The sequence below is a fragment of the Heptranchias perlo genome, chromosome 25 (genome assembly GCF_035084215.1).
Source record: "Heptranchias perlo isolate sHepPer1 chromosome 25, sHepPer1.hap1, whole genome shotgun sequence".
In the NCBI taxonomy this organism is placed as follows: Eukaryota; Metazoa; Chordata; class Chondrichthyes; order Hexanchiformes; family Hexanchidae; genus Heptranchias; species Heptranchias perlo.
The window spans coordinates 40,928,098-41,191,549 of NC_090349.1; the positions used below are offsets into that span (position 1 = coordinate 40,928,098).

The window sequence follows — 263,452 nt, forward strand, 5'->3', positions numbered from 1 at the left end:
GCTCAACTGTGGGCGGCAGCCCCTGGGACTGGTCAGATCCTGCCCTCACCGGAAGTCTGCACAGATGCATTTTCCAGCAGGAAGTACTGGATCGTGAACAGAAGCAGAGACTCTGGCTGATTTTATCTTCCTCCTGGAGTCCAATTGAAGTGTATCTCAATCACCAACCAAGCTGAGATCAGCTAACTGAGTAGAGATGAAGTGTTGAACCCTCGGCCTTCCATGTCACCATGGCGCAGAGTCACACCAAGCAGTGCATTTATTAACTAAACCAGTGTGGCAGGACCTTGCCCATTTTAATGACTGATTCCATATAACCTGAATCCACTGTATTATTTACTGATGTTTAAATGTTTATCACGGACAAAATCTTGTTGCTAGCAAGGCCAGCAGTTATTGTTCATCCCTAGTTGCCCTTGAGAAGGTGGTGGTGGGCCTTCTTCTTGAACCACTGCAGTCCGTGTGGTGAAGGTTCTCCCACAGTACTGTTAGGTAGGGAGTTCTGAGATTTTGACTCAGCGTGAGTGAAGGAGCTGCCGATATACGTCCAAGTCGGAATGGTGTGTGACTTGGAGGGGAACTTGGAAGTGATGGTGTTCCTGTGTACCTGCTACCCTTGTCCTTCTAGATGGTGGAGGTCGCGGGTTTGGGAGGTGCTGTCGAAGAAGCCTTGGCGAGTTGCTGCAGTGAATCCTGTAGATAGTACACACTGTAGCCACGTTGTGCAAACTTGCTGTGATTATATCACAAGAGCTAATCCCTCAATGTGAACTCATGGATTAACACTGATTGCTGACATCTGTCACAACTGTGGCTGTTTGCCTAAAACAAGTCCCATAACAGAATAAAAACACTGCCTTCAACTCCACCGTGTATAAGTTTTGTGGTCAAGAGTTATGATGTTATGATCACTGCCCCATAATCACTCCCATGTATCAGTTATTCTCCATTACAGTTAAAAGAGCGAAACAGGAAAGGCTATTCAGCCCATCTAGTCCATTTTCTCCAATGGACTGTGAACAATTCACATTGTCTTGGTCTGCGCTTGAACATAGGAGCAGGAGTAGGCCATTCAGCCCCTCCAGCCTGTTCCGCCATTTAGATCAATTAGATCATCTGTACCTTAACTCCATTTATCCGCCTTGGTTCCATATCCCTTAATACCCTTGCCTAACAAAAATCTGTCTTGACTTATTTAAATATTGTGAGGGAGGTGATGAAATCCAATGGAAACTTCCATGAAACTTAACCTGTGAACTTCCTCCAAAGAACACTGAACAAAGTGCCTCTCGGTGCTCCATAAACAAATTAATAATTTTTTTAAAGTTTATTCTCAGATCCTTCAATCTCATACTCAGCCGAATATTCGTCCAACTCCTCAGTAAAGGAGGTCACTGATTGAACACTAACTGATGCAAATTTAATAAACCACACGGTGGGAGTGGGGGGGGGGGGGCAAAGACTTTCTACAAATCTCTCTCCTTGTCCACAGCTATAAATGATTGAACACGAGGGCGTAGAATGGGCTATTGGCTACTTTACAACGTTTCCTACATGACAACACTTCATGAGTACTTCATTGGCCGTGAAGCGCTTTGGGATGTCCTGAGGTCGTGAAAGGCGCTATCTAAATGCAAGTTCTTTCTTTCTGTTTATTTCTCTGGCACGGCCATAGAATCTGTCAAATTTCCCAGACACATTAATAAACAGGTCGTTAAAAGTGATCAGCAAAAGAAAACCGTCTGCTTGTGGGCACATGGTGTTGACAAATGTTGGAGACTGATTGCTGAACTGATAAACAGACTTTGCCTGTAGCAGACGTGAGGTGAGTTTTCTCGATCCATGTGTAGAGACTTGTTAATCCCTTCACTGGTACTAATACTTAACTTAATACAGCATTATCTATGCTACTATTTTCAGCGCACAGCGTTACGTGTCAGTCCAGCTCAGTGGGTAGCTCTCTCCCCTCTACCGTCAGCAGGTTGTGGGTTCGAATTCCACTCCAGGGACTTGAGCACATAATTTAGGCCGACGCTCCCACTGCAATACTGAGGGAGTGCTGCACTATCGGAGGTACCGTCTTTCGGGCGAGACGTTAAACCGAGGCCACGTCAGCCCCCTCGTGGTGGACGTAAAAGATCCCACGGCACTATTTCGAAGAAATGCAGAGGAGTCCTGGTCAATATTTATCTCTCCACCAACATCACAAACAGATTATCTGATTGTTATCCACATTTCTGTTTGTGGGATCTTGCTGTGCGCAAATTGGCTGCCGCATTACAACAGTGACTACGCTTCACAAGTAATTAATTGGCTGTAAAGTGCCTTGGGAACATTCTGAGGTCATGAAAGGTGCTATATAAATGCGAGTCTCTCTTTTATAGGCCAATTTTAAAAATTATTATATAAGCCTATTTCTGATTGGATAGCCATTATTTGAGTAGCGATGGCCAATCAGGACATGGTAGAGATTAGCCAATCAGGAATAATATGAGAGATGTGGCATTCCACGTGGCCAAGCCTTGGTTTCTCATTCTCTTACTTGTGATTACACCTTTCCCATCCCCGGCCTTAGACTTTGCAGATCAAGTTGAACAGGTTGTGAGTTTACTCAATAAACACGCCTCGCCAACACTTTCTGTGGTAAGCCACTGCACTCAAGCATGATAATCACCCGCCACACTTGGGCATTCTGTCACTAAACCCTACGCAATACAATCAGAATTTCAGCAAAATGTACGAGGAGTCATTTGACATTTAGACCAGGTCTCAGTAGCCTCCACTTTATAAGGTTGTGACTTTGGTCACCAGGGGGTGACTGCGACCCCTGAGACTTCACCTAGTCAAAATGTGGAGATGCCGGTGATGGACTGGGGTGGACAAATGTAAGGAATCTTACAACACCAGGTTATAGTCCAACAGTTTTATTTGAAAATCACAAGCTTTCAGAGGCTTACCTCCTTCGTCACGAAGGAGGTAAGCTCCGAAAGCTTGTGATTTTCAAATAAAACTGTTGGACTATAACCTGGTGTTGTAAGATTCCTTGACTTAGTCAAACTGCGACTTGACTTAGCAACCGGTTTGGTTACATTGTGACGGGGGATAACTGATGTATTTATTTCATTTGTCACAATCAATCATTGGAATGATAGAGCTAGCTTTTCAATCTCTAGTTTTCCAGCCAATGAAAGATATCGTCCCCACCACCTACACCGTTGATACTTATCACAGGCAGCCGCCTACAGCGGGCAAATGGCGCCAACCATTTGCCATGTCCACCGAAGTCAATTTTAGCACATTAAGGGCACCGGCTATTTCGGGCAGCAACCTGATCAGACTTGTCACATTACATAGTGCACCAGATGACATACCTGGAGCATAAGTCTCATGACAGTTTCGGACGACATCCTACTGCTCGTGACACCCCTTGAGCCCGTTGGTGGATTAAACTTTGCCTCGGAGCAGACCGCTCTTGAAAGGGATGCTACAGGATGCGCCGTTTAACCCTGGTGCAGTCACCAATTCTCTTCTGTACTCTCCGCGCTTCCCACTTTGTCGCACTTGGTGCCCTCCCTCCGGCTATCAGAGTGTTGTGGTAAAAACCAGTAGCAAAAATCCAGTTTTAACGTCCACTTCTGATAGCGGGCGAATCGTGTTAACACCAGAGCGTCCACTATAAGCGATCGGGACTGTACCTCTAATTGTGGCCTGTAATTACTTGGCTGTGAGCCCCATTGTACAGTGAAAGGTATCAATATAATCAACACTCAAGAGGATCATCTGATTTCATTAATCCAACAGCTGTTTTCAAGTCTTATTCTACCATCATTTAACTTCAGGCAAAATACCAGGTGCATGATTTTCTTTTCTCTACAATATATTTACCGAAAGTACTTTTTAAGCCCTGTACTTCCTGAAAAATGACTTCCTTCTACATGCATTCAGGGTTTATTTTGCTCTGGTCATTAATGGTTGCGAAAGTCCCAAGGCCCACTTTTAACCTAACCTGCCCAATGTGAATGGGACGGGTTTGAGTCAGATGCCCTTTTTATGCCCCTCCCCCTCCAATGGAGAATAAAATTGGGTGGGGTGCCCAACCTAAGCCCACCCTGCTCCCCCCACCCCGGGCGGGTTAGGTTAAAATCGGGGCTTTAGCGTGAGGGTAAAAAGAGAAAACGTGTCGTGATTGGAGGAAAATATCAGACGTTTTGCTCGAGTGTAGGGATTATTTTTCTGTCAAATTGCTCCTCTATTGGAAGGCATCCAGCACACACTCACCGCACACTCGCTGCACACACTCACTGCACACTCGCTGCACACACTCACCGCACACTCGCTGCACACACTCACCGCACACTCGCTGCACACACTCACCGTGCACTTTCACTGCACTTATCTATTGCACACCCCCATTATTCCCAACAGCCACTCCAGCTGCTACAAGAATAGAAACCCAACCCAACAGCTCTCGTGGACAGGATAGTGTAACCCATGCCTCTCTCCAACAAGATACCCTGATCCTAAAGCACATTACCCAGCCATACCAGTATGTATAACTGTCAACAGACTGATCGTATCAAAGTATGTGTTACTGCAAGTGCTCTGTATGCAGAACTGTTCAACTGCAGCACTACGCAAACTGATGTGCAGTGCGGAAAAAGAACAAACTACTCAGTACCAAGGCACTGCTCTTGTTTCTGGTTCAATGCAGTCATCCACACGAGACAGTAAAACAGGAGATCGTTTTTTTTTTCCTGATCCAGGAGAGACTTGTTTCCCTCTCTGAAACCTGACTGCAAGCCACGTACAAGGGAGCATTTTTCTTCCCGCTGCTGCTGCTTCTGGCCCGTGGCTCCCGATCGGCGCCAATTAATTACTTCCACAGTCAATTGGAACTGTCACACGTGAAGAGGAGCAGATGAAAGGGGGCCACTTATCGGCCCAGTTTCCAGGCCCCACAATCACCGGCATTTAATTACTTCCACAGCTTGGCACGAGGGAATGGGAGTGAGTCTGGAGGAGGTAGGGGGTGGGCGCTCTGAGGAGCGAACTCAAGGAGAACTGGTGATGTACTGGAGAGACGTTTGAAATATTTGAATATTGTCCCACAACTATTATTGGCAACACATCGCTACAAGCTACAACACTTGCTTCAGATGTAAAAGGGAAAAGGTGACCAGATTATATATATTTACACTGTGGCTGGGTCAAAATATCATAACTCTATTATGATTGATTCCAGAGAAACCCACATATAACTCAAATAAAAAATGAATCTGATTCAACTGCGAAGTTCAGAGTGTTTCCCCTCCACTCCCATTGTATAGAATTTCCAAGCCAAGCATAACAGCTAAGGCTCACTTCCCAATGCAAGTCATTAATGTTCCTTGATTATCCATTTTTTTTTTTAAAAAAAAGCACAATTCATCAAACAAGAGTCAAGGCCACTGGCAAATCTCAACCCTGCTGCAGCAGCAAGTTTTACAAATCGAATCACATTTGTGTGAAGTATGTTTTGTATTAATTGGTCGCTCTTTGTTTAGATTGGAATCACAGAAAAAAAAAAGTACTGGTGCAGGAGTCTGCGAATTTGACTCGTTGCGATCCAAAGTTTAATGTAAATGCAGATCCGAGAATTAATGCCACAAGTAAACCATCTGTGGTCATGTTTAGAAATTCCTACTGAAGTCTTTCAGGATATCCTTGGGGCCGAAATCGCACTGTAACGTTGGGGCTGCCTTTACCCCGCTTTGCGCTGCTGATGGGGAACCTCGTCCAGCGCCAGCGCCGATCGCAACTTACCGCACGCGCTGCCCGTGATTTTCCCAGCACAGGCCGTGATTCCCAGATCTCCGATCGGTGATCCCAGGGCAAACTCGGAAAAGGACCCTCTATGCTTTGCGTGAATTTCCCTCGTCTGCTGTTTTGGTGAAAGCGTCAATCCCTTTATTGTACACAACACCCCCATTAAAGTGGCAAACGGATGAATTCCATCCAAACCCAAGGTCGGGGGGGGGGTCTATTTTGACTTTTGGTCGGCTGCCCATTGCAGGGGGTGAAGAGACCCTTGTGATTTTGAGGTCCCGGCCTCATTTAAATCTGGCAGGTGAGCTGCCGGGCGCAAAACAGGCATCACCGATCTCATTTAAATGAGGCCTGCAGCTCAATATCAGCTGGGTCTCGGGCCTACCTGTTCAGGTGCAGTGATCACAGGCTCCTGTATCAGAAAAGGTCAATTCTACTTACAAACCTGATGAACAATGAAACATCCCAGCCTTTCCCCATTGTCTTTGTAACATGCTCTGAACCTACGACAACAACACAGCTCCTTTAACATCGTAAGAACACCCCGACGCACTCCACTGCAACATTATCAGACAAAATTTGACACCGATCCACGTAAAGAGATATTAGGACAGGTTTGGTCAAAGAGGTAGGTTTTAAGGTGTGTTTTAAAGGAGCAGAGAGAGGCGGAGAGGTTTAGGGAAGGAATTCCAGAGCTTAGGACTTGGACAGCTGAAGGCACGGCCGCCAATGGTGGAGCAATTAAAATCGGGGATGCGCAAGAAGCCAGAATTGGAGGAACGCAGAGATCTCGGAGGGTTGTTGGGCTGGAGGAGGTGACAGAGATAGGGAGGGGCGAGGCCATGGAGGGGTTTGAACACAAGAAGGAGAATTTTAAATTCGAATGGTTGCCGGACCGGGAGCCAATGTAGGTTAGCAGTGTCCTGGCCAATATTTATCCATCAAACAACACCACCAAAACAGGTTAACTAATCATTCATCTTATTGCTGTTTGTGGGACCTTGAGTACAAGTTGACTACAGCATTTGTTTACTAAAACAACAGTGACTGCACTTCAGCAGAAGTTCATTAGCCTTAACGCACTTTGGGACGGCCTAAGGACGTGAAAGGTGCTATATAAATATAATTTCTTTCTTTACCCAGTAAGCTCGGGACTATGGAGAGTGAGGAGCTCAGCAAAAACTTATGTCAATCATGGCCTCAAACAAGTAGTGTCTACCTGGAGTTTAGATCATCCCGAATGGCAGGTAATATCTCACCTGGGTGTCACGCATAGATTCCCTTTGTGTCGTGCAACATGAATGACATTAACAGACCTTTCAAAAGAGATGACATTTGGGCTGCAAACACCATGATGTAATGTAACCTTTAATTGGGAAGGCCAATGTGGCTCTGTAGAAAGATACAGATAAATTACACAGGCGGTTTACTCAAGTACAATTTATTAAATCAATCGCGATCTCAAGAGACTTTGAGCTGAACTGCTGCCCAGTGCGTAAAGTTCTGCCAAACATCTGGAAAACCTATTTCATTCCAGAAGTCAATAAATATGAAGAACTCTCACTGGATGGTCAATACCATATTCCAATTCCCCACTCAGGATCCGGGGAATCTACCAATTCAGAAACAAATTACAGTGAACAGCTGTGTAGAAGGGACATGCATGTAAATTGGCAGCATCCAGATTATTTAATATTGTGAACATAACTTCAATTACGTTCCCTCTCTCCCCCATGGTATTAATTGAATAGTATAGCAGCGCTATCTTTAAACTGATGGCCACTCCTACTTTGCAAGTAAGGGATTCATGGCGTAATCTTCCAATCCTATAATTTAACCTTCCTAAGTTCATTGGCTTTCCTAATTAAAGGTTACATTACCTCAGAATGCTCTCAACTCTGATCTGAGCTTGATACCCAGCTGAGATAGTACCCATCTGATCTAAACTCCAGATAGATATTGGGAACTGTCATGGGTGCCACACTGCCATATTTATTAGCAACCTAAGTGACAGCTTGGCTCAGTTTGTGGGACTCTGGCCGCTGAGTCAGAAGTTTGTGGGTTCAAGCCCCACTCCAGAGACTTGAATGCATAATCTAGGCTGACACTTAGGTGCAGCAATGAGGGAGCGCTGCTTGTTCATATGGACTTAGATCCCAGGGCATTACGTGAAAAAGAGCAGGGGAGTTCTCCCAGCCAACATTTATCCTTCGACCAAAAACAGAATATCTCATCCTTTAATTTATTTGCTGTTCGTAGAAATTTGCTGAGTGCAAATTGGCTGCCATATTTCCCTACAGAACAACATGACTACACTTCAAATGTAATTCATTTGATGTGAAGTTCTTTGGCACATTCTGATATGAAAGGCGCTATACGTCTTTCATTCAATTTAGTACAATTCATATTTTTCCAATCCAGATAAATCCATAATTTTCCTCAGTCTTCCCTTCCTTCTTTAATCCAACTCTAACTGGCCTGAAATGCAGCTAGCCACATCCTACCTTGCAACAAGTCCTGCCTGTCCATCACTCTCGTCCTCATTGGCTCTCAGTTCCTTCACATATTAAATCAAAAACTCTTGTCCTCATCTTCAAATCCCCTCCATGGCTTTGCTCGGCCCCATCTCTATGATCTCCTTCAGCCATACGTCCTCTCCAACACCCCCTTGATCCACTGACTCTAGCTTTTTGTGCATCCCCCTTTCCCTTCGCCCCACCATTGTCAAAGCCTTTAGACTCATCAACCTTACTCTCTGGAACTCCCTCTCTAAGCTCATCTGCCTCTCCACTTCCCTCTCCACATTTAAAACCTTTTTGACCAAGCTTTCGGTCGATAGGACATGTTAGAGGGGTGACCAGAAACTTGGTCAAAGAGGTTGGGTTTTAAGGAGTGTCTTAAAGGAGGAGAGGGAGATGGAGCGATGGAGGGTTTTAAGCAGGGAATCCCAAAGCATAGGGCCTATGTAGCTGGAGACACGGCCGCCAATCGTGGAGTGAAGGCGGGGGAGGATGCACAAGAGGCCAAAGTCAGAGGAACGAAGAGTTCGGGCAGAGGGTTGTAGCACAGGAGAAGGGTAGAGAGGTAAGAAGGTGCAAGCCCATGGAGAGATTTAAACACAAGAATGAGAATTTTAAATTTGAGGTGTTGGGGAACCATAAGCCAATGCAGGTCAACCAAGTCAGGGATAGTGGACGAGTGGGACTTGATGCAGGATGAACTGGGATGAAGTTTATGGAGGGTGGAGGATAGCTTTGGAATAGTTGAGTTTGGAGGTGATAGAAGCATGTATGAGGGTATCTTTGGCTGATGAGCTAAGGTGGAGGGGAAGGCGGGTGATGCTATGGTAGTAGAATCTTTGTGATGGACAGAATGTGGGGTCAGAAGCTCAGCTTGGGTTCTAACAGGACACCAAGGTTAGAAACAGTCTGGTTCAGGCTGAGACAGTTGTCGGGTTGGGATGGACTCAGTGACGGGGGTAAAAGTTTGTGGCAGGGGCTGAAGATGATGGCTTTGTTCTTCCCAATATTTAGTTGGAGGAAATTACAACTCATCCAAGGTTGGATGCCAAGTGGTGCCAAGTGAGGTGGTGGAGAGGTAGAGTTGAGTGTCATCAGTGTACATGTGGAAGCTGACCCCATGATCTGCAAATGATGTTGACAAGAAGCAGCATGTAGATGATGATGAGGAGGGGGCCAAGAATGGATCCTGGAGGAATTGACAGGGTATAGGTGGGAAGAGAAGCCATTGCTAGAAGTGCTTTGCTTATAATCGGATAGGGAAGAGTGGGACTAAACAAGGATAGTCCCAGTGAGATGGACAACAGAGGAAGAGGCTTCTGAGGAGGATTGTGTTGTCGAGCATATCAGAGGCTGCAAGGATATTGCACGACTTTTGTAGACATAGAGAATGACATTCGTGACTTTTATGAAAATTACTTTCAATAAACAAAAGGTAAAACCATAATTTGATGGTTTGTTTTTGATATTTAGTGAGTGAGCTGGAAAGTTCCCACTTAATATTTTCTCGGAGAAGTAATTCATGGAATTTGACCCAACAGGTCAAGTGATTAACCATGTCTTGTTCAACTCTGATTATTTGTCAAAATTAACGATGACAAAAGTTACTGCTTAATATATTTAAATGTCATGCTGTACAATGTACAGTACTCACTGAAGCAGCTAAGACTTTTAATAGATTGTAACTGATTTCCTAGTCTGTCTGTCCCAAGGGCCTGGGCCAATGTATTTCCGCCGTCTAAAAAAAGTTCAAGAGTTGACGATTATCGTTGTATTTAGAGAAAAAAATGTAATATTTTGTTTGCATGTGCAAAATGTTTTCTACGGAATGGGTCAGAGTGCCTGTTACTCACTATAGAGCTGAGCTCCACTGCTAAAAGTAAAGGCCTAGCCCGGCCTCCTATGCCTGGCTTCCTTGCTGTCATGCATGAAGTCATGCTCAGTTTCACATAGATTGGTCTCTGGTATTAGTTTTACATTGTTCTGGCATGTTTGCCTGGTAAAGAAACAGTTTTTCAGGTGCCAGTTACGACTGCTTGCCCTGACACCCTGTCCAGGAGGAAATGTTCCTGTTCTTTCCGAGAACAGCTATGTTGATGTGGGTTGCACCCTAAGATGGACCAATTACAAGTGTTCCAGAGCTCGAAAGGGAAACAATAGCCCTTTATGTCTGAAGTGATGTGACAGGTGAGTGGGCGGCAATGACTTTCACTCATGGTAGAAAGTTCTTTACTCATCGTTTCTATTGGAAAAACATGAGCCCTCAGTTCAGAGCTGACTATTACACATAGGTCTTTGTGTGGAGATCAGGAGGTAACCCCAACACCAAATGTTGACTGACTCGATCACTGAAAACCAGAGACCTGAGAACACGGTGAAATATCTTCACAGCACCAGGTGACTTGGACCATCAGCATCTGACAAACCAATGGAAGAAAATACTTCATTGCCACTTAGTGTGGAATGAAACCATTTTAATTACTGCAGCCGTCTAATCAACAGAGGGCGGCTTAACTTTTCTGACATCCTGTATGTGTTTGTAATGCACATGCACTAACCATTGCCGTAGTGGGCCTATAGCAGTGTTGGCCTGATCCAGGAGACATCATCAGCGTTGATGATAGGATGTCCATTCTCCTCATATTTTTAAAGAGGCAATTTTGCACCACCTGTTTCTTACACATGTCTAAATATGGAGGTTTCCTGCAAAAAAACTGGGGGAAGGGGGTAATTTCTTTAGAAACGTATGGCATGGAAGAAGCCCATTCAGCCCATCGTGCGTGTGCTGGCACTTTGAAAGAGCTATCCAATTAGTTCTGCTCTCCCGATCTTTCCCAATAGCCCTGCCAATTCTTACTTTTCAAGTATTTATCCAATTCCCTTTTGAAAGTTACTACTGAATCTGCTTCCACCATCTTTTCAGGCAGCGCATTCCAGATCACAACAACTCGAATTATCAATGAAAAGGGAGAGACTGCTGAATCGCAGGGAGGATGAGCTACCTTGACTTTCCAAAATAGTTTTAATGACAACTGTACATTGTGTTTCTTCCCTTTATTCCTCTACTTGCTCTCTCTCTCTCTCTCTCTCTGTAGCTCCATTAGTCAGTCTAGTGTAATTTTAAAAATTGGCACAAATGATCCCGTTCCTGTACCTGGGGATTGCTTGGCTGCAGTGGACACAGAACGACGGGGTAGGGAGGAGTGCACATCAGTAAGGGAGCCCACCCGTTAATATTAATGGATGGAAGATGAGTTACGCTTCTCCCCACCTGATTTTCCCGTACTTGCTGGGTCCATGCGATTTAATAGCTCTATCTGCAGGAAGGAGAAAATCCATCCCAAAAACTTTTCTTTGCCGCTGAAGTCGACCCCATTACAATTATGGAATAAGCAGACTGTTAAAGAACAGGGTGTAGCCTCAGCAAACCAAAAGTCACAGATATTGAATAATCTGCCCTGGAATTCCTTCCCTGCTTCCTACATGGCTAGAGTAACAAAATGTAATTTTCTGAAATTTGGCTAGAGGGCAGGTTTTTATAGTAAAAAAAATCAATGTAGAATATTAGCTAATTTGCATCTTTCGTTCTTCATCAAATATCTCTGTGACGGTTCTTCCTGTTACCTAAAGAGCTCCCACTCCTAAACCATGTTTGAAACTGCCCCGTTGAACAAATGGTGGCACAGTCCTTCCAGGATTTCCCTCCTTTAAGTTTCTCCACCCTTCTTCTATTTGCGTTTCTCTCTCAGCTACACGTGAATGAAAGGAATTAAACCACTCAGAACACAGTGCAAAATAAACCAGCAATGCACCGATACACAGAGGTACAAAAATACACAGGTCACTAAAATGTAGAGGTCAGGTACAAATAATAATCAAAAAGGCTAATAGAATGTTATCTTTTATAACTAGAGGGCTAGAATATAAAGGGGAGGAAGTTTTGCTACAGCTATACAAAGCTCTGATTAGGCCACATCTGGAGCACCGTGTACAGTTCTGGTCACCGCACCTTAGAAAGGATATATTGGCCTTGGAAGGTGAGCAGTGCAGATTCACCAGAATGTTACCAGGGCTCCAAGGGTTAAATTATGAGGAGAGATTAAATGAACTAGGTTTGTATTCCCTGGAATATAGAAGGTTAAGGGGTGATATGATTGAGGTTTTTAGGATTTTGAAAGGAATTGACAGGGGAGAGAGGGAGAAACTTTTTCCACTGGTGGGGGAGTCTAGGACAATGGGACATAACCTTAAAGTCAGAACCAGGCCATTCAGGAGAGAAGTTAGGAAACACTTCTTCCCACAAAGGGTGGTAGAAGTGTGGAATTCTCTCCCACAAAAAGCAGTAGATGCTAGCTCAATTCATAATTTTAAATCTAAGATCGATAGATTTTTGCTAGCCGAGGGTATTAAGGGATATGGAGCCAAGGCGGGTGGATGGAGTTAGGATACAGATCAGCCATGATCGGAGTGAAAGGTCGGACAGGCTCCAATGACCTACTCATGCTCCTACGTTCCTATTTCAAACGCTGAATTTCACTTCTCGCACCTACCTTTTCTCCGGAATGAATGACTAATGAAAATGTATAATTCCGAAGCCTTGCATTCCTACAATTTAGAGGCTTTTCACCTCCATAATTACCAGGCTTAACTTTAGCTCTTCCTATGGCCCAAGAGAGCTTGTGGGGGGTGGGGGGCGGTGGTGGTGGTGAGTAGCCCCATGTTGGTAATTATGCCAATGGTCTATTGACATTGGGCAGTGACACTGCATTCACCCAACGTGGACCAAGGTTCTCAGTTCCCAACATGAATTTCAAACCTCAGCAACAGGTTTCCAACACAGTCAGGAAGGTAGTAATTAAGACCATTGATGGTTCGGGAGGACCAAATTCAATTCAAAATAGTGATGTTGCAGTTCCCACGTACAAACACGTCGAGCTGAGTTTTCACTAAAGGGACAACATTTAGAAAGAGGTCAGCAACATGACATTTGATCCTATTGTGGCTGCTGCCATCTTCTCCAGGAAGTAATGGTGAATGGGAGGTTAGGGTGCACACAATGAGAAGATGATGAGGAGAAGACCAAATCAACAGGAGAATGTCTACGCAGGGCCCATAATGTCAATACTGCAATTGACAGAGGAACAGCTTATGGGTATGGTAGCCTGGAGGTTATGGTACTGGACAACCCTGGTATAACCCAGAGGTCATGAGTTAAAATCCCATCATATCAAATTGTTGAAATTGAATTTGATAATTCTGGCCATTTGTGGCTAGCACCAGAAAATGATCTTGGAAGCTGCTGGATTGTTGTAAAAAAAACCCAACTAGGTCACTAATGGCCTTCACAGTAGGAAGCCAGCCTTCCTGACTTGGTCTAGCCTACATGTGACTCCAGCCCCACGCTATATGGTTGACTGTTAATGCTTTCAGGGCAACTAGAGATGGATGGTAAGTACTGCCTTGCAGTGTTGCCCATGAACAAATAATAAAAAAACATTCTGATCAGGTTGATGCTGTCCTGATAGGTAAATGCAGAAATTTGTTAAATGGCTACAGGTATCTTGAGTGTATCCTCTGTGAACTAGAAACTCACTTCCCTTCTGGCCAGTAGGTCCTGAACAATAAAGGACACTTCAGTATCTGCTAAACAGGACCTTCATGTCTTATTATGAGTCATTTCGCACACATAATTCCTCCATTAAGATGCTGTATGAATAATTGCCCCCCGAAGGATTCATATTGCAATGCCATAGTGCTTTTGGCACCCATTTTATTAGAACAGGAGTAGGCCATTCAGCCCCTCGAGCCTGCTCCGCCATTCAGTTAGATCATGGCTGATCTGTATCTTGACTCCATCTACCCGCCTTGGTCCCGTAGCCCTTAATCCCCTTGCCCAACAAAAATCTATCAATCCCAGTTTTGAAATTTTCAATTGACCCCCAGCCTGAACAGCTTTTTGGAGGAGGGAGTTCCAGATTTCCACTGCCCTTTGTGTGAAGAAGTGCTTCCTGACATCGTCCTTGAACGGCCCAGCTCTAATTTTAAGGTTATGCCCCCTTGTTCTGGACGCCCCCACCAGAGGAAATAGTTTCTATCTACCCTATCAACTCCTTTAATCATCTTAAACACCTCAATTAGATCACCCCTTAATCTTCTATACTCAAGGGAATACGAGCCTAGTCTCTGCAACCTGTCCTTATAATTTAACCCTGTTAGCTCCCGTATCATTCTGGTGAATCAGTGCTGCACCCCCTCCAAGGCCAATATGAGATGCGGTGCCCAGAACTGAACGCAATACTCTAAATGGGGGTCTAATCAGAACTTTATATAACTGAATCATAACTTCCACCCTTTTGTATTCCAGCCTCCTTGAGATAAAGGCCAACCCTGTATATATGCGTAAACCTCTCAGTGGTTTAAGTTAGCATTAATAAAGTGGTTTGGTTAGGTAATTAGGTTGAAACTAAACTGGGATAAACCAGCTGAAGCGATACTAAGGCTAGAGAGCAAGATGGGTGTGGCATTATGCAAATAAGTGACATGCACTATTAATAACAGTTTCAACTGCAGTTTTCACTTCAATGAAATCCCCCCTTTATTCCATCATACATCGTATGTACTAAAAAGCTCTGTCACTGTGTTAAGCTTCCTTTTAAATTCGATGCTTTGTGCTATTTCAATATATTCGAACTAACAAACGTTGGATCGGCTCAGAGCCTGATGTTTGGCTTGCTGCGCACTTCAAGCAAATAAAGTAATCAACTGGATTAGAGTTCTGAGCAAACACACCTGCAACATCTGTATTAGGTGTGACAGCCAAGCCTCACTTGTGGTTCTTTCTCCACCATGTTTGAATGCAGCCGCTAAACTAGACATTCTGAGGCCTGTCATTAACTTCATTTGTTTTCTTTTGTCTAGCATCTTTACAGTAGCAAGCCTCCCATTTGATTTTTGACTTTAATCCACCTTCTTTGATATATTTTTCCCCCTGCGGTTAAAGGACCTGGTGAAAGGTGAGCTGTACGTGGCATGATTCCCATCTCGGAAAGTTCAGACATGTAACAATTCTTGATTGCACAAACACTGCCCCCGAAAATGCAATCTCAGAAAATTAAACCTGGACGGGTGTATGTCGGGGCTCAGGGAGTTCAGGGGAATTCTAAAACTAGATGGCCTGTTAGCTCCTCGAGATAAGCCAGCGGGCACGCAGCTGTAAGGGAGTGAATTCAAAGGTCTTTTTCTACTCTTGTTTCAGCTCCTTTGTTTCGGCAACTGTTAGCCACGTCACTGGTACAGAAAGAGCAGCATGAGGCAGTGAAGAGCTCTATTGGAAACTGGCACTATCTGGCAGAGCCAGCTGGCAACAGACCACAGTCAATAGAAATTATAGAGAAGCCCATGGGCCCGATCATCCCAACGCCTTAATGAAGTGCGGAGGTGCCTCCCGAATACTGTCATTGCTCTTTTCCACCGTTGTTCCAATTAGGCAGGGAGAAGCTCAGAATAATAAAAACATAAGAAAAAGTGAAGGATGAGATTAAAAAAAACATTCATGAGCTCATCCATCTGTTGCATTTCAACTGTCAGCCTTGGCTCAGTGGGTAGCTCTCTCTCTCTCTCTCGGCTCTGAGTCAGAAGGTTGTGGGTTCAAAGCTCCACTCCAGAGAATTGAGCACAACATCTAGGCTGTCACTCCCAGTGCATACTGAGGGAGTGCTGCAATGTCGGAGGTGCCGTCTTTCGGATAAGACGTCCGCCCCATCAGGTGGACGTAAAAGATCCCATGGCACTATTTGAAGAAGAGAAGAGAGTTCTCCCCAGTGTCCTGGCTCATATTTATCCCTCAAATCGACACCACAAAAACAGACTGACTGGTCATTAATCTCATTACTGTTACTGGGACCTTGCTGCATTCAAGTTGGCTGGTGAGTTTGCCTGCATTACAACAGTGACTGCATTTCAAGGTACTTCATTGGTTGTGAAACGCTTGGGACAACCTGAGGGCATGAAGGGTGTTATGATCATAGTCATAGGGCTCTAAATTGGGCCGCGTAGCGCCCGTCGTTTCGGCGCTACACGGCCTCTCCGACATCCAAGATGGCGTCGTGGATGCGTATGCACGTTTCCAGCGTGACGTGCGCCAGGTGCCATCTTGGTATAGGAGTTAGCGCAGGTGCAGTTAACAAATGCTGGAATCATGTAAAGTAGGGAGAAAATGGCTTCAATCAGTGTGCAACGCTGATTTAAAGTGATAGACACCATTTTGGGACTTAACGCTCAACTCAACGCACAGTCTTAACCCCAACCATCTGAACGTATCTTAGAGTGCCTGGAGGACCCTCCACCAGGGCTATTTAAAGGGACCATGCAGGATTTCCAGGTTAGTCACTAGATTATTGCTTCTGGCTGCCGAGACATTTGTAACTGTTTTTGGAGGTCTCCTAGACTTCAATACTAGGACACGGGGACATAGCCTAACATTTAGAGCCAGAACGTGCAGGAGCGAAGTTAGGAAATGCTTCTACACGTAAAGGGTGGGAGACGTTTGGAACGCTCTTCTGCAGACGGCAGTTGATGCTAGCTCACTTGTGAATGTTAAATCTGAGATTGATAGATTTCTGTGAACCAAGGGTATTAAGGGAAATGGGGCTAAGACGGGAAATGGAGTGAGGTCACCGGTCCACCATGGTGGAACAGGCTCGAGGGGCTAAATTCCACGGCCACTTGCTGCCTCTTGATATGCGCCACCTTCTCCTATAAGAAAGCGGGACGTGTGTCTGGGTGATGTGCCTGTCATGGTTGAGCTGTTAGCGTGTGTGGCCTGTGAGTTGCTGGTGGGCGGCTTGAACTAGTGGTAATGTGTAAGGGTGAGAGGAAGCATCTGATTGGAAGAGTTGAGTACTGATGGGAAGAGTTTATTGGTATGTGGGGGATGGGGGGTGTAGTGCCTGGTGCAGTTGGTAGGAGACCCCACTTGACAGTTGACCTCACCTTGACCACTCATGTCAAAGCATTGAACTTCTTCCTGCACTGCATCCATGTTCATGATGCTGTGCGCCCAGCATTGACTGCGTCCCCCACTGCCTCCCACTGCCTTTTGAGTATATGTCTGGAGGGCCTCTTTCCCCACCCCCACTGCGTACATAGGATGTCCCTCCTTCTGTCCACCTCTTGCATCCAAGGTTTCCTGTGCATCAGCAGAGAACCTTGGTGCATGCGCTCTCACAGGCCTGGTACCAACGCAGATCGGCAGATTGGTGAGGTCTGGCGTGCAGATTGGAGGATGTGGGATTTAGTAGTGTGCAATCTTTATTCAATGTTTTAACATAACTCATCAGTGTGCAAACATATGGATGGGACCTGCATCTGTGTTTTACGTGTGTGATGTCTGATCTCCATTAAGACTCCGTACAGACAGTAGACTGTTATTTTCAGCAAATAACAGGTACCAGCGACCTTTAAGAGATTTGTAAGAAACATCCTCCCTTTAAGAGATTGAGCTCCCCCTGGTGGTGGAAAGTGCAAATTGCATTGATTCCACATGCAAGGCCCAGAATGGAAGGCCGATTGCAGGTAAGTCCTCAGGTGGGTCGAAACTTGCGTCCTGCCTGCGCAGTGGCCATTGGGCGCTGGGTAATAGCGCATCACGCTACATACGTCCAAATACGGCCCCTATCCAATTTTTTTTCCCCATAGTATGTTACAACAGCACAGAAGGAGGCCATTCGGCCAATTGTGCCTGTACCGTCTCTTTGAAAGAGCTATCCAATTAGTCCCACTCCTCCGCTCTTTCCCCGTAGCCCTGCAGATTTTTTCCCTTCAGGTACTTATCCAATTCCCCTTTGAAAGTTATTGCTGAATCTGCTTTTAATGCAAGTTGTTTCCTTCTTGCATACGTTCCATGAATTTAAATGTATGCAAAGTATTACCTGATGCATTTCTTGCTCAATGTCGGTTGCAAACCACAGGTGATACTTGGCACCCTGTTCACACTGCCATTCGCATGCTCCAAAAAAAAAACAAGTGCATCTTTCGGACCATCAGAGTTCCAATCAATTGATTTGATGATTTGTATTCAAGAGGGAGTCGTCGCCCAAAGAAGCAAGAGTAACATTTAGTGTTTAATGTGCTGTGCAAATCAGCAAAGAAAGATACAACCATGTCCTGTTTGGACACAGAAGTGGCTGGAGACTATCAGATGGGAGGAATGGCCCTCTGAGCCGTTATACATTTGCTAATGCTTCAAAAGAGAGAAAAGCTTCCCTGGAGGATGAATACAATTTGCCCACATCCGTGAACTGGTCTGTAAATTCAAACGTAACACAAGGGAAGCCAATTCATCACAAGACTGGCCACGCTGTCAGAGCAAAGTCACTTGACGGGTGTTATCAATTAATTAATTTCAGAACATGAAGCAAAGCACATGTCAAGCTTCAGAGACTGGGGCTGAACTTTCAGAAGTTTTCCATGAATTCATTCATGTCCAATCTATTGTTTTTTTTCGAAGTATTTGTAGATGTATGATTTCCAAGCGCAACGAGGGAAGATTTCTTGTGCGTGGACACAGTGAAATTTTAAACACATTTACAAAGAACACATTAATGATTTCATTAAAGCTGGCACACAGAGGAAATCTTCCCTCCATTGTTTCGAAGCCAATGCAGTCCTATGAGTTATTATAAATAGCCGCTGAGGACGAGTAATTTCAGTCGACATTAAGTGTGTGCCATAAGAACGCAAAAACAGGAAAAAGCCATGCAGCCCATCAAATGTGCTGTCCCCACAGACCATGTACAGTCAATGGGCCGGATTTTCCAACCCATAATCAGAGCATGAATGCTTAAAATGCACGCACCGAATTCGCACCAACGTCATTTTAGGGTTAACCTCCTTAATCCCTGCTCTAAAATAACACAGAGAGGAACCAGAAAATCGACCCCTTTGATCACTTTTTTCAGACAGGACGATGTTTATTTGGAACCTTCCTCCATGTGTGGGGTAGAGTCCGACGTAGGGGCAGATTGCACAGTGTCGCTGGAAGGAATGGGCTGAATGGCCTTTTCTTATTCTGGTTTACGTGTGTTGCGTCACGTGAGGTTCCGAATGAAAATTCCAAGGTCCTAGATTAAAGGGGATGAAATGGTGAAGTGAGACTTGTTTCTTGCGTGCAATTTGAAAGTGCTGCGAGTACTTGGTCATTGGTGTGTCTGTAACCCAGATTTCTCGCTGACCTGCAGCCGACCTTTGGACTGCAGCATTTGCAAAGTGAATAATGGACAGTGCTCTGCAGCAGTCTACAGAGCAGACTAATGAATCATAGGTATCTACGTTATCTACAAAATTACACAGGGGAAATTGATAGATTCAGGCCAAAAAGTACGTGCCAACTCAGACAAGGAGGTCGAGCGAATTTGACCAGAGATTCTTATTTCATTGCTTGGAGGAAGGTAGGCGTCTGATATTTTTCAGGCTTCTTTTAGGCAAATTAACCATCCAGTCACATACCAGCAAGTGCAAAAGACCAACAACAAAAACAACTTGCATTTATATAGCGCCCTTAACGTGGTGACAAGGCCCAAGGCGCTTCACAGGAGCTGTAATCAGAAAAAAAATGACACCCAGCCGCTTAAGGAGATATTAGGACAGGTGACCAAACGCTTGGTCAAAGTGGTAGGTTTTAAGGAGCGTCTTAAAGGAGGAGAGAGAGGCAGAGAGAGGTTTAGGGAGGGAATTCCAGAGCTTAGGGCCTAGGCAGCTGAAGATGGAGATCAAATAACGAATGAGTGCATAGTCATGTGCAATTTAATTTGGAAGCAGAAGAGGAATTTGTTCAGGAGCAGATTGAGCATTAGGCTTCAAGCAGTGAGAGTTAATAGTGTGTGCAGAGAAGGTCATGTCAGAATCTTTCCCTGTCAGAATAAATATAAAGTAGTGCACATGCTAAAATGAAATACAATTGCTTTTATTTCTATACTGAAGCTCTGACTGTTGATATCATACAATTTCTAACCGCACTTTTTATTTTGTTGGGGCATCTCTCTCCAGTCACGAACCTTTGTGTATAATTATTTTCACAGTATAACTGTTATCATATCCAGCTAGTTTTTTTCCCCTCACGTATTCTCTTTTAATCAGACTATTCCCACCCTCCCTTCCCTTTTATGGAAGTGTAGAATTGAATTTTTTTTGTAAAATTTCCCTTTTTAATCAGATTTTTTTTTCTATAATGTGACCTAATGATTATTTGAAAGGCCCGGCCTTTAGAGGGATTGTTTGAGTCGAGCGGATAAACAAGTGGGTTCACAGAATGTGCTGAGAAATTCCATCATGAGGAAAACCTGAAATTCTATGTCGAGGGAAGCCAGTTTTCTGATTAATGTTGAGCTCATATTTCCTTATTGTTTAAGTAGTGTACTTCAGACCCATTAGGGAAGTTCCTCCTGTACCGGTCTATTCACAGGAGTTGCTCGAGGGTTGGTATGCTGATGCAAGCATGTGTTAATGGCCAGCTCTTACAAATAAGCTATTTGATAACATGCGCGCACTTCTGCTTCCTTTACCAGGTGGTAGATTGGTCAGGTGTCTCCGAATTTACAATAATTTCTTTCTGTTGAGGAGCCGTGAATGTCTGAGCTCCGTAGAGCAAGACAGAAGATGAGGTAAATCAAGAAATGTGACACTGAACATATGAAGTATTTTGGTAGCACTCTCACCCGGAGGATGAAGTGGTCTCTTGGAGACTTCAACCCTGAGGCCTCATGGGTGAACCTGTGATCTCAAAGAGCGAAGAGTTTTATACTGGAAAAGAGCTTTCTTGTGGATTGTGCCTTCTCTCTATGCGGCCGACTGTTTCAGAGAGTTTCAGTAACGTCTATCAAAGTTAGAAGAGGTTGGCAGCGACGAATAACATTCCTTCCTTGTCTGATACTGCCAAAACCTGAAACCCTTAGCCGGCTTAAAACATTCAGCCACATAGAGAGAAGACGCAGTGCGAGACCAAACTGGTCATTCAGCTAGCTGTTGTTTGTGGGAACTTGATGTGCTCAAATTGGCGGCCACGCATGGCTATATAACAAAAAAGTGATTCATTGCATGTGAAACGCTTTAAAACATTACTGAGAGGTGTGAATAAGGTACTGTATAAATAGAAGTTTTGTTTTAGTTATTCATGCCACGTGGGCGCAGTTGGCAAGGCCACATTTGTTGACCATCCCTAGTTGCTCGGAAAAGGTGGTGTTGGGCCTTTTCCTTGAACTGCTGCAGTCTTTATGCTTTAAGAGGGGTTTCCCTAATGGATCTAAATTACACTCCTTAAACAGTGAAAAAAATACGAGCTGAACATAAATCAGAAAACTGGTTACCCTCAATGTAGAATTTGAGGTTTTCCTCACGACCACATCTCTTAGCACATCCTTGTCGATCCATTGCCAGCCATGGCTCAGAAAGTCGCCGGGAAACTAATGGGATCGGCTGCAACGCTGGTTTTTACAACCTGCTCGATTTTACTCTCTATTGAACTCAATTAATGTTATTATTTAATATTAGGCGGGGTGTAAAAGCAGCATTCCACCTGAACCCGTGGGATTCCTGCATCGCGAGTTAGCTTAAAATTGCACCCCACCCTCCCCCCGCTTTAGGCTCTGTGCCCAACCCAGGAATTGCATTGTTTAAATTTCACATGGCGAAGAACTAGCTAGATTATCTTCTCCAAAAGTCTTACAGATTGTCGAATCATGTGAGAGATACATTCAGTATAATTATCTCTCTTGTAAGTAAGTTTTAGCCTGAAAGTAATAGCGTGGTCAGGTGGTAGGCACCTCGTGTGGTCTATGGTGTGATATACCGTAGTTAAAGGGTCATTGTGATGCTATTCCACTCACGAGGGATCTCTACTCTCCCCTAATTCTCGCCTCTTGCGCATCCCCGATTTTAATCACTCCGCCATTGGCGGCCATGCCTTCAGCTGCCTAGGCGCTAAGCTCTGGAATTCCCTCCCTAAACCTCTCCAACTCTCTACCTCCCTTTCCTCTTTTAAGACGCTCCTTAAAACCTACCTCTTTGACCCAAGCTTTTGGTCACATGTCCTGATATCTCCTTATGCGGCTCGGTGACATATTTTGTTCCTGTGAAACGTTTTTACTACGTTCAAGGCGCTATACGAATGCAAGTTGCTGTTGTAGTTGTTACGGCATGGGTAAGGGCATCGGCTCCTGTTCATAAGAGATTCATGGGCAGATTTTCTGCAATACCGCCACCTGATTTTGGGTGTCAGTGAGGTGGCCGGAGTTGGGAGATGATTCTTCCGACTCCCTGGAGTCCATTGACACTGGTAATGATGGTGGATTTGAATACATCTGCCCATATTTGGCTAGCTGTATTCAAATTAAGCATTAAGGATAGGAATACATTGCTAAGGTGGCGGGGACAAGAGTTAAAGATTGGTTGCTTTGCCTAGTGGAATCAATCTCAAAAAAAATTAAAGGTAAGTATTTTTTTTTGTTCACCTGGGGCGCCACTAGGCACATTCCACAACCTTTGCCCTCTTTCCGCCAGCGGCGGCCGTCGCACAAATACTGCCAGGAGCACGTCGGGAACATAACAATGAACCTGGTTCGAGAAGATCCACTGGTGTTAGCGCCCCCTGGGGGTGGGGGGGTGGGGGGGGGGGCGGGTGGGCTTATAGCCCGTCCCGCCATCGATCTGGTGGGATTCCCATCAGATTGGGGAAAATCCGGCCTTTTGATCTGCCTGCGGTGGCTGCTGGCCATTGCCGTGAGCCGCAAACTAAGAGCGCTGGGAAGGAGCCCAAACTCCATGTTTCGTCCGCTAAACCCAACTAAGTGACAGCAACACAGCAGTGAAAGCCACTGAAGAATAAACCTGTCATATCTCCTCTATTTAGCGAGGGTTCACTACTGGGATTGTTTGTTCAGCTTGTTTTCTGGCGAATAACTTAAAATCATGAGGGCTCCACCATCTCAGATAAATCACAGCCAAATTACAATGCCTGTCTGCGTTTGCCAGATCTGACAAGGAAATGGATTCCACTTTCCTGTGGGTGAGATGCAGGTGCACCTCCAGTGGCAAGGAAAGGAGTCCTCGGCTCTTCTCAAAGACCAAGAGTAAATGGCTGCTCATCACCTTAGTCTCTGAAGGTCTTAGGGGCTTCTCAAAATTTGCTTTTCTTCACCAAGGGTACAGAATTGGTTGTAAAAAGTGTGATCTATAGGTTGGGTAGCCCCAAATACCAGCTTCATTACAGCTTCTGGAAGCATGTAGTGTTAATGTTTGTTATGGACAGAGTCCAGAATAAGCACTACTCTGGCACACATTACTGTCAGGGAGCTATATATCAATGCTCATCAAGACGGGATATGTTTACCCAAGCCAAAATTATAAAGACAATGCTAATGTTTAAGGGGATTTTTTTAAAATGACTTAATTATACTTCCTTTTAGTGATAAGTTGTGCTAGGTATACACTTCAAAGCCTCTCTAAATGTAGCCTGGTTCAGGCAAATTGAGCTAATTTTTTTTATTTGTTCTAGAGATGTGGGCAATATACAGCAAGGCAGCAGTTCTCGCCCATCCGTGTTTGCCCTCAGGTCCTTCAGAGTCAACCGTGGGATTGGAGTCACGTGTAAGGGTGGCAGATTCCCTTCCCTGATGGATATTAGTGAACCGGTTGGGTTTTTTTAGGACAAAGCCGGCAACTAGCCCAGAAATGGCCATTTTTATTTAAACCTCTTTTGCAAATGGGTGCAGTTGCTTAATGGTTTTCGTGCGAGACCAGCCACCCAGAGATTGGAATTTCAACAGCCACCATGGCCAGTTACGAAGGTGAATTTAATAAATCTAGAACTTGTAGGATAGCACCAGAAGCCGAATTGGGTTCACCAATGCCCTCCAGGGAAGGGAGCCAGCGACTCCGGTCCCACACTGTGTGGTTGACTCTTAATGCCCTCAGGGCAATGTGGGGTGGGCAATAACTACTGTGTTACATGGAATTTACAGCACAGAAACAGACTTCTTGGCCCAACAGGTCTGTGCTGGTGTTTATGCTCCACACGAGCCTCCTCCCACTCTGCTTCATCTAACCCTATCTGCATATCCTTCCATAATAAAAACAGAAAACACTCAGCAAATCAGGCAGCATATGTGCAGAAAGAAACAGAGTTCACGGGGCTGATTTTCGGGTGAAGAAGCGGGTGCGTTGGGGGCGGAGGTTGGGGGGGCTCCGAAAATCACTAAAATCAGGAGCGGGTTTGGAGCCCGGTTCCAACCCGCTGACTTCCGGGTTCCCCAGTGACGCGTCTGGGTGTGCGCGCACCTCCCGAATGCAGGAGTCCCACCGGCAATTAAAGCCGACGGGATGATAATTTGCATAGTTTCTCCGATAGTTGAGGTACTTGAATTATTTGATTGTGTGGAGATTTTGGCAGGGGTGCAATTTTGAAGGATCCTCAGCGTGTTTCCTGCACTGTGGGGAACACTCCCTGTTACAACAGACGTGTTTCAGCCAGCAGCTGGTGGGAGATGCAAAGGATTATTTGACAGGTGGGGGGAAAACGTCATTTATTGCAGTAGGGCACTCTGTCACTTCAGACAAAGTTTTGGCTGCAACACCTTTGTGTTTTCACTCAAAATTCTTACTTTCCACCTAAAACTCTGCTGTGCAAACATATTTCACTACTTTGTGGATCCGCTCAAACTCACACTGTCAGGATGGGAGGCGCCATGGCTGCATTCACCACTACACCCGAGGACGAGCAACATCACCAGCCTCGCCAGGCGCGGCATCCACCTCCGCCATGTGGAGCTCTACAGTGCTGCACCACAGGCACCTGCACAACAGCACGGAGGACAACAACAGAGAGAGCGATGTCGCAGGAGGCACTACCCTCACAACAGGGTCTGCAGACCGAGGCTCAGCTTCCTGGACCTCTCTGAGGAGCAGTGCATACGGAGGCTCAGGGTCAGTCGCCAGGTAGTCGCAGACATCTGCAGCCTCCTTCATGCCGAGCTGCTCCCGGCTGGGCCGAGCAGCATCTTCTTACCTGTCACTGTCATAGTCACCACTGCCCTCAACTTCTTCACCTCCAGATCATTCCAGGGTGCCACCGGGGACATCACCGGGGTCTCTCAGTCGTCTGCACACAAGTGTATAAGGCAGGTCACCGATTGCTTGTTTTGCAGGGCCTCGCACTATATCAACTTCCCCATGGATGGCCTCAGCCAGATGGAGAGGGCAGTGGGATTCCACGCTGTGGCTGGCTTCCCACGGGTGCAGGGTGTAATCGATTGTACCCGTATAGCAATACGAGCACCTCCACACGAGCCAGGACTGTTCATCAACAAGCAGGGCTATCACACCATCAACACTCAGCTCGTTTGTGACCACCGCAAGAGATTCCTTCACGTGTTGGCCACGATTTCTTCATCCTCCGGGAGTCCAACATCCCGCCTCTCTTCCACGCACCGAACACCCGTAAGGGCTGGCTCCTCGGGGACAAGGGATACCCCCTGCACACGTGGCTCATGACACCTCTGAGGAACCCCACCACCGAGCAACAGCGTTGATATAACGACAGCCACATCGTTACCAGGTCTACAATTGAGCAGGCTATAGGGCTGCTCAAAGTGCACTTCAGGTGCTTTGATCGTTCTGGGGGAGCGCTTCAATATGCACCAGACAGAGTGGGACGCATTATAGTTGTATGTTGTGCCCTGAACAACACGGCACAACAGAGAGGGGTGCCGCTGGAGGAGGCCCCATCCACATCTGCCACCCACATTGAGCAGGAGGAGAAGGAGGAGGAGGAGGAGGAGGAGGAGGAGGAGGAGCAACCCATGGGCAGAACAGCGGCTCACCTGGCTGCTCATGAGGCCAGGGAGTCACTAATATGTGAACGGTTCTCCTAACATCAGACAGTGTGAAGAGTCCAGTCCACACCACCCGGACAGAGCAGCGCCCACACCAGCACCCTCCCCTGCCCCCTGCACAAAACAGACCTGCAACTACACGTACACCCACTGTTGAGTGACCCAATGGGTGGCATCAAGTGTGGGCGTTCATGGTGAACCCCATGAAAGGGCCTTATTACAGAAGCCAGTCAAGAATGGCCAAGACGTGGCAGTAGTGGTGACAATAATAATATTTAATGTGAGTTTAACAAAAAGCAAACATAAATAAAAAACAAGACCAACCGTCAAACACCCTTGTGCATCCCCTTCGTGCTCACAAAACCTTCACCTTTCGCTTCCGACTATTCCTATTCAGTGCATCCCCTGAGGCTGCAGCTGAAGTAGCAGAGGTTGCTCTTGTTCATGACCTGACCGATTAGATTCTTTGGGCCGACGCCCTCTGGGTTTTGGTGCCCATGAGGGCCGCTCCAAAGACTGCTCCACCTGCACCTGTGCAGGGGCAGACTCGGCCACCTGGAGAGGGGGCAGCATCGCGGGTACTGGTTGAGAGAAGGGTAACGGGTGAGACGTGGGGGCGCTTTGAGTGACGTCCCCACTTCCATGTCCCCTTTCTCCATCATCCCTCTCCTGGGCCAGGCCCACACCACTCCTACCACTCTGCTGGACGACAGTTTGGAGGACACGTGTGAAGCCTTGTAAGCCCAGTGCTAGTGTATCTGCCCGCCTGTTTAAAGCGGCAGAATGTTGTTCACCCTAAGTCCGAACGGTCGCTGTCAAGGCCCAAATGGACTCATTTGTGAGCCATGCTTGAAGCTCGATGGAGGCTAGCCTTCCCTCCACCGCAGACATACCCGCACTTACCCGCGACACTACCTCAGAGATGCCCTCACGTCCCTGTGACAGCATCTCAGAGATTCCCTCCCGTACCTGTGCCGCCATTCCATTCAAGCAGGAGTTGGACTCCTCCATCCTCTGCGCGATTGTGGAGAGTGCGCGTGGCACCTATTCCAGCACCTCGCAAATGTGCTGCTGCCCCTCGATCATTCTCCTTTTAAAAGATGGCCCCCAGGATTCAGCATCTGTGTCCAGTTGAGCAGAGCCTGGAGAGGAGTGCTCCCACCAAGGCAGACCCTCCACAGCTGCCCCTGCCACCAATGTCTGGTCTTGCTCACGTGTGTGGTAACTCACCACGTGCGACCCCATCTAAGTGAGGACGGGGACCCACTGAGGTGTGTGTATCTGCGCTGGTGGATGGCTCGCTCAGATGTGTCGAAGACATCCCTCCTCCTCCTCACCTCATCCAGTCGCACCTGGAGTGAGGCATCACTAAATCTAGGAGAAGCCTTTCCCCTGGGCTGCTCCATTATGCTGTTTGGATTTTTGCTCCAGGAGCAGCCATTGGAGGACTGCCCCTTTAAATAGAGCTCTTCCAGTTGACAGCCTGTGATGCGGGTGCGCAGTCTGCCCGCTGCGCAGCTTTCAGACGGCAAACCCGGAAGCCACGTTAAGTGGCTTCAATTTACCCACGATCGCATGGGAAACAGGCAGATTTTATTGGGCAGGTTACCCACGGGCCCAATCGCCCCTCCACTGCCATCCCACCTCCCCGCTAATATCGGGGCCAATGTTTCAGGTCGATGACCTTTCATCCGAACTGGAAGAAGCCTAAAGATTTAACAGATTTGAAGCAAGTACAGAGTCACTTTCTCCCTCAAGTACTTATCTAGCTTAAAGGCATCGATGCTATTCGCCTCGACCATCCCATGTGGTAGCGAGTTCTACATTCCAACCACTCTCTGCTTAAAGAAGTTTCTCCTGAATATCCCAACAACAAAAGTAACTAATTATGTGAGGTTTGTCTCTAGAACTGAGTTTACTCTGACCAATGGGAACGCCGAAGTACCACCAAAAAGGGGCAAAAATCAAAAAACACAACGCGTTTACCTTAGAAATATTCTGCAAGATTTCAGCGGCGGTTGTCTGTTAACGAAATGACAAATTGCATCTGGACTTCATTATTTCCTCATTCCACCTTCAGGCATTGTAAAACTCGGGGTAGTAAAAATTAAAAAAAAATCACAAGACTGGTGGGTTTCAAAGGTCTTTTGAAATCTGAATTGGGCCAGAAGGATATTGGGCTCAGAGCCAAACTGTTCAAGAGCTACACATTGTTGTTGCTGAGACTAATGGCGGAATGGATTGGAATCCCATCCAATAAAGCTCGATTGCCTCTTGGTACAGTTTAATCAGGTTTGTTTAAAGGAGTTTGACTGCCAGGCACCCCATCTACCACCCTAAACATTCACTCCCTTCACCACCGGCGGACAGTGGCTGCAGTGTGTACCATCCACAGGATGCACTGCAGCAACTCGCCAAGGCTTCTTCGACAGCACCTCCCAAACCCGCGACCTCTACCACCTAGAAAGACAAGAGCAGCAGGTACATGGGAACAACACCCGCTGCACGTTCCCCTCCAAGTCACACACCATCCCGATTTGGAAATATATCGCCGTTCCTTCAGCGTCGTTGTGTCAAAATCCTGGAACTCCCTTCCTAACAGCATTGTGGGAGAACCTTCACCACACGGACTGCAGCGGTTCAAGAAGGCGGCTCACCACCACCTTCTCAAGGGCAATTAGAGATGGGCAATAAACACCAGCCTCGCCAGCGACGCCCACATCCCATGAACGAATAAAAAAAATGGCCTTGTCCTTGGGTCACTCCTAGTTACCAACTTTTATGGTCACCTGGAATTCTGCTCGTACAAATAAAATAAATTGTCAGTTCATCAAGGTGGAGGATGTCGGCGATGGGAGATGGAATAATATTGAACATTTCACACTCGGTTTCAGGTTATAAATAACACGGTTAAATGAAACAAAAGTGATGTTTCCTCTTGTGGGGGAGTCCAAAACTAGGGGTCATAAATATGATAGTCACTAATAAATCCAGTAAGGAAATCAGGAGAAACTTCTTTACTCGGAGAGTGGTTAGAATGTGGAACTTGCTGCCACAAGGAGTAGTTGAGGCGAATAGCACAGATGCATTGAAGGAGAAGCTAGATAAACACATGAAGGAGAAAGGAATAGAAGGAATATGCTGATAGGGTTGGTGAAGTAGGGTGGGAGGAGGCTCGTTGTGAGCATAAACACCAGCACAGACCAGTGGGCCGAATGGCCTGTTTCTGTGCTGTTAAATTCTATGTAAAGTAGAAAATAATGGATATGTGCAGGAGGTCGGTCAGAATCAGGTGTACCCTTATACTTGGGACATTAGCCAGATTTTTCACTTTACTGGTGCTGCTGATTTCCAGAAATTTCTGATTTTATTTATAGCTTTCCAGGTTTTTTTTTCTTGTTTATTTATACTGGTTAGATGAGGGCTGAATTCCCCTCTAAACTACCCTAGTGACTCTCCTGAAGCCCAACCAGATGGATGCACCCAGTGTGACATCTTCCATTTCCTACACCAGTTCCCTCAGCAACAATGTCAAATGATGTGCTGTTTCTTTTTGGTTTGGCCCTACACCTACCCGGATCTCAGCAAGAGTCAGATTTCTTTGACAAAACTCTAAACTGAAACTTAACCTTGTGCAAGAAATATCTGTCGTAGCATTGCCACAGGGCAAATAATGAACTGTTCTGTTATTAGGACATGCACTGGAAATAGTTTGGTCACTGTGAGCTCCAAATCTCTCCAAACTGGTGGAAAACGACATGCTGACAGATCATATTGCTCAGGCTAAAAAAAAAAATCAGTGCTCATTTGAATGTAAAATTATACAGAAGCAAAGGCAGACCAGAAAATAGCAGATTAAAAGAAGTATAGCCCTTAATTCTCACCATTATTTTAAAACTGATCTTCTCAAACCAAAGTAACAATCTTTTCTTTTGTAAGTGCACACCACTGCCCTCCCTGAGCTTTGTCTCACCGCAGCGACTTGTATGTGTGATGGAACTGCATGATCTGAACTAAAGAGTTAGGGAAATCTGGAATGCGCTACCTGAAAGGGTGGTGGAAGCAGATTCAATAATAACTTTCAAAAGGGAATTGGATAAATAATTGAAGGGGAAAAATTTGCAAGGCTCTGAGGAAAGAGCAGGGGAGTGGGACTAATTTGGAGAGCTCTTTCAAAGAGCCAGCAGAGGCATGATGGGGTGAATGGCCTCATTCTGTGCTGTACAATTCTATGATTCTATGATCTTCAATAGAGTTCATCACCATTATGAGCATTTAAGAGGAAGCTAGATGAGGGAGAAAGGAATAGAAGGATATGTCAATATGGTTAGATGAAGAAGGGAGGAAGGAGGCTCGTGTGGAGCATAAACGCTGGCATAGACCAGTTTCGATGTAACTCGATATAAACCGAGGCCAAGTCTGCCCTCTCAGATTGATGTAAAAGATCCCATGGCACTATTTCGAAGAAGAGCAGGGGAGTTCTCCCCGGTGTCCTGGCCAATATTTATCCCTCAACCAACAACACTAAATCAGATTGCCTGGTCATTTATCTCACTGCTGTTTTGTGGGATCTTGCTGTGCGCAAATTGGCTGCTGCGTTTCCTACATTGCAACAGTGGCTACACTTCAAAAGTATTTCACAGGAACCTTGGGATGTACTGAGGTCATTAAAGGCGCTATATAAATGCAAGGTCTTTCATTCTTTCTTCTTTTTGTTGCACAATTTAGTCAATTTACCCATTTTAAAGAAGAAAATGTAGAGAGTTTAATAAAGGTGGCTAAGAACCTGTTAACCAGGAAACTAAAATTCTGCAAACTGACAGAGAGGAGGTCAGCACAATCCAGAAATCAACATAATTTATGCTGCTTAATTTCTTGAATTGAAGGGATAATGGCAGCAAGGGTTTAATGAGATGAGATAGAGGTAGCTTAACACTAAGCTTTTCATGGTTATTGTTCAAAGCTCTTTCAGGCTTATAAATGAATCTTCTGACACTTGGGTTGTAAGAAGCAGGAGAATAAATGATGCCAAGGTATGTCTAAGTGAGGGTAATTGCTGACAATTTCAAAGCTTTAAGTGCCTAACACCCTGCTTAATTGCTTTTCTATGTATACATATTCTATACTTACGTAATATCATTGGGGGGAAGTCTTGGTTTAATCGTTTAACACGCTGCGGTTTTTCAGCTTTTTGGCCGATCGTTTCTATTTTTCTTTCTCTCTCAGCAATTTTCTCTCCTCCATCTCTTCCACTTGAGGGACACTGCGGCAGATTTTCCTGTTCCTGAGTCTGGGCACAGGAAAATCAGGCAAGGAGGATGGTAGGACTAACAGGGAACGCACCCACTTTCCTGCCACGGGACTGCTCCTTATTCCTTGTTGCTGCTCTGAGCCTCACCTTAATGTAGGAAATGTGGCAGCCAATTCGCACACTGCAAGGTCCCACAAACAGCGATGTGATAATGTCCAGATAATTTGTTTTTTTAGTGATGTTGGTTAAGGGGTAAATATTGGCCAGGACACCGGGGAGAACTCCCCCTGCTCTTCTTCGTAATAGTGCCATGGGATCTTTAACGTCCACCTGAGAGGGCAGACGTGGCCAGAAAAAGCCGTGCCCTTGGGGTTGTTTTAGGCTACCAGAAGTACTCATTAAAATTTGTTTATTTCCAATTCAAAACATAAGCCCCAGTGCTTCATATAATATATAGATCCATGCCTTAACTTGTGTTATTACAAATATCATCAGCACTAAGGCTGAACATAATGGAATATGCAAAACAATTCCACCTGTGAAACACATGCAAAACCTTGTCTGAATTATGAAAACACACCCACACATGGAAATACTTTCTTAATTTCTTTCCTTTATGCATCATTACCTATATTTGCAAAATCACAACAGGAAGTTTGCAATGATTGATATTAAAGGAATGTTGAAAGTGCAAAGCTCCCATTACATTGAATTACATAGAATTTACAGCAAATAAACAGGTCTGTGCTGGTGTTTCTGCTCCACATGAGCCTCCTCCCACCCTTCTTGATCTCACCCTATCAGCATAACCTTCTATTCCTTCCTCCCTCATGTGTTTATCTAGCTTCTCCTTAAATGCATCAATGCCAATCACCTCAACTACTCCATGTGGTAGTGAGTTCCACATTCTAACCATCTTGCTATCTGCATTTAATAATTAATTTATTTGTTCTGGGCAATGTTACATTCCTCGCTTTGTCTCTTTCTCTGTATCTTCACTTTGTCTCTTTCTCTGTATCTTCACTTTGTATCTTTCTCTGTATCTTCACTTTGTCTCCTTCTCTGTATCTTCACTTTGTCTCTTCACTTTGTCTCTTTCTCTGTATCTTCACTTTGTCTCCTACACTGTATCTTCACTTTGTATCTTTCTTTGTATCTTCACTTTGTCTCTTTCTTTGTATCTTCACTTTGTCTCCTACTCTGTATCTTCACTTTGTCTCTTTCTCTGTATCTTCACTTTGTCTCCTACTCTGTATCTTCACTTTGTCTCTTCACTTTGTCTCTTTCTCTGTATCTTCACTTTGTCTCCTACTCTGTATCTTCACTTTGTATCTTTCTTTGTATCTTCACTTTGTCTCTTTCTCTGTGTCTTCACTTTGTCTCTTTCTCTGTATCTTCACTTTGTCTCTTTCTCTGTATCTTCACTTTGTCTCTTTCTCTGTATCTTCACTTTGTCTCTTTCTCTGTATCTTCACTTTGTCTCTTTCTCTGTATCTTCACTTTGTATCTTTCTCTGTATCTTCACTTTGTCTCCTTCTCTGTATCTTCACTTTGTCTCTTCACTTTGTCTCTTTCTCTGTATCTTCACTTTGTCTCCTACTCTGTATCTTCACTTTGTATCTTTCTTTGTATCTTCACTTTGTCTCTTTCTCTGTATCTTCACTTTGTCTCCTACTCTGTATCTTCACTTTGTATCTTTCTTTGGATCTACACTTTGTCTCCTACTCTGTATCTTCACTTTGTCTCTTTCTCTGTATCTTCACTTTGTCTCCTACTCTGTATCTTCACTTTGTCTCTTCACTTTGTCTCTTTCTCTGTATCTTCACTTTGTCTCCTACTCTGTATCTTCACTTTGTATCTTTCTTTGTATCTTCACTTTGTCTCTTTCTCTGTGTCTTCACTTTGTCTCTTTCTCTGTATTTTCACTTTGTCTCTTTCTCTGTGTCTTCACTTTGTCTCTTTCTCTGTATCTTCACTTTGTCTCTTTCTCTGTATCTTCACTTTGTCTCTTTCTCTGTATCTTCACTTTGTCTCTTTCTCTGTATCTTCACTTTGTCTCTTTCTCTGTATCTTCACTTTGTCTCTTTCTCTGTATTTTCACTTTGTCTCTTTCTCTGTGTCTTCACTTTGTCTCTTTCTCTGTGTCTTCACCTTGTCTCTTTCTCTGTATCTTCACTTTGTCCCTTTCTCTGTATCTTCACTTTGTCTCTTTCTCTGTATCTTCACTTTGTCTCTTTCTCTGTGTCTTCACTTTGTCTCTTTCTCTGTATCTTCACTTTGTCTCTTTCTCTGTATCTTCACTTTGTCTCTTTCTCTGTATTTTCACTTTGTCTCTTTCTCTGTGTCTTCACTTTGTCTCTTTCTCTGTGTCTTCACCTTGTCTCTTTCTCTGTATCTTCACTTTGTCTCTTTCTCTGTATCTTCACTTTGTCTCTTTCTCTGTATCTTCACTTTGTCTCTTTCTCTGTGTCTTCACTTTGTCTCTTTCTCTGTGTCTTCACTTTGTCTCTTTCTCTGTGCGCTCACTTTGGGGCCGATTTTCGGATGGCCAAATTGGTTGCGTTGGGGGCGGGGGGCTCCGAAAATGGCGGAATCTAGGAGCGGGTTCGGAGCCCGGCTCCAACCCACTCACTTCCGGGTTCCCAGTGACGCGTTCGGGTGCGCGCGCAGTTCCCGCATGTGGGACTCCCACTGGCAATTAAAGCCGGCGGGATGATAATTTAGATAGTTATTTAGCTAGTTGAGGTGCTTAGCAGACCTCATTGAGTGGAGATTTTGGCAGGGGTGCAATTTTGAAGGATCCTCAGTGTGTTTCCCGTGCTGTGGGAAACACTCCCTGTTGGAGCAGACGTGTTTCATCCAGCAGCCAGTGGGAAATGCAAAGGATTATTTAACAGTTGGGGGGAAAACCTCATTTATTGCAGCAGGGCACTCTGTCACTTCAGACAAAGTTTTGGCTGCAACACCTTTGTCTTTCCACTCAAAATTAGTAATTTATACCCTGAACTCTGCTGTGCAAACACATTTACCTGCGTTGCGGACCCCCTCAAACTCACACCGTCAGGATGGGGGGGCACCATGGCTGCATTCATCACTTCATCCGAGGACGAGCAACGTCACCAGCCTCGCCAGGCACGCCGTCCACCTCCGCCACGTGGAGCTACACAATACAGTGCTGCGCCACAGGCACCTGCACAAAACAGACCTGCAACTACACATACACCCACTGTAGGGTGAGCCAATGGGTGGCATCAACTGTGGGTGTTCATGGTGAACCTCATGAAAGGGGCTTATTACACAAGCCAGTCAAAAATGGCCAAGACGTGGCAGTAGTGGTGACAATAATAATATTTAATGTGCCACTAACAAAAATCAAATATAAATAAAAAACATGACAAACCGTCAAACACCCTTGTGCATCCCCTTTGTGCTCACAAAACCTTTGCCTTACATTTGTGACTACTCCTACGCGGTGCTTCCCCTGTGGCTGCAGCAGAGGTGGTGGCAGGTTGCTCTTGTTCATGCCCTGAGCGATTAGATGCTTTGGGCCTACACCCTCTGGGTTTCAGTGCCCATGAGGGCCCCTCCAAAGACTGCTCCACCTGCACCTGTGCAAGGGCAGAATTGACCACCTGGAGAGGAGGCAGCATTGTGGGTACTGGTTGAGAGGGGGGCAGTGGGTTAGACGTGGGAGTGCTTTGAGTGGCGTCCCCACTTCCATGACCCCTTTCGCCATCATCCCTCTCCTGGGCCAGGCCCACATTACTCCTACCACTCTACTGGATGACAGTTTGGAGGACACGTGTGAAGCCTTGGAAGGCCAGTGCCAGAGCATCTGCCTGCCTGTTTAAGGTCGCAGAAAGTTGCTCAGCCTGAGTCTGAAGGGCCGCTGTCAGGGCCTCAATGGACTCATTGGTGAGCCGTGCTTGAAGCTCGATGGAGGCTAGGTTCCCTCCATCGCAGACATTCCCGCACTTACCCGCGACAATATCTCAGAGATGCCCTCATGTCCCTGTGATAGTATTTCAGAGATTCCCTCCCGTACCTGTGCCGCCATTCCAAAGTAGGAGTTGGACTCCTCCATCCTCCGCGCGATTGTGGAGAGTGCACATGGCACCTGTTCCAGCACCTCGCAAATGTGCTGCTGCCCCTCGATCATTCACCTTTTCATGGATGGCCCCCAGGGTTCAGCATCTGTGTCCAGCTGAGCAGAGCCTGGAGAGGAGTGCGTCCACCGATGCGGACTCTCCACAGCTGCCCCTGCCACCAGTGTCTGCTCGTGCTCACGAGTGTGGTGACTCACCATGTGCGACCCCAACTAAGTGAGGACAGGGACCCACCGAGGTGTGTGTATCTGCGCTGGTGGATGGCTCGCTCAGATGTGGCGGTGCCCCCTCAGAGGCCAGCAGGTCCTCTGAGGAATCGCCCTCCACCGTCACGGCGGTCGCTGAAGGCCCTGTAAGAGAACAGAAGGCAATATTAAGCACGATGACAGATGTTGAGGTGCTGAAGATGGCAAGGCATATTAACATCATTTGCTATTGTGAGTGCTGAATGTTAAAGTTCTGTCACCAGCCATTTGTCGGGTGGCAGTCTCGGCCTCCCCGATGGACAGGCACTCCAGGGTGCGGCTCACTTCAAGAGCCTCCTGCTCCGCGTCCATGAAGATGACCTGATGTTGCTGCCCCGCTCTGATCTTCGCCCTCTCCCGTGCATTCTGGGCTCTCTTCTCCTGTAAGGGGAGAAAGTAGAGAGGTGTGAGTGAGGGATGGTGACGTGGCCAACCGCTGAATGCATTGGTTTGGGTGAGGCTGACCATGAAAGAGATGCATCAGAAGGTGAGTGTGAGACAGAGCCATGACATTGTATGAGGATTGGGTTGAGTGGTAGTGGTGAGATGAGTACTGGGGAGGTGAGTAAGTGCAGGTAAGTTGAGGATGAGCTTTGAGTGGGTGTGAGGAGTGATGTGATAGAGTAGTGTTGTACAGAATGAGTTGTGGGGTGGGGGCGGTGATGTGGAAGATGGAGTGTAGGAGAATGAGTAAGTGTACTCACTGTGGCTGACCTAGTTAGGTCACTGAAGCGCTTCCTGCACTGGATCCAGCTGCAGGATACGTTGCTGCTGCTGCTGACCTCCTCTGCCACCTCGAGCCAGGCCTTCTTGGTGGCAGAGACAGGCCACTTCCTCCTGTCCGCCGGGTAGAAAATATCCCTCCTCCTCCTCACCCCATCCAGTAAGTCCTGGAGTGAGGCATCAGTAAATCTGGGAGCAGCCTTTCCCCTGGGCTGCTCCATTCTATAATTTTGGTTCTTTGCTGCAGGAGCAGCTTTGGAGGACTGCCCCTTTAAGTAGGGCTCCTCCAGCTGACAGCCTGTGATGCGGGTGCGCAGTCCGCCCGCTGCGCAGATTTCAACCGGAAGCCAAGGTAAGTGGCTTCAATTCACCCGCAATCGCGTGGGGAACGGACAGATTTCACTGGGCGGGTTACCCGCGCGCCCAGTCGCGCTCCCCGGCCCCCCGCTGACATCCCGCCTCCCTGGTAATATCGGGGCCCTTGTCTCTTTCTCCGTGCCCTCACTTTGTCTCTTTCTCTGTTGTTTCATGTGACGAGTGAACTAAGTGCTTTCTAGCATCACAAGTTGTATCATTTTCAGTACGTCTGTGCTTTTAAGTCGTTTGTTTAATTTAAGCAATTTTTAATGTTACTATTTACCTTCACGATTCAACAAACAGCTCTGAGAAAAATAGAATATATTTTTTTTAAATTAATTGGTGTTTAGCAGAATTCCACATGGCCTCCTTATCCAAACATAAACAGATTCTGATTTTGGTAAGCTTATGATGAGTTCTCATAAAAACTAGTAAGTCTGAAAACTTGTCTATCAAAAAGCAACTTGCTTACACTCTGGCCTGGAGTTTCCTCCGTGGGCACAACCCGCAGGTTAGACCCGAAAATGCGCCCAATGTTGCGCCCATTTTGCCAATGTCAAAAAACGCCCAATCTCATCAGAATACTCCTGAACTTAAAACGGGCATAAATCAGCAGAAACAATGGGGTGACCAGGAAACCGGCAAACCCATACCAGTACATTTCTTCATTTTATGTCTTAAAGTTTAAGTTTCAACTCATTAAACCATTATTCAAGCACCACTAGGCACAGCATGTTTAAGAACCTCCAATCGGGGAAGCTTTTCAATTTTTAATGTGACTTATACCGATGCCATAAAAATGCATTCAAAGGAACAGAAATTACAGTGCAGTCTTAATGAGGAAAAACGCTCAAACAATTGCAATTAAAAGACAAGAAGAAATGACTTGGTTTCCGGCTGCATCTGAAAATCTGGCCGCAATGTTAGGAGACACCTCCCCGCCTCCCCCCGAACAAGTGCAATTGCAAGAGTTGGGGGCGTGGCCAGTTTTGTGGGCGGAGATTCGTTCAGACGGAGGGTTTGATGGAAGGACGTAAACGACCGAGGAGACTTGAGCATATTGTAGTTCCGCGCGTACCTCACTTACGCCCAAAATTCTGCGATCTTTTAAGGCGCGTCATTGGTTTGCACCCAGATCATGGGTATTTCTGGGTGCAAATGCAAAGGAAACTCCAGGTCTCTCTTTGTGGTACAGTGATTAAAATAATAAATTAAATGTTAAGTATCATCATCATTTCTGGCTAGTTGAAAAAATTATCAGCAAAGCCATGCCCTACCACATCTTGGCCAATGTATGTTACAGGATGAAAGAAAAAGAGAGCTCTTATACCAGCCTCTGAGTCAGATGGTTGTGGGTTCAAGTCCCACTCCAGAGACTTGAGCACATAATCTAGCTGAGTACTGAGGGAGTGCTGCACTGTCAGAGGTGCCGTCTTTCGGATGGCATGTTAAAACGAGGGCCCGTCTGCCCTCTTGGGTGAACGTAAAGGATCCCATGGCACTATTCGAGGAAAAGCATGGGAGTTCTCCCCGATATCTTGGCCAATTTCTTTCCTCAACCAACATCGCTAAAACAGACGATCTGGTCAGTATCACATTGCTGTTTGTGGGACCTTGCTGTGCGCAAATTGGCTGCCGCGTTCCCTGCATTAAAACGGAGGCTACCCTTCAAAAGTACATTATTGGTTGTAAAGCACTTTGGGATGTCCTGAGGTCAGGAAAGGTGCTATATAAATGCGAGTCCTTCTTATAGTAGGGTTGGGCCTGATGCTGGACCTACATCTGACAGTCTGAGAGTTATCCAATTCGGAGCTGGTCTTAGATGTGGATCTCAAATGACCCTATCTCACCAAACAAAAATAATTACTTAAGAGGAAGGTAATATGGCAAGATCACCACATATTCCAGTGGGGGAAGAGTTCACACTGTGGGCAGAATGAGCAGACACCAAATCAAAGCGAACTTTTGTGACGTAGTTTTGAAACTTTTAACTTTTATAAATAAAACCATGGTTTAAAAATGACTTAGTTGTGGCATTCAACATCGACATTTCTATGCTATCAGTTGCATTGTTCATTCTTACTCTACCAACCTGGTAAAGTATCTTGCAAACCGCATCAATGTGGCTATGAGCCACATTGATGCGGCAGAGAGTAGGGATAATGGGTAGGTACTCACATTGGCAGGATGTGACTAGTGGAGTCCCGCAGGGATCTGTCTTGGGGCCTCAATTATTCACAATATTTATTAACGACTTAGACGAAGGCATAGAAAGTCTCATATCTAAGTTTGCCGATGACACAAAGATTGGTGGCATTGTAAGCAGTTTAGATGAAAACATAAAATTACAAAGCGATATTGATAGATTAGGTGAATGGGCAAAACTGTGGCAAATGGAATTCAATGTAGACAAATGTGAGGTCATCCACTTTGGATCAAAAAAGGATAGAACAGGGTACTTTCTAAATGGTAAAAAGTTAAAAACAGTGGCTGTCCAAAGGGACTTAGGGGTTCAGGTACATAGATCATTGAAGTGTCATGAACAGGTGCAGAAAATAATCAATAAGGCTAATGGAATGCTGGCCTTTATATCTAGAGGACTAGAGTACAAGGGGGCAGAAGTTATGCTGCAGCTATACAAAACCCTGGTTAGACCGCACCTGGAGTACTGTGAGCAGTTCTGGGCACCGCACCTTCGGAAGGACATATTGGCCTTGGAGGGAGTGCAGCGTAGGTTTACTAGAATGATACCCGGACTTCAAGGGTTAAGTTACGAGGAGAGATTACACAAATTGGGGTTGTATTCTCTGGAGTTTAGAAGGTTACGGGGTGATCTGATCGAAGTTTATAAGATATTAAGGGGAACGGATAGGGTGGATAGAGAGAAACTATTTCCGCTGGTTGGGGATTTTAGGAGTAGGGGGCACAGTCTAAAAATTAGAGCCAGACCTTTCAGGAGCGAGATTAGAAAACATTTCTACACACAAAGGATGGTAGAAGTTTGGAACTCTCTTCCGCAAACGGCAATTGATACTAGCTCAATTGCTAAATTTAAATGTGAGATAGATAGCTTTTTGGCAACCAAAGGTATTAAGGGATATGGGCCAAAGGCAGGTATATGGAGTTAGATCACAGATCAGCCATGATCTTATCAAATGGCGGAGCAGGCACAAGGGGCTGAATGGCCTACTCTTGTTCCTATGTTCTATGTTCCTATGAGGCCCCTTTAAGTAGGCCATAAAAGGAAATAGTCCTTGACACAACAGACTGGGGAATAACTAAAATGAGGATGGGACTAAATTTTAGTGTTGAATGTAGTCAGTTTGTTTTTTTTGTGAAGGTGTCTCTGTGGGATTCTGGCGTGTCCAGACTTGAAGGAGTTCAGCCTTCAATTTTAGAAAACCCAGGGTGAATGAAGCTTCAAATGGCCTGGGCCTAAACCCAGTCCAACGAGCAGCTGGAGTTCATGAAGAATCTTTTTTAATGGAAGGGCAGTTGTTTATCCTCATGGCTCCTGACAAGGGGAAGATAAATTGCCTCTGTTTAACTTCTGGAGTCTTCCGTGGAATTTTTCACCATTTTCTTTTCTCTCTCTCTCTCTCAAGCCCCTTTGAATAACAAAGTAAGCTGTTTTGACATCAAGGTAGTGAACAGGAAGCATAAAGAGGGGGTGGGAGGATGCAAGCGATAAGATAACCTGAAGTCTGGGAGCATTTTCCCTTGACGTGCTCTGCTGACAGAAACAGATGGAAGCCGTACAGAACCGCTAACGGAAATTTAGAAGAACGATTGCCTATCTATTCCAGGTTGAACTCAATCTGGTCTTTGTAGTGAAGAATCTCACAGTGACAGTTATTGAACTATTTTTTTTCAACAGGCCCTCTTATATAGTTGCACTTTGAGAGTCATTTCCGCACGTTGAGAGCTAGTGGGAGGCCTGCCAGTGTCTCAGTGCAAATAATCCCCGCAGAGAGAGGTTTCTTCCAGAGAAGAAATAAATGAAGAAAGCAGCAATAATTCAGCTTTCGAAGCTGAGGTTCTGAAGCGTTCTCTTTGAGCTTTTGAACAGATGTCGCTTTAAAGGGGCACTGCCTTCCCGGTAAAGTGTTTGACAGACTGTTACTCTCACAATGCGCTAATGGGAGATACTTTGAAACATATCATCGTGTGAGTTATTGATTCTTAAATGGCGCTTAAAAATGCACCGTCATCTGTTTCTGGGGAGGTTTTTTGGCAACTCGAATATGCAGAGTGCGGAATGCCTGCTTGTGACGAATATTTGCTTTGGTGGATAGCTACCCCCCCCCCCACACAGCTTTCAAAACTCTCGCTGGCCCACCAGATCCTTGTGGAAGAAATAATGTTCTAAACACAATAATAACTTGTCATTCATCCCCTTCAGGCAATTCCTTCTGATTTTCTAAAAGTTGCCAATCTCTCCTTCCCTCCTCCTTCTTATCTTTTTGGATATAAGAAGATATCTTCTTATGCATCTTGGAAGAATGAGGAGATGCAATATAAACTAAATGATGCCATTTTAAGGGGGGTACAGGAACAGGGGGGCCTGGGGGTTCACATATACAAATCTTTGAAGTTGACATGGACAAGGTGCAGAGGAGATTTTACTAAATGGTAACAGGGATTTCAGTTCTGTGGAGAGATTGGAGAAGCTGGGATTGTCCTCCTCAGAGCAGAGAAGGTTAAGGGGTGATTTAAAAGAGGTGTTCAAAATTATGAAGGGTTTTGATGGAGTAAATAAGGAGAAACTGTTTCCACTGGTGAGAGGGTTGGTAACCAAAGGGCACAGATTTAAGATAATTGGCAGAGGGGAGATGTGGAGAATTTTTTTTACACAGTGAGTTGTTATGATCTGGAACGCACTGCCTGAAAGGGTGGTGGAAGCAGATTCAATAGTAACTTCAAAAAGGGAATTAGATAAATACTTGAAAAGGAAAAATTTGCAGGGGAGTGGGACTAATTGCATGGCTCTTTCAAAGAGCCAGCACAGGCACGATGGGCCGAATGGCCTCATTCTGTGCTGTATGATTCTATGACTGTACGGTTCTATGATTTTCAATAGAGTTCATCACCACTGCCGACAACCCTTCAGCTAGGACCGGCTACTCTGATGGACAATTGCTGTGTGTGCTGATATATAATGGCCAGCCATCGCATGACATGTTTTAATAATGGTGGAGCCAATTTACGGTCAGCAATTTTCTTTTTTCCCCTTTTTACTCATATCAAGGAACAGCACTCACTAAAGCAAGACTGGGTATCACTCTTACTGCTAAGGCAGAAGGTTGTGGGTTCAAATCTCACACCAGAGACCTAAACACATAATTGCAAGGCTGACTCTCCCATTGCTGGTACTGAGGGAGCACTGCACTCGCAGAGGTGCCATCTTTTGGATGAGATGTTAAACTGAGGCCCATCTGCCCTCCCAGATGGACGTAAAAGATCCCACAGCAATATTTTGAAGAAGATAAGGGGAGTTCTCCCCGGTGTCCTGGCCAATATTTATCTGCCAAGAACAGATTATCTGGTCATTATCACTTTGCTGTTTGTGGGATCTTGCTGTGCGCAAAATGGGCTGCCGCGTTTCCTACATTGCAACAGTGACTACACCTCAAAAAGTACTTCATTGGCTGCAAAGCCCTTTGGGACGTCCTGAGGTTGTGAAAGGCGCTATATAAATGCATAGTCTTTCTTGCTTTCTTTCTATATGCGTATCTGGGTGGAATTGAAAGTAAAAGCAATTGGATTGAATTTTCCGGAGTGGACGTCACATAAACCCCCTTGGGCATCATGACTTGGGACTTGTTATGTTAAGGTCTGGGGAAGGTGTCACATGGAGTCGCATGTGATCTCACCATTGAGACCACTCGTGTTCGGCTTTGGAGTGGGTGTCACATGTAGCCACATGTGCCCTTTTGAATTGAGACCAGTTATGTGAGGTAGAGTCAACGTGTGGGTGTTGTTTGGAAAGCGATTGGAGCAGCTATAGGGGTAGAGAGGTAATAGGGGCAGACTTTCCTGTATTCACAGCTTTTAAACCGAACAGTTTTCTGTCGTTTGTTTTTGATTTTATTTTTTATAAAAGGCAGAGTATTGCCCTAACCTGGCCCCTACTCTGGGTATCGTCGAGCGCAAGGAAAGTGAGTGCCCTTTTTTTAAAACAAACCCATTACGATATTCACCCGCAACTGGAAAAGGCGCCCGACAGAAAGCGTCAGCGCTAACCTTCGGGCGTTAGCAGTTCCCCAAACATGACCGAGGAGACAGGAGGAGAGACGAACGCTGCAGCTTAGGCTGGTTTGAGGGGAACAATAAAGGCAGCAGCCGCATATTTTAAAGCTGTCACGCAGGGAATGCACCAGAGTCGAGTCACCGAATACCAGGCCTTTGATCTGACAAAAAAAAAACTTTAGGGAAAGCACTTTTTAAAAAATTTTTGACTGATGCCAGCTAAAGTAAGTGTAAAAAAAAAATGAATACCTTCGGTTCAACAAAGAACGAGCCTACAAGACAGTGACTAATGAAGAGGCTGAATTCCCCTCAGTGTTTCGTGGTGAGAATGTGTTTTTATCCGTTCTGTCTACCTGACAAAAATGGTTCCAATTGAACTACTGTAATGAAGAGAGAAAAGGCAGCAGGTAGTGTCCACTTGAATGAAAATGAATCCTAGGTGGGGTAGCATGCTGGTGTGCTGTTTCGAATCCTTCCCATGCAGGTACTTGCTCGAATACAAGTGCCTGTCAGTGATGTTGGGGGGTGGAGGCGTGGGGTCAGAATTAATTTGAGGCAGTGGAGATCAGGTAGATTATATACCTGCATGATGGGCCCCTCACCTTATTTAGAATCAGCTGACTGAAACCTAAACAAGCCGACCCAGCAACATCAGGGCAGATTGAGTCAAACAAGGGCCTGCTGTGGTGCCCTGATAGAATGATTTTGTTCCTCTCGCTATGGAGTATTTTCACCCTGTTGGTGGAAAGTGTGATTCGTTATTAACAACACAAACCACATTCGGGGGCGTGGTGGGGGGCCTACAAACGAGCCCCCACCCAAATAGTGTTGCCAACTCTGGTTGAATGTATTCCTGGAGGTTCCATCACATGACCTCCTGCCTCCAACCGTTGGCCATTGGTCGCCCAACATGTCCACCCTCACGGTGCCCCCCCCCTAGCCCACGGCCAACAAGAAAATAAACATGTTACCCGATTGGATGATTCTCGTCTCTCAGTCAAACAACCTTTTTTCCCCCATCTCTAATATTTTTATAACTAATAAACAGAAGTGTTCAAAGAAAATTAAAAAAATAAACCATTTTTTAAAAATTCCCCTCTGATTTTTCTCCCGGATGTTTGCTCGCAGCAGTGTCCTGGAGATTAATCGTCAATTCCTGAAGACGCCAGGACAATCCTGGAGGGTTGGCAACCGATGTACAAACAGTAATGGTGGCTTTTCACTATCAGACGACCAAACTGGTGGTTCCTGTCACCTTAATAATACAGGTTACTCCAAGTGGAAGGAGAGTTCAGGGGGTAGCACCTTTCTGTTCAAAGTTCTCCCCTAATCTCACTCTCAAAATAATATTGTTATATTATTAACAATAATTACATTCCTTTGGTTTTGTTACCTCATGGAGACCTGCCATTTTAGGTCACCGAGCCCTCCACAGTGACCCCAACCACATTGCTGATATTCTAAAGGGAGTTGCCAACCTTTGAACTTCACCAAATCAGATCACTTTGATTGAGTTTATAACAGGCTGAACATCGAAGTGTTTGGCAAATCTTTGTTTTTAATTTAGGGAAGGAGAACGGTCGAGCATAATTCTTGTTCCGATGATATTACACGCAAATGACACGCTAATGTTTTGTCTGATAACCCGCTCCAGTGAAGCGCGTTTTACTATGTTAAAGGCGCTATATAAATGCAGGTTGATGTCACCGCATCCTATTTTGACAAATAGAAGATAAAGCCCTCCCAAATTTCCAGGGGTTGCATTGCCCCTTTAAAAGGTACCAAAGCCTGAATTTAACGTGTGTGTGTGGGTTCGAAAGGCATTCACCACTGGAATCAGTTGCCGTTTGTGTTCAATTACTGTTTCGTGTGAGGTACCAACTGTCTTCACAAATTAGAAGTGCAAACAGGAAGTTCTTGCTATAAGCTCTTCCTGTGCTGGGAATTGCCGACTGCCCTAATGGATCTCTTCAATCTTTGATTTTTTTTTTGCTGTTGTTGCATAAATAATGTTTTTTTTTCATTAAAAAATAAATAGATTGCTTGGAACATTGACTTCCTGTCTATGATACAGGAACTTTCTGTCAACGGCCACATTAGAACTTCTGAAGGAAAGAAAAAGCCCAATGAGTATGACCCAGGCCTCAAGAACACAAAGGGCTATGTGCAGCCATGACCTGTTAAGCATCATTGAAATATGGCCCACTAATGGGAAATGACCAACCCAGTTCTTCCACATTAGAATTTAAGAAGTATTGGCAATTTAAAGAATCAGCAGGCTAATTATTTTGTTTCCTTTGTTTGCCGATTGTTCTACCAGACCACGGAGCTTAAATAACAAGCTTCCGTAGGATGCATGCACTCCTCATTGGGGATTTACTACATATGGGCGAGTATCTCTTGTTATTTATAAAGCGTTTCTCTACCGTTTGATCAGGTTGAAAGTACTTACAGTCAGAGGGAGCTGAACTAATGTGACTTTCTCCTACCGATATCCCCACCATCACAGAAGCCAGTCTTCAGCCAATTCGATTCACTCCACGTGATATCAAGAAACGGCTGAGTGCACTGGATACAGCAAAGGCTATGGGCCCCGACAACATCCCAGCTGTAGTGCTGAAGACTTGTGCTCCAGAACTAGCTGCGCCTCTAGCCAAGCTGTTCCAGTACAGCTACAACACTGGCATCTACCCGACAATGTGAAAAATTGCCCAGGTATGTCCTGTCCACAAAAAGGAGGACAAATCCAATCCGGCCAATTACCGCCCCATCAGTCCACTCTCAATCATCAGCAAAGTGATGGACGGTGTCGTCGACAGTGCTATCAAGCGGCACTTACTCACCAATAACCTGCTCACCGATGCTCAGTTTGGGTTCCGCCAGGACCACTCTGCTCCAGACCTTGGTCCAAACATGGACAAAAGAGCTGAATTCCAGAGGTGAGGTGAGAGTGACTGCCCTTGACATTAAGGCAGCATTTGACCGAGTGTGGCACCAGGGAGCCCCAGTAAAATTGAAGTCAATGGGAATCAGGGGGAAAACTCTCCGGTGGCTGGAGTCATACCTAGCACAAAGGAAGATGGTAGTGGTTGTTGGAGGCCAATCATCTCAGCCCCGGGCATTGCTGCAGGAGTTCCTCAAGGCAGTGTCCTAGGCCCAACCATCTTCAGCTGCTTCATCAATGACCTTCCCTCCATCATAAGGTCAGAAATGGGGATGTTCGCTGATGATTGCACAGTATTCAGTTCCATTCACAACCCCTCAAATAATGAAGCAGTCCGAGCCTGCATGCAGCAAGACCTGGACAACATCCAGGCTTGGGCTCATAAGTGGCAAGTAACATTCGCGCCAGATAAGTGCCAGGCAATGACCATCTCCAACAAGAGAGAGTCTAACCACCTCCCCATGACATTCAACAGCATTATCATCGCCGAATCCCCCACCATCAACATCCTGGGGGTCACCATTGACCAGAAACTTAACTGGACCAGCCATATAAATACTGTGGCTACAAGAGCAGGTCAGAGGCTGGGTATTCTGCGGCGAGTGACTCACCTCCTGACTCCCCAAAGCCTTTCCACCATCTACAAGGCACAAGTCAGGAGTGTGATGGAATACTCTCCACTTGCCTGGATGAGAGCAGCTCCAACAACACTCAAGAAGCTCGACACCATCCAGGACAAAGCAGCCCGCTTGATTGACACCCCATCCACCACCCTAAACATTCACTCCCTTCACCACCGGCGCACAGTGTGTACCATCCACAGGATGCACTGCAGCAACTCGCCAAGGCTTCTTCGACAGCTCCTCCCAAACCTGCGACCTCTACCACCTAGAAGGACAAGAGCAGCAGGCACATGGGAAGAACACCACCTGCACGTTCCCCTCCAAGTCACACACCATCCCGATTTGGAAATATATCGCCGTTCCTTCATCGTCGCTGGGTCAAAATCCTGGAACTCCCTTCCTAACATCACTGTGGGAGAACCTTCACCACACGGACTGCAGCGGTTCAAGAGGCGGCTCACCACCACCTTCTCAAGGGCAATTAGGGATGGGCAATAAATGCCAGCCTCGCCAGAGACGCCCACATCCCGTGAACGAATAATAAAAAAATAAATAAAAAATCCTAGGTGCTGGGCCAAGGCCCATGGTGCAGGACACAGTCAATCGGGGATGTTCAAGAGGCCAGAATTGGAGGTGCGCGGAGATCTTGGAGGGCTGGAGGGCTGGAGGAGGTTACAGAGATAGGGTAGGGAGGGAGGTAGGGAAGTGCCTAGTCATCAGGATGCTCGGGGCATCATGAGCGAGGGGCAAGCTTGATGGACCAGCTGGACTTTTCCTGACTGTCATTTTCGTACATTCGTATGTATGTATAGTGTGGCACCCAGTTTCGAAACCTTGACAAAGAATGAGTTAGAAGAGTAGGTGACTGAGTAATAAGTCTTGATTTAAACAGAGTAGGGAGGAGCAAGAGTACATAAGATTAGCACAATTACAGAGGAACAAGAGAGGAAAGTCTAGAGGGATAACGAGATACAGCTTCGAACACCAACCCATTAGTCCTGATTTTAACCGAACCCGCCATCGGGAATGGGGCAGGCTTGGGTTGGACACCCCATTTTGCATCCTGTTCGATTGTCCACTGAAGTCATTTGAGAATAAAATCGGGCGGGGTGTAAAACGGGCGTTCGACGCTGAACCCAGCCCATTCCCGCCCGGCGGAATAGGTTAAAATCAGGGCCACGGTGTCATCTTAGCTTCAAGGAGTCTCGAGGATCAGGAATGTCACTTGGCAAATTCTGCTGATGATGTCATCAGGACTCAGTAAGATAGATTAACAACTTTCATTTTTGGTGTTGAGGTGGTTGGATGGATTTTCAACTCACTAGATGGGCGTATTACAAGCTGCCTGTTATAGAAACCATCCGATTTTCGTTTTCAATAAATTGGGCATGAAACAGGCACAAAACAAAGCAGTTTAGCAGTGGAACAGGCATTGGTGCCACTGCTAAACTCATGGGGCCCATTTTTTTTGGCGCCCTGAGCAGATGCCTAAAACAGGTCCCTTAAATATGTAAATTAGGGGCCTAATGCCTGTTAGAGGGGCTGTTTTCAAAATTTGTGGACGATGAGCAGGGCAGGTGATGGGCCTACCTCGCTCAGGCTTCTTCAGGTCAGTTTAAAACTTATTATTTTTTTAAGAAACAAACAAAATTCCCTGCCCATGGAACCAGGAGCTTCCTCCTTGTCCTGTGGGAACTATGGCAAAAAATAAATCACATGCCATCACTCCTCTGTCCAATTCCTTGGCGCACCAAAGCACTTATGTGCCTTTACCACCTAAGCCACTCGCTTGTTCTAATGTCAGATCTCCAGCATGCTGTTTATAACAAAGCTGCGATTAGCCCATGTGCTGTGAGCTCTCTAATTTCTCTTGGTGGGACAGTAAAAAATAGTTCCTTGTGTATCTGAAGAAACAAAATGATGAGGCCGACAGCTCTAAGTAGGAGGTCAAGGGTTCAACCAATTGGCATTTGACACTGAAAGACCTGTGCAGTTGGGTTTATTGGTTGGAACATAAGCTGGTGATTCACTTACTACTGGGAACATGAGGCAAATTGTATGATTTACAGCATTAAAGAGCTCCACCAATGCCGTGAGGTAATCAGGGAAAAGAACGCGACTCGCCCAAGCCATATTATCAAACGTCAAGTGGTTACAACGGACAGAGGGGAGTGCGACTGTAAACGAGTCCACATAAGAGGTCGTAAGACAGGCACAAGTCTCTTGTATTTGGTAAATGTTCATCCGAGTTTAAAAATGGCCGATGGCTCGCAGTGAACAAGCTGTGATTTATTCTCCCTTTTTTTAAACAAAAGCATGTTCGTTTTTGTCAACACTCCTTCCCTCCGTGTGCCTCAGCGTTGCAAGCTACCGTGAAAATCACTCAGGGCTCAAAGGTATTTCATTGATAATCTTGGACATCAAAAAGTAATCGGTCCACCATCCAATGCCTGAGGCAGTGATCCCGACCTCTGCACATTGGGATCTTACAGTATTGTTGAACATCGCTCCACTGCTGCTTGTCCTTGGCCCTGCAGGGCTAGTGGGTAAATATATTAAGACAGGCGCAACCTGACGAGGCCCATCCTTCACGCTGTGCTCATTTGCCCGTTAGGATGGAGCACTTGCGGGGCAGGGGGCTGCGACCAACGAAATCTATCAGTTGGCCGTAAATTAGCCTGAGACACAAACAAAGGGCAGAGCTCTGGAGCTGAAGAGAATCCAGGTGGGAACACGCAACTGTCAGATGGCTGAGAGGCAGCAAAGACTCGAGAGAGAGAGAGAGAGAGTAAGAGGGTTGGGGGCAGGGGGGTGGGTGGGGTTCCGCAGGGAGCCTATTTGAAAAGCAACAGATCACATAAATGGAGAAAAATTGCATGTCAAGTATCGGGCTGCCTCGTGTCACTGAAGCAGAGAAGGAATCACACCTGCTGCAAGCTTTAGATGAATTGGAATCTGCGGTTGTTATGGTTAGGTCTGATGCAAACCATCTTTTTGCGACAATAAGAATGCTCTTAAACTAAAATCTTACACCCAGACAGGATGTCCTTAATGATGACTTACTGAGCACTCGTCTGTCTCTTTAGCAACTTTATTGTATGGTTTTAACAATACATGGAAGTCTTAGTTTACGCTAAGTCTCTTCACTGGCTGCAAACCAGAGAGAAGGAAAATTTATACTGCCCAGGGTACATTCACACTGTGAGTCTGCAGGAACGGGCATTGAGCAAGAAATATACAGCTTGTCTTTTTGGCACTTTGTGGATGAGGGTCGATGTGATGAAGAATGAAGCGTTGAAGACCTTCTGGGACTGAAATTACTCATGGGGCGATAGGGAATCACCCGCCCGCTTTACACCCGCCCGGTGTCACCCGCCCGCTTTACACCCCGCCCGGTGTCACCCGCCCGCTTTACACCCAGCCCGCTTTACACCCGCCCGGTGTCACCCGCCTGCTTTACACCTGCCCGGTGTCACCCGCCCGCTTTACACCCCGTCCGGTGTCACCTGCCCGCTTTACACCCCGCCCGCTTTACACCCGCCCACATTACACCCACCCGGTGTCACCCGCCCGCTTTACACCCGCCCGGTGTCACCCGCCCGCTTTACACCCCGCCCGGTGTCACCCGCCCGCTTTACACCCAGCCCGCTTTACACCCGCCCACATTACACCCGCCCGGTGTCACCCGCCCGCTTTACACCCAGCCCGCTTTACACCCGCCCGGTGTCACCCGCCTGCTTTACACCTGCCCGGTGTCACCCGCCCGCTTTACACCCCGTCCGGTGTCACCCGCCCGCTTTACACCCCGTCCGGTGTCACCTGCCCGCTTTACACCCCGCCCGCTTTACACCCGCCCACATTACACCCACCCGGTGTCACCCGCCCGCTTTTCACCCGCCCGGTGTCACCCGCCCACATTACACACGCCCACTTTACACCCGCCCGCTTTACACCCCGCCTGCTTTACACCCGTCCGTTTTACACCCGTCCGCTTTACACCCGCCCTCTTTACACCCCGCCCGCTTTACACCCCGCCCGCTTTACACCCGCCCTCTTTACACCCGCCCGCTTTACACCCGCCCGCTAAAACAGGGGGTGTAAGGCGGGGGGGTGTAAAACAGGCTGGGCGTAAAGCAGCGGGTTGTAAAGGGGGGGGTGTAAAGCGGGGGGTGTAAAATGGGGGGGTGTAAAGCGGGGGGTGTAAAGTGGGGGGGTGTAAAACGGGGAGGTGTAAAGCGGGTGGTGTAAAACGGGGGGTGTAAAGCGGGGGGGTGTAAAGGGGGGTGTAAAATGGGGGGTGTAAAGAGGGGGGTGTAAAACAGGGGGTGTAAAGCGGGGGGTGTAAAGCGGGGGGGTGTAAAGGGGGGTGTAAAATGGGGGGTGTAAAGTGGGGGGTGTAAAGCGGGGGGTGTAAAACGGGGGGTGTAAAGTGGGGGGGTGTAAAGGGGGGTGTAAAGTGGGGGGTGTAAAGGGGGGGGTGTAAAGTGGGGGGTGTAAAGCGGGGGGGTGTAAAGGTGGGGTGTAAAGGGGGGGTGTAAAGTGGGGGGTGTAAGGGGGGGTGTAAAGTGGGGGGTGTAAGGGGGGTGTAAAGGGGGGGTGTAAAGTGGGGGGTGTAAGGGGGGGTGTAAAGTGGGGGGTGTAAGGGGGGGTGTAAAGTGGGGGGTGTAAAGGGGGGGTGTAAAGTGGGGGGTGTAAGGGGGGGTGTAAAGTGGGGGGTGTAAAGTGGGGGGTGTAAAGCGGGGGGGTGTAAAGGGGGGTGTAAGGGGGGGTGTAAAGGGGGGGTGTAAAGTTGGACGCGGTGTAAAGCGGGGGGGTGTAATGTGGGCAGCCGATTCACGATCATCTATTTTGCGTTGCCGCCCCAAGAGCAATTCCAGCCCCTTTTGATTCTCGTACAATAAGATGAATCAATGTGCGATTTCAAGTGTTTGCGCAAAATTTATATAGCGCTCAACGCACTTTACAGCCAATGAAGTACTTTTTGAAGTGCCGTCACTGTTGTGATGTAGGAAATACAGCAGCCAAGTTGCAGACAGCAAGGTCCCACAAACAGCAATGTAATAATGATCAGATAATCTGCTTTCGTGATGTTGGTTGAGGGATAAATATTGGCCAGGACACCGGGGAGAACTCCCCTGATCTACTTTGAACAGTGCCATGGCACCTTTCATGTCCACCTGAGAGGGCAGAAGGGGCCTCGGTTTAACGTCTCATCTGAAAGACTGCACCTCCGACAGTGCAGCACTCCCTCAGTACTGCACCGGGAGTGTCAGCCTAGATTATGTGTTCAAGTCTCTGGAGTGGGACTAAGTGGGACCTTCTGACTAAGAGGGAAAAACAGGTCAACTAATGGAAATTTCTCGATCGGTTTTAGTATTTCTGAAATCAGGAAAGTGCGCCGTTTTTTTCAGAACACTAAAGGTCAATTTCAACAAATATCCTAGCAATAAACCATTCACAAATATCGTAGATGCAGCATATTTAAAGTGACATTTCTTGCGACATCAACAGCTGCCAGCAATACACAGAGGTTGATGTAACCCTATTGTAAAAGTCAAGAAATGTTGATTCTTTGCAGCTTATTAGGGATAATTGGGCAAATTTTAGCCTATAAGTATTACTTAAGGTATACTTACATTGTCCAAATTTCACCCAGTTACGTTGGTCCAGCGAAAACTGATACACATCATCGAGATGTATCTTTTGCTACAGTAAAATTGCTTTCAAACTTAAAATTTTAATCTATTTCACAAATGTCATGCAATGTGCATTAAACAATGTGATTTTCGATGTCATGGAATCATACAGCATAGAATGAGGCCATTCGGCCCATCATGCCTCTTTTGTAAAAGTTATCCAATTGGTCCCACTCCTCTGATCTTTCCCCATTGCCCTGTACATTTTTTTCCTTTTCAATTATATATCAAATTCCATTTTGAAAGTTACTATTGAATCTGCTTCCACTGCCCTTTCATGCAGTGCATTCCAGATCACAACAACTCGCTATGTCGAAAAATTTGACCAAGTTTATGGTCACCTGTCCTAATAACCTCCTTATGTGGCTCGGTGTCAAATTTTGTTTGATAATCACTCCTGTGAAGCACCTTGGGACGTTTTACCACATTAAAGGCACAATATAAATGCAAGTTTTTGTTTTTCCCTTTAGGAGCCCGCACTCTGGCTTGACTTTCTCAATGGGTTAAGGGAGGTATTGCTGCAGTTATATAAGGTATTGGTGAGACCGCGCCTGGAATACTGCATACAGTTTTAGTCTCCATACTTAAGAAAAGACATACTTGCTCTCGAGGCAGTACAAAGAAGGTTCACGCGGTTAATCCCGGGGATGAGGGGGTGGACATATGAGGAGAGGTTGAGTAGATTGGGACTCTACTCATTGGAGTTCAGAAGAATGAGAGGCGATCTTATTGAAACATATAAGATTGTGAAGGGGCTTGATCGGGTGGATGCGGTAAGGATGTTCCCAAGGATGGGTGAAACTAGAACTAGGGGGCATAATCTTAGAATAAGGGGCTGCTCTTTCAAAACTGGGATGAGGAGAAACTTCTTCACTCAGAGGGTAGTAGGTCTGTGGAATTTGCTGCCCCAGGAAGCTGTGGAAGCTACATCATTAAATAAATTTAAAACAGAAATAGACAGTTTCCTAGAAGTAAAGGGAATTAGGGGTTACGGGGAGCAGGCAGGAAATTGGACATGAATTTAGATTTGAGGTTAGGATAAGATCAGCCATGATCTTATTGAATGGCGGAGCAGGCTCGAGGGGCCGATTGGCCTACTCCTGTTCCTATTTCTTATGTTCTTATGCATCCCCCTCTTTTGAGAAGCCTTATTTCGCGACGTTGCCACTAGTCGTGCCCAAATTGGAAGCTCACTGCTTGGGGAGTGAGCGGTGTGAACAGGCATCTCATTACTTCCTAGCGCAGCCTGCCAGTTTCCCAATGCTCTGCGGCACCAATTAGTTTTGTCGGTCGACTATCTGCTTACATGGTCGTCACTTAAGTGCAGAAGTTTCTTCCTCAGACGTTGCTCAAACCACCAAGAGATTGAAACAGAAAGCTTGTTTCATCGTATCTCTCTCCCCACCACCCCCCACCCCACACACACACGTTTACATAAGAAACCTCATCTCCACTCTCACAAAATAGTGAGCTGCTCTTTTTGCTTCTCCATTTCATGGGGCAAAGCAAGGCACCATGGATCACTGGGCTCTCCTTTATTCTTTACCATCAATCATGCTTCTGGCATCAGGCCCAAGGAGCTACACTGTTGTGACACTAAGTAACCACTGAAGTGCAATCTTCATAGTCAAGGACACTTCACCCGATGAAGCACTGTCTTAGCTTAGGGCATATCCTTTTACAGCTCCCATGTAAGGACATAATTCATCATCTCAGACTATTTATAGACTAAAGATGAACCGGTCAAATTCACCCATCCCGCCTTACCAGCTGGGAGCCATTCTTGAAGTTTGGAAATATGGCTACAACACTGCTGTGCCGATTCTCCGGGCTGCACTCCCTTTGAACTCCAGGACGTCAGGATCGGTAAGTTTACCCTGCAGTCTCCTGTTTCTCTTGGTCTACACAGGTTGGATTTTAGAAGTGGTGGCAGTCATTCCAACGCACTTACTATCTTAACATTTCGCTCTTGTGTAATGTTGATGGCGTTTTAAGTATGCTGTCAAAAGACTCAAGTGGAGCCTTGAGGAATTAGTCACTTACCAGAGATACAGTTCTATAAAATTGCATTGCAGCATTTAAATGGAATCTTCACAGGGTCTAAAGTGAATGTTTTCAGAAGAACGCAATGCATTAACAATGTATGATTTTTTTGAGAGATAACATTGGGCAGTATAGAATAACACATGGTTGGGTACAAGCCAACACCACAATCAAAATGCTGTGGCAAATAAAAGAATAAAATCATTGTTTTGGAAACATTATTTGAACTCCAATAATCTGTTGCAGCTTTTCTGTCGCTGCTTTTATGTAGTGTGAGAACCCATGGGGAGAGTCACCACTTCCTGATGTCTCACGCAATCAGCAAGCCCAAAGTCGAGTTGTCAGGTTCACTAAGGCTGATGGGGAAGACCTGGCAAAGAATGGAGCTTTCCTGGGCCTATGGCCTTAACGAAGCTGGCAAGTTTACAAGGATGATACCAGAACTGAGAGGTTACAACCATCAGGAAAGACTGAACAGGCTGGGGCTCTTTCCCCTAGACAAGGGATGACTGAGGGGTGACCTGATAGAAGTCTTTAAAATGATGAAGGGGTTCGATAGGGTAGACGTAGAGAAGATGTTTCTGCTTGTGGAGGGAGTCCTAAACTATTTAGGTAAACATAGGAACCAATTTCCACAAGACAAGTTACTGCAAACAACAATTAAATGAATAGCCAATGAAACTGTTTTTTGGTGATGCTGGGTGAAGGAGGAATTCCTGAAGAACTCCCTCTTCAAATAATGGCATGGTATCTTTAACATGGTGTCTAAACCACGCCACATGGTGTGTAACTTCTTATCCAATTGCCTTTGATAATGCAGCCATGCACCATTGTCAGCCTCGATCATGTGATCAAGTCCTGGAGCAGGACCTGAACTCGCGACCTTCTGACTCAGACAAGAGAACATAAGAACATCAGAAATAGGAGCAGGTGGCCCCTTGGGCCTGCTCCGCCATTCAATCAGATCATGACTGATCTTCGGCCTCAACTTCACTTTCCCGCCCGATCCCCATATCCCTTGATTCCCTTAGAGTCCAAAAATCCATCGATCTCAGCCTTGAATATACTCAACGACTGAGCATCCACAGCCCTCTGGAGTAGAGAATTCCAAAGATTCACAACTCTGTGAGGGAAGAAATTTTTCCTCATTTCAGTCCTAAATGGCCGACGCCTTATCCTAAGACTATGCCCCCTAGTTCTAAACTCTCCAGCCAGGAGAAACAGCCTCTCAGTATCTACCCCATCAAGCCCTCTCAGAATCTTACATGTTTCAATGAGATCACTTCTCATCCTTCTAAACTCCATTGGTATAGGCCCATTCTACTCAATCTCTCCTCATAGGACAACCCTCTCATCCCAAGAATCAATCTAGTGAACCTTTTTTGCACCGCCTCTAAGGCAAGTATATCCTTCCTTAGGTAAGGAGACCAAAACTGTACGCAGTACTCCAGGTGTGGTCTCACCAAAGCCCTGTAGAAGAGCGTCACCAATTGAGCCAAGCTGTCATGTGGAAGGTTGAAGTTAAGATGCAAATGGATGCAATTAAACTTTTTCTTTAATTGGTGCGAGTGTTGCATGCTTCCTATGTAATCAGTTTAAATTGCCATTTTGATGCCTTCAAACGGCATCATCTGGAAGAGGACAACTAAAAAGGTTCCTCACTACTTAGTCACGGGGTGCCTACAAGGGGTGTCAGTGCTGGGGAATTAAACAACTTCCATTTCGGCACAATGTTGGCTGCAACTGTTATTTGGGGCATGTTCAATCCCGTCTCCAGTGGATATTTCAATTAAGAAAGGTCAAGAACTTCCTAATGGGTCCAGTGCCTGTATGTGCCATTTAAAGGAGTAGGTAAAATTCACGGGAAACTGAAGCACTGGAGGGCTACTCAAAGTGTCCCACAGAGTGAGGCAGGACTCGGCTCAATGTGTGCGCCCTGATTTTTGATTAAATAACGGTGGTAAACATTACACACCGCTGCTGTTGGCGAGCTGTTCGGCAGCTGGTCGCCTGCCCCAAAGCTGCATTCGTGCCCACGAAACGCGATCACGCAACGCCAAGTCAAATGGAATCCTGTGCGTCACTGAGGCGGCGTAAACCTCTGTGCCGCCCACGGTGCCTCTGAGCTGGAATCACTTGGCGCTGTCACGGGCTGCGAACAAAGTGCAAACGTTACCGTGTGTCAGCAGTCACGCGTCACGCAGCACTCATCACATGTCACACACAAACATAATAAGTAATGACGGTCGATGGTTTCAGTGTGATGTCGCTGTACTTAGATAAAATGGGCAGAGCAAATCATAATGGGGGGAACATGCTGGAGTGGGGCAGCGGTGTGCCCTGTCAGTTAGACTTTTTCCTGCTCCTTTCAGCTCCAAAATGTTTTTGCCCTGTACGTTGCTGGAAGTGCGAGCTGGTAACGGGCGTGGCGAGGGCAATGGGGCATCTCGGACCTTAGTGGATGACGGGACCAATAGTCTATCTCCTTAACCAATGAGATTTAAAGATTGAGAAATAAACAAGGGAAGGACTGAGAAGGAGGTTGAATTAGAGTGGGTGAATTCAATGTCAAATCAGGTACAGAAAGAGAAATAAAGAGAGGGAAAGAAAGATTGGATCATGAGAGAGAGAAAAAGAGACAGAAAGGAAAAGTAAGGGAAAAAAATTTAACATTTGTCATTTTTAAAATCTCCAACAACAATTCACTACCTGAAGGAATGAGACTCCACACTTCTAATTGTTCTCCTTCTGGGCCAGAGAGGTTGATTGGCTGTCATTAATAATTATCAAGTTGTTAAAGTGTACTTGCGCTATTAGTTACTAGACTTAACTTTCTGTGGTGAGTTTAATGGGCAATTAATGTGAATCAGCCAGCAACGTGGCGTTTCGCAATTCACAGGGTATCTCTTCCTCACCACAAGTTGCTGGCCCATTTGCGCATTAATAACGGCGTGCGCCGTTCAGACGCTGTTATTTTTTTCAGCACAATCTGGCCCATTATGTTGCTATAAATGTAAGTTGCCATTTTTGTGCATTCCTTGTGATCCATCTCTTGCACCTCAGAGTGATGTTCACTGGATACTCACCTTGTACATGTCAGGAAGTAAATGCTGCAGTTTTGTCTTTTGATTCTGTATCTAAAAGGATAATTCAAAAATGTGATAACTTGCTGATGAAGAACATTGCATTCCCCATCTTGTAGTTTGTCCCTATATGAAGGTGCAAGAGACAAAAGTACAGGAGCGGAAAGTTCGACAGAGATATGAAGATGCTTTCCAGGCCTACAGCTTTGGGCCTTTAAGAGCAGAGATTCCAGACATCAAGTACCAGCCAAACTCATATCTGTTGGGGGCTGGATTGTACTGAAAGAACACATTTGACGTGACCCCTAACAGTCATTAGACAAGGGATTAAGGTTAATCCTCTTTGTCCTAGGTGCATTCAAAGTCAGGCCTGCTGTGATCAAACTATAGCCTTCTAACACACTACACACTACACAAGCCAAACTCGCCAAAGCCGTAATTGCTAACTAGTAATCTGCATGCTGGCCCAGAGTTTCAGCTCGATTGCGCTGGCTTTGTCAGAGCAATTCAGCCGAATCAGCACGTAACATCGCGGAATTTCAAATTACGGCCAGGCGGAATTTGCGCTCAGCGTAATTTGAAATTCCCCGATCTTTTGCGCTGGCTTAAAAAAATCGCGGTGAAATTAGCCCCGGTCAGAAAACTGGCCCCCGCTCGAAACAATGGTTTAAGTGTTTTTAAATATTAAAATATATTAATTTACTAAGAAACTGACTAGTGTGCACCAATGAAAGTAGTAAATGCTTCAGGATAGTTTTTCTAAGTCATTTTCAGTGATTTTAAATCAGGTTGCTCACAGGCGGAGGACTGGACACCTTTATTTAAAATGTTTATTTCCAGTGGTAAACCCATTTTCAGCTGCACCAGGTCACCACTCTTAAATACATCTCTTAAATACAACAATGAATATTCTTGATTGCAAATAAACGATTAAGCTATGTTAAGCTGCCGAATTGTGCTAATTCATGGCAGATTTTATGTTTGTGATTATGTTAATGCTTTTTGGCAGAAACTCAGCGTAAAATCGCCAGCTCAATTTTTGGGCACAATTTGTGCCCAAATGCCGATTGCGCCCAAAACGGAAACTCCAGGCCACTATTTTTACCTAATTAAACAGCTTTCACTGTAACCTGACCTGACCCGTGACAACCTGTTTTAGAATTTTGCAAATTTACATTGAAGTCTTTGTGACAACGTTCTCTTAGCTGAGCTGTGACTATAAATAAAGCTGAAAGTCAGATCTATGGCTCTGAACAGGTTGTTCAATTGCCTGTTTTGTGAAGAGTGAAAGTGTATTTGCTTATTGGAACAATATGCAGCAACGCTACTGTTAGGGTTGCCAACTCTGGTTGGACATATCCCTGGAGGTTTCATCACATGACCTCCTGCCTTCAACTGCCCCGCCCCCACGCTCCCCCCATTGGTCGCCCAAAACATCCATCCTCACGACGCACCGCCTTCCCAGCCAATTGGGAAACGAACAGACTCTTTGTTACATGATTGGATGATTCTTGACTCTCAGTCAAACAACCTTTTTCCCATTTCCAATATTTTTATAACTAATAAGCAAAAGTGTTTAAAGAAAATGAAAAAAAACATATTTGTTTTTAATGCCCCGATGATTATTCTCCCGGGTGTTGCTCGCAGCAGTGTCCTGGAGGTTAATCTTCAATTCCTGGAGACTCCAGGTCAATCCAGGATGGTTGGCAGCCCTACGTTCCGTGTGTATTGGGTGGGACCACACTGGAGAGGTGTCACTAAACCAAGAGCAGGTGACACTGATGCCAAGTCGGTGTATATTCCAAAAGCTTCATTTGTAGATATCAATATTCATCAGGCTCTTTTAATCTACGTCAAGGAGTGTCAATGTTTTAGATCAAAAAGGGCTGGCGAACCAAACTCGACACACCGTGGATGTGCTCTAAGACGATACAAGTGCAGTTTTCAATGTGTGAGTACAGTTCACACTTTCTTAAAGTGCTTTAGGACATCCTGGGGATGTGAAAGGCACTATACAACTGCAAGTTCTTCTAATAAAACATACCCCTGGGCCTACACATTGGGGGTGAAATTCTCTTTGGGCGGGGATGCAAAACGGGCAGTATCGCATCTGCCGCCTGTCATACGTCTCGTTCGATATTCAGTTCTATTGACTTCAATATAACTGAATATCTGGTAGGGCATATAACTGGCGGCAGATGTGATATCATTCGTTTTGCATCCCCGCCAAATTCGAATTTCAGCTCCACAGACTATCATTTTAATATGAAGCTGTGAACTGAAAAGAACTGTATTCCCCCCCCACTCCCCCGTTCAAATTCATTCCGTTGAACAAATTGGCACTCAGACAGTCAACATTTACCATGGTCACTGAAAATCCCAACTCAACCCAACACCTCCTTGCTCCAGACGTCTGTCCCTCTTCGGCTTCGTGCACCTGGAATTTGCTGAGCTCACCTTTCCAGTGAATCTACTGATTCAGTATTCAGTCCATACTCACAAGCCAGTCCAGATGTCACTGCTGCCAATACCAGCGGAAGAATGCAACAACAACAACGTGCATTTATATAGCGCCTTTAATGCAGTGAAAACGTCCCAAGGTGCTTCACAGGAGCGTTATCAGACACGTTATCTGACACCGAGCCACATAAGAAGATATTAGGACACCTGGCCAATAGCTTGGTCAAAGAGGTAGGTTTCCAGGTGTGTCTTAAAGAAGGAGAGCGAGGCAGAGAGGTTTAGGAAGGGAATTCCAGAGCTTCGGGCCTAGGCAGCTGAAGGCAAGGCCGCCAATGGTGGAGCGATTAAAATCGGGGATGCGCAAGAGGCCAGAATTGGAGGAACGCAGAGATTTTGTGGGGCTGGAGGAGGTTACCGAGATAGGGAGGGGCGAGGCCATGGAGGGATTTGAACACAAGGATGTTTTCATTTTAAAATCGAAGCTTTGCGTTAATAATTAACGCATTGTATGACACTTCTCTGCTCAATGACTTAGTAGAAGCGCTATTCCATTTAAAATGGAGGGAGGAATGTCCTACCAACATGGTTGGCGTTTGTCGTTGCTATTTCCAGGATAAGGGGGAGTGACTGTGGTGGAAGTTTGGTGGAAATCTTTTCAATAATGAATGCACAGGAATTTTCCTTAGATCAGATATTAAATATTTCCAGTGAGCAAAACTGAAATGGTAAGTATTGGTATGATGTGCAAAAAAACTTTGAAGTAGCTAGGCACATGGAAACAGGAATAGGCCATTCAGCCCCTCGAGCCTGTTCATGGCTGATCTGTACCTCAACTCCATTTATCCACCTTGGTTCCATATCCCTTGACACCCTTAGGTGTCAGCGATTGCTAAGTGGTAGCAACTCCTCTAAGTCAGAAGATTGTGGGTTCATAGTCCCATTCCAGAGACTTTAACATAAAAGCTGACACTCCAGTGCAGTACTGAGGGAGTGCTGCACAGTCAGAAACGTCATCTTTTGGATGTTTGTATTAAAGGCTCAAATTAAAAGAGGTTTCATAGGATGAATACATTCTCAGAGCGCAAAAGATTGTTTGTACACAGCTTTCCTTTTGCACTTCTGTTCCCTTCATCCAAACACGTTCTTAGCTAACCGAAAACTTACAATTTTACTTACAACTTACAATCTCTAACCGAAAACTTACAATTAGAGTTTCCTACTTCATTGTTTGTAAAGCTCTTTGGGACGTCCTGAGATCTGTAGAAATGCAAGTTCTTTCAAGCCTTTCTTTTTTACTATTGGAGATATTACTGGGAAAAAGTTTACCACATTCACGTGACATTCATCTGTTGTAATGGAGGTATAAACCCCTTTATCTTAGCTTCCACTAACACAGTGAACAGAGGAATGTCACTCAAACACATTAAGCATTTCATCCAGTAGTATCACACACAGTAATTTCTTGGTTTATACCATTCCTGCGAGCTAAACTGTGCAGAAATTGCACAGACGGTTCTCGAGGGCTCGAATAAAGGGGCCTGGTCAGTCTTGCTGAAACCCTCTTATTATGACCCAACTCTTGTTGTGTCCACAGGTGGGCTTTATTCCACCTGCTTCAAGGCAATGAAAGTGAACACCACAGAATAGAATTGCATACTGTTCTCTTCAAAAACACAGAGGTCGAGTACAATGGGTGCTGATTTTAATCCATCTGTGTTAAGTTGGTAAACTTTTTAAGTGTAACTCTGATAATCTGGTCGTAAAGTCAGTCACGCCTCTTACTTACACCTTGAAGGTCAAGTGAGAAGGTTTCCTGCTTTCTGGCAAAACTTGTCCCTTCAATTTATGCATTTCCGACAACGTAGGAAAGAACTTGTATTTATATAACACTTTATCACATGTTTGGGATATCCCAAAGCACTTCACAACCAATAGATTACTTTTGAAGTGTAGTCACTGTTCTAATGATGTAATTAATCACAGCAGCCAATTTGCGCACTGAGTGAATGAGAAATAAATGGCCAGTTAATTTGTTTTGGTGGGTGTTTGTTGAAGGAAAATTGTTCTCTTGACCAAGACAGCTTCCTGCTCTTCTTCAAATGGTACCACGGAATCTTTTGCATCTACCTGAACAGACAAGTGGGGCCTAAATTTAGCATCTTATCTCAAAGACAGGACCTCTGACATAGGAGCATAGGAAGAAGAGTAGGCCATTTAGTCCCTCAAGTCTGTTCCGCCATTCAATAAGATCATGGTTGATCTGTAACTCCATATACCCGCCTTAGCCCCATTTCCCTTAATACCTTTGGTTAATAAAAATCTATCAATCTCAGATTTAAAATTAACAATTGAACTAACATCAACATTCATTTGCAGAAGAGAGTTCCAAACTTCTACCACCCTTTGCGTGTAGAAGTGTTTCCTAACTTCACTCCTGAAAGTCCTGGCTCTATTTTTTTAGACTATGTCCCCTAGTCCTAGACTCCCCGACCAGTAGAAATAGTTTCTCTCTATCTACCCTTCAACTTTGGCCCAATATATTTGCTGTATTATTTGGCATTAGCTGTGGCTCAGTGGGTAGTTCTCTCACCTCTTTGAGCATGGAAGGTTGTGGGTTCAAGTCCCACTCCAGACTTGATACTCCCAGTGCCGTACTGAGGGAGTGCTGCACTGTCGGATGGTGCCATCTTTCGGATGAGATATTAAACCAAGGCCTCCGTCTGCCCTCTCAAGTGGACGTTGGCTGTAAAGTGTTTGGGATGTCCTGAGGTTGTGAAAGGTGTTATATAAATGCTTGTCTGTCTTTATTAGCAGATCAACCATTTCAAAATTGGCTAAGTGTCAGGTTTGAATTTTTTTTAAATTTAAAAAACACATTGTGGGGAAGATTTCTTATTTATAGTAAAATTATGTGACCATAATTTAGATGCTTTTGACCATCTCCTACAAATCCTCCTTTGTAACTTCTTCAATTGCTTCTTTTGTAATGGACATGTTATAACAAAGTTGAGGTATCCACTTTGTACCAGGAGACAAGGACACGGACTATCTGAAGACTAAATATTACGACTATGTCCTATTAGTGATTCCAGACCGTGTCCACTGGCAGCAACATGCGAGGCTGGAATTCACCGCAATTCCATTGCCGGGTAGATTTGGGACACAGGCAGCCACACTGGGACCCAAACAGGCCAGCGCTGCAAAAATGGTGACTGGCATCTGCCAAAAGGCATATTTGTAAACCTCCAACCTTCTCGAGAATCTATTTTTGGACAAGTTATAAAGCAAACAATTGGCTAAAGGAACTTAAGGGTTTTAAAGGACCTTTTGGTGACAGTGTGAAATGGGCGATATTGAATTAGCCATCTGTTATACACCCGTCCGTTATACACCCGTCCGTTATACACCCGTCCGTTCTACGCCCGTCCATTATACACCCCGCCCGATATACACCCCGCCCGATATACACCCTGCCCGATATACACCCTGCCCGTTATATGTCCTGCCGATATACGCCCTGTCCGCTATACACTGTTCGTTCTACACCCCGTCCACTCTACAACCCGTCCTGTTCTACGCCCCATCCGTTAAATGCCCTGTCCCATTCTACACCCCGCCCAAAATACACACCGCCCAATATACACCCGTCCGTTCTACGCCACATCTGTTATACGCCTCGCCGATATATGCCCCACCCGTTATACACCCTGCCCGTTATACACCCCACCGATATACACCCTGCCCGTTATACACCCGCCGATATACGCCCTGCCTGTTATACACCCTGCCCGTTATACACCCCACCGATATACACCCTGCCCGTTATACACCCGCCGATATACGCCCTGCCTGTTATACGCCCCATCCGTTATACACCCCGCCGATATACGCCCCATCCGTTATTCCCATCATTGACCATGGTGTATAATTGTCGCCAAATTCTATATCATCGTCTTTCAGATGAGACTTTAATCGAGGCCCTGTCTGTCCTCTCAGGTGGATGCAAAAGGTCCCATGGCACTATTTCAAAGAAGAGCAGGGGAGTTCTCCCCAATGTCCTGGGGCCAATATTTATCCCACAACCAACATCACTAAAAAAAAACAGATTATCTGGTCATTATCACATTGCTGTTTGTGGGATCTTGCTGTGCGCAAATTGGCTGTCGTGTTTCCTACATTGTAACAGTGATTACACTTCAAAAGTACGTCATTGGTTGTAAAGCATTTTGAGATGCCCAAAGTTAAAATGACCCCCTTAATCTTGGTCAAACATATAAATTAAGATATACACTTCAAGAGAAAATTAAAAGTAGTTACATAGGAACATAGGAACAGGAGTAGGCCATTCAGCCCCTCGTGCCTGCTCCGCCATTTGATAAGATCATGGCTGATCTGTGATCTAGCTCCATATACCTGCCTTTGGCCCATATCCCTTAAATCCTTTGGTTGCCAAAGAGCTATCTATCTCACATTTAAATTTAGCAATTGAGCTAATATCAATTGCTGTTTGCGGAAGAGAGTTCCAAACTTCTACCACCCTTTGTGTGTAGAAATGTTTTCTAATCTCGCTCCTGAAAGGTCTGGCTCTAATTTTTAGACTGTGCCCCCTCCTCCTAAAATCCCCAACCAGCGGAAATAGTTTCTCTCTGTCCACCCTATCCGTTCCCCTTAATATCTTATAAATTTCGATCAGATCACCATTGTCTTCATTGTCTCCTACAGTTTTTCAACGGTTAACATACTTTGAACAGCTAGAACGTTTTCTCAATCTACTTTAAGCTCCTGTTGCTGCTGAATAGCCATTGCAGTGAAACCCACTGTGGCTGTATTAATGCTTATTATGTAGAGGGTCCAAGGGGCTGCATGTTAATCTCTCGAGGGTCGAATGTGGTCCATGTGCTGCACGTTTGACATCGCTGCTTTAAAGTAATCCATATAATCCAGTAGGATTTCTTCCTATGATGGATGAGGTTTTTTTATGCCGTGTACAGCTGCTGGGTTAGTGAGGGATTTGAAAGAACTCAATAAGGTGCACGGTGATGATCTTAATTTCATACCATCTAGTTAACAAACTCACCAACCAGTGAAAATAGTTTTTCCTGACTTATATTATCAAAACTTCTCATCATTTTGAGTCAGATCTGCTTTTAACCCTCTTTGTTATAAACAGCCTCAGTTTCTTCAGTCTTTTCCCATAATTAAAGCCCTTCCATTCATTTTATGACTGTACTTTTATCTCAGATGCAATAGTGCTTTGTGCCGTCCTATCTGGGGACTTTAATTAGTCCTGGTTAGTCTCAACCCAAAGATACACAAATAACGAGCTGGACGCCAATCTTGAGGTCAGTCTCGAGGTCAAAATTTTCTGCAATTCACCAAATTAAATTGCTATATTCAGTTTGGAAAAATTAGATAAATTTATCTAGGGTCCAGCCAATTTTGTCCCCAATTTCTAGAGGAATATAATTCAAAAGCAGAGAAGTTATGTTAAACTTATATAGAGCCTTGGTTACACCACACTTGGAGTACTGTGCACAGTTCTGGTCTCCATATTACGAGAAGGATATAGAACCATTGTGGAAAGTGCAAAATGATTTACGAGGATGATATCAGAACGGAGAGATTATAACTATCAGGAAAGAGACTGAACAGGTCGAGGCTCTTTTCTCTCGAAAAGAGAAGGCTGAGGGGTGACCTGATAAAGGTTTTTAAAATTATGAAGTGTTTCAATAGGGTAGACGTAGAGAAGGTGTTTGTGGGGGAGACCAAAACTAGGGGTCATAAATATAAAATAGTCACCAATAAATCCAATCGGGAATTCAGGAGAAACTTCTTTACTCAGAGAGTGGTGAGAATGTGGAACTCAGTGCCACATGGAGTGGTTGAGGTGAATAGCGTGGATGGATTTAAGGGGAAGCTGGATAAACACATGAGGGAGAAAGGAATAGAAGGGTATGATGATAGGGTGAGATCAAGTAAATAGGGTGGGAGGAGGCTCGTGTGGGGCATAAAACTGGCATAGACCAGTTGGGCCGAATGGCCTGTTTCTGTGCTGTCCATTCTATGTAATTCAATTTGCTTCCTTCCCCATACTCTACAGCTGATGACAGTGGCTGATTATAAGCTAGATAATGGCTGTTCCTTCTGTGGGGGGGCCACAGCCGAGCACAGTCTTGTCCCCACCTAATATCCACATGCATGACCCCCAGGAGAGGTGACAGGATAATAGCTAGAAGTGGCTAACTTTTTTTTTTCTCCTTTCCTTAGCCCAAGAAAACTGAGTGTTCTCCTGGCCCCAGCCAGGATCAGCTAACTCAACACGGACTAAGGGATCCATCTTGGCATCTTCTTCCTCTACATTTCTCTGTACCTTAAATGGAAAGGCTTTTACCCACTGAACTAGCTGGGCTAGCTCGGCCTTTCGACTTTTGTGCGGTTAAGCATTCTGCAGTTCATCGGCAGGAGTGGGGCATAAAAACATTGGGGGCAATTTTAACCTAACCCGGCCTGGTGGGAAACTGACGGGATCGGGTGCAACGTTGGTTTTACACCCCGCCCCATTTTACTCTCCACTGAAATTAACGGGTAGCAATATCGGGCGGGGTGTAAAACCGGCATTCCATCCGATCCCGTGGGCTTCCCGCCTGACGAGTTAGTTTAAAATTACCCCCATTGCGACTGTGAAGTTTGTTCTATGTGTGCGTGTGAGGGATACCCCCTTTATTGGCCTCCTTGAAATCTCTGCCTCGCAAGATGATACAACCCCTTTAACCATCTGGTAAAATAGATCAATAATAAGTGTCTTGCCAGAAGCCAGCGACGGCACAGAGTGCTGTTGGATAAATGTTACGTCAGGATTTACTCCATCTCCTTTTCCCATTGAAAGCAAAGAGCCATCAGCTGATTGCACCTGTAAGTAATTCATCATGTGAGCCTTTGCATTGAGTCAATATCTGGTCAAGTTCAGCTGGAATGGTGTTTCAGCTCAGACCCTGGTGCGCGGGCTCGTGTCGCTAGCATCTATGCTTCATTGCTGAGCTGCTCAGACCAGCCCCTGTATGTTCATTGGTGTAACGTGACCATTTGTTGCTGCACATGTGAAAAGAAGAAAGACTTGCATTTCTATAGCCTCTTTCACAACCTCAGGACGCCCCAAAGCACTTTACAGCCAATGAAGTACTTTTCTGAAGTGTGGTCACTGTTATACTGTAGGAACCATGGAAGCCAATTTGCGCACAGCAAGATCCCATAAATAGCATTGAGATAAATGACCAGATAATCTGTTTTTTTAGTGATGTTGGTTGAGGCATAAATATTGGCCAGAAAACGGGGGAGAACTCCTCTGCTCTTCTTCGAGATAGTGCCGTGGGATCTTTTACATCCACCTGAGAGGGCAGACGGGGCCTCAGTTTATCATCTCATCTGAAAGACAGCACCTCCGACAGTGCGGCGCTCCCTCAGTACTGCACTGGGAGTGTCAGCCTAGATTTTGTGCTCAAATCTCTGGAGTGGGACTAATTAATTAATTAACTGATTAACGAAATGCATGTGGTGTAGATACATGGAAGTTACAACACGGAAACAGGCCATTGGGCCCATTCAGTCTGTGTTGGCATTTACCCTCCAAGCGAACATATACTGAATCACTTATAATGTAATTATTGAATAAGAGCATTTATTAAATACTAGATACATACAAGGTGTTTCTTTTATTGCAGGAAGTGATGTAATACTCCGAATAATACATGTGCACTTGATAGGAAAACAAGTACTTCCTGCTTACTCGTGTAATGTAGATGTTTCTGACAGTGAAAGGAGTGTTATGGTACTTTTTCACACAAAGGGGAGTGGAAATCTGGATCTCTCTCTCCCCAAAAGGCTGTGGATGCTGGGGGTCAATTGGAGCTTTCAAGGCTGAGATCGATAGATTGTTGCTTGCTGAGGGTATCAAGGGATATGGAGCTAAGGCGGGAAATTGGTATTGAGTTACAGATTAGCCCTGGTCTAATTGAATGGCAGAGCAGGCCCGAGGGGCTGAATGGCCTACTCCTATTCCTATGTTCCTTTGCATGTCACTTTACCATGACACAGGATCAACGATGTCCGAATGTAGTGCGTCATTGATCAATCTCGTTTAATTATTGACTTGTTGACATTCTCCAACACCGGGCTTACTTCTCATTCCTCGCTCCATCTGCTCCAACGTCAGCCGCCGCTCCTTCAGCCAACTCGTTGCCTCCCTCTAGAACTCCGTCTCTCGGCATCTCTGCTTTTCCACTTCGGTCCCTACAAAAACCTCCTTAAGATCCCCCTCTCCTACTGTGCTTTTGCCTCCTTCAGGCCTTCATTCCTTTTCTTCCCCCCCCCCCCCACTTCCCGTACTTGGAGTTCACTCACTATCCATTCTCTAAGGCATTCTGTCACACATCTGTTTCCACTGACAGGAGGGTCGGTAAACAGAGGACACAGGTTAAAGATAACTTGCAAAGGAACCAGGGGGGAGATGAGGAGACATTTTTTTACGCAGTGAGTTGTTATGATCTGGAATGCGCTGCCTGAAAGGGCGGTGGAAGCAGATTCAATAGTAACTTTCAAAAGGGAATTGGATAAATACTTGAAAAGGAAAAGATTTGCAAAGCGGGGTGGGTGGAGGGGAGTGGGGAAGGAGTGGGACTAACTGGACAGCTCTTTCAAAGAGCCGGTACAGACACGATGGGCCGAATGGCCTACTTCCGTGCTCTTTACACATAAATGAGTGCTATAGAAATGTTAGCTGTTATCCTAAATAGAGGAGAAGTTACAAACCTCATACTGCTACACAAGCAGCCTCCCTTCTTTCGCAGCAGACAGAAGCAACACTGCCAAGTTTACAGCTTCCTAATAATAACTGTTTCAGTGCAAACGCTGTGTGCGGTTAAATAACAAGGATAGATAGCAAACTCTGCGGTACCAAGGCATTGAGTGTAGCAGGCTGACCACAGGGCGTCTCATCTGTTCCTACTTCCCTGGCACGCATCCACGTCAGACACCCCAGTGTCATTTAATGTGTGGAGCAGTGCGTCGTTCAAGAAATGCAGTGGGACCTCCAGCCAAGTGCCACCTGACGTCAGAATGCTCTACCGTCTCAATCAAAGAGGAACAATAATCCACCTTATCTGCAACGCGGTGTCTCGCTTCAAAGGTCGAACAGGTAGGAACAAAAAGCAGCAGGATCACTGAGGACAGCCTGGCCCGGTTACTGGGGAAACGAAGTAAGACCCAAGGCAATGTCCAGTGAGCTGCGAGCAATAAGACTAATGGTTTCCTTTCAAAACATGAAATAGTTATAAAGGAATCTTTCGGATGACGGCCCTCTTTCCAATATGATCTTCCATCCAATGAATATGCTCAGTGGGGTAAGAATAATAATTCATGTTGGGCCGGGTCTTGCTGCAGTCGGGCGTCTCGCTGCTTGCCCGGTTAGTTAGACTTTTCTCTGCACCCTTCTGCTCAAAGAATTTTTGCACCCTAACTTGCTGGAAGTGCGAGCTGATAACAGTGAGGGCAACAGGGCATCTGGGACCTCAGTCAACGGTGGGACCAACAGTGTATCTCCTTAACCTTAATGAGATTTAAGGATTGAGAAAGAAACAGAGGAACGACTGAGAAGGGGGGTTAATTAGAATCAAATCTGGTGCAGAAAGAGAAATGAAGAGAGAGAAAAAAGACAGAAAGGAAAAGTAAGAAAAGAATTAAAATTCCTTTCTCCCTCACTTGTTTATCTAGATTCCCCTTAAATGCACCTATGTTAGTCGCCTCAACTGCTCCCTGTGGTAGCGAGTTCCACATTCTAACCACTCTCTTGGTAAAAAAGTTTCTCCTGAATTCCCTATTGGATTTATTAGTGACTATCTTATCGAATTGGCTAAGGGACAGGAAACAGAGAGTAGTGGTGAACAGTTGTTTTTCGGACTGGAGGGAGGTGTACAGTGGTGTTCCCCAGGGGTCAGTGCTGGGACCACTGCTTTTCTTGATATATATTAATGACTTGGACTTGGGTGTACAGGGCACAATTTCAAAATTTGCAGATGACACAAAACTGGAAGGATAGTAAACAGTGAGGAGGATAGTGATAGACTTCAAGAGGATATAGACAGGCTGGTGGCATGGGTGAACACATGGCAGATGAAATTTAACGCAGAAAAATGCGAAGTGATCCATTTCGGTAGGAAGAACGAGGAGAGGCAATATAAACTAGAGGGCACAACTCTAAAAGGGGTACAGGAGCAGAGAGATTTGGGGGTATATGTGCACAAAACGTTGAAGGTGGCAGGGCAGGTTAAGAAAGCAGTTAAAGCATACGTGATCCTGGGCTTTATAAATAGAGGCATAGAGTACAAAAGTATGGAAGTCATAATGAACCTTTATAAAACACTGGTTCGGCCACAACTGGAATATTGTGTCCAGTTTTGGGCAATGCACTTCAGGAAAGGAGAGAAGGCCTTAGAGAGGGTGCAGAAGAGATTTACTAGAATGATTCCAGGTATAGACTGGAGAAGCTGGGGTTGTTCTCCATGGAACAGAGACGGTTGTGAGGAGACTTGATAGAGGTATTCAAAATCATGAAGGGTCTAGACAGAGTAGACAGAGAGAAACTGTTCCCATTAGTGGAAGGGTCAAAAACCAGAGGACAGAGATTTGAGGTGATTGGCTAAAGAACCAAAGGTGACATGAGGTAAAACTTTTTTACACAGTGAGGTGGTTAGGATCTGGAATACACTGCCCGAGGGGGTGGCGGAGACAGATTCAATCATGGCCTTCAAAAGGGAACTGGATAAGGACTTGAAAGGAAAAAATTTGCAGGGCTACGGGGGTAAGGCAGGGGAGTGGGACTAGCTGGATTGCTCTTGCATAGAGCCGGTGCAGACTCGATGGGCCGAATGGCCTCCTTCCGTGCTGTAACCTTTCTATGGTTCTATGATTTATGGCCCCTAGTTTTGGTCTCCCCCACAAGTGAAAACATTTCCTCTACGTCTACCCTATCAAACCCTTCATAATCTGAAAGACCTCTATCAGATCACCCCTCAGCCTTCTAGAGCCCCAGCCTGTTCAGTCTTTCCTGATAGTTATAACCTCTCAGTTCTGGTATCATGCTTGTAAATCATTTTTGCACCTTCTCCAGTGCCTCTATATTGTTTTTGTAATATGTAGACCAGAATTGTGCATAGTTCTCATACATTTGGAGAAGGTCCCAGTAAATAAGGCTCTGCAGCTGTCTGTGTGTGTGTGGCTGTGTGTGTGTGTGTGTGTGTGTTTGTGTGTTTTGTATGTGTGTGTGTGTGTTTGTGTTTCTATGTGTGTGTCGTGTCTGTGTGTCTGTGTGTTTGTGTCTGTGTGTGTGTATGTTTGTGTCTGTGTGTGTTTGTGTCTGAGTGTGTCTATATATATGTTTTGTGTGTATGTGTGTCTGTGTTTGTGTCTGTGACTGTGTGTGTTTGCATGTGTGTGTCTGTGTGTGTTGTATGTGTGTGTTTGTGTCTGTATGTATGTGTTTTGTGTATATGTGTGCATGTGTCTGTGTGTGTTTTATGTGTGTCTATATGTGTGTTTTGTGTTTGTGTTTGTGTGTGTGTGTTTGTGTCTGTGAGTGTGTGTCTGTGTGTGTTTTGAGTGTCTGTCTGTATTTGTGTTTGTGTGTGTTTGTGTCTGTGTGTGTGTTTTGTGTGTGCCTGTGTGTTTGTGTCTGTAAGTATATGTTATGTGTGTGTGTTTGTGTCTGTGTGTGTTTTGTGTGTGTTTGTGGCTGTGTGTGTCTGTATGTGTGTTTTGTTTGTGTGTGTGTCTGTGAGTGTGTGTCTGAGAATGCCTGTATGTGTGTATTTTGTGTGTATGTTTTCTGTGTCTGTATCTGTGTGTGTTTGTGTTTATGTGTGTGTGTGTGTGTGTGTTTGTGTCTGCGTACATGTAAAAAGGGAGGGCATAAACTGAGCTGAAGTGATCAGGGATTAAGTCCTGATGCACAGGAAGTGAAATCACTGCCCTGCTAATGGCTGATTCATGATTACATCAGAGGAAGTGAGATTTGTGACTCCAAGTCCATTAGGAGACAGAGGAGCAGAAGTTGTAACCTGTGAATTTCTCTCCTATCAATCATATCTATGAGAAGGATGTGATAGTAACAGGCATCACCGGCATCTCCACATCATAGTAACAGGAGATAGAGAAGCCTAGGGCAAGACACAGCAGGTGTCCTGTCAACCAGCAGTTTGAGTACTGAGAGCTTGTGTCAGTAACCTGTTAGGTCCTGTATTGTATTGTGTACTGGTGAGTAAAATCTCTTGCAGAGTGTCATGCGTTTTGTGTGAATAAACTGCCATTCCCACTACCGTATCTCCAGCTTCATCATAAACTGGCCATAGTTTATGCCACCCAAGCTCGTCCGATTGTGCGAACTTCAAACCATTACACTTTCAGCGATTCCCCATAACCAGTCTTCTCAAGCACACGATGAAATTCCATCAGGCGTGCCTCGGGCATGCAAGAGGGGGCCCAGAGAGTGCCAGAGAGATTGACTGGCAGTAATTAATACTTATTATGTCATTTAAAGGGTAGTTGGACTGAAATGGACAAGACCTAACTTTCTGTGGCGAGTTTAGTTCGTATCCAGTGCTCAAATACCAGCAACCTCGCGGCGTTCAATGCATTTCAATGGTGAGGCAGACGGCGAGATGCCGTTTCCTGCGAAGCTAATGGTGGAGGGGCGTAACTCAGACAGCACCTTTTGGATTTCTGCGTTTAACCGCGCATCAGCCCCTTGCCTGATGTTGCTGTAGCATTTGCACATAAATAACTGCAAGCACCATTCGCCTCACCTTTATTTTGTCATCAAATTCTGGCCCATTGTCTTCAGGAGAAGAGGAGAGAAAATTGGTGAAAGGAACACAAAAATGACTAGATCGAAAGCAGAACTATTTGATACCAGTTACAAGTGCACACATCTCCCAAACCACCAGGATATATTATTACAAACGATGGTTAACTGCCAGTCTGGGTCATCCAGTTCTTGAGTAAAAGTGAAAGATGGAAGCAAAAAAAAAAATCATTAATTATCTGGAATCATTCCTTGATCTCCCAGACAACTTTATCTCCTGCTCGTGTGTTTCTATAGCAACCCTATTTGGCCACTGACATTATTACCCAGACGACTTCATTATTTACTTTTCAAAGTTAGGATGTAAAAGTGATTTCCTTGTGTGACCTTTATATCTGCGATTAACATTGACATAGAGCAGAGATTCCCAATGAAACAAAGCAGACAAGGAAACCACAAGCAGCATTAACAGTAGTTAATGGGCCAGATTTTGCTATAAAAATAACGGTGGGGCTAACAGCGTTATTTCTGTGCAAACCGGACAGTAACTTTCGGTGACCGCGCATGCGTAAAGGCGGAAATCGGGAAGTTGCTGCCTGAGATACGATTCTCCTCCAAGAACTGCACGAAAACGGTATCTCGCCATCTGACTTTCTGACTTCGTAGATACAACAAATCTCGCCACAAAAAGTTAGGGCTTGTCTGTTGCAGTGTAGGTACCTTTTAATGGCGTGATAAGTCTTAATTACTGCCAAACAACCTCTTTGGCACTGAAAATTAACTTTGCATGTGTGGAGTCTCATTCCTCCAGCTTTTAATTATTGTTAGACATTTAAAAAATATATACATATATATATACATTTTTTCTTACTTTTTCTTTGTGTCTCTTTTATCTCTCTCTCTTAATCCAATCTTTCTTTCCCTCTCTTTATTTTGCTTACTGTACCTGATTTGACATTGAATTCACTATTCTAACTTACACTTCCTGGTTCAGTCTCCGCACTGCTCATTAACAATTCTTCAGTCTGACTGGTTAAGGAGATACACAGTTGCTTGCCCTGTTCACACAGGTCCCAGATGCCCTGTGGAGGGGGCCGCGTCGAATGGATGTCTAACTTAGAGTAACTTGCCGTACAAGACCCCAGAGGAAATCTATGGGCAAGTGCAAGTCTGACCACCACTGCATCACAGCAAAAACCGGCCCATTATAAAGGCCCAGATTTTGCTGGAATGGGGCATCTCACGGCTTGCCCCATTAGTTAGACTTTTTCCCTCACCCTTCAGCTCGAAATTTTTTTGCGCTGTGAATTGCTGGAAGTGCGAGCTGGTAACGAGGGCATCTGGGGCCTTAGTGAACGAAGGGACCAATGAGATTTAACGATTGAGAAAGAAACAGAGCGAGCGACGGAGAAGGAAAGAGGGTGAATTCGAGTCAAATCAGATACAGAAAGAGAAATAAAGAGAGGGAAACAAAGATTGGATTGAGAGAGAGAGAAAAAAAGAAGAGATAGAAAGGAAAAGTAAGAACTAAAATTTAAAATTTTTTTAAATCACAAACAATTAGAACCTGCAGGAATGAGACTCCACAGTTTCAATTGTTCCCTTCCTAGGCCGGAGAGGTTGAGTGACATTGCAGGAACATAAATCTCCTCATTAAAAGGCTCCTTACGCTGTTAATTACCAACCCTAAATTTCTGCGGCGAGTTTAATGGGTATTTAATGCGCACAGGCAGGAATTGCGGTGAACTCACGGGGAGGTGGAGGGCGAGCTGCCGTTTTCGGGCGGCTAACGGCAGAGCGGCGCAAATCGTCCAGCAACTTGTGGCGATTCGCAACTCACGGGGTATCTCTTCCTCGCCGCGAGTTGCTGGACGATTAAAACGCTAACAACGGCGTGTGCATTAAACCCGTCGTCATTTTGCCAGCAAATTCTGGCCCAGTATATATATATATATATAAAGTTTGTGCGTATTTGTATGTTTGTGTGAAACATAGGGACGTAAGGAGTGAAATCGGTCTTGGCCAGTAGCACCAAACGGGCAATAGCGAACTGGCAACGCGCCCCGTTTTCTTCTCCATTGACTGGTGTAAAACGGGCGGCAGATTCACTATCGCCCAGATTTGCACTACTGGCCGGGACCCATTTCACCCCCACACAGGAATTACTGGATGAAAAATAATCAAGGTCCATCTAACTTTTAAAGCTAGTAGACAAAAAGCAATCAAAAAGGCTAATGGAATGCTGGCCTTTGTCTCAAGGGGGCTGGAGTACAAAGGGGAGGAAGTGAAGCTTCAGTTGTACAGGGCCTTGGTCAGGCCCCACCATCTGGAGTACCACATTCAGTTCTGGGCAGCGCACCTCAGGAAAGATATATTGGCCTTGGAGGGGGTGCAGCGCAGATTCACCAGAATGGTACCAGGGCTATAGGGGTTAAATTATAAGGGCAGGATGACACGGCAGACAACGGTGCGGGTAACAGCGCGCCCCATGGCACCGTGGTGTTGTTGCAGTAGAGGCCGTGTCTGGCTCCTCACCTTTTTAACAATAATAAACGAACACGACGTCTCCCAGGATGCAATAGGGCAGGCTTTCAGCGAAGAGGGGCAACGTCGCGGGAACGCCATCACCTCCCAGTCCCACACCATCCTGACTTAAAATATATCGTCGTTCCCTCATTGGCGTTGGGTCAATACCTGGCACCATTGCGGGGGGCATCATCACCACAAGGACCACAGCAGTTCAAGAAGAAGGCCCACCACCGCCTTCTCAGGGTAACTAGGGATGGGCAATAAATGTCGGCCTTGCCAGCATCACCCACGTCCCGAGGACAACTTTTTTTTTAAATTAGAGAAATTTAATGTCTACCCCTCAAATAGGGCAGTGGTCCCTCCTCAAAATTGTACAGTTCAGCTTTATCAAAGCACTCTGCTACTATATTTCTTACTAAAACTGAAAAAGTTAATAATCTGTGGTAAGATTTTTTTTTTATCCTTCAGGACTGTAGTTTAGAGCCCAGAAAAGAGGCATGGGGTGGGGGGAGGGTGAATCTGGTCTATGACGGGCTGCTGATTTGCTATTGCCTGTTTCACGCTTTTGACAGAGAGTAATTTCACCCCCACTGTGTCTTTAAGACAAAAAATGCAACGATGATTAATTGGATGCTTATTGTTCGATAATAATTAAAAACATTTCTGTCGTTCCTTAGCCCAGCTGCCAATTTAAAGAAAACAAATGGGATGTCACGTGACATTATTAATGTAGCTAAACCCCAGAGCTGCGCTCCAGTCCTGCAGGGCTGATGCCCTGAAACATGAGACAGCCAGAAAAGTGGTGATTTTTTCAAAGCTAGTCATCATAACTAATTGACGAGAACTTGTTTTCTTTGTACACTTAGTTAGGGCTGAATACATTACGATGAATATTTGAACCAGTGTAAACAGATTTGTAAGCCTTTGGCTATGTCATCTCAACACTTATGTTACACATTCTACAGAAGAATAAGTATCGGTGAAAAGCATTGGCAGATGGCCCAATGGGTTTACAGAAACGTGTGTAGCGAGGCACAAGGTCTCCTCTTAACACAGGAAATCAGATCAATTTGAGGGTAGGTTTTGATCAAACTCAAGTCCTCACATATGCTCTCACTTTAGATAGCAGGCAGCCAACAATTACACAGAAGAGGCACTGGCTTGAGGTGGAAAGTCAAAGCTTGTGAAGCAGAAACAACACAGTTGAGCTATCCCGACAAGGCTGTACCAAAAGGTGGGCCCGACCGATAGCCGTTGGGTCTGAGCACAGCACTAGATTTGTCCTGAAGATGAACGTAGTTACGGCTCATTGCTTCTTCACACATAGAGTGATCAGCACATGAATCGGACTCCTGGATATCCCTTGGAATTATTTAAGAAACAATTGGATGCAACATTTGGGGTGATTTTAGGACCTTTCTGCATGGATGGACTAAGGTGGCTCGACAGGCCTTTTTCAATGATTAACTATTGATCATACTGCTGACCTTCCAGCCCATAGTACATGTAAGTGGAGAGCCTGAGCTTCAACATCGGGGTGCTATATGGGTCCATCCACTCTTGGAGTAGAGTTAGAAGCTTGTGTGTTACGGACAAATGTGAGGTAACAATGCTGTAAAAAAGGACTACTGGACAATTCTTCCCGCTGCTTGTCCAGCTAGGACCATCCAGTCTGGAATGTCAGCTTGGCTCAGTGGGAGCCCTCTTTCCTCTAAGTCATTAAAGGTTGTGGGTTCTAACCCCACTTGAGGAATTTAGCACATAATCTTAGCTGACATTCACGTACAGGACGGAGGGAGTCCTGCATTGTTGGAGGTGCCGTCTTTTAGAGGAGATCTTAGAATAAAACCCCATTTGCCAGTTTCAGTGGGGGTAATCTTGATTTTGGGCGATGTGTAAAACAAGCAATATTGGATCAGCCGCCCGTTACACATCACTCCTGATTTTCATTCCCATTGAAGTCCGTTGAGTTAAAAATTTGGGCGATATTGCTGCTCCAATATTGCCCAAAGTCAAAATTACCCCCAGTGATTCTAAAAAAAAATCACATGATACAATTTAAAGAGCAGGAGGAGTCCTGGCCAATATTCTTCTCTCAAACATTACTATTCATTTGCTGTTTGTGGAATCTTGCTATGTGTAAATTGGCTGCCGTGTTTGCCTATATAACAGTGACCTCACTTCAGAAAGCAAATTAGTTGTCTTTAAACTGCTTTGAGGTGTCTTGCCGATATGAAAAGTGATATAGAAATGCAAGTTCTTTCTTTCTAGCTGGATAAGATAACAGAGAATAGCAGGCTGCAATAAAAGAAAGAAATAAGAAAGCAGCCATATCTTCTATTCACAGTTGACCTACGTCTGGCTTTTGCAAACCTCCCCTCACTTAGCAAGCGTGACTTAAAGTGGTTTCTGCAGTGTTAGGTGTCCAACATAGAGCCTTAACTGAAGGCTCATGAATCTCACTGCGTTTGTGAACAAAGTGGATTTTAGCATTAATCACTTCTACTTACAACCATAGCAAGTTGCTCAGGTGAGCTCATGTTATGCTCTTCACTTGCGTATAATTTAGTGCTGCAATTAATCCATTTCCCACCAACTCTGTCCGCTGCTCGACTTCCATTAAGCATGTGTCCAGTCCCATCATTGCTTGTGACGAAAGGTCTTCGACCTGAAACGTTAACTCTGTTTCTTTCTCCACAGATGGTGCCTCACTTGCTGAGCTTCTCCCGCGTTTTCTGTTTTACAGCTTCCGCAGTATTTTGCTTTTGATTGCTTGTGCCTTGCTTGGTACTGCAGCCTTGACTTCCCACAGCTGTTTACCGAGCTGATCTCCATCCGCCTCTCACCACGGGCTATGTACGAGACTCAATTCTTGTGAAAATGCTGTCCTCTCTCTTCGAACGGTATTGCTCAGTCAGAGCTGTTAAATGCTACACACATGAAAAAATATTCTTAAACCATTTGGATCCCAATTATTACATTTTTACGGCTAGTTCAAAAAACCAAGTTTCTTTTACATATCAAGTGTTGTACACAGTTTCGGAGTCCCAATCCCTGAAGGGTCATGAGCAATCCTATTGAATTTTACTATCAGTTAGGAACTATTTGAAGGAGAGCAGTGACTTCGTCCAGTGTCCCGGCCAACGTTCGTCCCTCACTGAACACCGGCAAAACCAATTTAACCGGTCAAACAACAACAACAACAACAACAACAACAACAACAACACCACATTTTATATAGCACCTTTAATGCAGTAAAACGCCCCAAGGCGCTTCACAGGAGTGATTATCAAACAAAATTTGACACTGAGCCACATAAGGAGATATTAGGGCAGGTGATCAAAAGCTTGGGTCAAAGACGTAGGTTTTAAGGAGCGTCTTAAAGGAGGAGAGAGAGGTAGAGAGGTTTAGGGAGGGAATTCCAGAGCTTAGGGTTTGACAGCTGAAGGCACGGCCGCCAATGGTGGGATGAAAAAAATCGGGGATGCGCAAGAAGCAAGAATTGGAGGAGCGCAGAGATCTCAGAGGGTTGTAGGACTCAAGGAGGTTACAGAGATAGGGAGGGGCGAGGCCATGGAGGGATTTGAAAACAAGGGTGAGAATTTTAAAATTGAGGCATTCCCGGACCGGGAGCCAATGTAGGTCAATGAGCACAGGGGTGATGGGTGAACGGGACTTGGTGCGAGTTAGGATACGGGCAGCGGAGTTTTGGATGAGCTCAAATTTATGGAAGGTGGAAGATGGGAGGTCGGCCAGGAGAGCATTGGAATAGTCCAGTCCAGAGGGAACAAAGGCATGGATGAGGGTTTCAGCAGCAGATGAGCTGAGGCAGGGGCGGAGACGGGCGATGTTACGGAGGTGGAAGTAGGCGATCTTGGTGATGGAGCGGATATGCGGTCAAATAGGACGCCAAGGTTGTGAACGGTCTGGTTCAGCCTAAGACAGTGGCCAGGGAGAGGGATGGAGTCGGTGGCTAGGGAACGGAGTTTGCGGCGGGGACCAAATTCACCTCAATGCTGCTTGTGGGATTTTGCTGTGTGCAAATTGACGCCCTCGTTCGCCTGCACAACAATAGTGGTTGCAATTCAATAAGAAATTTGTGCGCTGGCGCCTTTGACGGATTCTGGCCATTAAATCGTGTCCATTAATCCAAAATGGGACACAAAAACCTCATTAGTATAGAATTACAGTATGACTTTGTGCGTCTCATCTTCCGAAGTCAAAACAATTCTAAAATAGCAACTTTAGATGGAAATCACTGTCAAACTTTTAGAATATAAAATTAAACCGGCCCCCTCACTTCCCCCGCCCGCCATCAAAAAAAAGAATAAAATCTGACGGCCTTCGAACATCTGCTGGTCAATGTGAAAACTAATCTGTACCAAAAATTAAACACAATGGCCAAGTATTTTGCACACCTTTTGCAGAGTTTTTCATGTGCATCTTTAATACATGAATTACAGTATACTGATATGGTAGCGTAGCGGCGATGTTACTGGACTAGTAATCCATAGAACATGGGTCCAAATCCTACAGTTTGAGAATTTGAATTACAAAATCTGGAAATAAAAAGTGACCATGAAGCTGTCGGATTGTTGTTAAAAGCCCAACCAGTTCACTAATGTCCTTTAGGGAAGGAGACCTGCCGTCCTTACCCGGTCTGGCCTATATGTGATGCCAGTCCCACACCAACATGGTTGACTTTAGTAGCCTAGCAAGCCACTCAGTTGCATCAAACCACTACAAAGAATAACAAAACCTTCTCCACATGGACTGCAGCGGTTCAAGAAGGTGGCACACCACCTTCTCAAGGGCAACGAGGGATGGGCAATAAAAACTGGCCTTGCCAGTGATGCCCACATCCCGAGAATGAATTTTAAAAAATAATGACCTTTTTAATAATCTGACAAAAATGACTTGTCTAGTCAAGGTTTGTTACGCCTCTGATTTAAGTCGTCCAAATTTTGTGGGAGACCCAATCCTTATTTACTCAGTGGCTGTGGTGTGGCTTTACTTTATGTCTAGACAAATATACATCCTTAGAAAGCCTGGTGCACTGAATCTCTCAGATCAGCAGAGAATATGGGACTCCAGAATAAACAGCACTGTACAAACTCTGCACTACAACAGAGTAGCCTTTTAAACTGGAGCCATCTGGAAGTCCCAGGCCCCTCCCCCCCTCCCTTATATAATCCTTGCGATTCACGATATCATCTGGTGTCTGCAAACCTCCCAAAGTCAACTTCCATAGTTCTGGTTCTCGTAGAGGTTCTGTGTATTCTTTGAATACAAGCCTCCTTCTGAAAGCACACAATGGGAGTTTAATTAAAAGACATTCGAACTAACAGCAGCAGAATACAACCCTGATGCAGCTGTTTCAGACCTGGCTTTAATGGTTCTGGTTCATTTCAGATAGGATCAGGGGGTCACGGGATAAAGACTAATGGGTAGCTGGTAGTGATTACAAGGCAATAACCTCATTAGTATAATCCACAACAAGGATGAATATGTAGCTTCTGTCTACTTCAAGATATCTATTATGGTTTTTTTTAAATGGTACTAACAGTTCTCCTATGGTGTTGCTCACAATGAGTCAAAGGTTACACGGTTCCAAGGGGGGAATGGGATGACCAAGGGAAAGAGTCCATAAGGTCGCTGAAGGGATTTGGAAAGAAGTTTGCAAGAAAAGTCCTGAGAAAGAGTGAAGAGTTTTTTGATTGGTTCCTGGGAAATAAAGAAAGTGTTTTCCTTACCAACTGGAGGTAAATGAATAAATGTTTGTTCCCCTCACATATCACATTTGTATAAATTAATAAATCTGTTCATGTAACATGGGAGATAAGGGCAGCCTAAGATCACATAATTCTCTTGCCCGGTTGAGTGATGCAGGGAGTGCCACTGTTCAATTGCTAATCACATTTAGTAAGAATACAAGATGGCACCAGGGGTCTCAGACACCTAAACCCGGGACAGAAAACCAGATCAGAGTGTGAACCTGTTAGTGAGTGACTGGGGAGGTGAAAAAATGAATTTGCATTTATATAGGGCCTTTCATGACTTCCGAATGCCTCAAAGTGCTTTATAACCAATGAAGTACTTTTTGAAGTGTAGTCACTGTTGTAATGTAGGAAAAGTGGCGACCAATTTGCACACAGCAAGATCCCACAAACAGCAATGAGATAAATGACCAGATAATCTGTTTTAGTGAAATTGGTTGAGGGATTAATATTGGCCAGGACACCAGGGAGAAATTTCCCCTGCGAATAGTGCCATGGGATCTTTTATATCCACCTAAGAGGATCTCATTTTAATGACTCATCCAAAAAGACGGCATTCCCTCAGTACTGCACTGAAGTGTCAGCCTGGATTATATGCTCAAGTCTCTGGAGTGGGACTTGAACCCACAACCTTCTGACTCTAGAGGTGAGAGTGCTGCCCAATGAGCCACAGCTGACATTTTGGTGGGAAGAGTATGTCACTGGAACAGTAAATAAACATACAAAGTTCAAAAGTTCATGCTTTACATTGTTTTAATGTTATACTAAAAATGTTCATAGCTACCTTCATAGTCCTAATAATGGCTTCCTGGCTTTGTGCTGTCAGTACTTTCCATCACTGAGGGGAGAGGGGGAAAGGTGGGGAAGGTTTTTACAAACAGCAGGTCCTAACATAATCTATGAATGGCCAGTCTTGCAATTAATCTTTTAAAAGGCCCTGTTGTATTATGTGCTCCCCAGCTCCAAAATCTTTATTGGACTCAGAAGGGGAGCGACCTTAAACTGCATTCTGGGAGTTCTGGTGCACAAAATACTTTCATCATCAACAACAACAACAGCGTGCACTGAGTGACACTGGTTTACTCTGGGAGTTGGAATGCACAGATTGCCTTTAGATTATGGCACTGGTGCATTATGGGTGCAGCAAATTTTGAAAAAAAAAGAAGGCGGACCTTCCAGAACAGCAATAGTGGCACTTAAATAAGAGTAGATTTAGAGGTGCGGATTAGAGTTACTGGGTGGGCAATGGAGCAAGAGGGTCTACAATTCCATCTAGTAGCAGAACAGCTACTACATCATTACATGCACCTGTTTACATAAGGAGATAGGCTCGAGGGGCTGAAGGGTCTACTCCTGTTCCTATGTTCCTGAGGCGTAACCAGTGATTTATAAGGGTTCTTTTTTTTATTCGTTCATGGGATGTGGGCGTCGCTGGTGAGGCCGGCATTTATTGCCTATCCCTAATTGCCCTTGAGAAGGTGGTGGTGAGCCGCCTTCTTGAACCGCTGCAATCCGTGTGGTGAGGGTTCTCCCACAGCGCTGTTAGGAAGGGAGTTCCAGAATTTTGACCCAGCAACGATGAAGGAACGGCGATATATTTCCAAGTCGGGATGATGTGTGAATTGGAGGGGAACGTGCAGGTGGTGTTGTTCCCATGTACCTGCTGCTGTTATCCTTCTAGGTTGTAAACAATTTTACAACACCAAGTTATAGTCCAGCAATTTTATTTTAAATTCACAAGCTTTCGGAGGCTACCTCCTTCCTCAGGTGAACGATTCCACATCGTTCACCTGAGGAAGGAGGTAGCCTCCGAAAGCTTGTGAATTTAAAATAAAATTGCTGGACTATAACTTGGTGTTGTAAAATTGTTTACAATTGTCAACCCCAGTCCATCACCGGCATCTCCACATCCTTCTAGATGGTAGAGGTCGCGGGTTTGGGAGGTGCTGTCGAAGAAGCCTTGGCGAGTTGCTGCAGTGCATCCTGTGGATGGTGCACACTGCAGCCACAGTGCACCGGTGGTGAAGGGAGTGAATGTTTAGGGTGGTGGATGGGGTGCCAATCAAGCGGGCTGCTTTGTCCTGGATGGTGTCGAGCTTCTTGAGTGTTGTTGGAGCTGCACTCATCCAGGCAAGTGGAGAGTATTCCATCACACTCTTGACTTGTGCCTTGTAGATGGTGGAATGGCTTTGGGGAGTCAGGAGGTGAGTCACTCGCCGCAGAATACCCAGCCTCTGACCTGCTTTTGTAGCCACAGTATTTATATGGCTGGTCCAATTAAGTTTCTGGTCAATGGTGACCCCCAGGATGTTGATGGTGGGGGATTCGGCGATGGTAATGCCGTTGAATGTCAAGGGGAGGTGGTTAGACTCTCTCTTGTTGGAGATGGTCATTGCCTGGCACTTGTCTGGCACAAATGTTACTTGCCACTTATCAGCCCAAGCCTGGATGTTGTCCAGGTCTTGCTGCATGTGGGCTTGGACTGCTTCGTTATCTGAGGGGTTGCTAATGGAACTGAACACTGTGCAATCATCAGCGAACATCCCCATTTCTGACCTTATGATGGAGGGAAGGTCATTGATGAAGCAGCTGAAGATGGTTGGGCCTAGGACACTGCCCTGAGGAACTCCTGCAGCAATGCCCTGGGGCTGAGATAATTGGCCTCCAACAACCACTACCATCTTCCTTTGTGCTAGGTATGACTCCGGCCACTGAAGAGTTTTCCCCCTGATTCCCATTGACTTCAATTTTACTAGGGCTCCTTGGTGCCACACTCGGTCAAATGCTGCCTTGATGTCAAGGGCAGTCACTCTCACCTCACCTCTGGAATTCAGCTCTTTTGTCCATGTTTGGACCAAGGCTGTAATGAGGTCTGGAGCCGAGTGGTCCTGGCAGAACCCAAACTGAGCATCGGTGAGCAGGTTATTCGTGAGTAAGTGCCGCTTGATAGCACTGTCAACGACACCTTCCATCACTTTGCTGATGATTGAGAGTAGACTGATGGGGCGGTAATTGTACAGATTGGATTTGTCCTGCTTTTTGTGGACAGGACATACCCGTGCAATTTTCCACATTGTCGGGTAGATGCCAGTGTTGTAGCTGTACTGGAACAGCTTGGCTAGAGGCGCAGCTAGTTCTGGAGCACAAGTCTTCAGCACTACAGCCAGGATGTTGTCAGGGCCCATAACCTTTACTGTATCCAGTGCACTCAGCCGTTTCTTGATATCATTTGGGGTGAATCGAATTGGCTGAAGACTGGCTTCTGTGATGGTGGGGATATCGGGAGGAGGCCGAGATGGATCATCCACTCGGCACTTCTGGCTGAAGATGGTTGCAAAGGCTTCAGCCTTGACTTTTGCACTCATGTGCTGGAATCCGCCATCATTGAGAATGGGGATGTTTGCAGAGCCTCCTCCTCCTCCCGTTAGTTGTTTAATTGTCCACCATCATTCATCATTGAATGTGGCAGGACTGCAGAGCTTTGATCTGATTCGTTGGTTGTGGAATCGCTTAGCTCTGTCTATAGCATGTTGCTTCCGCTGTTTAGCATGCATGTAGTCCTGAGTTGTAGCTTCACCAGGTTGTCACCTCATTTTTAGGTACGCCTGGTGCTGCTCCTGGCATGCTCTTCTACACTCCTCATTGAACCAGTGTTGATCCCCTGGCTTGTTGGTAACTTCATTGCTTTTGTACTCTATGCCTCTATTTATAAAGCCAAGGATCCCATATACTTTTTTAACAACCTTATCAACTTGTCCTGCCACCTTCAAAGATTTGTGCAAGTGAACCCCCAGATCTCTGTATTCCTGCACCGTCTTTATTTAAAATTGTACCATTTAGTTTAAATTGCCTCTCCTCATTCTTCCTTCCAAAGTGCATCACTTCACACTTCTCGTCATTAAATTTTATCTGCCATGACTCTGCCCATTTCACCAGTCTGTCGATGTCCTCCTGAAGTCTGCTACTATCCTCCTCACTGTTTACTACATTTCCAAGCTTTGTGTCATCTGCAAACTTTGAAATGATGCCCTCTATACCCAAGTCCAGGTATATATCAAAATGAGCAATGGTCCCAATTCTGACCCCTGGGGGACACCACTGTATACTTCCCTCCAGTCTGAAAAACAACCATTCACCACTACTCTCTGCTTTATGTCCCTTAGCCAATTTCGTATCCACGCTGCCACTGTCCCTTTAATCCCATGGGCTTTGATTTTGCCAACAAGGTTATTTTGTGGCCCATTAATGTGGCTCGGCCTTTAAAACCAGCTGGGCCTCCCGCTGCCACTCCCTGACTAGCCAGTCGCTTGCTAGGCCGCTTCCTCCACCCCCACCCTGGGAGTTAAAATTCCAAGTTGGATATTGGCTCCTTGGCCAATTGAAGTAGGAGGACTGGTTTTTGCACAACACCAGAAATGTGCGTGGTTCATTTATGTGAAAGAAACTTTTTTAAAAATCACTGTTTTCTCTGTTAATTGAATACAGCCACATTATGAAGCCATATCCCACGTGTACATCCTCAGGATACAGACTTGCATCAGTGCTTGCTTCAACTTTTATGTTATTAAGTACATTTGGGAAAGGAAATTCATCAAAATCCTCCTGCAGAACCACAATGTTGTGAGGATTTCCCATACACGACTGACACATGTTTTCAGTTTTGCTTTGAGACAAAACAAATTGTTACCGTTGATCATCGCCTGAGTATTAAAATGATATAGAAAGGGGATTGACTTGTACGATGAGTTATAACTTTGCATTGTCACCAAGGTTGAAGCCCAGACCATCTACGTGATATCAGAATCTTCTCTCAGATGTCAATGAAAAGTCCTGTGGTAAGTAAAATTAACTTGAGTAGCCTCGGTGCATTCCCTAATGTTTCCAAATCTCCAGCAGGAACTTGTTGCTGCACACAGCACTGCTTGTTTTTGGTCTCAATGTCTTTAAACCGTTATGAGATATAAACCGGCATGATTTGGAAAACAGCGACTTGAAACTGGTAAAGTGGAAGCTTTGTGAAGTTTGTCAAGGCAGCGTAAGGGAGCTTGATATAGCATTTAATCTGTGCTGCACCTGGCTGGAGAGTATTTCATGTTTCCAATGCATGCTCTTGGCTCAGAGGCCTTCTTGTCAGAAATGCATATAAGGAAATCGTGCCTCGTAGTCCATGGTTATCTGCCCTTTAATGGATGTAAAATCATGGGATGAAAATTCTCCTGGTAGGTGAGGCTTTGCACTGGGAGTGCAGGATCATAAAATGTAGCCTTGCTGTCACATATTGCCCCAGTACAACTGAACTCCATTCGCTGCGGTGTATAAACTAAGGCCAAGAAAGATTCTACACGCAGCCATATTTGAGATAGGTGTTAGTCGATCTTTACAGACAGGTGACAGATCCTGGTCTGAGTAATTGATTTATATCCGATAGTAAGGCCTAGATTTTTCAATCCCTGTTAGTTTAACATAGGTAGAGTTTCTGCTGGTGTTACAATAATGCTGATCGGATAATCCGGCTTTGATCTTAACCTGGGTTGTCTATCAGACAGCCTGAGTCATAAACTGTAACTACCTCAGACGCCTTATTTTAATAAGCTAATAAATCAATGACCCTTTGAGACACTTCCTTTTCATTCTGAGAATTTGCAAAGTAGTATAATCCAATAGCAACAACAATACACAAACATCTACAATCGCCTCGTATTGTGGCACATGAAGATCTATCACAGAAAAGGACTGCACCGTGTGCCAAAAATGTTCCACTCCAACTTATGCTCCTCCCGAATAACACTTCAGCAAAAACAACAATGCCAGATAATGATAAAGAGCCCATGCATCTTTGTGACAGATAGAGTCTTGCATCACTGTATTTGTATTATTGTCCTCAGTTACCTAGCAGTACTTATGTAAACACTAGTTTCTTGGAAAAGATTTTCAGGTGTAGTTTTATTGGTTGGCAGATCTGTTTTGATTTATTTCTTCTTTGACACCTTATTTGATGAAACGGTTTGGCAAGATTCCAGTTACATTGGACTTGTTTCTGGTATTTGATATTGAAAGTCCCGTCTCAGCTCTGACTCAAGAATGCTATCCCTACCACTTTAGTCTTAGCTCCTCCATCAAAACCACTGTCTGCCTCCTTTACCCCTTCCCACTTCACCCCCTGACCACTCAACTATATCTTCTCAGCCCTGTATTCATGGACATCACCAACTGCTTCCTTTTACTGAAACATTATTTCCCACCATGTTCAAAACTTCCATCATCACCTCTTTCCTGAAAAAGCCCATCCTCAATCCCTCTATTCTCTCAAATTACCACTCCACTTTGAACTTCCTGTTCATCTACAAGATCCTTGAATGCATTATCACCTTCCAACTCTGTGCCCACTTCTTCAATCAAACCCTATTTGAGTCCCGTCAACCAGACTTTCATCCAGTCCACAACATGGAAGTCACCAGCAACATCTTGGGCAATGGAGGCCACTGGTACCTTATTCCACCACCCCCACCCCATCCCCCCGTCCTTCTCAACCTCTCCACAGCCTTTGATATGATAGCCCATTATATCCTCCACCACCACCTCTGCCACTGTCCTGGCCCCAACTGCTCATGGTTCCACTCCTACCATCCCAAGTCCACAAAATGGTTTCTCCTCATGTGCCCACAGGGTCAACTTCGGCATGCCCAAAAGTGCCACCTTTGGTCCCTTCCTGTTCCTTATATAGATGCTCCCCCTCAGTGTCCTTACCTATAACCATAAGGTCAGTTTCCATATTATGCTGCTGACGCTCAGCTTTCCCTCTTCACCACCCCCCCCACCTCGGCTCCACAAGTATTGTTGTCAAACCGCCCGTCTAACATCAAGTTATGGACAAAGCAGAACTGAGGTCACTCTGTTTGCTCCTTCGAAGCTCTAATTCCTCTAGCTCCTGTGTAACTCCTCGCTTAGGACACATAAGATGGTGCGTGACCTCGGTGTTCTGCTCAACACGTAGCTGGGTTTCAAATCTCAAATCCACTTCATCAGCAACATTATCTATTTTCTTTTCTGGAATATCATCCATGTCTGTCCCTATCTCTACCATCCCCACCATGACCAAAACATCATCTATGCCTTTGCCATCTCCAAGCTCAATTTCTTTTAGAACTCCCTGCGAGCTGTCTCCAGACCTCCATCTAAACAAATTACAACTCTTCCAGAATTCTTGTCACTTGCATCCTATCCCATATCTACTTCTTTGACCAAAGATAGACCTATTGGTCACCTGTTCTAATATCTCCTTATGTGGCTCGGTGTCAAATTTTGTTTGATAGCACTGCTGTGAAGCGCCTTGGGACATTTTACTATGTTATAGGTGCTAGATAAATGCAAGTTGTTGTTGTTTGTTGTTGCTATGTCATGTTCACCTATCACCCCAGACCTCACTTCCCCCCCACCCAACCAATGCATTGATTTCAAGATTCTCAATTCTCATCATTCATGCCTCTCCAAGGCCTTGCTCCACCCTACTTGTCCAAGATCCTACAGTCCTGCAACGCTGTCCACCCCACACTCTCCTACAGTCCTGCTGTCCACCCCATACTCTCTTACCTTCTGAGGGTGAACTATTGTACATCTCCCTCCACCCATCAATGGCAGCAGAATCTTCAGCCATTACAGTCCCACGTGCTGAAATTCTCTCCCTAAGCCCCACTACCTTGCAACCTTCTTTCACACATTCAAAAGTCTCCTCATAACCTACCCTTTTGACCTTACTTTTAGGCACCCTCTTGACCTTCGACCAGTTTCTGCTCCATCCATCTGGAAAGAATCTTGCGACATTTTCTTGTGTTAAAGGCAGTGTATGAAGTGTGAGTTGTTGTGATATTCAAGATGGAGTCATTTGACTACATTGGCCATTGGCTGTGGCCAAAATTTCTACCCAGTCCAAAAATAAACTGAGTACTCGCGCGCCCCCCCCGCCATGGCCACAAAATCGAGTCTTGGCCCAAACTGAAACACCAAGCTGCTTAGCATGTAACATGCCAGCCGTGGTAACACTCTCGTCCCTGAGTCAGAAGGTTGTGGGTTCAAGTACCACTCCAGAGATTTGAGCACAAAACCTAGGCTGACACTCCCAGTGAAGTACTGAGGGAGTGGTGCACTGATGGATCGTGCCGTCTTTCGGATGAGACATTAAATCTGTCTGCCCTCTCAGGTGAATGTAAAAGATCCCATGGCAATATTTCGAAGAAGAGCAGTGGGGTTCTCCCCGGTGGCCTGGCCAATATTTATCCCTCAACCAACAGCACGACGAACAGATTATCTGGTCATTGCTGTTTGTGGGATCTTGCTGTGCGCAAATTGGCTGCTACGTTTCCCTACATTTCAACAGCGACTATACTTCAAAAAAAAACTTCATTGGCTGTAAAGCGTTTTGGGACGTCCTGAGGTCATGAAAAGGCACGATATAAATGCAAGTTCTTTCTTCTTTATGAATGTCAGTGCTCAGCTGGTAAAGGAATTGAGATCCAGAGAGTGAGATGCATTATCATCAATGTGCACCACCTACGGCCAATATGAAGGGGAGAATATAGATTTCAAAGATTGAGACTGTAGGTCCAGGACTCCTCTTTGGTGATGAGAAGTGGGGATAGAACTGAACAAACCATGGTAATAAATCATCACTGGTTTGACAATGGATGGAAATATTTACGCACTTTTCACAAAAACGTGGTGGCGTAGGATGTGGTACTTTGGTTCTATATTTAATAGATCATCAACACTCGGCCGCTTTACATTGACAGGAAACGTTCATCAACAAAGCTATTCAGTACTGGCATACATCTCAAGGGCATTTAACTACAAATCAAAATAAATGATTCTATCCTTGTATGAATCGCTGTTGAGGCTACAATATAGGGTTGATGTTCTGAGGCTCTGCACTAGGGTTGCCAACCCTCCAGGATTGGCTTGGAGTCTCCAGGAATTGTAAATTGCTCTCCAGGACACTGCTGCGGGCAAACACCTGGGAGAAGAATCACAGGGCATGAAAAGAAATTGTGGTTTTTTTTCATATTCTTTGAACACTTCTGTTTATTAGTTATAAAAATAATGGAGATGTGGGGAAAAGAAGTATCATCCAAGTGGGTAATGAAGAGTCTATTCGCTTTCCGATTGGCCGTGAGAAGGCGATGCGCCATGAGGATGGACGTGTTGGGCGACCAATGATGGGCGATTGGAGGCGGGGCAGTTGGAGGCAGGAGGTCATGTGATGAAACCTCCAGGAATACATTCAACCAGAGTTGGCAACCCAACTCTGCACAGACAGCGGGCGAGGGTCAAAAAACTGAACCGGTGGCCAGGAGCACGTGATTTGTGGCAAGTTTGATTTCCCAGCTGGAGACCTCCAGGGCAAAAACGAGACTGCTAGGTGCATGTGCAGGGTTTCATTCTCGTGGTGTATTTATTTAAATCAGGTTCCTCGCCCCAATTCCCGATTCCTGGCTGTGGGGGAGGTATTTCTCATGGGAATTGGCTCAGCCAATTACGATGAGAATCCTGGGGCCTAGTCTGTTCAAGTAGGTGCCTTAACGGTAGGAAGATATTGGGGTATTTTTGCTGAGGGACTCTGCCATCTGTGCAATATGGGTTTTGTTTTGTTGTCGATGCTTTCCCTCATTATTCTCAATTAGATGATAGTATAAAACTCTTGCATTTCTTCACCTACTGACCCAGTTGCAGGTTACAGTGTTTTCAAAGTTAGTGTTTCTATGGCAGCCACACTGTTAATTCCACCTCCCCCCTGGCAACCCATATTGCACAAGTGCCAGCATACGGATCAGCTATATGACATTCAGGTTTGTTTAGTCATGCAGGGTGTTACTTTCCTGCCACATGTCCTTGGCATGTAGGAACCATTCATGCACAAGCACACAGTTCTGCAAGTTTATGCAAAGGTGAGGATTAGCAAAACAAACCACAAATGAAGATGAAGATGAATTTCCAAGTATTAAAGGGGAACTGTCTTCATGCGGAAGTATTGACCAAACTTATTCTTACTGATACAGAAGGGACAATACTGCCACGGTGGACAGGTGACACATTGAAGTGTTTTTGCTGTGATTTATGTTGTTACATTATGTGTGTTGTAAACAAATAGAAAGAAAGGTTTTGCCAAATAATACAGGTTACAGATAGTTTTAGATCGATTCCTATGATTGGCTTAGAACTAGGCGCAAACCAGGCGCAGGAAACAATCCCTTATTATTAACAATGTCCATTATTGATATTTATTGATTGGTAGGTGTCAATTATTGATAGTTATTGATGGCTAGGTGTCCATTATTGATAGTTATTGATTGGTAGGTTTCCATTATTGATAGAGTTTGATGGCTAGGTGTCCATTATTGGTAGTTATTGATTGGTAGGTGTCCATTATTGATAGTTATTGGTGGGTATGTATCCATTATTGGTAGTTATTGATTGGTAGTTGTCCATTATTGATAGTTATTGGTGGGTAAATGTCCATTATTGATATTATTGATTGGTAGGTATCCATTATTGATAGTTATTGGTAGGTAAATGTCCATAATTGATAGTTATTGATTGGTAAGTGTCCATTATTGATAGTTATTGAATTGGTAGGTGTCCATTATTGATAGTTATTGATTGGTAGGTGTACATTATTGATAGTTTTTGGTGGGCAAGTGTCCATTATTGATAGTTATTGATGAGTACGTTTCCGTTATTGATCGTTATTGATGAGTATGTGTCCATTATTGATAGTTATTGGTTGGTAGCTGTCCGTTATTGATAGTTATTGATTGGTAGTTGTCCATTATTGATAGTTATTGAGGGGTTGGTGTCCATTATTGATAGTTATTGAGGGGTTGGTGTCCATTATTGATAGTTATTGATGGGATGGTGTCCATTATTGATAGTTATTGGTGGGTAGGCATCCATTATTGATAGTTATTGATGAGTACGTGTCTGTTATTGATCATTATTGATGAGTATGTGTCCATTATTGATAGTTATTGGTTGGTAGCTGTCCGTTATTGATAGTTATTGATTGGTAGTTGTCCATTATTGATAGTTATTGATGAGTACGTGTCCATTATTGATAGTTATTGATGAGTATGTGTCCATTATTGATAGTTATTGATGGGATGGTGTCCATTATTGATAGTTATTGAGGGGTTGGTGTCCATTATTGATAGTTATTGATGGGATGGTGTCCATTATTGATAGTTATTGGTGGGTAGGCATCCATTATTGATAGTTATTGATGAGTATGTGTCCATTATTGATAGTTATTGATGAGTACGTGTCCGTTATTGATCGTTATTGATGAGTATGTGTCCATTATTGATAGTTATTGGTTGGTAGCTGTCCGTTATTGATAGTTATTGGTTGGTAGCTGTCCGTTATTGATAGTTATTGATTGGTAGTTGTCCATTATTGATAGTTATTGATGAGTACGTGTCCATTATTGATAGTTATTGATGAGTATGTGTCCATTATTGATAGTTATTGGTTGGTAGCTGTCCGTTATTGATAGTTATTGGTTGGTAGCTGTCCGTTATTGATAGTTATTGATTGGTAGTTGTCCATTATTGATAGTTATTGATGAGTACGTGTCCATTATTGATAGTTATTGATGAGTATGTGTCCATTATTGATAGTTATTGATGGGATGGTGTCCATTATTGATAGTTATTGAGGGGTTGGTGTCCATTATTAATAGTTATTGATGGGTTGGTGTCCATTATTGATAGTTATTGATGAGTATGTGTCCATTATTGATAGTTATTGATGAGTACGTGTCCGTTATTGATCGTTATTGATGAGTATGTGTCCATTATTGATAGTTATTGGTTGGTAGCTGTCCGTTATTGATAGTTATTGATTGGTAGTTATCCATTATTGATAGTTATTGATTGGTAGTTGTCCATTATTGATAGTTATTGATGAGTACGTGTCCATTATTGATAGTTATTGATGAGTACGTGTCCATTATTGATAGTTATTGATGAGTATGTGTCCATTATTGATAGTTATTGATGGGATGGTGTCCATTATTGATAGTTATTGAGGGGTTGGTGTCCATTATTGATAGTTATTGATGGGATGGTGTCCATTATTGATAGTTATTGGTGGGTAGGCATCCATTATTGATAGTTATTGATGAGTATGTGTCCATTATTGATAGTTATTGATGAGTACGTGTCCGTTATTGATCGTTATTGATGAGTATGTGTCCATTATTGATAGTTATTGGTTGGTAGCTGTCCGTTATTGATAGTTATTGGTTGGTAGCTGTCCGTTATTGATAGTTATTGATTGGTAGTTGTCCATTATTGATAGTTATTGATGAGTACGTGTCCATTATTGATAGTTATTGATGAGTATGTGTCCATTATTGATAGTTATTGGTTGGTAGCTGTCCGTTATTGATAGTTATTGGTTGGTAGCTGTCCGTTATTGATAGTTATTGATTGGTAGTTGTCCATTATTGATAGTTATTGATGAGTACGTGTCCATTATTGATAGTTATTGATGAGTATGTGTCCATTATTGATAGTTATTGATGGGATGGTGTCCATTATTGATAGTTATTGAGGGGTTGGTGTCCATTATTAATAGTTATTGATGGGTTGGTGTCCATTATTGATAGTTATTGATGAGTATGTGTCCATTATTGATAGTTATTGATGAGTACGTGTCCGTTATTGATCGTTATTGATGAGTATGTGTCCATTATTGATAGTTATTGGTTGGTAGCTGTCCGTTATTGATAGTTATTGATTGGTAGTTATCCATTATTGATAGCTATTGATGAGTACGTGTCCATTATTGATAGTTATTGATGAGTATGTGTCCATTATTGATAGTTATTGATGGGATGGTGTCCATTATTGATAGTTATTGAGGGGTTGGTGTCCATTATTAATAGTTATTGATGGGTTGGTGTCCATTATTGATAGTTATTGATGAGTACGTGTCCATTATTGATCGTTATTGATGAGTATGTGTCCATTATTGATAGTTATTGGTTGGTAGCTGTCCGTTATTGATAGTTATTGATTGGTAGTTGTCCATTATTGATAGTTATTGATGAGTACGTGTCCATTATTGATAGTTATTGATGAGTATGTGTCCATTATTGATAGTTATTGATGGGTTGGTGTCCATTATTGATAGTTATTGAGGGGTTGGTGTCCATTATTGATAGTTATTGATGGGATGGTGTCCATTATTGATAGTTATTGAGGGGTTGGTGTCCATTATTAATAGTTATTGATGGGTTGGTGTCCATTATTGATAGTTATTGATGAGTATGTGTCCATTATTGATAGTTATTGATGAGTACGTGTCCGTTATTGATCATTATTGATGAGTATGTGTCCATTATTGATAGTTATTGGTTGGTAGCTGTCCGTTATTGATAGTTATTGATTGGTAGTTGTCCATTATTGATAGTTATTGATGAGTACGTGTCCATTATTGATAGTTATTGATGAGTATGTGTCCATTATTGATAGTTATTGATGGGTTGGTGTCCATTATTGATAGTTATTGAGGGGTTGGTGTCCATTATTGATAGTTATTGATGGGATGGTGTCCATTATTGATAGTTATTAGTGGGTAGGCATCCATTATTGATAGTTATTGATGAGTATGTGTCCATTATTGATAGTTATTGATGAGTATGTGTCCATTATTGATAGTTATTGATGGGTTGGTGTCCATTATTGATAGTTATTGGTGGGTAGGTGTCCATTATTGATAGTTATTGATGGGTTGGTGTCCATTTCATGTGACTGAAATGCCTTGCCTATGTAATAATACTTCAAAAGTAACTATTTGTGTAGCAGTTTGAGATAATCACAAGAGACATAATAGGATGTGATATAATCACATCTTTCAAATGAGTAAAGTCTGGTAATTACTGTTGACGATATTGGCTTAACAAGTTTGTATGACATTGTGCCGTCCACTATTTTAATGCAGCTGTGAACCCATTTTAAATTAGTCAATTCTCCTATTAACATAGAGGGCGAACAAAGTGCATTAAAAGCTCCAACAGTAAGTTCTGGACTAAAAATTATTTGAGGCACAAAAAGCAATATGTGGGACATGCAAGACAAGTATGTACCCAAGGACCACAACAACAACAATAACTTGCATTTATATAGCGTCTTTAACATAATAAAATGTCCCAAGGCACTTCACTGGCACAATGATCAAACAAAATTTGACACTGAGTCATATAAGGAGATATTAGGACAGGTGACCAAAAGCTTGGACAAAGAGGTAGGTTTTAAATAGTGTCTTAAAGGAGGAAGGATTTGAAAACAAGGGTGAGAATTTTAAAATCGAGGTGTTCCCGGACCAGGAGTCAATGTAGGTCAGCGAGCACAGGGGTGATGGGTGAACGGGACTTGGTGCGAGTTAGGATACGGGCAGAGAGTTTTGGATGGGCTCAAGTTTATGGAGGATGGAAGATGGGAGGCCGGCCAGGAGAGCATTGAAATAGTTGAGTCTAGAGGTAACAAAGGCATGGACAAGAGTTTCAGCTGCAGATGAGCTGAGGCAGGGGTGGAGACGCACGATGTTACAGAGGTGGAAGTAGATGGTCTTGGTGATGGACCAGATTTGTAGTTGGAAGCTCATCTCAGAGTCAAATAGGACGCCAAGATTGCGAATGGTCTGGTTCAGCCTCAGACAGTGGCCAGGGAGAGGGATGGATTCGGTGGCTAGGGAACTGAAGACAATGGCTTCGGTCTTCCCAATATTTAGTTCGAGGAAATATTTGCTCATCCAGTACTCTGACAAATCAGAGACAGCGGAGGGGTCGAGGGAGGTGGTGGTGAGGTAGAGCTGGGTGATAAAATACATAAAAATGGATCAATAGGAAAGTTAAAAAGGAGATTAGGGGAAAATAAAAGATTTATGAAGCTGGCCAGGAAAAGAATTACATAGAATTTGCAGCACAGAAACATTCAATTCGGCCCAACTGGTCTAGGCTGGTGATTATGCTCCACATGCGCCTCCTCCCTCCCCTCTTCATCTAACCCTATCAGTTTATTAGCAGGTTATATCAACCTAAATGGATTATTGAAGCTGAATTTGGCGTTGGAAGAATTAAATTTGATTTCATTCCACTCCACTTTCCTCTTTTACTTTGTTTTCCTTCATTACCACCCTGCATGCTCGTCTCTGAACGCAGATGACATGTTTTAACAGTATTAGTGATGTGCAGGATCAACATAATTAACGGGAGCTGTGTTCTTTCCCTCTGGAGGATTATTTTTGGTTTGTCTTCTTAGTACAATGAGCCCTTTCAGACCTAATCTGAACCAACCATCAGGACCCAGTAAGATTCTCATTATGACTGCGTACATATTTTTTTTATTGCTTTGCTGGGAGGAGAGTCCCACCCTAAGGTGTGATTTGCTCACCCAGTAATCTTCAACAGAAATGGATGGTTCTATGAATGGCATTCCATTATCCAGAAATATCCAGGGCAGTTCCCTGAATCTGTTAAATTATATTGTGCATCTAGTAAAAAGGAGTTTTTAAAAAGCCTTGCAGTTGCTTACCATCAAAGCAGTGGGTTGGACTGTAATTTAGTGGTTCGGCAGAGAGTGTCACTGTTACTGACAAAGAAAACTACTTTGTTTAAACATGTTTTTCCCTCATAGGTTTTGTATTTTCACTTCGATCTCTATCCTCTGCCAATTTTGTCCCCCAACTTCTAAAAAATATTTTGGGGGCCCGATCGTACGGCACTGAAATCGGGCAATAACAGGAGGGTAGCGTTCTCGAAATGGGCTTGGTGGACTTCGCGCCCCGTTAGCGCCAGTGCTTCGGTCACCACCATTTTTACAGGGGCTTACCGCTGGCCGGCTAAAGTGCCCACCTGTTTCAGGTGGTAGGCCCCTTTAAATATGCAAATAGCATCCCTACAACGTGCCTCGCAGCCCGATTGCTATTTTAGGACAGAACTGATAAAGTGTACGCCATGCATACTCTGATTAGCTTTACTGGGACCACTGCCAAAAAGGCCCCAAAATGGTACATAGTAAATTATTATTCAAGCATTGGCCATCCAGAACATGGGCACCAGCTACATCTTTCGAAATACAGTGATGAAAAAGAAAACAAAACAACTTGCGTTTATATAGCGCCTTCCACAACTTCAGGATGTCCCAAAGCGATTTACAACCAATGAAGTACTTTTTTGAAGTGTAATCACTGTTGTAATGTTGGAAATGCAGCAGCCAATTTGCACACAGTAAACTCCCACTAACAGCAATGTGATAGTGACCAGACAATCTGTTTTAGTTGGTTGAGGGATAAATATTGGCCAGGGCAGCGGGGAGAACTCCCCTGCTCTTCTTCGAAACAGTGCCGTGGGATCTTTTACGTCCACCTGTGAGGGCAGACGGGGCCTCGGTTTAACGTCTCACCTGAAAGACGGCATCTCCGACAGTGCAGCACTCCCTCGGTACTGCACTGGAGCGTCAGCCTGGATTATGTGCTCAAGTCTCTCGAGTGGGACTTGATACCCACAACCTACTGACTCAGAGGCGAGAGTGCTACCAACTGAGCCACGACTGAAGAAGTGTGGAATGATCGGCAGGCACGTTTTAAACTTCCTTTGCTGTGTTGCTATTGAATTTTATTTTCCCTTCATTCCCTACACAAAAATGATTTAGCATTAACTGGATTTTTTTTTTAAACTACCAGACTTTCACTGTATCTCATCTTCCTCTGACAAACAGCAATGTAATTTCTGGTCCTTTAACCTCACTTGCTGGACTGAAACATCAAAAGTTAATGCCCAGAATGATAAGAACATGTTCTAATTCAAGCTTTAAATGAAAGGAAAAGATTAAATTATCCCCTTGAGCCAATCTTTCTTCTGTGTTTGTCTTTTTATATGGAAGCCATTGTTTGGGATTTTAAAATGACATGCCAACCAACACTCTGCAAATCAAAACTTACGCTGTGGCATCCCACCCACAATACATTATGCTTTTTCTGTCCATTTTTAATGACAGAAAGACATTGTTAACTGGAATTTCCTAGGGAGCAGGTGCCCTCACATTAAACACAACTAGGAAACAGCTGCAAGTTCTTCAATATTTGTATTTTTTGTGTCACAACTTCCCTGTGTGTTACACATTTTTAAAATAGCTGAAATCCGGTCCGACCAACTCCCCTCTGATTTCCTGTTTGACATTGAGCAAAATCTCACTTTCCTACGGCGCAGCAACCAATTGAAATTCTTCCCATCTGAGAATAGGAGCACGGATTGTGAGTAACAGGAAGCTGCTGGCATTCATTTTTAACCATTTTCCACTTGCACGGACCACAGCTGGAAGCAGGGGTTTCACAAGGTGAAGACTCCAGCTCCAGATTGCAAAGTAATCATTTAAACTTTACATTGTTTATTTAGTCCCCCCCACCGTTGGCATTTGGTGTTTGCCGTTGCTCTAGCCAATACTTTACCACAGACAGTAACCTGTTTAAAAGGAGCAGGTTGGCGCCTCCGTTAAACAGCACACACCAAACGGTTAAGTGTTCATCCACAATCTCTGCCAACAGCAACTTCTCATTAGCTCTGTAACATCGCCCGTCTCTGCCCCTGCCTCAGCCCATCTGCTGCTGAAACCCTCTTCCCTGCCTTTGCTACCTCCACACTCGACTATCCCAATGCTCTCCTGGCCGGCCTCCCATCCTCCACCCTCCACACACTTCAGCTCGTCCAAAACCCTGCTGCCCGCATCCTGACTCGCACCAAGTCCCGTTCGCCCATCACCCCTGCGCGCGCGCTGGTCAAAGGACCAAAACCAGTCGCCCATGCGGATTGCTGGGTTCAAGATCTCCGTCAGTCGACACAGCGACCGGCTGCACTTCTCACATGTAAACGCAAAGTTGCTGCTCCCTGACCTGACCCCGAATTTGAGGGTCACAAAGTACAAAACGCATCAGGTCAAAGCTGGAACAAAAAATAGGTAAGAAGGAAAGAACTTGCATTGATATAGCGCCATTCATGACCTCAGGACATCGCAAAGCACTTTACAACCAATGAAGTAGTTTGGAAGTGTAGTCACTGTTGTAATGTAGGGAAGAGTGATGATGCCTTGGGTTGGTTCACTATGGTGGAGAAAACCGGTCAGAGAAGGTTTCCTTCCCACATTGCTCATGTATCCAGCTGATTATAGAAACACTGGAACAGGAGTAGGCCATTCAGCCCCTCGAGGCTGTTCCGTCATTCAATTAGATCTTGGCTGATCTGTACCTCAACTCCATTTACCCACCTTTGACCCATATCCCTCGATACCCTCGCCTAACAAAAATCTATCGACCTCAGTCTTGATAGCTTCAGTTGACCCCCAGCATCCACAGCCTTTTAAATACAGTAGGAGGGGAGTTAATTTAAATAACTTTGTTCTAAGCCTGTATTTGCTCATCACTGGTGTTCATCTTTAATGCGTCTGTATTGTGTATCCTATTTTCATAATAAACAAACCTGTAAGACCTTGGTGCGATAGCAGACAAGGAGTCCTTTTGTGCTCGTCAGTTCCCCTGGTAAGTGCTCTTAGTGCTAGTTTGTTTCTGTCTCTTTCATCGCTTCATGTACTTGTGCTGCCAGTGCCTTCATAGCACAACAGGTGTTAACAGGTTGGGAATGGCAAGCTCGGAATAGATTCCTCCAAAAACAGAGAGATGGCGTATTGGGTGGGATTGCTCCAGGGGTGTTCAGGTGACCTCTTTCTATCTGCCTCTGTTTACATTTGAAACATGCCTCCAAGGATATCGATACCAATGGATGGGGATAGGAAAATCAGAATTGTTTTTAAAAAGAGATGAAAGTACATGGCACGTGATAATATTTTCTATGCGGTCTGTTTAAACCTTGCCCCCAAAAAAAACTCCTAAATGTACTATCCATGGCCTCGCCCCTCCCTATCTCTGTAACCACCTCCGGCCCTACAGCCCTCCGAGATCTCTGCGCTCCTCCAGTTCTGGCCTCCTGCCCATGCCCGATTTTCATTGCTCCACCAGTGGCAGTCGTGCCTTCAACTGACTAGGCCCTAAGCTCTGGAATTCTCTCTCCAAACCTCTCTGCCTCTCTACATATCTCTCCATCCTTTAAATCACTCCTTAAAACCTACCTTGGTCGCCTGTACTAATATCTCCTTTTGCGGCTCGGTGTCAAATTTTGTCTGATTACGCTCCTGTGAAGCGCCTTGGGATGTTTCACTATGTTAAAGGCGCTATATAAATGCGAGTTGCTGTTGTTAACAAGTTTTTACAGTCCCCACCCCCTGCCTTCGTTCCCCGAAAGCGCTAACTTACGTCAAGATACGCCACCACCTGATACCTCGCTCAAGAATCCAGTCTTCCCATATTGGCCTAGATAGTGAGTGTGTCAGCATGCTATTCGACTGTGGAATCATCACAGTTGGGCCTCATTCTGTTCTGCGTACCTGATTGCTTTCTTGTAACCCCTGTTGGACCGGAGAGGTTAGGAGAATTCTTTTTTTTTACACATAGAGTTGTTAGGAATGCCCTGAAACCATGATGGAAGTGGAATCCTTAATAGCCTTGAAAAGGGAAGTTGGTCACATTAGAAACATTTTAAACTAAAAGGGCAGGGGATTGGGACTGATTGGAGAGCTGTCTGAGCGAGCCAGCACAGGCAGAGTGGGCCGAATGACTGAATGGCTTCCTCCTTTGCTGTAAAATTAAATGGGTGGACTTTCGATGAGTACGTAACAGTAAATAGCTATGAAGTCCCTCCCACCCCACGGTCAAATGGCCTGCTGACACTTCACTGTCAGTTCTCACGCATGACAAAAGGATATTTGGGCACGATGGAGGTGGACAATCAGCACCGCTAGAATTGTACACGAGAAAGGGCAAGAAGGCTGATCAACTGGGCAATGTAACCTCAACCTCCAGTCTTCAATAATGCTAAATACAGAAAATTCCCTCCCTACTCCATGAGATAAGCAAGCACCAGACGACCATGACAAGCCTTATTGAACTCACGCACCCCAATGTGCCGCAACACCCTCCTCCCTCAAGAACTTGAAAAGTCACTTCTCAAAAGACTGTAGCACGACCAAAATTACCCTAATCCACCAGTAATCTGTTCCAGAGGGTAACAACCCTCTGAGGAAAGAAGCACTTCCTGACAGCTAACTTGACATTTTTCCTACATATTTTTTAAGCATGCCCTCCAGTCCGACTATAACCATCTATTTCATCTATCTTATCTGAATTCATTACATCCCTTGGGCTAGCAACATGAAAAATCAGGCAGGTAAGATGCATGTGCACGGTCATCGGATGGGGACAGGATCGGGGATAGCTGTGGTGCGGCACCCAACCCCGCTCCACCCCCACATGGTCAAAAGTCCAGCGGGCTCCCCACCGCCTTGGCTCACGCACGAAGAAAGATCAGCTTTGATGGGGTAACATCCAGGAAGCTGCATTCCAGCGTGAGTCAGTGCAGTCAATGTGTCAGCCTTGGCTCAGTGAGTAGCACTCTCACCTTCTGAGTCAGCAGGTTGTGGGTTCAAGTCCCACTCCATAAGCCTCGAATACAATGCCCAGCCTGACACTCCCAGTGCAGTACTGAGGGAGTGCTGCACTGTCAGAGGTGCCGTCTTTCAGATGAGATGTTATCCTCTCAGGTGGACATAAAAGAAGAGCAGAGGAGTTCTCCCTCATGTCCTGGCCAATATTTATCCATCAACCAACATCACTAAAACAGATTATCTGGTCATTATCACATTGCTGCTTTGTGGGATCTTGCTGTGTGCAAATTGGCTGCCATGTTTCCTAAATTATAACATTTCAAAAGTACTTAATTGGCTGCAAAGCACTTTGGGATGTCCTGAGGTCATGAAAGGTGCAATTAAAAAGGATTTTTTTTTTCTCTTTCTAATGGCGGAGCAACAAAACTGAAGGGGAAAAAGAAAGTCGCCTGGCATGGAACCTGAAGTAATTTGTTTTTGTCTTATTACAGTGAATTATGAGAGAATTCGCAGCCTTACGTAGATCATGTTTAAAAAAGTTGCTTTTTTTTTATTCGTTCATGGGATGTGGGCGTCGCTGGCGAGGCCGGCATTTATTGCCCATCCCTAATTGCCCTTGAGAAGGTGGTGGTGAGCTGCCTTCTTGAACCGCTGCAGTCCGTGTGGTGAAGGTTCTCCCACAGTGCTGTTAGGAAGGGTGTTCCAGGATTTTGACCCAGCGACAATGAAGGAACGACGATATATTTCCAAGTTGGGATGGTGTGTGACTTGGAGGGGAACGTGCAGGTGGTTTTGTTCCCATGTGCTTGCTGCTCTTGTCCTTCTAGGTGGTAGAGGTCGCGGGTTTGGGAGGTGCTGTCGAAGAAGCCTTGGCGAGTTGCTGCAGTGCATCCTGTGGATGGTACACACTGCAGCCACTGTGCGCCAGTGGTGAAGGGAGTGAATGTTTAGGGTGGTGGATGGGGTGCCAATCAAGCGAGCTGCTTTGTCCTGGATGGTGTCGAGCTTCTTGAGTGTTGTTGGAGCTGCACCCATCCAAGCAAGTGGAGAGTATTCCATTACACTCCTGACTTGTGCCTTGTAGATGGTGGAATGGCTTTGGGGAGTCAGGAGGTGAGTCACTCGCCGCAGAATACCCAGCCTCTGACCTGCTCTCGTAGCCACAGTATTTATATGGCTGGTCCAGTTAAGTTTCTGGTCAATGGTGACCACCAGGATGTTGATGGTGGGGGATTCGGTGATGGTAATGCCGTTGAATGTCAAGGGGAGGTGGTTAGACTCTCTCTTGTTGGAGATGGTCATTGCCTGGCACTTATCTGGCGCGAATGTTACTTGCCACTTATGAGCCCAAGCCTGGATGTTGTCCAGGTCTTGCTGCATGTGGGCACGGACTGCTTCATTATTTGAGGGGTTGCGAATGGAACTGAACACTATGCAATCATCAGCGAACATCCCCATTTCTGACCTTATGATGGAGGGAAGGTCATTGATGAAGCAGCTGAAGATGGTTGGGCCTAGGACACTGCCTTGAGGAACTCCTGCAGCAATGTCCTGGGGCTGAGATGATTGGCCTCCAACAACCACTACCATCTTCATTTGTGCTAGGTATGACTCCAGCCACCGGAGAGTTTTCCCCCTGATTCCCATTGACTTCAATTTTACTAGGGCTCCTTGGTGCCACACTCGGTCAAATGCTGCCTTGATGTCAAGGGCAGTCACTCTCACCTCACCTCTGGAATTCAGCTCTTTTGTCCATGTTTGGACCAAGGCTGTAATGAGGTCTGGAGCCGAGTGGTCCTGGCGGAACCCAAACTGAGCATCGGTGAGCAGGTTATTGGTGAGTAAGTGCCGCTTGATAACACTGTCGACGACACCTTCCATCACTTTGCTGATGAATGAGAGTAGACTGATGGGGCGGTAATTGGCCGGATTGGATTTGTCCTGCTTTTTGTGGACAGGACATACCTGGGCAATTTTCTACATTGTCGGGTAGATGCTATTGTTGTAGTTGTACTGGAACAGCTTGGCTAGAGGCACAGCTAGTTCTGGAGCACAAGTCTTCAGCACTACAGCTGGGATGTTGTCGGGGAACATAGCCTTTGCTGTATCCAGTGCACTCAGCCGTTTCTTGATATCACGTGGAATGAATCGAATTGGCTGAAGACTGGCTTCTGTGATGGTGGGGATATCGGGGGGAGGCCGAGATGGATCATCCACTCGGCACTTCTGGCTGAAGATGGTTGCAAACGCTTCAGCCTTGTCTTTTGCACTCACGTGCTGGACTCCGCCATCATTGAGGATGGGGATGTTTGCAGAGCCTCCTCCTCCCGTTAGTTGTTTAATTGTCCACCACCATTCACGACTGGATGTGGCAGGACTGCAGAGCTTTGATTTTATCCGTTGGTTGTGGAATCGCTTAGCTCTGTCTATAGCATGTTGCTTCCGCTGTTTAGCATGCATGTAGTCCTGAGTTATAGCTTAAGTTGTTCAAGAAGGCGGCTCACCACCACCTTCTCGAGGGCAATTAGGGATGGGCAATAAATGCTGCCTTTGCCAGCGACGCCCACATCCCATGAATTAATTTTTAAAAAGTCACAATTCAAAGTAATTTTGAAACAAGAAAATTCTGAATGAATAGCACTTCAATGATACTTTATCTAGCGATGATTAATATTTAGTTCTAATGATGAACACATCTCATTTTACTGCAAGACCACAAAAGCTAATGAAAAGCAAAAAAGACTTGCATTTATTTAGTAGCTTTCATGTCCTCAGGACATCCCAAACTGCTTCACAACCAATGAATTATTTTTGGAAGTGTCGTCACTTGTAATGTGGGAAGTGCACCGGTCTCTTTATACACAGCAAGGGTCCACAAACAGTAAATGAGATTAAAGACCAGATAATCTGCTTTTGGTGGTGTTGGTTGAGGAATTAATGTTGGCCAGGACACCTGCAGAACTCTTTTCTCTTCTTCCAAGAAGTGCCATCGAATACTTTACACCCTCCAGAACTCAGTTTAACATCTGATCTGAAGGACAGCACTTCCAACAATGCTGCACTCCCTCAGTACTGCACTGCAGTGATTATATACTATAAATTCTGGAGTAGGGCCTGAACTCACAACCTTCTGATTCCGAGGCAAGAGTACTACCACTGAGCCAAGTTGAGCCCCATCTGCCCTCTCAGGTGTATGTAAAAGATTCTATGGCATTATTTCAAACAAAAGCAGCAGAGTTCTCCCTGGTGTCCTCGCAAATATTGATCCTTCAACCAACATCATTAAAAAAGCAGATTATCTGGTCATTATCACATTGCTGTTTGTGGGACCTTGCTATGCGCAAATTGGCTGCCGCGTTTCCTACATTACAATATTGACCACACTTCAAAAGTACTTCATTGGCTGTAAAGCGCTTTGGGACGTCCTGAGGTCATGAACGGCGCTATATAAATGCAAGTTCTTTCTTTCTTTTTATTGCCAATCTAAGAGGAGCGTCAAAGGATTCAGTGCTACCATACAATACTGGATGATTCCTGAGATTCACATCTAAGACTCTCTCTGTAAGTTTCTTTGCACTTGGAAAGTGAGTTTGATGTTATTCAGGGGTTAACTGTGGGTTACTAAAAGATTTTATTGGTGTAACAAAACCTGCTAGTGCACACATGATTTTTCTGCCTACAGTCTGTGGTCTATAACTCCCACACGGCTGTCCAACCTATGAAAAGAGGGAAGCATTAATCTTTCTTAATCAGCAATAACCAGCAATTAAGAGGCAGTTAAGTACCTGAAATCGCACTGGAAAAAAAGACAAATGTTTCCTGGGCAAAATCGCTGTAAAATTGAGTTAAAGCATAAAGATAGTCAGCTTTATTGATCAGATACTGCAAAGCCCACTGCAAGGATTCAGGGAGAGGAGGGCCACAGTTTACAGAACTAAAAGCCATTCCTCAACCCATTCTGAAAAAAAAAGTGGCCGGCGCACCAGGTTTGGGAGAAGGAGGCTGAAAGCAGTCAGCTGTGCCCTGGGCATGGAGACCCATGTGAGGAGCCTTCTCAATGGACAGCTCATGGAGGTCTGGGGCCAGAGGAATTCCAGCTGGATGTCAGTGAAACCTTGCAGCCAAGTACAAAAACTCACTCCTTCCGCAAAAAGTGTGGGTTACGTGACACAGGTCTGGGCTGATGTCTGGAGTCTGCTTCAACAATGGGTTGTGGCAGAGAATTCTGCATTCGAAGCACCCTCTGTGTGAAGCAGTGCCTTCCAACCTCTCCTTTGATATCTTTTTGTGATTATCTTAAATTTGTACTGACTTGTTACCATCTTGCTGACCAATGGAAATAATCTATCACTATTTACATTATCATTACCCTTCTATTAAGTCACCTCTCAGTTCCAGTGAAAAAAAATCCCTAACTTCTCAAGTTTCTATAACTGCACCCGTCATCCCTGGCAATATTCTAGTGAATCTACGCTGCACCTTTTCCATTTGCTTTTATATCCTCTCTAAAATGGGGTGCTCAAAACTGGACACAGTACTCCAACTGCGGCCTAACTAACAGCTTGCAAGAGATTAGCAGTATCTCCTTGTCTTTGATGTTGGATGGTATATTGTAATGTCCTCCCTGACAAAATTATCCAAGGAGCAGTCCTTTATAATTTTTTAAAAATTCATTCTTGGGATGTGGGCGTCGCTGGCAAGGCTGGCATTTATTGTTCGCCCCTAGTTGCCCTTGAGAAGGTGGTGGTGGGCCTTCTTCTTGAACCGCTGCAGTCCGTGTGGTGAAGGTTCTCCCACAGTGCTGTTAGGAAGGGAGTTCCAGCGACAATGAACAAACGTTAACTATTTAAATTGTGTACTAGAGATTAGTTATGTACCTGTGTTATTTCTCAAGTCAGATTGATCATGCTTTGGTCACTGTACATGGTGATTCTGCTCCCTGGACCAGTATCGTAGAATCATAGAATGGTTACGGCACAGAAGGAGGCCATTCGGCCCATCGAGCCTGTGCCGGCTCTCTGCAAGAGCAATCCAGCTAGTCCCACTCCCCCTCTCTTTCCCTATAGCCCTGCAAATTTTTCTCTATCTGATTCCTTTTAGAAAGCCACAATTGACCCTCTTCCACCATCCTTTCAGGTAGTGTATTCCAGATCATAACTACTCACTGCGTAAAAAAGTTTTTCCTCATGTCGCCTTTGGTTCTTTTGCCAATCACCTTAAACCTGTGTCCTCTGGTTCACGACCCGTCTGCCAGTGGGAACAGCTTTTCTTTATTTACTTTGTCTAGAACCTTCATGATTTTGAACACTTCCATCAAATCTCCTCTCAACCTTCTCTGTTCTAAAGAGAACAAGCCCAGCTTTTCCAGTCTATCCACGTAACTGAGGCTCCTCATCCCTGGAACCAGTCTAGTAAATCTTTTCTGCACCCTCTCTAAGGTCTTCACATCCTTCCTAAAGTGTGGTGCCCAGAATTGGACACAGTATTCCAAATGTGGTCGAAACAGTGTTTTATGAAGGTTCAACATAACTTCCTCACTTTTGTACTCTGTGCCTCTATTTATAAAGCCCACGATCCCATATGCTTTTTTAACCACTTTCTCAACCTGTCCTGCCACCTTCAACAACCTGTGTACATATACCCCCAGGTCTCTCTGTTCCTACACCTCCTTTAGAGTTGTACCCTTTAGTTTATATTGCCTCTCCGCGTTCTTCCTACCAAAATGTATCACCTCACACTCTCAGCGTTAAATTTCATCTGCTATGTGTCTGCCACCGTCCCTTTTATTACGTGGGCTTCAATTTTATTGACAAGCCTATTATGTGGCACTTTATAAAACACCTTTTGGAAGTCCATATACACAACATCAACCACATTGCCCTCATCAACCCTCTCTGTTACCTCATCAAAAAACTCAATCAAGTTAGTCAAACACAATTTGCTTTAAACAAATCCGTGCTGGCTTTCCCTTAATAATCCACACTTGTCCAAGTGACTATTAATTTTTTCCCAGATTATTGTTTCTAAAAGCTTCCCTACCATCGAGGTTGAACTGACTGGTCTGTAGTTGCTGGGTTTAACCTTACACCCTTTGTTGAACAAGGGTGTAACATTTGCAATTCTCCGGTCCTCCGGCATCACCCCTGTGTCTAAGGAGGATTGGAAGATTGTGGCCAATCCTTCTGCAATTTTCACCCTTACTTCCCTCAGCAATCTAGGATGCATCCCGTCCGGATCGGGTGACTTATCTACTTTAAGTACAGCCAACCTTTCTAGTACCTCCTCTTTATCAATAGAAGAGGGCTTTCCTTTGTGAGCTTCCTGATATACTGGGTCAGGCTCCCTCATACACTATATCAACAACCTCAGAGTCCTACCCCTTTTGGGCATTCCCAGTTTAAGTTGAGTTGGTTGAAAGCTCCCTTCACTAACACCTTCCTTTTCCCACTCATCCAGAGCAGGGGACCTTTCCCTGGTTCTCCTGGCCAATATTTATCCCTCAACCAACATCACTTTAAAAAAAACACAGATTACCTGGTCATTATCACACTGCTGTTTGTGGGAGCTTGCTGTGCGCAAATTGGCTGCCACGTTTCCTACATTACAACAGTGACTACACTTCAAAAGTACTTCATTGGCTGTAAAATGCTTTGGGACGTCCTGAGGTTGTGAAAGGCAATGTATAAATGCAAGCCCTTTCTTCTTTCTTTCTAAAGTGTCATAAAGTGACGAGTCACTGATGTCAAGCAATATGAGTAAGCAACAAATTCAAGGAGCTCTGATATTTTTCAACCTTAATCACTAATAACTAATTAATCACTAATACCTGGAGTACTGTGTACAGTTCTGGTGCCCATATTTAAGGAAGGACATACTTGCATTTGAGGCAGTTCAGAGAAGGTTCACTAGATTGATTCCGGGTATGAAAGGGTTGTCTTATGAGGAAAGATTGAACAGGTTGGGTCTATACTCATTGGAGTTTAGAAGAATGAGAGGAGACCTTATTGAAACATACAAGATTCTGAGGGGACTCGATAGGGTAGATGCTGAGAGGATGTTACCCCTCATGGGGGAATCTAAAACTAGGGGGCATAGTCTCAGAATAAGGGGCCGTGTAAGACAGAAATGAGGAGGAATTTCTTCTCCTTGAGGGCCGTGAACCTTTGGAATTCTTTACCCCAAAAAGCTTTGAAGGCTGAGTCATTGAATACATTCAAGGCTGAGTTAGACAAATTTTTGATCAGCAAGGGAGTCAAAGGATATGGGGAAAGGGCGGGAAAGTGGGGTTGAGGTAAAAATCAGATCAGCCATGATCTCATTAAATGGCAGAGCAGGCTCGAGGGGCCGAATGGCCTAATCCTGATCCTATCTCTTATGGTCTTAATATGGGCGTATTGAGCAAAACTAGTAAATACCTGGGAAATAGTCATGTGCGGCAACATAAAGACATAAGTATGGGATGGAAAAGGCCATTGAGCCTATCAGACCTATTTCTTCCACAGAACATGTACAGTCTACCCTATCATGGACTCTGTCTAATTCATATGAAGAAAGGATGAACATAGTGTTCCTGCCTTCCCACCACCCCCCCGCCCCCGCAAAGGTGAATCAAGCAAAACCCCAGTAATGCCTCTCTAAACTCACAACTCATTCTTCCGTTGAGTAATTGCATTCTTTGGCAGGACATGTCCACCTGCTTTAGACAGGTTCCATTATTAAATGAAATTAGGTGTGTGCAGTGGCAAGTAAAAGATTACAAACATCGTTCAAGTAGCTGCACAGCATGTTGGAGTGTCTGTGTGTAATAGAAAGAAGCAATAGGGCACAACTCTGCTCTTGTGATTCCTTCTGCATGGGCGAGTTCCCGATCACAGCCACTCTGCTGTTTGGAATGCACAATGAAGGGAAGATGCTTCCCTACAGGCAGGAAAATAAGAGGGAGAGTCTTCCCTGTAATGTCTGTGTGGGTGTTTGTCTGTGTGTATACATGTGTCTATGTATGCGCTTGTGCATATATTTACATCTGTGTGTGTGTGCATGTCTGCATGTGCGCTTGTGCATGTATGTATGGGTATGCATGTGTATGTATATATGTGTGTATATGTGTGTGTAGCTATGTGCAAGTGTGTACGTGTATTTATGTCTGTGTATGTGAATGTATGTGTGTGTACCTGTGTATGTGAATGTATATGTGTGTATGTCTGTCTGTGTATGTGTGTGTCTGTGTATGTGAATGTATGTGTGTGTATGTCTGTGTGTGTCTGTATATGTGAATGTATGTGTGTGTATGTCTGTGTGTGTCTGTGTATGTGAATGTATGTGTGTGTACCTGTGTATGTGAATGTATGTGTGTGTATGTCTGTCTGTGTCTGTGTATGTGAATGTATGTGTGTGTGTACCTGTGTATGTGAATGTATGTGTGTGTATGTCTGTCTGTGTATGTGAATGCACATATTCATAAAGAAACTGCAAGTTGTGAGTTTGGATCTCTTGCTCTCTGCCTTCCTGCACTCGCTGTATAGCTGCCTTCAAAATGTATATTTAACCAAAACCTGTAGATTGCCTGTGTAACAGCCGATGGGATGTACCAATCCCAGAACATTCCGTCAAACATTACCAATAGGTTGGATGTTACAATCATCAGGGCTGCTCCTCTAGCAAACCCACTGCTCCTTGCAGCAGTTCCAGAGTGGCACTGGGTGAAGGCCTGGCACCAAATCACCTGGCAACTCTCAGTGAAAGATGGTGTGTGGCACAGCAATGCCCAGATTTAAGAGGCGGTGTTATCCTTACAAAAAAATAAAATCCTTCCCATATCGTAAAAGTGAATTGATCTTAAATTCTCTAAATATCTTTTCATGTAAAATAATTTCTTGAGCCTGGTGGTTTAACTGAAGGAAGCCCTGTCGTGTTAGAAGAGCCAATGCCACCATTAACACTGATGGATAGAGAAGTCTCAATTCGCAGATAATCCATGACAAATTCTTGAATTATCGGACACTTTTTTTTGGATAACTTTGCACTACAACACGAAGACTGAAAGGAACCCTTTGTAACACAAGAATGAGACACATTTCAGAACATTAATCCCATCCATTAAATAACCACATGGTGCTTGTCCTGAGACGTTGGTGTTGATGAAACGCAGACCAATTAGTCACAGCCTATTATAACATTGGGCCACCCTGAGTGAAAGAGATCAGAATCCCATATTCACAATATGGAATCATTAGCAGCCTCTGATTCTAATCAGGGCACTGTTGCAATCTGCAGGACAAAGACTGTTGACTTATTTTTGCATATACTGGGTACAAAGCTACACTGAGACATTTGGTGACCATGGCAATTTCAAAACATGATGGATGAGTCTTAAAATGAGACCAGTGGCAGTGAAAGCAATAACATGTTGTTGTGACTGAAGTAGGGGGTTGATACGGTTCTTGTCTATCTGCAGGGTGCAGCGAGGCTATCCGATGAGGCGTTCGTCATCTCTGAGCTGGAGGGCGAAATGAATGCAATGAAGTGTATCGTCTTCCCAGACATAGGCTCTCACTGGGTTCAAAGGGAAGACTCACCTTTTGAGTCCGCATCTCAGCCTTGAGATGGCGCAGCCTCTCGCACCCTGCGTTCACTCTTGACATCCACGGCAAACACTTCTCCAGTCTTCCGGAGAGATACGCCTCCTAAACTGATCAGTAAGTCCGTGCCTTAAAGGTTATGGAAAATGACTTGGTTAATCGTGTTGTAAGCCTTCCTGGAATGTTAGGAAATAGCAATAGGTTCTCACATCAAATAATAAAAAGACACAATTTCAATAAGTTATTTGTTAATGTGAAATATTACATTCACAAGCCAGACTAGACGATCCTATTTGCGCACGTGCAGTGTTTGAGACTACATTATGCCATTATATATGTAACCAGCGGAGGGAACCTTGTCCTGGAGGTAATGTTGTGCTTCATTTGGTAAGCTCCTAGTTGAGAGATAGATACCCACAATGCGCCCGAGGTGCTTAGCAGGTACTAAGGCAGAGAGTAGAGCGGGCTGGGAGCCAGCGCACAGTTTGCGCACTATGTGCATTGGGCCCTCGACTGCTATTTAAATGAGGCGACTGCCCCATGATGCAGCTGGACAGTTGTGCGCCAGCCACACAAGGCCCATTTGGAACTGGAATCAAGGGAGAGGCCAACCTTTGACATTTTGAAAGAAAATGTGGGCACTTTTGCCTCTTGGCATTCCTGGCACCAATGTCCCCCTTGCGTAGAGCTCCAATTATCCCTTGCTGCTCCCTCCCCCACCCCACCAAACCCTGCCCAGCGCCCCTTCCCCCTGTTAGGAAAGTGCCCCCATTGGACTGCTGGCACCTACCTGCCACTCGGTTATGAAGCACCAATAAATTATGCAAATGAGCTGACCACCCTTTATCCGGTGAAATCAAACAACTTGTGCACTGGTGCCATTGGCACAATGCACAGGCCACATTATCAGCCTCATAACATCATAGGTAACAGGGTTACATAGATCATACATGTGTCCTATGGGAGCTGCACACTGTAGAGGAGACTTATACTATTCATACAACAACAAGAAGAACTACTTGCATTTATATAGCGCCTTTAACATGGTAAAGCATCCCAAGGCACTTCACAGGAGCGATTATCAAACAAAATTTGACACTGAGCCACATAAGGAGATATTAGGACAGGTGACTAAAAGCTTGGTCAAAAAGGTAGATCTTAAGGAGCGTCTTAAAGGAGGAGAGAGAGGTGGGGCAATGGAAATCGGGGATGCGCAAGAGGCCAGAATTGGAGGAGCGCAGAGATCTCGGAGGCTTGTAGGGCTGGAGGAGGTTACAGAGATAGGGAGGGGCGAGGCCACGGAGGGATTTGAAAACAAGAGAACAGGAAGTCACGTGCCATAGTACAGCTGCTGTGTCTGTGTGAGGTACTCGGAAAATGAATATCAGCTCCTCCACCACCAACACAGCTTGTCCAACTCTCCGGCATTAGTTCCTTTGCCATGTTGAGCACATAACCTGCCCAGTTTACAACACTTGGCACTTATACAAGTGTTGGCACTGAGACAGTATCAGTATCAGGCGAGTGAATGACCTTTCACCCAGTGCTCACTGTATGCTTGAGGGAAAGTATGCAACGATGAGCCAACATATAAAAATGTTTCCTCCATACTTACATTATTTATGACGTGGAGATGCCGGTGATGGACTGGGGTTGACAAATGTAAGGAATCTTACAACACCAGGTTATAGTCCAACTGTTTTATTTGAAAATCACAAGCTTTCGTCAGGTGATATTTATGACCACACTGAAAGTGACTAATAATTAAACAGATAAATTTGCATGCAAGAGTTTGAAAGAAATGTACACGTTTTGTTGAGCAATTAACTGTGCTAAAGTCTCATTACATTCCTTCATTCCCTTTTAAAGCATAGCATGATGACCTTTAAAAATGCATTTTCAATACACTGTCAACAAATAACCCCATGGAATAAAATATCATGCATCACACTAACTTATTCTAAAATTGTTTCATCAGCGTGTTTTTGATAACGTAGCAGAGTTTTATATAATGTATCAAACTAGCACTAGCGATCTATTCAGTAGATTTGCAGTAAAGTAATTAATGAAGTGCTCTGAGATGTTTCCGAGTGACGTGATAAAGAATGATGTAATCACAAGGTTTTCTTTTTAAAGAAAGAACTTGCATTTATATCACACCTTTCAGGTCTTCAGGATGTCCCAAAAATGCTTTACAGCCAATGAAGTACATTTGAAGTGTAGTCACTGTTGTAATGCAGGGAAACACAGCAGCCAATTTGCGCACAGCAAGATCCCACAAACAGCATTGAGATAAGTGACCAGATAATCTATATTGGTGGTGTTGAGGGAGGAATTATAGCCAGGAGAGAGAGTATCATAGTATCATAGTATGTTACAGCGCAGAAGGAGGCCATTCGGCCTATCGTGCTTGTGCCAGCTCTTTGAAAGAGCTATCCAACTAGTCCCACTCCCCTGCTCTTTCCCCAAAGCCCTGTACCCTTTGAATAGTGTCTTGGGATCTTTTACATTCACCTGAACAGCTGGATGAAGTTGGTTTAACATCTCATCTGAAGTTAGGCACCTACAACACTCCTTCAATTCCAGTCTAGATCATGTGCTGGAGTGAGGCTTCAACTCAGAACCTTTAGATACAGAGACCAAAGTGTTACCACTGATCCAAACTAACAATTTAGGATGGAAAACGTTCTTGCATTTAACAGGACTGATGATAGTACTACTGACATTAAGGGAATTCCAATCTTATTAAAGTATGCGATTAAGGATTATTTGTGGATTAGAATAATAGAATCTTGCAGCACAGAAGGAGGCCATTTGGCCCATCATGCCTGTGCTGGCTCTAAAGAACATAAGAAATAGGAGCAGGAGTAGGCCATACAGCCCTTCGAGCCTGCTCCGCCATTCACTCAGATCATGGCTGATCTTCGACCTCAACTCCACTTTCCTGCCTGATCCCCATATCCCTCGATTCCTCTAGATTCCAAAAATCTATCTATCTCAGCCTTGACTATACTCAACGACTCAGCATCCACAGCCCTCTTTGAAAGAGCTACTCAATTAGTCCCAATCCCCCGCTCTTTCCCCAAAAATTCCACCAATTTTTAAATTGAGACATTCCAATTCTGCAGCACACGTGGCACAAACTGACCAAAGGCTGATGTCAGGAATTTCTTCAAGTAAAGAGTGATTAGAGTATGGAATGGACTCTCTGATAGGGAAGCACTTAAGAAACAGTTAGATGCTGTGATTAGCATGAGATCTTTCTGGATGGATGAGCTAGGATAGGTCTAATGGCCCTCTCAATCCAGATCCAATTTGTAATCCAGATCCAATTTGTAATCCAGATCCAACTTGTTATCCAGGGCCAATTTGTAATCCAGATCCAATTTGTAATCCAGATCCAATTTGTAATCCAGATCCAATTTGTAATCCAGATCCAACTTGTTATCCGGGCCCAATTTGTAATCCAGATTCAATTTGTAATCCAGATCCAACTTGTTATCCAGATCCAATTTGTAATCCAGATTCAATTTGTAATCTAGATCCAATTTGTAAACTCCAATTTGAAACAGGGCACTCCTTTAATATCCAGGGGCATATTTTCAACTTACCATCCGAATGTAGAACTTGCATTGCAGATTGGCCGCCAGTTATAGAAACCACCCGATTCCGCTTCTGCAACTGTCAAGGGTGCCTGTGGTGGTTTCCCCTCATCTAGAGTCATAGAGTCATAGAGTTATACAGCACGGATAGAGGCCCCTCGGCCCATCGTGTCCGCGCCGGCCATCAAGCCCTGTCTACTCTAATCCCATATTCCAGCATTTGGTCCGTAGCCTTGTATGCTATGGCATTTCAAGTGCTCATCCAAATGCTTCTTGAATGTTGTGAGGGTTCCTGCCTCCACAACCCTTTCAGGCAGTGAGTTCCAGACTCCAACCACCCTCTGGGTGAAAAAGTTCTTTCTCAAATCCCCTCTAAACCTCCCGCCTTTTACCTTGAATCTATGTCCCCTTGTTATAGAACCCTCAACGAAGGGAAAAAGCTCCTTAGTATCCATCCTATCTGTGCCCCTCATAATTTTGTACACCTCAATCATGTCCCCCCTCAGCCTCCTCTGCTCCAAGGAAAACAAACCCAATCTTCCCAGTCTCTCTTCATAGCTGAAGCGCTCCAGCCCTGGTAACATCCTGGTGAATCTCCTCTGCACCCTCTCCAAAGCGATCACATCCTTCCTGTAGTGTGGCGACCAGAACTGCACACAGTACTCCAGCTGTGGCCTAACCAGTGTTTTATACAGCTCCATCATAACCTCCTTGCTCTTATATTCTATGCCTCGGCTAATAAAGGCAAGTATCCCATATGCCTTCTTTACCACCTTATCTACCTGTTCCGCCGCCTTCAGGGATCTGTGAACTTGCACACCAAGATCCCTCTGACCCTCTGTCTTGCCTAGGGTCCTCCCATTCATTGTATATTCCCTTGCCTTGTTAGTCCCTCCAAAGTGCATCACCTTGCACTTTTCTGGGTTAAATTCCATTTGCCACTGTTCTGCCCATCTGACCAACCCATCTATATCGTCCTGCAGACTGAGGCTATCCTCCTCGCTATTTACCACCCTACCAATTTTTGTATCATCAGCGAACTTACTGATCATACCTTTTACATTCATATCCAAGTCATTAAGGTAGACCACAAACAGCAAGGGACCCAGCACCGATCCCTGTGGTACCCTACTGGCCACAGGCTTCCAGTCACAAAAACAACCTTCGACCATCACCCTCTGCCTTCTGCCACTAAGCCAGTTTTGTATCCAAAGTGCCAAGGCACCCTGGATTCCATGGGCTCGTACCTTCTTGACCAGTCTCCTGTGGGGGACTTTATCGAAGGCCTTACTGAAATCCATGTATACCACATCCACTGCGTTACCCTCATCCACACGCCTAGTCACCCCCTCAAAAAATTCAATCAAATTAGTCAGACATGATCTTCCCTTGACAAAGCCATGTTGACTATCCCTGATTAATCCTTGCTTCTCCAAGTGGAGACTAATTTTGTCCTTCAGAATTTTTTCCAATAATTTTCCTACCACTGATGTTAGGCTCACTGGCCTGTAGTTCCCCGGTTTTTCCCTACTCCCCTTCTTGAATAATGGTATTACATTAGCGGTTCTCCAGTCCTCTGGCACATCCCCTGTGGCCAGAGAGGTTCTGAATATATGTGTCAGAGCCCCCGCAATCTCCTCCTTTGCCTCACACAGTAGCCTGGGATACATTTCGTCCGGGCCTGGGGATTTATCCATTTTTAGGCCTGCTAAAACCGCCAATACCTCCTCCCGCTCGATGTTAATATGTTCGAGTATATCACAGTCCCCCTGCCATATTTCTATGTCTACATCGTCCTTCTGCCTCCAAATAAACCATACCGCAAAAGGAGGGGGGGGGTGGCACAGGGCTGAACACGGCTTACTGTTCTGCGACAAGTCCTGAAGCAGCAAGGCCAATTTTTTAATTCAAAAAGTCAAAGATAAAGACTATTTTGACAATACCAGCCTGTCCCTTAAGATAGATAGCACTTAAACAGTGGCCCAGGAATCAGGAGTGTCAAGTTATTATAAGGGCAATTTTCCCCTGATCTGCTCCCAGCTCTATTACAGGAAACCTGTGTACAAAACCCTCTGACGACTATCTGCATGGAGTTTACATTGCTGCACCCTCTTCAGACACAAGTCAGGTGCAGACACCAGAGAATCTGTAGAGAAAGTTCAGATGCAGTACTATCCAGGAGTGGAACAGCAGCAAAGGGTTTAGTGCCCATTTTTCCTCTGCATTGCACCCAGTTTTCCAGTGCTGTGTTGGATCTGGGCAAAGGAAAATCTATTTCATCACGATGTCTTTATCTCTTTCTGCTTCACACACCATTCCCTGTTTGGAGAGGATGGGCCCTGAAATATCCTCCTAGGCCACCATTTTACATTGTCGAAGTTTCCCAGGAGGTCCACTCAAACAAAAATGGCACGTCTGGTTAAAAACTGGCCAATGGCAACTTTGCACAGCAGAGATTGAGAGACTGTATGTCAGGAACTGTCATTGCCAGCACATGGGCTCATTAATCAGTGACGCACTGTGCCGAAGGAACAACACACCACAGGCACCATTTTCTTGACTTTCTTGGTCACTTCCAGTCCCTGCTGTTTAATTAGCCTGGGGCAGTCAGTATTTCCCCTTGTGAGGCCCAGCGCGTTTTGTAACAGTCTCAAGTGCACACTGAATAAACACTAAGTCAATAAATACATAAAATCTTTAGTGGTCCCTTAAAACCTTTTAAAATAAACAATAGTTCCACAAAAGACAAACTTTCTCCTTAATGAGTCGCTAGCAAAAACAAGAAGTGGCCCGTTTATGTCACTGTGACATAAGGGTGCGTTTGGAGTTGTCAAATATACGGGAGGCCAAAAATTCTTCGGGGTTTCCACAAATTTCCCACCGTAACCCCCCAGAAAACAGCTGGATTCCAGCCCCCTATATCTCAAGGAGGAGGAAGTGAGCTTGAGCACGGAGATTGCTCAGGACAGAGAGTGAACCTCTAACGGAGTGAATTGCTAACAGAGTGAGGAGTCTCAACTGGGAATTTGGCGAGTGTGGCAATTAGGTGCAGAGGGGGAAGCAGGTGCTAAGCGATTTAAAGCAAAGGACTATAAACTAATCTCTCAAACTTTAAAACTTGAATAAAAAAATACATAAATTTTTTTTTAAACGACTAAGGGCTCAATTTTAAAAGGGTAGTGGGAAGGCATCATCAATGGGTGCGCGGCAAACTCGGATAATAAAAACTTACCTTTCCCCATGCAATCGCGACTTACTTAGTGGCCCTCAACGTGACTCCCGGGATTGCTGTCTGAAAGCTGCGCAGTGGACGGACTGCACACCCGCATGACAGGCTGTCAGCCGGAGTGTCTGTATTTAAAGGGCCATTGCTCCAATGGATTTTGCTGGAGCAAAAAGCAAGGAGACCCAGTGGAGCAGCACAGGGGCAAGGCTGCTCCAAGATTTAACGATGCCATGGATGAATAAAGCAATAAGGGCAAAATTGAAACTAAAGAAAAAGGCATACACTAAGTACAGAGACAACAAAGGAGGGGATGACAAACGAGAATATGAAAAGGTTAGGAAAGAAGTTTGAAAAAAACAATTAGGAAGGCAAAGAGAAACTATGAGATTAAATTATCAAGGAATATAAAAAACTATAGTAAAGTATTCTACAGACACATAAATAACAAAAAAAAATCCGGATTGGGATAGGGCCACTGAGGGATACACACGTTAAACTTACAATGATGGCGAAAGGGCAGAAATATTAAATAATTACTTTGCCTCAGTATTTACCAGAGAGTCTAAAATGGCAGGAATGACATTAGAAGAAGAGATCAAAAAAGATCTAAGGACATTTAAGATAGAAAGAGGGGAGATAATTGATAAACTAATCAAACTTAGAGAGGATAAAAGCCCTGGTCCGGATGGATTGCATCCAAACATATTAAAAGAAGTTAGGGAAGAGATAGCAGAGGCTCTATTACATATATATAAACATTTATTACAAAACGGAATGGTAGCAGAGGACTGGCAGACAGCTAATGTGATTCCTATATTTAAAAAGGGCGATAGAACTAATCCAGAGAACTATAGATCAATTAGCTTAACGTCAGCGGTAGGAAAGATAATGGAATCCTTACTCAAAGATGTAATAGAAAAACATCTGGAAACTGAAAATATAATAAAGAGTAGTCATGCTTGACCATCCTTAATGAATTCTTTGACGAAGTAACAGAAAGAGTAGACAAGGGTAATGTAATAGATGTAATATATTTGGATTTTCAAAAGGCCTTTGACAAGGTGCCGTATAATAGACTCATGACTAAGGTCAGAGTATGTAGAGACAAGGGACAAGGGATAGCAAGCTGACTACAAAACAGAAAACAGAGAGTAAGGATTAAAGTTAATTACTCAGACTGGCAAAAGGTGGGAAGTTGTGCTCCACAAGGATCGGTGCTGGGTCCACCGTTGGTCACCATTTACATGAACGATTTGGTCTCGGGAATCAGAAGTACAATTTCAAAATTTGCGGACGACACCAAATTGGGGGGGTATAGTAAATACCGAGGAGGGCTGCAGCAAAATACAGGAAGACATTAATAAACTTGCAGAATGGGCGTGTAATTGGCAAATGAATTTCAATATAGGTAAGTGTGAGGTATTACATTTTGGTAGGAAGAATAAGGGGGTCACATACTGCTTGGATAATAAGACTCTAAATGAGGTGGAGGAGCAAAAGGGATCGGGGATTACAAATACACAAATCACTAACAGTAGTGATGCAACTTAATAAGGCCATTAAAGAAAAGCAAACCAAGCACTAGGGTTCATTTCTAGAGGAAAAGAATTGAAAAGCAGAGAAGTTATGTTAAACTTGTATAGAACAGAGTACTGAGAACAGTTCTGGTCTCCATATTATAAAAAGGATATAGAGACACTGGAGAAGGTGCAAAAAGGATTTACTAGGATGATACCAGATAGGTTATACCTATCACGAAAAATTGAGCAGGCTGGGGTTTTTTTCTCTAGAAGACGGAGGGGTACCTAATAGAGGTCTTTAAGATTATGAAAGGGTTTGATAGGGTAGACGTAGAGAAGATGTTTCCACTTGCGGGGGAGACCAGAACTAAGATAGTCACTAATAAATCCAATCGGGAATTCAGGAGAAACTTCTTTACCCAGACAGTAGTTGTGGAACTTGCTACCACAAGGAGTAGTTGAGGCGAATAGCACAGATGCATTTAAGGGGAAGCTGGATAAAGACATGAGGGAGAAAGGAATAGAAGGATATGCTGATAGGATTAGATGAAGTAGGGAGGGAGGAGGCTTGTGTGGAGCATAAACACTGGCATGGACCTCTTGGGCCGAATGGCCTGTTTCTATGTAATTCTATGTAAAGTGATGCTTCAGTTGCACAGAGCTGGAGCTCTTTTCTCTAGAAAAGGGAAGGGTGAGGTCTGGAGATACTGCGTTCAGTTCTGGGCACCGCACCTCAGGAAGGATTTATTGGCCTTGGAGGGGGTGCAGTGCAGATTCACCAGAATGATACCAGGGGCTTAGAGGGTTAAATTATGAGAAGAGGTTGCATAAACTTGGTTTGTATACCCTTGAGTATAGGAGATTGAGGGCAACCTGATCGAGGTGTTTAAAATGTTAAAAGGATTTCATAGGGTAGATACAGAGAAACTATTTCCTCTGGTGGGAGAATCAAGAACAAAGGGACTTAATCTTAAAATTAGAGCTAGGCCATTCCGGAGCAAAATCAGGAAGCACTTATTCACACAAAGGGTAGTGGAAATCTAGAATCCTCTCCCCAAAAGGCTGTGGATGCTGGGGAACAATTAGAGCTTCCAAGACTGAGATCTTTCGATATTTTTTAGGTAAGGGTATCAAGGGATATGGAGCAAAGGAGGGTAAATGGTGTTGAGGTGCAGATCAGCCATCATCTAATTGAATGGCGGAGCAGGCCCGTGGGGCTGAATGGCCCACTCCTGTTCCTAATGTCCCTACATTTCCAAGGGTTTCACATTTGCCTTGTAAGGGGCAGAACCTCTCATTCACCTCCTAAAAAGAAAGTGACAGCAAGAGAGGCATTACTGGGCCAGGGACTCCCTTCGCCAGGAGTTTCCACTCCTTTGGCTCAGTCGGGAGTCTGCGCACCAGTGGAGGCCGGCAGGCCGGGTGAGTTGAGGTGTATCCTGCCTCCAGAAGGCTGAATGTGGCCCAACCTCTGAGGTCCAGGCCAAAGAAGCAGCCTGGACCCCTGAAGAAAAAGATCCTTTTGCTTGTGAGTTTTTTTTAATGATTGGTCCACGTACACAAGGGGGTCGCGGTGACTATGACCAGGGTAGGAGTGGAAGGGAAAAGGGAAAAGGGAAACACCCCCCACCTCCCCCCCTCCACCCCGCCATTTGTCCAAAGTGTTGCCTGTCCAATGCCCTCCCACTGATCCTGCAAACTCCGGTGGGATCAGTGCTGGGGAAGCAACATCGGACATGATTCCAGCTTAACCACCGGGATCACGACCTGTGGATTTTCTACCCTGCTACATAGGAACATGAGAACAGGAATAGGCCATTCAGCCCCTTCAGCCTGTCCCACCATTCAATTAGATCATGGCTGATCTGTACCTTAACTCTATCTACCCGCTTTGGTTCCATAACCCTTAATACCCTTACCTAACAAAAATCTATCAATCTCAGTTTTGAAATTTTCAATTGACCCCCAGCCTTATGAGCTTTTGTGGGGGAGAGAGTTCCAGATTTCCACTCCCCTTTGTCTGAAGAAGTGCTTTCTGACACCACCCTTGAATGGCCTAGCTCTAATTTTAACATTATACCCCCTTGTTCTGGACTCCCCCCACCAGATGAAATAGTTTTTTTCCTAACTACCCTATCAAATCCTTCAATCGTCTTAAACACCTCAATTAGATCATCCCTTAAACTTCTATACTCAAAGGGATACAAGCCTAGTCTATGCAACAATACAGAACCCTGCAGAAGTCAAACTACTGAAGTCAAACGCTTTTTGGAAATATATGCCCTCATAATTTAACTCTTTTAGTCCCGGTACCAATCTGGTGAATCTGCACTGTACCCCCTCCAAGGCCAATATATCCTCCCTGAGGTGCAGTGCCCAGAACTGAATGCAGTACTCCAGATGGGGTCTAACCAGAGCTCTGTACAGCTGTAACATAACTTCCACCCATTTGTATTCCAGCCCCCTGCAGATAAAGGCCAACATTCCATTAGACTTTTAAATTATTCTTTGTCCCTGTCCACTACCCGCGATTTAATGCACACCACACTGCTGTCTGCATGTGTTTTGCTCACAGTTTGCTCAGGTGTTTCAGTTATATTCGCTGGAGTTGGGGAGCGGGAGCCGATTTATATCACTGAGATCAATAGCTCCAGGAAATGAATACACAAATAATGGGTTTTCTAATAAAGAGAAAGGGCAAGGATTTTTTGTGAAACTTTTAGTCAACAAAGTACATTCATTCACATAACTATCAGGTTGAATATCATACTGGGTGGTCTGGTTGCAGCTTCCCCATTGCTTCATAATTTGCCCTGCAGTGTCTCCAAATAAACTTCGATGGGGGAAACAGAATGAAGAGAAGAAGAGCAGGGCTTAGTTTACAAAACATTAAGTATTAAGTCTGCACCACAGCCCCATAATTGTAGCTCTCAATTCATATCATTAACAATGCTGGCAAGCAATACCAATTAATCTCTTTCTAATACACTTCCTAATTTTGCCATTACTTATTAACTATTGGGGAATCAGTGCCATTTTGCTTCTCACAAAGGGTAGTAGAAATCTGGAACTCTCCCCCCCCCCACCCCGCCACCCCCACCACCAAAAGGCTGTTGATGCTGGGGGACAATTTGGAGCTTCCAAGACTGAGATCGGTAGATTTGTGTTAGGTAAGGGTGTCAAAGGATAAGGAGCTAAGGCGGGTAAATGGACTTGAGGTGTGGAGTTGAGGAGCAGGCCCAAGGGGTTGAATGGCCTACTCCTGTTCCTAAGGTTACTATATAGAATAAGACCTGTGTTTGTCTTCAGCAATGGTAGATCTATTGGAGCAATGTGATAGTGCAAAGGAAAATCACTATTGGCCTCAGTGCCCCTGGACCAGGGACGGGTGGGGGGGGGTTGGGAGAGGGAAGCCAGCCGAGATTCCATGCTCTGATCGCTATCTGATGGGCCTCGCTGGAGCATGTGGGTCTGTGGATGGAAGGTGAGGACAGGATGAGACTAGGCTGTTCATCTGCTCGCTTCCATTCAACCAAAATAGCCTGCACTGGTCACTATCCAGGGTCAAATATTGGGGTGGCCAATGCCTGGAAAACCATAAGCCGGTATGAGTCATTGCCTTCAGGAGAGCAAAGAAAGAAAGACTTGCATTTATATAACACTTTTCACCACTTCAGGACATCCCAAAGCACTATACAGCCAATGAAGTACTTTTTGAAGTGTGTTCACTGTTGTAATGTAGGAAACGCGGCAGCCAATTTGCGCACAGCAAGATCCCACAAGCAGCAATGGAATAAATGAACAGATCATCTGTTTTTCAGCGATGTCGGTTGAAGGATAAATATTGGCCGGGACACTGGGGAGAACTCCCCTGCTCTTCTTCAGAATAGTGCCATGAGATCTTTTACATCCACCTGAGAGGACAGACGGTGTAATGGCTCATCCGAAAGATGACACCTCCAACAGTGCAGCACTGAGCAGGAGATAAAATTGGCCATAAGATGCCAGGCACAGTATTTGTTGCATCAACTTTATGGAGCATTTTTTTTGTTACTTTGTTCTCAGGACGTGGGCAAGACCGACAAGGGCCTCCTCGTTTACTGCCCTTGGACATATATCACTTTTCCTTCACCGTTGCTGGGTCAATACCCCATCCCTAGTTGCCCTGAGATGGTGATCCTTCTCCTTGAACCACTGCAGCTCTTGTGGTGATGGAGCTCCCATCATTAGGTAGAGAATTCCAGGTTATTGACCCAGCAACGATGAAGGAAAAGCGACATATGTCCAAGTCAGGATGGTGGGAAACGTGCAAGTGATGATGTTCCCACAACATTATAGCTCTTGTCCTTCTCAGTGGTAGAGGTCGTAGGGGAGAGAGGTGTTATTGAAGTTCCCAAAGATTTCTCAGGTTCAGGGCCATCTCAGGAATTTCTCATACTCTAACCGTAAACAGAGAGGTTAACACATTTTAGTTTTTATGTGATTCTGTTTATGTAGGATCTATGTATAATTGAAATATCCTTGCCTCACATGAAATCGTGTTTGTTCCTTGGGCAAGTTTAATGATTTTACTCCTTGCTGAATCAATGTTACCTGAGATGTAAAAATTATAAGGCATAAATTCACACATCTGGAAATAACGCCATAATCTGAACAACTCCAGAGTCCAGTCAAAGACATGTCTTAGAGTCCCTTTAATGGCTTGGTGGGTGTGTACTACACAAATGTATTGCTCAACATATCAAGCGCAGAAAAGCGATGCAATAGCCACATCACCATTAGGTCTCCCGCGACACGTGAACCCTTCATAAGGATTTCAAGAGCAATAAATCACAGGTGTTAGCCGTGGCTCAATGGGTAACATTCTTGCCTCTAAGTCAGAAGGTTGTGGGTTTGAGTCCCACTCCAGAGATTTGGCACAAGATCTAGGCTGACTCTTCCAGTGCAGTACTGAGGGAGTGTTGGAAATGCCATCTTTTGGATCAGATGTTAAACCGAGACCACATCTGCCCTCTCAGGTGGATGTAAAAGATCCCATGGCATTATTTCGCAGAAGAACAGAGGGGTTCTCCCCGGTGTCCTGGCCAATATTTATCCCTCAAGCAACGTCACTAAAAACAGATGATCTGGTCATTATCTCCATGCTGTTTGTGGGACCTTGCTGTGCACAAATTGGCTGCCGCGTTTCCTACATTACAACAGTGACTACACTTCAAAGGTACATCATTGGCTGTAAAGCACTTCCGAACGTCCTGAGGTGGTGAGAGATGCTCTATAAATGGGAGTCTTTCTTTCTTCTTTCTTACCATCAACGGGTGACTCTGGTCACCAAGTTATGAAAGTTTTGCAGGAACACATTGCAGCCGTGCCACATCCTGCCCTCAACTGACGTCATTTTCATCCAGGTGGAGGGAGGGGTGGTGGCTACTAAATTTTAATTTTTTTAGGTCACGGAGGCAAATTTTAGTGATCCCTGACGTCACTCAGACTGATATCAGCTAACTATGTACGATCCGGAGACCAAACCTGGTGCTTTCCTTATCTGTGTAGCGCGACACCACGCCAGCTAATTGACTTGTTCAATCCCTAATTGCTGGTTACAGTGCAGTTCTTCAGGTATCAGCATGATGATATAAGGCTGTCAACAGGAGCCCCTGTAATGATAGGTATTGAGAAAATGTATTGGACTGAAAGGAGCGACAAAGTTGGCGGCAGTCTCTGTCACTTGATGTGATGCACACCAGCAAAGTCCCAAACCTCTGCTGTAATGGCAGTATTTTGACAAGCCTGCAATTTGTTATGCATACAACGTGCTGTCACATTATAGCATGCCCAGTAACATTGCTGTCATGGCACTGAAGGAAATATTGATGGCAATCTGCAGTGAATAATTGCCTCTCATCCTAAATGCTTTCCTGAGAATACACGCAGGCAATTTTATTGCAGAGGTTTTTGCAGAGATTTTCTAAGGCGGGCGCAGCATGAATATCTCCTCATAATGTTCCTGACTCACTTCATACCCTTTGCAAACTCATTTTTTTTCTTTTACAAAACCCCAAGGGCAAACATGAAGGCATTGTCTGAAAGTAAGGCTGGCCCAGTGCCAAGGGCCAAGTTCTCACACTGTGCATGTTGTTGCGTACTTGCAGATGCAATTGTGTAAGACCCAACGTGGAATATAGCAGTGGCATCACTTTGGGGAAGGTTACAGACAAGAGTCAATGGGATGGGTTGAGGGAGAGATAAAAAAAAAACCTTTTGCACAATAGGCCTTTTTTCCCCCTTAGATGTCAATCACAATGAGAATCTTTGTGGCTGCAAGTCACATATTGTGCAATACTTACATTACATAGAATCTACAGCACAGAAACAGGCCAATCGGCCCCACTGGTCCATGCCGGCATTTATGCTCCACACGAGTCTCCTCCCACCCTTCTTCATCTAACCCTACCAGCACATCCTTCTATTCCTCTCTCCCTCAAGTGCTTATCCAGCTTCCCCTTAAACACGTCTATGCTATTCGCCTCAACCACTCCTTGTGATAGAGTGTTCCACATTCTTGCCAATCTTTGGGTAAAGAAGCTTCTCCTGAATTTCCTATTGGATTTATTGGTGACTGTCCTATATTTATGGCCCCTAGTTCTGGTCTCGCCCACAAGTGGAAACATCTTCTCTACGTCTACCCTATCGAACCCCTTCATAATCTTAAAGACCTCTATCAGGCCACCCCTCAGCCTTCTCTTTTCGAGAGAAAAGAGCCCCAGCCTGTTCAGCCTTTCCTGATAAGTACAGAGAAACCTGTTACCGTTACCTTAGGGACTGACATCAGCTGTCCTTTTTTTGGCAGGTGTCCTTATTTTCAAAATGGTCATTTTATGCATTGTCAAGATTTTCAGTAGAGTGGGGATTTCTTTACCCAGCATCCATAGAAATCGCTCTATCCCTGGGATAGAGCCGTGCAAGCATTCAATCTCAGAGATAGAGCAGTTTCTCTGCCGCTATGGATGCTGGGTAACGAGCTCACCATTCCACAAAAGCCGTTTCTTTCACAAAATGACGCCTCGCGCTGACCTGTGTGTCCCGTGCTTTAAGTTGTAAAAGGGCATGATGCATTGAAGGCTGTCTGTAGTTCAGAATGTGCGAGGGTCCGTGGTTTCAGAGTGCCTCTTGTATATTTTACCATGTGAGTTATTTGGGTCTTTCAATAAGTGTCCGTTTTTTGCTGGTGTCCGTTTTATGGGAGTGTCCGTTTATGCAGATTTCACTGTATATCCTCTCAGTTCTGGTATCATCCTTGTGAATCTTTTTTGCACTTTCTCCAGTGCCTCTATATCTTTTTTATAATATGGAGACCAGAGCTGTGCGTACTCAGACAAAATTTAACACCATAACCAGAACGTAACCGGGTCCTTCTTCTAATTACAAGCCCTGCCTTAGCTTTTGTATCGATCACACTCAATGTTGTAACACTATTACCACGAGCAACTGGCTACATTCAAAAAATCATCTCGATGATCTTTCCTTTGATGGTGCAATTGTTATGTAATCTTTTAAATGTGACATATTTTCAGATATGTTAGGGTAGAAATTTCAGATCAGCACAGTTGACATGCACATACTATACACAACTTGCATTTATAAAGTGCCTTTGACATAGTAAAATGTCCCAAGGCGCTTCACAGGAGCGTACTTGGACAAGACATTTGACACCAAGCCACATAAGGAGATATTAGGACAGGTGACCAAAAGCTTGGTCAAAGAGGTAGGTTTTATGGAGCGTCTTAAAGGAGGAGAGAGAAATGGAGAGGCGGAGAGGTATGGGGAGGGATTTACGGAGTTTAGGGCCTACGCAGCTGAAGGCACGGCCACCAATGGTGGGGCGAAGGAAGTTAGGGATGCACAAGAGGTTAGAATTAGAGGAACGCGGAGATCTCAGAGAGTTGTAGGGCTGGAGGAGGTCACAGAGATAGGGAGTGGCCATCAGGTAAGTCCTGGGAGGGGGAAAGGTTAACGAGAACGGGGCTAGCGCAGGACGGCACTGGCCCTCGGGAGTGCTGTGGAAGCCGGAGGAGCACTTCAGCTCCCCCCGCCCCCCAGGCTCCACATAAAGATGTTTAAAAAGGTTGACGTACCTTTTTATTGGCGGCCTCCAGCGGTTCCTTTAAGACGCATTGGTTAGGCCGCAATACAATCCTAAAATCTGAGCGCAGCGGGCCTGGCTCAGTGCCAACCAATTTAATGGAAAGGTCCCTTAACATATTTAAAATTACCTAATGCCTGTTTTAGGTGCCCGACAGGGATGCCTCAAATCGCCCAACCCAATATGGGGTCGGATGTATTTCAGGCGGCCTTGGGGGTGTAGGGCGGTACGATCCAAAATTGTTCCTTTTTGCCTCAGTTCTACGCCCAAAAAATGGGGGTGAGGACCATTTTCTCTCCCAGGCGATCAATATTTTTGCTGTTAGAGGTTGTCTAGAAAGAAAGGTAATGCAAAAAACCAATCAGTCAGCTCACAAACGGGAGAGGGCGTGTGGTTTATTATATTTTTCTCATTTTACAAGGAGAGCAGTTGGATGAAGTAAGCAAGTTTTGATTATAAACTGTTACACTGTGCATTCACTAGCCACCTGTAAAGAAGCTCAATGTTTCATATCTGGTCTGTCTCACTAAAATGTTTAAGTCCATCTTCAGAAAGATTGTAGAAGCCCCAGGACGGCACTGCGATAGACGCAATATCCAGTTCAGATCACATTTAGGGTCCTATTGTTACACCCCTGGGTTACACTATCGTATAATTACTGTGAACTGGTCTGGTCTCCATATTATAAAAAGGATATAGAAGCACCGGAGAAGGTGCAAAAAGTTTTTCTAGAATGATACCAGAACTGAGAGGTTATACCTATCATGAAAGATTTAACAGAAAAGAGAAGGCTGAGGGGTGACCTGATGGAGGTCTTTAAGATTATGAAGGGGTTTGATAGGGTAGACGTAGAGAAGATATTTCCACTTGTGAGGGAGACCAGTACTAGGGGCCATAAATATAAGATAGTCATTAATAAATCCAATCGGGAATTCAGGAGAAACTTCTTTACCAGAGAGTGGTTAGAATGTGGAACTCGCTACCACATGGAGTAGTTGAGGCAACTAGCATAGATACATTTAAGGGGAAGCTAGATAAATACATGAGGGAGAATGAATAGAAGGATATGTTGATGGGGTTAGATGAAGAAGGGTGGGCGGAGCTCGTGTGGAGCATAAACACCAGCACGGGACTGTTGGGCCGAATGGCCTATTTCTGTGCTGTACTTTCAATGTAATTAGATATTGGGCAGTACGGGCACACTCCTATGGGAGTGACCAGCCTACTATACCCAATAGGCTATCTATGGCAGACTCAAAACTTTTAATGCAACATTGCCTTTAAGAGTAGCCAGGTGGGAAGGATTCAGTTACCAAGCTTTCTACTGATTGGCTACTACACAACTTGCATTATGGGAATTAACTGTCACCATTTTGCTCCCTGACTCACCTTATGACTGCATGTGGAGGCCTCTGCGATGAACATGGGACTCCTTGATGTTAATTGTAAACAATTTTACAACACCAAGTTATAGTCCAGCAATTTTATTTTAAATTCACAAGCTTTCGGAGATTTTCTCCTTCCCCAGTCCATCACCGGCATCTCCACATCCTTGATGTTAGTTAAAGTTATTTCCTCCCCTTCCAAGTATTCACCCATCCTCATGATTTTTGAATTAGGCAAAATCTTCTTTTTATTGACAATGAGCGAGCAAAACAATTAAGGGCAATTAATATTTCAGGAGACTTTTTAAATTATTAGTCAATCTCCTGTGGTATTGCACTCAGAGAGTCAAGACCAATTGTATTCAGGTGAAGCAGAGTTACAGCATGGGATATAATATCATTCAGTCCCCATTTTAAAGTCATACATTTTTATATAATGTACTTTTTATTTGTAGTTAATTAGGGAACTTATGGTAACTTAGGAAGCAGAGAGTTAGAGTTGATTGAAGCATAGGAATTTCTGTCGTATGGGCTGAGGCGCTACAGTGCCACCTCTGGTGGGGAGGGTATAATTACAGCCTGGCAAATTTATAAGCAGTTTCTATTATAAATGTGGGCATAGGAATTTATAATAGAAAAAGTTGAGACAAAAGTGTGACAAAAACATGACCACAAGAAATAAGGTTTTTGAACACAGGAAATGCGTACAGACATAACATTTTTAACATGATGCCAGTCGATCTCTTCTGGCATTGCACGTGGAGAGTCAAGATCAAAGTGAAGTTGGATTAAGAGATAGGAGATAATTAGACCAGGGTGCACAGATATAATTCAGACCCCATTTTCAAGTCATACATTTTGTCCTTATTTTTGTATGTTTTCATTACAAATTCCTATGTCCACATTTATAATGGAAAATGCCTATGTAAACTTATCAGGGTGTAATTACACCCTTCTACCAATATGGTTGCGCTGCAGTACCTTCACTTCAGGGTGGGTGTAATTACAGTGTGACAAGTTTACATAGGCAGTTTCCATTACAATTGTGGACATTGGAATTTCTCACTGAAAAGTTGATAGAAATTGTGCTCAGATCTAAGATTTTTAATGTATTATAATAATAGATACATGATATTTCATTTCATATAAAAGTTGTAATAGAACAACTACATTTTGGAAAATTAAAAATAATGATCTGAAGATCAAGTCAGACTTTAACCTACATGAAAGTGATATCAACTGACATCAAAAGATAGGTTTCTCTGGATTTCCTTGCCCACCTTCAAGCTTGTATCGGAAAATCCCAGGTGAGGTCTCAGAAAGTCTTTTCGCTGGTGAAATTATCATATTCTCAACTCAAAAGAGCATTTTCCAAATTAATTAGTCGTCTGTTTTATATGAAGTCCTTGCAGTGAAAATGCATTTAGCTGAGACTCAAGCAAATTATGTTCCAAATGAATACATGCAGCTTTTTTAAAGATACAGTCTTAAGCAATAGACTTTGCTTAAAAAGTTATATGGGATGATGTTCAGAGTGTCCCAGCGAGGCTGTTTAATCCACGGGGTGAAATTTAAGGAATGCAAAACATTCAGTCCCAGTGGAATAAGACTTAGTGGCATGGTGGGAACTTCCTGTTCTGCCAGCCAGTATTAAAGTAAAATTCACTTCAGCACATCTTCCACTGTCCCACTTAGTAGGATCAATTGAAATGTTTTCCATGAAAATCTTTATTGCACTAAGGATTTCTTCATTAGTCTCCTTCTGTGGTTAAATATACTTCAAATTTACTTAATATAATTAAGCTGGAGTGTGAACTAAGCAATGTTCCTGTGATTGCAGTTTTCCTATATCAGTTGCTCATTACAGTAAGACTATTAAAGTGCTACATAGTGGACCTATGAATATCCAGCTCCTGCTCACACAATTCAAAGTTATTAACAACAACAGCTTCCATTTATACAGCACCTTTAACATAGTAAAACATCCCAAGGCACTTCACAGGAGCGCTACCAGACAAAATTTGACACCAAGCCGTATATGGTGATATTAGGACAGGTTTGGTCAAAGGGATAGGTTTTATAGGAGGAGAGAGGTAAAGAGGCAAAGAGGTTTAGGGAGGGAATTCCAGAGCTTAGGGCCTAGACAGCTGAAGGAATGGCCGCCAATGATGAAGCGATGAAAATCGAGGATGTGCAAGAGGCCAGAACTGGAGGAGCGCAGAGATCTTGGAGGGTTGTAGGGCTCAAGGAGGTTACAGAGATAAGGAGGGGCGAGGCCACGGAGGCATTTGAACACGAGGATAAGAATTTTAAAATTGAGGCGTCATTGATATCACTGATCCAAGGCTGACACAAGGGACAAGAATGAGGAAAGGGATAGCAAAACTCTGCATTAAGAAAAGGCGTACTCTTATTATTTTTTTTATTATTTGTTCTCAGGATGTGGGCATCGTTGGGAAGGCTGTATTTATCGCCCATCCCTTGATGCCCTTGAGAAGCTGGTGGTGGGCCTTCTCCTAAAACCGCCACTGTCCATCTGGCGAAAGTGCTCCCACAATGCTGTTGCATAGAGAATTCCATGATACTGACCCAGCGGCAGTGAAGGAGCGGTGATATATGTTCTAGTCAGGATGGTGTGCGACTTGGAGATGATGGTGTTCTCACAACATTGCTGCTCTTGTCCTACTCGGTGGTAGAGGTGGCAGGGGAAGGGAGTGAAGTAACCTTAGTGAGTCATTGCCTTGCATACGGTGGATTGTGCATACTGCAGCCAGGAGGTGACAGTGATGGAACGTGTAAATATTCAGCTCAGCAGCAGGGGGTGCCCATCATCTGAACTGCTCTCTCCTGGATCTACGTTTAACAGTGTTCCATAGAAAATAATAGGGAAATATTTGGGAATTCAGACAGCTACCTTCAATAATTTTACCTCTTATAATACCAAATTAATAATTCAGCTCCTTTAAAAGTCACCATGCTTTGGGGGGTTTCCTGGCTTTCCTCTTGGTGACACCAAAACAAGGTGTTTGAAATGAGAGAGTGTTCCATGTCCCAGTGCTAACAACCCCCATCTTTATGGCGTCAGCTGTTGCTCACTGGTGTAGCCCTCTCGCCTTAGAGTCTGAAGGTTGTGGATTCCAGCCCCGCTCCAGAGACTTGAGCACAATAATCCAGGCTGACACTCCCAGTGCAGCACTGAAGGAGTGCTGCACTGTCAGAGGTGCTGTCTTTCGGATGAGATGTCAAACCGAGGCCCTGTCTACCCTCTCAGGTGGATGCAAAAGATCCCATGACACTATTTCAAAAAAGAGCTGGCGTCCCTCAATATTTATCCCTCAACCAACATCACTAAAACAGATTATCTGGTCATTATCATACTGCTGTTAGTGGGAGCTTGCTGTGCACAAATCGGCTGCTGCGTTTCCTACATTCCAACAGTGACTGCACTTCGAAAGGTACTTCATTGGCTGTGAAGCACTTTGGGACGTCCTGAGGCCATGAATGGCGCTAAATAAATGCAAGTTCTTTCATTTTATGAGCATAGGAACACGAGCCCACAGAAAAATCACACCGTGACCTTTAACCTCCACCGGGGGCGGAGGGGGGGGGGAAACGACGGGCAGCATTTCTGCCGAGCCGACCGGTATCCAGGGAGATCGCGGTCGACCGACCGACCGTTTAAAATGCCGGCAACCAAATTCTGGTGACCATTTGAGGAATGGTGTAGTCCTCCTGTTTGAACTGAGGGACTTGACCGCTGGTTTTTGAAGTCCAAATAATTGTTGTAGATCATAACACTGAGAGAGTAACAGCTCCACAGAGACCTGTAATACATTTCGAGAGTATTTTTAAGACGTAAAAGCAAAACGTACCAGCCAGACATTTTTTTTTACGCCAATGCCACCGTTTTTTTTTTTGTTTTGATTTGTAACTAAAATAAATTATTTTTTTTCTCTTCAAACCCTGGGCCTCTGGAAAGAGACTGTAAATATTTTGCAAGCTGGCTTGTAACGAGCTTCATGAAACCTCAGCAAAAAAATATTAACTTGGCAAACTGGTTTTGCAAGCCCCCTTGCATTTTATTTATTGAGTTTCACAGATGAAAAAGTAAACAGCTTTTTTTGTTCTTTTTTTGAAAAATATTAGCCTCCAAAATATGTTCGGTGTTTTTAGTAACTCCAGAAGGCATGGCCCATATCATTCATGTAAAGCTAAACTTGACATTGCCTGTGTGTGTGTGTGTGTGTGTGTGTGTGCCTCACAAATCGCTTGGCATTAACAGACCAAGTGGATTTGCTGTTCATTCTGCCTTTAACGTCTCCTTTTCATATCCCCCCCACTCCTCACTTTTTATTTCCCCCCTCCTGATCCTTCAAGAACCCTCTGATTTCCCCAGAGGAAGAGACGCGAACCTCCCAATGCAGCCTCAGACAATCCTTCATCCCCGACCTGGTACAATTGTGCGCTTGTCAGGCGGTGCACGGAATGCAGTGAGGTATGAAGAATCGTTTACTTACGGCTGACAGCAGGTCTGTCAAGCATCGGCCTGGCTGCATTGCAGCCTGCCAAAAACAACAGCAGCTCAAAGCTCTGTGCTTTGCCGGTTTTCCCCCCCCCCCCCCTCCCCATTTCTCCTGCGTTCCGAGACTCCCTGAATCAGACCTCGTAAGCTGCCTCTGTTATATTAGGGACTAGCTGAGTGTTTAGACTGCCCGCTCCTGTAAGTCTTGGCTTTTTTTTTTCATAAATTGATTCAGCTCTTCCACCTCCGACCATCTGCTCAAGTCCCTAAATAAAGGATAAGATTACATATCAGACTTTAGCTATGATCTTTTTTTTTAATCGCATTAATCAAATTGAAACTGCGCTGGTAATAACCACAAATTACAACGTTTAACCTTAAAATGCACATGGGCCCTAAACGTTGGGTGTTTACATAGAAAAATAGAAGGGCCCACATATTGACTATATAATTATGGCTAAAAACATGTTAAAATATGGCTTATATTTGAAGGAGGTTTAAAAAAAAGGCCCAGATATTGAAATGGTGCAGGCAGGTTAAAGCTGGTATTTGTTGGTACAGACTTGTTTAGACTGGTGCAGGGCTGAAGAGCTCAGAGGCTAATGGGTTGACGCTGTCAGTTTGTAAGAGGGTTTTCAATCGGTATGAGCAATATTTTCAAACAGAGATGCAGATGACAAATGAACAGTCAAGGCCGCTATCAGTCCTATTTTGCACTGTGGTTGGGCGGGAGGGAGGGAGGGCGCTTCAGATGGGGAGGGGTGGGGGCCATCTCCCACAACTGGCCCTGCACACTGTGCGTACAAAAGGGCGAGTCTCACAGTTTCCCCCGCTGCATAATTTGCTTTATATCACGGCAGATATGGGATAGGAACCTTGGGTGTGAAATTGGACTTTGGCCATTAGCGCGAAACGGGCGCGATCCTTCCTCGTTGACTTCAATGAAAAGGAAAATCGCGAGGGTGCGTAAAACAGGCGGCCGATTTGCCATCGTCCGTCTCACGCTGCCGCACAAGACCGATTTTACCCCTTGCTTATCCGATTAGAGTGGTGGGCTCATAAACTGAAAGTTTGCAATGAACCGTCTCCCATTCATAATCCTCGCCAACACTGTAAGCGAAGCTGCAAATGCAAGTCCATTCTTAAAGGGAATGCCCAATGTGACTGGCTGCAGTGTATTTCTAACATTGAGGAAATTCGCATTTACACTGAATGATCGCTTTAAGAAAATATTGACGGTAGGAGGAGAATCTGAGATAGATGGACCATGGGGACTCCTGCCACCTCTGGATAGATATTATGTTCTGCAAGGTATTGATGTTCTTAATAGGCCTTTCATATTTAGCCAGTTAATTTTTTTTTTATTCGTTCATGGGATGTGGGCGTCGCTGGCGAGGCCGGCATTTATTGCCCATCCCTAATTGCCCTTGAGAAGGTGGTGGTGAGCTGCCCTTCTTGAACCGCTGCAGTCCGTGTGGTGAGGGTTCTCCCACATTGCTGTTCGGTAGGGAGTTCCAGGATTTTGACCCAGCGACGATGAAGGAACAGCGATATATTTCCAAGTCGGGATGGTGTGTGACTTGGAAGGGAACGTGCAGGTGGTGTTGTTCCCATGTACCTGCTGCTCTTGTCCTTCTAGGTGGTAGAGGTCGCGGGTTTGGGAGGTGCTGTCGAAGAAGCCTTGGCGAGTTGCTGCAGTGCATCCTGTGGATGGTACACACTGCAGCCACAGTGCGCCGGTGGTGAAGGGAGTGAATGTTTAGGGTGGTGGATGGGGTGCCAATCAAGCAGGCTGCTTTGTCCTGGATGGTGTCGAGCTTCTTGAGTTTGGTTGGAGCTGCACTCATCCAGGCAAGTGGAGAGTATTCAATCACACTCCTGACTTGTGCCTTGTGGATGGTGGAAAGGCGGTGCCTTGTGGATGGTGAGTCAGGAGGTGAGTCACTCGCCGCAGAATACCGAAAAATGACACCATGACCTTCAACCTCCACCGGGGACGGATGGGGGTCATCCTACTGACCTGACGTGGTCTTAAAGGTGCATTGTTATTGCCAATTTCATCCTTGCAAGCCAAAAAAAATGTTTCTTGTGTAAACAAGTCAGCATTTGAAGAAAGAAAGCACTTGCATTTATATAGCACCTTTCACGACCTTAGGATGTTCCAAAGCACTTTACGGCCAATGATGTACTTTTGAAGCATAGTCACAATTGTAATGTAGGAAAACCCTACAGCCAATCTGTGTACAACAAAATCCCACAAACACCTTATCCCTCCACAGAGGAAAGTGCTACCACTGAGCCAAGGCTGACACCTAAATAATGTGGACAATTCACAAGGGTAGAAGGGTGAATTTTGTCCCCCCCCCCAACTTCATCACCATGAATCATATACATTAAACATAATGGCAATAAACCATTGACGAAATCACAAGAGTCATAAATGGAATTGGGACCTGTGCCTTTTAAGATTACAACTGTAGTTCAGTGGGTAGCACTCTGAGTCAGAAGGTTGTGGGTTCAAGTCCCACTCCAGAGACTTGAGCATATAATCCAGGCTGACACTCCAGTGCAGTACTGAGGGAGTGCTGCACAGTCAGAAGTGTCACCTTTTGGATGAGATGTTAAACTGAGGCCCCGTCTGCCCTCACAGGTGGACGTAAAAGATCCCAGTGCACTATTTTGAAGAAGAGCAGGGGGGTTCTCCTTAGTGTCCTGGCCAATATTTATCCCTCAACCAACGCTACTAAAACAGATTATCTGGTCATTTATCACATTGCTGTTTGTGGGAGTTTGCTGTGCGCAAATTGGCTGCCGCGTTTCCTACATTACAACAGTGACTACACTTCAAAAACTACTTCATTGCCTGTAAAGCGCTGTAGAAAATCCTGAGATCACGAAAGGGGCTACATAAATGCAAGTTCTTTCTTTTTTCTATAAGAGAAGAAAAATACATGTGAGAACATGTGCTCCTGTGAGTAACTGATATCCAACAATTAGAGCAAATGGGTAATCAGCCATTAAAGCAGTATCGCACCCCCCCGCTCCCCACCCACACACAATTTACTTTTCTCGAAAATCGTTAAAACACTATTTTAAAAAAAACTGCGAATTTATCAACTGCGACTCAGCACTTTAATGTTCCCAAAAAATAATTAAAACAAACCAATTTGCTGGCAGTGGAACATTTGTTTGTTTTCTCTCGAGCGGCGGTTCCCATCGGAGTGACTGAGTACCTCCCACACAGCTCACTGAAGAAATCTAGGAGGCGTGATATGCGCTTAGTTTAAAGAAGGGAGAAAGCAAAAAATAAGTGGCAGCTGGCTGTGATCCATGGCCTGCTGTTGCACACGGCTCCGTGATTGACAAACTGGATTGTGAGTGTGAGCGGGAAAAATAAAAGAGCAATCACTTTAAACACTCTCTTCTATTTTAATACTTCAAGACAACATGCGTTCAGATCTGGATGTAACAATTATAATCGGATTGCGACAGGATGACTCATGTAGGGAGAGGATGTTTAAATGTTACTGCTTCTGAAACCTTTTACATCGAGTTACATAGAAACTACAACACAGAAACAGGCCATTTGGCCCAACTGGTCAGTGCTGGTGTTTATGCTCCACACGAGCCTCCTCCCTCCCTACTTCATCTAACCCTATCAACATACCCTTCTATTCCTTTCTCCTTCATGTGCTTATCTAGTTTCCCCTTAAATGCATCTATGCTATTCACCTCAACTGCTCCTTGTGGTAGCGAGTCCCACATTCTGACCACTCTTTGGGTAAAGAAGTTTTAGCAGCCAATGATCTGTTTATAATGTGTTCCCTTATTTTACCGTTTAAAGTATCCATGCTGTCCTATCTAAGAAAGACTTGCATTTTATAGAAACCTTTCACGACCTCAGGACATCCCATAGAGCTTTATAGACAATGAAGTACTTTTGAAGTGTAGTCACTGTTGTAATATAGGAAACGCGGCAGCCAATTTGCGCACAGCAAGATCCCACAAACAGCAATGAGATAGATAATCCAGTTAATCTGTTTTCAGGGGTGTTGATTGGGATAAGTATTGACCAGGACGTCGAAGAACTCTCCTACTCTTTTTAAAATAGTGCTGTGGGATCTTTTACGTCGACCTGATAGGGCAAATTGGGCCTCAGATTAACATCCCATCCAAATTACAGCGCCTCCTACAATGCAGCACTCCCTCAGTACAGCACTGAAGCTGGATGACTGTCGCATAAGATCTATATTTGTACTTAAGAAACGGCCGTAATTGCCCAACAAACCCATCCCATTCTACCATTCATTGAATCATACAATCTAACAGCACAGAAGGAAGCCATTCGGCCCATCGTGCCTGTCAGCTCTTTGAAAGAGCTGTCCAATTTAGTCCCACATCCCAGCTTTTTCCCCATAACCTTGCAAATTAGCCCTCTTCAAGTACATGTCCAATTGCCTTTTGAAAGTTCCTATGGAATCTGCTTCCACCACCCCTTTCAGGTAGTGTGTCTCAGATCTTAACAACGGTCCATGTGAAAAGATGTCTCCTCATTTCCCCTCTAGTTCTTTTGCCAATTATTTTAAATCTGTGACCTCTGGTTACCAACCCACTTGCCAGAGGAATCAGTTTCTCCCTATAAACTCTATCAAAACCTCTCATTATTTTGAATACTTCTATTAGATCTCCCCTTAACCTTCTCTGCAATCCCAGCTTCTCCAATCTCTCCACATAACTGAAGTCCCTCATCCCTGGTATCATCCTGGTAATCCTCTTCTGCACCCTCTCCTTGGCATCCTTCCTAAAGTGTGGAGCCCAGAATTGTACACAATACTCCAGCTGAGGCCTAATTAGTGATTTGTAAAGGTTTAGCATGATTTCCTTGTTTTTGTATTCGGTGCCCCTATTTTCAAAGCCTAGTATCCCATTCGCTTTCTTAACCGCCTTCAAAGATGTGTGAATGTGCACCCCCAGGTCCCTCTTCTCTTGCACCCCCCTCAAAATAGGACCATTTAGATTATACTGCCTCTCCATGTTGTTCCTCCCAAAGTGCATCATTTCACACTTATCCACATCAAACTGCACCTGCCATGTGTCTGCCCATTTCACCAGTCTGTCTATGTCCTCCTGAAGTCTGCCACTATCCTCCTCACTATTTACTACGTTGCCGAGTTTCGTATCATCCACAAACTTCGAAATTGCACTCCCTATACCCAAGTCCAGGTCATTTATATACAACAAGAAAAGCAATGGTCCTGATACTGACCCCTGGGGGACCCCACTGTTTACTTCTCTCCAGTCAGAAAAATATCCGTTCACCGCTACTCTCTGCCTCCTTTAATGCCATGCGCTTTTATTTTCCGAATAAGTCTGTTATGTGATACTTTATCTAATGCCTTTTGAAAGTCCATATATACAATATCTACTGCACTACCTTCACCGACCCTCTCTGTTACTTCATCAAAGAACTCAATCAGATTAGTCAGACACTGTACAGTCCATAGTACATTGATCGGGACCAGGTGACAGAATGCTGACATTTTATTACAAGGTAGGGGAGTAGTTTGTGGCTCCAGTGGCATTGTGAGAAATTAAATATTTTATGACCAGTTCTTTCATTTGGAATGTGAGTGTTTTCCATTTTATATGTGTAACCTTTAAAAGGAATGATATTGCACCATCTACTTGCATGCAAATGAAGATATTTGTGGGATTCTTAACTATAGGGCCTGAACACTTTTTATATAAAGAATATGGCTGTTGTTTTAAGGCATAATAAGTGACTTATCCAAAAGGAATTTGCTGCAGTCCCTGTAGGGCAGGGTGGACTGCACAGAGAGTAATTGACTTCCTAAAGTTAATCAGTTGATTCACTTCTATTCATATTGCTCATGCAAATACCAGACTGTATCTTTAAAAAGTTAACACAAGACAACCTACAAAAGATTGAGGTGACTTAATATACAATGCAGGGAGTGCACTGGCTTCTTCTAGGTATAGATCTACATGAATATGTGTCCTTTATCTGGGCTAGCAGAAGATTACAGATCTCCCCTTGAAAACCTGAACAAGGAAGGTCATCTGTCTGTGACATGCCCACACACTGTCTTCCTTTTCTGCATTGGGACGCCCGTCACTCAGGTTAGTCACGGGCGGGCAGGGCCCTGGGTAGGGGAGGCCTAAACTTTTGTTGTGGGCCCAGATGACATCATTGGAGCCCGATCGGCATATTTACAGAAGGACCCCGCCGGTTTCCAGCAGGTGACCTTCCCGCCTACTCAGAAGAGCAAGTTAAAATCGAAGGCTGCCGGAAGGAAGCGAGAGCTCGGCAGGAAAGTCCCCCCTCCCACCCCTGCCTGCCTGGTTAAAATCAACCCTTGCATAACGGACAACGTATTATTCTGCTGCTCGGGTGCATCTACGTTTATCTGGCCCTTGTGTTCGAGGCCACTAAGTTTGATGGCTGTAAATCCTGAGGCCAATTAGAAGTTAATTGCTGTTGGTAACTGAAGTCTGTAGATTGGGAGATGCTTGTAAATGTTTGGCTTCAGATCAGTAGAAAGCAGCATAAAATGATTTCTTGTTTTTTTTTGATACTTTTGACATTTTGAAGTGTGACAGGCACATGCTAGGTGTAAGAGCAAGTCAATATTGTAAGTGTGCACACTGTGTCAGGTTTATTCATCAACTGTAGGACTTGTACTGAAAAGCAATTCTCCTTTAATAGCTTGAGTCTAGTTTGCCACAACGGCAGTTCTTTAATGACTTCTGTGTACTGATCAAGTTCTGTTGAGTCATTGGCCTTCATTGTTGGTGAAATAATTATAGACAAATTTGGGAAACTGCACAGTCCTGTCAAGGCACATGCTTTCCCCTGCCAATTCAGTAACCCATATCACTACAAAGCCAATAGAAGAGGGATCCAGGAGATGTCTCCATGTGGTACACTAGGCATGGAGAATGGTATGTACTTCTTCTAAGAGCTGCCTGTTTTATTTGACTTCATTTATGTTACTGGATATGACCTACTGCACAGCTGTGAACCTTAAAAACCCTTGGATCTGGTCAAGTTCAATTAAATAATGGTGTTGGGATTAAGGGTCTAAGAACGGTCAGAGATCGAATGTCTTTGAGATGATGTTTCTAGAGTCTTATCGTCTATTTTGGAATCCCTGCATCGCTGAGCTCTGCTTTATTAAGAAAGACCCACATCTCCGCTTCCAGTGCCAGTCCAGAGAACTGCACTATCTTGCAGCAGTTATTTTTACCAAAAAAAAGTGTTTTAATGATGACACATTGGAAAGATCCCAAACCTCTCCTTTAACAGAATGGTGAAACATCGTGTTGGATGCATTCCAGCTGGAGAGATTCACATTATCATCCTCAGTCCTGTCTCTAAATTTACTGGCAAATTTGACAATTTCACCCAAGGCTTTGGCAGTGCTAAAATAGCAATATCGTCAGACTTCCAAAGAACCACCTACATCAACTTGATTTGATATACAGTGCAAGGAGTAAAATGAGTTCTTTTCTGTGTGTGCATATGAATGCATGCCTTGTATACCTTTTTATTATATTGTATTTCCCCATGCTTCTAATGTATGTTGGAACCAACAGTGCTGACTTGAAGTAAGGAAGCAACTGCACCCCCACTGGGAATATTGGGAGTCAGTGCACCCCTAGTCTGAGTGAATTTAACCCGGCACATCACCCAATGGCTGCCTTATTCAGACTTCATAATGGGGAAGAGACAGGAGTTCGAGCTCCAGTCATGGCCCCTCATTCACATCATGAGCTAAAGCACTGAATGAGCGGTGTTGGCCAGGGGCTGCAAAGAAAACTCCTGAGTTTATTCCGAATTGCTAACACTCAGGCAAAAGTAACTTTTGAACTGAAGTAACCTGGAGTTCAGTCACTGGTCTGGGCTGGCCGGAACCGGTTTGAATTAGCTACGCTTCTAAGAAACAAAGGGGATGTGATGAGACACCAGTCCTTATTTAGAAAAGGAGTAATGAGGGAATGCTACCTAACCCCTTGGAACAGAGCCAATCAGGGGATGACACCGACCACTCAAGCAAATCTAAGCTAACAGGAAAAAGACAAGACAGCTCGAAGAGATAAGACTTGGGATAAGAATGAAGAATTGCAGGCTTGGTGCCAGTGTGTGCGAGACTCCGGAGACTAACCATCGCGGAAGTGGAAGACCCTACGTCAGGGACGTGGAGACGACGTCAAGAGAGAGAGAACGGAACGCCTGGCCAGCGTCAGCTCTCCTTTCCCGGTAATATAATATCCTTTCTATTCTGTGACCACTCAGGGAGTGTCAGAGAAACCTAGTGGGTGTGCGTTCAAATCCTAGTTTGGGTATAAAACTGTATAACCTGCTGTAAACTGCATGCCTATATCTAACCAGACATGTACATGATCTAACAACGTTAATAAAGCGAATTGAGAATTAAGAGAGAATTGACTCTTCTCCTCTTTGTACTAAGCCAATAACTGTAACCGGTGACCTCCGGTATACAGCGGGAACAGGGGAGCAACTGGTAACATGTTTCCCAGCTCAGGGCTCGTCCTCTTGGCAGCCCCTTCAGAACAACACTAACACCACATGAAAAAGTATCTCAAAGCTGAGCAATCCAATTCCAATCCTGACTGTCCCAGGTGGACATTTATTTTTTTAAAATAACTTACATCTCTATAGTACCTTTCACATCCTCAGGATGCTCCAAAATGCTCCACAGCCAAAGAATTCATTTTGAAGGGTAGTCACTGTTGTTATGCAAGCAAGCAGGCAGCCAATTTGTGCGCAGTGAGGTCCCACAAACAACAATGAGTAAATGACCAGTTAATCTATTTTTGATAGTGTTGGTTGAAGGATGAATGTTGGCCGGGACACCAGGGAGAACTCCCTTGCTTCACCTCAAGAGGTGCAATGGGATCTTTTACATCCAGTTGAACAAGCAGAAAGGGTCTCAGTTTAATGTCTTATCCAAGAGACAGCACCTCTGACAATGCAGCCCTCCGTCCAGATTGCACTGAGTGTCAGCCTAGATTTTTTTTACTTAAGTCTTGAAGCAGGCTTTCTGACTCGGGGCAAGACTGCACTCACTGAACCAAACTGACACTTACATCAAAGAGCCAAAACTACCCACCATTCATTAATGGGTGGGTTGGCTGTGTAATTATTGTCAATGTGACTGTAATGAGTGACAGTAAGGGCTATTCTCTCTACTCAGGCATTCAACATTGAGAACCATATCCAGCAAAGTAATAGTTCCAGTTTCACTTTTGCTGATTCTAATATTTTAGTGATTTTCATAAAATTGATCCAATAAGAGCAACTAAGCTAAATATTCAATGGTGAGTGAGGCTGTTACTATATTTCCTTTGTAGTTCTAACATGTTGATCCATTATAAATTGTTGTCAATAAAATAGCCAGGTACATGTCAAACATGAAAAGTCCAATGACTGAGTGATGAAAGACACTATCCTGTGATGTGAACAAAACATAATGCATGAATTAATCAATCAGATTATTGACGAGGGTCCTTAAATTATGCAAATATCCAACAAACCTAGCCCATAGGCATTACATAGTGATGCTGGTACATGGGGATTACACAGTGTATCTGGTACATGGGGATTACACAGTGAATCTGGTACATGGGGATTACACAGTGCATCTGGTACATGGGGATTACACAGTGAATCTGGTACATGGGGATTACACAGTGAATCTGGTACATGGGGATTACACAGTGAATCTGGTACATGGAGATTACACAGTAAATTTGGTACATGGGCATTACACAGTGAATCTGGTATATGGGCATTACACGGTGAATTTTGTACGTAGGCATTACACAATGAATCTGGTGCATGGGCATAACAATGAATTTGGTACATGGGCATTACACAATGAATCTGGTACATGGGGATTACACAGTAAATTTGGTACATGGGCATTACACAGTGAATCTGGTTTATGGGGATTACACAATGAATTTGGTGCATGGGCATTGCACCATGAATTTGGTACATGGTAACACAGTACATGGCATTACACCGTGAATTTAGTATATAGGCATTATACAGTGAGCCTGGTGTTAACCAGTGAACCTCGTACATGGATAGTACGCAATGAATTTAGTACATAGGCATTACGCAGTGAACCTGGTACATGGGTGTTATCCAGTGTTGCATAGTGAATCTGTTACATGGGTGCTATACAGTGGAAATAGTAAATTAGTCATTGCCAGTGTTGCATTCAGTGGAAAAATTAATTGAATCACCATCAACCCGGTTAGCTGAAACAGACCAAGTTAGTCGATCACTTTGACAAATATCCAAAACAAAAGTTCACACTAGAACGCAAGAAAGATTTCAGCAGATTGGAATACGACCCAAGCAGGAACGCAAAGACAAATTCAGCAAGTTCATGCTCTCTAAAGAGATATAACACTGTAGCCCCGAATCTCCAATCCAGCTCCTGACTCACAAGGCTCCACTCCACAGTTTGTCCGATAGCTCTTTGTGGAATCTTATAACTATTCTATTCTTCTAAAAAGGAAAATTGATTAAATGCTTTAATAACTAACATATCTTTGCAATCAAAAGTGATCGACAAAAAATATACTGAAAACCCTGAAGAAATGTAATTATTGCTTCCGTGGTTTGGTAGCACAGCTTGTTAGCCACTGATGTGATGTGATGTGCCACAGGGTAGCGGGGCCTGTTCAATCCTCAAAACAAGTCCCTGTTCTTGCCCATAACGTTGGGAGATGCATCAAGAGTAGGTCAGATCTTTTACACAGAGAGGGAGGGATCAGGTGAGAGGGAGCCACCCTAAGTCTCACTTGGGCACTTGCTAGCACAGGGGTGTCAAATTCAATTTACAGGGTGGGCCTGATCCGACACCCTGGCACTTGGCGTGGGCCACATTCAGCAGGAGGTGGGAGAATGCTGACAGATGTGGGCGTTTTGGGGCCAATTTATATAGTGGGTTCAGTGGGGTCCCAGGAATGCGCAAATATTGTCAAGCTCCCGGGAGCTTGACAATATTTGCAGGGAGTCCCCGGGAGCTTGACAATATTTGCAGGGAGTCCCCGGGAGCTTGACAATATTTGCAGGGTGTTCCTGGGGGGCGTGACAGTATTTGCAGGGAATCTCCCGGAGCGTGACAATATTTGCAGGGAGTCCCCGGGAGCTTGACAATATTTGCAAGGTGTTCCTGGGAGCGTGACAGTATTTGCAGGGAATCTCCCGGAGCGTGACAATATTTGCAGCAAATTCGCAGGGAGCGTGTCAATATTTGCAGGGTGTCCCTGGGAGCGTGACAATATTTCCAAGAGGTGGCTGCGGAGATAGTGGATGCATTGGTTGTGATCTTCCAAAATTCCCTTGATTCTAGAACTGTCCCAGTGGATTGGAAGGTAGCAAATGTAACACCGCTATTCAAGTCAGGAGGGAGAGAGAAAACAGGAAACTACAGGCCAGTTAGCCTGACATCAGTAGTAGGGAAAATGCTGGAATCTATTATTAAGGACGTGGTAACAGGGCACTTAGGAAATCATAATATGATTAGGCACAGTCAACATGGTTTTATGAAAGGGAAATCATGTTCGACAAATCTACAGGAGTTTTTTGAGGATGTAACCAGCAAGGTAGATAAAGGGGAACCAGTGGGTGTAGTATATTTGGACTTTCAAAAGGCATTCGATAAGGTGCCACACAAAAGGTTGTTACACAAGATAAGGGCTCATGGGGTTGGGGGGTAATATATTAGCTTGGATTGAGGATTGGTTAACAGACAGAAAATAAGAGTAGGGATAAACGGGTAATTTTCAGGTTGGCAGGTTGTAACTAGTGGAATGGCGTAAGGATCAATGCTTGGGCCTCAGCTATTTACAATCTATATTAATGACTTAGATGAAGGGACCGAGTGTAATGTATCCAAGTTTGCTGACGAAACAAAGCTAGGTAGGAAAGTAAGCTGTGAGGAGGATACAAAGATTCTGCAAAGGGATATAGACAGGTTAAGTAAGTGGGCAAGAAGGTGACAGATGGAGTATAATGTGGGGAAATGTGAGGTTATTCACTTTGATAGGAAGAATAGAAAAATGGAATATTTTTTAAATGGTGAGAAACTATTAAATGTTGGTGTTCAGAGGGATTTGGGTGTCCTCGTACATGAAACACAGAAAGTTAGTATGCAGGTACAGCAAGCAAATGGTATGTTGGCCTTTATTGCAGAGGGATTGGTGTACAAGAGTAAGGAAGTCTTGTTGCAATTGTACAGGGCTTTGGTGAGACCTCACCTTGAGTATTGTGTACAGTTTTGGTCTCCTTACCTAAGGAAGGATTTACTTGCCTTAGAGGCGGTGCAACGAAGGTTCACTAGATTGATTCCGGGGATGAGAAGGTTGTCCTATGAGGAGACACTGGGGTCAATTTCAGGATGGCCGAGCGGGTGTGTTCGTGGCGGAGGGGGGGGGGGGTTTCCTAAAATTGGGGAATCCCGGAGCGGGTCCGGAGCCCGGCTCCAACCCGCCCACTTCCGGGTTCCCCAATGACGCGAATCGGTGCGCGCACAGCCCCCGCATGCGGGACTCCCACCGGCAACTAAAGCCGGCGGGATGACAATTTAGATAGTTAGGGAGGTACTTGAGGTCGTTGACAGACCTCATTGGGAAGAGATTTTAGCAGGGATGTGATGTTGGACTGTCCTCGGCATGTTTCCCATGCTGTGGGAAACACTCCCTGTTGTTGCAGACATGTTTCAGTCAGCAGTCATTGGGAGATGCAGAGGATTCCTTGACAGTTGGGGGGAATACCTCACTCATTGCAGGAGGGCACTCTGTCACCTCAGACGAAGTTTTGCCTGCCACACCGTTGTCTTCACACTCAAAATTATTACATCATACCCTAAACTCTGCTGTCCGAACACATTTACCTACATTGCGGACTCCCTCACACTCACACCGTCAGGATGTAGGGGGGGGGTTCCATAGCTGCATTCATCACTCCATTGGAGGACGAGCAACATCACCAGCCTCGCCAGGCACGCCGTCCACCTCCGCCACATGGTGCTACACAACACAGTGCTGCGCAACAGGCACCTGCACAAAGTAGTCGTGCAACTACACATACACCCACTGTAGGGTGACTGAATGGGTGGCATCAAGGGTGTTCATGGAGAACCTCATGAAAGGGCCTTATTGCACAAGTCAGTCAAGAATGGCCAAGACGTGGCAGTAGTGGTTGCAATATAATATGTAATGTGAGTTGATCAGAAATCAAATATAAGTAAAAACCATGACATACCCTCAAACACCCTTGTGCTTCCCCTTCATGCTCGCGACACGTTTGCCTTATGCTTCCTACTGCACATACGTGATACATGCCCTGTGGCTGCAGCACAGGTAGTGGCAGGTTGGGTGAGGCTGACCGTGGAAGAGATGCATGAGAGGGTGAGTATGAGAAAGAGCCGTGAGATTGTATGAGGATTGGGTTGAGTGGTAGTGGTGGAAGTGCAGGTAAGATGAGGATGAGGGTTCAGTGGGTGTGAGGAGTGATGTGATAGAGTAGTGTTGGCAGTGCAGAAGGAGATGTGGGGTGGGGGTGGGGGTGTGGCAGACAGGGAATGAGTAAGAGTACTCATTTCAGCTGACCTATTTAGGTCATTGAAGCGCCTCCTGCACAGTATGCAGGTCCGTGATATGTTGGTGGTGCTGGTGACCTCCTCTGCCACCTCGAGCCAGGCCTTCGTGGTGGCAGAGGCAGGCCACTTCCTCCCGTCCGCTGGGTGGAAGATCTCCCTCCTCCTCCTCCTCCTCCTCCTCATCCCATCTAGTAAGACCTGGAGTGAGGCATCATTAAACCTGGGAGAAGCCTTCCCCCTGGGCTGCTCCATGCTGTAATTTTGCCTATTTTCTGCAGCAGTAGTCAGTGGAGGACTGCCCCTTTAAATAGGGCTCCTCCAGCTGACAACCGATGATGCGGGTGCGCAGTCCACCCGCTGCGCAGCTTTCCAGCGCGAAACCCAGAAGCCAAGGTAAGTGGCTTCAATTTACTTACGATCGCGTGGGGAACCCATCAATTTTACTGGGCGGGTTACCCACACACTTACACTCTCTGGAGTTTAGAATAATGAGAGGTGATCTCATCGAAATATGTAAGACTCTGAGAGGGCTTGACAGGGTAGAGGCCGAGAGGCTGTTTCCCCTGTCTGGAATGTCTAGAACTAGGAGGCATAGTCTCAGGATAAGGGGTTGGACATTTAGGACTGAGAAGAGGAGGAATTTCTTCACTCAGAGGGTTGTGAATCTTTGGAATTCTCTACCCCAGAGGGCTGTAGATGCTCAGTTGTTGAGTATATTCACGAATGAGATTGATAGATTTTAGGACTCTAAGGGAATTAAGGGATATGGGGATAGGGCGGGAAAATGGAGTTAAGGTCGAAGATCAGCCATGATCTTATTGAATGGCGGAGCATGTTCTTATGTTTCCAGGGAGTCCCCGGGAGCGTGTCAATATTTCCAGGGAGTCCCCGGGGACATGTCAATATTTCCAGGGAGTCCCCGGGAGCGTGTCAATATTTCCAGGGAGTCCCCGGGGACATGTCAATATTTCCAGGGAGTCCCCGGGAGCGTATCAATATTTACAAGAAATCCACAGGAACAGGAATCCCTGGGAGTATGATGTGAAATTTGTCAGCAGCTATATCAACGTTCCTTAAAGGTTATAATGATTTTTCTCTCTTAATGGCTGACTGTGGCCTTTGCTAAGACAGTGCAGATTTATTTACAAATGTGTGCTATTTGGTTAGACACACCCTGGGCAAAGATGGTAGATTATAAAAGGGATGTAAAATTATGGTGCTAGTAGGTATTTGATTGGTGGGTGTGTAGACAGGTCTACATGTCTGCTAATGTACTCCAAGGCAGCTGCGGTGAAATAAATGCATCGCACATATAATTTTACAAAAAAACATATAATTGATATTCTGTACAATAAAAACATGAATGAACCATACAATATACATAACAATTTGCATTTCACATAGTCGCTTCACAGAGGCATAATCAAAAAATGGATGCCAAGCCAAAGTAGGAGGTTTTAGGAGGGATAACTTAAAGATTCATCAAAGAGATGAGTTTTAAGGAGAGTCTTAAAGGAAGAGGGGTGGAGATGCAGACAGGTTTAGGGAGGGATTTCCAGAGTACAGGGCCTAGGCAGCTGAAGGCATGGCCACCAATGGTGGGGTGAAAATGGGGGGGATCCACAAGAGACCAGAGTCAGAGGAGAGAGTTGTAGGGCTGAGGCAGGTTATCAAGATAGGGAAGTGCGAGGTCATCGAGCGATTTAAATACCAAATGCAAATTTTGAAACTGAGTCACTCAGGGACCGGGAGCCAATGTAGGTCAACGAGCACATGGGTGGTGGGTGAGCAGATCTTGAGCGGATGGGATACAGGCAGCGGAGTTTTGAAGTTTCCAGAGAGAGGAAAATGGGAGGACATTCAGGAGAGCATTGGAATAATTGAGTCTAGAGGTAACAAAGGCATGGGTGAGGATTTCAGCAGCAGATTGGCTAAGGCGGGGGTGGAGATGGGCGATGTTATGGAGGTGGTCAAGATATGGAGTCAGAAACTCAGCTTGGAGTCAAATAGGATGCCAAGTTTAGGAACAGACTGGTTCAGCCTGAGACAATGGCCAGAGAAGGGAATGGAATCATCGGCAAGGATATGGAGCTTGTGGCAGGGGCTGAAGACGATGGCTTCGGTCTTCCCAAAGATTAGCTGGAGGAAACTGTGGCTCACACAAGACTGGAAGTCAAACAAGCAGTCTGACAACACAAAGGCAGAGAAAGGGTCGAGAGAGGTGGTGGAGAGGGAGAGCTGGGTCTTGTCAACGTACATATGGAAGCCGACCCCATATCTGCAGATGATGCCACCAAGGGGCAAAATGTTGATGAGGAAGAGGAGGGGAGCCAAGGATAGATCCTTGGGGGAACTCCAGAGGTAACGATGCAGGGAGGCAGGAATTGAAGCCATTGCTGGAGATGCTGTGGCGATGATCAGATAGGTAAGAGTGGATATTGTGTTATGTTTTCCATTTTGCTTCATGATTGTTAATAATTCTGTATATTAGAATCCAGCAGCTCATAATTGCTCGTTGAGGCAGATAAATAATGACTACATAAACACGACTATCATTGAAAGATGTAAAGTTGAGACTTGATATCAAATTTTATTTACCTGGACATTGCCAATAAATTGCTTATGGAAGTGTTGCAAGATGCAGATTCCTCTGTGATTACAAATTGTGCAAATACAAGTCTCCTAATATATGAAATAGCCCAGCATGGGCAAGGTGGTAGCTCTTAACAAGACCTGTAAGTATATATCTTACATAATTAGCAATGGAATGGAATGCTACCTGAGGCTAACCATGATGCACTCATGAGCTAGTCACTTGTGAGGTATCCACTCAGCTGTACTTACAGAGATAGTAATGATATAACACTATTGGCTGTGGTCCATCTTTGATGTATTGCAGTATTAACACTGCCAGGCACTGCTATTCACTGTCACTTTCCAATTTACTGTAATCCCCACAAACAGAGAGGGAAGAATTTTCCAGTAAGACTATTCAGGAAAGCGATACTGCCCCACAAATTCGCAGAAAGGGGATATTACTGTCAGGAGCTCAGTTCCACTGAGAACTCAAGCCATGTGATGCATTGACTATGCAACTGCCACTGTTGAGCTTAGGGAGCAAGAACATCAAGGCTTTCAATACGGACATTGTTACCTTCTACTTTATTTTAATATCTTTAGACAGGGTCACCTCATCAAGATCAGAAAATACAGTTCACGGCAGGGTCCTGTTGTATGTTCTCATGGATCCTCAGTGCCAAATTATTGGAAATGATTACCAACAGAAAACTGACTGTGATTGGCACAACCCGGCTACAGAAAAGGAAGTCCAATAGATGATTGGATACTTTAGGAGACCTAAACACAACAACTTGCATTCACTATACACTCCTCACGTGCAGGAAGACACCTTAGACGAGGAAAAGGATGGTGGGCTCCAAACATGGAGAAAATGGAAGCAAAATGGGGAGGCTGGAATGGAGAACTGAAGGTAGGGTCAAAGAGGAGGGTTTTGAAAAGGTTCTTAAAAGCAGGGAGGAACATGGCAAGACAGAAGGATCAGGGTGGAGAGATTCTTTTAAGCATCACAAAAATTATGGCACACGGCTACTTTATTGGACCGAAGGCAAAGTGTGGCAGCACCAGTGTATGAACATGCAGGAATGTTATCGGTCTGGTACCTTCATGAACTCCACAAGTGATCGTCCTAATAATGGACCTGCCAGAAGAGAAAATAACAAGCAAAAAGATCAAAGGTGCTTGGCCAGAAGCAGAAAGTTATGTCGCTCTGCCTCCCACACCTTATGAGGGTAAAAAATACTGTTGGTGATTTTACCTCGAGAACATTTAACATACTTGTACCAAGTTCCACTCTGCACTATCGCAACAGAGGCATTAACCTATTTATTTTAAATGGCTTAACCCCTCTATTAAAATAGCAGAGAAGAATTTATGAGTGCATTGTGTTTGTACAATAATATCACCAGCTATAATTTCAACCCTACCATTAGTCTTGGCTCATTGGTAGCAGCCCCATTTCTGAGTCAGAAGGTTATTGGTTCAAGCCCCACTGCAGAGACTTGATATATTCCAAGCTGACACTTCTGTGCAGTCCTGAGGGAGTGCCACACTGTCGGAGGTGCTGTGTTTTGGATGAGACATTAATCTGAAGCTCCGTCTGCCTGCTCGGGTGGATGTAAAAGATCCCGTGGCACTATTTGAAGAAGAGCAGAGGAGTTCTCCCTGGTGTTCTAGCCAATATACCTCCCTAAACCAAAAACAGGTGTCTTGGGGTCATTTCATAGTATCATAGTGTGTAACAGCACAGAAGAAGGCCATTCGGCCCATTGTCTCTGAGCTAGCTGTCGAATTAGTCCCACTCTCCTGCTCTTTCCCCATAGTCCTGCAGATTTTTTCCCTTCAAGTACTTATGCAATTCTGGTTTGAAAATTATTATTGAATCGGCTTCCACCACCCTTTCAGGCAGCGCATTCCAGATCATAACAACTCTCTGCGTAAAAAAAATGTTTCCTCCTGTCACCTCTGGTTCTTCTACCAATCATCTTAAATCTGTGTCCTCTGGTTACCGATTCTTGTGCCACTGGAAATAGTTTCTCCTTATTTACTCTATCAAAACCGTTCATGATTTTGAACACCTCGATTAAATCTCCTCTTAACCTTCTATGCTCTAAGCAGAACAACCCCAGCTTCTCCGGTCTCTCCACATAACTGAAGTTCCTCATCCCTGGTACCATTCTAGTGAATCCCTTCTGCACCCTCTCTAAGGCCTTGACATCCTTCCTAAAGTGTGTTGCCCAAAATTTAGCACAATACTCCAGTTGAGGCCTAACCAGTGTTTTATTAAGGTTTAGCATAACTTCCTTGCTTTTGTACTCTATGCCTCTATTAATAAAACAATATCTTCATCTGACGAAGGAGATAATCTCCGAAAGCTTGTGATTTTAAAATAAATTTGTTGGACTATAACCTGGTGTTGTAAGATTCCTTACATCTATTAATAAAGCCCAGGATCCCATATGCTTTTTTCAACAGCCTTCTCAACTTGTCCTGCCACCTTCAAAGATTTGTGTATGTGCACCCCCAGGTCCCCAGTTCTTGCATTCCCTTTAAAATTGTACCATTTAGTTTATATTGGCCTCTCCTCATTCATCCTACCAAAATGTATCACTTCACACTTCTCTGCGTTAAATTTCATCTGGCAAACGTCTGCCCATATCACCAGTCTATGTTCTCCTGAAGTCTGTGACTATCCTCCACCTTGTTTACTACATTTCCCGAGTTTCTGTGTCATCTGCAAACTTTGAAATTATATCCTCTATACCCAAGTCCAGGTCAGTAATATATATCAAAAAGAGCAATGATCCTAATACCGATCCCTGGGGAACATCGCTGTATACTTCCCTCCAGTCTGAAAAACAACTGTTCACCACTACTCTCTGCATTCTGTACCGTAGCCAATTTTCTATCCACGCTGCCACTGTCCCTTTAATCCCATGGGCTTTAATTTTGCTTACAAGTCTATAATGTGGCACTTTATCAAATGCCTTTTGAAAGTCTATATACACAACATCAACCTCATCAATCTTCTCCATTACTTCATCAAAGAAATCAATCAAGTTAGTAAAACATGATTTTCCTTTAATAAATCTGTGCTTACTTTCATTTATACTTTCCTAAGAGCCAATTAATTTTGGCCCAGATTATTGTCTTTAAAAGTTTCCCCACCACCAATGTTAGGCTGACTGGCCTGTAATTGCCGGGTTTATCCCTCTCCCCGTTTTTGAACAGGGGTGTAACATTTGCAATCCTCCAGTCCTCTGGCACTGCCCCCAATTCTAAGGAAGATTAGAAGATTGTGGCCAGAGCCCCTACAATTTCTACCCTTGCCTCCCTCAGTAATTTAGGATTCATCCCATCTGGACCGGGTGACTTTTCTACATTGAGTACTGCCAATCTTTTAAGTACCTCCTCTTTATCTATTTTTATCTAATCCAATATTGCTCCTACCTCCTCCTTTACTGCTACATTGGCAGCATCCTCTTCTCTAGTGAAGACTGATGCAAAGTATTCTCTTAGTACCTCAGCCATACACACTGCCTCCAAAAGAAGATCACATTTTTGTCCCTAATCGGCCCCACCCTTCCTTTGACTACCCTTTTATTACCCAAACCATCTCCTCCTCGAAGGTCTCCCTGTGTTCAATGTTCAATTACTGTTTTGCCTACCAATTTTTGATTCCAATCCACCAGGACAAGATCCTTTTTTAACTCACTGAAATTAGCCCTCCTCCAGTTAAGTATTTTTACACTTGATGTTCCTTGTCCTTTTCCATAACTATTCTAAACCTGATGATATTATGATCACTGTTCCCCAAATGCTCCCCCACAGAAACATGGTCCACTTGCCCCACTTCATTCCCCAGAACTATATCCAGCACTGCTTCCTTCCTGGTTGGGCTGGAAACATACTGATCAAGAAAATTCTCTGCTGTATTCTTTTCAGGAATTCCTCTCCTTCTTTGCCCTTTACACTATTACAATCCCAGTCTATATTGGAATAATTGAAGACCCCCATTATCACTACTCTATAGTTCTTACATCTTTCTGTAATTTGCCTGCAAATTTACTCTTCTATCTATTTGGTGGCCTATAGTAAACATCCAGTAGTGTTATAGCTCCTCTATTGTTTCTTAATTCTAACCAAATAGTTCTGTCTCTGACCCCTCAACGACATCATCCCTTTCCAGTGCTATAATAGTTTCCTTGATCAATACTGTCATCACCCACACACTCCTCCTTTTTCTTTCCTTCCCTTTCTTTCCTGAATACCCTTGTAGCCAGGAATATTAAGTACCCAATCCTCCCCTTCTTTGAGCCAGATCTCTATTATTGCCACGATTTCATAGTCCCATGTGGCGACTTGTGCCTGCAGCTCACCAACCTTATTTACCACTCTACGTGCGTTTATGCACATGCACTCCAAACTCATCTTAGACTGCCTTGCATTGGCCCTCTGTTTGGTCCCTCCTATTTCTGAACTACTCTTTACTCTAGTTTTATTCGTCTCTCCCAGCCCTCTGTGCACCTTGTTTCTCCTTTCTAATGTTTCATTCTGATGTCCAGCCCCCGCCAAATTAGTTTAAACCCTCCCCCACAGCACTAGTTAACCTCCCCACTATTTGTGGGACCTGCTGTGCACAAATAGGCTGCACTTCAAAAGTAATCGACTGGTTGTAAAGCACTCCAGGATGTGGTATTACGTGTACTATTGTAAGTGTTTTCCTTCTTTCCACGGTGTCCTGTGCCATGTCTCCTATCTAGAGGAGCACAGTCCACCGCCCAAAAGACTTCGTAGATAAACTGCAAATGCCACCCAAGTAGTATGGAAGTAAAGGGGCGGGGAAGGTTGGTCAAACGCTACCGATCGCAACAGACACTCCTGCAACACAAGTGCCTTAAAATGCTGAGAGGTACAGATGTTGTCAATTAAATAGGTGATTTGTCTGAGACTGTAAATACAGAACTAGAGAACACAAACTAAAAATTAAGCCTCCAGCAAGGCAAGACTGGAAGTAAGTTTCTTCCCCACAAAGTAGTGGGAACACTAGCAAAAGCATTTGATGTTGTGTCAATAGATTCCTTCAAGTAGGAACTGGATAAATGTCTTGTTGGGAATTGGTTTGGAAGTGATGTAGGTGGGCACAGCATGAGGTGACCAAATATTCCAAAGGAGTACAATTGTTCTTGTGTTCCTGAGGAGAAATGGGTGTGAATATTGTCTATGGAGAGCGGTTCTCCAGGGTTCAATGGTGGAGAGATGAGGATAGATGAATATTTTGGAGTTGTTCCTTTATGAACCTTTGTGAACCAAGAGATCATTTGGGCAAGACTTCTCCTCAGGCAATTAAAGAGATGGGATAGAGTCCATCGTAGGATAGAAAGTGCGTGTTCTGTGGAAGGAGCACATTAACTATAACCCATCACCAATGGGCGTTGGTGATAAAATGCTACCCAACACCAAGTGATCATTCCTGCAAGGAACTGTCAGGCAGTGGAGCTGGTTCCGAAAGATAATTGTTTGCCATCCAGAATTAATGCTGTACTCACTGAAGAGATTTAAGGAAATATCTTAATATATCTACTGGTGCAAACAGATGCTTTTATTAATATTAATTATTGCATTCAGTCTTTATAAGAATTGTTTTTGTGATCCACAATTATAAATTGTAAACGAGAAACGAGGCAGAGCAGCAATATATAAAAAAATACAGTAACACATATAAAAAATACTGTTCAAAAATTAGAAAGAAGCAAGTAAGAAAGGCTTGCATTTATATAGCACCTTTCACGACCTCAAGCTTTACAGCCAATGTTAATTTGAATTGCAACATTGACAAGGGAACAGGAGCTGTGCCCATCTCAGGGTGTTCAAGGGAGACTGTTGACAAATTAGGCAGAGTTGCCCATTATGGACATGCAAGCGAACCCGCCTGCTACAGAGACCAAAGACCAAACAAAGGTAAGGTGACTTGGGCAGGGCACATAGGGAGAGGCATTGACCATTCTCGGAAACACCCAGCTGGTCAGGCAGCATCTGTGGGGAGAGAAACAGCGTTAACGTTTCAGTTCGATGACCTTTCATCAGAACTAGAAAATGTTAGAGATGAACAGTTTTTAAGCAAATACAGAGCCAGGGAAAAGGTGGGCTGGGGTGGGGGGGTGGGGGGGGGGGAGGAAAGAACAAAAGGGAAAGGTCTGTGCCTTCATTTCAATTTATTTTCAGAAAACTTGTCACTTTCTTTGGCTACATCACTTTCTTAATGACATCCCAAACCCGCGATCTCCGCCACCTAGAAGGACAAGGGCAGCAGGTGCATGGGAACAGCACCACCTCCAAGTTCCCCTCCAAGTCGTACATCATCCTGACTTGGACATATATCGCCGTTCCCAAGGGCATTCGAGATGGTCAATAAATGCTGGCCGTTCCAGTGATGCCCAAAATCCCGAGAACTAATTTTTAAAATGCACGTTCAGCTAAGGTTGCAGGGGAACAATTCCACTGGTTATCATTCAGCCAACCCACACAATTCCCACAATACCTCAATTGTGAATAGCCCACAAAGATAAATCTTCACCATAATGTTTTTCTCATATATGTTGAAAAAGTGTGGCAAAATGCAAGTTAATGCCCCCCATACCCCCTCGTCTGAAAGAAATCAGAATCTTGTACATCAGATTTCAAATCTATCAGCTTTGTTAATGTGCATTCGACAATTCATTGGCCATGTAGTACACTGGAACATCCTGAGGACACAAAGCATATTATATAAATAGAAGAAAGAAAGAAAATCTTGCATTTTTATAGCGCCTTTCATGACCTCAAGACATCCCAGAGTTCTTTACAACCAATGAAGTACTTTTGAAGTGTAGCCACTGTTGTAATGTAGGAAACGCGGCCGCCAATTTGCGCACAGCAAGATCCCACAAACAGCAATGTGATAATGACCAGATAATCTGCTTTGTGATGTTGGTTGAGGGTTAAATATTGGCCAGGACACCGGGGAGGACTCCCCTGCTCCTCTTCAAAATAGTACCGTGGGATCTTTCACGCGACCTGAGAGGGCAGACAGGACCTCAGTTTAATGTCTCATCCGAAAGATGGCACCTCCGACAGTGCAGCACTCCCTCAGTACTGCACTGGGCTTGTCAGCCTTAGCCACTCAAGCCTCTGGAGTGGTACTCTGAACCCAAGACCTCCTAACTCAGAGGCGAGAGCACTACCCACTGATCCACGGCTGACTCTCACTAAATGCAAGTTGGTTCTTAAAGGGAGCTTCGCTGTGCAGTTTGGGGTGAGCTACACCTGAACTGGGAGTGCTGACGCTGACACCGTGAGCGACAAAATCAGCAAAGAAAAAAGTGTCCCATTCCCCAGAAAGACCATCCTTCACGTTGATTAGCTCCAAAATGTATGAGATTTGAGGTTTGTTATGTATGAATCCAGTAAAGGACAGAGCAGGACATGAATCTCACAGTGTCGATAGATTTTATATTTCCTGACAAGGATGTCGGCCGCTGTACAATGTCCACAGGATCCTGAGTCTATTCAAAGAAAGGAATCTTCTTGTTGGAAACAGTGCAGTTTGCAGCTCAATTTTACCCAAGCTATATTTAATTTGTGAGCTCTGTTGATTTTATTCCCTGCACAGCCATTAGACCCTACCTTACCCAGACTGAGTTCAAGGGAAAGTATTCACCTGGGCCTCCTGCTCTTATTTCCAGCTTTTGTATTTGAATTGTCCCTTTCGACTGCACAAAGATACGCAGAACTAAAATAACAAGGAAAGAGGGGGAGAGAGAGTAAAACAAACAATTAGCAAAAAGACGAGAGGATAGAACAGATCCTAAGAAAGTCTAAAGTGTCAGACGCAGAGGTCAGACCTGATCTAAAATCAGCTGAAATCTAACTTCGGAAATGACTGATTTATGGGTGACAAACTAGTACTACAACAACAACAACTTGCATTTATATAGCGCCTTTAACGTAGTAAAACATCCCAAGGTGCTTCACAGGAGCGTAATCAGATAAAATTTGACAACAAGCCAAGTAAGGAGACATTAGGACAGGTGACCAAATGCTTGGTCAAAGAGGTAGGTTTTAAGGAGCGTCTTAAAGGAGGAGAGAGGGGCAGAGAGAGGTTAATTACGGGTACCCGGCTGTGGGGTGAGTTTTACATTGGCCGTAAGTCAGATCTACAATATAAACTGGTGAAAGACTCATCACTGAGGGACAGAATATCAAATTGTGGATCAGCCGACCGTTGTAGAAACTGCCCATTATAGATTTTCATTTGAAATATAAAGCGGGCGGTTTCGATGATGGCCAGACGACCTGCAATGCCAGTTTTACCCCCAGGGTGGCACGTTGATAATCTGCCCCCTGAGCCTCCCCGTTCGCCCGCCGAATCACCAGATTCCGCCTACCACACTTGCCCGCATTGCGAAACCTCACACATTCCGCTCAATATGTCACCCGTTGTGACTTTTTTTTAATATACAACCTCTATTTGGGGAAATACGGTAGCTGGTCTCAGAGTACCTGTGGAAGTACTGCAAGAAAACAGCTTGAACCATACAAGTATTTCCACTGTAGCTATATAATGATGTCATTGCCTATCTCAGCCTGATAAAGAGACTTCATTGTCTCAAACCTCGTTGACTGACATGTTATTTGTGAATGTTGTTTCTGCGACGTTGCTACCCAAACTTCACAGAGCTCCTTTTATTGCTGCTCCTTCCATCAGATTGTTCAAGGTGATTTTTTTTTAGAAACTTGTTCTTGCTTTGTCAGTGCCAGAGATGAAGATTTATCTGCAGGAGTCAGTGGCGAGGAAGCTCCATTTTGCATCGTAGAAAGAAACCCTTCTGTTCAAACTTCCAACACTAAGGGTACAGATGATGATACAATGATCAAGCAGATTACAGCCAGGGATGAAGTGTGGATTACTGGGCGTGTCTGAGGGGTAACAGCAGTTACGTCACTGCCCTTTCATCTCTGGTGCTTGTGTTAAATCCATCCAACCTCTCACTGAAGAGGTGAAATGCTCCCCTCTCTGTTGGCTTTCAGAGTCCATAATCTAGGCTGGTGTTCCAGAGCAGCCCTCAGGCAGGGCTGCACTGTCGGAGGTGCCATCTTTCGGATGAGATGTTCAAATGAGATCTCGGGTGGGTGTAAAAGATCCCATGGCAATATTTCGAAGAAAAGCAAGGTAGTTCTCTCGGTGTCCTGGTGACCATTCATCCATCAACCAACACCACTGGTCATTTATCTCATTGCTGTTTGTGGGACCTTGCTGTGCACAAATTGGCTGCTGCATTTCTCTACATTACAACAGTGATTACACTTCCAAAGTAATTAATTGGCTGTGAAGCACTTTGGGATACAATGAGGTCATAAATTACATAGAATTTACAGCAATGAAACAGCCCATTCGGTCCAACTGGTCCATGCTGGTGTTTGTGCTCCACACGACCCCACTCCCACCTTATGTCATCTCACCATAACAACATATCATCCCATTCCTTTCCCTCTCATGCACTCATCTAGCTTCCCCTAGAAAGGCATTATATAAAAGCTAGTCCTTTTTGTTCTTTCTTCTAATTCCTCTCCAAGGCACCCAGGATGGAGACAGTAATGCTTCCCTGTCTTGTCCAAAGCTCAGGGTTGAATCATAGAATCATAGAAATTTATAGCACAGAACGAGGCCATTCGGCCCATCGTGTCTATGCCGGCTGAAAAAGAGCCATCCAACCTAATCCCACTTTCCAGCTCTTGGTCCATGGCCTTGTAGGTTTTGGCACTTCAAGTGCATATCCAAGTACTTTATAAATGCGATGAGGGTTTCTGCCTCTCCAGACCCCCACCACCCTCTAGGTGAAAAAATTTCTCCTCAGCTCTCCTCTAATCCTTCTACCAATTACTTTAAATCTGTGCCCCCTGGTTATTGACCTCTCTGCTAAAGGAAATAGGTCCTTCCTACCCACTCTATCTAGGCCCCGCATAATTTTGTACACCTCAATTAAATCTCCCCTCAGCCTCCTCTGTTCCCGAAAAAACAACCCCAGCCTATCTAATCTTCCCTCATAGCTAAAATTCTCCAGTCCTGGCAACATCCTCGTAAATCTCCTCTGTACCCTCTCTCGTGCAATCACATCTTTCCTGTAATGTGGTGACCAGATCTGTACGCAGTACTCAAGCTGTGGCCCAAATAGTGTTTTATACAGTTCTAGGATAACCTCCTTGCTCTTATATCCTGTGCCTCAGCTAATAAAAGAAAGTATCCCGTATGCCTTCTTAACCACCTTATCTACCTGTCCTGCTACCTTCAGGGATCTATGGACATGCACTCCAAGGTCCCTCTGTTCCTCTACACCCCTCAGTATCCTCCCATTTATTGTGTACTCCCTTTCCTTGTTTGCCCTCCCCAAATGCATTACCTCACACTTCTCTGGATTGAATTACATTTGCCACTTTTCTGCCCACCTGACCAGTCCATTGATATCTTCCTGCAGTCTACAGCTTTCCTCCTCACTATCAACCACATGGTCAATTTTTGTATCATCTGCAATCTTCTTAATCATGCCCCCTACATTTAAGTCTAAATCATTGAGATATACCACAAAAAGCAAGGGACCCAGTACTGAGCCCTGCAGAACCCCACTGGAAACAGCCTTCCAGTCACAAAAATACCCGTCGACAATTGCCCTTTGCTTCCTGCCACTGAGCCAATTTTGGATTCAACTTCCCACTTCCCCTTGGATCCCATGGGCTTTTACTTTTCTGACCAGTCTGCCATGTGGGACCTTGTCAAAAACCTTGCTAAAATCCATGTAGACTACATCAAACGTGCTACCCTCATCGACCCCCCTTGTTACCTCCACAAAAATCCAATTAGGTTAGTCAGACACGACCTTCCCTTAACAAATCCATGCTGAATGCCTTTCTAAATGACGATTAATTCTGTCTCTCAGAATTGTTTCCAATAATTAGCCCACCACTGAGGTTAGGCTGACTGGCCTGTAATTACTCAGTCTATCCTTTTCTCCCTTTTTAAACAATGGTACAACGTTAGCAGTCCTCCAGTCCTCCGGCACCATGCCTGTAGTCTGAGAGGATTGGAAAATGATGGTCTGGCCAGAGCCTCCGCTTTTTCCTCTCTTGCTTCTCTTAACAGCCTGGGATACATTTCATCCGGGCCTGGCAATTTATGCACTTTCAAAGATGCTAAGCCCCTTAATATTTCCTCTCTCACCATGTTTATCCCATCCAATATTTCACACTTCTCCTCCTTAACTACAATGTCTGCATCGTCCCCCTCTTTTGTAAAGATGTGGAGATGCCGGTGATGGACTGGGGTTGACAATTGTAAACAATTTTACAACACCAAGTTATAGTCCAGCAATTTTATTTTAAATTCACAAGCTTTCGGAGGCTACCTCCTTCCTCAGGTGAACGATGTTCGTTCACCTGAGGAAGGAGGTAGCCTCCGAAAGCTTGTGAATTTAAAATAAAATTGCTGGACTATAACTTGGTGTTGTAAAATTGTTTACTCTTTTGTAAAGACAGACGCAAAGTATTTGTTAAGAACCATACCCACATCTTCCACCTCCACACACAGGTTACCTTTTTGGTCTCTAATAGGCCCTACTCTTTCCTTAGTTATCCTCTTGCTCTTTATGTATTATGTTGCTGTGGTAACTTGAACTGTTCTAGCCTATAGCAACATTCACGTAGCCCTTCTGCACTCATGATACAGCTCCTGCACGATCCACACTACATGGTAGACCTAGGCCGCAATCTGAGCATAGCACATTCTATTTTTAGTACGTATCAAAGCACTGTTAATAATAGAAGGTTTACGCATTTATTTTTCCAATGTGTTCAATGCTGTTTTCAGGGAGGTTGTTTCAATCGCCCTCTGGCAAACAATGGGAACACATTCCCCTGAAAGCACAGTAACTGCACTGTCCAGTGAGTCACACATTTATTTAAACCTGGAGTGCTCTTGTGATAACTGCTCTGCCATTTGATAGTCAGTCTGGTACTGCTGCAGGGAATTAGAACAGTTTAAATTAAATACCCCTTACATTTAATTGCTTTAACTTGGTACCCGTTATTGCATCACATTTCCAATCTATTTGTATACCAGTTCAATTTATCTACAGTCTAGCTGTAGTTAGCTTGACTTGTACTTTACATTAAGAATTGCCTGTACAGTGTTTCTTAGGCTGGCTTCTACAATGCGTTTTAGGTCCCCTTGTACTGTGTTTTAATCTGGTTTGTACTGTGTGTTTTAGGTCCCCTTGTACTGTGTTTTAATCTGGTTTGTACTGTGTGTTTTAGGTCCCCTTGTACTGTGTTTTAATCTGGTTTGTACTGTGTGTTTTAGTCCGGTTTGTACTGTGTGTTTTAGTCTGGTTTGTACTGTGTGTTTTAGACCAATTTGTACTGTGTGTTTTAGTCCGGTTTGTACAATGTGTTTTAGTCTGGTTTGTACTGTGTGTTTTAGACCAATTTGTACTGTGTGTTTTAGTCCGGTTTGTACAGTGTGTTTTAGACCAATTTGTACTGTCTGTTTTAGGCCTGTTTGTACTGTGTGTTTTAGACCAATTTGTACTGTGTGTTTTAGTCCGGTTTGTACAGTGTGTTTTAGACCAATTTGTACTGTGTGTTTTAGTCCGGTTTGTACAGTGTGTTTTAGACCAATTTGTACTGTCTGTTTTAGGCCTGTTTGTACTGTGTGTTTTAGGCCTGTTTATACTGTGTGTTTTAGGCCCGTTTGTACTGTGCATTTTAGTCTGGTTTGTACTGTGTGTTTTAGACCAATTTGTACTGTCTGTTTTAGGCCTGTTTGTACTGTGTGTTTTAGGCCCGTTTGTACTGTGTGTTTTAGACCAATTTGTACTGTGTGTTTTAGACCAATTTGTACTGTGTGTTTTAGGCCCGTTTGTACTGTGTGTTTTAGGCCCGTTTGTACTGTGTGTTTTAGGCCTGTTTGTACTGTGTGTTTTAGGCCCGTTTGTACTGTGCGTTTTAGTCTGGTTTGTACTGTCTGTTTTAGGCCTGTTTGTACTGTGTGTTTTAGGCCGGTTTGTACTGTGTGTTTTAGGCCGGTTTGTACTGTGTGTTTTAGACCAATTTGTACAGTGTGTTTTGGTCCGGTTTGTACTGTGTGTTTTAGGCCGGTTTGTACTGTGTGTTTTAGGCCGGTTTGTACTGTCTGTTTTATATGTCCTGCTGTACCCCTTGCTGCCAGGCTGAGCTTTAAGCACTGGAATCTCCCGAACCTGTGGCTAGACTAGGCAATTGTGTTCTGAGCCTTCAGCACGATATACCCTATTCTTACAACATGAACTCTGCAGACAAAAACACTTAACATTGTACTTGGTAGCTTGACAAACTATTCCAACACAAAAGCACAGCTCCATGCTGACCCAGCCAGCACACAGCCCCACGAGAACTGACGGAAAACCACACCCCATCTCTGGAACACCCAGAAAATCCCATTGTAATTCAATAAAAGTTAATGGCAGGTTAAGTGGCATTTAGATAACAGGCACCAAAAATGCACGTTTCTTTTTAAACAAAACTAACTGTAACAGATAATTCTACTACTGGGCCTTACAGTTCATTACAGTAATGTTGTGTACAATGTGGATCAGATTCTCTCTTTCGATGCACTTACACTACAAGTGTGGCATCAGTTGCAAAGCAGTTTAACTTTCTACTGATGTTGCAGTTATAGTGTGAATCAATGGGAGTTTATTCCTCTGACATCACAGTGTCGTGCTTTGACAGCCTTTGTCTTCGTTTAGGTGTCAGCCGTGGCTCAGCCTTTGAGTCAGATGGTTGTAGGTTTAAGCCCCACTCCAGAGACTTGAGCACAAAATCTAGGCCAACACTTCCAGTGTAGTACTGAGGGAGTGCTGCACCGTCAGAGGTGCCGTCTTTCGGTGAGACGTCTGCCCTCTCTGGTGGATGTAGAAGATCCCATGGCACTATTTCGAAGACGAGCAGGGGAGTTCTCCCCGGTGTTCTGGCCAATATTTATCCCTCAAGCAACATCACTAAAAAACAGATTACCTCAGTGCTGTTTGTGGGATCTTGTTGTGTGCAAATTGGCTGCTGCGTTTCCTACATTACAACAGTGACTACACTTCAAAAGTACTTCATTGGCTGTAAAGCGCTTTGGGATGCTCTGAGGTCATAAAAGGCACAGTATAAATGCAAGTTCTTTCTTTCTTTCTGTGACCTGCCATTGAATTGAAGCAGCGTGAGATTTCCTGCAGGAGGGAGTCTCACTCCACCTTGCTTTGGAGTCTAAACGCCTGATTTGCACTTCACAAGTTTAGCATTAGTGTGGAGCTGAAACTGCTTTGCATTGATTCTAAATTTGTGAAAGGGTGATTTTAACTTTGGGCGATAGTGTAAAATGGGCGATATTGGATGGGTCTCCCGTTATACACCCCCCTCCCAATTTCCGCCGGGCGAGGTGTTTAACGGGCCATATTGCCCATTTTACACGATCGCCAAAAGTGAAAATGACCCCTTTAGTGTGAATGCAGTGTCACTTGTTACCGATATCAGTTGGTCAGAGGCAGGTGCTTTTTATAAAAGGTACACAGGGTGATGTGAGTCATCGATCAGTGTGGCCATGGCATGCAGTGAGACAATGAAACTGGAAGCAAGGCAGACTAAGCAGTTGGAAGCGTATGGAGTGGGCTTTTACCAGGAAGGGATTTGTATTGGTCAGTGGGCTACCAAAATCAGTTCACACTCTGTCCAAACTCGCGGCTATTTTTGACTCTGTTTCTTTAACTCCCTTGGCTTGTCTAAATATGACATTGTACGATTGTACCTCTTTACACTAGAGCAGATTGTAAAAGGAATCATTGAAAGGAGCGCACTTCTAAAACTCACCAACATTTCCTCATTACATGCACAGTTTTAAATGTCGGAAATGTAGTAACAAAGTATTGTTTCAGAAATCATCAATAAATCTCTAAAGTACACAAATTACTCCCCAACAACTCGACCCTTAACTTCCAGCCCGAAGTAACATCAAACGTTCACCTCAAGCTGGTAGCTGTCTAACCTACGCTGCTGTACTGCATGCTGTCAGTGATGAAAAGCATGCTGGGGGGGGTCACAAAAGTTCATCGCACGATGAAATCATGCTGGCCAATTCAGTCATTGAGTGAACTAATCTAATCACATTGTACAGGAGCAGAATATCTCCACAAGAGGAAACAGTCTGTTCCAAGTATTATTATTGTTTATGTTTAATAAGCTGAGATTTGAGTTCAGGCCCCCCCCCCTTTCTGATTGGGACTCCAGCTCTCCATCATGTCAGCTAATACCATGGAAATAATTTGCTATTTGTCACATCTTTGTTGATAAGGTTATTCTTAAAATGTTTTTGTACAATCTCGAAATATGTGATACCATTGCGCTATTACATAAAAAAGAATTCTCATTTCAAATGCCCTTGGACAATTCTGAAGAAGGGTTGATGGAGAAATTGATTGGGAGGAGATGAAATGGCTCCTCTATAACGTAGAGTAACAGAAAGATACCGGAACTGAGAGGTTATAACTATCGGGAAAGATTGAACAGACTGGGTGGGCCTCTTTTTTTCTAGAATAGAGAAAGCTGAGAGGTGACCTGATAAAGGTTTTTAAAATTATGAAGGGGTTTGATAGGGTCGACGTAGAGATGATGTTTCCACTTGCGGGGGAGTCCAAAATGAGGGGCCATAAATATAAGATAGTCACTAATAAATCCAGTAGGGAATTCAGGAGAAACTTTTTTACTCAGAGAATGTGGAATTTACTACCACAAGGAGTAGTTGAGGCGAATAGCATGGATGCCTTTTAGGGGATGCTAGATAAACACATGTGGGAGAAAGGAACAGAAGGATATGCTGATAGGGTCGGATGAAGAGGGGTAGGAGGAGGCTCGAGTGGAGCATAAACACAGGCATGGACCAGTTGGGCTGAAGGGCCTTTTTCTGTGCTGTACATTCTATGTAATTCTATGAAATAAGAGTCTATTATACCGTACAATAAGTGACAAGCGTTATACATAGAGCTTTACTGAGCTGTTTTATAGTAACAGTATATTCCTCTGATGGTAAGGTAGAGCTGTGTTTAAGTGGCATGTCCTTTTAAAGCCATAAAAATATAACTGTTGTCAATGCTGATGTTGTCAGTGAACGGACTTTGTGGATTGGCAGATGCTTATAAATTTCTGGCTCCAGATCAGAAGATACCAGTAAAATGATTGTCTTTGTTTTGTCTTATATTTTTTACACTCTGAAGTACATCATGTGAAGTGTAACAGATGAAGGCTAGACTTTTTAAAATTATGTTAGCACGTTTCCCATGATGTAATTCCGATAAAAATGACATCATGGTCAACCCTTAATAAATGCTGGTCTGACTGAATTAGGGTTAAGTTTGGGGTTAGATTTCTCTAATTTATAGAGCCCATAACCTCTCCATCACAAAGATTTCCTACTTCCACCTCCACCCCTACTCAACCTATCTGTTGCTGAAACCCTCATCCATACCAATGTCACCTCCAGACTCAATTATTCCAATGCTCCCCGACCACTCTCGTCCTCAAAATTAAAATTCTCATCCTTGCATTTAAATTGCTCCGCGGCCTCACCCCTCCCTATCTCTGTAACCTCCTCCAGCCCCACAGACCGCAACTTCCCAAACTCTCTGTTCCCCTGACTCTTATGCATTCCTCCCCTCCCCCTCCCTTCGCTGCACCATTGGCGGCCATGCCTTCAGCGGCCTAGGCACCACACTCTGGGATTCCCTTCCTAAACCCCTCTGCCTATCCACTTCCCTCTCCTTTTATAAACCCTCCTTAAGCCCACCTCTTTGACCAAGCTTTTGATCCCATAATATCTCCTTCTTTGGCTCGGTGGCCATTTTTATCCTTATGCCCAGTGATAGGGTTGCCAACTCTGGTTGGGTGTATTCTTGGAGGTTGCATCACATGACCTCCCACCTCCAGCCGCCCCCACACTCCCACCATTGGTCCATCCTCCGGACGCACTGCCTTCTATGCCAAGTGGAAAGCAAACAGACTCTTTGCTATCCAATTGGATGATTCTTGACTGATAGTCAAACTGCCTTTTCTCCCCATCGCTGGTATTTTTACAACTAATAGATGAAAATGTTCCAAGAAAATGAAAAAAAAAATCAATTTTTTTAATGCCCCTTTGATTTTTCTCCTGGGTTTGCTCACGGCTGTGTCCTGGAGGGTAATCTTCAATTCCTGGATTCTCCAGGGCAATCCTGGAGGGTTGGGAACCCCACCTGGTGAAGCGCGTTTTCTATATTAAAGGCGTTTTTTAAAATGCAAATTGTTGTAAGATATCAATTTGCAAAAATTTCAAATCCCAGTGCATTTGATCATTAATTCAGGACTTCAATATGAACGGAAAATATTTCTTGTAAAACTTGCATCTGATCCTTTTGAAACTTGCTGCTTTCTGAGATTCCATCAGCTAACTTGCTGATTAAGGTGTTGTCTGAATCCAGGCTCTGAAGCACAGCTCATTGGGAAATGTGTGGGTTGCAATTTTTATTAGAAGCTTTCTTAATGCCGTGTTTTACATTGAATAAATTTGCAATTAGTCACACAATTTAATATGTCGAAAAGATAAGAGGTGTCTGTGTTTCAGCAGCCTGAGGATTCCCAGTTCTGAAAATTATAGACAAATGGACTGTATGCCAACCCTTCCTTCCAGGCAGGGATTAGAAAACATCTCTACCTTGGCTGTCACCTATCAGTTGCCGTTGACAAATTTGGATTTTGGATTTAAATTTAATGGGGTAGAAATTCATCTGGGCCTGTTTCCCAACCTCAATCGTCAGGCCCAAGGCTGGCCCGAAATTGGGCCTCAGGCCTCATTTCAATCATTTGGGTGAGCTGCCAAAGCCTGTCGCGCTTCCGTAGGCAGAATGCCAACTTCAGAAGGTGAATTTCAGCCCACTTTCCTCAACGACAGCAGACCCTCGGGTAAATGCCGGGGAGGGGGGGGAGGACAACAGGAGAGGGGCGCCAACTGCAACCGTCAGGAGTGCTGTGGAGACGGGAGGAGCACCTCTGCTCCACTTAAAGATAAGTTTAAAGATTAAGCTTAACTTTTTGGTGGCGGCCACTTGGTAGGCCGCATTCGCATCTGGAAAACCTAAGGCTCGACATCTGCTCGGCTCAAGGCAACCCAATTTCCCTGAGGAGTCCTAAAACCGATATTAGGCCCTTCGTTGGCCTAACGTCTGTTTTAGGCGGCCGTCTGGGCACCCGAAAATCGTCCAAGGCCAAAGCCAGGTCTGACGATTTTCAGGCGTCTTGTAGCACGAGGCATAGCCCTGCGAAATTGATCATTTTAGCCCCTGTGTTCAGCCCAGAAAATGGACCCAACGATGACCAATTTCTACCCCAATGTTTTTAATTTACGTTAACGACTTGGATTCAATGCAAACTGGTCAAATTCACGGATAGCGGAAAGGTAGAAACTTCAGTTGAATCTGAGGAGCTGGTTTGGGAAGTATAAAATGAGTTGGAAAAAAATATGCGAGTAAGAGGGAAAGTACAAAGGAAAGAAAAACAAAGGTCGCGAGTAGTGCATGAATTGTGTCAAAATAACTACGGGTGGAGTTGAAAGAGAGTAGACAAATGCTCAACATTTCCGATCACTGCAAGCAACAATTAGCAAAGCAAATAGAATGCTGGACTAAGGAGTAGAGGACAAGTCAATGGAAGTCATGCTTAAACTGTACAGTGTTCTGATCAGGCCATGTCTTGAGGGCAGCATTAGGATCCGACCATCCGTGCAATTGAACAGGGCCCAAGCCAATCAGTCAAGCCAAGCAGATCTAGGGGAAGGATGGTTATAGCTGATCCCTGATCATTTTCTCAACTATTTTTATCTTACCTGTTACAAACGCTCCTTTTCACGATCGTACGTGTGTGGATCTGGCACCTGATTAAGTAGCATCATTGTCTAGCACGGAACGTAGTAAAAAAACGTCCCAAGGCGCTTCACAGGAGTGTTATCAGACAAAAGTCGACACCGAGCCACATAAGGAGATACCAGGACAGGCTTGGTCAAAGAGGTAGGTTTTAAGAAGCGTCTTAAAGAAGGAGAGGTAGAGAGGCGGAGAGGTTTAGGGAGGGAATTCCAGAACATTGGGTCTAGGCGGCTGAACGCACAGCGGCCAATGCGATTCCATCTGTTTTGCTTTCTCTGCCCGTGTCCAACTTCACCACCACAATCTGCTGATTGAGAATCGAGCACACAACCAGTGTGTCTACAAAAAGGCCCAACCGCAGCTTCCAAGACCTATTGGCTGTCCAAACAACTGAATTATACTCCTCATCTAAAATGGAAATATGTTCCAAACAGTCTCTTTCCATATTCCACATAATAGAAAAGTTCAATTAACTAATTTTCCAAGAAAAGGTAGACAGGAGCTTGTTTCCAAACCTTTTTTTTGTTGGGACAATTAGTTGCAGGTTTTAACTTGAGGGGAAGAAAAAATATATTAAACAGTTTTATATTCAGAAGGTCTGTTCATTTTAACAAATGGCAAAAGGTCGGATCCTTTTGAATGCCTTGCAATCTCCAGGACTTGAGCTATTTCTGTGCATTTGGTGTCCTGAAGCAATAAGGACTTGATTAATGGCTAAGTGCTCAATCTTGAAAACAGTTTGTGACTGACTAAGGACAAAAAAATATACAATTTTTAAATATATGGGGAAAAACTGAGAATTTACAAACCATCTACTAAATGATCTGGAAATGGCGCACAATAAATCAGAAACAGCCCTCTTAGCAACACAGAATGCTTTACATCCCCCCGTTCGGTCACTTTCTTGGTCAAACTGTTTGCAATTATAATTTTACAAAGTGGTTAAAATGATGCTGTCATATAAACAGCGTCCTGCCAATTACATGAAGCGAGTAACTAAGACTGAAAATAGTATCAGAATGTAATTAATGACCAACACTCTCAACGGCAACTTTTGGTATTTATATCGTGCGGACATTCTAAAGAGGTCTAGCAATCAGCTCCTTACTAAAGGTAATTGGCAAAAGAACCAATGGGCAGATGAGGAGAAATTATTTTTACGCAGCGAGTTGTTCTGATCTGGAATGCGCTGTCTGAAAGGGCGGTGGAAGCAGATTTAATAATAACTTTCAAAAGGGAATTGGATACTTGAAGGGAAAAAATTGCAGGGCTATGGGGAAAGAGCAAGGGAGTGGAACTAATTGGATAGCTTTCAAAGAGCCGGCACAGGTACGATGGGTCGAATGGCCTCCTTCTGTGCTGTATGATTCTATGAAAGGTATCACACAGCTGCAAAAAAGTTTGTGACTACTTTTCTACCTACCCACCCCATTTTCTCCTCCTGACCCTGCCCTCCAAAACGCACTCGGCCTGGGGTGCAGCTCCACAGGCAGCCACACTCTCTAATATCTAGTCCACATGGCCATTTTCAGTAGAACTCCCACATCTCCTCCAAGGAGCCGTTTCCACTCTTAAGCCAAACACTTCTTTTCCCCCTGAACATCTCTTAACTCTATGTAAAGCCCTGATCCATCCAAGATTTGCCTCCCACTCCCGTATCTTCTCTCACCTTTCCTCACCCCTGGACATGATACAAAATGCTTCTCCTCCAATTGGCAATGGCCCCCAACCTTTACAATCTGCCTTGTCTTTCTCTACGTTATCAATACTCAGTGCTGCTCTGAACGTTGCTTGTTGCTCCTTCTTAGCTCCACATATACTGCTCTACAAGCTCTTCCTTCTCCTTACATCCCCATTGTGTTACAATCATGAGTTAACATGATTGTAACACAATCTCCTATATTAACTCAATCCTACATTAACTACATTAATCTCCTACATTAACTCAATCTTTCCCAGGATCTCAAAACCCTTGGAATTCCTCACTTCCCTCACTTCTTCTTTCCCCCTACAACCTTTGGAGTTTTAAAACCTAAGATTGACCATCACCTAATCACTCCCTCCTGATTTAACTCATCTCTTTTACTCTTTTCAACCTTGGTGCTCTGCTCCATTAAGGGCCTGGGCCCATCGTGTTGATTGAGATAGCTGGATAACTTGCCACATTGAACGTAATTGAAACATTAAGGCTGAGGCTGTCGTGGACGCTGAACATTAGCTCTGTCCCCTGCCTCTGGAGTTACAGAGCTGTTTTAGTAAATCAGATGCAAAATGGAAAGAAAGAAAGAAAATAGACTGCCTTTCATGACTTCAATTTATCGCAAAGCGCTTCACAGCCAATGAAGTAATCTTTGAAATATAGTCACTGTTATAATGTCCAACTTAGTGTGTACAAGCTACACAGATCACGATGGCAGTATTGGTGCCATAATCGGTTTCAGTGACCACTGTGCTATAGTGAATAGGATTGATTTTCATATTTACTGACTTGGTCATTGGCATCACCTGGGTGGAGTGAAGAACGGAAAATCTTTCCTTTAATTTCAGTGAAAGGAGAATCAGGCTGGTTCTGTTCCAGGTGTGCGACCCTCCCTAAGAGGTTTTCCTTTCTGCCCTCCATCCAGGTAATGCTTAAGACCCAGACAGTAAAGGCGAGAATCTGCCCCAGTGTTTTTTATAAGGTTCCTCCATTACAGAACCAGGGTAGATCAAGATGAACACAAGGATGCGAATGAATAGAAAAAACAATTAGTCCCAACAAGCCCATCGCTTTTGGATGAATCAACCTCACTATATTCTTCAATCCTTGCTCTTCAAAAACCAATCTAATTGTCTCCTGAACCCTTGTATACTCTCCACTTCAATGTCTTTCACTGATAACTTATTCCACAGGTCTTTAACCCATTATGTAAGCTTCTGCTTGACCCGCCCTCTTGCTCCTACCTTTTAATTTGTGCCCCTGGTATTTGAACACTTCATTGCCTGGACCAATTCTGTCAATTGCAATCTTGAAAACCTCAACTCTGCCATTTTGGGGTCTCTTTTTTTCCAAAGACAAATGTCCAAAGCCTTTCCTCGTAACTTAACTTCCTGATAGCCAAGATGATTTTTGTATATTTTCTACCCTATCAAGGGCAAAGTGCCAGCATTACAACCAATGAATACATCTGCTTCTGGCTTTAAAAAGAAACTAATATGCATCATGGGTTTGGTTCCTGCCTTTAACCAGAATTAGTTAGATAGAGATTAAGTATTATTATCTCGATATTTTTTAATTTCACTAATGCTGCCCTTTGTTTTATTGTGATTTTAATGCTGACAGGTCAATAAACTTCACTTTTCTCTTTTAGACAGACTATATTAATCACTACAGTTGCAGACATTTTAATGGCTCCAATTAAACCACATACTGCCTCAGTGTTGTACAATATCTCTGCCAATATCCAGTTCACTAAACACTGCCAATTGTTCATGAAGTGTCTCCATCTAATTAAGTACCTACAAGCTTGAATAATAACATTCTGTATTCACTGTGTGCATGTATGGAAATGTTTGACTATCCACACCTACTGTCTACCCCAAGGCTTTTTTTCCCGTAATAATTCATTTTCATCAACCATTATAAAAACACAAACACATAATCTTGGCAATAGTCCCTGTCAAACGCTCTATCTTTCTGAGGAATTATATTGCCAACTGCACAGAGAGAGAGAGAGAGAGAGAGACTGTGTACACACATAGTCATAAAGCAAATAAACATCAGTTATATAAAGAATTCATATGAATCAGTAACAAACACAGTGTTTAGACTGTAAACTGCATATTGTCCTGTAGAATGTAAGAGCACAAAGAACTGGAGATGGATGAGGAGCAGTCACTAAAGCATTTCCTTACGACAGCAATGTTGATTAAATAAACACTGTGTTCAGTGTGTTGGGACAGACCAGAGGTTCCATCTCATTTATTTTTACAAACAAACTCAAATCTTAAGGAGACTTCAAAAAAAAAATAGAAACTAGAGAAGCATTGAAACTGCAACATATAATATTTGGCTAGCAACCCCGGTATAGGATGCACAACAATGTAAAGTCAAGAATGGTCCAAAAACCTGCAGGATAATGATCCTTTGTGCATGCTCAGTGTGTCTTAGCAATCGGGGACAGATGTAAATATAATGCAGGCCATAATCTTCAAAGCGAAGTCGTTTTATCAGGGGTAGGATTGCATTGAAGATTGAAGGTGAAGGGACCTGACAACGTATCAATCAAAGCACTCATGTCACAATCCAGGGATTGTGGGGTCAAGTGCCATTGATAGAAAGAGACGGTGGAGTCCTCGTAGACTCAACGCTAAACATGTCCAATCAATGCAGGGCAGCAATGGGCACGGTGTGCTGGTGCCGTGGTTATGTTACTGGCCTGATAATCCAGAGGACAATAACTTTAAATCCCACCGTGGCAGTTTGAGCATTTGAATTTTTTTTTAAAATCTGGAATTAAAAAGCTGGTATCAGTAAAAGTTACCATGAAGCTGTGAGATTGTTGTAAAAACCCAACCGATTCACTAACGTCCTTTTGGGAAGGAAACCTGCCGTCCTTACCCGGTCTGGACCGTATGTGACTCCAGTCCCACTCCAACATGGTTTACACTTAACTACCCTCCGAAGTGGCCTAGCAAGCCACTCAGTTGTATCAAAACTGCTACCAACAGTTCAATGAATGGATGTTGGACTCCAGGCTGTGTAAAATACGCTTGACTGGGTTATTCTAAATACATTAAATTTGGATATAAACTTCAATCAAATGGTGTCCAGTTGTATGGAAAAAGTGTAGAGCTGTTGTAGTACTGGATGTGTAAATATTTGAATGATGCTAAAATCAAACCTAAACCACCCTGACAAATGGTTTTCTTTTCACTCTGTGACGTAAGGTACATTTGGTGCTCTTTGTGTCTGTTTAGTAGATCAGAAGGACCCTGATCCTTATCAACATTAGCAACACCCCTGCTTATTGCTGCTTTTGACTGCCCCACCGCAATCTAGAAAAGCAGAAATCAATGCCTTAATCATGGATAAATCCCTAATAATCTCCCAATGCTGGGTGGTACAGTAGTTTTGAAAGCTGCTTGCAGCTGTCTGCCGATCGCCTATGCGTGCAGCTGGCTGGCTTCTCCGCTGCACCTGTGTGTTCCATGAGCCCTCAGCCTACATTAGGATGGGGATCGGATTCAGTCTGGACAAGATGTTTCTTATATCTGTTAACTAAATATTTGCCCAAGTGGTGCAGAGTATACAGTATGACCACTTTGCTCTTTCGGATGTCTGGGTTAGCCTCAACCATCTTAAGTTATACTGTCACTTGCGCATTCCCACAGCTGAAGGTAGCGGGACAGGTAGATAAGGTAGTTAAGGAGGCATACGGGATACTTTCCTTTATTAGCCGAGGCATAGCGTATAAGAGCAGGGAGATTATGCTAGAACTGTATAAAACTCTAGTTAGGCCACAGCTTGAGTACTGCGTACAGTTCTGGTCTCCACATTTCAGGAAGGATGTGATTGCACTAGAGAGGGTACAGAGGAGATTTACGAGGATGTTGCCAGGACCGGAGAATTTTAGCTATGAGGAAAGATTGGATAGGCTGGAGTTGCTTTCTTTGGCACAGAGGAGGCTGAAGGGAGATTTAAGTGAGGTGTATAAAATTATGAGGGGCCGAGATAGAGTGGATAGGGAGAATCTATTTCCCTTAGCAGAGAGGTCAATAACCAGGGGGCATCGATTTAAAGTGATTGGTAGAAGGATTGGAGGGGAGTTGAGGAGAATTTTTTTCACCCAGAGGGTGGTGGGGGTCTGGAACTCACTGCCTGAGAGGGTGGTAGAGGCAGAAACCCTCATCGCATTTAAAGGGTACTTGGATATGCACTTGAGGTGCCGTAACCTACAAGGCTACGGACCAAGAGCTGGAAAGTTGGATTACGCTGGATAGCTCTTTCTCAGCCAGCACAGACATGATGGGCTGAATGGCCTCTTTCTGTGCTGTAAATTTCTATGATTCTATGAAAATTGACAATGCAACTCCGGAGTCAGGCCTAGAGTTGCCAACTCTGGTTGGACGTATTCCTGGAGGTTTCATGACCTCAGTCCGCCCCACCCAGTCAAACAGCTTCTTTGTTCCCCCAGCTCCAATATTTTTATAACAAATAAACAAGTGTTCAAAGAAAATGAATAAAGAAACGTACCTTTTTTTTAAATGCCCCCTATGAGTTTTCTCCTACGTGTTTGCTCGCAGCAGTGTTGTAGAGATTCCTGGAGACTCCAGGATAATACTAGAGGGTTGGCAACCCTGGTCAGGCCCCAATCTGATCTCAGAATGCAGTGGTGTGTGACCCTCACCCCCTTCCCCTGCAGCTCTCTTTGAGGGAAGCTGTCTCACACCCTATCTCTGTAACCTCCTCCAGCCCTACAACCCTCTGAGATCTCTGCGCTCCTCCAATTCTGGCCTCTTGCACATTCCCGATTTTAATCGCTCCACCATTGGCGGGCGTGCCTTCAGCTGCCGAGGCCCTAAGCTCTGGAATTCCCTCCCTAAACCTCTCTGCCTCTCCACCTCTCTCTCCTCCTTTAAGACGCTCCTTAAAACCTACCTCTTTGACCAAGCTTTTGGTCACCTGTCCTAATGTCTCCTTATGTGGCTCAGTGTCAAATTTTGTTTGATAATCGCTCCTGTGAAGGGCCTTGGGATGTTTTACTACATTAAAGGTGCTATATAAATGCAAGTTATTGCAAGTTGTTAGGCTTGACACCCCAATTCCAGTGTGATGTCGTGGTCAGGGTTGGGTTTAGAAAGCTCTCCCAGGGCCAATGGGGTCCTCGTGCACTTTATTGGGACTCTGTGCCAGCAAGGTCCCATAAGCAGATGTTTAGAGAGCTGGCGCTCCTGACTATCAGCTGGGAGCAGAGCTATCCATCCAAGTATAACCACACGTACACAGAGAATCTCTCCAACCTGCAGCCAGTCAATGACACAACTGAGAATTGCACCCTGCACCTACCGGTCAGGAGCCAGTGGCAAAATATAACCGCAGCCCACCGGTTAAACCACAGAATTTTCCTTTATCAGGTTAAGTTGTCAGTCATCTCTGCTTTGCATTTCACAGTTATTTTATTTTTTATTCATTCTCGGGATGAGGGCGTCACTGGTAAGGTTGGCATTCGTTGTCCATCTCTGATTGCCCTGAGAAGGTGGTGGTACCGTTTGATACAACTGAGTGGCTTGCTAGAAAGAGAGAAAGAACTTTCATTCATATAGCGCCTTTCACAACCTCAGGATGTCCCAAAGCGCTTTACAGCCAAAGAAAAACTCTTGAAGTGTAGTCACTGTTGTAATGTAGGAAACGTGGCAGCCAATTTGTGCACAGTGAGGTCCCACAAACAGTAGTTTGAAAATGGCCAGATAATCTGTTTTAGTGATGTTGGTTGAGGGATAAATATTTGCCAGGACACCGGGGAGAATTCCAATGATCTTCATCGAAATAGTGCCATGGGATCTTTTAGGCCACTTCAGAGAGCAGCTAAGAGTCAATCACCTTCAGGGGAGAAGGGAAGAAAATTGGAGTGGGTGAAAAGAAATTGCAGAGATAACAGGTCGTAACCAGTCTGTTGTGACTGGCTTTTTCTTGGTGCTTGTAGGGAGTGGGAGTAGATTGTTTCCAGTGTGGTTGTGCCTGTTTGTGAAGGAATTGTTCGGCTTTAAATTGACTGGTGATGGAGTAATTGCCAAATGGAATGCTTCCTATTTTTTGTCTATTTTTATAGGAACATAGGAACATAGGAACAGGAGTAGGCCATTCAGCCCCTCGTGCCTGCTCCGCCATTTGATAAGATCATGGCTGATCTGTGATCTAACTCCATATACCTGCCTTTGGCCCATATCCCTTAATACCTTTGGTTGCCAAAAAGCTATCTATCTCAGATTTAAATATGTATATATAGACTGGAGTGTCAGTCTGGATCAACTCCTGGTTTGGTCCTCAAACTCACAATCTTCTGATGCAGAGATGGGAGTACAACTAACTGAGCCAAGCTGATACGTAGGGTAGCTTTTGTGAGGCGTGACTCCCGATGTGAGGCCTCACTTGATAGGACCAAAACTTGGATCAGAGGTCAGCATGTGATGCTCCTGATTAATATTCTCCAAATCTTGCTCTAAGTTCATTGCCAGGAGTGGAGCCGCTTAAAATCACATCAAATTAAATAGAATGTACAGCACAGAAACAGGCCGTTCGGCCCAACTGGTCCATGCCGGCGTTTATGCTCCACACGAGCCTCCTCCCACCCGTCTTCATCTAACCCTATCAGCATATCCTTCTATTCCTTTCTCCCTCATGTACTTATCTAGCTTCCCCTTAAATGTAACCCTATTGTTCACAGATGTTCACTGCCATGATGCAAACGTGAACTTAGGTGTTACATTTTTGGGTCTCTTCTGCCCTTCTTACTCTAGATAGTCCGGTTTCCATATTTTTGTAGGCGAGTCCTTGCTCCCTACATCTTCACTGGCTCTGATATCAAGGTCAGTTTTATGGTATGCCCAGGACAACAAACAGGAAATCATTCCCTAGATTATTTTAGCCGCTGGATCAACTCTGTGCCTCCATAGAATTCTCCTCACATCTTCAGAGAATATCATAACACCAGACCTCACTTTATGCTTAAACATGAACAATAGATGAGCAAGTGGACTAATAACAGTAATACAATATATATATTAAAAATAGATTTTAGACCATGCTAACACCTCAAAAAAAAATAGTAAATGGTTCACAAACTCTATACTAAACGGTATATTTTATAATTGACTTTTATATATGCAGTTATTCTTATCTTCTAACCAACTGTGGGAATTAAATGGTCTGACTGGTATCTTTCAAAGTTCCAGACCGACTCAATTATGTGAAAAGTCCCCACTCATAAACACTTAAACAACAGTTATGGATTTCAATAACTGTCAGCAAAATTTAAAAGGAGCTGCCAATCATTCACACAACTGAACCAAACACACAGCCTTGTTTATGTTTGATTTATGTGTCTTGGTTCCTCACTCAAGGCAGTAGCCTTGGAGACAGCCCAATGAACCATTGCAACATTTCTGTTGAGTTGGGCCAGAGATATGATTTTGAATGCAGCTGGCCTTCTTAAACTCTTGCAACACTGTGACTGAGTTAAAGGGACTACTACTAAACTGAAATGAATCCAAGATGCTTCATTTGTTTCGCAGTAAGTTTGAGTCACACTTTACTCATTTCCTGATCTGAAGCATATCAAGTTGGGAGGTCCTGAGCACAGGATCTGGCATCAGGCACGGTAAGGAAACGCCTGAGGGAATAAAGCCCAAAGTAGGTGATTTCCTGGTGGTTGGTTACAGGAAACATCTGTGGTGACCTGACAGCAGCAACAACGACAATAACTACTTGCATTTATATAGCGCCTTTAACATAGGAAAACATCCCCAAGTGCTTCAGAGGAGCGATTATCAGACAAAATTTGACACCGAGCCTCATAAGGAACTATTAGGACAGGTGACCAAAAGCTTGGTCAAAGAGGTAGGTTTTAAGGAGCGTCTCAAAGGAGGAGAGAGGTAAAGAGGCAGAGAGGTTTAGGGAGGGAATTCCAGAGCTTAGGGCCCAGGCAGCTAAAGGCACGGCCGCCAATAGTAAAGCGATGAAAATCGAAGATATGTAAGAAGCCAGAATTGGAGGAGCGCAGAGATCTCAGAGGGTTGTAGGGCTGGAGGAGGTTACAGCGATAGGGAGGGGCGAGGCCATGGAGGGAATTGAACACAAGAATGAGAATTCGAGGCATTGCTGAACGAGGAGCCAATTTAGGTCAGTGAGCGCTGGGGTGATGGGTGAACAGGACTTGGTGCGAGTTAGGATACGGGCAGCAGAGTTTTGGATGAGCTCAAGTTTATGGAAGGTGGAAGATGGGAGGCCGGCCAGGAGAACATTAGAATAGACGAGTCTGGAGCAGCCTATACACCAGCCCTCTCGTCTCCATCTGTTAGGCCAGAGGGAAAAAGAATAGGGCACGGAAGTAAAGGAATTCCCTGAATGACCTCCTAAAAATAAAATGAAAAAAGATAACGTGAGTTTATACAAGGAGACCCACTTTCTTGTTTAACTGTGGGACTGTATTTCTTTGCCGGTGTATATAGAAAGTTAAACATGGGTATTATTAATGGAATGGTGCAGACTATATGGTGATAGATTGTAGTGTGAATAAACTGCATGGTGTTTGGGAAGCCTGAGGGAAGATTGTGAATTTAGAACAGAGGTCCCAAAACATTGGCCAGTGCACAAGTATTTTTATAATGCATCTTTTGTTTTGTGTGTTAGAAATGGTGAGATGAGGAGAATTTTTTTTAATGCAGCGAGTTGTTATGATCTGGAATGCACTTCCTGAAAGGGTGGTAGAAGCAGATTCAATAGTAACTTTCAAAAAGGGAATTGGATAAATACTTGAAGGGAAGAAATTGGATGGCTCTTTAAAAGAGCCAGCACAGGCACGATGGGCCTAATGGACTCCTTCTGTGCCGAAAGATTCTATGGCGTAAAACAAACACATTGTGTGTTAGCTGCGCTGCTGGTGGAGAAGATTTGCTTCAGCCTTTTCCTCTCTCATTGGAAGTCAGAGGAGCATGAGTGCGCATGCAGAAAGTCAAGCTGCCCGAGGCAAGCTGCAGTTCACTGTCCTCCCACGCTCTCATTGTCTGTCAGTGGGAGCACATGTCAGGATGTGTTAGGACATCCGCATTTCTGCAGTGTGTGGCTTTGTATCCCTTTTACTCTGAAGAGTGTGTCGGTGTACTTCACCTTGTGTGTTCTCTCACACGTTGTTTTTGCCAAAACACTTCTTGACAGTTGAACTAAAGATTAATTTGTCTGGTCTCATGTGGGATTTTTCCCACATTGTTATCTTAAATATTTGTGTCTTTGGCATGGATCCGAAGACTGGATTTAAGACAATGCAAACACTTTGTCAACCTTCTATAGTCAGAGTCGATGCAAAGATGTTCTACCAACATGTTGTAACATATGGACAGTTGGAGTTGGTTTGGAACAGCTTTCAGGCCCGAAATGGCTCACTTCTAAACCCATATATGTTTGTCTTTGACTACAATAGTTATCAATTGCACTTCTATATTACTCAGATTTGACAGGCTGTTTGGTGAAAAGGAAGCAAAAGTCGAGTTTGGCTGGAAGAGTTCACACCCTTAATTTGTCTTAAATCCTTCCCAATCTTGGCTGGACCTTAAGACGTCCTCCACAGAGAAAGGGAGGGAAAATTGGAGAATAAGGTTCCCCAAGAGCTTCTCTCAAGCACTAGCTAATGGCTGATCACAGGATGGCATTGGCAGATACCACGGAGAATATTCCTGGCCGACCCTCCAGCTCAGGAATGGTACGTGGCAGTGAGAAACCAAAAGGAGGAGGAGAGAAACATAACTGAAACACGGGCGGTGCAAACAAATACTGAGTGGAACTGAAATTCAACAAGCGAAAGCTCACGACTAATCTCTACCACAGAAAAGCTTCAAAACTGGAGATGTTAGAAACACATATTTAAATGATTTTTAACCCAGATTATTAAATTAGGAATTGGTGTTGGCTTAATTGGCAGAGAAACGTTTATTGTATGATCATCCTTTGTCTGCTTTCTTAGTGAAGGTGGGTTAACACCTGTGTCAAGATGGCGGACAGTGAAATGTACAAGCGGAAGAAACCTTCATCCACGAATATCACTAATAGAAATTTCTAGGCTTACGTGATCTGCAAAGTAGAAGGAGTTGATCATTTCGCATACATTTAATGGCAGCATTGGTTTTGTAACACCAAGACCACTTTGAGTATTTTAAACACACTGGGGCCCATTTTAAGTGTTCCCCCCCGCCCCACCTCAGCTGGCTTACACGGAGGAAGCACAAGTCTGAAAATGGCGTCAGGTCACTTACCATCCCCGGTTTACGCCAGCCCTCCGACCGCCGCCATCTTTGGCAAGATGGAGCAACTGCCCGTGTCAGGCGGGAGGCGCCACTTGTAATCTGCAGATTGGGGATTCTACGACATACATAGGACCCCGATTGCTATTGCGGCTACAACGGCTTCGTGCGCACTGCCCATTGGTACCGGCATTGATCCGCCTAACCAATAGCTCCATTAAAGAGAATGGTGAAGGCCATTCACCTTTGATTTTTGTGGAGACAGGAGAAACAGGAGCACTTCACAGTTTTATTTTAGTATCCAGCATTCAAAGTTTTTTCTTTTCTTTGTGCAATGCTATATTGTACGATAATATTAAAATCCTATTTTAAAAAGAAAGACTTGCATTTATTTAGCGCCTTTCATGACCACAGGATGTCCCAAAGTGCTTTACAACTAATTAATTACTTTTTGAAGTGTAGGCACTGTTGTAATGTAAGAAAAAGCAGCAGTCAATTTGCGCACAGCAAGATCCCACAAACAACAATATGGTGGTGTTGGTTGAGGGATAAATATTGGACAGGACACCGGGGAAAACTCCCCTGCTCTTCGAATAGTGCCATGGGATCTTTTACGTCCACCTGAGAGGGCAGACGGGGCCTCGGTTTAACCTCTCATCCAAAAGACAGCACCTCCGACAGTGCAGCACTCCCTCTGTACTGCACTGGAGTGTCAGCCTGGATTATTGTGCTCAGGACCCTGGACCACAGAACCATAAAACCATAGAAAAGATACAGCACAGAAGGGGGCCATTCGGCCCATCGTGTCCGCGCCGGCTCGAAGAACAACCAGGTGCCCATTCCAATCCCACCTTCCAGCACCCGGTCCGTAACCCTGCAGCTTACAGCACTTTAGGTGCAGGTCCAGGTACTTTTAAAAGAGTGGAGGGTCCCTGCCTCTACCACCAATTTGGGCAGCGAATTCCATACACCCACCGCCCTCTGGGCAAAAAAGGAGTGGGACTTCAACCCACAACCTCCTGACTCAAAGGCAAGACCACAGCTAATACTGATTTTAAGACATAGTTGAGTATCACAAACCACCATTTAAACTGGCTCTCACTGTCGGGTGTTCATCATGTGGAAACCCAAGGCAGGGCCTCTGCATTACACCTTCATCTACACGGGACGTCAATCTGAGAATCTAATCTTCTGCGGTTCCCCAACACCGCTGTCCCAATATGGCAGCTCAGAGACAGACTCCAGGATCACTCCAGCTTCAAGTTCACATTGCAGTAAGTCCTGGATTTCAAATTAGGCCAAGAGCAGCAGCACAGGTAACTCCGAGTTGATATATTTCAAATATATTTTACACAACTGCTGTATCCTGAACCTCTATCAGCACAATTTACTCCACTTAAGTGCTGTTATGCACGTATTCTGTTTTAAATTTTAATTTCATGTTAAATGTGCAATAATGGGAGCAAATTATTTGCTCAACATTGCAAACACAATGAGGTGAATTTTTGTCTTCAGTGTGATGGTAGTAAGGTGTCAGTTGTGGCTCACTGGGTAGCACTCTCACCTCTGAGGCAGGGTGTTGTAGGGTTCAAGTCCCACTCCATGGATTTAAGCACATAATTTAGGCTGACACTCCAGTGCAGTACTGAGGGAATGCTGTTTTGGATGAGGCGTTAAACCAAAGGCCCCGTCTGCCCTCTCGGATGGACTTAAAAGATCCTGTGGCACTATTTTGAAGAAGAGCAGGGGAGTTCCCTCCGGTTTTCCTGGACAATTTTTACCCTTCAACCAACATCACTAAAACAGATTAGCTGGTCATTATCATATTGCTGTTGTGGGACCTTGCTGTGCGCAAATTGGCTGCCGTGTTTCCTACATTCCAACAGTGACTACACTTCAGAAGTACTTCTTTTGGCTTTGGGACGTCCTGATGTTGTGGAAGGCGCTATATAAATGCAAGTTCTTTCTTTTTCTCATGGCTTTGCTCATGGTGAGCTGAATATTTTATTATGATATGAGTGTCATGTAACATAACGCAGAGTGTATTATTCTAAGGTACAGCTGGCTTTAACCTAGCCTGTCCCTCTAAAGCTACGAAACCCGCCTTTATATTGAGCATGTTAGTGTGCCAGCAAAAAATGGATGTCCTCAGCATCCAGTGCCAGGAATCCAGCGAGTTTACTTGGGGTTGCTGCCAGCAACAGACCTGTGCACTAGGAGCTGATGGCACTAAGATAGAACTTAAAATAGTATAGGAGCAGCTTTCCTACATTACAACAGTGACTACACTTCAAAAGTTCTTCATTGGCTGTAAAGCGCTTTGGGACGCCCTGAGGTCGTGAAAGGTGCTATATAAATGCAAATCTGACTTTCTTTCTTTCTCTCTCATATACACTCTGGGCACTGTGAAGCACGACGAACTGAAAATCTCAGACCGGTCAATAGATTAGAGAGATGGAAAGTTTTGGTCTGAATAATATCGTTCTCTGGCTTTGGGTGCTGTGTTCTGACTGTGTGGCAATTACATTCTCACCAACCTCCCCTGAAACCTGAGATCTGTGTGTTTTACGATGCTATGGGAGTGCTGTGCGTAGCAAGCCCTAGATTAGACCAGCGGCACAGCTCAGCACTTGCACGAAACTTCGCTCCTGGATATCTCCGAGGCGTTGAATGATGCAGCAAATAAAATCTGACAGATCCTGTACAGTAGACCATAAATCTGACCATCTGCTACCAAATGTTCAAACGCTCACCGAGGAAGCGCAGATCAAGCAAAGTTTTTACAATGGGGGTTAACCAATTCACTTTAGCTCCAGCTCTGCTTGCTGGTGTATTCTGTGAACCTGGTACAGTGCACTCTTCCAGAGCTGGTTTCGTGCCATTTTGTCTCAACTTATCAGGCAGGGTTTGAGTAGATTGAAAAGTGATACAAAGTCCGACGGCTAATTTATCGTGAAATATAACTTTTTTTATGTTCACAGTAACATGATCGTTTAGAATTACCAAACAGCAAAGGCACTGGTTGGTTTCATATAAACCCGCAAGTAATGAACAGATTGCCAGCCTGGGCAGTAATCTGTCACAGCGGATGTCCATGCAATGAAAATCGGATGGGTTCCATAATGTGTGGGCGATCCGCTCCGCCAGATTAGAAAGAAAAGAAAGAAGAAAGATTTGCATTTTAAAAGTACTTCATTGGCCGTAAAGCACTTTGGGACATCCTGAGGTCATGAAAGGCGCCATATAAAGGCAAGTTCTTCCTTTCTTTCTATGAGCCAAGGACCACCACAGTCTCAGGGGGCTCCTATTGCAACCCAGCAGCCAGTTAGCCACCTCCACCACTAAAGTAGCATCCAGAAAAAGCAGAGGGTAGGGTTACGAACTCACATAAAGAGGACCAAGGCATAGCATGATGGTAAAATGCACATGCTCAATATGGTTTCTTCATTTACAATTTTGACAGCACTAAATACCTTGTTTTTGCAAAGGTTTAGAATTAGCTTCCATCAGCTGACATGAATGGAAGTTTGATGAGTTGTTGTGCATAGAGAAGGGTCTGTGGATGATGCTATCTTTGTTGGGAGGAAAGGTGAAGATGTAGATAGGACTTTTAATGGATGCCCAGATGTGGAAGTCAAAAGAAAGCCTCCTTCGTGAGAGTGAGATGAATGTCTCTTGTAGCTGGCGATGAGTTGTCCTCTGAAGCCCCTTTAGGCTTCTGCCGTTTCTCTTGCTGATCCCCGTTGCCAATAGGGCCCTTCCTCTTCCTTTAAAGTTATAGTACGAACAGATGCTTAGATTCCTGATGCCCTGATTCATCTTCATTGGTCACTCCTATACCTTCTCGAGGACAATGATGTTCTTCTTCAACTTCAATTTCAATAACAGCAACTTGCATTTATGTAGTGCCTTTAATACTTGAGATTTTAGGCGGGGTGACTAAAAGCTAGGTGACAGAGGTAGGTTTTAAGGAACATCTTAAAGACGAAGAAAGGGGTGGAAAGACGGAGAGGTTTAGGGAGGGAATTCCAGAGCTTCAGGCCAAGACGGCAGAAGGCACAGCCACCAATGGCGGAGTGAAGGGACTAGAGGATGCACAAGAAGCCAGAATTGGAGTTACCGAGGAAGGCAACCGAAGTGGGCAGTATAAATGGGTTTGAGATTGAACAACACATGGTTATGGAGTGATAAGGGATTAAAGAATATGGTGAGGTCAGCAAGTGGGTTTGAGATCTATCAAAACGGGATTCATTTTTGTGGGCTCGATGATCTTTCCTTATTTGCAACAATTTCTTGTGTTCGCCACACTTTGAAAAACTAGCCCAAATATTTCATATAAACTATTTTTATTTGAAGTGTTAACTTCTTAACCGAACTGCATATGGTATAACTCAAATAATTGGTTCAATAATGGTGGCTTATGGAACAGCAAACCACGATGACCTCACCCCGTGTTACCAAGCCATCCAGTGGGCCCGTGGATTATGTGGTTCAATGTCAGTCAGCGGTTTTTAAAAATTCATTTTCGGGATATGGACGTCACTGGCAATGCCGGCATTTACTGCCCAGCCCTAGTTGCCTTTACGAAGGTGGTGGTGAGCCTCCTTCTTGAACCGCTGCAGTCCGTGTGGTGAAGGTGCTGTTCGGTAGGGAATTCCCGGATTTTGACCTAGCGATGATGATTTTCTGTTAAATCATCGCTCTTTGCCGTTTATGCCTGATAACGCTCCGTCTGCTTTTAACAGAGCCGTGCCCCCAAGCTCTACTGTAAGATGTCTGCCCAGTATTCGGTATGATATCGTCTCCCAGGTGACGCATCGCCCATAATCTATTTAATCCAGTGGCGTGAGCACTACTAATGGAGCCAGCTAACATTTTGTCAGCACATCAGTAATTACCTCTGTTGCCATAGGAACCAGTAATCCCCGATCAGGAGGAGACTTTTCCTGCGGACTATTCTTGCATATTTTTACTTCTTATTTTTTGTTTGGTGATTTTCCTGAACACGCACAGGAGTGAAAACATACCAAGGAAATTATCAACTAAACTGCTTCGATATTTTGCTAGTTATTAAGAAATGCAGTAGTTACACTGGTTGAGTTTGGCCTGCCTCTTTAATCCCTGGGAGTGATAGTGGGATAGCAGGGTCTCTCCTCCCTCCATATTATCAGGCACGATGGTCTGAAGCCTCCAACGCACCTGATAAGCTCAGCGGAGCCCAATGCAGCTGCCCAGCATGAGGGGTATGAGGCACCTGTGCACAAACCATGGGCAAGGCTCATTGGGACAGTAGTGGGTATCTACATATTGTGACTGGAGCACCTGGGCAGTATTCCAATCACAATGTGCCTGTTCGGTACGGGCACTAAAGACCTTATTTAAAAATAAATCTTCTCTACCTGGCCCTTCAATCTATCCTTTTTCCACCACCACCACCCCCCCCCCCCCCCACAACCCTTTTTATCTCACTCCCCTTCTCTCCTTTTCTTTCTGCCACCATGTCCCATTCTTCAGAAAACCTGCTAGCATCTCAGGGAAGCCAATGGCCCTTTACCAGCTGCTGGTGCTCTGTGGGCAACCAACGGCCCTTTTCCAGCTGCTGGTGCTCTGTGGGCAGGCAACGGCCCTTTACCGCCTGCTGGTGCTCTGTGGGCAACCAACGGCCCTTTTCCAGCTGCTGGTGCTCTGTGGACAGGCAACAGCCCTTTACCGGCTGCTGGTGCTCTGTGGGCAGGCAACGGCCCTTTTCCAGTTGCTGGTGCTCTGTGGGCAGCCTACGGCCCTTTTCCAGCTGCTGGTGCTCTGTGGGCAGCCTACGACCCTTTACTGGCTGCTGGTGCTCTGTGGGCAGCCTACGACCCTTTACTGGCCGCTGCTGCCCAATATTCCATCCCCCCTTCCTCATAAACAATCTGCCAGTAGCGCAAGAACAATATTTAAATAAGTTAACCTTGCATTATTGGGCAAGGTGCGCTCATTTGTGCTCAGGTACACTCTGCATCTGAGGAACAGAGGGCCCATCATCTCAGCACAACTCATCCCGTCTGATCTGCTGCACACATCCTGTAATGTCCCAGCTTTAGAATCCTTACGGCTGTTCCTGGGCTATTGAAGGAGCACTGTCATCATTCACACCTTTTTGGCAAACCTTTTCTCTCTTGTCTACCACTATATGCCAAAGCGTGTCAAATCACAAACCATCACAACTGGACCTGTAGCCATAAGGAGCCGCATTTTACAGAGCGATGCACTGAGATACACAGCTCATCTATATATTGCAGCAAATGAAAGATCTGTAGAGCATATTAATAGGAGACAAGAGTGGAACGCTGACGAACACATTTTAACCTTTCAAGTACTCCAAATAGAATCATAGAAATAGGAAGGAGGCCATTCGGCCCATTGTACCTGTGCCGGCTCTTTGAAAGAGCTATCCAATTTGTCAACTCCTCCCTGCTCTTTCCCCAGAGCCCTGCAAATTTCTCTTTTTCAAGTACATATCCAATATTCATAAGGTATTAGGTTGAATAGGAAAGGTTAGTCCTGAGCATTATTTCAAGTTGAACCGCGACCGTGGAACAAAGAGACATCAGAATATTCTGATCAGGACTGATGTCAGAAAGCACTTCTTCACACATAGTGCTTCATTTTTTTTTTGCATTCGTTCTCGGGTTGTGGGCAGGGCCGACATTTATTGCCCATCCCTGCTTGGCCTGAGAAGTTGGTGATACACCTCAAGTGGAGAATCCAACATGTAGAATGGGAAATCAGCTTAATTTGATAACGCAAAGACCACAAAGACTCATAGAATCATAGAATCATAGAAGTTACAACATGGAAACAGGCCCTTCGGCCCAACATGTCCATGTCGCCCAGTTTATACCACTAAGCTAGTCCCAATTGCCTGCACTTGGCCCATATCCCTCGATACCCATCTTCCCCATGTAACTGTCCAAACATGGGTGATAACGGATAGGCCGCCCGTTTTACACCCTCCCAATTTCCGTTCCTATTGACTTCAGCCATTTTGCTCTCCCGCCATAGACCAATTTCACCCCCATCAGGTTTGATTCCAGGTGTGTCTTCTGACAATGGTGCTCCAACCAAAGTAGAAGCTGAGGAGAAAGAAAGAACTTGCATTTATATAGCACCTTATCACATCCTCGGGAACTCTCAAAGTGCTTTGCAGCCAAATAGATTACTTATGAAGTGTAGTCACTGTTGTTACCTGGGCAAACAGTGTGAAAAGAGTGAAAAAAGTGTGAGAGAGAGCAAGTGATGCTTCAATTGGACAGAACCTTTGCTGTACGTCCTGCCATAAGTCCTGCCCCGTCTCCAGCTCATTGGCTGACACAGCGGTGTCATTAGACACTTTGTAATTTCTCTGTGTCTACACTATCAAATCTTTCATTATTTTCAACATCTCAATTAGATCACCCCTCAACCTTCTAAACTCAAGGGAATACAAGCTAGGTTTATACAACCTGGCTTCGTAATTTAACCCTTTAACCCCTGGTATCATTCTGGTGAACTGCGCGATGTCCCTTCCAAGGCCAATATATCTTTCCTGAGATGTGATGCCCAAAACTGAATGCAGCAGTCCAGATGGGGCCTGGCCAAGGTTCTGTACAACTGAAGCATCAGTCTATTTAACAGCAAACAGAACTCATGACCAAAACTACAGCAAAGTCTCCCAATAAAAGCAGGGTTATTTCTCCAGCAAAATGCAATGAGTGGAGGATAGTTACAAAGTTCAAATTATGTGTGTAAAATCAATCCCAGTGCAGTCTCCAGGCATGATTGACGGGGGAATTAACCAATCATCTCTATTCTGGCCGGGACTTGTGGTGTCACTATATGCAGCCGAGAAACTATTTCCTGTGGCAGAGTATTCCAGACTTTTTTTTTATTCGTTCATGGGATGTGGGCATCACTGGCGAGGCCATCGTTTATTGCACATCCCTAATTGCCCTTGAGAAGGTGATGGTGAGCCGCGTTCTTGAACCGCTGCAGTCGGTGCGGTAAAGGTTCTCCCACAGTGCTGTTAGGAAGGGAGTTCCAGGATTTTGACCCAGCGACGATGAAGGAACGGCGATATATTTCCAAGTCGGGATGGTGTGTGACTTGGAGGGGAACGTGCAGGTGGTGTTGTCCCCATGTGCCTGCTGCCCTTGTCCTTCTAGGTGGTAGAGGTTGTGGGTTTGGGAGGTGCTGTCGAAGAATCCTTGGCAAGTTGCTGCAGTGCATCCTATGGATGGTACACACTGTAGCCACAGTGCGCCAGTGGTGAAGGGAGTGAATGTTTAGGGTGGTGGATGGGGCCAATCAAGCGGGCTGCTTTGTCCTGGATGGTGTCGAGCTTCTTGAGTGTTGCTGGAGCTGCACTCACCCAAGCAAGTGGAGAGTATTCCATCACACTCCTGACTTGCGCCTTGCAGATGGTGGAAAGGCTTTGGGGAGTCAGGAGGTGAGTCACTCGCCGCAGAATACCCAGCCTCTGACCTGCTCTTGTAGCCACAGCATTTATGTGGCTGGTCCAGTTAAGTTTCTGGTCAATGGTGACCCCCAGGATGTTGATTGTGGGGGATTCGGCGATGGTAATGCCGTTGAATGTCAAGGGGAGATGGTTAGACTCTCTCCTGTTGGAGATGGTCATTGCCTGGCACTTGTCTGGCGCGAATGTTACTTGCCACTTATCAGCCCAAGCCTGGATGTTGTCCAGGTCTTGCTGCATGCAAGCACAGACTGCTTCATTATCTGAGGGGTTGCGAATGGAACTGAACACTGTGCAATCATCAGCAAACATCCCCATTTCTGACCTTATGATGGAGGGAAGGTCATTGATGAAGCAGCTGAAAATGGTTGGGCCTAGGACACTGCCCTGAGGAACTCCCGCAGCAATGCCCTGGGGCTGAGATGATTGGCCTCCAACAACCACTACCATCTTCCTTTGTGCTAGGTATGACTCCAGCCACTGGAGAGTTTTCCCCCTAATTCCCCTTGACTTCAATTTTACGAGGGCTCCTTGGTGCCACACTCGGTCAAATGCTGCCTTGATGTCAAGGGCAGTCGCTCTCACCTCACCTGTAGAATTCAACTCTTTTGTCCATGTTTGGACCAAGGCTGTAATGAGATCTGGAGCCAAGTGGTCCTGGCAGAACCCAAACTGAGCATCGGTGAGCAGGTTATTGGTGAGTAAATGCCGTTTGATAGCACTGTCGACGACACCTTCCATCACTTTGCTGATGATTGAGAGTAGACTGATGGGGCGGTAATTGGCCGGATTGGATTTGTCCTGCTTTTTGTGGACAGGACCTACCTGGGCAATTTTCCACATTGTTGGGTGGATGCCAGTGTTGTAGCTGTACTGGAACAGTTTGGCTTGAGGTGCGGCTAGTTCTGGAGCACAAGTCTTCAGCACTACAGCCGGGATGTTGTCGGGGCCCATAGCCTTTGCTGTATCCAGTGCACTCAGACGTTTCTTGATATCACGTGGAGTGAATCGAATTGGCTGAAGACTGCCTTCTGTGATGGTGGGGATATCGGGAGGAGGCCGAGATGGATCATCCACTCGGCACTTCTGGCTGAAGATGGTTGCAAACCCTTCAGCCTTGTCTTTTGCACTCACGTGCTGGACTCCGCCATCATTGAGGATGGGGATGTTTACAGAGCTTCCTCCTCCCGTTAGTTGTTTAATTGTCCACCACCATTCACGACTGGGTGTGGCAGGACTGCAGAGCTTTGATCTGATCCGTTGGTTGTGGAATCGCTTAGCTCTGTCTATAGCATATTGCTTCCGCTGTTTAGCATGCATGTTGTCCTGTGTTGTAGCTTCACCAGGTTGGCACCTCATTTTTAGGTACGCCTGGTGCTGCTCCTGGCATGCTCTTCCACACTCCTCATTGAACCAAGGTTGATCCCCTGGCTTGTTGGGAATGGTAGAGTGAGGAATATGCCAGGCCATGAGGTTACAGATTGTGCTGGAATACAATTCTGCTGCTGCTGATGGCCCACAGCGCCTCATGGATGCCCAGTTTTGAGCTGCTAGATCTGTTCTGAATCTATCCCATTTAGCACAGTGATAGTGCCACGCAACACGTTGGATGGTGTCCTCAGTGCTAAGACGGGACTTCATCTCCACGAGGACTGTGCGGTGGTCACTCCTACCAATACTGTCATGGACAGATGCATTTGCGACAGGTGGATTGGTGAGGACGAGGTCAAGTAAGTTTTTCCCTCATGTTGGTTCGTTCGCCACCTGCCGCAGGCCCAGTCTGGCAGCTATTTCGTTCAGGACTAGGCCAGCCGGGTCAGTAGTGATGCTACCAAGCCACTCTTGGTGATGGACATTGAAGTCCCCCACCCAGAGTACATTCTGTGCCCTTGCTACCCTCAGTGCTTCCTCCAAGTGGTGCTCAACGTGGAGGAGGACTGATTCATCAGCTGAGAGAGGTGGTAATCAGCAGGAGGTTTCCTTGCCCATGTTTGACCTGATGCCATGAGATTTCATGGGGTCCAGAGTCAATGTTGAGGACTCCCAGGGCCACTCCCTCCTGACTGTATATCACTGTACCGCCACCTCTGGTGGGTCTGTCCTGCCGGTGGGACAGGACATACCCAGGGATGGTGATGGAAGAGTCTGGGATGTTGGCTGAAAGATATGATTCTGTGAGTATGGCTATGTCAGGCTGTTGCTTGACTAGTCTGTGGGACAGCTCTCCCAATTTTGGAACAAGTCCCCAGATGTTAGTGAGGAGGACTTTGCAGGGTCAACTGGGTTTGGTTTGCCTTTGTCGTGTCCGGTGCCTAGTGGTCCGGCCGGTTTTATTCTTATTATGACTTTTTTTAGTGATATTTTACAACTGAGTGGCTTGCTAGGCTATTTCAGAGAGCAATTAAGAATCAACCACATTGCTGTGGGTCTGGAGTCACATATAGGCCAGACTGGGTAAGGATGGCAGGTTTCCTTCCTTAAAGGACATTGGTGAACCATGGCCACCATTACTGATACTAGTTTTTTTTTAATTCCAGATTTTATTTAATTAATTGAATTTAAATTCACCAGCTACCATGGTGGGATTTGAACTCATGACTCTGGATTACTAGTCCAGTAACATAACCACTATGCTACCGTACCCCGAGAGGCCAAAATCTTAAAATTAGACTTAGGCCATTTAGGAGTGAACTCAGGAAGCACTTTTCCACACAAAGGGTATGGAATTCTGGAACTCATTCCCAAAAAGGCAGTGGATGCTGGGTCAAATGACAATTGGAGCTTTCAAGACTGAGATCGATAGATTTTTGTTCGGTCAGCGTATCGAGGGATGTGGAGCAAAGGCAGGAAAATGGAATTGAGGTATAGATCTAATTGGATGGTAAACCAGGTTAGAAGGGCTGAATGGCCTACTCCTGTTCTTATGTGCCTATAAAAAGGCTACATTTAAGTTATGTAATAGAAAATGAGATTAGATATTGAAAGAACCAAGAGATTAGAAAGAAACTAAGACAGAGTCAAACAAAAAATGAGGAAGAAGAAGAGAGTAATTGATGAAGAATGTTAGAAAGAGAGAAAGAAAGAAAGGCAGACAGAAAGAAATATAGATGTGAATTGCATTTCAAGATCTGAGATGACTGTCTAATGTTTTGAAACTGTAGTCCTGACCCTGAGGAACAAAACGAGGAAATAATAATACAGGATTATTACCGCACTGAGCTAATAAAACATTAGATATTGGCTAGACTCCTTTTTCCCCGGTCGAAAATTAGGGCTCATTTGTATTTAAGGAACAGTAATAATTGTGCTCTGGCTCCGACCGATTAAGCATTCTTCAACATGAAAAGATAAACAGAGGTATTGCCAGCCAGCTTTGGCTCCTTAGCTGCTCTGACTTGCTTAGAATTTGGGTGGGCTGAAGTAAGTCTCCCAGACGGCCCATTACAGGTGGCTGACAGACGGGGCTGGAGTCGGGGCCTTGCCACAGATCCCTAAGAGAGATGTATTTCTCCTGCAAAGCAAGGGATATCATATTCTTTAAACATTCCATTCGGTCCTGATGGGTTGGAAATGGCATTCCCATGCAGGCAATTATTATCTTAGACAATTTATATAGTTATTTATTTAATTGTATATGAGTGACATCTGTTATGGTTGAATTGTCTCGCTGCAAAAAGCTGGTACCATGTGAGCATGTGAAAACAGAAAGCTGTAAATAAATCAGCAGGAAGAATTTACACTTGACTTTTCTGTGTGTTTTTCCATTCTCTCTCCCTGCATTCAGTGTAAATGTTTGAGAGAGAGGGATTGATTGGGAATTGGAAAAAAAAATAACCTCAACACAAATTCGCAGCGTTTCTGCCGCCAAAGAAGCTCACAGCAGACGTGATGATTTAACGCCCTCAAACATGTAGGTGTTTGGATTTTGTTTTAGGGTATCTCGCTTTTGACCTGTCAATCTTCCACGGCATTACACGCAGGGGGGCGGGGTGGGGAGGTAGATTTTTTTTTACTTTGTGCGATAGTGTAAAAAGGGCAATAGCGAATCAGCAGCTCGATTTACATCTCTCTCCCTGACTTCAACGGAAATAAAAATGGGGAGAGACGTAAAACGAGCTGCCGATTTGCTATCACCCGTTTTACACAATCGCACAAAATCAAAAATCTAACCCCAGGGAGTCAAGACCAAGTGTACTTTTCAGGTGAAGTGGGGTTGGAGAGTGGGGGCTAACTGGACCATATAATTCAAGTCATACATTCTGTCCTTATTTTTATATTTCCATTATATAAATCATTACATTCGCTTTATAATAGAAACTGCCTATGTAAACTTATCACGTTGTAATTACACACTCCTGCCAGTTTCCATTCAAAGTGTAGCCATAGTAATTCACAATGCAAAAGCTGACAGGAAGTGTGCGGAGACATAAGCAGGGGGTGAAATTGGGCAAAAATGAGCAATCGTGAATCGGCAGCCCATTTTACATCGGGAAAGAAAATCTTGCGAAATGTAAAGCGGCTGCCAAGTCGCTATCACCCATGTTGCTTTACCGCCCCAAGGCGAATTTAAACCCCCCCCCCCCCACCCCCCGCCATGTCTCTTTTAATGCCCTAGACTAGGGGTAGTGGGACAGGATAAGGGGCGCAATTAGTGAGTAAGTGGGAGTCCCACCCTGCCATACTTATGGCGGAGGAGTTGGAACCTGAGGCAGTTTGGAACCTGTGGTCTATTAGTTCGGGCATAATTTTAGATTATTTAACATCAAATATTTTGCCCATTTGTACCGTCTGTGGCTTTGCCTGGAAGGCATGTCAAAAGGGTGCAGAGAGATTCGGAAGCTGTATCGTTTTCCTTCTCGTCCCTGGCCTCCAGTGCATGTTCTTATGAATCGCACAATCCTTCTTTCCCCCCAGCGCAGCCCCATTGAAAAACTGGGGGCTGGCACTAATCAGCATAAAACGAGCAAAAAATCAAAGATCTAAATTTACCACATTCTCTGTGCCTTCGCTGCTGGTGCATGGGAGTGGAACTTCAGTCCCTTAGAACACTTTCCAACAAGGAGTAACTGGTCAGTGACCTTAAAGGAACAGGCCATGTTACTCCACGTAATAGCTAACATCACAACTCTACTGCAAGCCACATACTGTCCGTGAGCAAAGCCATGGGAGAAAAGCTAATATTTACTTACATAGATAATCTATCTGTAATATATTAAAAATCTTGCATCTGTACACATTCCCTGCTAACTTTTTCCATTATAAATTCCTATGTCAACGTTTATCTTGGAAACAGCCTGTAGAAACTTGCCTTGCAGTGCCACCGCTGGCCAGAGGATATAATTACATCGTGACAAGTTTACACAGGAAATTTCCTTTATAATAATGGACAAAAGACTTTACATAATGGAAATATAAACGTAAGTACAGACTGTATCACCTTGAAATGGGGAGTGAATTACATCTGTGTGCTCTCATCCAATTATCTCCAGCCCTACTTCACCTGAAGACTACACTTGGTCTTGACTCTCAATGTGCAACGCCATGAGAGATCGACTAGTAATATATTAAGAATCTTACACCTGCGTACACTTCCATTACGAATTCACAAGTCCACATTTATTATGGGATCTGTCTATGTAAAGTCATCAATCTGTAATTACACCCTTCCACCAGTGGTGGTGCTGTCGTGTCTCAGTTTTGCATCTCCAAGATCCTACAGCTGAGACACTCCCATGTCCCAACCAACTCTACTGCCCCAATTACCAACAGTTTGGCTACTTAGACATAAAAATATTATAAAAGTATTTTGCAAAATAATAGGGTGTATTATTTTTAAAATGGGGACCGAATGACACCCTGGTCAAATTATATTTTGTCATCTAACCCCACTTCACTTAAAGACAGCAATACAATGTCATGGGCAATCAACGAACACATAATAATCTGACTGTGCTACTTCCCGGTTTCAACTATGGATAATAAAATTACCCAGCCGACCCTTTAGTGTGTGTACGTGTATATAAACATTTAATCACAGGTTACTTTTTCATGGTATAGGACATCATGTGAACCCTTCAATGAGAGTGCTGTCTATTAATGACACCCAGTTATCCATTAATCAAGTTCGACTGTCTTGTGGAGTGAACTATATTAACGCTGCGATCATTACTAATTTCTTTTATGCAGTGATGTGCAATTCTTTGGTCAACCTTGTGCTACAAGGTTGGTGTTAGTGCAAAGTCATTTCCACTTCACACTATTAAGCTTGTGTGATGTGAATCCAGAGTTAAGGCCTGAACTCCAAGGAGTCTCAATCTGCCTCACTCTGGAGTCAGATTGGACCCCTGTCGTGTCAGTGCAAGGCAAAACCATTTGGCGCGATATTATAGTGTGAATACACCCTTCACCTAGCTGCCTCTGCACCGCCATGTCTGTAATCCCCTTAGAAGATTTCAGCAAACTGACCTATTTACCTCCTGGCATCTTATGTTTTAATTGACTTCGTTTTGAAGGCATAATCAGGTAGCAGACGAACAGGGAAGGCAGAGCTCTGAAAAAAAAAGTAAAAGATGTAACCTGGGGACAAGAAAATGTACTTAACAGGAATCGCACAAGTGAACGAGCCTGTTCTCGGTACGGTGAAGGTGATTGAAGGACAAGACTAAAGGTCGAGCCCATCAATCATTCAGCCTATCCCCAGTTTACTGAGATGGCCCATATGAAGCCTATTATTGCTATTTAGTCACACTTTAAAGATTCTGATGTTTCCATCGCAGATATTCTGTGATTTCTTAAAAATACTTACCAAATATAGACTCTTTCCTTGCACCCACTGTCTATGATTGAGTCCATTGTGACTGGGGAATGTCGTAAAGCCAACGTTCAAACTTCACTAAATACTGGGGCCTGCCCTGTAGCTTCAAGAATTCGTGTTGTTGTATAATATAGTACATCAGTTTGAACTTGTGATACAGCTATGTTATGTTATGTTGGTATAAACCATGTTATGTTGGTTTCTTTCAGAGACAAGTTTGCTTACCCCTAGCACGATAATGTGAAGCCGATTTTCCTGTCCCTAACACGCCGTGAGCACCATTTCCTGGGGCATAAAAGACAGGAAGTAGGAACGGAGACCTCTACGATTGGGTCTCTGTGCTGTTACATATAATGTGCATTTTCTGGGACCAAATGGATGAAACATAGGGACCATTTAAATTCCATGCAAAATAATGATCTGGGAGTGACCTAATAACATGATCCTGTGTTATTATCCAGGGATACTGCTGGTCAGACACTAGGTCGGAAGATCTGCCATGGAAACTGGGTGGTAGGTTATGCGGGGCTGGGGCTTCAGATCAGTGAATCTGTAGTGGGGCAGCCATTCAAGCCGCAGTATCGTGCAATTTCTCACCCATGATTGGCCGGCCTCCAATCTTCCACCTTCCATGAACTTGAGCTCATCCAAAATTCTGCTGCCCGTATCCTAACTCGCACCAAGTCCCATTCACCCATCACCCCCTGTGCTCACCAACCTACGTTGGCTCCTGGTCCACCAATGCCTCGAATTTAAAATTCTCATCCTTGTTTTCAAATCCCTCCGTGGCCTCGCCCCTCCCTATCACTGTAACCTCCTCCAGTCCTATAGCCCTCCAAGGTCTCTGCGCTCTTCCAATTCTGGTCTCTTGCGCATCCCCAATTTTCACCGCTCTATCATTGGTGGCCGTGCCTTCAACTGCCTAGGCCCTAAACTCTGGAATTCCCTCCCTAAAGATGAAAACATAAAATTACAAAGCAATATTGATAGATTAGGTGAATGGGCAAAACTGTGACAAATGGAATTCAATGTAGACAAATGTGAGGTCATCCACTTTGGATCAAAAAAGGATAGAACAGGGTACTTTCTAAATGGTAAAAAGTTAAAAATAGTGGATGTCCAAAGGGACTGAGGTGTTCAGGTACATCGATCATTGAAGTGTCATGAACAGGTGCAGAAAATAATCAAGAAGGCTAATGGTATGCTGGCCTTTATATCTAGAGGACTAGAGTACAAGGGGGCAGAAGTTATGCTGCAGCTATACAAAACCCTGGTTAGACCGCACCTGGAATACTGTGAACAGTTCTGGGCACCGCACCTTCGGAAGGACATATTGGCCTTGGAGGGAGTGCAGCGTAGGTTTACTAGAATGATACCCGGACTTCAAGGGTTAAGTTACGAGGAGAAATTACACAAATTGGGGTTGTATTCTCTGGAGTTTAGAAGGTTAAGGGGTGATCTGATCGAAGTTTATAAGATATTAAGGGGAACAGATAGGGCGGATAGAGAGAAACTATTTCCGCTGGTTGGGGATTCTAGGAGTAGGGGGCACAGTCTAAAAATTAGAGCCAGACTTTTCAGGAGTGAGATTAGAAAACATTTCTACACACAAAGGATGGTAGAAGTTTGGAACTCTCTTCCACAAACGGTAATTGATGCTAGCTCAATTGCTAAATTTAAATCTGAGATGGATAGCTTTTTGGCAACCAAAGGTATTAAGGGATATGGGCCAAAGGCAGGTATATGGAGTTAGATCACAGATCAGCCATGATCTTATCAAATGGCAGAGCAGGCACGAGGGGCTGAATGGCCTACTCCTGCTCCTATGTTTCCTATGTTCCTAAACCTCTCCGCCTTTCTACCTCTCTCACCTCCTTTAAGACGCTCCTTAAAACTTACCTGTTTGACCAAGCTTTTGGTCACCTGACTTAATGTCACCTTCTTTGGCTTGGTGTCAATTTTCATCTGATAACGCTCCTGTGAAGCACCTTGGCGCATTTGACTATGTTAAAGGCGCTATATAAATGCAAGTTGGTGTTGTTGATTGAAGTGAGCACCCATTCCGAGTCAGTATTCTCGCACAAAGATGCAAATTAGCTGAACCTGGAAAACCGCCCGGGTTCAGCGAAAATCAAGCGTACCGATCAACTTACACTGGGCAAGGTGGGCAGGAACATCAGGCCAACATCTCCAATGTTGACATTGTCCATCTACCCTCAGTTAGAGTTAGTAACCTCCAACTGACGGTAGGGAATACTTCTTAGCCCCTCAGCAGTGTGATGGAGCTCACGTGGGAGTAATAATGTGAAGTGTCATGAAGAGGTGGGTTCTCACTCATGATCCCACCCTCCGGATCACTGGACTCTTCATGTGAGCTGCATATCTGCAGGGAAACACTGAGCAGAGGGGCTAAGAGGGAAAAATCACAGGAAGAATCATTCCCAACTGCCCTTGCAATGGGTTTTAGAAGAACAATGGTGAATGACTCAGATCATTTGGTGGTACGTAGCGATGGACACCTTTAGCCTACCAGAGAATGGATAATAGGTGAGCTGATGTGAAGGATGAGACCACAGGTTGAGTTCTTCAATAGGCCCCAGGTAGTGTCTGTTATGACGATTTAGTTTCATGTCAGCTCCTATTTAACTCTTCACCTGGTTTTGCTGGTCCTTCTCACCTTTTACTGCCACCATCGCCCTACAGGCAGCAGAGAACTCTCTCTTGCGATTAGCACATTGAATTGGCTAATTAGTTGTCTTCCCATCATGTGAGAGTTTCCTCAATTGGTCCAGGGCTATGCTGAGTTGAATTTGAAATGCAAGGTTTTGGTCGCTTGTATTTTCAAAACACTGGGCTTGAATGAGATGTATAGACGAGCATTGCTTTGTTCATCTCAGTTGCTCAGGGCACCTTTCACTCAATATATAAGGAATAATGAAAGAAAAGAACAGAGTATCCAAAATAACTCCTACACCTATGAAAAGTGTCATATAAATGAAGTTAAAGAAAAAAAACAAAGACTTGCATTTATATAGCGCCTTTCATGACCTCAGGACATCCCAAAGCACTTTACAGCCAATGAAGTACTTTTGAAGGGTAGTCACTGTTATAATGAAGGAAACGCGGCAGTCAATTTGCGCACAGCAAGATCCCACAAACAGCAATCTAATAATGACCAGATAATCTGGGGTTTTTACAGTGTTAGTTGAAGGATAAATATTGGCCAGGACACCTGCTCTTCTTCAAAATACTGCCATGGGATCTTTTACGTCCACTTGAGAGGGCAGACGGGGCCATGGTTTAACATCTCATCCAAAAGACGGCACCTCCGACAGTGCAGCATTGCCTCAGTCCTGCACTGGGAGCGTCAGCCTGGATTTTGTGCTCATGTCTCTTGGAGAGGGACTTGAACCCATGACGTTCTGACTCAGAGGCGAGAGTGCTGCCCACCGAGCCAAGGCTGACACGGCTAAATGTTTGCTAAACCCAGCAAAAAATGCAATGAAGACCGGGTGGGTTAAGAAAACAGAAGATGGATGGAGATCGGTTGAGACTACTTATAACGACCGCAAGTGACCGACAGGCTCTGTGGTTCCACTTTGGCGACAGCCCACCCCCCCTCAACCTCCTCCCCAGTATTTAACCGGTTGGCTTCTTCAGGGAGTAGGAACAGATGCCTCGTAGATGGCTAAAGAATGAGAAGAAGAACGCCATTCTAAGCACCTCGGGTACATCAACAGCGAAGTGCTTTAAAGTCACAGGACTTCTCTGCAGACCCCTGTTTAAATGCCTTCCTTCTCAAACAGCTGAAAAACAATTTTAAAACATCATTAGCTGAAGTGCTTTGTTTATTTTTTTCAACGCCGAGCCCCCTGCCTCCCCCTTCCCCCACCGTACAGAGACGCTTAGTCCCACCCACAGAGATCACAGGCAAAGGGCAGAATGACTGCGTTGTCCTCAAGGTTTTTTTTTTCTCTCTCTTGGCTGGAGAAGTGGGTGGTGGTGGGTGGGCGGTACAGGGAGGAAGGAATCCGTCATGAGACCCCAACGAGCAACGCAACGACATCCCGTCTGACAGGTTGGAGAGCGAATACCAACAAAATGCAAAAAAAAAAAGCCATCGCCTAATATGTTATTTTCTGGCAAACGCAGGTCTGGTGCGCAGTTTGCCTGATAGACAACCTTGTGAACTCTAATCAGAGTATTTGTGTACAGTAGCAGAGATGTAGCTTTCTGCAACGTTGTAATGCTGTACTTAATTACGCCGAAACTTTTTTATAAAAGTTGATATCGTACATCGTTCGTTTTTTATGCAAAATAAATCGGCGCTTACTGGAAGTAAATAAATCAATAAATCAATAAATTCAATTCAACAGGTCTTTTCCTTTCAATGTCTTGGTGAGAAGCTGAGTGCTGTGTGCTGTTAACTTCACTAATACCAGGAAACAGGTCCTGTAGCCCTAAGGGGATACATTGGGATCATCCACCTAGACACAATTTTCTGTCTCAACATAATTATTTTAATGATTTCCTGTTGCAATGCAGGGGAATTATTGGCATCCTAAAGTTCTTGGCAATATGAGAACTGGGCTCAGAGCCTGCCATTTTGAGCACCAGGGTATTTGCTTTATCTGAGATGCTGTGACATGCTGAGATTTACTAGAATGGTGCCAGGGGTGAGGGGCTTCAGTTATGTGGAGAGACTGGAGAAGCTGGGGTGGTTCTCCTTCGAACAGAGGTGGTTAAGGGGAGATTTGAGAGAGGTCTTCAAAATCATGAACCGTTCCGACAGAGTAAATAAGGAGAAACTGTTTCCAGTGGCAGAAGGGTCGGTAACCAGAGGACACAGATTTAAGGTGATCGGCAAAAGAGCCAGAGGCAACATGAGGAAACGTTTTTTTTACGCAGCTAGTTGTGATGATCTGGAATGCACTGCCTGAAAGGGCGGCGGAAGCAGATTCAATAGTAACTTTCAAAAGGGAGTTGGATAAATACTTGAAAGGAAAAAATTAACAGGGCTGTGGGGAAAGAGCAGAGGAATGGTACTAAATGGATAGCTCTTTCAAAGAGCTGGCACAGACACATTGGGCTGAATGGCCTCCTCCTGTGCTGGACCTACTATGATACTATGTGCTTCTATAACAACAACAACGGCCTTTAACTTAGTAAAACCTCCCAAGGTGCTTCACGGGAGCGATTGTCAATCAAAATTTGATACTGAGCCACATAAGGAGACATTAGGACAGGTGACCAAAAGCTTGGTCAAAGAGGTAGGTTTTAAGGAGCGTCTTAAAGGAGGAGAGAGAGATGTAGAGAGGCGGAGAGGTTTAGGGAGGGAATTCCAGAGCTTAGGCAGCTGAAGGCACAGCCACCAATGGTGGAGCGATTAAACCTTCTAATTTTTTTTCCCTTCTTGGATTTTTATTTAAACCTTAAATATTTGCTAAAGTAGTCGCAATCTGTGACGTGTAATCTCAGTCACTTCCCTGTGCAAATCCTTTTAATTTCATTAAAATTTATTTACAACTTCCCTCATTTTACTTCCTTCTCTTTTCTTCAGTTTATACCTTTGGATTAATTTTTTGCGCCCATCAAAGTGAGTAATATCAGGACCAGGGAATGGAACCGTTTTCCATTTTGTACCCAGTGTCTTGCATTAAACACTCAAGTATTACAAAGCCTGATGCACAGTAATGCTGCCTCCACTCTGACTGCACTGGATTTGATAGGGTCGATAGAGAGAAACTATTTCCTCTGGTGGGGAGAGTCTAGAACAAGGGGACATAATCTTAAAATTAGAGCTAGGCCGTTCAGGGGTGATGTCAGGAAGCACTTCTTCACACAAAGGGGAGTGGAAATCTGGAACTCCCTCCCCCAAAAAGCTGTTGAGGCTGGGGGTCAATTAAAAATTTCAAGACTGAGATTGATAGATTTTTGTTAGGTAAGGGTCTTAAGGGTTACCAAGGCGGGTAGATGGAGTCAAGATACAGATCAGCCATGATCGAATTGAAAGGCGGAACAGGCTCAAAGGGCTGAATGGCCTACTCCTGTTCCTCTATGCTCTTCAAAACAACACCCACTATGTATCAGTCTATCGTGAGATTGCCAATTTGTGCTAAATTATGGGCTGTTGTGTTCTGTAGACCTGTGCCCAGAAGGAATTTGATTACCATCGTCCAAACTCATTTAATTTAGGATCCTTATAATTAGCAATGAAAAGAGAGTTTCACCCCATCAGCTGACCTTCCTTAAATCTGTGGCAGACACTTCATTAGGTTTTTGTAATGTGGCGATTGATTGGAGAGGAGGCAGCAAGCAGAGACGAGACATTTCGCCACGAGGAAGAAGGGAAAACCAGGTTTAACCTGCTCCACTGTCTGTTTACAAGCACATTGGCAGAGGCCCAGGTCTTGACTGCAGGTTACCTGCCTTTCCTGTCAACATGCTATTCTACAAAGGAGAGGGAGACTTAAAGAGTCAGAGGATAATTATGAAAAGTTAGTGGACTAGAAATTCGATCACGCCTAAAACGGGCGCCTAAGAGTCCAATATGGCGGGCGGCATGCGCATGCTCATTCTGTGTCGGAGGTGTGCCGCCGCCATTTTGGACCGGGCTGCTCCGCAGGCTCGTGCCATGCAGGCTACAGTCAGTTTTATCAGGCGCTCCGCAGCCAAACCAGTGGTCAAGCTGGAGGCTGCCATATTAAACCATTGGTCACTGCTGGCCACCGCTCGCCCCCCTGCCCTCCCCTACCCATTGCCTCCACCCCACCCCACCCCCGCACCCATTGCCTCCACCCCACCCCCCTCCCACCCTGATCTTCTCTTGAGGATCTTCAAAACCAGAAGTTAGTCAGTCGACATTCCAGGTCTAAGACCTGTGGTTAGGACTAGAAGATGCTACCAATGTTTGGTAATATTAGGCCAATACCAGGTATTGTCTTCCAGTCCTGAGGAAGTGCCTTAAGACCTGAAACATGGACTGATTGACTTCTGTTTCTCCGCAGAAGCTGCCCGACCTGCTGAGCGTTTCCAGCTTTTCCTGCTTTCTGTTTTCGAATTTCCACCATCTGCAGTATCTCAATGTTTTGTTTGAGTTGACACCAAAAAAAGGCCGAGAAGTGAAAGGATTCTCAGGGAAAGTTTGGTCGAGCTCAACGCAATCGGCACCTCAGTGTTCAGCAACGGACATGAGCGCAGAAAGGTACAGAGGGATATGAGCCAATGACACAAAGGTTGGTGCCATAGTTAGTAGTGTAGACAAGAGCATAAAATTACGATTCATTAATAGATTAAGTGAGTGGGTAAAACTGTGGCAGATGGATTTCAACGCAGGTAAGTGTGAGGTCATCCATTTTGGACCAAAAAGGATAGATCTGAGTATTTTTTAAATGGTGAAAAGTCAGGAACAGTGGAGGTCCAAAGAGATTTAGGGGCCCATGTACACAGATTACTAAAATGTAGAGGTCAGGTACAAAAAATAATCAAAAAGGCTAATGGAATGTTATCCTTTATAACTAGAGGGCTAGAATATAAAGAGGAGGAAGTTTTGCTACAGCTATACAAAGCCCTGGTTAGACCACATCTGGAGCACTGTGTACAGTTCTGGGCACCACACCTTAGAAAGGATATATTGGCTTTGGAAAGAGAGCAGTGCAGATTCACCAGAATGTTACCAGGGCTCCAAGGGTTAAATTATGAAAAGAGATTAAATAAACTAGGTTTGTATTCCTGGAATATAGAAGTTTATGGGATGATTTGATGGAGGTTTTTAAGATTTTGGAAGGAATTGATAGGGTAGAGAGAAACTTTTTCCACTGGTGGGGGAGTCTAGGACAATGGACCATAACCTTAAAGTCAGAGTCTGGCCATTCAGGAGATAAGTTAGGAAACAATTCTTCATGCAATGGGTGGTGGAAGTGTGGAATTCTCTCCCACAAAAAGCAGTAGATGCTGGCTCAATTAATAATTTTCAATCTGAGATCGATAGATTTTTGCTAGCCAAGGGTATTAAGGGATATGAAACCAAGGTGGGGAAATGGAGTTAGGATACAGATCAACCATGATCTCACTGAATGGTGGAACAGGCTCGAGGGGCTGAATGGCCTTCTCCTGTTCCCATGTTCTTGTCTTAACTTTTATTTTGTAGAACTCCTAATCAGAGCACGAAAAATCCTGATCGACGTACTTAATGCTCGACTGCAATGATTCAGGGCAGTAAATATTGATATTTCACCGCTAACTTTCATCTGCAGACAGTGACACGTTTTAGATATCTATCAATCTTGTGTAAATTATATATTTTTGGTTAGCACTTTCGGTGGGGTTTTCTTAGATTGAATTGCAGAGTGAATGGTTAACCAGACTCAGTTGACAAGCTAGTTCTGTATTTATAAGGGTCAGAGTGTACTTCATAAAAATATGTATTCCATATTTAGTGACAACACCAAGCCTACGTTCCTATGGTACAGTACAGTCAATGCAACTCGTCGCCAAGCTCAAAAGGCTGCAAATTATGGACACAGATGAATAATTAGGTGAAGTAGAACTGGATTTACAAGCTGCCCAATCGTGATTCTCACTGTCAAATTATTTGGTTAAAGTACAAGGAGCCCCTAGATCTGTACATATATCCGATTTGGATTTTCTAAGCCAAGAAAATAAAGTTCATTTATTTCAACGGAAGACGTGTCATCTGAAAATGAGATAGCAGAGGTGATACTGAAGGTGCGGGAGCGATTACAAACACGTCACGAAGGCTATGCAATGTGACATTTCTAGACATTTGAAGTTAATCTACATTACATGTGTTTGATATTTCTATTTGAATTGAAAATAAACTTGTCAGAATCGGAGGCGTTTTTACAGGGGGCACATCTGCACTCTTGGCCTTTTTAATTCTTCATTTTTTTTTGTATGTTTCTGCTTCATACCAGCACTAAAGTTGTATTGTAAATCAGGGCCTGACCTAACCTCAGAGAGAAGCTGACTGAGACTCCCTGAAGGTGGTACTGTAGTTTCACACCACTTCTGTTCCTCACCGTGTTCAGTGGCAAGTCCCGTGCAATGTCCAACCAGGTGGTCCTGTACACTCCCTGCAAACTTTATACATCATCCCACAATTACTTGAAATGCTTGGACAGCATGCTCTGTCCAAACATTTAAAGAAAGAAAGAACTTACATTTATATAGTGCCTTTCACGTCCTAAAGCACTTTACAGCCAATGAAGTCTAGTCACTGTTGTAATGTAGGAAACGTGGCAGCCAATTTGCGCACAGCAAGGTCCCACAAACAGCAACGTGATAATGACCAGATAATCTGTTTAGTGATGTTGGTTGAGAGATAAATATTGGCCAGGACACCTCCCCTGCTCTTCTTCGAAATAGTGACATGCCGTCTTTTACCTGAGAGAGCAGACAGGGCCTCAGTTTAACATCTCATCTGAAAGATGGCACCTCTGACAGTGCAGCACTCCCTCAGCACTAGCACTGGGAGTGTCAGCCTGGATTTTGTGTTCTCAAGTCTCTGGAGTGACACTTTGAACCCACAACCTTCTGACTCAGAGGTAGGAGTGCTACCCACTGAGTCACGGCTGACACTATTATGAATGTGACCAGTGAGATGTGGGCATGACTGCCCATTTATAATGTCACTGAAGCATAAGACAGAGTTACAGGGGTGACAGAGTGACTCTGATATACTGCACACACGTCCTGCTTTATAGCATTGAAGAACTCCCCAACAATCCAGTTGAATACAGTTCCCCTTTAACAAGCACAACCAGAAAGCTAAGAAAAATACTTTTTAAAAAAATATTTCATGTTATCGAGCAACAACCAACTTTACTTAACAGTAAGACTGTTTCACCATTGTCTGCGTCAACCATAATATGAGGCCACCAAGAGACTTTGAGAAGTTATGGTGTGTGTGTATATCCTACAGCTGAACCCGCTTTCAGTCACAGTGAGTAATGACTTCTGACACTCCACTGAGACACTGGGAAAAGACTGGAGTTTATTTTGTCAGAAAAATAAAATAAATGTGAGAACTGAACTATTAGAATGGCTCATTAATGTCAGCGGTATTTTAATGTTTTGAAGTTATTTACAAACCTTCTCGCTTTATTATTTTAGCAGTAAATATTTTACCTTGATCGCAGTCACGATTTGCCCTCTTTGTTTCTCCATGAAAACCCATTAGTCCTGCCAGAGTTGTGTTTATACCAGGAGGGGCCAGAGCCCCAACATTGTTGTGTCTGAAGACATAGAGCGAGTTTTGTTCAGGAAAGTCCAACTACTCTGTCTTGCTGCGTTACAAAAAGGAACCATTTTCTCTGCCACCCATCTCTAAGCATTAAAACCATTTGCTCTACTTCTCTCCTGAAGGAGCTTATTCTTGGTGAGATACAGTTCTACAGGCACTCAAGTGACTACGCAATAGTCTAGACCATGAGTGTCAATGGGCTATTCGACTGTGGCTAGCATCGTGGCTGAGCCAAATCCTGCCTTCACCTAATTTCTACACGCACACAAACTTTACAGTAGGAGTCACTGGATCCAGAGCAGGTTGATTTTCATTTATCCCCCTCCCTAACCCAACGGTGCTCAGCCCAATTTTTACACCTACCTGCAATCCCAACTGGAACTTATTAACTCCGCCCCATAGCAAGGGATCACACCGGGGGCCTATCTGGTGTCTGTACTTCAATCACATATTAAGAAGTGCATTTCACCCACTGAGCCATCGGGGCACAGAATCATTTTGAAGCAAGATTATGTCATTATATTGCTCTTGCAATGAGACAATAATGCAAAATTCTTAATCATTTATTTATCGGCACATTCATTTGTGCACATTAAGCACAATGACTCCTGTGGAACATATAACTCATTTCCTCGGGAGTGTTGTTCATGACAACAACAACCACTTGCATTTATATAGCGCCTTAGTTAAACGTCCCATGGTTATCAAACAAAATTTGGCACTGAGCCACATGATAGGTTATTAGGGCAGGTGACCAAAAGCTTGGTCAAAGAGATATGTTTTAAGGTGCGTCTTAAAGGAGGAGAGAGAGGTAGAGAGATGGAGAGGTTTAGGGAGGAATTCCAGAGCTTAGGGCCCAGGCAGCTGAAGGCACGCCCGCCAATGGTGGAGCGATGAAAATCAGGGATGCACAAGAGGCCAGAATTGGAGGAGCGCAGAGATCTCGGAGGGTTGTAGGGCTGGAGGAGGTTACAGAGATAGGGAGGGGCGAGGCCATGAAGGGATTTGAAAACAAGGATTAGAATTTTAATATATCAGGATTAAGCTTGAATCTGGATTTCTCTACATGGGCCAGTCACTGCACCATTACTGACTAACTAAAGAGAATATTACGTAGCAGTGGGACATTACAATTCTGGCTTGTTTCTGGCGAAGAGGTGGCTTCCATAAACAAAGCCTCCTGTGATCTAAAACCTGCACTCTAATATGTGTTGCGAGTGGCATCTCCCGATAAGTATTACCAGATCCTTCTCGGAAAATATCACACCACGTTATACAGCAGAGACGGACACCAAGAACGTTCGTTTCTAATAGTCGTGGTAAGATGTGAGTGACAGAGCAATCTGAGAATTGAACCCACGAGCAACTGATTGGGGGTTGGGGGGGGGGGGAGAGTTCTGACAATTATCGGCACATTGTGACTTTGTGGGTTAGTGTAAAACGGGTGATAGCAAACCGACAGCCCGTTTTACATCTCTCCCCATTTTTATTTCCATTGAAGTCAATCGAGAGAGATGTAAAATGGGCTGCCAATTCGATATCACCCGTTTTACACTATCGCCCAAAGTCCAAGATCTACCCCAAACTGTGAAGAACACTAGATAACAGATTTTTTGAATGGCTCCAATGCTGTTTTGTTTGCTGCATTTAAGTCTCTGGAGTTTGCATTCCCTCGATTTCGACCTTTCCTTTAATAACACTGAATACTACCATCACAGATCAGCAGTTCATCCGAATGCTTTGTGCTTTCTGAGACTTGCCTACTTTAACCGTCAGTCCTGAAACAGCTCTGATATACGCTCGCTTACTTTAAAGGGCAGGTGGAATTTCTTGGCATGCAAGCCTGAAATTCTTGTATAATGACATTACCCAATCTCTGCAGCCGTGTTTTGAAGACTTTGTGCAGTGCAGACTTCATAGAGGACCTTCTATATTATTGGATGTTCCATTGCGCTCTTTAAACAGCACTATTGAAATGCCTGTGACCAGCTGCTAGTACTTTGCCCTCTTGGGTCGTTGCAATGATATTGATTGCAGTTCAGGCCTAATATTAGAATCACTCATCTACTCCCCATCCATCGGACACTAATGCCATTATAGATTCCAGTGAAATGCTGTTGCTCGGACACACGTTGGAAAAGCCACGATAGAATTTTATGGGTCTTTTATTGTTTGTTTTCTACATTTCTACTGACCCGCCGCTGCAGATGAAGAAAGAAGGACTTGCATTTATATAGCGCCTTTCACGACCTCAAGCCGTCCCAAAGCTCTTTACAGCCAGTGATGTACATTTGAAGTGTAGTCAATGTTGTAATGTAGGAAATGCGGCAGCCAATTTGTACACAGCAAGCTCCCACAAACAGCAATGTAATAATGACCAGATAATCAGTTTCAGTGATGTTGGTTGTGGGATGAACATTGGCCAGGACACCAGGGAGAACTCCCTGTTCTTCTTCGAATAGCTCCACGGGATCTTTTGCGCCCGCCTGAGAGGGCAGATCGGGCATCAGTTTAACGTCTCATCCGAAGGCGGCACCTCCAACAATGTGGCACTCCCTCAGTACAGAAGTATCACCCTGGATTTGTGCTCAAGGCCCTGAAGTGGGATAATGAGCCCACAACCTTCTGACTCAGAAGCGAGAGTGCTACCCACTGAGCCACGGTTAGCACCGGGTAATATTCGGTAAGTACCAGCGGATACTCCAGTCCCTCACCTAAATGGCCAGTCTTCACGTATGAGCTTAATAAAAGGCTATCTGACTGTAGCAAGCGTGACTGCCAAGACCAACCCTGCCCTCACTCAATATTCGCACAGGTGCACTTGCCAGAAAAGGTCAACGGAAAGCAAAAGGAGCCAAAAAAAAAAACATTATAGATAGAAACTCGTCGGCTACGAATAGGCAATTTTGCGATATGCTTACAGAAACAGATTTTTTTACTCCACTGTGCACTTTAAAGTAAATTCAATGCTCCCAACAGGAAGCTGCACTCAGGGGAATACAGGTCAGAGAATCAGGGGTATAGGGCTGTAGCCTTATCCCTGACCCATGCTCCCTTCGAACCTATCTCCCCGCTAGTAAATGGCTGAATTTACCCTTATATGAACTGGTATATAGCTCCCTACTTGACTTGTGTAATGCTGCCAGTTTCATGCTCTACGTGTCAAAGTGGTTAGATGAGAATATTCCAGTTTGCAAGTGCAGAGGGAGCTCTTGGCATAGCATTTCCTGGGAGCCCTGTACATTTCAGTGAGGATTAATGAACACAGGCCAGCATACAGGGTGCGAATCCAACATTTGCGAGAGGCCAACACTTCCCTCCCCAGGAGGAGCAATATCACTGAAGTTCAGCATTCTCAAAACACAGCAAGCCGCATTTTGTACTTTATTCTCAATACCGAGTCAAATCTAGTTTAATTAGAATGCTGAGAAATGATCTGCGGGTGAGCAATCAGTCAGCTAAGGTTAGGCGGGTTAGTGCTGTAATCATAACATGCAAGGTTATTTTTACCTTTTTAGTCTCTTACAGGAAGCCTTATCCAGTGGCGGTTCAGATCTCACTGTTTTTCAGTGTGACCACCTGTGATATTATTTTTTTCCCTCGCTCGACTAAAGGAGTCATGTGACCTCTTCCTGGCCATTTTCTTGGTGACAGTTTCTGATTAATAGGCACAGGGGCCAGATAGTCGCTGCTGGTGCAAATAGTGAGCCACAAGCCGATTACAGTATCAACCATGGCTCAGTTGGTCACACCCTCGCCTCTGGGTTAAGAAGGTTGTGGGTTCTAGTCCTCACTCCAGAAACTTGAACGCAAAATCTAGGCTGACACTCCCAGTGCAGTACTGAGGGAGTGTTCCACTGTCGGAAGGTGCTATCTTTCAGATGGGAAGTTAAACCAAGGTCCTATCTGCCCTCTCAGGTGGATGTAAAAGATCCCATGGCACTATTTCGAAGAAGAACAGGAGAGTTCTCCTTGGTGCCCTGGCCAACATTTATCTCCCAACCAAAATCACTAAAACAGATTATCTGGTCATTATCACATTGCTGATTGTGGGATCTTGCTGTGCACAAATTGGCTGCTGTGTTTCCTACATTACAAAATGACTGCACTTCATTGGCTGTAAAGCACTTTGGGATGTCCTGAGATTGTGAATGGCGCTATATAAATGCAAGTCTTTCTTTATATAAGCACCTTCCCTCAATGGATTACTGGGTAAAGGTTGAGCAGAACCACTGAGAACAGAAAGGTGCCACATTTTGGTTTCCAGCCTAATTCTGCGAGTACACTCCTCGCCCTCGATTTTTGCATCCACAATTGGTTTTCTTTTGGCTCCTCATTGCTGTCCATTGACCTTTGCTGGAAAGTGCGCGCGCTGAGTCAGCTGATCTGTAAAATCTAGGCAACAATTTGCCTCAGCACATCTGGGCTAGGAAGGAAAAAAATCAGCCAGGGCTCCCGCTCCTGATCGATGTCCCACTGGAGGGGCGCAGAGATCTCGGAGGGCCGCAGGGCTGGAGCAGGTTACAGAGATAGATAGGAAAGACAGACAGAAAGACTTGCATTTATATAGCACCTTTCATGACCTCAGGACGTCCCAAAGCACTTTACAGCCAATGAAGTATTTTTGAAGTTGTAATATAGGAAACACAGCAGCCAATTTGTGCACAGCAAGATCCCAGCAATGTGATAATGACCAAATAATCTGTTTTAGTGATGTTGGTTGAGTGATAAATATTGGCCAGGACACCAGGGAGAACTCTCCTGCATTTCGAAATAGTGCCATCTACCTGAGAGGGCAGACGGGGTCTCATCCAAAAGACGGTACCTCCGGCAGTGCAGCACTCTCTCAGCACCGTACTGGGAGTGTCAGCCTAGATTATGTGCTTAAGTCTCCGGAGTGGGGCTCAAAGCCACGACCTGTGATACTATTATTTCTCAGAGGCGAGAGTGGTACCCACTGAGCCACAGGATGTAATTATTGCTAGCTCATGAAGTGACAACCCAAAAGGGAGAAAGGACAGAACTGAAATGTGCAGGAAAAACTTGTAATAAGCATTGTTTGTAACCTCGGGCCCGTAGGTGGCAGTAGTAAGATTCTCAATGACTTCGAGGGACATCTGTTTAAGTGATTTGTTTGAGTTTAGCTTCTAAAAACGCACTGGCACGGCCAGCCTCTTAGTTGATAAGCAGCTGCCTGCGGAGAGGGCAGTTTCTTTCATTTCAAAGGATGAAACTGATACAGACAGATGTCGATCATCGGCCTGCCCTGGTGCTGGGATCAAGTCACTGGCCTGGGCCTTGTTTTCCAGACCCAGCCTTCAATCAGCGCCTTGTTTGTTCAGCGAATCCATAATCAAACTGATTCTCGGCTTCCCGCTGAAATTCTAAATCCACATCTGCTGGAAGAATCAAAGGTTCTGTACACATTTGGGTTTTTGAACCATTTCAGATCAACTGCAGTTGATTTTATCAGTACACATTTACACAAGAAACCATGTTGATCATTTAGTTATAAACCCCCAGCTAGCCTCCTTCTAAACAAACAGCTTTCTTTGGATGGTGACTGACTTAGTCCAGTTTGGTAAAAGTGTGACAGGAAAAGACAGACACTGCGAGAGATGGAGCAGACAGACACTGCGAGAGACGGAGCAGACAGACACTGCGAGAGACGGGGCATAGACAGTACGAGAGACAGAGCATACAGACGGTACGAGAGACAGAGCATACAGACGGTACGAGAGACAGAGCATACAGACGGTACGAGAGACAGAGCATACAGACGGTACGAGAGACAGAGCATACAGACGGTACGAGAGATAGAGCATACAGACGGTACGAGAGACAGAGCATACAGACGGTACGAGAGACAGAGCATACAGACGGTACGAGAGACAGAGCATACAGACGGTACGAGAGACAGAGCATACAGACAGTACGAGAGACAGAGCATATAGACACAGTGAGAAATGGAGCAGACAGATACTGCGAGAGACGGAGCATACAGACCGAGAGATGGTGCAGGCAGACACTGTGAGAGACAGAGCAGGCAGACACTGCAAGAGACGGAGCAGGCAGACACTGCAAGAGACGGAGCAGGCAGACGCTGCGAGAGATGGAGCAGGCAGACACTGCGAGAGTCGGAGCAGGCAGACACTGCGAGAGTCGGAGCAGGCAGACACTGCGAGAGACGAGGCCCATTTAAAACAATGGATTCATCAGAACATTCACCAGAATCTGAATTCTATTTCCCATTATCCTCTATGTTAATCTGTTTGGTTATTCCTCTTGCACATCCCCGATTTTAATCGCTCCACCATTGGCAGCCGTGCCTTCAGCTGCCTGGGCCCTAAGCTCTGGAATTCCCTCCCTAAACCTCTCAACCTCTCTCTCCTCCTTTAAGACGCACCTTAAAACCTACCTCTTTGACCAAGTTTTTGGTCACCTGTCCTAAAAGCTCCTAATGTGGCTCGGTGTCAAATTTTGTTTGATAATCGCTCCTGTGAAGCGCCGTGGGACTTTTTAATGTGTTAAAGGTGCTATATAAATGCAAATTGTTGTTGTTATTCAATAAACTAGTTAATCGTCACAGATTCTACCCCCTATAAGAACAGACTAGTGTCTCATTTCTAGTGTACACAGGAGCAAATTGATGATTGATTCAGCTCTTGAGCCCGACTATACATTTCTTTCATCCGACCTTGAATCAATGATGACATCCTGTCTTTGATTTCCTACCACTTGTGGCAGTGCTGAAGGTAGAAACACTACAGTCAAGTTCCCATGACTCCGCAGGCCTCTCACTCCCACTGATGAACAGTTTTCCTTACACCGTCCAGGTACCGGAGTTTCTCCAGGGGTGCGAGGTGTTTGGAAGCAAACAGTTCAAAAGTTTTAAAACTTTTTATAACTTCTGTAAAGTTTTCCTGCTAGATTTCTCCTTCCATTGGAGAAACGTATGTTTGAGTAAGTGTGAGTGAACCCACTGCACGACCTAAACTGGGAACATGACTGATAATGTGATTGCTGAAAGCACTGGGATGAGTGGTAGAGAAGCAAAGGCAGCGGGGTCATGTTTGATCAAAGAATCCGATGGTGACAGTGAAGAGCATCAATTTGGCTCCTGTTTGTGCTATAAATGAGGGATTAGATTGGCTTTTTTGTTATGCTACTGTGAAGTGCTTTGAGATGTGCTCACTGACCTACATTGGCTCGCGCTCCGGGAACGCCTCGATTTTAAAATTCTCATCCCTGTTTTCAAATCCCTCCATGGCCTCGCCCCCTCCCTATCTCTGTCACCTCCTCCATCCCCTACAACCCTCCGACATCTCTGCGCTCCTCCAATTCTTGCCTCTTGCGCATCCCCGACTTTAATCGCTCCACCATTGGCGGCCGTGCCTTCAGCTGCCCGGGCCCTAATCTCTGGAATTCCCTCCCTAAACCTCTCCACCTCTCTAACCTCTCTCTCCTCCTTAAAACCAACTCTTTGACAAAGCTTTTGGTCACCTGTCCTAATATCTCATGTGGCTCGGTATCAAATTTTGTCTGATAATCGCTGCTGTGAAGCGCCTTGGGACATTTTACTATATAAATGCAAGTTTTTGTGTTTGTAGTAGTAATAGTAGTAGTGTAAGTAGTACAAGTGTTAATAGTACTAATGTTAGTAGTAGTGGTTTTAGAATCAGTGGTGTTAGTAGTACTAGTGTTAATAGTACTAATGTTAGTAGTAGTGGTTTTAGTATCAGTGGTGTTAGTAGTACTAGTGTTAATAGTACTAGTGTTAATAGTACTAATGTTAGTAGTAGTGGTTTTAGTATCAGTGGTGTTAGTAGTACTAGTGTTAATAGTACTAGTGTTAATAGTAGGACAGCAGGGCCTCAGTCACTCCACCTCACAGCAGCCATGTTTCTGGCCCCCACTTTCACCCTCCTGCTGATAAAGGCATCCCACGCATACCCAGCATGGTTTGAACAGCCCTCGGGCAAAAGACCGAGCTGCTTTGGATGGAGCTTTATATTATAACAGGGAGGTATCTCGAGCACCAGATGTGCCAGTTTCATCAACTTGAACTGCAAAGTATTCACCACCTTTTAACACTTAATCTGGACTGAGCAACATCTGTTGACACCTTCCAAGCGCCATTGTTAGTCTGATCACCTTTCACACCTCCATTCAGTCCGTGTTCCACGGCAGCTCCTCCTGAGAGCTGTCTGTTCGCACCGCCTTTCAGCTGTTTGCTGTGAGGTGCGCGCATTCCGCATTCTTCATACAGTAATGCGATGTGTTAGTGACTGCGTTTTCAGTACCTTATTGTTTGAACATGCGGCCCCCCCACCCCTCTCCACCTCTGCTTTGTATCCGTTCTCGTGCTGCGAGACATCTGCTAAAGCAATAATTAAAAATGGATTAAAACGAACCAAGAGCTATGAGGTGACGTTTATTCAAACTGTGCAGCCCCGTTGTAGAGATAGGAAGGGGGAGAAAAACACCACATCTAGGAGTCTTAAGTAAAAACAGAAAGTGCAGCAGGTCGGTCAGCATCTGAAAGGGAAGGAACTCAGGAACAGGAGGCCGTTCAGCCCCTCGGGTCTGTTCCCCATTCAATTAGATCATGATCTGTATCTTAACTCCATCTTGGTTCCATAGCCCTTAATACCCTTGCCTAACAAAACTCTTAGCAATCTCAGTTTTGAGATTTTCAGTTGACCCCCAGCCTCAACAGCTTTTTGGGGGAGAGAGTTCCAGATTTCCACTCCCCTTTGTGTGAAGAAGTGCTTTCTGACATCACGCTTCAATGGCCTAGCTCTAATTTTAAGGTTATGCTCCCTTGTTCTGGACTCCCCCCACCAGAGGAAATAGTTTCTCTCTATCTATCCTATCAACTCATTTAATCATCTTAAACACCTCCATTAGGTCACCCCTTAGTCATAGTATCATAGTAGGTACAGCACAGAAGGAGGCCATTCAGCCCATAGTGCCTCTTTGAAAGCTAAACAATTAATCCCATTCCCCTGCTCTTTCCCCATGGCCCTGTAATTTTTTTTCCTTCAAGTATTTATCCAATTCCCTTTTGAAAGTTATTATTGAATCTGCTTCCACCGCCCTTTCAGGCAGTGCATTCCAGATCATTACAGCTCACTGTGTAAAAAAATGTTTCCTCATGTCGCCTCTGGCTCTTTTGCCGATCGCCTTAAATTTGTGTCCTCTAGTTACCGAGCCTTCTGCCACTGGAAACTTTATCAAAACCGTTTATGATTTTGAACACTTCTATCAAATCTCCTCTTAATCTTCTCTGCTCTGAGGAGAACAACCCCATCTTCTCCAGTCTCTCTACATTACTGAAGTCCCTTATCCCTGGTACCATTCTAGTAAATCTCTTCTGCACCCTCTCTAAGGCCTTGACATCCTTCCTAAAGTGTGGTGCCCAGAATTGAACACAATACTCCAACTGAGGCCTAACCAGTGTTTTATAAAGGATTGGCATAACTTCCTTGCTTTTGTACTCTATGCCTTTATTGATAAAGCCCAGGATCCCATATGCTGTTTTAACAGCCTTCTCAACTTGTGCTGCCAACTTTAAAGATTTATGTTCATACACCCATGGGTCTCTCTGTTCCTCTCTCCCTTCAAAATTGTACCATTTAGTTTATATTGGCCTCTCCTCATTCTTCTTACCAAAATGTATCACTTCACACTTCCCTGTGTTAAATTTAATCTGTCATGTGTCTGCCCATTTCACCAGTCTGTCTATGTCCTCCTGAAGTCTGTTACCATCCTCCACATTGTTTACTATATTTCTGAGTTTTGTGTCATCTGAAAACTTTGAAATTATACCCTCTATATCCAAGTTCAGATTATTAATATATATCAAAAAGAGCAGTGGTCCTAATACTGACCTCTGGGGAACACCATTGTCCCTCCAGTCTGAAAAACAACCATTCACCACTATTCTCTGCTTTCTTGACCGTTCACGTCACGGCAACCCGCCTTGGCAAATCCGCCAACTTGACTTCAGGGTTAGCCACTGGCCACGTGTCAGGAGGTGGCTGCAGTCGGACACTGCTGTACCCAATAATTAACAAATAAAAAATAGGTTTGATGTTTTCATGCGCGAGACCCTGGGGGTGTTTTACAGCTTCACCACCTGGGCGGTCACTGGCGGAGGGAGTCACCCACACACTGGACGATGGTCAGGTGACCCGTTCCGCCTGGTACCACCCAGCTGGTGTATTGTACTCGTACAGCTCCAGCCTGCCAGTTATAGAATGACATTGGCAGAAGTCTGAGAGTGCCTCACTTGGCCAGGGATTGGTCCATGACATAAATTAGAGGCAAGAAAAATAATTTCAAATTGCAACAGAATAACAATTGACTATAGCCCCTAACCAGAACTCAGTAACTCCAATGGGACAGATTTTGGATTGGTTCACCTGGGTGTATTGGTTCACCTGGGCATGTTGGATCACCTGGGCATATTGGATCATCTGGGTGTATTGGATCATCTGGGTGTATTGGATCACCTGGGTGTATTGGATTATCTGGGCATATTGGATCACCCAGGCGTATTCAACCACCTGGGCATATTGGATCACCTGGGTGTATTGAATCACCTGGGCATATTGAACCACCTGGGCGTATTGTATCACCCAGGCGTATTCAACCACCTGGGTGTATTGGATAACCTGCGCATATTGAAACACCTGGGCGTATTCAACCACCTGGGTGTATTGAATCAGAACTGGGCACTGGAGATCTACACTTCACCCTTTACCAATATGGCAGGAGATACACTTCCAGCACGGAATGTGCGCACACATACCACCCACCATATTGGATGCTTAGACGCCTGTAAATGGGCACGGTGTCAACTAATTTCTAGTCCTATTTGTTCGTCCTGGAGTAGGGCTTGAACTCATGACCTTCTGACTTAAAGGTAAGTGTTATACCACTGAACCAAGGCTAGCACCTAGTAAGTTATGTTTCTAGCAGGCCAGGAACACAAAGGCTAATAATGAGCCCCTATCAGCCTGTAACTTGTAAATATTTTTTGTCAAAAAAAAAGCTGCATTATTTTTGTTGCTTGATCACCCAAATTCAGTATGAAAAGTGGTGTATATTTATAATTGCATACCCTAGAATTTCCTGTTGGCAATGTTACCATACAAATGTTTAATATCTGCGTCCAAAGTTCCTTTGTTCACAAGGTTAGAGTAGTCGAAAACCCATTCAAAGCAAACAGGTTAATAAATGCGTTAAAATAACGGCCTGAGGTACGTCATGCGAATGTGTTAAAGATTTTAATATCATCAACGGTGATCTCCAAGCTAACATCTGTTGTGCTTTAATGAAGGTACCGGGAGACAAGAGGGGATCAGGCCAACCCTCTGATCCCACTGACCGTTATATATGTTGTTATGGACAGATGCCTGTTGCCTATAGGATATAAAAGGAACAGAGGCCTAGAAATTGGTTTGCATCAGCAAAAGGCCTAACTCCCATTTCAGGCACGGGCACTGGACGGCTCTTTCTCTGCCTTTACGATCACAGCGGGCGGGACGATTCTGGTGCGCGCAATGCCCGTCATACTGGATGCTTAGGCGCCCATTTTGCGCCTGAAGAATGGGCAAGGTGCCATCGAATTTCTAGGCCAGAGACCATTTTCAGAAGGCTCGTGCAGTTTGATTACGTGTGGGAGTTAAAAACAGTCGAATGCAATGCTCTGCTTGAAACGTCCTCTAAATGGGTTCCCAGAGTTTAGCAAAATGATTCGTATAAAAGAATCCGATCAAACACAGCCGCGATCTCAAAGTCATTCCCACCGCCCTCCCCACCCTCCACCCCAACCTTGGTCCAGGCTCAATATTTTACAAGGTCTTCATTTGCAGAGTGAAACCTCACAGGTTTCACATTTCCTTTTAAATAATTGATACACAGCTGTCGGATTATAAAACGCAGCCCTGTGTTATGCAGTACATCAACCATTTTAAAAACTAATGAAAGTTAAAGAATTCAATTGTTATGAGATTATAGCAGCATATTCACACTGGATCGGCGAGTAACTCAAGATCAGTGTTCCCTTAACCTATCAATATTGATCAGCCTCTTCTTGTGGCTCCAGCATTCAGCGTCTATGCACTTTTTGAAATATTGTTTTGGAAAACCATGTAACTGGAATCTTTCTTAGAAAACGTAGTTGGCCCCTCAAAGATTAACCTCATGTTTTAAGGTTAGTCACTAATAAATCCAATAGGTAATTCAGGAGAAATTTCTTTACCCAGAGAGTGGTGAGAATGTGGAACTCGCTCCCACAAGGAGTAGTTGAGGCAAATAGCATAGATGGATTTAAGGAGAAGCTCGAGAAGCACATGAGGGAGAAAGGAATAAAAGGATATGCTGATAAGTTTAAATGATGAGGAGTGGCAGGAGACTCGTGTGGAGCATAAATGCTGGCATAGATTAGTTGGGCCGAATGGCCTGTTTCTGTGCTGTAGGCTGTCTGTATTTATGTAACACTATGTAAAAGCTTCCATGGACTCAAGGTTATCATGAGGAGAATGATAAGGGAAGTTAGAGGGATTTTTTTTCATACAGAAGATTATTAGAACGCGGAGGCCCTGAAAACCTGCAGGCCTCGATCCCAGCAGCTCTGACAGGACCACAGTTGCCAATCCCCTTCCTTGTTCCCCCCACTCCCTCAACTCTCGCTTGAGTTTCACACTCAGTGATTCTCCTCTATACACTTTCAGCAAATACGCAGGACTGAGAAGTAACACTTGTTATTGCTGAGCCTTCACTTTTTAAAAAAAATTTCTTCACCAATAGCTTTGTGCCAAAACTGGGATATTTTGGTGATGTCACTTCGTATCATCGTCAGGTGACCAAGTAGCTGTGCATTGTTTTTTTTTGAGAGACTAAAGAAAATGGCCGGGGTCACAAGACCCCACCAAGATTGGAAAGAGTGGGATAGAAGACAAGGTAGAGATGTAATAAGGCGTTAAACCGAGGCCCCATCTGTCCTCTTAGGTGGACGTAAAAAATCCCATGGCACTATTCAAAGAAGAGTTCTTCCCGCTGCCCTGGCCAATATTTATCCTTCAACCAATATCGCTAAAACAGATTATCTGGTCATTATCACATTGCTGTTTGTGGGACCTTGCTGCGTGCAAATTGGCTGCCGCGTTTCCTACATTACAACAATGACTACACTTCAAAAGTAATTAATTAGCTGTAAAGCGCTTTGGGACATCCTGAGGCCGTGAAAGGTGCTAGATAAATGAAAACTCTTTCTTCCTTTATCTTTCTTTTCGAAAAGGAATTGTCTCTGAAAGAAATAGCCCACCTTATGGTAGATAAGTCACTGGATGCTGAAGGCCTATACCCTGGGCTATTTAAAGAAGTGATAGTGGTGATAGCAGAGGCTAAGGCCAAAATTTCTCAATGTAGCCAACAAAGCACTTTTGCTGAAGGTGGGAGAGATGCATAAACTGGGTAACTTTAGATCAGATAGTCTAACATCAGTTGTGGACAAACTCTTAGAATCTATCATTCGAGATAAAATTAGTGAGCAATTCAAAATTCATAGGTTAATCAAGGTCAGCCAGCATGGATTTGTTAAAGGTAAGTTTAGTTTGACTAATAGAATTTTTTTTGAAACAGTGACAGATTGAATGGATAAATTGAATGCAGTAGATGTAGTGTATAAGGATTTTCAGAAGACATTTGATAAGGTACCTCACAAGAGGCTTGTTAGGAAAATTCAGGCACTTGGTATAAGAGGAAATGTAGCAGCATGGAATGAAAGTAGGTTGATGGACAGAAAGCAAAGAGTTGGGTTAACTGGGTGTTGCACGGACTAGAGAAGGGTTGGGAGTGGTCTACCCCAGGTGTCAGTGCTGGGTCCACTTTTATTCGTAGTATACATAGACGATTTGGACTTGGCTTTGGGAAGACAATCTTAAAGTTTGCTAACAACACAAAAGTAAGAGGTTTGGCAAACAGCAAGGAGAATGGTACAAGATTTTAGGAAGACAAAAGAGAGGTTAGCGGAATAGGCAGATGAGTGTCAGATGAAATCTAATATGGGATAAGTGTGAAGTAATACATTTTGGGAGAAAAAGAGAGCATACACTTCATGGAAAGACAATGAAGGGTGTGGATAAACAGACAGAGCTATGGGTTCAAATATATAATTCCCTCAAAGTGCAAGTGCAGGTAAATAAAGCCAGAGAAAAGCCAATCGAATTTGGGGTTTTATGAATAAGGGCATAGAGTATAAGAGTAAAGAAGTAATGATAAATTTCTACAAAACAATAGTTAGGCCATATCTAAAGTACTGTATGTAGTTTTGGGCACCCATTATAGAAAGAACATTAAAGTCATAGAGAGTGTACAGCGTAGATTCACTAGCATAATACCAGGGATGGGAAACTATAGTTATGATCGGGGACTTGAGATACTGGGACTGTTTGGAGCAGAAAGGGCTAAGAACGGATTTAATAGAAGCTTTTAAAATTGTGAAGGGTTTTGATATGAAAACCCACAAATTTTCAAGATTAGGTTCCAAGAATGGCCTCCTTCTGTGCTGTAAACGTCTGTACGTAAATGAGTGTTAGATGACTCCCAAGCTTGGGTTTTAAAAACCTGTAGACTGTAGGAGGAAAGAAAGACTGAGGAATCTGAGGAGCTGCACAGTGTTGAGGTCCTGGGAAAGAATGAGTTGGAGCAGGAGGATGTATAATCCTGGCCTCTTGCACATCCCCGATTTTCATCGCTCCAGTATTGGCGGAGGTTTTACTACGTTAAAGGAGCTATATAAATACAAGTTGTTGTAATTACATGGTGAAGATATGGGGAGGAGGCAGGATGTGTAGAAGGGCATATTTGGACCCTGGGAGGAACAAGAAAGGAGAAATAATGGCCATAGTTATATTGATAAAATGGAGACAAGAAAGGCTGTGACAGTGTATTTGAGATCCATATAACACAGCCTGAAGGGTAGGTAATGTTGAATTTACCTGACAGAGCAGAGAGTGATCAACTGCCCTTCTAGAAAGGAGCAACATGTCAGTGTTTGAAAGCTACTTTAAGCAGTGGTTTCAGCTTTCTGAGATCTGTTTTTTTTTTAAGAAAAAGAAAAACCTTTTACTTTTCGTGTTATTCCCTGGCAGTTTTAAGAAAGAGCTCTTAACTTCTGGGTTTGAACTTTCTGATTAATTTGCATTGGTAAATATCATTGCAGGATCTTCAAAGACCGCTGTCCATGAGATGTGAAGAGGAATGCAGAAGGCCATAAGGTGTGTTGGTCTAAACCTTGTGTTGTCATGGCATTGGAGCAAGTGTGCAGCCTACCACCCAGGTAGACGGCGTGTTTAGTGGTACATAATCAAAGAAAAGAAGTCCCTTCCCAAGTCATCCCTCTTCATACCAGACAGGAATAGTAATGATAAAGACACATGATCCTACATTAGAGCACACCATTCCCCAGGCTGCAGACTGAGCACAGTAAACACAACCTTGAACTGAAGGGAGTTTTGAACAAACAGCAGAAAGTGCCTGTGTGTATGTGTGTGTGTGTATAGAAGAGAAGTCAGAGAGAGCTAATGTTACAACGAGGAGGGTGGGAAATCAGTGGCTCATCTCATCACATAGGTGAGCTATGCATTCTTCAGGTGCGCAATGTGTGTGCAAGAGGGGAACGTGAGAAGAGAGACTTACCCAAGCGTCCAGTATCGGTGATCTGGTCATTTTGCAATATATTTTCACGTATTCAGGTTGGTAGCTCAGATCACCGCAATGCTGGAGAAGAAACATAAAACCTGCCGTTTGATTGCGTTTTAAAGGGGTCCTTGTAAAAATGCCACAGAAAAAAAAATCAAGGGTGGCGCATTCGAAATAACCCAGTGATTGAATCTGCTGTGATTTTCATAATAGCTTTGTTTTTTTCACAATTTCAAAGATAAGATTGTGAAAGATCACAATCTTCAAAAATATAATCCTGAAATTGTGCCAGAACCAGTGACTATAACAGAAATCAGCTTGCGTTGAACCCATAGAGTTTTGGTATTGCCAGAATGATACAGTCCCGTTGTGTGTAAAAAAAAGAAAGACTTCCATTTATATAGCGTCTTTCACGACCTCAGGACGTCCCAAAGCGCTTTACAACTAATAAAGTACTTTTGAAGTATAGTCGCTGTTGTAATGTAGGAAACGTGGCAGCCAATTTGCGCACAGAAAGATCCCACAAATAGCAGGGTGATAATGACCAGATAATCTAGGTTTCAATTTTAAGGTGTTGGTTGAGGGATAACTATTGGCCAGGATACTGGGAAGAACTCACCTGCTCTTCTTCAAAATAGTGCCATGGGATCTTTCACATCCACCTGAGAGAGCAGACAGGGCCTTGGTTTAACGTCTCATCTGACAGTGCAACACTCCCTCAGTCCTGCACTAAAGTACCAGCCTAGATTATGTGCTCAAGTCTCTGGAGTAGGTCTTGGATCCACAACCATCTGATTCAGAGGCGAAAGTGCTACCCACTGAGCCGCGGCAGACAAAACGGGACAAAAAGGAAAGTGGAAACGAAAGCTCGTCTGTCCGATTGCTGTCATTTGCTGCTCACCGTGATCAGAAGTTTTGGTTTCACTTATGATGCTCCCTTTCCTTCACTGCCATCAGATTTATTGACAACACGGCTAAAACATTTTCCACCAATGTTAGTGGCATTATTCTGGGAGAATGGTTGCATTGTCAATTGATTCAATCTTATCGGTCAGAATATTATTTAGAAGTAGTTTTGTATAAGGTCACAAAAGCGGCACAATTTGTTTTCTGCAATTAAAGTTCCTATTTATATCTGTGTTCTTTTAGACAATCAGGGTGTTTATTCTGAGGCTACCAGCACTGACAAAAAAATATCCTTTTTATTAATTCATTCTCGGGATGTGGGCATGGGCTAGCAAGGCCATCAATCAATGCCCATCCCTAGTTACCCTTGAGAAGGTGGTGATGAGCCTTCTTCTTGAACTGCTGCAGTCTGTATGGTAAAGGTGCTCCCACAGTGCTGTTAGGTAGGGAGTTCTAGGATGAAGGAACAGCCAATATATGTCCAAGTCGGCATGATGTGTCACTTGGAGGTAATGCATTCCCACAGTCCTGCTGTGACTGCCCACAAGGATAGCTGGTGTGGGAAATGGACAATACCACTCTGGTACAACAGTATTACGTCAGATTAAAGATTAAGGCACATTATGGAGAGGGTAAGTAAAGGGAGATTTATCCAACAGCTAACTAGGGAGTCCCTAATGTTGACTCACTGTTTAAATTGCAGTTTCATTCTCTAACACAGGTGACTCTATAATGATGAGTACAAAATTATTTATCCACTACATTTGTATACTTCCTCTGGTGGGACATCCAGAACAAGGGGGCATGATCTTAAAATTAGAGCTCGGCCATTTAGGAGTGAAATCAGGAAGGACTTTTTCACACAAAAAATAGAGGAAATCTGGAACTCACTCCCCCAAAACACCCGTGGGTGTTGCACCAATGAAATTTTCAAGACTGAGATCGATAGATTTTTGTTTAGGTAAGGGTATCAAGAGATATGGAGCAAAGATAGGTAAATAAAGTGGAGATGCAGATCAGCAGTGATGATCTAATTACATGGCGGAACAGGCTCGAGGGGCTGAATGGACTATTCCTGTTCCTATAACCCTATGATGTGGCCTAGTAATTTTTTTTTAATGCAATGTTTTAGTTACCTGCAAGTTGCAGATCAAAGCAATTTTCAATTTATTCCTATTATTCATCAGTTCACCAGCACCAAGCATTTTGAAGTTGTCCTTTCTGTGTTGCAGTTTACCTTATCACAAAAACCTAGAAAATGCCAATTATAAAATGTCTTAGTCTGGGCCTCAATGGTATTCCCCCTCGCAGTATGGGATTCCAATTATACCACTAGCCACACTGGGGGATAGAAAATCAGCTTTTCCCATTTGTTTGCAAATCTTTGAAGAGCGGTGTGATTCAATAAATTTTGTAAAACAAAAACTGCAAATGCTGGAAATCTGAAACAAAAATATGAAATGCTGGAAACACCCAGCAGGTCAGGCAGGACCTGTGGAGAGATCAGGCAAGTTAATGATTCAGATATGGACCCGTCACCAGAACCGTTCTGGTGAAGGGTTACTCCATCAATCTTTTATTGAGAGTCAATTCCCATTATGAACATTCCCAGATCACAAATTTCACCAGATTCTCGGCCTGAATTACACAGCAGTCTTCGCTCTCACATACTACAGAACTCCTCTCAATCCAACAATGAAAATCTCTTGTTACGTGAACCGGGGATGCTAACCTTGCACATGCTCACACTTGTGTTTCTCCAATCTTCCAGAAGATGGACTGATGAACACCCTAGTGAGACGAGGCCAACTATAAACCAACAGGTTGATTTATTTTGCATTTGATATGTGAATGAACAGTCTAACATTCGCAATGAATTTTAAGCAATTTCACAATATTCCTCGTAACTTAGAAAATACCAAAGCACACCACACTTTATTTGTTTGTGGGCTAAATAGATTTTTCTGACTAGTAAATTCTCTGAAACCAAACCTAAAAAGGGAGTTCTCACTCTTTAGTGAGTTTCTTTCTTAGCTGGACAGGAGGCCAAAGTTTTGACGTCTGGCCTGCCCTCCATGTCCAGGGATTGGACAGTTGAGATGCCAATCGAACTGGCTACTGCCCTCCTAGCTGCATATTTCCCTGGAAGCAACATGAATGAAGCCATTCCAACAAATTGCACTCAATTTCCTCTCTGGATGACCTTCGTTGTCTCAAACTGACGTGGTATTTGAGAAATACCATTCTGGATAAACACTTCAGCTGGGTTTAATCACATTCACAGAACATGTGTGTTCTGAGGGTTTAATTCCTTGTGAACTAAATTTAACTAAATAGCAACAGCTTAATGTAAATTACCTGAAATTCCTCATGTCAAATAGTTAAAAATAACAAAACATGACACAGCCCTATTGTAATAAAGCAGCGTAACATTTGATGCACCATGAGCATCAACACTGGAGATCTGCTAGTAGATATTATAAACAATAACGAGTACCAGGGAATTTTCTAACTTTTGATCCTAATGTCATTCTCAGGCGGGTTTTCTCATCAGTTAGTTCAGATATTTTGAGTAACTCGATTTCATGATTTCTATGTATTGGAACTTTCTTTTTATTGAGAAGCCCGAAAGGCCATGGTCCATAGTATAGGATACCACCAAGATGGGAAAGAGTGTAATGGTTGGTTGGTGCCAACCTTGAGTTTTAGAAGCCTGTGGCTTGTAGGAGGAAGGGAGTTGAGGAGGTCCAAAGTTTTGATGTCCTAGGAAAGAATAAGTTAGGCGAGATAACAGGGTGAGTGTCCTGATTACAAGGATTTAAGGAACAGAAAGATTACATAGCACAGTGTATTTAGAGTTTCAGAAATTTAGAAGTAGTAATGACCTTAATAGTATCGATAAAGTAGGGATAGACCAGGAAGTTTGCACTAAAGAAAGACTTGCATTTCTATAGCCGCTTTCATGACCTTAAGGTGCCCCAAAGCGTTTTCAAGTCAATGAAGTACTTTTGAAGTGTCGTCACTGTTGTAATGTAGGAAACACAGCAGCCAATTTGGGCACAGCAAGATCCCACATGCAGCAACATGGTAATGACCAGATCATCTAAAGAGCTGAACTATTCCAAATACACGTAGAAACATTTTCATATGTAGAGTAACCGATAGCTGAGTACATTTACAAGGATACTTAGGAGTGGATGCAAGGCAATGATCTAATCGAAGTTATCTTAACTCATAGAAATAAATCTCAGCAGACAATAAGAATTATCTGAATCTCTGAGATTAGAATACATCATTGAATCACTCACTAATATTTGTGATTGTAATATAATTTCTGTGAGGCTTTGATTTTGCCTTTGTTGAGTGTTAGTGGTGGGTGTGGCTGACAGCATCTGCCTTTGATCCATGATGAGATTCGTTGTGTCATAATTACTGCAAGAATGCTGAGAAATATCTGATCACCAGGAAGTTCATGGTGCAGGAGATGTTACATTATATTCTGATAATCTGACTATTGGCACAAAACCAGTGCTCACATTTTTGCCTGAACAAAATATAACTGCTAAGATTTACTAGAATCATAGGGGGTAAATTTAACTCCTCCAGGACGGACAGGAGAGGGGTATGGGTGGGGGGGGGGGTGTTAAATTGTTAAAAATGGGTGGTTTGGGGGACCGACAAGTAACCCGCTCTCGAGAGGTGGGTCGGTAATTATAATATGTTAATGAGGCTCCGTGCCTCTCCCCCCGATCTTTTCCCCCCGCGATCCGATCTCTCCCCCGATCCGATCTCTCCCCCCTGATCTCTCCCTGATCCGATCTCTCCCCCCGGATCTCTCCCCGCGATCTCTCCCCCGCGATCTCTCCCCCTCGATCTCTCCTCCGATCCAATCTCTCCCCCCGATCTTAACTCTCCCCCCGATCCGATCTCCCCCCCACGATCCGATCTCCCCCCCCCCGCGATCTGATCTCCCCCCGTGATCCTATCTTTCCCCCCGATCTCTCCCCCGATCTCTCCCCCGCGATCTCTCCCCCTGATCTCTCCCCCGATCCAATCTCTCCAGCCGATCTCTCCCCCCAATCCGATCACTTCCCCCACCCCCTGATCCGATCTCTCCCCCCCTCCCTCCTTTCTCTTCTGTCCCCAGCTACAGGCTTTCATGCCCGGCAACCAACCAGTCTCTGAATCTCACCGGCTGCCAGACGGGAAACAGAGCAAAAAATTCTAATGAGTTCTAATGAGGATCTCCGCTTTCCCGGCATTTCCGGGTTTCCCGGCCACTGACAGGCACCTCAGCTCCCCGTAAACATCGGGGCCATCAAATCATAGAACGATACAGCATTTGGCCCATCATGATGGTGCTGGCTCTTTGAAAGAGCTACCCAATTAGTCCCATTCCCCTGCTCGTTCCCCATGGCCCTGCACATTTTTCCCCTTCAAATATTTATCCAATTCCCTTTTGAAAGTTACTATTGAATCTGCTTCCACCGCCCTTTTGGGCGATGAATTCCAGATCATAACAACTTGCTGCGTAAAAAAAGAACCTCCTCAACTCACCTCTGGTTCTTTCTCCTTACCATTTAAATGTGAGTTCCCAATACTTACAAGTTCCTGATGGGTAAATAAAATTGTGTGACATTTATAGATTGACAGCGGTTTACATGCGTTCCTATGATGGTGAAACAGTGGATCTACAGCTGCCTATCCTCCAAATCCCACCATACTCTGTAATTGCTAATGACCAATATACACAGTAATACCCCATATATTGAGACTCGTTTACCACAAAAGCAAGTTAAGCACTCTGGACACACTTTTGTATGTTGCTATTGTACAGTTTCTATTAAACATGCCAACAGTTAAAGAAATTGCAATCCATTTGATGTTTAATTTACAACCCATGCTATTGAGTCTATGAATTAAAATTGATTTGTGAAAAATAAACACAGATCATTAACCCGATAGTCAATAGCCGATGTTCCTGGTGGCTCTAAATGGGGATGGTAAACATAGAACCAACTTGGGAGTGTCAGCCTTGGCTCGGCAGTAGCACTCTCTCCTCTGAGGCAAGTGGTTGTAGGTTCAAGTCCCACTCCATAGACTTGAACACATAATCCAGGCTGACACTCCAGTGTAGTGCTGAGGGAGTGCTGCACTGTCGGAGGTGCCGTCTTTCAGATAAAATTAAGTCTTAATTGCCAATTATAAGATTATTATCTTAATTGGCAATTGTCTTAAATCTGCTTGCTCTGGTTACTGAACCTTCTAACAGTGGAAACAGTTTCTGTTTCTAGTGCCATGGGATCTGTAATATCCTCCTGAAAAGGCAGATGGGGCTTCAGTTGAACAACAGTACAGCACTCCCTCAGCACTGTAAGTGTCAGCTTAGATTACGAGCTCAAGTCCTGGAGTACGATTTGAACTCACAACCTTCTGACTCGCGCAAATTAAAAAAAATAAAAAATAACTTACTGGAATAAATGACTGAAATTGTTACAACATGCACGGCGCACAGTGAAAAAATAAACGGAGACTGACTTTAAAAGTTTGGTAGCATGAAAATTTATCGAGAACTTGATTGCGTCAAAGTTGGACGTTAGGCGGATTTGACCAGCGAGTGGAAGCAGAAATGAAAACTGATTTGCAGTTGTTTTTGTCAGGACGGTATGTAACAGCACTCAATCATATTATGGGTTGGATAAAGGTACAGCTGAGAGCAGCCTTGTCCGACTCCTGTTTACACCAGGTGGGGGGACGGGGGGGCGGGGGGGGGGGCGGGGGGGTGCGGAGGGCGGGAGGGTGGGATAAAAGGAGAAACGAACTCGGAGAACATGTACACGGTATCATCAGCCTCAATCCGCTCTCCATCAGTCACTGTCACATTAGGACACCAGCTGCAAGCTGTACCTCCCCTGCTCACGATACACAACAGCTTCTCATTGCGTGAGGCTCTCTGACCCGCACGCAACTGCAGTCACATGTTGCTTCCTTCTGGAGGAACGGAGCAAAAAAAAAATCATTAAGAATTCCTGCTTTGTTCAGAGGCCCAGGGAAGCATGTACAAATCTCAAAACAAGGCCCGAACCTCCGGCAGCAGATTCCATTGGTGTTATCATAGCTGGACTTCATTTATAGGCGGCATCGTTCGCTTTTTAACTCTTCAGAACTGCACTGCGGCAGTTTTGTTTTTCCACTTTTTTATCCCCCCTCTTGTGTCAACCATGTGACTCAGTGGGTAGCAGTCTCGCCTCTGAGGCAGACGGTCCTGGGTTCATAATCCCCACTCCAGAGACTCCAGCACAAAATCCAGGCTGACTCTCCCAGTGCAGTACTGAGAGGGTGCTGCACCGTCAGAGGTGCCGTCTTTCGGATGGAGATGTTAAACCGAGGCCCCGTCTGTCCTCTCAGGTGGACATAAAAGATTCCACGGCACTATTCGAAGAAGAGCAGGGGAGTTCTTCCCAGGGTCCGAGCCAAAATTTATCCCTCAACCAACATCACAAACATATTATCTGGTTATTATCAAATTGCTGTTTGTGGGTCCTTGCTGTGGGCAAATTGGCTGCCGTGTTTCCTACATTACAACGGTAACTACACTTCAAAAGTACTTAATTGGCTGTAAAGCACTTTGGGACTTCCAGGGGTCGTGAAAGGCACTATATAAATGCAAGTCTTTCTTTTTTTTCTACCTCTTATAGACAAGCAATGACGCAGAATACCATGAGTATCTGCTATGAACCGGACAACTTGGAGAGTGACAGGTGGGGATACAGTCTGTTCATTGCATTCAATGCCACCCATTTGAGTCCTTCATCACTGGTACAAAATAATGCCACCCAGACATGTCTAATTGACTTTACCTCTAAGGTATTATTATTTGGCAGAGATCTGGTGGCATTGGTCTAATTTTCTTTTGTCTTTGGGTTGCCCTGTGATCTCAGTACACTGATCACAACCTAATTTCAGACACTGTTTCAATAGTAGACACTTTCTATTTCAAATAAAACTGCTATTTTTTTTATGCCAGCGTTTCAGTGATACCTTCTCACTAGTCTGACCTTTAATGGTCCAGTGCTGCATAAATGCAAGTTATTTCTTTCTTTCTCCGGACTGATGAAGAGCAATGGCCTCGATTTTAAGTACGTGCGAAGTGAAGGGGGGGGTCCAGGGCGAGCCGCAAACTCGCACGCCAAAGCCTGGAGAGATTTTCACTCCCGGATCTCATTTCCATATTAAGGCTCGGTCTCACACCCGAACCCGGCAGGACTGGATAACGCCGATCACCACGAGCTAGTTCACCTTGTCCAGGGCAGTAGAACCAGAGGACACGGCCTGTGCTTGAAGGGGGGTAAATTCAGAACTAATCTGCGGAAACAGTGAGCGCGTGGTCAATCTGTGGAACAAACTCCCTAGGGAGACGGTGGAAGGAGTTAGTGTTGATTCATTCAAATGCAAATTAGGTAGATTTCTTTCAGAAAATAACATTTTGGGATACAGTATATGAGGAATTTGAGTCATGACATGTGGTGAGTGTAACAGGCTTGGGAGGAACAAATGACTTTGGACCTGCGGTTCCCAAAGCTCTCAACCACTGGGGGTTTTCCTCGCCTCATGTCTGGGTCTGTTGTAGACTAATTGACAGAGATTGATTGCTATGATTAGTCAACAACTCCATTATCGTTTTATCATGCCAGGATGGTAGAAGGCGAATTGGATGGAGCTTGGTCTTTTATCGTCTTGTAATTCCCACGTTCCCTGTGAATCACAGCCGGTAGGAGGGAGCAGGAATTCAGGCAGCAGGAGACCACAACTGCTCCCCCTGCTCAGGCCCCAGGTTAAAATCGGAGCTCAGGCCCCCGATGATGTCATCAGAGCCTGATCTACATATTTAAAGTGGACCCCGCCGGCTTGGAGGACAGGTGGACTTGCTGCCTGCAATTTAAAATTGCAGTCGGCCAGATCGGGGTGGGAAAGGGAATTTTAAGTGCCCTCACCCCCCCTCCCCCACCAGTTAAAATTGAGGCCAGTGTAAAAACAGGATCAATTGAAATGGGAATATAGAAGGATCTCATGGATAAATAGCTTCGTTGTTACAGGTGCTGCCTACCGTGGAACTAAAGGATACAAAACCAAGCAGGTCTCGGGTTTGATCCCGGATCTGCCGAGATAGCGGGGCGAGTTTTCAGTCTCACCGCCTAGGCAGCAACCTGGTGAAGCAGGTCACCCGCCTGGTGTAGAACCCGCTGGATTTTCATCGGCTCTGCCAGCTGACGGCACGGTTGGAGGTGGGGTGGGGGGGGGGGGGGGTCAGTAAATTATGAGTATCTCCGCACCGTGAACAGGATTTTACCACAAAAATCTTGTTCTTAGTGGAAAATCGATTTTAGGATGATTTCTCCAAGTGCCTGCTGGTAAATCACCGCAGAAAATGGTTGCCATTTAGCCGTTTGCTGTTAAACGGAATAACCTGTAATATGTTCAAACCGAGAAATTACAATCGGCTATATTATCGGACCAATACTTAAGGCATCTGTATTACATCCAGAAATAAGGAAAGAACTTGTATCTATATAGAACCTTTCATGACCTCAGAACATTCCAAAGCATTTTACAGCCAATGGAGTACATTTGAATCATGGCCGCTGTTGTAATGTAGGAAACGTGTCAGCCAATTTACGCACAGCAAGATCCCACAAACAGCAATGTGATAATGACCAGATCGTTTGTTTTAGGTGTTGGTTGAGGGATAAATATTGGCCAGGACGCCAGGGAGATTTCCCCTTGCTCTTCTTTGAAATAGTGCCATGGGATCTTTTACGTCCACCTGAGAGGGCAGACGGGGCTTCGGTTTAATGTCTCATCCAAAAGATGGCACCTCCAACATTGCAGCACTCCCTCAGTACTACACTGGGAGTGTCAGCCTAGATCATGTGCCCATGTCCCTGGAGTGGGACTTTAAACCCACAATCTTCTGACTCAGTGGCAAGAGTGTTGCCAACTGAGCCACGGCTGACCATGGGGTGACCATTGACCAGAAACTTAACTGGACCAGCCGTATAAATACTCTGGCTACAAGAGCAGGGCAGAGGCTGGGTATTCTGCGGCAAGTGACTCACCTCCTGACTCCCCAAAGCCTTTCCACCTTCTACAAGGCACAAGTCAGGAGTGTGATGGAATACTCTCCACTTGCCTGGATGAGTGCAGCTCCAACAACACTCAAGAAGCTCGACACCATCCAGGACAAAGCAACCCGCTTGATTGGCACCTCATCCACCACCCTAAACATTCACTCCCTTCACCACTGGCGCTCTGTGGCTGCAGTGTGTACCATCCACAGGATGCACTGCAGCAACTCGCCAAGGCTTCTTTGACAGCACCTCCCAAACCCGCGACCTCCACCACCTAGAAGGACAAGGGCAGCAGGCACATGGGAACAACACCACCTGCACGTTCCCCTCCAAGTCACACACCATCCCGACTTGGAAATATATTGCCGTTCCTTCATCGTCGCTGGGTCAAAATCCTGGAACTCCCTACCTAACAGCACTGTGGTGAGCCACCGCCTTCTCGAGGGCAATTAGGGATGGGCAATAAATGCTGGCCTTGCCAGCGACGCCCACATCCCATGAACGAATTTTTTAAAAATTTTGACGTAGACATGAATCTGTCCACCTTAACGCCGCCTCTGCTAAAATAATAAAGGGATTTCACACGAATGCGTTGAGCATTCGTTTGCCTTTATCAGCTGTAGTCATTTCTAAGATGATAGGAATGATCTTCTGAGTGAGTTAAAGTTATGTCTGAATTTGCAGTACAAGCCCCTCCAATGTGTTCTTGAAATCATATTTCACATCTGCCTGTCTCGTTGTGTGTGTAACACGGAGACAGTTTCTACAGAGTTTAAAACGTTACCTATCCAACAGCGGAAATTTAGTTCAGCCTTGTAATAATAACCAAGTAAAAGAAGTACAGTGAGGACCTTCACATAAGTGCTGTGGGTTCCTGAACGCTCAAAATACCAGAACTGGGGATATTTCCCAGGACAGCCGAACCATTTATGAATGCAGTGAGCTATGACGACTAAATCTGAGCGTACAGCTCGGGAGTCCTAATGAAAAGTAAGGGCACACTCTTCCCTTGATCACAGGCGATCTATCTGAGGATGGAGTACTGCCAGGTTCACCAGGGAAAATAATATTGGCTTTTTCACAATAGCCTCATTCTGCACATTGTTCTTAATGTGCGTTACTTCCTGCCTTTTCGCATGATCGCGTGGTAGAAGAGAGGGGACGTATATAATTTTTCCTTCCTTTTTCAATTTTAATGCAAAAAAACAAAAACCCATATTGCGCTTTATTTTCCTGCCTCCGATGGCATCTGTACTCCACAGGGATATGAAATCCCTTCATGTGTTGTACTTGCACAGTAAAGACTGCACAATATTAGGTTTTGAGCTACACAGGCCTTTATAAATTTACAAGTTATCTATTTCCTGCACCCTGCCAGTACTATCAGCATTGGGACATCTGGACTCGGCTTCCCCCCTTATTACAGCCCCAAAGGAGAATCATTTGTTCGGACAGAAATTGCCGTATTTTCTTAAGTCTGTCACCTGCAGAGCTGTGCCTTTCATGCGCCGGGTAGCAGAGAGGTTTCAGAGGTTGAAGTTCATCCATCTTTATCGAGGGAGAGGGTCAGAGAAGCAGCAGGGGCTCCCAGCCGCTACTGGAAACCGAGCAGGGCAAAGAGAGAGGACGATGACGATGGCCCAGAATTTGCTGGGAAAGTAACAGCGGGTTTAATCCGTTATTAGTTGCGTAAAAAAAAAAGACAAACAGCAATTTGAGGCGAGGAAGAGACAGGGCGTGAGTGCGAATCGCCACAAGTTGCAGGACGATTTGTGTCGCTCCGCCGTCTGCCTCGCGAAAACAGGAGCTCGCCCTCAAACCTCCCCGTGAGTGTCAAGAAATTGCTGGATTTGCGCTGTAAATATGAATCAAACTCACTGCAGAAAGTTAATTGACAGCATAAATATCTTTTTAAGGAGGAGATTTATGTTCCTGCAATGCCAATCAACCTCTCCAGCCTAGAAAGAGAACATTTGAAACTGTGGAGTCTCATTCCTGCAGCTAGTAAATTGTTCATTGATGTTTTTAAAATGTTAAATTTTAAAATTTTCTTTTCTTACTTTTCCTAACTCTCTTTTTCCTCTCTCTCTCTCTTAATCCAGTCTTTCTTTCCATCTCTTTATTTCTCTTTCTGTATCTAATTTGACTCCAATTCACCCTTCTTCCTTCTCAGTCCTTCCTCTGTTTCTTTCTCAATCCTTAAATCGCATTGGTTAAGGAGATGGACTGTTGGTCCCGTTGTTCACTAAGGTCCCCGATGCCCCCGTTACCAGCTCGCACTTCCAGCAATTTGCGACGCGAAAGAATTGTTCGAGATGATGGGTGCAGGAAAAATATCCGACTCCCAGGGCCACGCCACAAGATGCCCCACTCCTGCAAATTCTGGCCCGATATTTAGCAGGAGCTGAAAAATATGAGGCTGGGGAGTCGAGTCGCACAGAGTGGGGCGGGGTGGGGGGGCGACCTTTCCTTCTTGCTGGTTTATGCCAGTAAAAACACTGTGCCTGCTGTTTCTAAATAAATTATTGAGGCAAGCTTAAAAGATTCCTGAAGCTGTGAGGTCTGAGCAGTGAAAAAAAAGATTTATTGCCTTGGTAGAGTTCACATCTCACTTAATACTGGGTTTAAAATCCAATATTTAATAAAAAGGGCTTCTCTTTTTTTCTCCAAAAATGTCTTAATTAAATTGGAAGCTTACAAGAGGCTCCCAAGTCCATGTCATCGGGTCTTTGTGCTTGGAATGCAAGCTATTTTCGGCCAGGCCAATCAGGAGGAAGGCGAGTTTAGGCGTTCATGTCTCCTGCAGCCTGACTGAGGAAGGGAAGAGAGATCCCACAGAGAAGAAAAATGCAAAAAACAAAGGGGCAAAATGATTCCCCGTGAAAAGCAGCACTTCCTATCAAGTATCGTGCCCAGTGATTTACTTCTTGCGAAAAGACTGTGGTGTCGTTGAATTATACCCCAGCATTTCAAAAGATCTTCTTAACTGAGGTTTTTGCACACTTGATTGGAAGCAATGTTCCAAAATATGATGCTACTCAATCAAATAAAAAGAAAGAAAAGACTTAGATTTATACAGCGCCTTTCATGACCTCAGGATGTCCCAAAGTGCTTTACAGCCAATGAAGTACTTTTTTGGATTGTCGTCACTGTTGTAATGTAGGAATACTCTAAACTTGATGGGGAAGAAAAACACTTACAAATCTTTCGAAAACACGTTGAGAGCCCATTTCGAAACATTCGATCTTTCAGTTTGTTCTGTGGGATTTATTAATACTTTAATCCTGTCAATCACACATTTCTACTTGTGTATTCCAATTCATCTGCCAGCTTTCCACAAGCCAAAAACTACATTGACAGAGTTTATACTGTCATTATAGCCGTGAATGGGACTGATGGGAGCTTTGCATTTCTTACATGCTCTGCCGATGGGCAGTCCTAATACTGTTCAGACCTCACGGCTTCCAATACGAAAGTTTCTTCTCCGTGGGACTTTAAAATTCTCATCCTCATGTTCAAATCCCTCCATGGCCTCGCCCCTCCCTATCTCTGCAACCTCCTCCAGCCCTACAACGCTCCGATATCTCTGCGCTCCTCCAATTCCCGCCGTTTGCGCATCCCCGATTTTAATCGCTCCACCATTGGCGGCCGTGCCTTCAGCTGCCTAGGCCCTAAGCTCTGGGATTCACTCCCTAAATCTCTCTACCTCTCTCTCCTCCTTTAAGTCACTCCTTAAGACACTCTTTGTCCGAGCTTTTGGTCACCTGTCCTAATATCTCCTTATGTGGCTCGGTGTCAAATTTTGTCTGATGATCGCTCCTGTGAAGCACCTTGGGACATTTTACTACGTTAAAGACGCTATATAAATGCAAGCTGTTGTTGTTGTTGCCGTGCTGCATGTCCAATTATCCTCTTGTCAATATCAGATCAATTTCATAAATTCAGAACTGGGCCATCCAGCGGCTGACTTAGCTACGGGATCATTGATGAATGGATTGCTGCAATCAAGTCCCAAAGGTTATTAAACGAGAAAACAGAGTGAGACAGTTAAATGATCAAACTCTTTGAAAGTGCTAAACCTTTTCAGCTTTTAAAATGTGCTTTCATTTCTTTCAAACAGCGTCTGAAAAAAGGGATCCGCAAATATCTAATGAGTGGAATTAGCGAATCGCACAGAACCAAGAACCAGAACCGTTTGTCAACATAGGAACAAAGGAACATAGGAACAGGAGTAGGCCATTCAGCCCCTCGTGCCTGCTCCGCCATTTGATAAGATCATGGCTGATCTGTGATCTAACTCCATATACCCGCCTTTGGCCCATATCCCTTAATACCTTTGGTTGCCAAAAAGCTATCTATCTCACATTTAAATTTAGCAATTGAGCTAGTATCAATTGCCGTTTGCGGAAGAGAGTTCCAAACTTCTACCACCCTTTGTGTGTAGAAATATTTTCTAATCTCACTCCTGAAAGGTCTGGCTCTAATTTTTAGACTGTGCCCCCTACTCCTAAAATCCCCAACCAGCGGAAATAGTTTCTCTCTATCCACCCTATCCGTTCCCCTTAATATCTTATAAACTTCGATCAGATCACCCCTTAACCTTCTAAACTCCAGAGAATACAATCCCAATTTGTGTAATCTCTCCTCGTAACTTAACCCTTGAAGTCCAGGTGTCATTCTAGTAAACCTACGCTGCACTCCCTCCAAGGCCAATATGTCCTTCCGAATGTGCGGTGCCCAGAACTGTTCACAGTACTCCAGGTGCGGTCTAACCAGGGTTTTGTATAGCTGCAGCATAATTTCTGCCCCCTTGTACTCTAGTCCTCTAGATATAAAGGCCAGCATTCCATTAGCCTTCTTGATTATTTTCTGCACCTGTTCATGACACTTCAATGATCTATGCACCTGAACCCCTAAGTCCCTTTGGACATCCACTGTTTTTAACTTTTTACCATTTAGAAAGTACCCTGTTCTATCCTTTTTTGATCCAAAGTGGATGACCTCACATTTGTCTACATTGAATTCCATTTGCCACAGTTTTGCCCATTCACCTAATCTATCAATATCGCTTTGTAATTTTATGTTTTCATCTACACTGCTTACAATGCCACCAATCTTTGTGTCATCGGCAAACTTAGATATGAGACTTTCTATGCCTTCATCTAAGTCATTAATAAATATTGTGAATAATTGAGGCCCCAAGACAGATCCCTGCGGGACTCCACTAGTCACATCCTGCCAATGTGTCACCTACCCATTATCCCTACTCTCTGTCGCCTTTCCCTCAGCCAACTTCCTAACCAAGTCCGTACTTTTCCCTCGATTCCATGGGCTTCTATCTTAGCTAACAGTCTCTTATGTGGGACCTTATCAAATGCCTTCTGGAAGTCCATATAAATAACATCCATTGACATTCCCCTGTCCACTACTTTAGTCACCTCTTCAAAAAATTCAATCAGGTTTGTCAGGCACGACCTACCTTTCACAAATCCATGCTGGCTCTCCCTGATTAACTGAAAATTCTCGAGGTGTTCAGTCACCCTATCCTTAATTATAGACTACAGCAATTTCCCCACAACAGATGTTAGGCTAACTGGTCTATAATTCCCCGGTTTCCCTCTCTCTCCTTTCTTAAAAAGCGGAGTGATATGTGCAATTTTCCAATCTAGAGGGACAGTTCCTGAATCTAGAGAACTTTGAAAGATTATAGTTAGGGCATCTGCAATCTGCTCACCTACTTCCTTTAAAACCCTGGGATGGAAACCATCTGGTCCTGGGGATTTGTCACTCTTTAGTGCTATTATTTTCTTCATTACTGTTCAAATTCTTGAAGTAAATTTAAAAGCTTGCTGCTTCAAAGTTCGATGCAGAAATGCATTTTTAAGATATCCTGCAGAAAGACTAAAGGGAGCCTGCAACTTTAAGGAGTCTGCGCTGCGAATTCAAGATGTTTCCACTTGTGGAGAGTCCAAAATTAGGGGTCATAAATATAAGATAGTCACTAATAAATCCAATAAAGATTTTAGGAGAAACTTCTTTACTCAGAGAGTGGTTAGAATATGGAACTCGGTACCACTAGGTGTGGTTGAGGTGAATAGCATAGATGCCTTTAAGGGGAAGCTAGATATGTACATGAGGGAGAAAGGAATAGAAGGATATGGTGATAGGGTGAGATGAAGGTGGGTGGGAGCATAAAAACTGGCATAGACCAATTGGGCCGAATGGCCTGTTTCTGTGCTGTAAATTCCATGTAATTCTATGTGACAGAATAAAGTTTGCAGATATGCGGCTATAAGTGTTTAAATGGACAGGGGATTTAATATGAGAGGTATAACATTTTCACTTTATTTTAAGCACTGTACTTGATATGCTGTGATAGCAGGATTGCAGTGCAGATATCTGTCAGGCGTGTCAAATGGAAACTTAGCAGCTGTCAGCACTGTGTTTGTTCTCTGGGGGCCAGATCCTTTTTAGTCATCGCCCGTAAACAAACATTAACAGTAGGAGAGCGAGGATTCAGGAGGAAGCCTCAAACATACCACTATCATCATTCCTGCGTAAAATGAAATCGCACCCTCACCGGCAAACTCTCCCCCCACCCTCCCCCCTTTCCTTTCTTTATAAAACGATGTTAAGAGACGCTCGCTGATGATGCTTACGTTCCCACTAACTGAGTACCTCGCCTCAACTGAGAATATGGGCAAGAGTATTCAGTAGATATTTAACCCCTGCAAGTCACCTCAAGCCGCTGCTGGGCACCTTCTCGTGGTCAGTTACTAATTGCCGCAGAGAGAGACTTAGGAACATGCTGACACCTTAATCCTCTTGGACCAGAGACTGGCGCTGACCCAGGTTTAACATAACAGAAGGAGAAAAAAAAATATTTTTTAAATTATGAACAGTAAACAATAAGTCTTTCCCTTGTGTGTCTGGATGATTTCTGAATACCTTTTTTAACCTGTAAAATATGTACACTTCTCAACCTCATATAAGTATTTAAAACATTAAATTCTGTACAATTGCCATGGTAAATATTGTATGAAGTATTTATAATTATCTAAGCAAGATAAAAATTCTGAATCTCGTGTATTTACATAAAACTCCCAGCATTTCTGTTGGTCTTTGTTTATCTTTGTGTGTATATTTGTAACTCTCTATCCATATGTTTCTCTGTATAACTCTATGTCTGTCTCCTTGTCTGTATGTATGGTATCTGTCTCCTTGTATCCCTGTGTACCTGTGTGTATGTGGAACTCAATCTCTGCAGTGTATTACACTGGGCTCTGCTCTCTATCTCACTTCACTGTTCTCCTCTTTTTCCACAGTTCCCATCTGCCGAAGATCTCGTGGCTAAGCTTTTGCCTCCAACCATGTTCCCTTTTCAGCGTGAGTCCTGGTTGGCAGCCATTGCAATGACACAATGCACCCCCTCCCCAAACTCTCTGTGTTTCTATTTAAAGAGTTGTGTGGCCAGTTTCACACCTGATGGTGCCTTCACCAAATGAACAAGCAATAAGTTCCAAAGTAAGTAGATACTCCTCTGAAGACTTTGACTCTTGCTGAAGTATATTCCCAATAGGCAGCCTCTCAGCACCTTGCCCATGGGCCATTCTTCATGGGCGAGCCTTGACAATGAGTGCTGGCAGGCTATTCAACTGTGAGGGGCACCACAGCCAAACCCGATCGTGACATCAACCAATGTCCGGCAGACATCTCCTCCCAAACCCAGAGGCACTGAAGCCAAATGTACCATCACACTGACTGAAATCAGCTCAGCTCAACACGGACCAGGCATTGAACCTGGGACTTTACAGCTCAGCTACTCGCTAAATAAATTCCCTGAACCATCGGAGGAGCCTGAAGTAAATTTTTATATTGGATATGTCCTGGTACACTGCCTTTGAGAGCCATGCCAAGAAAAAGAAAGGAAGAACTTGCATTTATATAGTGCCTTTCACAACCTCGGGACATCCCAAAGTGCTTTACAGCAATGAAGTACTTTTGAAATGTAGTCATTGTTGTAATGTAGGAAACACGGCAGCCGATTTGCGCACAGCAAGATCCCACAAACAGCAATGTGATATTGACCAGGTAATCAGTTTTAGTGATGTTGGTTGAAGGATAAATATTGGCCAGGACACCGGGGAGAACTCCCCTGCTCTTCTTCGAAATAGTGCCGTGGGGATCTTTTACATCCAGCTGAGAGGGCAGACGGGGCCTTGGTTTAACGTCTCATCCGAAAGACAGCATCTCTGACAGTGCAGCACTCCCTCGGTACTGCACTGGGAATGTCAGCCTAAAATTTGTGCTCAAGTCTCTGGAGTGGAGCATGAACCAGCAAAATTCCAATTCAATGGGGAGAGTGCTAGTCACCGAGCCATGGCTGTCACATACAACACGTTTTGAGTGTGTGTTTTATATGGTTTCTCTATTTACAAAGGAACAATCAACACTATGTTATGTATATCATAGTGGTGAAATGACAGGATACTATATTAAATCTGAAACTGTTCCAACATGAGAGGCTTAATATGTAAAACAGTACCACTGAAATCCATTAGTCACAGCACTGTGTGGGATTAACCTACTCCTGCAATGCACCAGGCCACACCTCCCATCACAGAGTACTCATTAGCCCAACCTGTTGATGCAGATTCCCCTTCAACAAATGCATTCTTTGCTCACCTGCTTTTATTTTAACTCTTATTACTTTGGAGAGCACGCTGTAAATAAATCAAATCCAGCTCTTTGTCTTTCTTTGTTCATACTCTCAAACAGGATCGTGTGGAACATGCTGTAAGTCTCAATGGACTGAATGGTGATAGCCCACATGCAACAAAACAGAAAGTCCCCCCCCCACTTTTTAATTCCTTTTCACGGGGGGAGGGAGTGACAGTGTACAGCTATAGCGCCGAGTGTGTTTATAAATATTTGAGGGCAATGAAACGTCTATATTTCTGGTTACACTGCCGGGCGCCGTTGGATGGAAATAAAACTTTGATCAATGAAATTTGCATCGCAATTCTGTCCCTTTTCCCAACTGGAAATCTATATTTAGTCTTTGAGTTACATATTGTCTGGACAGATCAAGCCTGGGTTGTGGTTTGGAATTGCACGTTGTGTAACTGGTAAAATTCGCCTTGGGCATGTTGTTGCAGAAATGAATTTTATATGAATGAAATGCTGTTGTGTAGAAGTTATAACCATTTGGGCACTGAAGGAGGATTATCAACCAACAAAAATGCTAAATATCAACTGATTATTAATAGCAACAGATCTCCCATGGCATTGCTCATAGATGATACATAGTTTTAGAAAGACATGGCCATTATACCATGTAATGCACAATGTATTATTCTGCTGCTAATGAACTGTGTGGAACCTAACCTGTCTATTAAGGCCACATGATCTATTCTGTTACATCCTGAAATCAATTGCTCTTTCGCAAATCCTGAGTCCTGAATTATAACCTTAATTATAAGGTTTTTTTCTGTTGCTGTGGAAGTTCCTGTGTAGATTGGGAACCATTGGTGTTTTTTTCCATTTTTGTGTACTTTTTTTTAAAGTGTGACAGAAAAATTTGCAAGTGTGACACGTGAAGTGTGACCAGGTATGTCTCAAAACCTTTATATAAACTAGCAGATCTCCTTTGGCATTGCTCGTGGTAATTCAAATGTTGCAGTGTTTTATGACAGGAAAAGAATATCATGTAATGTACAATGTATTGTTGTGCTATGGTGTATCTGTGTTTAAGCTTACAAAATCTCATTATGGCCGTAAATAATCAGTAATCAGAGGTCAATTAGAGTTTAATTGTTGTTGCTGATGATAGTTTGCTAATGGCCAGGTGCTTATAAATTTCCAGCCCTGGTAAAAGTTTGTAAACTTCCCTAATGACGGCAAACCTGACGAAGGAGATAATCTCCGAAAGCTTGTGATTTTAAAATAAAATTGTTGGACTATAACCTGGTGTTGTAAGATTCCTTGCAAATAACATGTAACTGACCTCGTCAGGAAATCACTGATTTCATTTGCCTTTTCACATACCGTACTTTTTTGTTCGGATTGTTCGGTTGTGAGTTTGATGATGCTTTTATACAAAGTGAGACGCATGGAGTGCGATTTTCAGGAATCAACTTCTTACCCCTTCTCTGGGCTCACTCAATAATTCTACATCTCTTCTGTAATATGGAAACCAAAACTGAACACAGTACTTCAGATTCAGCCTCACCAAGGTCAACATCACCTCCTTATATTATAAGTGCCATGCTTAGGTTATATCCCAACGGTTTATTTGCTTGCCTGCAAATGTTGAACTGATGGTTTTACTGATCTATACACTGAAACGCCCCAGATTTCATTCCCACTCTGTTACCTCAAGCATATTGCCATTTAATATGCAAACCACATTCTCGCTTCTTCTACTTAATATGACAACTTTACACTTTTCCATGTTCAACACCATCTGCCCATTGACCTGGTGTCCAGATCCCTTTGGATTATTGCACATTGGTTACATACATAGAATTACATAGAAGCACAGAAACAGGCCATTCGGCCCAACTGGTTCGTGCCAGTGTTTATGCTCCACATGAGCCTCCTCCCACTCTACTTTATCTAACCATATCAGCATATCATTCTATTCCTTTCTCCCTCATGTACTTATCTAGCTTCCCCTTAAATGCATCTATGCTATTTAACTACTCCATGTGGTAGCAAGTTTCACATTCTAACCACTTCAGGTAAAGAAGTTTATTAGTGACTATCTTATGTTTATGATCTCTAGTTTTGAACTCCCCCACAAGCGGAAACATCGTCTCCCTGTCTACCCAATCAAATCTCTTCATAATTTTAAAGACTTCTATTTGGCCTCCTCTTTTCCAGAGAAGAGCGCCCCAGACTGTTCAGTCTTTCCTGATAGCTATAACTTCGCAGCTCTGGTATCATCCTTGTAAATCTTTTTTGAATCTTCTCCAGTGCCTCTATATCCTTTTTGTAATATGGAGACCAGAACTGTACATAGTCTTTTCAATTCCACTCCTCTAGAAATGAACCCCAGTGCTTTGTTTGCATTTTTATGGCCTTAACCTGCGTTGTTCCTTTTAATGATTTTTGAATCTGTACCCCTAAATCCCTTTGTTCCTCTACCCCGTTTAGATTCTTATTTTCCAAGGAGTGTGTGGCCTCCTTGTTCCTCCTACCAAATGCATCACCTCATACTTATCAATATAGAAATTCTTGTGCCATTTACATGCCCATTCTGCAAGCTTATTAACGTCTTCTTGTAGTTTGTCGTAGTAAATAAGAACATAAGAAAAAGGAGCAGGAGTAGGCCATTAGGCCCCTCGAGCCTGCTTCGCCATTCAATAAGATCATGGCTGAACTTCGACCTCAACTCCACTTTCCCACACGATCCCCATATCCTTTGATTCCCCTAGAGTCCAAAAATCTATCTCAGCTTTGAACATATTCAATGACTCAGCATCCATTGCCCTCTGGGGTAGAGAATTCCAAAGATTCACAACCCTCTGAGTGAAGAAATTCCTCCTCATCTCAGTCTTAAACGGCCGACCCCTTATCCTGAGACTATGACCCCTAGTTCTAGCCGGGGAAATAACCTCTCAGCATCAACCCTGTCAAGCCCCCTCAGAATCTTGTATGTTTCAATGAGACTACCTCTTGTTATTCTAAACTCCAGAGAGTATAGGCCCATTCTACTCAACCTCTCCTCATAGGACAACCCTCTCATCCCAGGAATCAATCTCGTGAACCTTTGTTGCACCGCCTCTAAGGCAAGCATATCGTTCCTTAGATAAGACCAAAACTGTACACAGTACTCCAGGTGAGGTCTCACCAAAGCCCTGTACATTGTAGTAAGACTTCCTTACTCTTGTACTCCAACTCCCTTCCTCAGTATTAACTATACCTCCTAATTTGGTGTTGTCCGCAAATTTTGAAATTGTACTTCCGATTCCCAAATCCAAATCATTTATGTAAGTGGTGAACTACAGTGGTCCCAGCACCAATCCCTGTGGAACACCATTTCCCGCCTTCTGCTAGTCTGAGTAAATACTGTTAACCTCCACTCTTTGTTTTCTGCTGTTTGGCCAGCTTGCAATCCATTCTGTTACTTACCCTCTGACTCCACGTGCTCTGACCTTTGTCATGAGTCTATTATGCGGTACCTTATCGAAGGCCTATTGAAAATCCAAGTATATTACATCTACTACATTACCTTTATCTACTCTTTCTGTTACTTCTTCAAAGAATTCAGTAAGGTTGGTCAAGCATGACCTTCCCTTTTCAAATCCGTGCTGACTATTCTTTATTATATTTTTGGTTTCTAGATTTTTTTTATTACAACTTTGAGTAAAGATTCCATTATCTTTCATCCCATTGATGTTAAGCTAACTGACCTATAGTTCCCTGGTTTTGTTCTACTGCCCTTTTTAAATATCAGAATAATATTCCTATGGTTAGCGTCACTTCCAGTTTGATGTCATCGGCAAACTCAAATACCTTGGATATATTTCATCCTTTAAGTCTTTTATAAAAATTGGAAACAACAGCTGCCCGAACACTGACCCCTTGGAATTCCACTTGCACCCGGTTTCCACTCTGGTACCTCCCGAGCACCATTTAACATCTAATCCACATTCCTCTTTGTTGTCTACCTTTCCGCCACATATCAATCCAGCCTATAGCTTTGCCTCCTAGCCCATAAGCACGCACCTTGTTATTTGTGTGCCAGTGTTTCTGAAATCCAGGTAGATAACATCGACTACTGCACCCTTATCCACCAGATCTGTAGCATCCTCAAAAGAATCCAGTAAATTGGTCAGACACAATCTGCCCTTTTTGAACTCATGCTGGCTCTCTTCCTAATCAGACTCCATTCTTCCAGGTGTTGCCTTATTTTCATTTTTCATCAGTCTTTTCCCATAAATGTGATATGCATTCTGCACACTTTTATTTTACTTTATATTATGCAGCATTCAATATTTACAGATAATCGGATGATAAGAGACAGAAGTTCCACATGTGTTTGATAAAGTGCCAAAAAAACACACAATCAGTACTTAAAGGAATCACAGGCTATAGTGAAATGACGTTACAGCTCACAACCAATGAGGCTTTTTATACCGCGGTGATATTGCAGGTACCAAGTCAACACAGAGTACCTGCTCTTGGGTGTTGCAGGCAAACAGCAATGAGTTATACTGCCCCCAGTTACATCACTCGTGGATCTGAGAGAGAAAAAAGAGATCTATTCGTGCACAGGGCTCTGCGAGCAGGCATCTGATCGCCAGTGAAATGCATACTATTAGAAATGTAAATGTATTAATTATACAGCAAGTGTCGCAAAGCTGAAGTGAGGTCACGTCTCCAGGAGGTCCGATGTCCAACGCAGAATGCAGAATTGACATTGTTCTAATGCTGTTACATTGCTCATTCTGTGTTGCTGTGGCCACTTTACATCAGCGTAAGATGCGCAACATGCACTAATTAGCGCCGTGTTAGAAAAACTTTAGCACCAAGTGAGTCAGTGAAAGGTTAAATGAAGGTTCTCATGCCCACATACAAATTGTGTGTGAACATTTAAACTTCACAACGTTAAAAGATTTCCACTGGATGCAAAAACAATGCATTCTGACTGGCAGTCGTATCTAAACAGAATGCTGTGTAAGAATCATCTGCTAACGTCGTATGGTTTCAATCTGTCATAAATTATGGGAAGTTCCTTTTTTCAAAACACATTTTCCAAGAGCTCGCCCTGAGATACCTCAAATGCCGTCCCTACCCACATATTCTGCATTGCCCAAACTGACGGCACATTCAAGAAAGTTGTTTTTACTTGCAGCAAGATACAGTAAATGATAAGCACCCGCGGCAAAATTATGAGATGCATCTGAATCATGCATTCATCATCACTGCTCATTAAAAATTACCATTCAGCTGGCGCCTTAATCGCAAACTGGTTATTAGCTTTTTATTTCTGTTGCCCCGATGTCTTCTTCTAGAAAGTTCTTTTATTGTCGAGTAAGGAAACCTCTAAACACACCATCTGAACGTTTTTAAATTTGCATATTTCAAAAAAAGTACAGAAAAACAGATGTTGTAAAATATCTCTGGAAAATGGGAATAGCTATTTCTCATCCCAGAAAAAAAGTAAGATTTCTTGCTGAGATTTGTTAATGAGAGTTTAAAGAGTTGAGATGCTTTCTCGTGAATTAAAGAGTCATACAGGGCAGGAATCAAAAATATGAATTCATTACTAACAGTGACCAATTTTAGGGCAGTGTGACAGCCCGAAACAGATCCCGCTAATTTCTACATGTTTTGTACCCCTCCCCTATAAATCCCTATGTCAACCGTGGCTCAGTGGTAGCACTCTCATCCTGAGGCAGTAGGTTGTGGATTCAAGCTCCCACTTCAGAGAATTGAGCTCACAATCTAGGCTGACACTCCAGCGCAGTACTGAGAGAGTGCTGAGACATTAGACCGAGCCCCTGTCTGCTCTCTCAGGTGGACGTGAAAGAGCCCATGGCACTATTTTGAAGAAGATCAGGGGAGTTCTCCCTGGTGTCCGGGCCAATATTTATCCTTCAACCAACACCACTAAAACAGATGAGGTGGTCATTTTTTTGATTGCTGTTTTGTGCTTGTTGTGCACAAAATGGCTGCTGCATTTCCCTATATTACAATAGTGACCACACTTCAAAAAGTACTTTGTTGGCTGTAAAGCGCTTCGGGGCATCCTGAGATCATGAAAGCTGCTATATAAATCTACCTGTCACAGATGCATCTGTCCGTGACAGTATTAGTAGGACCACCGCACTGTTCTTGTGGAGACGAAGTCCTGCCTTCACACTGAGGACACCGGCCAACGTGTTGTGTGGCACTACCGCTGTGCTAAATGGGATAGATTCGGAACAGATCTAGCAGCTCAAAACTGGGCATCCATGAGGCGCTGTGGGCCATCAGCAGCAGCAGAATTGTATTCCACCATAACCTGTAACCTCATGACCCGACATATCCTTCACTCTACCATTAACATCAAGCTAGGGGATCAACCCTGGTTCAATGAGGAGTGTAGACGAGCATGCCAGGAGCAGCACCAGGCATACCTAAAAATGAGGTGCCAACCTGGTGAAGCTACAAGTTAGAGCTACATGCATGCTAAACAGCAGAAGCAGCATGCTTTAGACAGAACTAAGCGATCTCACAACCAACAGATCAGATCAAAGCTCTGCAGCCCTGTCACATCCAATCATGAATGGTGGTGGATAATTAAACAACAAGGCTGAAGTGTTTGCAACCATCTTCAACCAGAAATGCCAAGTGGATGATCCATATCGGCCTCCTCCTGAGATCCCCACCATCACAGAAGCCAGTCTTCAGCCAATTCGATTTACTCCACGTGATATCAAGAAACGGCTGAGTGCACTGGATACAACAAAGGCTATGGTCCTCGACAACATCCCTGCTGTAGTGCTGAAGACTTGTGCTCCAGAATTAGTTGCACCGCTAGCCAAGCTGTTCCAGTACAGCTAGAACACTAGCATCTACCCGACAAAATGGAAAATTGCCCACGTATGTCCTGTCCACAAAAAGCAGGACAAATCCAATCCGGTCAATTACCACCCCATCAGTCTACTCTCAATCATCAGCAAAGTGATGGAAGGTGTCGTCGACAGTGCTATCAAACGACACTTACTCACCAAAAACCTGCTCACCAATGCTCCGTTTGGGTTCCACCAGGACCACTTGGCTCCAGACCTCATTACAGCCTTGGTCCAAACATGGACAAAAGAGCTGAATTCCAGAGTTGAGGTGAGAGTGACCGCTCCTGACATCAAGGCAGCATTTGACCGAGTGGCACCAAGGAGCCCTAGTAAAATTGAAGTCAATGGGAATCAGGGAGAAAACTCTCCAATGGCTGGAGTCATACCTAGCACAAAGGAAGGTGGTAGTGGTTGTTGGAGGCCAATCATCTCAGCCCCAGGACATCACTGCAGGAGTTCCTCAAGCCAGTGTCCTACGCCCAACCATCTTCAGCTGCCTCATCAATGATCTTCCCTCCATCATAAGGTCAGAAGTGGGGATGTTTGCTGATGATTGCAGTGTTTAGTTCATTCGCAATCCCTCAGATAATGAAGCAGTCCGTGTCCGCATGCAGCAAGACCTGGACAACATCCAGGCTTGGGCAGATAAGTGGCAAGTAATATTTGCGCCAGACAAGTGCCAGGCAATGACCATCTCCAACAAGAGAGAGTTTAACCACCTCCCGTTGACATTCAACTGCATTGCCATCGCCGAATCCCCCACCATCAACATCCTGGGGGTCACCATTGACGGGAAACTTAACTGGACCAGCCACATAAATACTGTGGCTACAAGAGCAGGCCAAAGGCTGCGTATTCTGTGGCGAGTGACTCACCTCATGACTCCCCAAAGCCTTTCCACCATCTACAAGGCACAAGTCAGGAGTGTGATGGAATATTCTCCACTTGCCTGGATGAGTGCAGCTCCAACAACGCTCAAGAAGCTCAACACCATCTAGGACAAAGCAGCCTGTTTGATTGGCACCCCATCCACCACTTTAAACATTCACTCTCTCCACCACCAGCGCACTGTGGCTGCAGTGTGTACCATCCACAAGATGCAATGCAGCAACTCACCAAGGCTTCTTCTAAAGCACCTCCCAAACCCACAACCTCTACCACCTAGAAAGACATGGGCAGCAGGTGCATGGGAACACTACCACCTGCACGTTCCCCTCCAAGTCACACATCATCCTGACTTGGAAATATATCGCTGTTCCTTCATCGTCACTGGGACAAAATTCTGGAACTCCCTTCCTAACAGCACTGTGGGAGAACTTTCACCACACGGACTGCAGTGGTTCAAGAAGGCAGCTCACCACCACCTTCTCAAGGGCAATTAGGGGTGGGCAATAAACGTTGGCCTTGCCAGTGACGTCCACATCCCATGAACGAAAAAAATATATATAAATGCAAGTTTTTCCATCATGTGCTTCCTACTTATTTTACTCAAGTTATAACTTTGAATAATTAAAACTCATCCAGCCTCTTCTTACAATTTGCCACCCAAAAGACACAGAATCCTAGAGGCTGTGAAAATATTGTTTCCTGAGCAGGTCTGAGTGACAACCGATTATTTACCATAACTAGCACTTGTGCTAATGATAGTTAAAGAGGTTGCGTGCGTTAATTCTTCAAGTATCGACGGCCCTTGAAGTTTTAAAACAGCACACTTTCTGCAATGCATCTGCCAAAGCGGAATTATGTAATTTCTTAGATGCACAATATTTCAACCTGTTCTTGATAGGATCATAAACTTTCTTAGTTTTGTAGATAGGTTAAAGATTGTAAACTTGTTTTGGTTTATTTTTAAACTTGGGCACAACATTTAGCCTTTTCCTGTCAAAGAGGGGATCTTTTATTAAAGGGCAAGTGTCTTTGTTGTAACATCCAGCACAACCTTAGTTTTCAAACCTACATCAGACACAATCTTTTTCGGTCCAACTTGTTTACATTTATTTACCAAACCAAATTAAGTTTAAACTTGCTGCGTTCCACATCAACACTGACTAAAAATTACACACCAACAGAAATAACTGGGTACAGTACAATTTCCACTACAATCTTTCACTGGGTATATGTCCCTCTGTGTGATAAATTAAAGAAAACTCTCCAACCAAACTTTCACTACAAACCAGTAACCATTTAGTAAAATAATGTTTCTTTGATTTTACACATACATAGAAAAATACACCCTTATGTCCTCCAGAGACTTGAGCACAAAATCTAGGCTGACGCTCCAGTGCAGTACCAAGGGAGTGCTGCATTGTTGGAGATGCCCTCGGATGAGCCGTTAAACCGAAGTCCCATCTGCCCTCTCAGCTGGACATAAATGATCCCCTGGGCACTATTTCGAAGAAGAGCAGGGGAGTTCTCCCCGGTGTCCTGGCCAATATTTATCCCTCAACCAACATCACTAAAACAGATTATCTGGTCATTATCACATTGCTGTTTGTGGGACCTTGCTGTGTTTCCTACATTACAACAGTGACTACACTTCATTGGTTGTAAAGCACTTTGGGATGTCCTAAGGTCATGGAAGGCGCTATATAAATGTAAGTCATTCTTTTTTTCTTTTTTACTTATTTTGCTTAGGTTACATTTTTGAGCAGTCAAAATTCATTTTGCTTATCTTCTTACACGATGCAAACACTTGGTTTGACATTAAATTTAAAGAAGCATTTCAACAAAGGTTATTTTTTTCTCAGACAAAAATTAAATCTCTGGGCTGAGACGGTGGAGTCTGGGGATCAGTTTCAATGTGCCACCACTTTGTTTACATGCTGCCTTCAGCGTGACTGCGATGCTTAAAGATGTGGTGTGATCATGCTGTGAAAGGTCACTTTAAGGGTCAGCCAATTTCTTTAATTCCATTGTGAAATATTAGACATTAAGATGTTTGCAACACTTTTGGCAACAACAGAAAATTGGCTCCTTTTGAAAGCAACAGGAGCACCTGGTTTTTGAAGGGATAATTTATGTGGGTGTTCATGGGAACACCTCCTACACACTGTGCTAATCCAAGTAGCACAAATAAAGCTTGCTGGCAATTGCCTACCTTAATGCTGCGTCTTCCTAATGCTGACAGTATCATCTGCTCGCACATCATTGAGGGATGGCCTTCAAATATGTAACAGATTCCTCTAAGTAAACTAAACACTTTTAAGCATTTGTGTCACCCTGTGCCCTGGACTTTCAACAGCTTGCAAGATGTACAAATTGGGGCTGTTTGCTTTAATCTCAGCTGCTAGTTATCCCTTGCTTTCAAGCTGTTGAGGCTAAGTCAATTATGAATTTCAAAGCTGAGATTGATAGATTTTTGTTAGGCAAGGGTATTAAAGGTTACGGCACCTTTAAGTGTGTTAAGATACAGATCAGCCATGATCTAAATGAATGGCAGAACAGGCTCGAAGGGCTGAATGGCCACTCCTGTTCCTATGTTCCTGTATAAGTCTTTCTAAGTATAAACCCTTGCTGTACTTAAGGGGCTCCCAATCTGTGATATGTCCATTTCCCCCCTCATTACACATGCTCAATAAACTCAACACTAAGAAAGTACATTTGTGGCTGCAAGAGCGTGATGCAGATTAAAATATAACATGCCTTTCTCCATAAGGCCAATTTAAATTTGAAAGTGAAATGTAAAAATCAAAAGGGACGATGCGCCATAAAAAGTAATAAGATGAGAGTAAGATGTTTGTGTCTCAGATGTGTTGTAACCAAGCCACAGGGAGTTCTTACCTGTCTATGGGGTGCCTCAGCCTCACATCTAAATGGGACAAAATCAATCGGAGATAAATAACATTCGACCAAAAAACAAGGTCACTTTATTTTCCTTTTGTTTTTTGGTTGCTCCCTCTTTTACCTTCTATATCCCCCCACAACATGCCCTGAAAAAATAGGCGACCTCCCCCTCCGATAATTGAGGCACTGAGAGTTGAGTAATGGATCTGAGGTGACCCTATGCCCAGCTTTCCCTCCCTCGCTGTGGCAGAAGTTTCCCTTGACTATGGATGGCGCCTGTCTTGGATGATACAAGTGAAACTGCGAACTCTCGGTAGTGGATCTGGAGCTGCTGCACAGTCCCTCTGTAAAGAGACCAAAGCTTCTGTAAGAAAGGCAGTGATTCACCCTCATCTCCTGGGAGCTCCAAGCTTTTTGTGGTATATATCCATGATTTAGACCTAAATGTAAGGGGCATGATTAATAAGTTTGCAGATGATACAAAAACTGGCCTTGTGGTGGACAGTGAGGAAGAAAGCTGTAGACTGCAGGAAGATATCAACGGACTGGTCAAGTGGGCAGAAAAGTGGCAAATGGAATTCAATCTGGAGAGGTGTGAAGTAATGCATTTGGGGAGGGTAAACAAGGAAAGGGAATACACAATAAATGGGAGGATACTGAGACATGTAGAGGAGCAGAGGGACCTTGGAGTGCATGTCCACAGATCCCTGAAGGTAGCAGGACAGGTAGATACTTTCCTTTATTAGCCAAGGCATCGAATATAAGAGTAAGAAGGTTATGTTAGAACTGTATAAAACACTAGTTAGGCCACAGCTAGAGTACTGTGTACAGTTCTGGTCTTCACATTACAGGAAAGATGTGATTGCACTAGAGAGGGTACAGAGGAGATTTATGAGGCCATTGCCAGGACTGGAGAATTTTAGGTATGGGGAGAGATTGGATAGGCTGGGGTTGTTTTCTTGAGGGGAGATTTAATTGAGATGTATAAAATTATGAGGGGCCTAGATAGAGTGGATATGAAAGACCTATTTCCCTTAGCAGAGAGGTCAATAACCATGGGGCATAGATTTAAAGTAATTGGTAGAAGGAGTTGAGGAGAATTCTTTTCACCCAGTGGGAGGTGGGGGTCTGGAACTCACTGCCTGAAAGCAGAGTAGAGGCAGAAACCCTCATCACACTTAAAAAGTGCTTGTATATGCACTAAAAGTGCCGTAACCTTCAAGGCTACGGACCAAGAGCTGGAAAGTGGGATTAGGCTGGATAGCTCTTTTTCGGCCAACACAGACATGATGGGCTGAATGGCCTCCTTCGCTGCCGTAAATTTCTAAGATTCATAACTTTGCTTACTTTGACATCTGAAAAGTTTGTTTCATTATGTTAATCAAAGTTTCAGCATTTGTAATGGTTGTATAAAACTCTTCCACGTTGTTCATAGTATGATATAGTACAGAAGGAGGCCATTAGGCCCACCGTGCCTGTGCTGGTTCTTTGAAAGAGCTATCCAATTAGTCCCACTCCACTGCTCTTTCCCCATAGCCATTGGATATGATTTGAATCTAAGCTTCATATTTGTAGTGATTTCTGTAACAGTTATCAGAGAAACCAGTTCAGAGCTAAAGAAGGTTCAGCCGTGCCTCAGGTGGAAGCTCTCTGATTTACAAAGGTTATGGGTTCAAATCCCACACCAGAGATTTGAACACATAAACCAGACTGACACTCTAGTACAGTACAGAGGGAGTACATAGTAAAGATCCCATGACACTATTTCGAAGAGCAAAGGAGTTCTCCCTGATGTCCTGCCTAATATTTATCCCTCAACCAACATCACGAAAACAGATTATCTGGTCATTATCTCATTGCTGTCTGTGGGACCTTGTTGTGCGCAAATTAGCTTCCATATTTCCTACATTGCAACAGCCACTGCACTTGAAAAAGAACATCATTGGCTGTAAAGCGCTTTGGGGTGTTGTGAAATGCACTATTAGTGTAAACCCATTTGCAGAAATGTGAATGAATGGACCATTCGTAATTGATTTCAAAATATCACACTGTGCAACTGTCAATGAGGTAATATTGCAGCTTTAGAGTCGCTGAATTTTCTCATCTGATCTTTGAGGCAGAATTTTAATCAAAATTCTCAAAAGCAGTGGCATCACCTAATGACAGCTAAGCTCCTGCGGCTGCGCCGAGACAGAATGTGCAGGTGGGTCTAGGCTGTTGTCGGTGAGGAGATCTCTGTCCGAGGCGGCTTTGGGTTATTTTCCTGTGTTGTATGATTCTGTACTCACGGGTATGTATCATCTGGGATGGGGACCTCACACACCAAAACCAAAGGGAAGACATTTCTGGATATTTTCTGGAATATCCCATTAAAAATGTCTTTTCAATTCTGGTTCAAAGCTCACGCCTCTCCCACCCCCCCCCAAAAAAAAGTACATGTTTAATTTCAGCATTTACACTTTCAGACAGCCGAATCTGAAAAACCATTACCTTGATTCAGCGCTGTGGGTTTAATTAAGCTTTTTTGTACAAAGCGAAGTGTCGACTTTGGACTAAACGGTTCTGTTTTATCCTTCAGATTCAGTTTCCTGAGAATATGTACACAGCAGGCTCTACACTTACAGTGTGGTCGGGCCGGCTGTATATATATTATTATATATAATTATGTTATTTTAAGGTAGAACAAGTCGGCGCCGCGCTCCTCGTTTACTTTTAGGTCCAAAGTCTTTCTGCTCATCGGTGAAATATTAATATAACGCGATGCTCAGTTCAACAACACACATGTGCATTTTTGTCACAATCATTTTTTTTTCTTTTGCGCTTGATGGAGTGCAACAAGAAAGTGGCATTCAAACCTAAGTAAAGGGCAACATACCAGCCCATATTTAATGGTTGCATAAGGAGTGCAGGCCCAGATATGGACCACCCTTCGTACGTTCACGGGTGAGGAAAATATCGCAAGAATGTGCTGTGGATGAAACTTATTATCAAGCCACTTCCGGTTGCAATTAGCAAATAGAAACAACCCATAAACTGACCAGATGGGCCGAATGGCCGTCGTTTGATCCGCAGATTGTTTACGGTGTTCATTAAACTTCAGATTTTGTGACGTGTGAAATTATGTTAATGCACCCTCAATTTAAAACTTAATTCAATTTGAAAGAAAAAGGCCAGAGGGCATTTTTGTTCCCTGTATACACTAGTGCATTTGGTGATTGCTAATAATAATTATAATTAATAATATAAATGATAACTATTTTATACAATGTCCTTCTGTTGCATGTTACTCTACAGGTTCCTTCTTATCCTGTTTAGTTCACCAATTAAGTGCTTGTACTATTTTAATGGAGTCAACTACATATAATCTATTTTAAAATATTGCCCATTTCCTGTACGTATCGCATTTACTTCCTGTAACACTCTCCTTCTCACACTTTCCCTGTCGCACTTCCCCTTCACAATTTAGTGATAACACCCCCATTATAAAACAGAGTCTCCAGCGACTCGGGGAGATCTTGCCGGTTTAAAATGCAGGTTATCACTAGCTAAAATTGTGTAGATAGGAATTTAATACAAATGCAGTGACCAGTAACGCAGAGGGAATCAAATCCCCGAAGAGTTATCTGCAACAATGGGAGCCTGTGTGCAGGAATGATCTTACCATTAGTGATCATTATTAGCACTAATCAACTGTAATTTTCCCTTTTTTTGGAGGATTTATCTCAGTTGTTCAGATATTTGTTTAACTTTAGTCTAGGAATATAGGAACAGGAGTAGGCCATTCAGCCCCTCGAGCCTGTTCTGCCATTCAATTAGATCATGGCTGATCTTTATCTTAACTCCATCAACCCGCCTTGGTTCCGTAACCCTTAATACCCTCGCCTAACAAAAATATAATTTGTTTAGACATTTTAGCTGTGACTTGTGTCCCAACGATCGGTGCGGTAGAGTATTGGGACTTGGGTAATTTCTCCATGCAGCGAGTTCCCCATCTGGGCCAAAAGGGTGAAACCAAGCCGCTGCCCATAAGACTCTTACTCTGACGCTTGCTTGGTTTAGATTGCGCTAGACTGGCATCCGTGAGCTGGCTCCCTGCGTTTACACTACTAAATCCAACTGCCTCGCTCCAGCAACAGAATCATAGAGGCACAAGAAACTGGGACTGCAATTCTGCAGCCAGGATAAGGGAACGAACCACGGTGAAATGCGGAGAGCCGTCACATGGACACCGGTCTCTCTGAACCATTGTAAAGCTGCGTTGATATTGAGGTTAAAAGACACGCCAATGCCTCTAGCTGCCAACGTACAGGTTTTGCAAAGCGGTGTCAGCCCCCCACGGTAAACCTGCCGGCTTGCCTGAGGCTATAGACCGGGAAAACCCTGATTGAAAAAAAAACAGGCTGTTGAGTTGCAAATATAACAAATGGACTTAGTGGATGCTATTATCTGTTGGCAGATTCGTGCATTGGGAGCCAGCGGTACCAGCACGGGTTTGGCACAGAATAAAAGCAGCTTACAGATGTTGGGGACTGGGGGCAACATGAGAGGATGGATCATTCTGGGCGATTCTTGCTCACCACATGGTTTTGAGTGCGGACTGGCAATGGCGGAGGCCTAGGAATGAGTCGCTGGTACGATGCGTGGCACGAGGATATCGAAAAGCCGAGGAAATGTAAAACAAACTAAAAAAAAATTAAATAAAAAATGCACAATTTATCTCGTTCCTCTCTTGACTAAAGCTCATGATCTCATTACAGAGGCCAGCTGTGAGTTACACATTGCCTGAGTCAGGATAATTCCCCTTTTGATATCCAGCCGAATTTTTTAACCGTTTGTCTCAAGTGGATCTGTACCTTGTATAAACAAGGAATAAATCAAACTAGAGAAGCACAACCGATCCTATTCACACCAAACTCTTGCATCCTCGGCTGTGTCAGATCTCGGTGTCACAATTCTGGAAGAATATCAACAACTCCTTAAGAACCGCTGACAAGTTTACAGAATGTCATTACCGGAAATCTTACCAGGTGATTGTTTTCTTTCCCCCCCTCCGAATGTTCTAACAAATTATTTATTTATTTTTAAATTAGAGATAATTGTTTTCAGAGCCGAGCATTAAATTTGAACAATTCCCTTCGGGGAAATATTTATCATATATAATAGCAACGTCAGTCTTTTTTGTTGGGACGTGAAATATCTGTACACCAGTGAAAGTGAACTTTATTGCGGTAAATAGCTGGCTAAATTAATAAGGAGCAACTTGTCCGACATGTTGAGGGCGGTGGCAGTATTTCAGCATCAAAAAAAACGTTCTCAACAAGGTAATGGTGGATTCGTTTGTTTGGGGTGTCCAATGTTAGTTGTGTCTCTCTGCATTTCTCCAATTACGCCGGCTAATGATTCCTCTCCAGTTCTATACAGAACATTCGTTTTGCACATCTAAACGCTGAAGATTTTGAAACCTGCAAAAAAAAGCCTTTTAATCCTTTAAATTCACCACCACACAGAGAAGCTTTTCATCCGGGCTCGTAGCTTTGAAGCAATAAGAAAAGTTTACTTGTTTTCATTCTTAAGAAATATATGCAAAACTGTGATTAAAAAATTGAAGCGAATTTTGTCAAATCCAGGAAATTCTGAGAACTTTTTAACAAGTTCAGGGCGTATGTTTCTGACTCCCTAGAATTATTTTGGGGTTTAGAAATCTGCAATGTGTTTTCATAACTGTAAGGGAGTTTTTTTCAGCATAGTACGTATGTACCCGTGATACGCCGAAGAATGTAAGCGGTTATTCCTGAGAATCGGACCAAAAAAAAGTGACCTGACCGGCACATTAGTCTGAACAAGCATTTGGTACAAATAGAACAGCCTTTTGCATCATGTAGTCTTTCATTCATTATACAGTAAACCCTGTGCCCATGTAGACATTATGCGGCAATGAGATGTGTTAATTATCTCCACGGGTGAGGCCGATTCACTAATTCACAGATGATGGAGGCGTGAGTTTTTTGTGTTTTTTTTAAAGTAATTTGATATTTTTATTAAATCAGTAATCAGTCTCATAGGAACTAATATGAAGGTGACGGACTTATATGACAGAAGATCAACTACACTCTTTAAAAAGAAACCTCCTGGGTGAAGGTCAATGTTGAAAGTTAAATATTATTTTTAATTATTTATCGCAAAGCTGATTAAGTTTGTAGGTTTGAGACTTACAGGTGAATATTATAGTTGAGTCTGGGCATTAATAGTGACTGATTTTAACTGCGTTTGTGTAAATGTCAGAAAGTTGATTTCAATGTTTAACTTCGAGGTTTACTTTCCTATATTTAATGAATAAAATAAAGTCAGGCGCTCTGGGGTTTTAGTCTTACTGCGGTCTCTGAACTAAAAATTTAAATTGCTCACTGAGAAATGACTCAATTATTTGAAAAACACTCAAACTGCAGATGTCAAAATCTCAGGAAGGAATTTTCTTCACAAACCTTTGATTTTGCATTTAACACCCGTCCCAGCAGCCCAGAAAGACTCCTAGCCCACCAGCACTTAACTTTATTTTAGGTTAGTTTACTGTTAATTTATTTCAGTTTGCATGCTTTGCCCGAGAATGAGTCAGCAACGAGAAATTTAAACTAATTCTATTGCAATTTATGTTTTGAACGCAATTAAATCGGGGAGCAGGAAGTGGTGGATAAACTTCCATTCTCAATCTGTAATTTATGATTTAATTCATTGATTACAAATGCTAACGTTATTACTAGTGTCAGAGCCATAGATTTAAACTTGATCCGTGACAAATGATTTTTGGGCTTTTTTTAAGGCTGCACTATTTGAGAATTGCACTAACTTTCAATCTAACTTCCAAGTTAACTTTCAATTGTAATGTTTTCTTCTTCTTAACAAACCAAGAAATTGTGTTTATCTCCAGGAAGGGGTTTGAAATAACTATTTATTTCAGTGAGGTATTAAATGTTTTTTTTAATGTGTAAATCTGACAGAGCTGGTTATATCTGTGCTGGTTATATGCAGAATGGGTAGCACATCGTCTCAGAACTGATGACACCCCAACTGTGGAGATGTGAAAAATTCTCTCCAGTTCCCAAAACTCAACATGATGTGCGAAATAGGCCACGCGGTCCGGTGTTTTAAGGTGACTGAATAAAGGGACTGAACCCCATGTTTATTAAATGGAATCCTCGGGTTAATATCCGTTTTCCGGGGCTCATGATTGTGTTTGTTTAGAATTAGTCCCATTGGTATCTGGTGACTCCATGAGTCAATCCCATGGGATTACAGGATTTTTTTTTACCGGTGTTATAGAGATTGGATTCTGAGAGTCTGTCCACTTTCCGTGAAAACGATTAATGATTGGCCTTGGTCATCTGATTGATATCCAATTCGACTATTATAGGGTGTCAATTCCAGCAAAGCAAAGTTCTGGGATAGTAAATGGTGAGGGAATAATTGTATCGCCGATAAATCGCCCAATCATAATATGGCAATCGTGTCACGTGATGTCTGCATTACATCATCATTAATATAAGAGTAATGCAAAGATAAAGTTAGTGAACGTGAAGATACAGTATTTTAGAACATGCAGAGTAATATTCCACAGGCACAGAGGAGCAGGTTAATGTTTATGTTTTGTTTATTAACTTGCTACTTATAAGAAAGAAAGACTTGCATTTATATAGCGCCTTTCACCAAGTCAGGGCCTCCCAAAGTGCTTTACAACCAATGAAATATTTTTTGCAGTGTAGTCACTGTTGTAATGTAGGAAACACAGCAGCCAATCTGCGCATAGCAAGCTCCCACAAACAGCAATGTGATAATCTGGGGGGTTTTTTGGTGGAGTCGGTTCAAGGATAAATGTTGGCCAAGACCCAGGGAGAATTCCGCTGCTCTTCTTCGAAACAGCGCCATGGCTTCTTTTATGTCCACCTGAAAGGGCAGACCAGCCTCAGTTTTAAGGTCTCATCCCAAAGCTGGCAGCTCCGACAGTGCAGCACTCCCTCAGTACTGCACTGGGGTATCAGCCTGGGATTTTGTGCTCCAGTCCCTGGAGTGGGAGTTGAAACCACAACCTTCTAACATCAGAGGCGAGAGTGCTACCCACTGAACGACAGCACACACATGCAAATTATAAATGTGTAAATAGAGATCCAGCCCTAAAAGAAAATAAAGACAATTTTAAAAATTATATGAATGTGTGGTTGTTGATAGTTTGCAGCCAATCGTGCATTTATCATCGGATAATAGACCAGTTTTCTAAGGGTCACAATTCCACACCAGATAATTGCTCGTATACTCACACTGACTGTCAGCTACAATCAGCATCGCTGTAAGTCTGCAATACAGCCTCTAAATTGTATTTAAAATGCTTCAACGTCCCAGTCATCGAATCATAGAATCTTACAGCAAAGGAAGAGGCCATTCGGCCCACTGTGCCCGTGCCAGCTTTTTGAGAGCTATCCAATTAGTCTCACTCCCGCTGCTCTTTCTCCATAGCCCTGATTTTTCCCCCTTTTCAAGTATTTATCCAATTCCCTTTTGAAAGTTACTATTAAATCTGCTTCTACCACCTTTTCAGGCCGTGAATTTCAGATCATAACAACTCGCTGTCTTAAAAAAAATCTCCTCATCTCCCCTCTGATTCTTTTGCCAATTATTTTTAAAATGTGTCTTCTGGTGACCGACCCTCTCACCAGTGGAAACAGTTTCATCCACACATGTGAAGTAAACTATTCCTTGTCTCCTTATCTAACTCCAATTTCAAACAATATGTCACTCATTGCATTCAAAATCATGAAGGATTTTGTTAGAGTAAATAAGGAGAAACTATTTCCACTGGCAGAAGGGTCGGTAACCAGAGGACACAGATTTAAGGTAATTGGCAAAAGAGCCAGTGGTGAGATGAAAACACATTTTTTTATGCAGGGAGTTATTATGATCTGGAATGCACTGCCTGTAAGGACGGAGGAAGCAGATTCGATAGTAACTTTCAAAAGGGAATTGGATAAATACTTGAAGGGGAGAAAATTGCAGGGCTATGGGGAAAGAGCAGGGCAGTGGGATGAATTGGACAGCTCTTTCAAAGAGCCGTCGCCTGCACGATGGCCTCCTTCTGTGCTGTAAGAGTCCATGATTTTAGGTGTGCTGTTGATGCGGTGGTTTATACTACTCGGTTTCTTATTATATCGATCTGTGATATACCACATGGTTTAACTAGCCTTTTACTGAAATATGCTAAACAAGAATTCCGTTCGCCCAGGGCGCCCTACCCTTTTATCCTGGGGGACTATACATTGCCTCTTCCATCTAGTCAAAGGAAGTTATCACTCAGCTATTCTTTGTTGACAAGGTCTGTCTACTCCAGGATGTCGCTTTGCTGTACGATAGAGCCATAACTGTTCACTGCCTTCGGAGCGGGGGGGGGGAGGGGGGGTAAGATTTTTGCAACCTTGAAATAAATGGGGGAGAGTGAAATCACAAAACAGCGAGTGTGCATCTCATAGTGGGTTTTAACTGAACACTTGGTTGGAAAAGCAGCGAGCGGCCGTGAATGCGCCTTTTCCCCAAGAGATAGCGGTGATATCAGGTAGCAGAGGCTGAAAGAAGTCTTTCCCTCTCACTATCTGGGCAAAGGAACCGCTTAGCAGCAAAGGTCTGGCCGAAATGTTGCTGCTGGTTTGGGGCGATAGAAAAACTGGTTGAAATTGAAACTTTTAAAACGGTCGCATCTGTACCGGGGTCTCAAGCAACGGTTTTAAAACAAAAGCAAAATACTGCGGATGCTGGAAATCTGAAATAAAAACAGAAAATGCTGGAAAACACTCAGCAGATCAGGCAGTATCAAGGTTCGCTGGTCATTCGCTGGCGGGTTAGCAAAACCACACTGGTTTGTGCGGATGTTAGAAGCACAGCGAGACTCTGTGAGCAAATTTAATAATCGGTTTACTTTAAAATGGTTTTTTTTTAAAAAGTAAAAGCTTTCGGACAGTTTAGGATTTGGTAACGTGACATAGGTGGAGAGAGTCCGGCAGCGTCGGGTTGTGAATGAGTAATCGACCCTAAAGTAAAACAACTGATAACACAATCTGGGATGGTTGTATTATATCCTCTGTTGATGCAAGGAATCGAAATAATGCTAAAATCGAACGGAAGCAAAAAAAAATTTAATCTACCTACATTGATATTGGAATTCTATTAAATAAAACCGTTCGGACGGGAGAACCCGATTGCAGAAAATGAATGTACTTCACTGTGGGATGACCAAGACTGGGAGTCTGGTAAAAGTGGATACATAAATATCAGGCATTAGGTTTAAGGTTGCACCACACGGGATCCAATTAAATTGATGCGCGGCAGTGAGTTTAAGTGAGAAACTTAAACTTAAAAACCTCACAAGATATTTAAGATGCTGTCGAGGTTTTTAACTTTCCACAGAGAAGGTGACAATTTCAACACAAGAGTGAGCCATGGCATCACATTCAACAGCTGGACTGTGCACTTTGAAATGAAGGTTCATTTATTAAGACTCACCTAAAACTCACCTAAAACTCAATTGACGACCGGTGTTTAAACCGGCAGCCAGACAGGAAAGTGAGGCGTACAGTTATTCCTGCCCACAAGCAAAGGACAGGTTTTATTTTTACCTTCATATACTGGAAAGTGCCACGGTTATATTTCCACGTTATGTTTCACGGGAATGTAGCTTCCTGTTAGAAATTCCTGAACTGGTTTAATTTCTATGTTTTTTAATCGAGTGATAAATCGACCATTCCTCATAATAAATCACACAATTTATGCTGCTCAAATTATCCAAGTATTAATGTACAGTTTTTTTTAAAATAGCACCAATTATGCAAATCCGAAATGGCTGAAATTACAGCAGTGAAGGAGACTTTTCACCTTGTTGTGACTGTGATAGCTCCACGTCGGAGCCACATATTCTAATCTCCTTTCACTGCCCTTGAAGATCTTTCCCCTTCAATTGCTTATCTAATTCCCTTCTCAATGTCCCGATCATTCAGCTTCAATAGCCACTTGTCCTAACGCATTCCGAATTCAAGCTAAGCCAGAAAATGCAGGTAATGGCGAGCCCCCCACCCCCGCCTCTCAACATCTTAAAAAAAAGAAAGGGCAGGTTGTAGGGTTAGAGGTTGGGCTATTTGTTTCAGCGGGGTTTGCAATGTTTGCGACGTTGGCTGCCTGTACTGTACGTATTTTATTCGTTAGTAACAAGCTGCACTGTAGACATTACTTGTCAAAGGTGCAGATTACCAACACTGACCCTCTTTACCGAAGCAGGTTAATTCGAGAGTAAACAAAGTGTGTGAAATAGTGCCCTTGGTAACACGTGCAACAGCTGAAATCGATCTGTGCGTAAAATAATACCTTTAGTAAACAGTGCAACATCTGAAATTGATAAGTGTGTAAAATAACCGCTTCGTAAACAGTGCAGCAGCTGAAATTGATAAGTGTGTAAAATAATCCCTTAGTAAACAGTGCAACAGCTGAAATTGATAAGTGTGTAAAATAATCCCTTAGTAAACAGTGCAGCAGCTGACATTGATAAGTGTGTAAAATAACCGCTTAGTAAACCGTGCAACATCTGAAATTGATAAGTGTGTAAAATAACCGCTTAGTAAACAGTGCAACATCTGAAATTGATAAGTGTGTAAAATAATCCCTTAGTAAACAGTGCAACAGCTGACATTGATAAGTGTGTAAAATAACCGCTTAGTAAACCGTGCAACATCTGAAATTGATAAGTGTGTAAAATAACCGCTTAGTAAACAGTGCAACATCTGAAATTGATAAGTGTGTAAAATAATCCCTTAGTAAACAGTGCAACAGCTGACATTGATAAGTGTGTAAAATAACCGCTTAGTA

The 263,452-nt window shown here is 44.1% G+C and overlaps 1 long non-coding RNA gene across 2 annotated transcripts; it reads left to right on the plus strand.

Annotated features, from left to right (window-relative positions):
* The first annotated feature begins 54,183 nt into the window (after positions 1-54,183).
* Positions 54,184-206,253, plus strand: LOC137342409 (uncharacterized). 2 transcript variants are annotated; one of them, XR_010967250.1, is made up of 5 exons: positions 54,184-54,266; positions 85,913-85,977; positions 111,140-111,380; positions 203,207-203,434; positions 204,638-206,253. It is a non-coding gene; the product is annotated as an uncharacterized lncRNA (long non-coding RNA). The 2 variants fall into 2 exon arrangements; XR_010967251.1 differs by lacking the exon at positions 85,913-85,977.
* Positions 206,254-263,452: the final 57,199 nt, after the last annotated feature.